Here is a 288,358-nt window from a genome sequence, read left to right on the forward strand (position 1 = left end):
GGCATGATAGAGGGAGGATGATGCAACCATAGCTGACTATGGAATTCAGGGACAGCATAGAAGCAAATGAGAACGCATATAATGTGGCGAGGAGCAGTGGGAAAGCAGAGCATTTGGAAGCTTACAAAGACAAAACAGAGAGCAAACAAAATAAAATAAGGAAGGAGATTATTAAATATGGGGGTAAGCTAGCCACTAATATAAAGGAAGTCTGTAAGAGCTTCTTTCAATATATAAAGTACAAAAGAAGGGAAAAGTGGACATTGGACTGCTGGAAAATGATATTGGAGAGGTAGTAGTTGTGAACAAGGAAAGGCTGAGGAACTGAAAAATTAGTTCTATGTGGTAGATACGAGTAATACCTTAACATTCAAGATAGTGAGGGGCCAGAGCTGAGTATGCTGGCCACCACCAGAGCGTGCTAGAAAAAAGCTGAATGGCCTGCAGGTGGTTAAATATCCTGGACCGGATGGACTACATCCCAGAAATATAAAGAGGATAGCTGAAGAGGGTGTGGGGGGATAGTGGTGATCTTTCAGGAATCACTCGAGTAAGGAACGATCCCAGAGCACTGGAAACCCACTAACGTGACACCCCATTGTAACAAGGGAGCGAGGAAAAAGACGAAAAGAAATCCACAATTAATAGCTTAATTCGGTCGTGGGGAAGATCCTGGAATCCATTGTGAAGGATGAGATTTCTGAATACTTGGAAGTGTTTGGTAAAATCGGGAAAAATCACTTTGGTTTCATCAAGGGAAGATCATGCCTGACAAATCTGTTGGAATTATTTGAAGAGGAAATGAGCAGGCTTGACCAAGCACAGCCAACTGTTGTTATCCACCTGGATTTCAAGAAGGCGTTTGACAAGGTGTCACACAGGAGATGACTGAGTATGATAAGGGTCCGTGGTGTTAGAGGTAAGGTAGTGGCATGGATAAAAGCTTGTCTCTCTGGCAAAAAGCAGAGAGTGGGGATAAAATAGTCCTTCTCAGGATGACAGTTAGTGACAAGTGGTGAACTACAAGGCTCAGTGTTGGAATCGTAATTTTTTACTTGTTACGTTAACAATCTCGATGTTGGAACTGAGTGTGCGCTGGCTAGGTTTGCAGACGATACATAGATAGGCCGATGGACTGGTCGTATTAAGGAGGCGGAGAGACTGAAGAAGGAGATTAGCAGATGCATTCCAACGTTGGAAAGTGTGTAGGCATGCACTTTGGCATGAAGAATAGAGGCATGGTCTTTTTTTAAATGGGGAGAAAATTCAGAAATCTGAAGTGCAAAGGGACTTGGGAGTTCTAGTGCAGGGTTCTCTCAAGGTACGTTTGCAGGTTGAGACAGTAGTCAGGAAGGCAAATTGCATTTATTATTGATGGCAGTTATTAAGAGAGGAATTGAATATAAAACAGGTTGTTTACGTCTCTGGTCAGACCACATTTTGAATATTGTCCGAAATTTGGAGCCCCATAATCTCAGGAAGGATGCAGTAGCCCTGGAGCTTGTGCAGAATATTTTCACGAGAATGGTCATAGGAATGAAAAGTTTAACATATGAGGAATGTTTGTGGGCTCTGGGTCTATCCTTGGTAAAGTTTAGAAGGATGAGAGGGAATGAAATGGAAGCACAGCATACTGAATTTGCTGGACAGAGTTGATGTTGGTAAGATGTTTCCATTGGACGAGAGCTCGATGGCACAGACTTAGATGAAAGGGAAAACCTTTTAGAACAGTGATAAGGAGAAATGTCTTTAACCAGCAAATGGCGTATCTTTGAAATGTATTGCCACAGATGGCAGTGGGGGCCAGGTCATTAAGTATATTTGAGACGGAGATAGAGAGATTCTTAACAATTCAGGGGATGAAGAAGTACGAGGAGAATGTTGGAGAATGGATTTGAGAAACCTATCAGCGATGATTGAATGATGGGCAGACTCGATGGGCTCACTGGCGTAATTTCTGCACCTGTGTCTTATTGACTTATATTCTAAACCTGAAGGAGTCACCTTGCATCTCTGAGAAGATAGATTCATGTTCTTCATGAATGTCAGAAGCTGGTGGGAATAGTTAACTGTTTTGGAATGAAGGTATTGTGGCTGCTGTCAGGGTGATGGATAATATGATATACAGTGCAGGATCACACACTAATTGCGTTGTATTAATGTGGTGAGAGTTTATTCAAAACCTGGACCTCTCTGTCTCTCTCTATCACTGTGGGGAGTGGAGGTTGAGGTGGGTGGGTGTAACGTCCTCAGAGGCACTTAAACTATCCAGCATCATGCAGCCTGAGTGAAACAGCAGACATGGAATTTATCACCTCTCATTACCTGTTTAAATATAATTAGTGCTTGCACATCCCACTCGGTGTTGAATGCAATCATCTCTTATTCTATGAAAGCACTACAGATCAAACTTTTTTCATTCGTCATGATGCCATTATCCCAGGGATTAATCTGGTGGAACGCCTGTTCACTCGCTTTGTGGTAAGGAGATCACTCCTTGTAAAGGAGAGAAAATATATCCACAATACCCAAAATTCTGCCTCAACTTCATTCTAAAGTTTTGATCACAAGAATTCATTTCCCTCACTTAGCTGGCTCCGTTTCCTTCATGTGACAAAGGAAACCCGTCACTTACAATGCATTCCCACTGATGTGGAATGTAAAACATCCTTTCATCTGTAGGTCAGCATCAATAAAGCCAGCACCAGAGGTGCCGATCGAGATGAAGCATCACTCCCGGGGAGAGACTCACGAACACAAGAATACGTCGAAAACAGTGAATGGCCATCTCCCTGAATGGAAATCAACTGTCGGATTATGGGAAACAGGCAAAGGAAGGGAGCTGCCTTCACTTTTGTTTTTCCCTCACGGGATGTGTGCAGCCCAGGTCAGGCCAGCAGGTTGAACAGACCTTGAACTGAGCGGCTGGTTCAGCTGTTCGACAGTACAGTAAATAGTAAAACAAACGGCTGCAAATTTGCAGTTAAACAGAGACCTGACCAGGGAAGTATGAAACCACTGCCTTCTCTAATGGGCATCAGGCAAGCCGGTATCAGCAGATATAATTCTGTGGATCAAGATAACGAGCCAATGACGTGACCACCATACACTATCTACCCAAGTTTCAGATTCTGTACAGAGAAAAAGTTAAACATCTCAAGTTCAATTATTTTGCAACGCACACGTGGTAAGAAGGGACTTTAAACATGTATCTAGAAATAACAAAGGCGCAAACAATGGTTTATTCAGGAGTTGCACTGAGGCTGAGGAGGAGACTGGGACGTCTTAATGTTTGTTCTGGACAGGATTGGTGTGTGGGGAAGATATGGAAATGTAAAGTTTACAGGAGAAAATTAACCAAGAAGGTTGAGAACAGTGTGTTTCATCCTTGCATATTGGGGAGTAATTTGTCAATAATAATTTGCTAGTTATTATTTCCAAGGAATGGAATCTTTGATTGGAACTGAAAAATTTTACTTGCACCTTTCCAAAATTTGCATATCATCTGCATCAATTCTTTTCAATCGACAGACAGAGTGACTTACCAGGAACACCAACTATAGCAAAAATAGGATAGTAACCAGCTTGAATAACCAGCAGTGCATCTTCAATCCGATATGCTAATGATATCCAAGGTTGGGGAAGCCAGTAAAGACCATAGGATAAACTCCTGTCCACTTTTGGAATATTGCAGTCTAATGTTCTCACAGACTGATCTCTAATCCAACTCTCTGGAGCTGCTGATCCCTGTTACTGGTGTGGGTGATGCTCCCGCTCATACTATCGGATAAAGCCCTGAAAGTATTCCCTTATTGATAGAAGAAAGAAACTCTTTATGGACGCTTAGGATCCATGGAGACTGTCATCATCACAATCGCTTTACAAATAGCTCCAGTTAACCAATTAGAATTCAATACTGTTTTATTTGAAGTTCAAAATAACTTTGCACGTTTGTGCATTCTGTGTGTGATACGTGAGTGTAACTGAAGGAATGAATATTGAAGATAGCAGATTGATTGTGTGTAATCATTCAGTCTACATTGGATATGGAAGTAATGCCAGAGGGTTAATGGAATATAAATACGCTTCTCTGCTCATAAATAGAGAAATAAATCTAGTAACTACAGATCAATCATTGCAATATCTGTAAAACATTGAGAGAACATCTTTCATCCATGGCCCGATGGCAAAATGTGCCTCAGAAAACGTAGGTTATAACAAACAAACGGCATGGATACGTTAACAGAGAATTGCACATGACAAACACAAATCAGGTTGTTATTCCAGAATCAGAGAGGGCAGGTGTGGGTCATGTTGTTGATGGTATCGATGTTAACGAACTGCGATGAAGTGTCACTTAATGGACTTCAATTACACTGTGATTATGACATTGTGAAAAGACAGAAGACGGAGAGGACTGGGGGACATAGTTGTTTAGACTGGGTCGTCTAGTGATGTTCTCCAGTCACCAGCATTGGAATGTTACGCTTTATAACTCATATGAAGAACAGATTCAAGGATACATTTACAATGAGGAAATAGCAAAGACAATATTAATGAAATTCATTAATGCAATATAAAATACAGAAACAACATAATTCTCTGCACATACCAATATATGCAAAGTACAAAGAGATAAGGTTGATAAAATGCACTCCTGATACTGTGCTATATAAATTGAAATGTGGATTACAAAACTAGGTAAGTGGTGTACAAACTTTATCGATCATTTTTTTTACCCACAGCTGAGATGCTGATTTCCTCTCTGTCAGTGATCACTCTCACTGTGATTCTCAAGCCCAGTCTCTCACACAGTTTGGGACGGGGGTATCATCATTTCCTGCTGCTCTTGGCACAGTCTATTTAAAGACTCTGCTTTCCGCATGGAAGCAATGTATTGGCCTAATGGTTTCTGTTTAGCTGTCAGTGAATTCTGTGATCTTGTTGGAAATAAATACTCTGGGATGACAGCCAGTATCAGCATAGTGCTGACATGGTATAGCGCCCAGAGAAAGGGCTTACAGTCCAGAGGAATTTCTAAATAAAACTTCTATTTTCTATCTGTCCATATTTATATACCAAATATTGTGGGCGGCATGGTGGCACAGTGGTTAGCACTGTTGCCTCACAGCGCCAGAGATCTGGGTTCAATTCCCACCTCAGGCGACTAACTGTGTGGAGTTTGCACGTTCTCCCCGTGTCTGCGTGGGTTTCCTCCGGGTACTCCGGTTTCCTCCCACAGTCCAAAGATGTGCAGGTCAGGTGAATTGGCCATGCTAAATTGCCGTAGTGTTAGGTAAGGGGTAAATGTAGGGGTATGGGTGGGTTGCGCTTCGGCGGGGTGGTGTGGACTTGTTGGGCCGAAGGGCCTGTTTCCACACTGTAAGTAATCTAATCTAAACACTGCGGTCTCCTGTTCTATCGAACTTCAACCTCATCTAACACCTCTCTCACTCAGTTACTCAGTCACCTTTCTATCCTCTCTCAGTTCATCTCCCTTCACTTTCTTTCTCTCTGTTTTTTTTCTCTCACACACAATCTATATCTAAACACCTTCTCTATCTCCGTTTGTGCAGTTAGGGAGCTTGAGACTCCTCGATTGGCTGAATGGCCTCCATCTGTGCTCTAATAATTCTGAGGTTCTCTGACCCACAATAAATACGTTAGGTGCCTTGACAGACATGCTGATCCAGTGACACTTACAGTGCACAGTCAGCCATTATTACTTCCTGTTCTTTTCTGATGTGCTGCAGTCTTGAAATATCTGTTCAAACGAAACAGATTGAATGAAATTCAAACAGTCGAGAAGACGTTCATTACTGTGTATTGCAATCAGGATTTAATGATGGATGAGATTCCAGAATAGCATAAGCAATGAATGAAAAATAGGGCAACACAGGAAATGGCAGTTGAGAACAACATTTTGTTCCAAGTAGGCCTCATGGTATTACCGATAGATTATCAATGCAGAAAATCAGCTCCTGTTCTTTGGACCCAGGTTCGAAACCCGCCACTGCAGATGGTAGGAATGCAATTCAATACATTTAAAATAGCCCTGGAATTAAGAATCTACCTATGAGAATAAAACCATTGCCGATTTTCAGAAAAATCCACCTGGATCACTAATATCCATCAATGAAGAAATTTTCCATCCTCTCCTGGTCTGGCTGACATGCAACTCCAGATCCAAAGCAATGTCATTGACTCTCAATCGCCCCGCGAAATGGTCCAGTGAGTTATTCAGCTGTACCAATCGTTACAATGTTTCAAAGAAATGAAACTGGCTGGACCACCTGGCATCAAACCCTGCACCGGAAAAGTTAACATTAGAAACGTCACCGTAGAACCTCCAAAGTCTTCCTTACTGTCATCTAAGGGGTAGTGCCAAAATTGGGACAACTACCTTACAGACTGGTCAATCAACATCCTGACATAGTCATACTCACGGAATCATACCTTACAAAAATAACCCAGTCACCACCATCACCATCCCTGGATGGCGGGGGCGGGGGGGTGGGGGGGGTGTGCAGCTCAGTGAGATAGAGTCGGTAGGTAGTTGCTCTCGGAGTCCCCAGAATTGACACCAGACCTAATGAAGTCCCAGGGCTTCAAATTAAACATGATCAAAGAATTCACCACGTAACATCATTCCTCATCTGAATCAGTGCTCCTCTATGTTAAACAACACTTGGAGAAAGCACTGCCTGTGGCAAGGACACAAAGTATATTCTGGCTGGGGGATTTCAAAGTTGACCATCAAGAATGGTTTGGTAGCAGTACTACTGATCACGCTGGTCGGGACCTAAAGGACATAACTACTAGATTGGGTCTGCAGCAGGTGGTGAGGGAAAGAACAAGAGGGAAAAAAATCATACATGACCTCATCCTTACCAATCTACCAACTGCAGATGTATCTGTCCATGACAGCATTGGTAAAAGCCTCGCGGTCACATTCAGAATCAACTCTATTGTGTTGTGCGGCACTATCACCATGCGAAATGGCACAGACTTCGAAGAGATCTAGAAACTCAAGACTGAGCGTACAGAGGACACTGTGGATCATCAATAGCAGCAGAACTGTACTCAAGCATAAACTATTATGTCATGGCCCATGATATCCTCCACTGTTTCATCACCAGTAAGAAACAAGGCAGAGGATCAAATCTGGTTCAATGGAAAGTGCATGACAGGAGCAGAACCAGGAATATATAAAGATAAATATTAACCTGCTGAAGCTTCCAAACAGAAGTACTTGCATGCCAAATTACATAAACAGCAAGGGAAAGACAGAACTGAGCTATCCCACAAACAATGCATTCGATTTAAGCTCTGCAGCCCTCCTAATCTGATCATGGATGGTGGTGGATGATCAAACAACTCACTGGAGTAGGAGTCTCCACAAATAGCCCCATCCTCAATGATGGAAGAGCCGAGCACATCAGTGCAAAAGATAAGTTTGAAGCTTTCACTGAAATCTTCCATCAGAAGTTTCGAGTGAATGATCCATTTCGGCCTCCTCCGGTGGACCCGTTCATTACAGATAGCAGTCTTCAGCAAATTCGATTAACTGTTATCAATAGATAGTTGAAATTACTGGATACTGCAAAGGCTCTAACCCCTGATAACATGCCGGCAATAGTCCTGAAGACTTGTACTCCAGTATTTCCCGCTTCCGTAGACAAGCTGTTCCAATATAGTTACAAACCGACAATGGGAAAAAAAACTGCTCAAGTACGTTCTGTACATAAAACGCAGGATAAATTAAACCTGGTCAAATACCGCCTCATCAGTCTACTCTCCATCATCATAAAGTGATGGAAGTTGTCACCAATAGTGTTATCAAGCAGCACCTGCTCAGCAATAACCTGCTCAGTGACGCCCCGTTTGGGTTTTGCCAGAGACTCTCAACTCCTGACAGAATCACAGCCTTGTTTCAAACACAGAAAAAGGAAAGAATTCCAGCCCTTGACATCAAGGCTGCATTCTTTCAAATGTGGCATCAAGGAACCCCAGCAAAAAGGATATCGCGGGCGTTATTGGAGTCATACCTGACAGATTGGAAAATGGTCATTGTTGTTGGAGGTCAGTCATCTCAGTTCCAGAACATCTCTGCAGTAGTCCCCCTGGTTAATGTGGATGTAGGTTTGCTCCAGGAACTGGAATGTTCATTTATAGACGTTTCATCACCATACTACGTAACATCTTCAGTGGCCCTCCGGATGAAACTAGGTCCAAACCTCTTCAGTGGCTTCATCAATGACCTTTTCTCCATCATAAGGTCAGAATGGAGATATTCGACGATGACTGCACAATGTCCAGCACCATTCGCAAATGCTCAGATACTGAAGCAGTCCATGACTAAATGCAACAAGATCTGGACAATCTCCAGCCTTGGACTGACAAGTGGCAAGTATCATTTGCATCACACAAATGCCAGACAATGACCATCACCAGTAATAAACAATGTATACACTTGGTATTCAGTAGCATCATTGTCACTAAATTCCCTACACCCTCCCCACCCTGCCATCAATACACTTGGTGTTACCATTGACCAGAAATTCAACTGGACGCGCCACATAAATATAAGAGCCGATCAGAGGCTAGGAATACTGCATGAGTAACTAAACTCCTGTCTTCCCAAAGCATGTTCACCATCTACAAGGCACAAGTCAGGAGTGAGATGGAATAATCCCAATTGCCTGAATGACTGCAGCCACAACGACACGAAAGAAGCTTGACACCATCCAGGACAAAGCAGCCCATTTGATTGGCATCACATCCACAAACACTTACTCCCTTCACCACCAACGTTCAGTACCAGCAGTGTGTACTATCGACAAGATGCACTGCAGACATTCTTCAAAGATCTTTAGACAGCACCTTCCAATCCTGCGAGCACTTCCATCTCGAATGACAAAGGCATCATGCTTTTGCGAACACCACCACCTTCAAACTCTCCTCCAAACCAGTCAACATCCTGATTTGGAAATATGACACAATTCTTTCAGTGTTTCTGGGTCAAAACCCTGGAATATCCTCCCTCAGAGCATTGGTGGTCAACGCACAGCAGGTGGACTGCAACGGCACACGAAGGCAACTCAGCACCACCTTCTCAAGGGGGCAACTGGACGAACAAGAAATGGTGGGCCCATCCAGCGATTCTCATATCCGAAAAGAAATGTTAAAAGTTCCAAGTTGAGCACCTTGAAGGGACAGGTTGTCTGATTTGAACATGAACAGGAAAGTAGTGTTTCTGATTATGAACATTTTAGACCTTCCTGTTATTAGAAAAATGTTCAGTGTTCCATGACGTATTGTTGCTGAGAGCTGTGATAAATTGCACCTGTTTTGTTAAATTCAACAATATTAGCGTAACAGGATCGATCCTTCAAAGACACCAGTCGGAAAATAACAATCATCGTCGAGACAATGTACTCCCACCAGATGACATTCACAGATAGCAGCTCATATTCAACATATTACTGCACTAATGACTGACACTAAATTCTCCCACGGTCCATATTACAGGGGTTACCATTGACCAGAAGGTAAAGTCAAATCAACGTACAGATACAAGGGTTACAAGAGCAGGTCTGAGATTTTCAACTCTGCACTGAATAATCGACTGTACGACAATGAGTACATGAGACATAGCAATAGATTTAGACCATTCAGCCTGTCTCTTCACGCTGAAACTGTGCCATTTTGTCATAGTCTCTAAGGCTAGTGGAAATATCTTCTATACTCTAACTGTATCAATCGTTGCACAAATCGGTCAGCTTCAATCAGATGCGTCCCCACCATTCTTCTAAATTCCATTGAGTAAAGACATAGAGCCCTCAACTGTCGCTCATATGACAACCCATCATTCCCAGGATAGATCATGTCCAACAACCGTAGATCCTTCTCCAGAACGCTCACAATAATCCAAATGCTGTCTAACCATAGCCCATTATATTCTCTGCAGTATGTCTCCGCTTTTGTATTGTCACTCGCTTGAAATGAATGTTAACATTGCATTTGCTTTCCTAATGGCAACTGAACGTGTGCATTAACCATAAGAGAGGACGAGTACTCCAAACTTCTTTTGTGCTTCAGATTTCATGAAGCCTTTTAGAACATAGTGTCTGCCTGTATTCCGCCTACTGAAGTGCATAATCTCACATGTTCCCATATTGTGTTCCATCAGCCATGTGTTTTCACAGTGTCCTAAACTGTCCGAGTTTTTCTGTAGCCTCCCCACTTCCTCAATATCACCTGCCCATCCAATCATCATTGTATCATCTGCAAACCTAGTAAAACTGCCGTCAGGTGCGATGGTTCACGTAAATGGTACTTCCTGACGACCTAAGGTCTGTCCACCATTGAAAAGGCACAACGCTCTAAAGGCTCAATGCTTGACTCCATTCAGTTTAAGCAGTGGCTTGACTGGAATTACACCTGCAAAGACTTCACTCCTTGGAGCACTGGAACTGGCACCCTGCATGCCATTTTATTATGAATTTACCCCAATATGGTGACACAGAAATTGATGGCGTACGATCCCAGTCTATTAATGGCAATCTGTCTCAATGCTGACCGTGTGGTGCTCACACATGGCATTGTGCGTTGAAGACGACAGACGGAGTTGTGGGGAGGGGTTGTCGATCATAAATGACTGTGTGACTGTCACTGAGGGCTGACACCAACCGCGAAAGCCCCAGATGTACCTGTGTCTGTTGTCACAGGTCTGTTGTCTGCTGCAGGCATGGTCAGCCTTTCAGTGAGTCAAATCAAAGAAAGTGATGGGCCTGGAGAGTGTTTCCGGCTGAGCACTCAGGTCCTGTTTGTACCAACTAGCAGTGGTATTCACATACAATTTCAGGCTCTCTCTCCTGAAGCCGAAGTCCCAACCTGATTCAAGAAGGCCATCATCATCCTCGTAAGTGAGAAGGCACATGTAACGTGCCTTATAGATTACCACTCAGTGGCTCCGACCCCAATAATCATGAAGTGCTGTGAGAGGCTGGTTATGGCCTACACCATCTCCAGTCTCCCAGCCTGACCTGCTGTCCTATAATTTGCTGACTGAAGAAGAGGTTTCACAATGGATGCTATATCCGAGCCCTGCTCGCATCCCTGGAACATATGAACCACAGGACACCTAGACCAGACTCCTGCTCATTGACTAAAGCACCACAATCAAAATCATCATCACTTACAGGCTAATCACAAAACTCCGCGACCTTAGTCTCAGTCAAACCTCTGCAACTGGATCCTAAGGTTTCTGAAACAAAGACCACAGTCCTGAAGGTCGGTAAAATCAACTCCTTCACAATAACACTCAACACTCAAGCTGGTGAAGGATGTGTTCTCAACACCCGACAATACTCCCTGAACACCCATGGCTGTACCCTCAGCACCTTACTGTCCCCCATATGCACCAACGGATGTGCCCTCAGCCACTTACTGTACTCCCTATACACCCACAGCTGTGTCCAAGCACCCCCCCCCCCCCCCCCACTGTCCTTCATGCACTCCCAGGTCTGTGCCCTCAGCCCCCTAATGTACTCCAGGTCCACCCACGGCTGTATCCTCACCCCCCCCCCCCCCCACTGTCCTCCCTGTACAACCACGGCTGCGCCCTCAGCCACGTACTGTACTCCCTGTACACCCACGGTTGTTTCCTCAGCCCTCTAATGTGCCCCCGTATACCCACGGTTGTGTCGTCAGCCCCCTACGTAATCCTTGTACAGCCACGGATGAGTTTTTAAATTCCAAACAAAGCCAGCAACATGCCAGACTGTGGAAAGGAGATAGAGAGCTTGGTGGCATTGTGTATTGATAATTACCCCTCTCTCTAATCCGGTAAACGTAAAGGACTGATCACTGACTTTATGAAGAAAGGAGGGGAACACACCCCATCTACATCAACCGCTTGCCAGAGTGCAGAGCATCAAGTCTCTCAGAGTGATGACAACTGACAACCTGTCCTGAACTTCTCACATAGATCCGACGGTCGGGAAGTTTCAACAATGCCTCTCCTTCCTCAGGTTGTTCAGGACATTTAGCATGAGCTACTTCTACAGATAAACCATTGAGAGCGTACTGTCCCAGTGCATAACAGTCTGGTATGGCAACTGCTCTACTTAGGTCCATGAGAAACTACGGAATGTTCGGTGCACAGCTCTGACCAACACGGACTCTAACATCCCAACCATTGATTCCATTTACATGGCTCGTTGCCGCAAAAAGGCTGCAAACATCTACCCCAGATTAGTGAGGGAAGGGAGAGAGGAATTAGCTGGGGCATTAACAGATATCTTTGTAGCATTCTTGAACACGGCTGAGGTCCCGGAAGAATGGACAATTGTTAAACCCCTTGTTTAAGAAAGGTAGTAGGGATAATCCAGTCAATTATAGACCGGTGAGACTGATGCCGGAGGTAGGGAACCTGCCATAGAAGATACTGAGGGTTAGGATCTACTCTCATTCGGGTGAAAATTGTCTTATCAGTGATAGGTAACATGGTTTTGTGCAGGGAAGGTCATGTCTTACCAACTCAATAGACTTCTTTGAGGAAGTGACAAAGTTAATTGATGACGAAGAGACTGTAGATGTCACGCACATGGACTTCAGGAAGGCGTTTGGTCTGTTTCCCCATGGTCGGGTTATGGCGAAAGTGAACTCACATGGTGCGCTGGCTACGTAGATAAAGAACTGACTGGGCAACAGGAGGCAGAGAATAGTAGGGGAAGGGAGTTTCACAAAACGGAGAACTGTGACCAGTGGTTTTATTTAAGATGTTTCTGGAAAGATACATGAATGGGCAGGGAGTAAAGGGATACAGATCATTAGAAAATAGGCGACAGGTTTAGATAGAGGATTTGGATCGGCACAGGCTTGGACCACCGAATGGCCTGTTCCTATGCTGGAATGCTCTTTGTTCAAACATTAGCAAAGACCCATCACACCCCAGTAATGGTCTCCTCCAACCTCTTCGATCAGGCTAAAAGGTACAGAAGCTTGAAAACACAGAGCAGCTGGTTCGTCAACAGCTTCTTCCTGACTGTCATTAGACTGATGAATGTACTCTCTCATCTCAGATAATGCTGATGTTGTTCATGTTGATCTCGCCTCGCGCACGCCCTGTGCAGCGTAACCTGCATGCCTCTTAGACATGTTTTACAGCCATTGTTCTTTATATCCTTGGTTAATATGATTTGCCTCTACATCTTGGTACATGTCAAAGTAAATTCTCACCTCCCTCCCCCCAGCTCCCTCCAGTGCTCACTCTGAGCTGTCTCTGGCCCTCACCCCCCGCATCTCCCATTTCCCATCCCCAGCTCACTGTTACCCCATTCCCAGCTCCCTATGTGCTTTTTATCTCACTATTTATCTCACACTGTCTGTTTCCCGGTGTTTTCCTTTTCTCTCTCTTCTGTTTCTTTCCCTGAACTTACTATCTTCCCTTCTCCCTGTCCATGTGATTGTTTCTTGTTTTGTTTCCTTTCTCTGTTTAACTGACCGTCCTTCTGTTTCCATCGCTGTGTTCTCTCTCTCTCCTTATACATGTCTGTCCCTTTCTCCCTCGTTGTGATGGTGATGGCTTCTCTATTCTTTTGAAGCATGTGATGGCTCTTTGGTTGGATGTTGGCAATAATATAAACTCAATTGTGTTTTGGTATCTTGGACATAATTTAAATGTATTTGTTAAATTCCAATGGTTGTTAAAACAGCAACCAGAACTTAGATCTCCATTTAACAGCCAATTGTTACATCTAAATATTTTGGAACTGCCTTCTCCCTATGCTCTGCATACTGGCAACTGAAGGCATTCTATTCACGTGCATAATAGTGTGACGGAACTGCTCTGCCAGAACCATAAGAAACTACAGACGGTTGTGTGCACAGCCCAGACTATCATGGAAGACAATCTTCCATCCATTTATACTTCTCATTGTCAGTGAAAGGCTGGCAACATCAAATATCTCTCCAAAACCGTTAATGGTCTCCTACAACCTCTTCCAAAAGGGTGGAGATACAGAAGCTTGAAAACATGGACCAGCATGCTCAGGAACACCTTCTTCCCTACCGTAATTAGACTGACGAATTGAAATCTCTAATTTTTCACATAATATTAATCTTGCTCAAGCCGATCTTGCTTTGCACACCTCCTGTGCAGCTGTCACCTTGTATGTCTCGCTCTGTCTAAGTGCCCTGTGATGCTCGAGGTCTTCTCAAGTGCAATCAGAAAAGTGAATTAATTCTGGCCCAGCCAGTGATACCTATATCCCATTAATAAATATAAGAAGATGACGACACTCAGGCAAGACAGACAGGTGGGATCAAATCGCTTTAAACATGGCCTTAAATATATACAGGTTTCCCTCAGTATCTGAAAGTAGATTGTTCCTACAAAATCTTTCATAAGCTGATATGGCGTAAAGCGAAGTCGCATTAGTTTATGTGGGAAAAAAATCACCTTTCATGATAAAAGTGAAAACCCTCTTCGGATTTCTTTTGGTTAGTGAACACAGGACATAATGGAGGTTTTTCGGAAAGGGAAGTGGCAAAAGCGAATTTTTGAAAAGCAGGGGATATAAATGTACCGTCATGGGCATGATATTCCGGAAGATGGGAAAAGTTAAAAATAAATGAGGTTAATCTCACATTTTATTTACATCCCAGCTGATCATCATTCCCTTTGTTTGCTCTTTTTCCTCTTTCACTCTCTTTCTCTGTCGATTTAACTCACTCCTCCTCCCCTTCAAAGCAGACTTCCATGTTCCCAGCATTATTCACACTATTTTCCTACTGCTTTCAGTTCAGAAAAGCTCCCCAGCACTTTCTGTTATTTTCTTTGCATTTCTTATGCAATTTCACATCTTTAGTATCTTTTTTTTTATTTGGTTTAACCTTCAAATTTGTTATTCCATGGGAAGTTAGTAACTCTGCCAAGGGCAGCATTTGTTAATCATCACTAATTGCCCTGATTGTGAGGCCATTCCACAAGCCAATATAAAGTCAAGCACATTGATGTGGGTCTGAAGTCGCACTAAACCCAGACCGGGTAGTAACATTAGATTTGTTTACCAAAGGTCATCAGTGAAATAGGAAGATTTTTAGACAAAATGTGTTTTTATGAATTTTTTTTCGTGAAATTCACTTTTATTCAAATTCTTATCATTTTTATTTAAGTTCTGTCATCAGCTGTTGCAGGACTTGAAACAAATCGCTTGAAATAATGTCTTTCGTTTAATAACCTTTGCTCCTGAATTGCATCCAGCGACATTCCTACACTGATACATTGTCCTAATCATGAAGTAACGTCCGAGACAAGAATAATTTTGTGATTGAAATACTTGTAACTGGAAAAGTGGCCCGAAGAGAGCTTGAAACATTAAGTCTGAAATGTACCAACGTGCAGACAATTGTTTGTTCAGCCACAGCACTAACGCAGAGATGAGCTGGTCGTGGATAGGGTTGGTAACAGAGAGAACACGAGACATAATTCATTTCAGGGCAAAAAGGGATCTCGAGGTTGTGCACAGTTTTGTTCACAGAGGTTTGAAAGGGAGTGGTCTGCAATTCAGATGAATGGAGACTGCAAACGGAATTGAAGATCAAAGTTTCTTTCTTTGACAAATATAGAGAACAGAAATTGCAATGAAGTTCAAACTTGTTTCTGGGATTAATGAACGGACAGAGGTAGTGAATACCAACAATAGTGAGAATAGGTTAGGAACACACCCTCCACCTCGCTCAAAATGATAATCAACACCGCTAATATCCGATAAGGTAGAAATTCCCAGCAGAGGGAAATGTTGAAAAGACCCAAGGAAAGCATCCTCTCCATTGGTTTAATTATCCAGTCCATTATTCTCAGATTCAGATCTGTCCTCTCCACGTCTGTGCAGCTGCTGATCTTTGTTACTGTTGGAGCTGATGCATCTGCTCCTACACTGGGATAGCGCACTGAGTGAAGCCCCTCACCAATAGGAGAGGGAAACCCTCCAGTGACACAGTTCCAATGCATGGAGACTGACATCAATCACAGTCAATGAGCAAACAGTTCGAGCTTTCAATACAGCACATTCAGTTCACAATATAACTGGACTGGACTGGATGCTGACATCGCTGGCTATTGGTCACATCTCCCATCACCAATTGCTCTCGTGAAGTCATTGTGAGTGAGAATGATGGATGTTTTCTTATCGCAGGCTAAATGACTGTGCTCTGTTCTACGTTTGTAATGCTGTAACCATCTTTCCTCGAATCTCCGCCCCTCCAAAATAAGGAAACACAATCAGGATGCTGTTACTGTGCTTATCTCTCCTCCACAGGAATAAACGCCACCTAACAGACTGTCACTGTGCACAGTTGCCCTGAACACAGACAGCAAGTGTGGAATTCTCTGAATGTTCCCCTCCCTGCTCTAATAAGGCAACTTTGGAACCTCCATCGAGAATATGCTTCAGTAATTAATTTATATAAATTAGCAAACATCTTAATGCAGTTTTATTTGCTATCAATCAATAATTTTAACGCTTTTTCCCCTCAGTCGAAAACCAGAATAGACAAGTACAATGAACTTATTCATTAAGAGATATGAATTAATGAGTCAGGTTCAAATGTATATAACATCGGCTGGGAAATAGGGTGGAATGGAGTCAGGGGCTGTGGAGACTGCATGGGGGGTACAATGATTTTCCCTGGTCATCATCGCTCTTTCTGAAAGGTAGAATTAAATATAATGCACAACAAGGAAACAGCCAACGTTAGGGAAATATAATGCTGAATGACAATGTGAGCTGAACAGGATAATAGTAAATGTGATGAAGTGCATATTTTATATGCACACCACTTAATCATTGGGAATACAGATTGAGTAGGGTCACTGCATCTGAAGCATTAACTTTGATGTCTCTTCACAGGTACAGCCAGATCTGCTGAGCTTTCCCTCCAACGTCTGTTTTTGTTTGAAATTGATCATATTGTTCATATCTGGCCGGAAGCTTACAATTAAAAGCAGATTTTAATAACAAAATGTGCCAGGCTATGGGGACAATACAGGAGAATTATAGTAGAGATATCGCTCATTTCATGCTGGAAGAGATAATGGGCTGAATTTTCACCACCTTTGCTGTAATAATTCTATGTTATGCATTGAAAGCTTTTGGAGATGGAGAAACAAGCTTGTTCAAAGGAGGACATAGAGTGTTCCATCATCAATAATTTATTCCTATTATTTCCTGAAGTTCAGCTGCCTCCAAAATGTATTTTCGAACAAAATAGATTTCCTGAGATTTACATGATATTCAGACATTTTTTACGTTGTATCTTAAAGAAGAAACAAATTTCGGTCATAATTCAGGTGTGACAAACCCATCAACTGTAATAGGAACAGGAAATGACCACATTGTCCAAATATTACCAAGTTCAGCATGAAGACCTGACAAGAAACATGAAATATAGAGATAACGGAAACATGACATACACACAGAAAATTCTGTAGAAACGAAAAAGATGAGGAAGTATCTGCAGAGAGCAACAGAATTAACATATGTAATATGATGTGACACTGTTCTGAAAAGTCATATTAGAACCAAAGGTTATTTTTTGCATCTTTGCTCAGATGTTGCCAGATCTACTGAGATCTAATCAGCTAATACAAGGGGGCAAAGCTTTAAATTAAGGGGGGTAGATATAGGACTGATGTTAGGGATAGGTTGTTCACTCAGCGAGTCGTAAGTTCATGGAATGCCCTGCCAGTAGCAGTAGTGGACTCTCCCTCTTTATGGGTATTTAAGCGGGCATTGGATAGGTATATGGAGGATAGTGGGTTAGTGTAGGTTAGGTGGGCTTTGATCGGCGCAACATCGAGGGCCGAAGGGCCTGTACTGCACTGTATTCTTCTATGTTCTATGTTCTATGTTTCGCTCCAGGTCTTTTGATTTCTTTCTTCTTTCTGAACTGTGGCAAAGTGTTGTATCTCAGTTGTATCTAGAGTAATTTGTTGTGGATTTTAAATGAGAATAAACGAAGTTCTATGTTTGACAGGGCTCTAAATATCGATGACGCATTGCATTGTGAGAACTTGCCATGAAAATGTTGAAACAAAATTGAAGTTGCTGCAAATGCTCAGCAGGTCTGGCAGCATCTGTACAGAGAAATCGGAGTTAACGTTTCAAGTCCAGTGCCCCTTCCTCAGATGGTAAAAACAAAAATGTTGGTTTATTTGCAGAAGAGACTGGATAGCTCTTAGTGGATACTGTTAGTAGCTAACAATAGGGTGTGAGTAATGGAAGGTTATGTGAGAACTAGGGCTGGTGTATGGGTAGGGCTCTAGGACATTGGGGAGGTCAGGTCTGAAAATTATTGAACATAATTTTGAGTCGAAAGACCTGCAGGGTCTGCATAAGGAAAATGAGATGTTGTTCTTCCAGCTTGCGCTGAACTTGCCTGGAACACTGAAGCAAGCCTGACACAGAGATATTGGTCAGGGAACAGGATGGGCTGTTAAACTGGCAGGCAACTGAAAGCTCAGGGTCTTTTGCAGAGGTACAACACGGATGTTCAGTGAAGCAGTCACCCAGTCTACCCTTCAGTTCCCCAATGTAGAGGACATCACATTTTGAGCAGCGCATGTAGTAGACCGGATTGTGGGAAATGTTGGTAAGGTGCTGCTTCATCTGGGAGGTATAGTTGGGCATTTTGATACTGATGAGGAGGGAGGTAAATGGGAATGTGTCACACCTCCGGCAGGGGAAAGTGAAGTGGACCTGGAGTGGAAGTGAATAAAGAGTAGACCAATGTATCCTGGAGGGAATGATCCCTCTAGACGGTGGACAATGGAGGAGAGGTGAATATGTGCAGGTGGGGGCATCTCGCTGGCGGGAGTGGGGGGGGGAATGTGGGCTGATGATCCTCTGCATGTGAATGCTGCTGGGATAGTTGTTAAGGACAATGGAAACTCTGTTGAGAGACTGAAGGGGAGGGGGAGTCCAGAAGTGCAGGAGATGGGTCAGACTCGGTTGAAGACCCTGTTGACAACAGTGATGTGGAATCCTTTGATTGAGGGACAAGGTGGACATATGAAAGGCTTCCTTGTTGAATTTAGTATCATCAGAAGCAATGCTGTGGAGACGGAGGAACTGGGGGAATGGAATTGAGTCTATGCAGGAAACCAGGTGTGAGGACGTTTACTCCAGTAAGCTGCGGGAGTCGGTGGGTTAATGCTAGATATCAATGGCCTGTTTATCCCCAGAAATGGAAAAAGAGATGTTGAGGAAAGGAAGGAAGGAGTCAGAGGTAGACCAGGTGAAATTGATGGAGGGTTCCAATTCCAAGCGAAATCGATGAACATTTCCAATTCCGGACTAGAGAGAGAAGCAGCAGCGATGATATCATCTACGTATCAGAAAAAGAGTAGTGGATGGGTGCTGGAATAGAACTGGAACAGGGAATGGTCGACGTACACTATGAAGAAACACGCATAACTGGGGCACACGTGTGCATCCAGGTACTTCCTCTGTGTGTCAGGAGAAGGCTGAAACAATGGGTCTGTCCGGGCAGTTCTGTTTGTGAATTTTTGAGAGGAGATAGAAGCGAGCTCTGCTATCAGAGGACCATCAGCTCGGGGGCACTTAGTGAGGGGGGGTGGGCGAGTGGGGCAGAAATCTCCAGATGCAATGTGGTCAGTTATCGTAGTTGATACAATGGCCTGATGTGCCATGGTAGGGTCATGGGGAGATTAGAGGAGGTACCTGAGAGTAGGCGTTCAACCTCTGCAATGTCGAGGTCAGTCCACCAGACGACAGCAGCACCACCCTTGTCGGCACAGGCTGAATAACACAGACAGGGTTGGACCTAAGCACATGGAGTGTAGGCTGTTCGGATAGTGATAGTATGGATTTGGTGAGGCGAGTGGAGAGAAATTAAGACAATCAATGTCATGTTGAGATTTGTCTATGAACCGATTTAATTCAGGTAAATGCCAGAGGGAGGGGTCCAGGTGGAGAGAGATTCTTGCAGCTGGGTAAGGGTGTATATGGGACAGGGAGAGGAATCTTTCCGAATGAAATGAGCACTGAGGCGAAGACAGCAGAAGAACTCATTTTAATGTCATGCCTAAATTCATTAAAGTGGGGGCAAAGAGAGGTAATGTTCAGATATTTGCTGAGTACAGAACATTCAGCAACAGAGAGAGGAAGTTCATGAGGGATGGTGAATAACGGACAGGAGATGGAGTTAAGGAGGGCATGGAGTCAGAGGGCAGGTATGGGTGGGGAGGAAGGTTCCAGAGGGTCAAGGGCATCTCTACCTTGTTGCAAATTGTGTGCCCAGTACGTCTGTTTAGCACGACGAATGAGCCGGTGAACAAATTAGAATTGTAGAGTGGTGAAGGTTTGAGATAATATAATGCGATTCTGCTGGACAGAGAAAACGTTGATCTCAGTGGTACTGATATCGCACGATCAGACCTCAGAAAGTAACTGATTGAAAATAATTGGGAAGATAATCTTATTGTCACGTCCTGATTTCAATGGAGTGATTTTCAAGCAGCAAGGTCTTACTTTTTGGAGACTTTAGACCAGACTGTGAAAATATGATACGTCTTGATGTTATTAACAAGAAAAAATTATCCACGATTTTGGAAGGCACTAGCAAGGGCAGAGTTTATTTGTCATTCCCAATAATTCTGGAGAAAGTGCCACTGTTCAGTGGGGAAATTACCAGCGCAGTATTTCCTGCGATTCCCATTGACCACAGTTTACTCAGGATCTTTGATGTCACATGAGTCAAATACTACTTTAATGCAACGCAAGTTATCCTGATCTCACTTCAACAGACATTGGAAGATCAGTTAAATGAATAAAGAACAAAAGGCCAGTACACGACCTGTTTGAACACTGTGCTCACTCTACTCACAATGTTTAAGGTAAAACTGATGCATGGTTTTCTGATTCTGAGGAGAGGTTTGTCCTATTCGTGATGAGGCTGTTTGGTTAAGCGCTGTCACAGAGAGACAGTAAAACACTCCAATCTGTACCATGGCGAACAAAACCAGCCTGTTCACGGTGCATCAGACAGTGACAGAAACACACTATTGTCTGTTCCTATTGGACATTGATCAGCTCAATCTCATCATTCACTGATGATCAATAGCAGCACAGAAGCCAGCGGCTCCCACCATCCCAGTTGGAAAGCAAAAATGTGGATTGAATGGCCAGAGAAAGTGGGACTAACTGGGGAATTGGTGTAACTTACAGTGGGAATGGCAGAAGAAGAGTGTGAAGGGAGATCATCAATGGAAGAGTATGTAGCAGCAGAAGGGGTAGTGCAAGGGAAGTAGGAGTGTAAGAAAAAAGTAGGACGGAGGAGGAAGAAAGGCAGATGAAGTTTTAGTGACAGGGAAAAGCTGGCTTTTGAGGTATTGAGATCGGATGAGAAAACATCACTGTACAAGAAAATCGGAATCTGGATTCCATTCAAAATTAAGAAAGGATTTCTTGTACTTTCTCTTCTATCACTTGATGTTTGTTCAGGTTGTACATGTACCATATATTTCTATATCTCCATCAAGCGCAGACAACTTTTTTGTTCTCCCCTACTGTGATGTTTCAATATTTTAGATTTTTTTTGCAGTATGTATTTCCTTTCAATTCAAGGTGGACATGAGAATATGATTTGATCTTCTGCAGTTTGCCCACAACATAAAATTCAATTGAACATTTATCCTCATCACACTCGCTGATTTAAACAAACAATGAATGAGTGCATGTCCGTCCTACAGACGAAAAAATTCTTCAGCCCTGGCTCTTGCAGGGAATATTACAAATAACAGTGCCAAACAAAATGCTAATGTTTCACCGCAAGATGCCAAACCCTAGTCTATCCAAAAGTATTTTCAATGCTTATTACCAAAACATGCAGCGGGGCAGAGTGTAAAAGGTGAATTCAACTTTGTGTCGAAAATGCTATTTGTGGCTCCCTCATAAAATGTGTTAACTACATGACTGATAAATTCGCCAAAATAGGTAAAGCAAGAGACTGGAATTGTCAAATTACCCTCTGAATAACATCTGGAGAGGGAATATGTTAAAGTTATACAAGATCGTAAGGGGTATGGAAAGGACGAACAGACAGCAGCTATTTCCCTTAGTCAAAGGATCAAAAACGAAGGGACACACTTTTAAAGGGAACTGAGAGATGATTTGTGGAATGTGTTTCGAACTGAGAGAGTGGTATGAATTTGGAATGCGTTGTCTAGGAGGGTGGTTGAGGCCTCCTAAAAAGCCACATAACTTTGCAGTTTAAAAAGCCTTTCGATATGCACTTGCTGGCACAGACATGATCGGACTGTTTTTCATTGCATTGTTTTTTTGCAGTGGCAGCCATGAACACTCTGATATATTCTGAAACAAAAAACAATGACAGTTGCTGCTTTGTTCCTTTGACTGTACTCAGTAAGTATGTATATTACAAACCAGCCTCACCACATGCAGTTTCAGCACTTACTCAACCAAAGGCAGCCCAGCCATCTCTGAGAACGTCCAGGGTAACTTGTATGCTGAGTGTAAGCATTGTCCAACAACAGCACTAATATTGTTCTAGCTGTTTGCCAGCATTATTATAGCTACAGCCATAATATGAACACAGCTTTTCCTCCATTATAATGTAGACCTCTAGCAAGAAGGATGTTATTTCTCTGAAGCATAATAAATTCTTTCCCAGGTATTCACTTTGACAAATAGCAAGTTTTCCTGTGTTTTGCTGCCAGTTGTTAATCACAGAAATCCCCACACCAACCTCTTTCCCCTCTAACATTTTCTTCTGCACTGTCTCCCTGATCTCACACACCTCATTCCCTCACACCCCCACACTTTCCATCCTTATTTGGTAATCTCCGAAAAACCTGCGCCTCATCTTGATAATTTATTCCAACTTCCAACTCACATTTTGGACTGATTTGATTCCCTCTCTCGGCATGGTCATGAGACTGGCCGTGCCTGATGCCCTTTTCACCTCAACCTTCAGATTAGATCATGATTTTCTGCTTTGATTCTCACTCTCCTGGTTTATTCAAATCCATCTGACTTGAACTAGTACACCTTCCCACAAGGAGATTGGTGCTCATTCAGTTAAGATGCAATCTGTCTTTTTTGTACAGATCGCCACCTGTCCTGGAAGAGATCCCAATGGTCCCACACTCTGAAACCCTCACCCCTGAACTAGCTGTTTAACAACATGCTAAGATATACTGTCTTCCTCATCCTTCTGTCTTTTCCACATGGCACGGCGAGTAATCCAGAGGTTACAGAGGATTGTTCTGTCTTTCTTTCTCTCTCTCTCTCTCTCTCTCTCTCTCTCTCTCTCTCTCTCTCACACACACACACACACACACACACACACACACACACACACAGAGAGAGAGAGAGGGAGAGAGACAGACACCACATAACTTTGCAGAAGAATACAAGTAACCTTAAAATAATCGGAAAGGTAACCGGAATAAAGGATTTAATTAAAGGGATGATGAGAGAAATTGCGCTTCTTCTGGAAGTCAGTTTGCTCGCTCAGCTGAAGAGTTCATTTTCAGATGGTTCATCACTATACTAGGGAACATTATCAGTGAGTCTCTGGTGAAGTGCTGGTGTTATGTCCCACTTGTTATTTATGTGTGTAGGTTTCCTTGAGTCCGTGATATAATTTCCAGTATTGGTGATTTTATGTCCGGGTCTTTTTCTCAGAGAGTGTTAGATGGAATCAAAATCGATGTGTTTGTTAATAGAGTTCAGGTTGAAATGCTATGCTTCTAGGAATTATCGTGCGTGTCTCTGTTTGGCTGGTCCTAGATGGATGTGCAGACTCAGTGGAAATAGTGTACTTCGTCATCTGTATGAAAGGATGCGAGTGATATTGTGTCATGTCTTTTTTTTTCAGGCTAGTTGTTGTTCATGTATCCAGGTGGCTAGTTTCCTGCCTGTTTTTACAATGTACTGCTTGTTACGGTTCTTGCAAGGCTTATTCTTCCTGGAGGAGAACAAACAAATATGTGAACTTATTGCGGTGCTCAAAAGTATGAAAAAAGTTGTAGAGTAAAACAGGAAAACTCTGCTTCCGTTAGTTGGCATTACAGCATCAAGGAGTTATGATTCCAAGATTATCAGCAAAAGAACCAAGAGTGAGATAAGGAAAAAACTTCTTTATTGAGAGAGTTGTTAGGATTTGGAATGAAATGCCTGGGAGAGTATTGGATGAAGATTAAAAAGAGAATTGGATATGTCTTTGGAAATATGAATTTAACAGGCTGCAGAGGTAGGGTTGGCAAATGGGAGGGGCTTGGGAGACATCCCTGTTGCTAATGCACACACAGTGTCCAATGGCTTCCTCCTGTACATTAAAGTTTTGCACTCCATCACGTGTCTGATGCGAATAAAAGTTAATATCCGATTATTTCTCATTGTAAATGCTCGCAAATATCTGATTATTTAGTGTAGCATAAGCATTTAAAATGCAAGTATTGCAAGGCCAGCTTCATTATATAGTCCAATTATTGCTCAGAACATGAATATTTTAAATGGTGCATTCCAATTACGAAAAAAGATCTGTCATTGCTTTGGCACAAATGTTTTTGAAAAGATCTGACTTTTCATTATCACGATAATATGTTCATCATTTTTGTTCACTGTCTGCATTTCAAATTAAATATTTTTTTCTAAAAATTAAACGTTTTCAAATTATCGATCTTAAAATTTGATAGCACAAATCATTTATTCTGTTTAATATTCACAGTGCATGTTGAATTATAGCCTTTGCTAATTTGCTTGCAAATAGCTGAAACTTGTACATTTCAGTGAGAAATTAAACTGATTGATTCTATATCAATGTATAAGAACGCTAATTGTATTTGATTGTTCTATCGTTTGCTCACCCTGAACATGTAATCATTCAGGAGCCAACCACTTTCCAAATGTTGGAGTGACAATGCATTATTATAAATCCTGACATTGTGTATGTAGTTGTGGTTCTGTTTGCCGAGCTGTTAATTTGCGTTGCAGACGTTTCGTCCCCTGTCTAGGTGACATCCTCAGTGCTTGGGAGCCTCCTGTGAAGCGCTTCTGTGATCTTTCCTCCAGTATTTGTATTGGTTTGAATCTGGCGCTTCACAGGAGGCTCCCAAGCACTGAGGATGTCACCTAGACAGGGGACGAAACGTCTGCAACACAAATTCCCATCTCGGCGAACAGAACCACAACAACGAGCACCCAAGCTACAAATCTTCTCACAGACATTGTGTATTTAATTATGATCGATAAACGAGTTAGATTCATGTTGTTTGTTCGATAGAAAATAAAATGTACATTCTTTATTTCTGTGTTAGAAAATCTTGATAAGGGTTTATGTTTTAGTTCCGCAAATATAGGATATACATAATTTTTTCCAGAGATGATAGTTCAATCGAATAATCATAGTTGATGTCTTATTTTTAACCAATTCACACAACTTAGCAAACATCTGATTAGTACATGGGTCACCCAACAGTTTGCATCTGAAGAAAAGAGCAGCAAATGACAAGTTCGGAATCACGTTTGTAAATGAACTTAGCGGAGCCTGCCTGGTGTAGGACACCACACGTACTGTAATGGCATTCAGGTGAATGTAACTATGAACAGCATAACTGGTGGTTTTGGGCCCACGGCCCTCCCCAGCTCCTCACACACATCACTCCCTCACACATCCAACAATTGATAAGAATCCACAGGCTGGGTGAAACATAAAACACAGAACATTACAGCACATTGCAGATCCTTAGACCCTTGACGTCCTACTGACCTTTTATCCTACTCAAAGATCAGACTAACTGACATACCCTTCATTGTACTACATTCCTGAGCCTATCCAATAGTCACTTAAATATCCCTAATGCAGCTGACTCTACTACCGCTGCTGGCAGTAAATTCCAAGCACCCACCATTCTCTGAGTAAAGAACCTACCTCAGACATCTCCACAAACCTTCTTCCAATCTCCTTAAAATTATGCCCGCTCGTGATGGCCCTTCCCACCCTGCCAGACCGTCTCTGCTACCCATTCTCTCTCTGCCTCGCATCATCGTGTACACCTCTATCAAGTCACATCCCATTCTTCATTGTTCCAAGGAGAAAAGCCCTAGCTCCCTCAACTTTACTTTGTAAGACATCCCCTCCAGTCTAGGCAGCATCTTGGTAAATCTCCTCGGCACCCTCTCCAAAGCCTCAACATCTTTCCAGTAATGAGGCGACTAGAACTGAACACAATATTCGAAGTGTCGTCTCACCAGAGCTTTTTGGAGCAACAACATAACCTTGCGGCTCTTAAACTCAATCCCTGTCTAATGAAGACACCATACATCTTAATAACCTTATCAACTTGGGTGAAAACTTTGCACGTCCTATGACATGGACCACACGATCCTGATTATTCTCACACTGCCAATAATCCTGACTTTAACCCTGTATTCTGCATTCAAATTCGACCATCCAAAATGAATCACTTCACACTTATCCAGGTTGAACTTCATCTGTCATTTATCAGCCCAGTTCTACAACTTGTCAATGTCCAATTGCAACTTACAACAGCCCTTCACACTAGATATAATTCCAACAATATTTGTTACATTGTAAAACCCACTGGAGCACGCTTTCACTTTATCATCCAAGGCATTTTTAAAAATCACAAAGAACACCAGTTCAAGAATCGATTTCTGCAGAATGCCACTGGTCATCGAGCTCCAGGCTGAATACTTTCCATGTTCTCCCACCCTTAATCTTCTATGGGCCAAACAACTCTATCCACAAAGGCAGATTTCCCTGTTTCCCTGTATCCCATGCCTCCTTATTTTCTGAATGAGCCGATCTTAGGGTAACTTATCACCCACCTTGCTAAAGTCCATGTACATGATATCCACTGCTGTACCTTCATCAATGTGTTTGATCCCATCCTGAAAGATTTCAATCAGTTGTATGAGGCATGACTTGCCCCTCAAAGAGCCATGCTGACTATCTCTAATCAAACTATGATTTTCCAAGTAATCATAAATTCCGTCTCTCAGAATCCTTTCCAATACTTTGACCAAGACAGAAGTAAGATTGACTGACGTGTATTTCTTACGATTATCCCTATTGCCTTTCCTGAGCAAGGTAATAACGTTTGCCACCCTCCATTCATCAGCCAATACTTCAGTGAACAGTGGGTCGCAAAGATCATCGGCAAAGGCGCAGCAATCTCTTCCCTCACTCCGTCTGGTAACCTCGGGTGTTTTCAGTCTAGTCCAGGGGGCTTATCTATCCTTATGTTTGTACTTCAATCAGTCTGTACTTCACCTAACTTTGTCTACTCCCTGTCCAACCAACTGATAGACTACTTTCCATTTCAGGGCGAGATACAGTGCTGCCCTCCTGAGCAAAAACAGCTCCAAATACCCTGTGAATCATGGAATGGAAAAAAAAGTGAACTCACCAATGCCTTCCTGATGAGTGGCTTATGCCCAAAGTTTTCACTCTCCCACTCTTCGGTTGCTGCCTGACCCGCTGTGCTTTACCAGCCCCACACTTTTCGAATCTGATCTCCACCATCTGCAGTCCTCACTTTCTCCATTACTGAGGGCTGACACCTCTGCACACTGCGCAGGGAATTCGTCAGCAGGAAATAATTGTATTTGGAGCTGACTGTTCAGTTCTGGAACTTTGCATTTGATTAACATATTAATTAAAAAATGAAATTACAACTCAACAATTATTTATTCAGTCCCAGAGCTTTAGTTCATGGAAAGGCAGCTTGATAACAAACAGTAAATGACTGTACCCTGAGGTACAGAGTATTCCAGGTGCTATATTCCAGGCTGGGTGTCCTTTACCATAATGCTAGGAATATTATCTGATCGACAGATACGATAAGGGAAAGAGGTGACATGGAGAAGTGGATATCTTTGTCATGACATAAATGCGTTTGAGGGAGGTCAGGGCTGACAACTCAATATTCTGTGGTACAAGAACTATAGGCAACACAGGAGAGGGGTAAAAGAGAAGGTGGTGTTGCATTATTATTTATGGTGTCAATGTGTGCAGTAAGGACGGATGATATCTTGGAAGGGTGTTCAAATGACGCTTTGTGGGTTGAGGTTATGATCAAAAGAATGACAGACACAGTCTGCAAATATATTATAGACCCCCAGATAAAAGAAAATACAAGAGCAGATATATAACCAATTCCCTGATGTGTGTAAATACAATAATAGGAATATTGTATTCAGGCATTTCAATTCCAAATATTCATTCGGGCAGTGATAATTTTTAAAGAGGGGATAGATGTATTGACATGTCTTTCAGAGAGCCTCTAATATCAACATGTAGCAGATACAACAATGGGCGAGGTTGTGCCAGGCCTCACTGTGGGGTACGATGCCAGTCAGGTATTGCAGGCCGGATTGCGAGAACATTGTCGGACTAGTGACCGTGACTCGTGTACTTTAGGTTGTTAAGGAAAAGACCAAAAGATAAAGGTTTGAAAAATAAGAATAATTTGGATGAGAGAGGCAGATTTTATCAAAACAAAGACAAGGATCTGGCCACAGTTAATTCTGGGTGAAAATGTCGCAGAACAGCGTGGGGGTGGGGGGGGGGGGGGGGGGTGGAGGTGGGGGTGAGGGTGTGTCACATGCTCAAAATGGAACTGATGAGAGTGTCACTGCAACATGTTACACCGGAGCTGAAACTTAGGAAAACCAGCCCAGTGAAGCTTGGATGTCTATAAATATTCAGAAAGGAATTAAAAATAAAAGAGAAGCTTCATGGGAGAAATAAAGTGAGCAGGTCAATGGAGGTCCCAGAAGAGTAGAGAGAATGGAGGGCAAAACACAAGGAAGTAAGTAGAAGAGCAAAATGCGGGGGAGAGGGGTGATAAAAACATTACTGGGCGATATTTTCAAGAATCCAAAGACATTTTATCGGTTTACCAATGGCAAGAGGGTAACAAGAAAAGAATAGGGAGTATTAGGGACCGAGGAGGCAACCTGTGCATTGAGTCAGATTATATGTCAAACACTTACTACATATTGAACGTCACTTTGGAGAAGCAGTTCCTGGATTCACTGTCTGTTCCTGACAATGTGAAAATTGACACAGAAGCTGAGGAAGAATTGGAGGTTGATGCAGGATAAAAAATGGACAAATCCCTCGATCTGGATAAACTGTATCTTAGAATGATAAGGGAAATGAGAGAGGAGATTGCAGGCTCTTCAAGTTTGTGTTGTATTTTGTTTTGCCTCTGGCAACAGAGGTGGTGTGATCCAACAGGACATCATCTAATGTAGGTTCAACTTTCACACAGAGTGCTAGAAAAAAAGCCATGGGATTAAAGACTACCAAGTCTCACATCAGTGGGATGGAAACAATTGTAGAAAATTGTGAAGGTTGTTGAGGCTGGATCAATAAATATCTTCAAGGCTAAGATGGACAGATTTTTAAACACGGGTTATGGGGAAAACGCAGGAAAATAGAATGTAAGATACCAGAATAAATATACGCTAGTTGAAAGGCAAAAGCAGACTCAGCGAGCAGATGGGTATACTGTCGCTCATTTGTCTAATGGTAAACTTTTTGTCATAGTTTGTATTCACTGGACCATCAATCTTTCTCCCTCTAGAGTGAGACACAGTTTGGAATGCAATCAATAGATTCAAGGAATTCATAAATGCAGTACTAATAGACAGAAAAGATCAGAGGATATCGGCAACACAGACTGACTGTCGGGGTGAATATTTGCAGCAGCGCAGTCACCGCTTCTAGAAGGAGGACCTTAGCAAGACACCCTCCAAGTCTAAGCATGTGCTTGATGTTAAGGAGTGCAATAGGACCCAAATGCTGCATCAGTCTAGTGTCTCCCTCTTGCCCAAACCAAAACAAAATGTGGAGTGGTCTATTGACGTGCTGTTAGTAGCAGAGTAGGTAGTAATGTTTTGGTTCGAGAGGTTTCGATGAGCAGCAGGGAGTAGGCAGGGAGTGCAGGAATCCCCTGTGGCCATTCCTCTCAAAAACAAGTAGACCATTTTGGATACTGATTTTGTGTGTGTTTGGGGATGGGCGATGGTGTCAGGAAATGACCGTTCAGGGGAAAGCAACAGTAGCCAGGTTGGTTGCACTACGACTGGGTCTGGGGTGCAGCAGGAAAGGATAAAGATAAACAGGGTCTTAGAGATAGGGGATTCGATTGTTAGAGGGATAGGTCGGTGATTCTGTGGCCTCAAACGGGAAACGACGATGGTGTGTTGCCTCTCAGGTGCCAAGGTCCAGGACGTCTCCGAACGGTCCAGAACACTCTTAAGGGGGAGGGTGATCAGCCAGAAATCATTATGGCACAAATGACACAGGTAGATATAGGAATGAGGTCCTACAGAGAGATTACAGAGAGCTTGGAGAAAAGTTAAAAACCAGGACCTCGACAGTGGTAATCTCCTGCTCACTTCCAGTGTCATGAGCTAGTGAAGGTAAGAATAGGAGGATATGGCAGATAAATATGTGACTAAAGAATTGATACAGTGAGGAGGGATTCAGACTTTTAGATCATTGTGATCTTTTTTGTGACAGAGTTGACCAGTTCAAGAGGGACAGGTGGCACATGCAATGGAGGGGGGACCAACAGCTAGCCAGCCACTTTTGCTCGTGCTACACGGGAAATTTTGGCGGGGGGTGGAGTTATCCTCATGATCAGGGAGGAAAGTGCAAGGCTGGAAGGAGATACAGGAATAAGAAACAGTAAGCTGGAGAGACAGTTCAGACTAGAATACGATAGTGAGCAATGAATGCCTGCTTGATTAAATTACATTTATTTCAAGACAAAAGAGCTGACTGGTTAGGCCAAAGAACTCAGGGCGTGGATACGTACGTGGGACTGGGATATTTTAGCCATTATAGAAACATGGCTAAAGTAGGGACAGGACTGAAAGCTTAATGTACAGGGATAAAGTGCGTTAGGAGGGACAGAGGTGGTGGAAGGAGGGGAGGGGGCGTTATATTTTTTATTAAAGCGAGTATCACAGCAGTGATCAGAGATGATATATATAAAGGATCAACCAGTGAGGCTTTGTGGGTGGAGCTTAGAAATAATATGGGATGGTGACATTGTTGGGGTTGTACTATAGGTCCCCAAATAGTCAATGGTAGTTAGAGGAACAAATATGCAGGGAGGGAGGGGAGACAATTGGGTTGTCATAATAGGGGTTTTTAATAGTGCAGACTGGGTCTGTCAGAGCTTTTATGGATTTTATGGAATGGAATCCATTAAGTGTGCCAGGAAAGTTTCCTCAAGTGGTATGTCGAGGGTCCTGTTCAGGAAAGGGCAAAATTTGACCTACTCTTAAAAATATGGCAGGACAGGTGATGGAGGTGACAGTGGGTGAACATTTTGCGACCAGTGACTTTCGTTCTATTGAGTTTCAAATGGTTATGGAGAGTGAAGGTGAAACTGCTCCACACGTTCAAGTTCTAAATTGTAGCAAAATGAATTTTGATGGATTTATACAGGAGCTTGTAGGGTTGATTGGAGTAGTTTGTTTGCAGGCATGAGAACTCTGGCAAATAGGAGACAATTAGAGTTCAACATCTACAGTATATGTTCCTATGAGGGTGAAAGGAAAGTTGACAGGAATGGGGAACCCTGAATGACAAGAATTATTGAGGCTTTGACCTGAAAAAAATGTGTAAGTGTCGCTCGGTTCCAGGCAGATGGGATCAATGGAACTCCTGGAGGTATGTAAGGGATACAGGACTTTACTGAAGAAGGAACTCAGGACAGCAATAAAGGGCTATGAGATAGCCTTGGCAGAGAAGATCAGGGTGAATTCAAAGAGGTACTTTAAATATATTAAAGGAAAAGCATTAACTATTGAGAGAATAGGAACACTCAAAGACCAAAGTGAGCACGTAAAAGTTTAACCATAAGAGATGGGTGATGCCTTCAAAATATATTTCTCCTCTGTGTTTAACGTGGAGAAAGACATCAATACTTGGGAATTGGGAGAAGTTGAATATGATATCTTAGGGGCAGTCTATATTACAGTAGAGGAGGTACAGGATGTACTGGAATGTTTGAAATTGGATAAATCTCGTTGTCCTTACCAGATATATTCAAGAACACTGCAAGTGGCTAGAGGAGCTATGGTGGTCCTGGCTGAAAGTTTTGATCATCGTTTACCAAAAATGAGATCCCGGAAGACTGGGGGATTGGAGATGTTGTACCCTTATTCAAGACGGACTGAAAAATAAAGCCTGGGAAATGTAGACCAGTAAGCTTAACATCTGTGGAATGAAAATTACTTGAGAAGATTCTGAGGGATAAGATGCATTTGGAAAACAGGGTTTGATTACGAATAGTAAGCATGAGTGGAAGTTCACACCTGATGAATTTATTTAAAATACTTTGATGACATGATCAGGAAGTTTGACTAGGGTGGGCCGGTAGACGTCAAAACGTGAAACACTGGAAAGAGACAGCAGGTCAGGCAGCGTCGGAGTGGCAGGATAATCAATGTTTCTGGCATTAGCCCATTTCAGGAATGTCCAAAACATCGATTCTCCTGCTTCTCGGATGCTACATGACCTCCTGTGCTTTTTCTGTGTCACAACTTTCGACACTGATCTCCAGCATCTGCAGTGCTCACTTTCTGCAGTGGTGGTAGATCTGTACCATATGGATTTACACCAGAACAAGATGAACCTTTTCAGATCATGAGCCTGATATACAGTAACAGGAGGAGACTAATCAGTCCCTCAAGTCGATAAAACTAGACCCAGTTTATATCATGCAGCAACAGTATCTGTCTATTCAGCTCCTTCAAGTCAGTAATACAGGAAATGGAAGAGGCCACAAAGTGAGTGGACAATGGGGTTTACTGGAATAACACCAGGCTACATAGCTCCTCAGACTTGCCCTTCAATTCAGTAAGGTCATGGCTGATATGTTCTTGGCCAGAATTTCTCTTTCATGCCCAATTCTTTGTAGCCCTCAACTTCATGACGTGTCAAATTCCATTAGCACCACCCCACGCCCCCAAACGTTTCAGTGATGTAGCTGTCTGGAATAGAGAGGCCCCAACAGTCACTACCCTCTGAGAGAAGGAAACGCTCCCTACACATATACCTTGGCCTATTGACATGAACAAAACATATGAACACAACGTCAGAGTGATTGGCCCTGACATCACGACAGGATTTCATTGAGCAAGGTGTCAAGGAGTCTGAACAAGATTGAAATCCCCGCTGTTTGGGTCATTCAGAACACAATGTGGCTGGTGGAGATCAATCCTCTCAGTCCCTGGATATCTCTGTAGGCGATCCTCAGGGAAACATTCACGGCACAAACATCTTCAGCTGATTCATCAATATCTTTCCCTCTACCATACGATCGGAAGTGGCGATGTTCAGTGAAGATCATACAATGTTCAGAACACTGCGTCTCCTCCACAGGTGCTAAAGTATCAATAACAGACAGCATTCAAACTTGTGCTGTTAAAGTATCAGCAACATTCATGTAACAGTGCGTTCAGAACCTGCACATTTCCATGTTTAATAAAAAGGAGCTCATCCGGCATCTCAAGCTGGTTTCATAGGAATGTGACAAATCCATTCAACCCATCAAAACTATTGGTAAGAGGAAGTACAGCCCATTCCCTTTCTCCAGCCGACTACACAGGAAGAGATTTCAAAAAAAAATCAGCACATGTTAGAATCCAAAGTAGACGTGCAGAAGGCTGAAGATTACAGCAAGCCAGGCAGCATCAGCAGATGGATAAGGCAACGCCTTGGGTATAACCCTTCTTCAGGACTGCGGGTATAGTAACGGAGCTAAAGATAAAAGGACGGGGCGAGAGAAGAGGAGGCAGGGTGGTGAGGTGGGGATAGGTGGATACAGGTAAAGGGGTACCACTCGGTTGGACGATGGGAGGACTGAATCTGGGTGGTAGCCGGGAAAACGTTTGATCAGTGGAATGGAAGGGATGGGAGAGGCTGGGAAGGGAGTTGGTGGATTAGAAGAAAGTTTACCTAAAATTGGAGAACTCAATGTTGTGTGACTTGCTGTGTTCTTCCTGCCCCCTGCCTGTCTACTATTACCGAGGTAGATAAGGAGTCTAGACAGTACATCACACTGGTAAGCTTGAACCAAGGGTCGCCCAATAGTGTCCATGAAACTTTTCACTGAAACCAGGAGGAGAACATTCCGCCCCTCGAAACACTAATGCATGAAGAGAAGAGGGCATTCAGCCACTCCAGACTGTAACAGAATGGAGGGTGCCATTGATGCTCCAACATGACAAATCAATGAAGCATAGACAGCAGAGACAGGCTGTTCCATGTTGTTCCTCTTGGCTCCATTGCTAATGGTACACACGTGTTACATTAACGATACCATGTTTGCTGACAGTGAGGAGGGACAGCGGATGGTTTGTGCCAAGTCTCAAGGAGGCATCTCCCATCGCTGAGAAGACAGGCTAGTGTTCTGTATGGAGGTCAGAAGCTAGTGTTAATGGCGAACACTGTCATGAATACCTGGTATGAATACTGTTAGTGACTCATGATCAAAGACACCCCGATCATTTTCGCCAAGGGCATTTCCGATCCTCTAATCTTCTAATAAAGACAAAATTAAGAAGGAAAGTATGTTTTGCAAAACCATTCCATTGCCTGGCGAACAGCTGTTTTTCATTCATAGCCACACCAACATCAACATTAATATTGCTAATGGCGATGGTTGGAGATGCTGGGAAGGTGACGTCCTTGAGGTATTATTAATCCAGGGACCCATGTGCTGATCTCCACCCCAGAATCGAATCCCACGACGGCAAGTCGTAAAACTTGAATCCAATAAAATCAAATGAAGCTATGAAACAATTGTCAATTGCCACAAAATACTACCCAGCACTCTAATATCCTTCAGGGAATGAAATTTACCACCTTCAGCTGTTCGGGCTTACATGTGACTCCAGCAATGCATTTGACTCTCGATTGCTCTTTGAAATGGATACGCCAGCCATTCATCTATAACACTCACTACAAAGTCTCAAAGAAATGAAACCACATGAACCTAAGCACTGACTATTTACAGCCACGGACTGCAGAGGGTCAGAAAGGCAGCTCATCAACACCTTCTCATTGATAATGAAGAAAGGGAATTAAATACTGGCCTAGCATCCCACTAATGAATAAGGGGAGATAACGAATGCACTCAGGGAAGAGAGACAAAGGGACATAACTCACTTTAAACAGTGACTTTGGTGTATACCCGACATGGCATGATTTTCAGTAATGTAAGAATGGAAGAAAAATAAATAAGAGTAATCTCATTTTTGTTTTCTTTCCAGCTGATCATCAACAATTCCTTTGTTTGCTTCTTGTTCTCTCTCCCTGTCTTTATCTACTCAAGTCATTCCTTCTCCCCTTTACCACAGATATTCTTTTAACTCTCTCTTTCTCTAACTATTCAACTCCCTCCTTCTCCCCTTCATAACAGACATCCCTGTCACCAACATCAATCACAATATTTTTAAGCTGTGTTCAGTTATGATGGATGGAGAGTGGACTCGAAATGTCAATTCTATTTTTCCCCCGACCCAAGGGTTCCAAGTCTGCTCAGTTTCTGCAGCAGTTTCTCGATTTATTTTTGTTTCTGATCTCTTGCAGCATTCTTTGTTTTGTTTAAATTTCAATATTGTTATGAGATGGCATGTCTGCATCGCTAGTAAGGTCAGCATTTGTTGACCTCTCTAAATGTCCGTTACTGTGAGGTCATTACTTCAGGCAGTAAACAGCCAAGCTCATTGCTGTGGGGCTGACATCAGCCTTCAGCCAGACCAGGTAATAATGCTCGATTTCTTTACCAAAGAGCCTCAATTAAATAGATAAACTTATTGAAAAAAAGATGGTGCTGTTATTGTTGATATTAGTGACATTAGCTCTTATTTCCAATTCCTGTCATTTGAATTTGAGTTCTGACATAATCTGAGGTAGGATTTGAACCAGTGTCTTTCGTGTAGTAGTCTGTGCCTCTGAATTACATGTCCAGCGGCATTCCTTCTCTGACACACTGTCCCTCTCATGAATTTACTTTAGAGACAAGAAAAAAAGGTTCTGATGGCCATATTTGTAACAGACAGAGTGCTTAGAAGAGAACTCGATGCATAAAGTCTGAATTGTACCAAGGCATAGATAATTATTTATTTTGGACCCGCACTGACGTCAAGTTGGGGACTGGGAATATTACGGATCTGGTAGTGGGTATGTTTAGTGATTGTGATAATACCGAGAAATAAATCAATTCAAAGCAAAAGGTAATTTGTGATAGTGTGCAGTCTAGTTCTCAGATGTTTGTGCGGACTGGGGTGTTGGGTGGTTCAGACTTTATGGTAATGAGTGCAATTTGCATTTGAAACTGAAGACAATAGTTTCCGTCTTTGTCAAATAAAAGTAACAGAAATAGTAATGAATTTCAGCATGGTTTATGGGATTAATAAATAGATAGAGATGGAAAGACTTACCAGGAACACCAATAATTGCGAGCATGGGATAGTAACCCGCCTGGATAATCATCAGTACGGCTTCGATCCGATCTTGTAATGTTGACCAATACCACGAAAGATAGAAAAGACCCGAGGATAAACTCCTGTCCATTGTTGCAGTATTCCAGTCTAATATTCTCGGATTCTGATCCATTACTGGAACATTCTAAACTATTCTCAGACGTTTATCTATCCACCTCCCCCCTCTGCAGCTGCGGATCCCTGTTAGTGTTAGAGGTGATGCATCTGCTGCTACTATGGGATAAAGTGCTGTAATAGGCCCCTTAAAAATAGAAGAGAGAAACCATCCAGTGACACAATTGGAATCCATGGAGACTGTCATCAATCACAGTCACTGAACAAACAGATCAGTTAACTCCTGTCAGTGTGGTACCGTCAGATCACAATAATAACTGGACTCGGTTGAATGCTGGCATCGCTGGCTATTGGTCACATTTCCCATCACCAATTGCTCGAGTGAAGTTAGTTGTGAGGGAGAATGATGGATGTTTTCTTATCGCAGGCTAACTGTTTCTGCTACGTTGTCTATTTGCAATGCTGTAACCGCCTGAACCTCCTACCACCACCCCCAAACACATAATCTATATATTGTTAGCGTGCTCCCCTTCACTCGAAGAAGCAGCAACCAGTAGATTTTCAGGGGGCATATTTGCCCTGACCATGCACAGGAAGTGTCTATTTGCCTGGGCATTCCTCTAATTGTTCAAATAAGGCAATTTTGTATCTTCAACACACAATGCACTTCAGCATTTTTTTGGATAAATTCACAAACACCTTAATACACTTTTATGGCTTCCAAACAGTGAAACTTACATTTATTGAATTCAGTCCAAAGCGAAATGTGCCATGTGGTCACAAAACTGGTCCCTTTACAAGGTTATGTTGTTCGTGATTTTTCTTAGAGAGGTTCTAAATGACCAATATATCTGAATTCTTAAAGGTTTATTGGCGTCCTTTTGTTTATACATAACAATAATGCTGCAGGCAGACAACTTTCAAGTCTTTAAAAAGAAACGTGTATTATCAAGAGGACGTGGCCACCTCTCTGGTTGGTCAGATAGGTTCAGTCTGGGGTAGGTTGAGTCAGTGTCAGTGTTGAAATTGGATTTTCTCCCCTCCTTCTGTACTTCTTAACTCATAACCTGCTTAGCAGAAGCCTTTTAATCACAATGATTCAGGAATCTAAGGAGGGACCCTGGTCAAACCTATTTTGAATTTGAAAGGATCAAACAAAGAAATTTTGATAGATGGATAAGAGCTTAAAAATCAAGAAAATCTACAATGCTCGTTGAGAGACAATTAATTTGGAGGGGTTCAAAAATGCTTGCCTGATATAGTGCAAACTAATTTGGAAGAGCAGAGAGGTAAAACAGCTGAAGTGGTTGATGATTATGAATTGATCCATACAACACGGTGTGGCTTCCAGAATCAATGTCAGTCCATGAGGGATAGAAATTAGGCCAAAGAGAAATCCTCACGTGGAAAGGGAAAGGTAGATCACAGTGAAGATCTTAAGAACAATTTACCATAGGAAAAAAGGAAACCCATGAAGAGGACAAAGAAGTTAGACAAGCTCCGGTGTTTTCTTTGCAATAACTTAGGTCCGGGGGGGAAAAAAGTGCAGATGTAGGAAAACAGAATAAACATGGGAGTTTTGTTGGAGCGGTAACAGAAAGCACAGTGGAAGCTATAAAGCTGCAACAGAATGTGCAAGCTTATTGGAGGTTGAAGTCTTTCTATCTCTGTAAGCAGCTCAGAAAAAGCCGTTTAGACTCGACAAGGCTCCGTTACCAACAAGCCATCGCCTCTATATTTCCTTTGCCTTATTCAGTGTCTGCAACTCTCCCTGTGTCTTTCAATAACCTGCTTTCGGCACTGCAGATTTGCCTACCTCCCCAGATAACCTGTTCCATCTCCTACAGCTCGCTCAATCACTGTAACATCCTCTTCCCCGTCTAATCCTCCTCTTTTTCACTATCTTCCAGGCACAGCGGTGATCCTGTGAGGGGGCAGTGCAGAATGGGATATTATAAATTTCAGCTCAGGCTTGAGGAATACAATTACTTGGGAGTCACATAGGCAGAGAACCTGAGAGAGAGCAGCACAGAGTGAGAGAATATAAATCATCAGCGAGGATTGAGGCCGACAGGGACTTGGAGTTGGAGAAGCAACAGAGCAGGAGGATCGAAACCAGCACTGAGTCACAGAAGGAGTGACCATGTGAGGGACCAACGTGGAGCAGGAGCATGAGGCCAAATCACACCTGGGAGTTTAAGGCACTAAAGTGGGAGGATATAAATCAGCGTTGAGGATCGCGGCCTAATTGTGCCTGGGAGTCACAGAGTCGGTGACCCTGTGAGGGAGCAGAGTGGATGGGAGCTGGAGGATTACACATACCTGGGAGTCACAGAGACGGTGACCCTTTGAGGGAGCAGAGTGGAGTGGGAGCTGGAGAATTACACATACCTGGGAGTCACAGAGACTGTGACCCCGTGAAAGAGTAGAGTAGAGTTGGAGGATTATATGTACCTGAGAGTCACAGAGACACGCCTTTCTGCTGCTGTGACCCCCCCTGAATTGATTTTGAAAGTCACACAATCTTCTTCACAGAAGAAAATGTAAGTTCATTCGCTGTTAATAAACCGTTACTTGCTGTAAATTGCTGCAAATTGACATTTTCTTTCTTGGAAGCTGGGCTGAAGGCTGATATGTCAGTAATAAGTGAAAGTCTGAATCAGTATAACAAAGAATCTCAGTCAACTACAGGCCGATAAGCGAAGGAATATTGAACGTGTGCCTCTGATATTAACTTTATACAACGTAATTCATCGAGTAAGACTAAACACGTTTCAGCTTATGTTGTGGTAGTGCAGGTTGGTTAAATGGAAAACGTTTTCTGTTACATTGGGAAGTCATAGCCACTGCTGATGTTCGAGACGAACACCGGGTCATGCAGTGAATGCCTGGAGATTCTGTGAGAATACTATGATGAGAGTTAGGTGGTCAACACATTCATGGAGGGGATCACACTGCTGTCATAACGGCCTGTAAAAAGGAAGGGAATGGGTGATCAGTCAAGAGCTACAGACAGGGAATGCAGGATTAACCTGAGGGGGAGGGGAGGTGAGACTCCCTCCCAATTCAGTTTCCCAGTTTGGAAGCTGATGAAGGTGCTGTCTGCTCAGGGGAGGGCAGCCAGACCCATGTTTGTGGTACCACAAGCAGCCTGACTGTACAGAAAGGGAGGGAGAAGAAAGAAGGAGCAATAGTCACAGGGGAGTCAGGAAATTGAAGAAGGTATCAGTGTTTCTGTCACTGTCAATGTAATTCCAGGATAGTGGGGTCAAGAATCTCACTGTGTCCATAGAGTCTGCTCCACCATTCAATTTTGACGGATCGGTTTTTCAAGCCCATTTTCCTTCTTCCCCCCTTTGCTCGCCGGGCAATCAAGAATTTTTCTATCTTTGTTTTACATCTACTCAATGACCTTGCAGACACAGCCTTCTGTGGCAATGAGTTCCACAGATTCCCCACTCTCTGGCTGAAGACGTTTCCCCTTATCTCCGGTCTAAAAGGTTTTCCCTTTACTCGAAGGCTGTGCCCTTGGTTACTCGTCTCTGCTGTTAATGGAAACATCTTCCCAACATCCACTCTGTCCAAGCCATTCAGTATTCTGCAAGTTTCAATCAGATCTCCCCTTGTCCTTCTAAACTCCATCATGTATAGTCCCAGATCCCTCAAACATTCCTCATCTGCTAAGCCTTTCATTCCTGGGAGTTTTCTTGTGAGCTTCCTCTAGACCTGCTTCAGGTCAAATGCATCTTTCCTGATGTATGGAGCCCAAAATATAACATATTCAGAAATGATATCAAGGAAAGAAAAGGACGAAGTGTAGAATTATTGGTTCCAGATCGGGTTAGATAATGAGTCTGAGAGAAATTGGATGCCTCCAAGTTCAGAATGAATTTGGCTGGAGCTATAGAACAAAAAGTAAAAAGTTACGCTGTGAGGGATCGTCTGTAGGCCAGCAACTAGTGAAAAGGGTACAGAGATGGCAACGTGATCGTGTTGAGAAACTTGCATTATCCAAATACAGACTGGGATACTGACCGTGTCTGGGCAGTGACGGAATGCATGGAGGGGTGCTTCCTGCAGGAGTACGTGTCCACTCCAAGGGGCCATGTACTGTTGAACCTTGGAAAAGAGATGGGGAGAGTGGATCCAGTATCAGGCGGGAACATTTTCTGGCACGATGATCATTGTATTGTAACACTCAGGATGATGGTAGAGAATGTTGTTCATTGACTGAGTTTGAGAAAAATCAATTGACTGAGAGCTGCCTTCAGTGGAGCAAGAATGAATCTGGGAAGGAATGACCGGAACACCAAGTTGGTCAGAAAAAGAAAAATTGAACAATGGGCTCCCTTCAATGACATGGGTCCGTTTGAGGAATAGTTCCTCACACAGGAAAGGCAGGGTAAACAAACCCAACGCTCCCTCGATGACAATGGATCAAAGGTTTAAGGTGAAGAAGAACAATTGAATAGCTGTCAGATAGAGAACAGAATTGTGAACCAGGAGAAGTGCTGAAGGTTTAGGGTAGAGATGGTAGAGCGGAGGGATTTATGAGGAAACGGAGAGCCAACATAAAGTTGTCACACGTGTGAGGGAGCATGCTGAAAAGTGGAGTAAAGCTGATTCAACACTTGAAAAATGATTTGTACTGAGAAGAAGGGGAATGGCTGAGTGTGAGTTGAATACTTCATCTCTGTCTTTACCAAAGTGGCCGAACTCACCTAGGCCATGGTGACAGAGGAGAAAACTCTGTCACTAGAAAAGTTCAAAATTGATGAGGAATATCTTTGTGGCACAGGCAACAAACATGTTTCTCTGTTTTTCCCTCGTTATGTGTGACATTAAATCATTCGTTAATCCATTCATTCACGGAATAAAAGGGACTGTATCAATTTGGAAACTAAATTGACTGATTGGTAGGAAATCGAGAGGAATAGTCACTAGATTTTTAATTCAGGCTGGAGATAGATTTTCAGTAAAGTTCCATAGGATTCAGTTTGGGGGACCTCATTCAATTTGATATTTATGAACGATGTACATCTGGTGTGCAGGGACCCATTCAAAGTTTACAGTTTACACAGCACTTAAAAAATGTAAACTGTGAGGAAAACGTTGTCGATCTCTAAACTTACATTGCCAACTTCTTAGAAACAGTAGAGAGGTGATTGATGAAGTTTGGTACATTGAAACATGAGAAAATGCAACTTTCTATCAAGAAGATTAAAATACAATATAAAATAGGCAGGAAAACGGAAGCACATGATGTGCAAAGACCATTGAAGTTTGTAGGACACTAAACATTGGCAAAGCATACAGTGTTCCTGTCTTTATAAATACTGACAGTTCAAGAGTAAAGAGGTGATGTTGAGCTTGCATCAAACACATTCGACTTCAACTGTATCCCATGATCGGAAGGATATAAACCCATTGGAAAGGAGAATGAACTGATCTAAAAGAATACTTCCAGGAATGAGTAAGATCAGTTATGAAGTCACACTGTTGGAACTGTTCTCAATGAAGTGAAGGTGGCTAAGAGGAGATCGGATGAAGTTTTTCAAACTCATAGGCAGACTGAATAGATTAGATTGGATAAAACGGTACCCACTCACAAAACGAGAGGACACAGATTTCAGGTTATGTACAATAGGGGAACTATGATAGAAGTAAGAACCTTTTAACTTGGCGAGTATATAGGATACACTTAGAAGTGTCGTAAACAGATGTTCAATGGAATTTTTCAAGAGGGGATTAGATGATTATTTCGACTAAATGAAATGTGTAATTGTTGTGTTTCTGTTAGCCAAGCTGGGAATTTGTGTTGCAGACATTTCCTCCACTGTCTAGGTGACATCCTCAGTACTTGGGAGCCTCCTGTGAAGCGGTTCTGTGATCTTTCCTCCGGCATTTGTTGTGGTTTGTCTCTGCCGCTTCCGGTTGTCAGTTCCAGCTGTCCGCTGCAGTGGCTGGTCTCTTGGGTCCAGGTCGATGTGTTTGTTGATAGAGTCTGTGGATGAGTGCCATGCCTCTAGGAATTCCCTGGCTGTTCTTTGTTTGGCGTGTCCTATGATAGTATTGTTGTCCCAGTCGAACTCATGTCGCTTGTCATCCGCGTGTGTGGCAGAACACTGAACGGAGAATTCACCACAAAGGTGTACAGGAAAGCCATACACACAGACCAAGTCCTGAACTACAAAAGCAACCACCCCAACACACGCAAAAGAAGTTGCATCAAGACACGGTTGAAAAGGGCCACAACACACTGCAGTACACCAGAACTGCAAAAGGAGGAAGATGAACACCTCTACAATGTATTCGCCAAAAACGGATACCTGTGCAATTTCATCAACAGATGCCTAAGGGAAAGACAACAGAATGAGGACATGCCACAACCCAAAGGACTAGCCACGTTACCACACATCAAGAACATTTCTGAACTGACAGCCAGACTACTACGACCACTAGGACTCATAACAGCACACAAACCAACAGCCACTCTCAGACAACAACTCACCAGAACGAAGGACCCTATATCCAGCATGAGCAAAACCAACGTAGTGTACAAAATCCCATGCAAGGACTGCACAAAACACTACATAGGGCAAACTGGAAGACAGCTAACGATCCGCATCCATGAACACCAACTAGCCACGAAACGACACGACCAGCTATCCTTAGTAGCCACACAAGTAGATGACAATCAACATGAGTTCGACTGGGACAACACCACTATTATAGGACAAGCGAAACAGAGAACAGCCAGGGAATTCCTAGAGGCATGGCACTCATCCACAGATTCTATCAACAAACACATCGACCTGGACCCAATATACCGACCACTGCAGCAGACAGCTGGAACTGACAACCGGAAGCGGCAGAGACAAACCACTATTAATGCCAGAGGAAACATCACAGAAGCGCTTCACAGGAAGCTCCCAAGCACTGAGGATGTCACCTAGACGGGGATGAAACGTCTGCAACACAAATTCCCAGCTCGGCGAACAGAACCACAGCAGCGAGCACCCAAGCTACAATTCTTCTCACAAACCTTTATAAATGTGTAATGGTACGGGAGAAAGCAAAAGATCACTACTCTGTAATCAACTCAGATGAAGAGCTGGTGCAAACATCCTGGTTCAAATGACACCCTTCTTGCCTTAAGATTTCTGTGGGGATTGGTGCGATGTCTCAAGAGTTCTCCAACTCTAATACTACTGTGTCTCCATAACCTCATTGATCCTGTGCGATCCGTTTTTACCTCTGAAACATCCATCAGTCAAAGTACCCCTACTTATCTCTGTTACTCATACAGGCCATTTTATAAACCTCCTTTCTCTGCAATCTCCTCTAAATACTGCCTCTCTATGTAATAATTCTCAAGGCCTTACAGCTTTGTCTGTAATTACTCTGATACATAGAAAGCTCCCGATCTTTACAATCTCCTCCAGCAGACACAATCATCAGTCGTTCAATGTCACTAACTCCTTCCCGCCCTGATAGATCTCATGATCTCCATAACCTCCTCCAGCCATTACACTCTTCATTATTCAGTGCACCTTCGAGGGCGGCACGGTGGCACAGTGGTTAGCCCTGCTGCCTCACAGCACCAGAGGCCCGCATTCAATTCCCGCCTCAGGCGACTGACTGTGTCGAGTTTGCCCGTTCTCCCCGTGTCTGCGTGGGTTTCCTCCCACAGTCCAAAGATGCACAATTCAGGTGAATTGGCTATGCTAAATTCCCCGTAGTGTTTGGTAAGGGGTAGGGGTATGAGTGGGTTGCGCTTTGTCGGGGCGGTGTGGCCTTGTTTCCACACTGTAAGTAATCTAACCTTTCTCTGCCCCTCACAAATCTGCCCATCTCTTAAACTTCCTCAAATCACTACAATTTTCCCTGTTGCCTAACGTGCTCCAATGTGCGATCTTCTGTGTAAAAACCTCTTGTCCCTACAGCACTCCCGATTCTGTAACCACCTTCTGTCCCTACACAGCTCCCCATCTCTGGAGCGTCCACATTCTAAATCCCACCCTATCTGTGGAAACACCTCCAGCCGTCCTTATTTCTGTAATCGACACCAGATCAAAAGAACCCTCTATGTATGTCGAATCTTCATTAGCCCGTACAAATCTCACTGTCTCTGAAATTCCTCTCACTACTGCAATACTCTCTATGACATCTTTCAAGAAAAGTCACATGTTTTTCAGGAGGACCTCGTCATATTAATCTCCTGCAGTGCATATACAAGGTTTTCTTTTGTCTTCTGCAAGGTCTCTATCTCAAACCCCTTCGCCTATAACGTCCTTATTATCTCTAATCTCATTCACAAGCTTGATCGGCCTGTATGTCTGTGACCTTCTCCAGGAGGAGGAAAGGCTTTTCGTGGTAGCGGTAGATTTTGTGTTTCGAGAATCTCATAAATGTATGACTGTTTGTAGAAAGTAGAGGATTTACAGAGATGGGAAGGGTGACAGAACATTAGGGATGTCACAGAGACTGATACCTGTAGGCGCAGAGAAAATAATCTTTAGTTTCCATGTTTGACTATAGTTTGAAGAGGAACATGCTCTTAAACTGCAAATGTATGGATGTATTATTGAGTTTGGGATCTGCCTGTTCTAACTGTGGGACTCCATACAGGAATAGGTGCGAGCAGCTGATCCCACAAAGGCTGGGCAGAGTCTGTAATCTTCCAAATCATATTTGGGAGATCAGTTCTAGGATAGGTGAGAGCAGCTGACAATATGCAGACAAGGCAGGAAGTGTGGGATTTACCTGGTCTGACTGTGGGACTCATTTCCAGAACAGATGTGAGTCGCTATAAATACCTAATGCGCTGGGCTTGTTCAGTTGAATGTCCTTACCTATTCTGTATCCATATCTGCATGTGATTCCGAACTGTCATTGTTACAACAGAAATGACTGCTGAAAGACAGCAATTCCCAGGTGGGAATACTTGACCAGGGTCAACTCAACAGAGCATCAGATAAGATTAAGGTGTCACTTCCGAAATATTACAATTCAAAAGTATTTAATGAAAACTAAACTTATTTCATCTGGTATGAATTCAGTCTTCATCATTGACCCGAATCGATACGGTCGGACAGATCAGTTCACCTGTCACAGTGTGGGCTCTATCTGTAAGCCTTGTGTGCCTTAACCACTTCTCACAATGCCACTCAGCCCTCCCACCATCTCCCACATCCGGTGGATTCTTTCTCTGATACAGACAGACACGGAAATCATTTTCATCAGGTTTCGTGGAGAGTTTCTCTTTGCAAGTTTACAGTAAACAAAATATTGATCTGGCTGGTCCAGCTAACCTTTCACTTCAACCAAAACCTAAAACTATCTTTGTCATTCTAATCTCCTTCAACCCCTAGAACAATCCATATCTCTGTAATATCCCACTGTCTTCGTACGCCTTCCTATCGCTGTAAACTTTTACCGAATTTACATTCATCATGGTTTCTGGTACTTGCTGTCGTCCCCAAATCCTTCCTGTGTTTTCAACAAGGCCAATGAAACAGTAGAACAAATAGAATGAAACAAGACCGATATGACTGCAGTGTGACCAAGACTGAGAACCGAATAATCAAAGGCTTTCAGCTTTTATACAAGAAGGAGAAAAATGCCACGACAGTGAAGTAGCATTGTATTTAAAGGCTGTAATCAGTATTTTTGTGATGCTAATCAATTTACACACTACTCATCTCTGTCCTCTCCCCAATCCCTTTGTATTGACTCTCTAGATATTGTCTAAATATCAGAAATTTCTACAACACAGATTCCTCTCGAAATTGTCTGCACTGACTAAAAAGAAGGTGGAACCCAGCTTCATCCTTTCCAAAATAATAAAAATCATTGTTGTGATTCCACAGAGACTGTAGGACTTCAGGTTTAGACCAAGGCACATTTTTAAAATTTTCTGGAGTTTCTCCCTCGACTCCGCATCCATGCATGACTCCCAGATCCCTTCCTTACTTCGGGTGAAATAACAACTTTCCTCACCACTACTCTAATATTTCAACCAATTAAATTAAATATTTTCTGCTGGTAACTGAGGTCTCCAATAAGAAGAAGACAGTCTCTCCCTCTCTATCCAGGCCCTTGACAACACGTGCAGGCTAATCGAATCTCCTCTCAGTATCCTCCACATCAACCTTTCCTCATAACTGCATTATCAGTTTCCCAGGATAACAAATCTCTTCTGTACCACCTCCAAGAGTGAAACATGCTCAAAGCATCATTTCTCTGGCACTCTGATGCTACCTGACCTGCTGTGCCTTTCTCACACCACACTCTTTGACTCTAATTTCCAGCATCTGCAATCTTCATATTCTTCCTGTACACTCTCCATTCTAATTCCATCCTTCCTTGTGATATAGTGACCAGAACTACATGCAGCACACAGGCTGTGATTGTCTGGTTATTTAAACAGTTCTTGTATAAGCTTCCTGCTCTTACATTCTAGACTTGAACTGAGAGAGGAAATGGTGCCATTTGCTGCCTTATTGAGATTATTGACGATGCCGGCTATCTTCAGGGTAAAAGCAAATTACTGAGGATGCTGGAATCTGAAGCCAAAAGTGAAAATGCTGGAACTTCTCACAGGTATGGCAGCATCTATAAGGAGAGAAAATAGCTGACATTTCGAGTCTAACTGACCCTTTGTCAAAGCTAAAAAAAAAGGAGAAATAGGGAGGTATTTATACTAGGATCTGCCCACACTAACAGTACGTTCATTTATTGTGTATTCTTTCCATTGAATGCTGTCCCTAAATGACTTGACTTGCACTTCTCCAGGTTGCTTGGGACATTCAACTGGAGCTCATAGCTTCCATTTTTAAGCAGACTGCTATTTGTTCGCTTATCAAATCAAGAAATTCACATCAACTGTACAAGTCTCTGCATGAAAACCAAATAGCCAGATTAATTACATACAGCTTTCCCTGCAGCAATTCAGACTGACAGTCCTGGATTCCTTTGGGAGTTTCGAAGGGTCCATTCTTCCTGCCTCGCAGAATTCCGATATGTAAGTATTCAGTCAGCCCCTTGCTTCATACTAAACAAAGCTACAATATCAGCAGGTCTCTGACACTTTGCCTCTATTCAGTGAGGAACCGAAAAAGATGAATAACGAGCAAGTATGGCCGGGGACTTTTCTACCTAGCTTCTTTTAATGATGTGAATATCCTTTATAGGCCCTCACTCTCTTTAAGTATATAACTTACAATAGTTTGCACGACAAAATCTGCACAAGAAAAGGGCCTGAAACTTTTGACTTGGCCAAATTCATTTCTGTCATTTTCATGGAAGGTTTGTCTCCACAAGTCTCAGTGAATGTTCTCATGATAACATCCTCAATCTGGCTCATTAACTACCTGTCCTGCCTCAATGTCCCTTCTTTCATCTGATACGAGCCCAATGATTATTTTCCGCTTTGTTATATGTGTCCACTGCCCACGTATCCCAGATTGTACCGGATTCCCTGCTACAGATGCCAATTTTAAATAAGTCATTGCATTCTTGGATTGGCAAACTGAAATTGCTCTGGACATGATGGCGGCGTTTGGGAAAGGTGTAAACTGAGGGCCCCACTTTGTGGCTGAGCCCCTGAGGTTCTGGTGGATGGCATGGTGCAGGACAGGGACATTATCTTCCTCCAGGATAAATAGACAAAGTCTTTTCCCTGGGGTGGGGACGTCTAGAACTAGAGGGCATAGGTTTAGGGTGAGAGGGGAAAGATATAAAAAAGACCTAAGGGGCAACTTTTTCACACAGAGGGGGGTGAGTGTACGGAATGAGCTTCCAGAAGAAGTGGTGGCGGCTGGTACAATTGCAACATCAAAGAAGCATTTGGATGGGTATCTGAATAGGAAGGGTTTGGAGGGATATGAGCCGGGTGCTGGCAGGTGGGACGGGATTGAATTGGGATATCTGGTCGGCATGGATGGGTTGGACCGAAGGGTCTGTTTCCATGCTGAACATCTTTATGACTCTTTGACTGGCAGGGGAAGCCATGACACCAGACCTGCTAGCTTGTCTGTGATTGACAAGTGGGCCAGTGAGATGCCAGCCTTCTGGGTGAATGCCAAACAGTGTAGGAAGGACGTCAGTGACCAGGGGAAGTGCCAACATCTGCACTTTGTGACCTTGCCCTCTCTCTCTCTCTCTCGCTGTTACTGCACCCACCTCCAACCAAGACTCATGTTCTCCGACTCTCACTGAATGCAGCACCTTCTCCCGGTTTCTCTCTAACCTCTTCTCTGTCCCGCTCGCCAGCTCTGCCTGGTGTCTGTGCTGCCCACTCACTCACTCAGGAAACCTCCCCACCTTTCCCTCAGCTGTCCCAGCACTAACAGCTGTACCAACTACTTCCATCTCCCTAATACCTCTTGATAATTCTCTTATTCCAGGAGGAACTATCCCACAATAGAGCAGAAAGAGAGTTATGAGACAGCCCAACATTCAACTCCTCACCCCCTCACAGAGGTAGGATCCTGACCCTAACAACCACGAGAGGCAGACTGACCGTGTTCAAGATCCCGGACTGGAATCTGAGACTCTCCTTGACTCAGTGTGCTGGGCACCGTGACTGACTGTGGACAATGATATTAAGCGTTCTGGGTTTGTGTCTGCGCTAAACACCAAGGCAATACAGCAGGCGGGTGAGCCTGGTAGCTCTAGCTGAGGGGAAACACTGTTGAGGGCAGCTTATGACAAGGCAATAATTCTGTGAGCATTTAAGTTCGCTCAAAGCGAGTGTGTTTAGAAACAGAATGAGCAGTCCAGATGGCCAATCTATGATCTGGGTGAGTATCCCGGAGCACAGTGTCCATGCAGCAGCATTGACTGTGTACAAACACGGAGTGATCAGCCCAGAGGGACAGTTCATGAGCTGGGTGTGTGTCCCTAAGCACAGTGTCTTTGCAGCAGCATTGCAATGAGAGTTGTCAGTGCACCCTGAGCTGCAGCATTGAAATAAACAAGCGTACTGTCAGTGGGTCGGAGATGTGCTGGGATGGCATACTGAGGCTGGAATGTGTCAGATGCCAGCATTGGTGGGTGTGGAGTACATGCAGCTTCTGTTCATGCAGTGTTCCCGAGAAGCTGTCTGCAGGAGCGAGCAGCGAGATGGAGTCACCAGGTACCAGGTCTGACTTTCATGTCAAAATCTTCATATTGAGCTTCCCAACAGTGGGGGAGGATATGAAGCTGCAATTTGGGGGGAGGGGGCGTGTGGGGGTGGTCGGTGGGATCCACAATAATGTGGCTGCTGATCATCAGTAATCATTCAGTGAGCATCCCGCCACTCCCGCGCGCAAATCTTGGCTTAAAGAACAGTCCAGCACAGGAACAGGCCCTTCAACCCAGCAAGCCCGTACTGACACATGACGTCTTTCCAAAGTTAAAACAAAAGTATTTGCTCCAATACCTTCTATGTCATTCAATTCCCTCCTTACTCATAGTTGTGCCAAGATCCCTCTGAAACCTGGCTATATTGGCTTCTTCCCCTCTATCAGTGCATTCCAGGCACTTCCACATTCTGTCTGGAACAGGAAAAAAAATCTTACCTATCACATCCCCTGAACTTTCTCCCTTTTACCTAAAACCTACAGTCCAGAGTAATTGATATTTCTTCTCTGAGAGAAAAAAAAGCCTCTAACCGTCCTTCTGTCTATGCCTCTGATAATTTTGTAAGTATCTATCAGGTAGCCCCATAGCCAATGATGCCCAGGTGCAAACAAACCACGGATGTTCAATTTCTCCATCTGGCTAATGCCCTCCAAACCAGACAACATGCTGGTAAAACTTTTCCATCCACTCTCCAACATTTCAACATTGTGTGGCAACCAAGAGTGCACGCAATATTCTAAATGTACCTCGAAATAACTTTCTCTACAGCTACAATATGACCTGCTAATTTTCATACTGCACACTCCGATGCATGTTTGCAAGCTTGCCATCAGTCTTCTTGATCAACATCTCCACCCGTGTTATTACTTTCAGGGAACTGTGGAGCTGTACACCAAGATCACTTCGGATGTTGATGCAATCAGTCGTTTTTCCATCCACTTCTATCCTTTATGAGACCTTCCAAAATGCATCATGTCACAATTGTACAAATGAAGTTACATTTGTGTTTTCTCTGTCGAAGTCTGCAGCTGACCTATATATTACTGTTTCTCTGGCAATCATCCTCACAATCGGCAACTCCGCCATTCTATTTACAGATCTACAGTCACAAAAACACTGTTCCACCATTACTCTGTCTTATATAACTAGGTAGTTCTCCATACTAAGTGACTGCTGATCCCACATCACTGTACAGTGGGTGGTATGTCGGGCCGTGATGGTTACTGTACAGTGGGAGGTATGTCGGGCCGTGATTGTTTCTGAACAGAGGGAGGGATGTCAGGCTGTGATGGTCACTGTACAGAGGGAGGTATATTGAACCATGATGGTTACTGTACAGTGGGAAGTATGTCGAGCTGTGAAGGTTACTGTAAAGTGGGAGGAATGTCAGGCCTTGATGGTGACTGTACAGTGGGAGGTATGTCGGGGCGTGATGGTAACTGTACAGTGGTAGGTGGGTCGGGCCGTGATTGTTACTGTACAATGGGAGGCATGTTCGACCGTGATGGCTGCTATATATTGCGAGGTATTTGGGGCCGTGATGGTTACTGTACAGTGGGAGGTATGTCGAACTGTGATGGATTCTGTACAGTGGGAGTTACGTCGGGACATGACGGTTACTGGACAGTGGGAGGTATGGCGGGCCGTGATGGTAAGTGTACAGTGGGATGTATGTCGGACCATGACGGTTTGTATACAGTGGGAGGAATATAAGACAGTAATGGTTACTGTCCAGTGGGAGGTATGTCGGACCGTGATAGTTAGTGTACCATGGGAGGTATGTCTGACCGTGTTCGTAACTGGGCAATGGGAGGTATGTCGGGTCGTGATGGTTACTGTACAATGGGAGGTATGTCGGGGCGTGATGGTTAGTGTACAATGGGAGGTATGTCGGGGTGTGATGGTTACTGTACAGTGGGAGGTATGTCAGTCCGTGACGGTTACTGCACAGTGGGAGGCATGTCTGGCCGTGATGGTTACTGTACAGTGGGAGATATGTCGGGCCGTTGGGGTTACTGTACAGTGGGAGGTATGTCGGGCCGTAATGGTTACTGTACAGTGGGAGGTATGTCGGGGTGTGATGGTTACTATACAGTGGGAGTTATGTCGGTCCATGACGGTTACTGTACAGTGGAGGGTACGTAGGACCGTGATGGTTACTATCCAGTGGGAGGCATGTCTGGCCGTGATGTTTACTGTACAGTGGGAGATATGTCGGGCCGTGATGGTTACTGTACAATGGGAGGTATGTCGTGCCGTGATGGTTACTGTGGAATGGGAAGGTTTGTCGGACCGTGATGGATCCTGTGCAGTGGGACGTATGTTTTCCCGTGTTGGTTTCTGTGCAATGGGAGTTATTTCGGCAAATCATGGTTACTGTAGTGTGGGAGGTATGTCGGATCGTGATGGTTACTGTACAATGGGAGGTATGTTGTTCGGTGACGGTTACTGTACTGTGGAGGGTATGTCGGGCCATGATAGTTAGTGGACAGTGGGAGAGATGTCGGGCCGTGGGGGTTACTGTACAGTGGGAGGTATGTCTGGCCGTGTTGGTTACTGTTGAATGGGAAGATTTGTCGGACCGTGATGGATCCTGTACAGTGGGAGGTATGTTTTCCCGTGTTGGTTTCTGTGCAATGGGATGTGTGTCGGGCCGTGATGGTTACTGTACAGTGGGAGGTTTGTCGGGCTGTGATGGTTACTGTGCAGTGGGAGGTATTTGGGACCGTGATGGTTACTGTGCAGTGGGGGGTATGTCAGGCTGTGATGGTGACTGTACAGTGGGAAGTATGTCGAGCTGTGAAAATTACTGTAAATTGGGAGGTATTTCGGGCCGTGATGGTTCCTGTACAGTGGGAGGTATGTCGAACCATGACGGTTAGTGAACAGTGGGAGGTATGTCAGGCCATGACGGTTACTGTACAGTGGGAGGTATGTCAGGCCGTGACGGTTACTGCACAGTGGGACGTATGTTTAGCTGTATAGTTTACTGTGCAATGGGTCGTACGTCGTGACCTGATGGTTACTGTACAGTGGAATGAATGTCGGGCCGTGATGGTTACTGTACAGTGGTAGGTGTGTCGGGCCGTGATGGTTAATGTACAGTGGTAGGTGTGTCGGGCCGTGATGGTTAATGTACATTGGGAGGCGTGTCCGGCCGTGATTCTGACTTACAGTGGGAGGTAAGTTTGGCCGTGATGATTACTGCACAGTTGGATGTATTTTTGCGTTTGATGGTTACTGTACAGTGAGAGGTATGACGGGCCATGATTGTTACTGTCCCATTGGAGTTTTTCGGGTTGTGATGGTTACTGCATAATGGGAGGTATGTCGCTCCGTGATGGTTACTATACAGTGGGAGGTTTGTTGCGCCATGATGGTTACTGTACAGTGGGAGGTATGTCGGGCCATGATGGTTACTGTACAGTGGGAGGTATGTCGGGCCATAATGGTTACTGTACAGTGGGAGGTATGTCGGGCCGTGATGGGTACTGTACAGTGGGAGGTACGTAGGGCCGTGATGGGTACTGTACAGTGGGAGGTACGTCGGGCCATGATGATTACTGCACAATGGGATGAATGTCGGGCCGTGATCATTACTGTACAGCGATAGTTTTGTCAGGCCGAGATAGTTACTGCGGATTGCGATTCATGTTCGACGGTGATGGTTACTGTACAGTGGGAGGTATGTCATTGTGTGACGGTTACTGTACAATGGGAGGTATGTCGGGCCGTGACTGTTACTCTACAGTGGGAGGTATGTCTGGCCGTGTTGGGTACTGTGCAATGAGAGATATGTCGGGCCGTGATTGCTACTGTACAATGGGAGGTATATTGGGTCGTGATGTTTGCTGTACAATGGGAGTTATGTCGGTTCGTGATGGTTACTGTACAGTGGGAGGTATGTTGCGCAGTGATGTTTACTGGACAGTGGGAGGTATGTCAGTCCGTGATGATTACTGTACAGTGGGAGGTATGTCGGGCCGTGATTGATACCGTACAATGGGAGGTATATCGTGCCGTGATGGTAACTGTACAGTGGGAGGTATGTCGGGCCTTGATGTTTATTGTACAGTGGGAGGTATGTTTAGCTGTATAGTTTACTGTGCAATAGGTCGTACGTCGTGACGTGATGGTTACTGAACAGTGGAATGAATGTCGGGCCGTGACGGTTACTGTACATTGGGAGGCGTGTTCGACCATATTGGCGACTGTGCAGTGGGAGGTATTTGGGGCTGTGGTGGTTACTGTACCGTGGGAGGTGTGTTGGGCCGTGATGGTGACTTACAGTGGAAGGTAAGTTTGGCTGTGATGGTTACTGTACAGTGGGATGTATTTTGGCGTTTGATGGTTACTGTACAGTGGGAGGTATGTCGGGCCATGATGGTTAGTATACAGTGGGGGGTATGTCGGGCCGTGATGGGTACTGTAGAGTGCGAGGTATGTCGGGCCATGATGATTAGTGCACAATGGGATGAATGTCGGGCCGTGATCATTACTGTACAGCGATAGGTTTGTCGGGCCGAGATGGTTACTGTAGATTGCGAGTCGTGTTCGACGGTGATGGTTACTGTGCATTGGGAGGTATTTGGGACCGTGATGGTTACTGTCCTTTGCGAGGTATGTCAGGCTGTGATGGTTACTGTACAGTGGGAGGTATGTCGGGCCGTGATATTTACTGTACAGTGGGGGTTATGTCAGGTTGTGATGGTGACTGTACAGTGGGAAGTATGTCGAGCTGTGAAAGTTACTGTAAATTGGGAGGTATGTCGGGCCGTGATGGTTACTGTACAGTTTGAGGTATGTTGGGTAGTGATGGTTACTGTACAGTGGTCGGTATGTCAGGCCGTGATGGTGACGGTACAGTGGGAGGTATGTTTGGCCGTGATGGTTACTGTGCAGTGGGAGGTATTTTCGGTTCTGATGGTTACTGTACAGTGGCCGGTATGTCAGGCCGTGATGGTTACTGTACAGTGGGAGGTATGTCGGGCCATGATGATTACTGTCCAGTGGGATGAATGTCGAGCCGTGATCATTACTGTACAGTGGGAGGTATGTTGGGCCATGACGGATACTGTACCGTGGGACGTATGTCGGGCCGCGATGATTACTGTACAGTGGGATGAATGTCGGGCCGTGACCATTACTGGACAGGGATAGGTGTGTCGGGCCGAAATGTTAACTGTAGATTGCGAGGCGTGTTCGACGGTGATGGTTACTGTACAGTGGTAGGTATGTTGTCCTGTGATGGTTGCTGTACAGTTGGAGGTATGTCGGCCAGAGATCGTTACTGTGGATTGGGAGGCGTGTTCGACCATGACAGTTACTGTACAGTGGGAGGTATTTGGGGCTGCGATGGTTACTGGAACAGTGGGAGTTGTGTCGGGCCGTGATGGTTAAGTACAATGGGATGTCTGTCAGACCGTGATGGTTACTGTACAGTGGGAGGTATGTCAGGCCGAGACGGATACTTTGGAGCAGGAGGCATGTCAGGCCGGGACGGTTACTGCACAGTGGGAGGTATTTCGGGGCGTGATGGTTACTGTACAGTGGGAGGTATGTTGGGCTGAGTCGGTTCCTATACATTGGTAGGTATGTTGGAACGTAATGGTTACTGTACATTGGGAGGTATGTCGGGCCGTGATGGTTACTGTACAGTGGGAGGTATGTCAGCCCGTGATGGTTACTGCACAATGGGAGATATGTCCGGCCGTGATGGTTACTGTACAGTGGGAGGTATGTCTGGCTGTGTTGGTTACTGTGCAATAGGAGGTATGTCGGGTCGTGATGGTTACTGTGGAATGGGAGGTATGTCGGGCCGTGACGGTTACTGTGCAATGGGATGTATGTAGATTCGTGATGGTGACTGTACAGTCGGAGGTATGTCGGGCTGTGATGGTTACTGTACAGTGGGAGGTATGTCGGGCCGAGATGGTTACTGCACAATGGGAGATATGTCCGGCCGTGATGGTTACTGTACAATCGGAGTTATGTCGGGCCATGATGGTTACTGCACAATTGGGGATACATGGGGCCGTGATGGTTAATGTACAGTGGGAGGTTTGTTGCGCCGTGATGGTTAATGTACAGTGGGAGGTATGTCGGGCCGTGATGGTTACTGTACAGTGGGAGGTTTGTTGCGCCATGATGGTAACTGTACAGAGGGTGGTATGTCAGGCCGTGCTGGTTACTATACAGTGGGAGGTATGTCAGGCTGTGACAGTTTAGGTGCAGTGGGAGGTATTTGGGACCGTGATGGTTACTGTACAGTGGGATGTATGTCGGTACGTGATAGTTCATGTACAGTGGGAGGCATGTCAGACCGTGATGGGTACTGTACAATGGGAGGTATGTCAGGCTGTGATGGTTACTGTGTAGTGGGAGGTATTTGGGACCGTGATGGTTACTGTGCAGTGGGAGGTATTTGGGACCTTGATGGTTACTGTACAGTGGGATGTATGTCGGAACGTGAAGGTTCTTGTACAGTGGGAGGTATGTCGGACCGTGACATTTACTGTACAGTGGGAGGAATGTCTAGCTGTATATTTACTGTGCAATGGGACGTACCTCGTGACGTGATGGGTACTGTACAGTGGAATGAATGTCGGGCCGTGATGGTTACTGTACAGTGGTAGGTGTGTCGGACCGTGATGGTTACTGTACATTGGGAGGCGTGTTCGACCGTGTTGGCGACTGTGCAGTGGGAGGTATTTGGAACCATGATGGTTACTGTACCATGGGAGATGTGTCGGGCCGTGATGGTGACTTACAGTGGGAGGTATGTTTGACCGTGATGGTTACTGTGCAGTGGGATGTATTTTGGGGTCTGATTGTTACTGCACAGTGGGAGGTATGTCGGGCCATGATGGTTACTGTAGAATGGGAGGTATGTCGGGCCATGATGGTTACTGTACAGTGGGAGGCATGTCAGACCGTAACGGTTACTGCAAAGTGATAGGTATGTCGGGCCGTGACTGTTACTCTACAGCGGGAGATATGTCGGGCAATGAGTGTTGCGGTACAGTGGGAGGTATGTCAGAACGTGATGGTTAATGTGCAGTCGGAGGCATGGCTGACTGTGTTGGTTACTGTGCATTGGGAGGTATGTCAGATCGTGATGGTTACTGTGCAATGGGAGGTATGTCGGATCGTGATGGTTACTGTACAGTGGGAGGTATGTCAGGCCGTGATGGTATACTGTACAGTGGGAGGTATGTTGTGCAGTGATGTTTACTGTACAGTGTGAGGTATGTCAGTCCGTGATGATTACTGAACAGTGGGAGGTATGTCTGGCCGTGTTGGTTACTATACAGTGGGACGTATGTCTGGCTGTGTAGGTTACTGTGCAATGGGAGGTATTTCAGGCCGTGATTGTTACTGTACAATGGGAGGTATGTCCGACAGTGATGGTTACTGTACAGTGGGATTTATGTCGGCAAACGATGGTTACAGTACAGTGGGAGGTATGTCGGGCAATGAGTGTTACTGTACAGTGGGAAGTATGTTGGAACGTGATGGTTAGTGTACAGTCGGAGGTATGTCTGACTGTGTTGGATACAGTGCAATGGGAGATATGTTGCGTCATGATGGTTATTGTACAATGGGAGGTATGTCTGTCCGTGATGGTTACTGTACAATGGGAGGTATGTCGGGCCGTGATGGGTACTGTACAGTGGGAGGTATGTTGGGGTCGTTTTGGTTACTGTACAGTGTGAGGAATGTCGGCGTTGATGTTTACTGTACAGTGGAAGGTATGTCTTGCCGTGTTGGTTACTGTGCAATGGGAGATATGCCAGGCCGTGATGGTTACTGTACCATTTGAGGTACGTCGGGTTGTGATGGTTACTGCATAATGGGAGGTATATTGGGCCGTGATGGTTACTGTACAGTGGGAGGTATGTCGGGCTGTGATGGTTACTGTGCAGTGGGAGGTATTCGGGACCGTGATGGTTACTGTGCAGTGGGAGGTATTTGGGACCGTGATGGTTATTGTACAGTGGGATGTATGTCGGAACGTGATGGTTCCTGTACAGTGGGAGGTATGTCAGAGCGTGACGGTTAGTAAACGGTAGGAGGTATGTCAGGCCATGACGGTTACTGTACAGTGGGAGGAATGTCAGGCCGTGACGGTTACTGCACAGTGGCAGGTATGTCTAGCTGTATAGCTTACTGTGCAATGGGACGTACGTCGTGACGTGATGGTTACTGTACAGTGGAATGAATTTCGGGCCATGAATGTTAATGTACAGGTGTAGGTGTGTTGGGCCGTGATGGTTACTGTACATTGGGAGGCGTGTTCGACCGTGTTGGAGACTGTGAAGTGGGAGGTATTTGGGTCCGTGATGGTTACTGTACCGTGGGAGCTGTGTTGGGCCGTGATGGTGACTTACAGTGGGAGGTATTATTGACCGTGATGGTTACTGTACAGTAGGATGTATTTTAGAGACTGATGGCTACTGTACAGTGGGAGGTATGCCGGACCATGATATTTACTGTACAGTGGGAGGTATGCCGAGCCGTGATGGGTACTGTACCGTGGGAGGTGTGTCGGGCCATGATGGTGACTTACTGTGGGAGGTATGTTTGACCGTGATGGTTAGTGTACAGTGGGATGTATTTTGGGGTCTGATGGTTACTGTATAGTGGGAGGTGTGTCGGGCCTTGATGGTTACTGCACAGTTGGAGGTATGTCGGTCCGTGATAGGTTCTGTACAGTGGGAGGTATGTCATACCGTGATGGTTACTGTACAGTGGGTGTTATGTCGGGCCATGATGATGACTGTAAAATGGGATGAATGTCGGACCGTGATTATTACTGTACAGTGATAGGTGTGTCGGGCCGAGATGGTTACTGTAGATTGCGAGTCCTGTTCGTCTGTGATGGTTACTGTACAGTGGGAGGTATGTCGGGCCGTGATGGTGACTTACAGTGGGAGGTATGTTTGACCGTGATGGTTACTGTACAGTGGGATGTATTTTGGGGCCTGATGGTTACTGTACAGTGGGATGTATGTTGGGCCATGATATTTACTGTACAGTGGAAGGTATGTCGGGCTGTGATGGTTACTGTACAGTGGGAGGTATGTCGGAACGTGATGGTTAGTGTACTGTCGGAGGTATGTCTGACTGCGTTGTTTACTGTGCATTGGGAGGTTTGTCGGATCGTGATGGCTACTGTACGATGGGAGATATGTCAGACCGTAATGGTTACTGTAGAATGGGAGGTATATCGGGTCGTGATGGTCACTGTATAGTGGGAGGTATGTCAGACAGTGACGGTTACTGCAAAGTGGGAGGTATGTCGGGCCATGACTGTTACTCTGCAGTGGGGGGTATGTCGGCCGTGATGGTTACTATACAGTGGGAGGCATGTCTGGCTGTGTTGGTTACTGTGCAATGGGAGATATGTCGGGCCGTGATGGTTACTGTACAGTGGGAGGTATGTCAGTCCGTGATGATTACTGTTCTGTGGGAGGTATGTCGGGCCGTGACGGTTACTGTACAGTGGGAGGTATGTCGGGCCGTGATGGTTACTATACAGTAGGAGGATTGTCTGGCTGTGTAGGTTACTGGGCAATGGGAGGTATGTCAGGCCGTGATTGATACCGTGCAATGGGAGGCGTATCGGGCCATGATGGTTACTGTACAATGGCAGGTATGTCCGACCGTGATGGTTACTGTACAGTGGGAGTTATGCCGGGCTGTGATGGTTACTGTACACTGGAAGTTACGTTGGACCGTGATGGTTACTGTACAGTGGGATGTACGTCGGCCAATGAGTGTTACTGTACAGTGGGAGGTATGTCGGAACGTGATGGTTACTGTACAATATGTCTGACTTTGTTGGATACAGTGCAATGGCAGATATGTCGGGGCGTGATGGTTACTGTACAGTGGTAGGTGTCTCGGGCCGTGACGGTTACTGTACAATGGGAGGCGTGTTCGACCGTGTTGGCGACTGTGACGGTTAGTGAACAGTGGGAGGTGGGAGGTATGTCAAGCCGTGATGGTTCCTGTACAGTGGGAGGAATGTCTGACCGTGACGGTTAGTGAACAGTGGAATGAATGTCGGGCCGTGATGATTACTGTACAGTGGGAGGCATGTCGGGCCATGATGGTTACTTTACAGTGGGAGGCATGTGTGGCTGTGTAGGTTACGGGGAAATGGGAGGTATGTCAGGCCGTGATTGTCACTGTACAATGGGAGGTACACCGGTCCGTGATAGTTATTGTACAATGGGAGATATGTCCGACCGTGATGGGTACTGTACAGTGGAAGTTATGTCGGGGTGTGATGGTAACTGTACAGTGGGAGGTATGTCGGACCGTGATGGTTACTGTACAGTGGGATTTTTGTTGCGCCATGATGGTAACTGTACAGTGGGAGGTATGTCAGGACGTGATGGTTACTGTACAATGGGAGGTATTTGGGACCGTGATGGTTACTGTACAGTGAGATGTATGTCAGAACGTGATGGTTCCTGTACAGTGGGAGGAATGTCTGACCGAGACGGTTAGAGAACAGTGGGAGGTATCTCAGGCCGTGATGGTTCCTGTACAGTGGGAGGAATGTCTCACCGTGACGGTTAGTGAACAGTGGAATGAATGTCGGGCCGTGTTGGTTACTGTACAGTGGTAGGTGTGTCGGGCCGTGATGGTTACTGTACATTGGGAGGCGTGTTCGACCGTGTTGGCGTTTGTGCAGTGGGAGGTATTTGGGTCCGTGATGGTTACTGTACTGTGGGAGGTGTGTCGGGCCATGATGGTGACTTACAGTGGGAGGTATGTTTGACCGTGATGGTTACTGTACAGTGGGATGTATTTTGGGTCTAATGGTTACTGTACAGTGGGAGGTATGTCGGGCCTTGATGCTTACTGTACAGTGGGATGTATGTCGGGCCGTGATGGGTACTGTACAGTGGGAGGTATGTCGGGCCATGATGGTTACTGTACAGTGGGAGGTATGTCGGGCCGTGATGGGTACTGTACAGTGGGAGGTACGCCAGGCCATGATGATGACCTTACAATGGGATGAATGTTGGGCCGTGATCATTACTGTATAGAGATAGGTGTGTCGGGCCGAGATGTTTACTGCAGATAGCGAGTCGTGTTCGACTGTGATGGTTACTGTACAGTGGGAGGTATTTGGGACCGCGATGGTTACTGCACTTTGGTAGATATGTCGCGCCATGACGGTTACTGTACAGTGGCAGGTATGTCGTGGTGTGACGGTTACTGTACAGTGGGAGGTATGTCGGGCCGTGATTGTGACTGTACAGTGGGAGGTATGTCGAGCTGTGAAAGTTACTGTAAATTGGGAGGTATGTCGGGCCGTGATGGTCACTGTACAGATTGAGATATGTTGGGTAGTGATGGTTACTGAACAGTGGTAGGTATGTCAGGCCGTGATGGTGACGGTACAGTGGGATGTATGTTTGGCCATGATGGTTACTGAACAGTGGGATGTATTTTGGGTTCTGATGGTTACTGTACAGTGGGCAGTATGTCAGGCCGTGATGGGTACTGTACAGTGGGAGTTATGTCGGGCCGTGATGGGTACTGTACAGTGGGAGGTATGTCGGGCCATGATGATGACTGTACTTTGGGATTAATGTCGGGCCGTGATCATTACTGTACAATGTTAGATGTGTCGGGCCGAGATGTTTACTGTAGATTGCGAGTTTTGTTCGACTGTGATGGTTACTGTACAGTGGAGGTATTTGGGACCGTGATGGTTACTGCACTTTGGGAGATATGTCAGGTCATGACGGTTAATGTGCAGTGGGAGACAAGTCGGTCCATGACGGTTACTGTACATTGGGAGGTATGTCTAGCTGTATAGTTTACTGTGCAATGGGACGTACGTCGTGAAGTGATGGTTACTGTACAGTGGAATGAATGTCGGGCTGTGATGGTTACTGTACAGTGATAGGTGTGGCGGGCCGTGATGTTTACTGTACATTGGGAGGCGTGTTCGACCGTGTTGGCGACTGTGCAGTGGGAGTTATTAGGGGACATGATGGTTACTGTACCGTGGGAGGTGTGTCTGGCCGTGAAGGTGACTTACAGTGGGAGGTATGTTTGACCGTGATGGTAACTGTACAGTGGGACGTATTTTGGGGTCTAATGGTTACTGTACAGTGGGAGGTATGTCGGACCGTGATGGTTACTGTACGGTGAGAGGTGTGTCGGGCCGTGATGGTTACTGTACAGTGGGAGGTATGTCAGGCCGTGATTGTAACTGTACAGTGGGAGGTACGTCGGGCCGTGATGATTACTGTACAGAGGGAGGTATGTCAGGCCGTGCAGTTTACTGTACAGTGGGAGGTAATTTGGACGGCGATAGTTACTGTACAGAGGGAGGTATGTCTGGCCGTGATGGTTACTGTACAGTGGGAGATACGTCGTGTCATGAAGGTTACTGTACAGTGGGAGGTATTTCGGACCATGATAGTTACTGGACAGTTGGAGGTATGTCAGTCCGTGATGGTTACTGTACAGTGGGCGGTATGTCAGGCTGTGAAGGTTACTGTTCAGTGGGAGGTATATCGGGCCGTGATGGTTACTGTACAGTGGGAGGTATGTCAGGCTTTGATGGTTACTGTAGAGTGGGAGGTACGTCAGACCGTGATGGTTACTGTACATTGGGAGGTATGTCTGGCCGTGACGGTTATTGTACAGTGGGAAGTATGTTGGACCGTCCGGTTACTGTACAGTGGGAGGTATTCCGGGCCGTGTTGGTTATTGTACAGTAGGAGGTATGTCGAGCCATGTTGTTTTCTGTCCAGTGGTAGGTAAGTCAGGCCGTGATGGTGATTGTTCAGTGTAGGTATGTCGGGCCATGATTGTGTCTGTACAGTGGGAGGTATGTCGGGCAGTGATGGCTACTGGTCAGTGGGTGCTATGTCGGGCTGTGATGGATAGTTTAAAGTGGGAGGAGTGTCGGACCATAGTGGTTACTGTACTGTGGGAGGTATGTCAGGCTGTGATAGTTACTGTACAGTGGGAGGTATGTCGGACCGTGACGGTTACTGTACTTTGGGAGGTATGTCGGAACGTGAAAGATCCTGTACAGAGGGAGGTAAATCGGGCCGTGATGCTTACTGTACTTTGGGGGGTATTTTGGACCGTGATGGTTACTGTACAGGGGGAGGTATGTCGGACCGTGATGGTTAATGTACAGTGGGAGGTATGTCTGGCCCTGTTGGTTACTGTGCAATGGGAGGTATGTCGGGACGTGATGGTTAGTGTACAATGGGAGGCACGTCGGGTCGTGATGGTTACTGTACAGTGGGAGGAATGTCGGGCCGTGATGGTTACTGTTCAATGGGAGGTATGTCGGGACGTGATGGTTACTGTTCAATGGGAGGAATGTCGGGCCGTGATGTTTACTGTACAACGAGAGGGAGGTCGGGCCGTGATGGTTACTGTACAGAGGGAGGTATGTCGGACTGTGATAGTTACTGTGCAGTTGGAGGTATGTTGGGCCGTGACGGTTACTGTACAGTGGGAAGTATGTCAGGCCATGACGGTTACTGCACACTGGGAGGTATGGTCGGGCCGTGATGGTTACTGAACAGTGGGAGGTATGTCTGGCTGTGTTGATTACTGTGAAATGGGATGTATTTCGGGTCGTGATGGGGACTGTTCAATGGGAGGTATGTCGGGCCGTGATGTTTACTATACAATGGGAGGGAGGTCGGGCCGCGATGGTTACTGTACAGTGGGAGGTATGTCGGGCCGTGATGGCGACTGGACATTGGGAGATATGTTGGGCCGTGATGGTTTGTATACAGTGGGAGGTGTGTCGGGCCGTGGTGGTTACTGTACAGTGGGAGGTATTTGCGGCCATGATGGTTACTGTACAGTGGGATGTATGTTGGACCGTCCGGTTACTGTACACTGGGAGGTATGTCGGGCCGTGACGGTTACTGTACAGTGGGTGTTATGTCGGGCCATGATGATGACTGTAAAATGGGATGAATGTCGGACCGTGATTATTACTGTCCAGCGATAGGTGTGTCGGGCCGAGATCGTTTCTGTAGATTGTGAGTCCTGCTTGTCTGTGATGTTTACTGTACAGTGGGAGGTATGTCGGGCCGTGATGGTGACTTACAGTGGGAGGTATATTTGACCGTGATGGTTACTGTACAGTGGGATGTATTTTGGGGCCTGATGGTTACTGTACAGTGGGATGTATGTTGGGCCATGATATTTACTGTACAGTGGAAGGTATGTCGGGCTGTGATGGTTACTGTACAGTGGGAGGTATGTCGGACCGTGACGGTAACTGTAAAGCGGGAGGTATTTCGGGCAATGAGTGTTACGGTACAGTGGGAGGTATGTCGGAACGTGATGGTTAGTGTACTGTCGGAGGTATGTCTGACTGCGTTGTTTACTGTGCATTGGGAGGTTTGTCGGATCGTGATGGCTACTGTACGATGGGAGATATGTCAGACCGTAATGGTGACTGTAGAATGGGAGGTATATCGGGTCGTGATGGTCACTGTATAGTGGGAGGTATGTCAGACCGTGACGGTTACTGCAAAGTGGGAGGTATGTCGGGCCTTGACTGTTACTCTACAGTGGGAGGTATGTAGAGCCGTGATGGTTACTATACAGTGGGAGGCATGTCTGGCTGTGTTGGTTACTGTGCAATGGGAGATATGTCAGGCCGTGATTGTTACTGTACAATGGGAGGTATATTGGGCCGTGATGTTAACTGTACAATGGGAGTTATGTCGGGCCGTGATGGTTACTGTACAGTGGGAGGTATGTCAGTCCGTGATGATTACTGTTCTGTAGGAGGTATGTCGGGCCGTGACGGTTACTGTACAGTGGGAGGTATGTCGGGCCGGGATGGTTACTATACAGTAGGAGGATTGTCTGGCTGTGTAGGTTACCGGGCAATGGGAGGTCTGTCAGGCCGTGATTGATACCGTGCAATGGGAGGCGTATCGGGCCATGATGGTTACTGTACAGTGGGAGTTATGCCGGGCTGTGATGGTTACTGTACACTGGAAGTTATGTTGGACCGTGATGGGTACTGTACAGTGGGATGTACGTCGGCCAATGAGTGTCACTGTACAGTGGGAGGTATGTCGGAACTTGATGATTACTGTACAGTCGGAGGTATGTCTGACTTTGTTGGATACAGTGCAATGGCAGATATGTCGGAGGTATGTTGGGCAGTGATGGTTACTGTACTGTGGGAGGTATGTCGGAACGTGATGGTTACTGTACAGTGGGAGGTATGTTGGACCGTGATGGTTACTGTACAGTGGGAGGTATGTCACGGTGTGATGGTTACTCGATAATGGGAGGTATTTGGGGCTGTGATGTTTACTGTACAGTGGGAGGTATGTCGGGCTGTGATGGTTACTGTACAGTGGGAGGTATGTCGGGGTGTGATGGTTACTGTACAGTGGGAGGTAGGTCGGGGTGTGATGGTTACTGTACTGTGGGAGGTATGTCGGAACGTGATGGTTACGGTACAGTGGGAGGTATGTCGGTCCGTGATGTTTACTGTGCAGTGGGAGGAATTTGGGGCTGTGATGGTTACTGTACAGTGGGAGTAATGTCGGTGTGTGATAGTTACGGTACAGTGGGAGGTATGTCGGTGTGTTTGGTACTGTACAGTGCAAGGTATGTCGGGGTGTGATGGTTACTGTACAGTGGGAGGTATGTCGGGCTGTGATGGTTACTGTACAGTGGGGGGTATGTCGGGGTGTGATAGGTACTGTACAGTGGGAGGTAGGTCGGGGTGTGATGGTTACTGTACAGTGGGACGTAAGTCGGGGTGTGATGGTTACTGTACAGTGGGAGGTATGTCGGGGTGTGATGGTTATTGGACAGTGGGAATTATGTCGGTGTGTGATGGTTACTGTACATTGTGAGGTATGTTGGGTTGTGATGGTTACTGTACAGTGGGAGGTATGTCGGGCCGTGATGGTTACTGTACAGTGGGAGGTATGTCGGGCTGTGATGTTTACTGTACAGTGGGGGGTATGTCGGGGTGTGATGGTTACTGTGCAGTGGGAGGTATGTCGGGCCGTGATGGTTACTGTACAGTGGGAGGTATGTCGGGGTGTGATGGTTACTGTACAGTGCGAGGTATGTCGGGGTGTGATGGTTACTGTACAGTGGGAGTTATGTCGGTGTGTGATAGCTACTGTACAGTGGGAGGTATGTCAGAACGTGATGATTAATGTACAGTGGGAGGTATGTCGGGCCGTGATGGTTACTGTACAGTGCGATATATGTCGGGGTGTGACGGTTACTCTACAGTGGGAGGTACGTCGGGCCGTGATGGTTACTGTGCAGTGGGAGGTATGTCGGGCCGTGATGGTTACTGTACATTGGTAGGTATGTCGGGGTGTGATGGTTACTGTACTGTGCGAGGTATGTCGGGGTGTGATGGTTACTGTACAGTGGGAGTTATGTCGGTGTGTGATAGCTACTGTACAGTGGGAGGTATGTCAGAACGTGATGATTAATGTACAGTGGGAGGTATGTCGGGCGGTGATGGTTACTGTACATTGGGAGGTATGTCGGGGTGTGATGGTTAGTGTACAATGGGAGGTATGTCTGGGTGTGATGGTTACTGAACAGTGGGAGGTATGTCGGGGTGTGATGGTTACTGTACAGAGGGAGATTTGTCGGGGTGTGATGGTTACTGTACAGTGGGAGGTATGTCGGGGTGTGATGGTTACTGTACAGTGTGAGGTATGTCGGGGTGTGATGGTTACTGTACATTGGGAGGTATGTTGGGGTGTGATGGTTACTGTACTGTGGGAGGTATGTCGGGCCGTGATTGTTACTGTACAGTGGGAGGTATGTCGGGGTGTGATGGTTACTGTACAGTGGGAGGGATGTCGGGGTGTGATGGTTACTGTACAGTATGAGGTATGTCGGGGTGTGATGGTTACTGTACAGTGGGAGGTAAGTCGGGCCGTGATTGTTACTGTACAGTGGGAGGTATGTCGGGGTGTGATGGTTACTGTACATTGGGAGGTATGTTGGGGTGTGATGGTTACTGTACTGTGGGAGGTATGTCGGCCGTGATTGTTACTGTACAGTGGGAGGTATGTCGGGGTGTGATGGTTACTGTACAGTGGGAGGTATGTCGGGGTGTGATGGTTACTGTACAGTGGGAGGTATGTCGGACAGTGATCATTACTGTACAGTGGGAGGTATGTCGGAACGTGATGGTTACTGTACAGTGGGAGGTATGTCGGACAGTGATGGTTACTGTACAGTTGGAGATTTGTCGGGGTGTGATGGTTTCTGTAAAGTGGGAGGTATGTCGGGGTGTGATGCTTACTGTGCAGTGGGAGGTATGTTCGGCTGTGATGGTTACTGTACAGAGGGAAGTATGTCGGGGTGTGATGGTTACTGTACAGTGGGAGGTATGTCGGTGTGTGATGGTTACTGTACAATGGGAGGTATGTCGGGACGTGATGGTTACTGTACAGTGGGAGGTATGTCGGGTTGTGATGGTTACTGTACAGTGGGAGGTATGTCTGGCCGTGATGGTTACTGTACAGTGGGATGTATGTCGGGGTGTGATGGTTACTGTACAGTGGGAGGGATTTCGGGCCGTGATGGTTACTGGACAGTGGGATGTATGTCGGGGTGTGATGTTTACTGTACAGTGGGAGGTATGTCGGGGTGTGATGGTTCCTGTACAGAGGGTGGTATGTCGGGGTGTGATGTTTACTGTACAGTGGGAGGGATCTCGGGCCGTGATGGTTACTCGACAGTGGGATGTATGTCGGGGTGTGATAGTTACTGTACAGTGGGAGGTATGTCGGAACGTGATCATTACTGTACAGTGGGACGTATGTCGGAAAGTGATGGTTACTGTACAGTGGGAGGTTTGTCGGGGTGTGATGGTTTCTGTAAAGTGGGAGGTATGTCAGACAGTCATGGTTACTGTACAGTGGGAGGTATGTCGGGGTGTGATGGTTACTGTACAGTGGGAGGTATATCAGAAAATCATGGTTACTGTACAGTGGGAGGTATGTCGGCGTGTGATGGTTACTGTACAATGGGAGATATGTCGGAACGTGATGGTTACTGTACAGTGGGAGGTATGTCGGGATGTTTTGGTTTCTGTACAGATGGAAGTTTGTCAGGCTGTGATGGTTACTATACAGTGGGAGGGATGTCGGGCTGTGATGTTTACTGTACAGTGGGAGGTATGTCGGTCCGTGATGGTTACTGTACAGTGTTAGGGATGTCGGGGTGTGATGGTTACTGTGCATTGGGAGGTATGTCGGGATGTGACGGTTCCTGTACCGAGGGAGGTATGTCGGGGTGTGATGTTTACTGTACAATGGGAGGGATCTCGGGCCGTGATGGTTACTGGACAGTGGGATGTATGTCGGGGTGTGATAGTTACTGTACAGTGGGAGGTATGTCTGAACGTGATGGTTACTGTACAGTGGGAGGTACGTCGGACAGTGATGGTTACTCTACAGTTGGAGATTTGTCGGGGTGTGATGGTTTCTTTAAAGTGGGAGGTATGTCAGGGTGTGATGGTTACTGTACAGTGGGAGGTATGTCAGGGTGTGATGGTTACTGTACAGTGAGAGGTATGTCGGGCCGTGATGGTTACTGTACAGTGGGAGGTTTGTCAGGCTGTGATGGGTACTGTACAGTGGTAGGTATGTTGGGGTGTGATGGTTACTGTACAGTGAGTGGTATGTCGGGGTGTGATAGTTACTGTACAGTGGGAGGTATATCGGGGTGTGATGGTTACTGTACAGCGGGAGGTATGTCGGGGTGTGATGGTTACTGTACAGTGGGAGGTATGTCGGGGTGTGATGGTTACTGTACAGTGGGAGTTATGTCGGGGTGTGATGGTTACTGTAATGTGGGAGGTATGTCAGGGTGTGATGGTTACAGGACAGTGGGAGGTATGTCCGTGTGTGATGGTTACTGTACTGTGGAAGGTATTTCGGGCCGTGATGGTTACTGTACAGTGGGAGGGATGTCGGGGTGTGATGCTTACTGTCATGTGGGAGGTATGTCAGGGTGTGATGGTTACAGTACAGTGGGAGGTATGTCGGGGTGTGATGGTTACTGTACAGTGGGAGGTATGTCGGGCTGTGATGGTTACTGTATAGTGGGAGGTATGTCGGTACGTTTTGGTTACTGTACAGTAGGAGGGATGTCGGTCTGTGAGGGTTACTGAACAGAGGGAGGTATGTCGGGATGTGATGGGTTCTGTACAATGGGAGGTATGTAGGGGTGTGATGGTTAATGTACAGTGAGAGGGATGTGGGGCTGTGATGGTTACTGTACAGTGGGAGGTATGTCGGGATGTGATGGTTACTGTACAGCGGGAGATATGTCGGACCGTGATGGTTACTGTACAGTGGCAGGTATGTCGGACCGTGATTGTTAACCGTACAGTGAGAGGTATGTCGGGCCGTGATGGTTACTGTACAATGGGAGGTATGTCGGGGTGTGATGGTTCCTGTACAGTGTGAGGTATGTCGGGCCGTTATTGTTCCTGTACAGTGGGAGGTATGTCGGTGTGTGATGGTTACTGTACAGTGGGAGGTATGTCGGGACGTGATGGTTACTGTACAGTGAGAGGTATGTCGGGGTGCGATGGTTACTTTACAGTGGGAGGTATATCGGGGTGTGATGTTTACTGTACAGCGGGAGGTATGTCGGGGTGTGATGGTTATTGTACATTGGGAGATATGTTGAGGTGTGATGGTTACTGTACAGTGGGATGTTTGTCGGGCCGTGATGGTTACTGTACAGTGAGAAGTATGTCGGGGTGTGATGGTTACTGTACAGTGGGAGGGAAGTCGGAACGTGATGGTTACAGTACGGTGGGAGGTATGTCGGACCGTGACAGTTACTGTACAGTGGGAGGGATGTCGCGGTGTGATGGTTACTGTAGAGTGGGATGTTTGTCGGGCCGTGATGGTTACTGTACAGTGAGAAGTATGTCGGGGTGTGATGGTTACTGTACAGTGGGAGGTATATCGGGGTGTGATGTTTACTGTACAGCGGGAGGTATGTCGGGGTGTGATGGTTATTGTACATTGGGAGATATGTTGAGGTGTGATGGTTACTGTACAGTGGGAGGTATGTCGTGGTGTGATGGTTACTGTACAGTGGGAGGGAAGTCGGAACGTGATGGTTACTGTACGGTGGGAGGTATGTCGGACCGTGACAGTTACTGTACAGTGGGAGGGATGTCGGGGTGTGATGGTTACTGTAGAGTGGGAGGTATGTCGGGGTGTGATGGTTACTGTACAGTGGGAGGTATGTCGGGGTGTGATGGTTACTGTACAGTGGGAGGTATGTCGGGGTGTGATGGTTACTCAACAGTGGGAGGTATGTCAGAACGTGATGGTTACTGTACAGTGGGAGGTATTTGGGGCTGTGATGATTACTGTACTGTGGGATGTATGTCGGGACGTGATGGTACTGTACTGTGGGAAGGATGTCGGGGTGTGATGGTTACTGTACAGAGGGAGGTATGTCGGGGTGTATGGTTACTGTACATTGGGAGGTATGTCGGGGTGTGATGGTTTCTGTACAGTGGGAGGTATGTCAGGGTGTGATAGTTACTGTACAGAGGGAGGTATGTCGGAGTGTGATGGTTACTTTTCAATGGGAGATATGTCTGGCCGTGATGGTTACTGTACAGTGGGAGGTCTGTCGGGCCGTGATGGTTCCGGTACAGTGGGAGGTATGTCGGGGTGTGATGGTTACTGAACAGTGGGAGGTATGTCAGAACGTCATGGTTACTGTACAGTGGGAGGTATGTCGGGGTGTGATGGTTCCTGTACAGTGGGAGGTATGTAAGACAGTGATAGTTATTGTACAGTGGGAGGTATGTCGGGGTGTGATGGTTACTGTACAGAGGGAGGTATGTCGGGATGTGATGGTTACTGTACAGTGGGAGGTATGTCGGGGTGTGACGGTTACTCTACAGTGGGAGGTATGTCGGGTCGTGATTGTTACTGTACAGTGGGAGGTATGTCGGGCTGTGATGTTTACTGTACAGTGGGGGGTATGTCGGGGTGTGATGATTACTGTGCAGTGGGAGGTATGTCGGGCCGTGATGGTTACTGTACAGTGGGAGGTATGTCGGGGTGTGATGGTTACTGTACAGTGCGAGGTATGTCGGGCTGTGATGGTTACTGTACAGTGGGAGGTATGTCAGAACGTGATGATTAATGTACAGTGGGAGGTATGTCGGGCGGTGATGGTTACTGTACATTGGGAGGTATGTCGGGGTGTGATGGTTAGTGTACAATGGGAGGTATGTCTGGGTGTGATGGTTACTGAACAGTGGGAGGTATGTCGGGGTGTGATGGTTGCTGCACAGAGGGAGATTTGTCGGGGTGTGATGGTTACTGTACAGTGGGATGTATGTCGGGGTGTGATGGTTACTGTACAGTGTGAGGCATGTCGGGGTGTGATGGTTACTGTACAGTGGGAGGTAAGTCGGGCCGTGATTGTTACTGTACAGTGGGAGGTATGTCGGGGTGTGATGGTTACTGTACAGTGTGAGGTATGTCGGGGTGTGATGCTTACTGTACAGTGGGAGGTAAGTCGGGCCGTGATTGTTACTGTACAGTGGGAGGTATGTCGGGCCGTGATTGTTACTGTACAGTGGGAGGTATGTCGGGGTGTGATGGTTACTGTACCGTGGGAGGTATGTCGGGGAGTGATGGTTACTGTACAGTGGGAGGTATGTCGGTGTGTGATGGTTACTGTACAGTGGGAGGTATGTTCGGCTGTGATGGTTACTGTACAGAGGGAAGTATGTCGGGGTGTGATGGTTACTTTACAGTGGGAGGTATGTCGGTGTGTGATGGTTACTGTACAATGGGAGGTATGTCGGGCCGTGATGGTTACTGTACAGTGGGAGGTATGTCGGGGTGGTATGGTTACTGTACAGTGGGAGGTATGTCTGGCCGTGATGGTTACTGTACAGTGGGATGTATGTCGGGGTGTGATGGTTACTGTACAGTGGGAGGGATTTCGGGCTGTGATGGTTACTGGACAGTGGGATGTTTGTCATAGTGTGATGTTTACTGTACAGTGGGAGGTATGTCGGGGTGTGATGGTTCCTGTACAGAGGGTGGTATGTCGGGGTGTGATGTTTACTGTACAGTGGGAGGGATCTCGGGCCGTGATGGTTACTCGACAGTGGGATGTATGTCGGGGTGTGATAGTTACTGTACAGTGGGAGGTATGTCGGGACGTGATCATTACTGTACAGTGGGAGGTATGTCGGAAAGTGATGGTTACTGTACAGTGGGAGGTTTGTCGGGGTGTGATGGTTTCTGTAAAGTGGGAGGTATGTCAGACAGTCATGGTTACTGTACAGTGGGAGGTATGTCGGGGTGTGATGGTTACTGTACAGTGGGAGATATGTCAGAAAGTCATGGTTACTGTACAGTGGGAGGTATGTCGGCGTGTGATGGTTACTGTACAATGGGAGATATGTCGGAACGTGATGGTTACTGTACAGTGGGAGGTATGTCGGGCTGTGATGGTTTCTGTACAGCGGGAGGTATGTCAGGCTGTGATGGTTACTGTACAGTGGGAGGGATGTCGGGCTGTGATGGTTACTGTACAGTGATAGGTGTGGCGGGCCGTGATGTTTACTGTACATTGGGAGGCGTGTTCGACCGTGTTGGCGACTGTGCAGTGGGAGTTATTAGGGGACATGATGGTGACTTACAGTGGGAGGTATGTTTGACCGTGATGGTAACTGTACAGTGGGACGTATTTTGGGGTCTCATGGTTACTGTACAGTGGGAGGTATGTCGGACCGTGATGGTTACTGTACGGTGAGAGGTGTGTCGGGCCGTGATGGTTACTGTACAGTGGGATGTATGTCAGGCCGTGCAGTTTACTGTACAGTGGGAGGTAATTTGGACGGCGATAGTTACTGTACAGAGGGAGGTATGTCTGGCCGTGATGGTTACTGTACAGTGGGAGATACGTCGTGTCATGAAGGTTACTGTACAGTGGGAGGTATTTCGGACCATGATAGTTACTGGACAGTTGGAGGTATGTCAGTCCGTGATGGTTACTGTACAGTGGGCGGTATGTCAGGCTGTGAAGGTTACTGTTCAGTGGGAGGTATATCGGGCCGTGATGGTTACTGTACAGTGGGAGGTATGTCAGGCTTTGATGGTTACTGTAGAGTGGGAGGTACGTCAGACCGTGATGGTTACTGTACATTGGGAGGTATGTCTGGCCGTGACGGTTATTGTACAGTGGGAAGTATGTTGGACCGTCCGGTTACTGTACAGTGGGAGGTATTCCGGGCCGTGTCGGTTATTGTACAGTAGGAGGTATGTCAAGCCATGTTGTTTTCTGTCCAGTGGCAGGTAAATCAGGCCGTGATGGTGATTGTTCAGTGTAGGTATGTCGGGCCATGATTGTGTCTGTACAGTGGGAGGTATGTCGGGCAGTGATGGCTACTGGTCAGTGGGTGCTATGTCGGGCTGTGATGGATAGTTTACAGTGGGAGGAGTGTCGGACCATAGTGGTTACTGTACTGTGGGAGGTATGTCAGGCTGTGATAGTTACTGTACAGTGGGAGGTATGTCGGACCGTGACGGTTACTGTACTTTGGGAGGTATGTCGGGCCGTGAAAGTTCCTGTGCAGTGGGAGGTAAATCGGGCAGTGATGCTTACTGTACTTTGGGGGGTATTTTGGAACGTGATGGTTACTGTACAGGGGGAGGTATGTCGGACCGTGATGGTTAATGTACAGTGGGAGGTATGTCTGGCCGTGTTGGTTACTGTACAACGGGAGGGAGGTCGGGCCGTGATGGTTACTGTAAAGAGGGAGGTATGTCGGGCCGTGATGATTACTGTACAGTGGGAGGTATGACGGTCCGAGTCAGTTACAGTACAGTAGGAGGTATGTTGGGCCGTGACGGTTACTGTACTGTGGGAAGTATGTCAGGCCATGACGGTTACTGCACACTGGGAGGTATGGTCGGGCCGTGATGGTTACTGAACAGTGGGAGGTATGTCTGGCTGTGTTGATTACTGTGAAATGGGATGTATGTCGGGTCGTGATGGGGACTGTTCAATGGGAGGGAGGTCGGGCCGCGATGGTTACTGTACAGTGGGAGGTATGTCTGGCCCTGTTGGTTACTGTGCAATGGGAGGTATGTCGGGACGTGATGGTTAGTGTACAATGGGAGGCACGTCGGGTCGTGATGGTTACTGTACAGTGGGAGGAATGTCGGGCCGTGATGGTTACTGTTCAATGGGAGGTATGTCGGGACGTGATGGTTACTGTTCAATGGGAGGAATGTCGGGCCATGATGGTTACTGTACAACGAGAGGGAGGTCGGGCCGTGATGGTTACTGTACAGAGGGAGGTATGTCGGACTGTGATAGTTACTGTGCAGTGGGAGGTATGTTGGGCCGTGACGGTTACTGTACAGTGGGAAGTATGTCAGGCCATGACGGTTACTGCACACTGGGAGGTATGGTCGGGCCGTGATGGTTACTGAACAGTGGGAGGTATGTCTGGCTGTGTTGATTACTGTGAAATGGGATGTATTTCGGGTCGTGATGGGGACTGTTCAATGGGAGATATGTCGGGCCGTGATGTTTACTATACAATGGGAGGGAGTTCGGGCCGCGATGGTTACTGTACAGTGGGAGGTATGTCGGGCCGTGATGGCGACTGGACATTGGGAGATATGTTGGGCCGTGATGGTTTGTATACAGTGGGAGGTGTGTCGGGCCGTGGTGGTTACTGTACAGTGGGAGGTATTTGCGGCCATGATGGTTACTGTACAGTGGGATGTATGTTGGACCGTCCGGTTACTGTACACTGGGAGGTATGTCGGGCCGTGACGGTTACTGTACAGTGGGTGTTATGTCGGGCCATGATGATGACTGTAAAATGGGATGAATGTCGGACCGTGATTATTACTGTACAGCGATAGGTGTGTCGGGCCGAGATCGTTTCTGTAGATTGCGAGTCCTGCTTGTCTGTGATGTTTACTGTACAGTGGGAGGTATGTCGGGCCGTGATGGTGACTTACAGTGGGAGGTATATTTGACCGTGATGGTTACTGTACAGTGGGATGTATTTTGGGGCCTGATGGTTACTGTACAGTGGGATGTATGTTGGGCCATGATATTTACTGTACAGTGGAAAGTATGTCGGGCTGTGATGGTTACTGTACAGTTGGAGGTATGTCGGACCGTGACGGTAACTGTAAAGCGGGAGGTATTTCGGGCAATGAGTGTTACGGTACAGTGGGAGGTATGTCGGAACGTGATGGTTAGTGTACTGTCGGAGGTATGTCTGACTGCGTTGTTTACTGTGCATTGGGAGGTTTGTCGGATCGTGATGGCTACTGTACGATGGGAGATATGTCAGACCGTAATGGTTACTGTAGAATGGGAGGTATATCGGGTCGTGATGGTCACTGTATAGTGGGAGGTATGTCAGACCGTGACGGTTACTGCAAAGTGGGAGGTATGTCGGGCCATGACTGTTACTCTACAGTGGGAGGTATGTAGAGCCGTGATGGTTACTATACAGTGGGAGGCATGTCTGGCTGTGTTGGTTACTGTGCAATGGGAGATATGTCAGGCCGTGATTGTTACTGTACAATGGGAGGTATATTGGGCCGTGATGTTAACTGTACAATGGGAGTTATGTCGGGCCGTGATGGTTACTGTACAGTGGGAGGTATGTCAGTCCGTGATGATTACTGTTCTGTGGGAGGTATGTCGGGCCGTGACGGTTACTGTACAGTGGGAGGTATGTCGTGGTGTGATGGTTACTGTACAGTAGGAGGATTGTCTGGCTGTGTAGGTTACTGGGCAATGGGAGGTCTGTCAGGCCGTGATTGATACCGTGCAATGGGAGGCGTATCGGGCCATGATGGTTACTGTACAGTGGGAGTTATGCCGGGCTGTGATGGTTACTGTACACTGGAAGTTATGTTGGACCGTGATGGTTACTGTACAGTGGGATGTACGTCGGCCAATGAGTGTCACTGTACAGTGGGAGGTATGTCGGAACTTGATGATTACTGTACAGTCGGAGGTATGTCTGACTTTGTTGGATACAGTGCAATGGCAGATATGTCGGAGGTATGTTGGGCAGTGATGGTTACTGTACTGTGGGAGGTATGTCGGAACGTGTGGTTACTGTACAGTGGGAGGTATGTTGGACCGTGATGGTAACTGTACAGTGGGAGGTATGTCACGGTGTGATGGTTACTCGATAATGGGAGGTATTTGGGGCTGTGATGTTTACTGTACAGTGGGAGGTATGTCGGGCTGTGATGGTTACTGTACAGTGGGAGGTATGTCGGGGTGTGATGGTTACTGTACAGTGGGAGGTAGGTCGGGGTGTGATGGTTACTGTACTGTGGGAGGTATGTCGGAACGTGATGGTTACGGTACAGTGGGAGGTATGTCGGTCCGTGAAGTTTACTGTGCAGTGGGAGGTATTTGGGGCTGTGATGGTTACTGTACAGTGGGAGGTATGTCGGGGTGCGATGGTTACTGTACATTGGGACGTATGTTGGGGTGTGATGGTTACTGTACAGTGGGAGGTAGGTCGGGGTGTGATGGTACTGTACGGTGGGAGGTATGTCGGGGTGTGATGGTTACTGTACAGTGGGAGGTATGTCGGGGTGTGATGGTTACTGTGCAGTGGGAGGTATGTCAGGCTGTGATGGTTACTGTACAGTGGGGGGTATGTCGGGGGGTGATAGGTACTGTACAGTGGGAGGTAGGTCGGGGTGTGATGGTTACTGTACAGTGGGAGGTAGGTCGGGGTGTGATGGTACTGTACAGTGGGAGGTATGTCGGGGTGTGATGGTTACTGTCAGTGGGAGGTAGGTCGTGGTGTGATGGTTTCTGTACTGTGGGAGGTATGTCGGAACGTGATGGTTACTGTACAGTGGGAGGTATGTTGGACCGTGATGGTTACTGTACAATGGAAGGTATGTCGGGCTGTGATGGTTACTGTACAGTGGGAGGGATCTCGGGCCGTGACGGTTACTGGACAGTGGGAGGTATGTCGGTGTGTGATGGTTACTGTACAGTGGGAGCTATGTCGAGGTGTGATGGTTCCTGTACAGAGGGAGGTATTTAGGGGTGTAATGTTACTGTACAGTGGGAGGTATGTCGGACAGTGATGGTTACTGTACAGTGGGAGGGATCTCGGGCCGTGATGGTTACTTTACAGTGGGAGGTATGTCGGGGTGTGATGGTTACTGTCAGTGGGAGGTAGGTCGTGGTGTGATGGTTTCTGTACTGTGGGAGGTATGTCGGAACGTGATGGTTACTGTACAGTGGGAGGTATGTTGGACCGTGATGGTTACTGTACAGTGGGAGGTATGTCGCGGTGTGATGGTTACTCGACAATGCGATGTATGTCAGGCCGTGATGTTTACTGTACAGTGGGAGGTATTTGGGGCTGTGATGGTTACTGTACAGTGGGAGGTATGTCGGGGTGTGATGGTTACTGAACAGTGGGAGGAATGTCAGAACGTGATGGTTACTGTACAGTGGGAGGTATGTCAGACAGTGATGGTTACTGTACAGTGGGAGGTATGTCGGGGTGTCATGGTTACTGTACAGTGGGACGTATGTCGGGGTGTGATGGTTACTGTACAGTGGGAGGTATGTCGGGGTGTGATGGTTACTGTATAGTGGGAGGTATGTCGGGCCGTGATTGTTAATGTACAGTGGGAGGTATGTCAGACAGTCATGGTTACTGTACAGTGGGAGGTATGTCGGGCTGTGATGGTTACTGTACAGTGGGGGGTATGTCGGGGTGTGATGGTTACTGTACAGTGGGAGGGATGTTGGGGTGTGATGGTTACTGTACAGTGGGACGTATGTCGGGGTTTCATGGTTACTGTACAGAGGGAGGAATGTCGGGGTGTGATGGTTATTGTACAGTGGGAGTAATGTCGGTGTGTGTTAGTTACTGTACCTTGGGAGGTATGTTGGGGTGTGATGGTTACTGTACAGTGGGAGGTATGTCGGGCCGTGATGGTTACTGTACAGTGGGAGGTTTGTCGGGTTGTGATGGTTACTTTACAGTGGGAGGTATGTCTGGCCGTGATGGTTTCTGTACAGTGGGAGTTATGTCGGGGTGTGATGGTTAATATACAGTGGGAAGTAATTCGGGGTGTGATGGTTACTGTACTGTGGGAGATATGTCGAGGTGTGATGGTTACTGTACAGTGGGAAGAATGTCGGGGTGTGATGGTTACTGTACAGTGGGAGTTATGTCGGTGTGTGGTGGTTACTGTACATTGGGAGGTATGATGGGGTGTGATGGTTACTGTACAGTGGGAGGTATGTCGGGCCGTGATGGTTACTGTACAGTGGGAGGTATGTCTGGCCTTGATGGTTACTGTACAACGGGAGGTATGTCGGGCTGTGATGGTTACTGTACAGTGGGAGGGATCTCGGGCCGTGATGTTTACTGGACAGTGGGAGGTATATCGGGGTGTGATGTTTACTGTTCAGCGGGAGATATGTTGGGGTGTGATGGTTACTGCACAGTGGGAGGTATATCCGGGTGTGATGGTTCCTGTACAGTGGGAGGTATGTAGGGGTGTGATGGTTACTGTACAGTGGGATGTTTGTCGGGCCGTGATGGTTACTGTACAGTGAGAAGTATGTCGGGGTGTGATGGTTACTGTACAGTGGGAGGTATATCGGGGTGTGATGGTTACTGTACAGCGGGAGGTATGTCGGGGTGTGATGGTTATTGTACATTGGGAGATATGTTGAGGTGTGATGGTTACTGTACAGTGGGAGGTATGTCGGGGTGTGATGGTTACTGTACAGTGGGAGGTATGTCGGGATGTGACGGTTACTGTACAGTGGTAGGTATCTCGGGGTGTGATGGTTACTGTACAGTGGTAGGTATCTCGGGGTGTGATGGTTACTGTACAGTGGGAGGTATGTCGGGGTGTGATGGTTACTGTACAGTGGGAGGTATGTCGGGGTGTGATGGTTACTCAACAGTGGGAGGTATGTCAGAACGTGATGGTTACTGTACAGTGGGAGGTATTTGGGGCTGTGATGATTACTGTACTGTGGGATGTATGTCGGGACGTGATGGTACTGTACTGTGGGAAGGATGTCGGGGTGTGATGGTTACTGTTCAGAGGGAGGTATGTCGGGGTGTATTGATACTGTACATTGGGAGGTATGTCGGGGTGTGATGGGTTCTGTACAGTGGGAGGTATGTCAGGGTGTGATAGTTACTGTACAGAGGGAGGTATGTCGGAGTGTGATGGTTACTTTTCAATGGGAGATATGTCTGGCCGTGATGGTTACTGTACAGTGGGAGGTCTGTCGGGCCGTGATGGTTCCGGTACAGTGGGAGGTATGTCGGGGTGTGATGGTTACTGAACAGTGGGAGGTATGTCAGAACGTGATGGTTACTGTACAGTGGGAGGTATGTCGGGGTGTGATGGTTCCTGTACAGTGGGAGGTATGTAAGACAGTGATAGTTATTGTACAGTGGGAGGTATTTCGGGGTGTGATGGTTACTGTACAGAGGGAGGTATGTCGGGATGTGATGGTTACTGTACAGTGGGAGGTATGTCGGGGTGTGATGGTTACTGTACAGTGGGAGTTATGTCGGTGTGTGGTGGTTACTGTACATTGGGAGGTATGATGGGGTGTGATGGTTACTGTACAGTGGGAGGTATGTCGGGCCGTGATGGTTACTGTACAGTGGGAGGTATGTCTGGCCGTGATGGTTACTGTACAATGGGAGGTATGTCGGGCTGTGATGGTTACTGTACAGTGGGAGGGATCTCAGGCCGTGATGTTTACTGGACAGTGGGAGGTATATCGGGGTGTGATGGTTACTGTACAGTGGGATGTTTGTCGGGCCGTGATGGTTACTGTACAGTGAGAAGTATGTCGGGGTGTGATGGTTACTGTACAGTGGGAGGTATATCGGGGTGTGATGGTTACTGTACAGCGGGAGGTCTGTCGGGGTGTGATGGTTATTGTACATTGGGAGATATGTTGAGGTGTGATGGTTACTGTACAGTGGGAGGTATGTCGTGGTGTGATGTTTACTGTACAGCGGGAGGTATGTCGGAACGTGATGGTTACTGTACGGTGGGAGGTATGTCGGACCGTAACAATTACTGTACAGTGGGAGGGATGTCGGGGTGTGATGGTTACTGTAGAGTGGGAGGTATGTCGGGGTGTGATGGTTACTGTACAGTGGGAGGTATGTCGAGATGTGACGGTTACTGTACAGTGGTAGGTATCTCGGGGTGTGATGGTTACTGTACAGTGGTAGGTATCTCGGGGTGTGATGGTTACTGTACAGTGGGAGGTATGTCGGGGTGTGATGGTTACTGTACAGTGGGAGGTATGTCGGGGTGTGATGGTTACTCAACAGTGGGAGGTATGTCAGAACGTGATGGTTACTGTACAGTGGGAGGTATTTGGGGCTGTGATGATTACTGTACTGTGGGATGTATGTCGGGACGTGATGGTACTGTACTGTGGGAAGGATGTCGGGGTGTGATGGTTACTGTACAGAGGGAGGTATGTCGGGGTGTATGGTTACTGTACATTGGGAGGTATGTCGGGGTGTGATGGTTTCTGTACAGTGGGAGGTATGTCAGGGTGTGATAGTTACTGTACAGAGGGAGGTATGTCGGAGTGTGATGGTTACTTTTCAATGGGAGATATGTCTGGCCGTGATGGTTACTGTACAGTGGGAGGTCTGTCGGGCCGTGATGGTTCCGGTACAGTGGGAGGTATGTCGGGGTGTGATGGTTACTGAACAGTGGGAGGTATGTCAGAACGTCATGGTTACTGTACAGTGGGTGGTATGTCGGGGTGTGATGGTTCCTGTACAGTGGGAGGTATGTAAGACAGTGATAGTTATTGTACAGTGGGAGGTATGTCGGGGTGTGATGGTTACTGTACAGAGGGAGGTATGTCGGGATGTGATGGTTACTGTACAGTGGGAGGTATGTCGGGGTGTGATGGTTACTCTACAGTGGGAGGTATGTCGGGTCGTGATTGTTACTGTACAGTGGGAGGTATGTCGGGCTGTGATGTTTACTGTACAGTGGGGGGTATGTCGGGGTGTGATGGTTACTGTACAGTGGGAGGTATGTCGGGCCGTGATGGTTACTGTACAGTGGGAGGTATGTCGGGGTGTGATGGTTACTGTACAGTGCGAGGTATGACGGGCTGTGATGGTTACTGTACAGTGGTAGGTATGTCAGAACGTGATGATTAATGTACAGTGGGAGGTATGTCGGGCGGTGATGGTTACTGTACATTGGGCGGTATGTCGGGGTGTGATGGTTAGTGTACAATGGGAGGTATGTCTGGGTGTGATGGTTACTGAACAGTGGGAGGTATGTCGGGGTGTGATGGTTACTGTACAGAGGGAGATTTGTCGGGGTGTGATGGTTACTGTACAGTGGGAGGTATCTCGGGGTGTGATGGTTACTGTACAGTGTGAGGCATGTCGGGGTGTGATGGTTACTGTACAGTGGGAGGTAAGTCGGGCCGTGATTGTTACTGTACAGTGGGAGGTATGTCGGGGTGTGATGGTTACTGTACAGTGTGAGGTATGTCGGGGTGTGATGGTTACTGTACAGTGGGAGGTAAGTCGGGCCGTGATTGTTACTGTACAGTGGGAGGTATGTCGGGCCGTGATTGTTACTGTACAGTGGGAGGTATGTCGGGGTGTGATGGTTACTGTACCGTGGGAGGTATGTCCGGGAGTGATGGTTACTGTACAGTGGGTGGTATGTCGGGGTGTGATGGTTACTGTACAGTGGGAGGTATGTTCGGCTGTGATGGTTACTGTACAGAGGGAAGTATGTCGGGGTGTGATGGTTACTGTACAGTGGGAGGTATGTCGGTGTGTGATGGTTACTGTACAATGGGAGGTATTTCGGGCCGTGATGGTTACTGTACAGTGGGAGGTATGTCGGGGTGGTATGGTTACTGTACAGTGGGAGGTATGTCTGGCCGTGATGGTTACTGTACAGTGGGATGTATGTCGGGGTGTGATGGTTACTGTACAGTGGGAGGGATTTCGGGCTGTGATGGTTACTGGACAGTGGGATGTATGTCGGGGTGTGATGTTTACTGTACAGTGGGAGGTATGTCGGGGTGTGATGGTTCCTGTACAGAGGGTGGTATGTCGGGGTGTGATGTTTACTGTACAGTGGGAGGGATCTCGGGCCGTGATGGTTACTCGACAGTGGGATGTATGTCGGGGTGTGATAGTTACTGTACAGTGGGAGGTATGTCGGGACGTGATCATTACTGTACATTGGGGGTATGTCGGAAAGTGATGGTTACTGTACAGTGGGAGGTTTGTCGGGTGTGATGGTTTCTGTAAAGTGGGAGGTATGTCAGACAGTCATGGTTACTGTACAGTGGGAGGTATGTCGGGGTGTGATGGTTACTGTACAGTGGGAGATATGTCAGAAAGTCATGGTTACTGTACAGTGGGAGGTATGTCGGCGTGTGATGGTTACTGTACAATGGGAGATATGTCGGAACGTGATGGTTACTGTTCAGTGGGAGGTATGTCGTGCTGTGATGGTTTCTGTACAGCGGGAGGTATGTCAGGCTGTGATGGTTACTGTACAGTGGGAGGGATGTCGGGCTGTGATGGTTACTGTACAGTGATAGGTGTGGCGGGCCGTGATGTTTATTGTACATTGGGAGGCGTGTTCGACCGTGTTGGCGACTGTGCAGTGGGAGTTATTAGGGGACATGATGGTGACTTACAGTGGGAGGTATGTTTGACCGTGATGGTAACTGTACAGTGGGATGTATTTTGGGGTCTAATGGTTACTGTACAGTGGGAGGTATGTCGGACCGTGATGGTTAATGTACGGTGAGAGGTGTGTCGGGCCGTGATGGTAACTGTACAGTGGGAGGTATGTCAGGCCGTGCAGTTTACTGTACAGTGGGAGGTAATTTGGACGGCGATAGTTACTGTACAGAGGGAGGTATGTCTGGCCGTGATGGTTACTGTACAGTGGGAGATACGTCGTGTCATGAAGGTTACTGTACAGTGGGAGGTATTTCGGACCATGATAGTTACTGGACAGTTGGAGGTATGTCAGTCCGTGATGGTTACTGTACAGTGGGCGGTATGTCAGGCTGTGAAGGTTACTGTTCAGTGGGAGGTATATCGGGCCGTGATGGTTACTGTACAGTGGGAGGTATGTCAGGCTTTGATGGTTACTGTAGAGTGGGAGGTACGTCAGACCGTGATGGTTACTGTACATTGGGAGGTATGTCTGGCCGTGACGGTTATTGTACAGTGGGAAGTATGTTGGACCGTCCGGTTACTGTACAGTGGGAGGTATTCCGGGCCGTGTTGGTTATTGTACAGTAGGAGGTATGTCAAGCCATGTTGTTTTCTGTCCAGTGGGAGGTAAGTCAGGCCGTGATGGTGATTGTTCAGTGTAGGTATGTCGGGCCATGATTGTGTCTGTACAGTGAGAGGTATGTCGGGCAGTGATGGCTACTGGTCAGTGGGTGCTATGTCGGGCTGTGATGGATAGTTTACAGTGGGAGGAGTGTCGGACCATAGTGGTTACTGTACTGTGGGAGGTATGTCAGGCTGTGATAGTTACTGTACAGTGGGAGGTATGTCGGACCGTGATGGTTACTGTACTTTGGGAGGTATGTCGGGCCGTGAAAGTTCCTGTACAGTTGGAGGTAAATCGGGCCGTGATGCTTACTGTACTTTGGGGGGTATTTTGGAACGTGATGGTTACTGTACAGGGGGAGGTATGTCGGACCGTGATGGTTAATGTACAGTGGGAGGTATGTCTGGCCGTGTTGGTTACTGTGCAATGGGAGGTATGTCGGGACGTGATGTTTACTGTACAACGGGAGGGAGGTCGGGCCGTGATGGTTACTGTAAAGAGGGAGGTATGTCGGACTGTGATAGTTACTGTGCAGTGGGAGGTATGTCGGGCCGTGATGATTACTGTACAGTGGGAGGTATGACGGTCCGAGTCAGTTACAGTACAGTGGGAGGTATGTTGGGCCGTGACGGTTACTGTACTGTGGGAAGTATGTCAGGCCATGACGGTTACTGCACACTGGGAGGTATGGTCGGGCCGTGATGGTTACTGAACAGTGGGAGGTATGTCTGGCTGTGTTGATTAATGTGAAATGGGATGTATGTCGGGTCGTGATGGGGACTGTTCAATGGGAGGGAGGTCGGGACGTGATGGTTAGTGTACAATGGGAGGCACGTTGGGTCGTGATGGTTACTGTACAGTGGGAGGAATGTCGGGCCGTGATGGTTACTGTTCAATGGGATGTATGTCGGGACGTGATGGTTACTGTTCAATGGGAGGAATGTCGGGCCGTGATGGTTACTGTACAACGAGAGGGAGGTCGGGCCGTGATGGTTACTGTACAGAGGGAGGTATGTCGGACTGTGATAGTTACTGTGCGGTGGGAGGTATGTTGGGCCGTGACGGTTACTGTACAGTGGGAAGTATGTCAGGCCATGACGGTTACTGCACACTGGGAGGTATGGTCGGGCCGTGATGGTTACTGAACAGTGGGAGGTATGTCTGGCTGTGTTGATTACTGTGAAATGGGATGTATTTCGGGTCGTGATGGGGACTGTTCAATGGGAGGTATGTCGGGCCGTGATGTTTACTATACAATGGGAGGGAGGTCGGGCCGCGATGGTTACTGTACAGTGGGAGGTATGTCGGGCCGTGATGGCGACTGGACATTGGGAGATATGTTGGGCCGTGATGGTTTGTATACAGTGGGAGGTGTGTCGGGCCGTGGTGGTTACTGTACAGTGGGAGGTATTTGCGGCCATGATGGTTACTGTACAGTGGGATGTATGTTGGACCGTCCGGTTACTGTACACTGGGAGGTATGTCGGGCCGTGACGGTTACTGTACAGTGGGTGTTATGTCGGGCCATGATGATGACTGTAAAATGGGATGAATGTCGGACCGTGATTATTACTGTACAGCGATAGGTGTGTCGGGCCGAGATCGTTTCTGTAGATTGCGAGTCCTGCTTGTCTGTGATGTTTACTGTACAGTGGGAGGTATGTCGGGCCGTGATGGTGACTTACAGTGGGAGGTATATTTGACCGTGATGGTTACTGTACAGTGGGATGTATTTTGGGGCCTGATGGTTACTGTACAGTGGGATGTATGTTGGGCCATGATATTTACTGTACAGTGGAAGGTATGTCGGGCTGTGATGGTTACTGTACAGTGGGAGGTATGTCGGACCGTGACAGTAACTGTAAAGCGGGAGGTATTTCGGGCAATGAGTGTTACGGTACAGTGGGAGGTATGTCGGAACGTGATGGTTAGTGTACTGTCGGAGGTATGTCTGACTGCGTTGTTTACTGTGCATTGGGAGGTTTGTCGGATCGTGATGGCTACTGTACGATGGGAGATATGTCAGACCGTAATGGTGACTGTAGAATGGGAGGTATATCGGGTCGTGATGGTCACTGTATAGTGGGAGGTATGTCAGACCGTGACGGTTACTGCAAAGTGGGAGGTATGTCGGGCCATGACTGTTACTCTACAGTGGGAGGTATGTAGAGCCGTGATGGTTACTATACAGTGGGAGGCATGTCTGGCTGTGTTGGTTACTGTGCAATGGGAGATATGTCAGGCCGTGATTGTTACTGTACAATGGGAGGTATATTGGGCCGTGATGTTAACTGTACAATGGGAGTTATGTCGGGCCGTGATGGTTACTGTACAGTGGGAGGTATGTCAGTCCGTGATGATTACTGTTCTGTGGGAGGTATGTCGGGCCGTGACGGTTACTGTACAGTGGGAGGTATGTCGGGCCGGGATGGTTACTATACAGTAGGAGGATTGTCTGGCTGTGTAGGTTACTGGGCAATGGGAGGTCTGTCAGGCCGTGATTGATACCGTGCAATGGGAGGCGTATCGGGCCATGATGGTTACTGTACAGTGGGAGTTATGCCGGGCTGTGATGGTTACTGTACACTGGAAGTTATGTTGGACCGTGATGGTTACTGTACAGTGGGATGTACGTCGGCCAATGAGTGTCACTGTACAGTGGGAGGTATGTCGGAACTTGATGATTACTGTACAGTCGGAGGTATGTCTGACTTTGTTGGATACAGTGCAATGGCAGATATGTCGGAGGTATGTTGGGCAGTGATGGTTACTGTACTGTGGGAGGTATGTCGGAACGTGATGGTTACTGTACAGTGGGAGGTATGTTGGACCGTGATGGTTACTGTACAGTGGGAGGTATGTCACGGTGTGATGGTTACTCGATAATGGGAGGTATTTGGGGCTGTGATGTTTACTGTACAGTGGGAGGTATGTCGGGTTGTGATGGTTACTGTACAGTGGGAGGTATGTCGGGGTGTGATGGTTACTGTACAGTGGGAGGTAGGTCGGGGTGTGATGGTTACTGTACTGTGGGAGGTATGTCGGAACGTGATGGTTACGGTACAGTGGGAGGTATGTCGGTCCGTGAAGTTTACTGTGCAGTGGGAGGTATTTGGGGCTGTGATGGTTACTGTACAGTGGGAGGTATGTCGGGGTGTGATGGTTACTGTACAGTGGGAGGGATGTCGGGCTGTGATGGTTACTGTACAGTGATAGGTGTGGCGGGCCGTGATGTTTACTGTACATTGGGAGGCGTGTTCGACCGTGTTGGCGACTGTGCAGTGGGAGTTATTAGGGGACATGATGGTGACTTACAGTGGGAGGTATGTTTGACCGTGATGGTAACTGTACAGTGGGACGTATTTTGGGGTCTAATGGTTACTGTACAGTGGGAGGTATGTCGGACCGTGATGGTTACTGTACGGTGAGAGGTGTGTCGGGCCGTGATGGTTACTGTACAGTGGGATGTATGTCAGGCCGTGCAGTTTACTGTACAGTGGGAGGTAATTTGGACGGCGATAGTTACTGTACAGAGGGAGGTATGTCTGGCCGTGATGGTTACTGTACAGTGGGAGATACGTCGTGTCATGAAGGTTACTGTACAGTGGGAGGTATTTCGGACCATGATAGTTACTGGACAGTTGGAGGTATGTCAGTCCGTGATGGTTACTGTACAGTGGGCGGTATGTCAGGCTGTGAAGGTTACTGTTCAGTGGGAGGTATATCGGGCCGTGATGGTTACTGTACAGTGGGAGGTATGTCAGGCTTTGATGGTTACTGTAGAGTGGGAGGTACGTCAGACCGTGATGGTTACTGTACATTGGGAGGTATGTCTGGCCGTGACGGTTATTGTACAGTGGGAAGTATGTTGGACCGTCCGGTTACTGTACAGTGGGAGGTATTCCGGGCCGTGTCGGTTATTGTACAGTAGGAGGTATGTCAAGCCATGTTGTTTTCTGTCCAGTGGCAGGTAAATCAGGCCGTGATGGTGATTGTTCAGTGTAGGTATGTCGGGCCATGATTGTGTCTGTACAGTGGGAGGTATGTCGGGCAGTGATGGCTACTGGTCAGTGGGTGCTATGTCGGGCTGTGATGGATAGTTTACAGTGGGAGGAGTGTCGGACCATAGTGGTTACTGTACTGTGGGAGGTATGTCAGGCTGTGATAGTTACTGTACAGTGGGAGGTATGTCGGACCGTGACGGTTACTGTACTTTGGGAGGTATGTCGGGCCGTGAAAGTTCCTGTGCAGTGGGAGGTAAATCGGGCAGTGATGCTTACTGTACTTTGGGGGGTATTTTGGAACGTGATGGTTACTGTACAGGGGGAGGTATGTCGGACCGTGATGGTTAATGTACAGTGGGAGGTATGTCTGGCCGTGTTGGTTACTGTACAACGGGAGGGAGGTCGGGCCGTGATGGTTACTGTAAAGAGGGAGGTATGTCGGGCCGTGATGATTACTGTACAGTGGGAGGTATGACGGTCCGAGTCAGTTACAGTACAGTAGGAGGTATGTTGGGCCGTGACGGTTACTGTACTGTGGGAAGTATGTCAGGCCATGACGGTTACTGCACACTGGGAGGTATGGTCGGGCCGTGATGGTTACTGAACAGTGGGAGGTATGTCTGGCTGTGTTGATTACTGTGAAATGGGATGTATGTCGGGTCGTGATGGGGACTGTTCAATGGGAGGGAGGTCGGGCCGCGATGGTTACTGTACAGTGGGAGGTATGTCTGGCCCTGTTGGTTACTGTGCAATGGGAGGTATGTCGGGACGTGATGGTTAGTGTACAATGGGAGGCACGTCGGGTCGTGATGGTTACTGTACAGTGGGAGGAATGTCGGGCCGTGATGGTTACTGTTCAATGGGAGGTATGTCGGGACGTGATGGTTACTGTTCAATGGGAGGAATGTCGGGCCATGATGGTTACTGTACAACGAGAGGGAGGTCGGGCCGTGATGGTTACTGTACAGAGGGAGGTATGTCGGACTGTGATAGTTACTGTGCAGTGGGAGGTATGTTGGGCCGTGACGGTTACTGTACAGTGGGAAGTATGTCAGGCCATGACGGTTACTGCACACTGGGAGGTATGGTCGGGCCGTGATGGTTACTGAACAGTGGGAGGTATGTCTGGCTGTGTTGATTACTGTGAAATGGGATGTATTTCGGGTCGTGATGGGGACTGTTCAATGGGAGATATGTCGGGCCGTGATGTTTACTATACAATGGGAGGGAGGTCGGGCCGCGATGGTTACTGTACAGTGGGAGGTATGTCGGGCCGTGATGGCGACTGGACATTGGGAGATATGTTGGGCCGTGATGGTTTGTATACAGTGGGAGGTGTGTCGGGCCGTGGTGGTTACTGTACAGTGGGAGGTATTTGCGGCCATGATGGTTACTGTACAGTGGGATGTATGTTGGACCGTCCGGTTACTGTACACTGGGAGGTATGTCGGGCCGTGACGGTTACTGTACAGTGGGTGTTATGTCGGGCCATGATGATGACTGTAAAATGGGATGAATGTCGGACCGTGATTATTACTGTACAGCGATAGGTGTGTCGGGCCGAGATCGTTTCTGTAGATTGCGAGTCCTGCTTGTCTGTGATGTTTACTGTACAGTGGGAGGTATGTCGGGCCGTGATGGTGACTTACAGTGGGAGGTATATTTGACCGTGATGGTTACTGTACAGTGGGATGTATTTTGGGGCCTGATGGTTACTGTACAGTGGGATGTATGTTGGGCCATGATATTTACTGTACAGTGGAAAGTATGTCGGGCTGTGATGGTTACTGTACAGTTGGAGGTATGTCGGACCGTGACGGTAACTGTAAAGCGGGAGGTATTTCGGGCAATGAGTGTTACGGTACAGTGGGAGGTATGTCGGAACGTGATGGTTAGTGTACTGTCGGAGGTATGTCTGACTGCGTTGTTTACTGTGCATTGGGAGGTTTGTCGGATCGTGATGGCTACTGTACGATGGGAGATATGTCAGACCGTAATGGTTACTGTAGAATGGGAGGTATATCGGGTCGTGATGGTCACTGTATAGTGGGAGGTATGTCAGACCGTGACGGTTACTGCAAAGTGGGAGGTATGTCGGGCCATGACTGTTACTCTACAGTGGGAGGTATGTAGAGCCGTGATGGTTACTATACAGTGGGAGGCATATCTGGCTGTGTTGGTTACTGTGCAATGGGAGATATGTCAGGCCGTGATTGTTACTGTACAATGGGAGGTATATTGGGCCGTGATGTTAACTGTACAATGGGAGTTATGTCGGGCCGTGATGGTTACTGTACAGTGGGAGGTATGTCAGTCCGTGATGATTACTGTTCTGTGGGAGGTATGTCGGGCCGTGACGGTTACTGTACAGTGGGAGGTATGTCGTGGTGTGATGGTTACTGTACAGTAGGAGGATTGTCTGGCTGTGTAGGTTACTGGGCAATGGGAGGTCTGTCAGGCCGTGATTGATACCGTGCAATGGGAGGCGTATCGGGCCATGATGGTTACTGTACAGTGGGAGTTATGCCGGGCTGTGATGGTTACTGTACACTGGAAGTTATGTTGGACCGTGATGGTTACTGTACAGTGGGATGTACGTCGGCCAATGAGTGTCACTGTACAGTGGGAGGTATGTCGGAACTTGATGATTACTGTACAGTCGGAGGTATGTCTGACTTTGTTGGATACAGTGCAATGGCAGATATGTCGGAGGTATGTTGGGCAGTGATGGTTACTGTACTGTGGGAGGTATGTCGGAACGTGATGGTTACTGTACAGTGGGAGGTATGTTGGACCGTGATGGTAACTGTACAGTGGGAGGTATGTCACGGTGTGATGGTTACTCGATAATGGGAGGTATTTGGGGCTGTGATGTTTACTGTACAGTGGGAGGTATGTCGGGCTGTGATGGTTACTGTACAGTGGGAGGTATGTCGGGGTGTGATGGTTACTGTACAGTGGGAGGTAGGTCGGGGTGTGATGGTTACTGTACTGTGGGAGGTATGTCGGAACGTGATGGTTACGGTACAGTGGGAGGTATGTCGGTCCGTGAAGTTTACTGTGCAGTGGGAGGTATTTGGGGCTGTGATGGTTACTGTACAGTGGGAGGTATGTCGGGGTGCGATGGTTACTGTACATTGGGACGTATGTTGGGGTGTGATGGTTACTGTACAGTGGGAGGTAGGTCGGGGTGTGATGGTACTGTACAGTGGGAGGTATGTCGGGGTGTGATGGTTACTGTACAGTGGGAGGTATGTCGGGGTGTGATGGTTACTGTGCAGTGGGAGGTATGTCAGGCTGTGATGGTTACTGTACAGTGGGGGGTATGTCGGGGGGTGATAGGTACTGTACAGTGGGAGGTAGGTCGGGGTGTGATGGTTACTGTACAGTGGGACGTAAGTCCGGGTGTGATGGTTACTGTACAGTGGGAGGTATGTCGGGGTGTGATGGTTATTGTACAGTGGGAATTATGTCGGTGTGTGATGGTTACTGTACATTGTGAGGTATGTTGGGGTGTGATGGTTACTGTACAGTGGGAGGTATGTCGGGCCGTGATGGTTACTGTACAGTGGGAGGTATGTCGGGGTGTGATGGTTACTGTACAGTGGGAGGTATGTCTGGCCGTGATGGTTTCTGTACAATGGAAGGTATGTCGGGCTGTGATGGTTACTGTACAGTGGGAGGGATCTCGGGCCGTGACGGTTACTGGACAGTGGGAGGTATGTCGGTGTGTGATGGTTACTGTACAGTGGGAGCTATGTCGAGGTGTGATGGTTCCTGTACAGAGGGAGTTATTTAGGGGTGTAATGTTACTGTACAGTGGGAGGTATGTCGGACAGTGATGGTTACTGTACAGTGGGAGGGATCTCGGGCCGTGATGGTTACTTTACAGTGGGAGGTATGTCGGGGTGTGATGGTTACTGTCAGTGGGAGGTAGGTCGTGGTGTGATGGTTTCTGTACTGTGGGAGGTATGTCGGAACGTGATGGTTACTGTACAGTGGGAGGTATGTTGGACCGTGATGGTTACTGTACAGTGGGAGGTATGTCGCGGTGTGATGGTTACTCGACAATGCGATGTATGTCAGGCCGTGATGTTTACTGTACAGTGGGAGGTATTTGGGGCTGTGATGGTTACTGTACAGTGGGAGGTATGTCGGGGTGTGATGGTTACTGAACAGTGGGAGGAATGTCAGAACGTGATGGTTACTGTACAGTGGGAGGTATGTCAGACAGTGATGGTTACTGTACAGTGGGAGGTATGTCGGGGTGTCATGGTTACTGTACAGTGGGACGTATGTCGGGGTGTGATGGTTACTGTACAGTGGGAGGTATGTCGGGGTGTGATGGTTACTGTATAGTGGGAGGTATGTCGGGCCGTGATTGTTAATGTACAGTGGGAGGTATGTCAGACAGTCATGGTTACTGTACAGTGGGAGGTATGTCGGGCTGTGATGGTTACTGTACAGTGGGGGTTATGTCGGGGTGTGATGGTTACTGTACAGTGGGAGGGATGTTGGGGTGTGATGGTTACTGTACAGTGGGACGTATGTCGGGGTTTCATGGTTACTGTACAGAGGGAGGAATGTCGGGGTGTGATGGTTATTGTACAGTGGGAGTAATGTCGGTGTGTGTTAGTTACTGTACCTTGGGAGGTATGTTGGGGTGTGATGGTTACTGTACAGTGGGAGGTATGTCGGGCCGTGATGGTTACTGTACAGTGGGAGGTTTGTCGGGTTGTGATGGTTACTTTACAGTGGGAGGTATGTCTGGCCGTGATGGTTTCTGTACAGTGGGAGTTATGTCGGGGTGTGATGGTTAATATACAGTGGGAAGTAATTCGGGGTGTGATGGTTACTGTACTGTGGGAGATATGTCGAGGTGTGATGGTTACTGTACAGTGGGAAGAATGTCGGGGTGTGATGGTTACTGTACAGTGGGAGTTATGTCGGTGTGTGGTGGTTACTGTACATTGGGAGGTATGATGGGGTGTGATGGTTACTGTACAGTGGGAGGTATGTCGGGCCGTGATGGTTACTGTACAGTGGGAGGTATGTCTGGCCTTGATGGTTACTGTACAACGGGAGGTATGTCGGGCTGTGATGGTTACTGTACAGTGGGAGGGATCTCGGGCCGTGATGTTTACTGGACAGTGGGAGGTATATCGGGGTGTGATGTTTACTGTTCAGCGGGAGATATGTTGGGGTGTGATGGTTACTGCACAGTGGGAGGTATATCCGGGTGTGATGGTTCCTGTACAGTGGGAGGTATGTAGGGGTGTGATGGTTACTGTACAGTGGGATGTTTGTCGGGCCGTGATGGTTACTGTACAGTGAGAAGTATGTCGGGGTGTGATGGTTACTGTACAGTGGGAGGTATATCGGGGTGTGATGGTTACTGTACAGCGGGAGGTATGTCGGGGTGTGATGGTTATTGTACATTGGGAGATATGTTGAGGTGTGATGGTTACTGTACAGTGGGAGGTATGTCGGGGTGTGATGGTTACTGTACAGTGGGAGGTATGTCGGGATGTGACGGTTACTGTACAGTGGTAGGTATCTCGGGGTGTGATGGTTACTGTACAGTGGTAGGTATCTCGGGGTGTGATGGTTACTGTACAGTGGGAGGTATGTCGGGGTGTGATGGTTACTGTACAGTGGGAGGTATGTCGGGGTGTGATGGTTACTCAACAGTGGGAGGTATGTCAGAACGTGATGGTTACTGTACAGTGGGAGGTATTTGGGGCTGTGATGATTACTGTACTGTGGGATGTATGTCGGGACGTGATGGTACTGTACTGTGGGAAGGATGTCGGGGTGTGATGGTTACTGTTCAGAGGGAGGTATGTCGGGGTGTATGGTTACTGTACATTGGGAGGTATGTCGGGGTGTGATGGGTTCTGTACAGTGGGAGGTATGTCAGGGTGTGATAGTTACTGTACAGAGGGAGGTATGTCGGAGTGTGATGGTTACTTTTCAATGGGAGATATGTCTGGCCGTGATGGTTACTGTACAGTGGGAGGTCTGTCGGGCCGTGATGGTTCCGGTACAGTGGGAGGTATGTCGGGGTGTGATGGTTACTGAACAGTGGGAGGTATGTCAGAACGTGATGGTTACTGTACAGTGGGAGGTATGTCGGGGTGTGATGGTTCCTGTACAGTGGGAGGTATGTAAGACAGTGATAGTTATTGTACAGTGGGAGGTATTTCGGGGTGTGATGGTTACTGTACAGAGGGAGGTATGTCGGGATGTGATGGTTACTGTACAGTGGGAGGTATGTCGGGGTGTGATGGTTACTGTACAGTGGGAGTTATGTCGGTGTGTGGTGGTTACTGTACATTGGGAGGTATGATGGGGTGTGATGGTTACTGTACAGTGGGAGGTATGTCGGGCCGTGATGGTTACTGTACAGTGGGAGGTATGTCTGGCCGTGATGGTTACTGTACAATGGGAGGTATGTCGGGCTGTGATGGTTACTGTACAGTGGGAGGGATCTCAGGCCGTGATGTTTACTGGACAGTGGGAGGTATATCGGGGTGTGATGGTTACTGTACAGTGGGATGTTTGTCGGGCCGTGATGGTTACTGTACAGTGAGAAGTATGTCGGGGTGTGATGGTTACTGTACAGTGGGAGGTATATCGGGGTGTGATGGTTACTGTACAGCGGGAGGTCTGTCGGGGTGTGATGGTTATTGTACATTGGGAGATATGTTGAGGTGTGATGGTTACTGTACAGTGGGAGGTATGTCGTGGTGTGATGTTTACTGTACAGCGGGAGGTATGTCGGAACGTGATGGTTACTGTACGGTGGGAGGTATGTCGGACCGTAACAATTACTGTACAGTGGGAGGGATGTCGGGGTGTGATGGTTACTGTAGAGTGGGAGGTATGTCGGGGTGTGATGGTTACTGTACAGTGGGAGGTATGTCGAGATGTGACGGTTACTGTACAGTGGTAGGTATCTCGGGGTGTGATGGTTACTGTACAGTGGTAGGTATCTCGGGGTGTGATGGTTACTGTACAGTGGGAGGTATGTCGGGGTGTGATGGTTACTGTACAGTGGGAGGTATGTCGGGGTGTGATGGTTACTCAACAGTGGGAGGTATGTCAGAACGTGATGGTTACTGTACAGTGGGAGGTATTTGGGGCTGTGATGATTACTGTACTGTGGGATGTATGTCGGGACGTGATGGTACTGTACTGTGGGAAGGATGTCGGGGTGTGATGGTTACTGTACAGAGGGAGGTATGTCGGGGTGTATGGTTACTGTACATTGGGAGGTATGTCGGGGTGTGATGGTTTCTGTACAGTGGGAGGTATGTCAGGGTGTGATAGTTACTGTACAGAGGGAGGTATGTCGGAGTGTGATGGTTACTTTTCAATGGGAGATATGTCTGGCCGTGATGGTTACTGTACAGTGGGAGGTCTGTCGGGCCGTGATGGTTCCGGTACAGTGGGAGGTATGTCGGGGTGTGATGGTTACTGAACAGTGGGAGGTATGTCAGAACGTCATGGTTACTGTACAGTGGGTGGTATGTCGGGGTGTGATGGTTCCTGTACAGTGGGAGGTATGTAAGACAGTGATAGTTATTGTACAGTGGGAGGTATGTCGGGGTGTGATGGTTACTGTACAGAGGGAGGTATGTCGGGATGTGATGGTTACTGTACAGTGGGAGGTATGTCGGGGTGTGATGGTTACTCTACAGTGGGAGGTATGTCGGGTCGTGATTGTTACTGTACAGTGGGAGGTATGTCGGGCTGTGATGTTTACTGTACAGTGGGGGGTATGTCGGGGTGTGATGGTTACTGTACAGTGGGAGGTATGTCGGGCCGTGATGGTTACTGTACAGTGGGAGGTATGTCGGGGTGTGATGGTTACTGTACAGTGCGAGGTATGACGGGCTGTGATGGTTACTGTACAGTGGTAGGTATGTCAGAACGTGATGATTAATGTACAGTGGGAGGTATGTCGGGCGGTGATGGTTACTGTACATTGGGCGGTATGTCGGGGTGTGATGGTTAGTGTACAATGGGAGGTATGTCTGGGTGTGATGGTTACTGAACAGTGGGAGGTATGTCGGGGTGTGATGGTTACTGTACAGAGGGAGATTTGTCGGGGTGTGATGGTTACTGTACAGTGGGAGGTATCTCGGGGTGTGATGGTTACTGTACAGTGTGAGGCATGTCGGGGTGTGATGGTTACTGTACAGTGGGAGGTAAGTCGGGCCGTGATTGTTACTGTACAGTGGGAGGTATGTCGGGGTGTGATGGTTACTGTACAGTGTGAGGTATGTCGGGGTGTGATGGTTACTGTACAGTGGGAGGTAAGTCGGGCCGTGATTGTTACTGTACAGTGGGAGGTATGTCGGGCCGTGATTGTTACTGTACAGTGGGAGGTATGTCGGGGTGTGATGGTTACTGTACAGTGGTAGGTATGTCAGAACGTGATGATTAATGTACAGTGGGAGGTATGTCGGGCGGTGATGGTTACTGTACATTGGGCGGTATGTCGGGGTGTGATGGTTAGTGTACAATGGGAGGTATGTCTGGGTGTGATGGTTACTGAACAGTGGGAGGTATGTCGGGGTGTGATGGTTACTGTACAGAGGGAGATTTGTCGGGGTGTGATGGTTACTGTACAGTGGGAGGTATCTCGGGGTGTGATGGTTACTGTACAGTGTGAGGCATGTCGGGGTGTGATGGTTACTGTACAGTGGGAGGTAAGTCGGGCCGTGATTGTTACTGTACAGTGGGAGGTATGTCGGGGTGTGATGGTTACTGTACAGTGTGAGGTATGTCGGGGTGTGATGGTTACTGTACAGTGGGAGGTAAGTCGGGCCGTGATTGTTACTGTACAGTGGGAGGTATGTCGGGCCGTGATTGTTACTGTACAGTGGGAGGTATGTCGGGGTGTGATGGTTACTGTACCGTGGGAGGTATGTCCGGGAGTGATGGTTACTGTACAGTGGGTGGTATGTCGGGGTGTGATGGTTACTGTACAGTGGGAGGTATGTTCGGCTGTGATGGTTACTGTACAGAGGGAAGTATGTCGGGGTGTGATGGTTACTGTACAGTGGGAGGTATGTCGGTGTGTGATGGTTACTGTACAATGGGAGGTATTTCGGGCCGTGATGGTTACTGTACAGTGGGAGGTATGTCGGGGTGGTATGGTTACTGTACAGTGGGAGGTATGTCTGGCCGTGATGGTTACTGTACAGTGGGATGTATGTCGGGGTGTGATGGTTACTGTACAGTGGGAGGGATTTCGGGCTGTGATGGTTACTGGACAGTGGGATGTATGTCGGGGTGTGATGTTTACTGTACAGTGGGAGGTATGTCGGGGTGTGATGGTTCCTGTACAGAGGGTGGTATGTCGGGGTGTGATGTTTACTGTACAGTGGGAGGGATCTCGGGCCGTGATGGTTACTCGACAGTGGGATGTATGTCGGGGTGTGATAGTTACTGTACAGTGGGAGGTATGTCGGGACGTGATCATTACTGTACATTGGGGGTATGTCGGAAAGTGATGGTTACTGTACAGTGGGAGGTTTGTCGGGTGTGATGGTTTCTGTAAAGTGGGAGGTATGTCAGACAGTCATGGTTACTGTACAGTGGGAGGTATGTCGGGGTGTGATGGTTACTGTACAGTGGGAGATATGTCAGAAAGTCATGGTTACTGTACAGTGGGAGGTATGTCGGCGTGTGATGGTTACTGTACAATGGGAGATATGTCGGAACGTGATGGTTACTGTTCAGTGGGAGGTATGTCGGGCTGTGATGGTTTCTGTACAGCGGGAGGTATGTCAGGCTGTGATGGTTACTGTACAGTGGGAGGGATGTCGGGCTGTGATGGTTACTGTACAGTGATAGGTGTGGCGGGCCGTGATGTTTATTGTACATTGGGAGGCGTGTTCGACCGTGTTGGCGACTGTGCAGTGGGAGTTATTAGGGGACATGATGGTGACTTACAGTGGGAGGTATGTTTGACCGTGATGGTAACTGTACAGTGGGACGTATTTTGGGGTCTAATGGTTACTGTACAGTGGGAGGTATGTCGGACCGTGATGGTTAATGTACGGTGAGAGGTGTGTCGGGCCGTGATGGTAACTGTACAGTGGGAGGTATGTCAGGCCGTGCAGTTTACTGTACAGTGGGAGGTAATTTGGACGGCGATAGTTACTGTACAGAGGGAGGTATGTCTGGCCGTGATGGTTACTGTACAGTGGGAGATACGTCGTGTCATGAAGGTTACTGTACAGTGGGAGGTATTTCGGACCATGATAGTTACTGGACAGTTGGAGGTATGTCAGTCCGTGATGGTTACTGTACAGTGGGCGGTATGTCAGGCTGTGAAGGTTACTGTTCAGTGGGAGGTATATCGGGCCGTGATGGTTACTGTACAGTGGGAGGTATGTCAGGCTTTGATGGTTACTGTAGAGTGGGAGGTACGTCAGACCGTGATGGTTACTGTACATTGGGAGGTATGTCTGGCCGTGACGGTTATTGTACAGTGGGAAGTATGTTGGACCGTCCGGTTACTGTACAGTGGGAGGTATTCCGGGCCGTGTTGGTTATTGTACAGTAGGAGGTATGTCAAGCCATGTTGTTTTCTGTCCAGTGGGAGGTAAGTCAGGCCGTGATGGTGATTGTTCATTGTAGGTATGTCGGGCCATGATTGTGTCTGTACAGTGAGAGGTATGTCGGGCAGTGATGGCTACTGGTCAGTGGGTGCTATGTCGGGCTGTGATGGATAGTTTACAGTGGGAGGAGTGTCGGACCATAGTGGTTACTGTACTGTGGGAGGTATGTCAGGCTGTGATAGTTACTGTACAGTGGGAGGTATGTCGGACCGTGATGGTTACTGTACTTTGGGAGGTATGTCGGGCCGTGAAAGTTCCTGTACAGTTGGAGGTAAATCGGGCCGTGATGCTTACTGTACTTTGGGGGGTATTTTGGAACGTGATGGTTACTGTACAGGGGGAGGTATGTCGGACCGTGATGGTTAATGTACAGTGGGAGGTATGTCTGGCCGTGTTGGTTACTGTGCAATGGGAGGTATGTCGGGACGTGATGTTTACTGTACAACGGGAGGGAGGTCGGGCCGTGATGGTTACTGTAAAGAGGGAGGTATGTCGGACTGTGATAGTTACTGTGCAGTGGGAGGTATGTCGGGCCGTGATGATTACTGTACAGTGGGAGGTATGACGGTCCGAGTCAGTTACAGTACAGTGGGAGGTATGTTGGGCCGTGACGGTTACTGTACTGTGGGAAGTATGTCAGGCCATGACGGTTACTGCACACTGGGAGGTATGGTCGGGCCGTGATGGTTACTGAACAGTGGGAGGTATGTCTGGCTGTGTTGATTAATGTGAAATGGGATGTATGTCGGGTCGTGATGGGGACTGTTCAATGGGAGGGAGGTCGGGACGTGATGGTTAGTGTACAATGGGAGGCACGTTGGGTCGTGATGGTTACTGTACAGTGGGAGGAATGTCGGGCCGTGATGGTTACTGTTCAATGGGATGTATGTCGGGACGTGATGGTTACTGTTCAATGGGAGGAATGTCGGGCCGTGATGGTTACTGTACAACGAGAGGGAGGTCGGGCCGTGATGGTTACTGTACAGAGGGAGGTATGTCGGACTGTGATAGTTACTGTGCGGTGGGAGGTATGTTGGGCCGTGACGGTTACTGTACAGTGGGAAGTATGTCAGGCCATGACGGTTACTGCACACTGGGAGGTATGGTCGGGCCGTGATGGTTACTGAACAGTGGGAGGTATGTCTGGCTGTGTTGATTACTGTGAAATGGGATGTATTTCGGGTCGTGATGGGGACTGTTCAATGGGAGGTATGTCGGGCCGTGATGTTTACTATACAATGGGAGGGAGGTCGGGCCGCGATGGTTACTGTACAGTGGGAGGTATGTCGGGCCGTGATGGCGACTGGACATTGGGAGATATGTTGGGCCGTGATGGTTTGTATACAGTGGGAGGTGTGTCGGGCCGTGGTGGTTACTGTACAGTGGGAGGTATTTGCGGCCATGATGGTTACTGTACAGTGGGATGTATGTTGGACCGTCCGGTTACTGTACACTGGGAGGTATGTCGGGCCGTGACGGTTACTGTACAGTGGGTGTTATGTCGGGCCATGATGATGACTGTAAAATGGGATGAATGTCGGACCGTGATTATTACTGTACAGCGATAGGTGTGTCGGGCCGAGATCGTTTCTGTAGATTGCGAGTCCTGCTTGTCTGTGATGTTTACTGTACAGTGGGAGGTATGTCGGGCCGTGATGGTGACTTACAGTGGGAGGTATATTTGACCGTGATGGTTACTGTACAGTGGGATGTATTTTGGGGCCTGATGGTTACTGTACAGTGGGATGTATGTTGGGCCATGATATTTACTGTACAGTGGAAGGTATGTCGGGCTGTGATGGTTACTGTACAGTGGGAGGTATGTCGGACCGTGACAGTAACTGTAAAGCGGGAGGTATTTCGGGCAATGAGTGTTACGGTACAGTGGGAGGTATGTCGGAACGTGATGGTTAGTGTACTGTCGGAGGTATGTCTGACTGCGTTGTTTACTGTGCATTGGGAGGTTTGTCGGATCGTGATGGCTACTGTACGATGGGAGATATGTCAGACCGTAATGGTGACTGTAGAATGGGAGGTATATCGGGTCGTGATGGTCACTGTATAGTGGGAGGTATGTCAGACCGTGACGGTTACTGCAAAGTGGGAGGTATGTCGGGCCATGACTGTTACTCTACAGTGGGAGGTATGTAGAGCCGTGATGGTTACTATACAGTGGGAGGCATGTCTGGCTGTGTTGGTTACTGTGCAATGGGAGATATGTCAGGCCGTGATTGTTACTGTACAATGGGAGGTATATTGGGCCGTGATGTTAACTGTACAATGGGAGTTATGTCGGGCCGTGATGGTTACTGTACAGTGGGAGGTATGTCAGTCCGTGATGATTACTGTTCTGTGGGAGGTATGTCGGGCCGTGACGGTTACTGTACAGTGGGAGGTATGTCGGGCCGGGATGGTTACTATACAGTAGGAGGATTGTCTGGCTGTGTAGGTTACTGGGCAATGGGAGGTCTGTCAGGCCGTGATTGATACCGTGCAATGGGAGGCGTATCGGGCCATGATGGTTACTGTACAGTGGGAGTTATGCCGGGCTGTGATGGTTACTGTACACTGGAAGTTATGTTGGACCGTGATGGTTACTGTACAGTGGGATGTACGTCGGCCAATGAGTGTCACTGTACAGTGGGAGGTATGTCGGAACTTGATGATTACTGTACAGTCGGAGGTATGTCTGACTTTGTTGGATACAGTGCAATGGCAGATATGTCGGAGGTATGTTGGGCAGTGATGGTTACTGTACTGTGGGAGGTATGTCGGAACGTGATGGTTACTGTACAGTGGGAGGTATGTTGGACCGTGATGGTTACTGTACAGTGGGAGGTATGTCACGGTGTGATGGTTACTCGATAATGGGAGGTATTTGGGGCTGTGATGTTTACTGTACAGTGGGAGGTATGTCGGGTTGTGATGGTTACTGTACAGTGGGAGGTATGTCGGGGTGTGATGGTTACTGTACAGTGGGAGGTAGGTCGGGGTGTGATGGTTACTGTACTGTGGGAGGTATGTCGGAACGTGATGGTTACGGTACAGTGGGAGGTATGTCGGTCCGTGAAGTTTACTGTGCAGTGGGAGGTATTTGGGGCTGTGATGGTTACTGTACAGTGGGAGGTATGTCGGGGTGTGATGGTTACTGTACAGTGGGAGGGATGTCGGGCTGTGATGGTTACTGTACAGTGATAGGTGTGGCGGGCCGTGATGTTTACTGTACATTGGGAGGCGTGTTCGACCGTGTTGGCGACTGTGCAGTGGGAGTTATTAGGGGACATGATGGTGACTTACAGTGGGAGGTATGTTTGACCGTGATGGTAACTGTACAGTGGGACGTATTTTGGGGTCTAATGGTTACTGTACAGTGGGAGGTATGTCGGACCGTGATGGTTACTGTACGGTGAGAGGTGTGTCGGGCCGTGATGGTTACTGTACAGTGGGATGTATGTCAGGCCGTGCAGTTTACTGTACAGTGGGAGGTAATTTGGACGGCGATAGTTACTGTACAGAGGGAGGTATGTCTGGCCGTGATGGTTACTGTACAGTGGGAGATACGTCGTGTCATGAAGGTTACTGTACAGTGGGAGGTATTTCGGACCATGATAGTTACTGGACAGTTGGAGGTATGTCAGTCCGTGATGGTTACTGTACAGTGGGCGGTATGTCAGGCTGTGAAGGTTACTGTTCAGTGGGAGGTATATCGGGCCGTGATGGTTACTGTACAGTGGGAGGTATGTCAGGCTTTGATGGTTACTGTAGAGTGGGAGGTACGTCAGACCGTGATGGTTACTGTACATTGGGAGGTATGTCTGGCCGTGACGGTTATTGTACAGTGGGAAGTATGTTGGACCGTCCGGTTACTGTACAGTGGGAGGTATTCCGGGCCGTGTCGGTTATTGTACAGTAGGAGGTATGTCAAGCCATGTTGTTTTCTGTCCAGTGGCAGGTAAATCAGGCCGTGATGGTGATTGTTCAGTGTAGGTATGTCGGGCCATGATTGTGTCTGTACAGTGGGAGGTATGTCGGGCAGTGATGGCTACTGGTCAGTGGGTGCTATGTCGGGCTGTGATGGATAGTTTACAGTGGGAGGAGTGTCGGACCATAGTGGTTACTGTACTGTGGGAGGTATGTCAGGCTGTGATAGTTACTGTACAGTGGGAGGTATGTCGGACCGTGACGGTTACTGTACTTTGGGAGGTATGTCGGGCCGTGAAAGTTCCTGTGCAGTGGGAGGTAAATCGGGCAGTGATGCTTACTGTACTTTGGGGGGTATTTTGGAACGTGATGGTTACTGTACAGGGGGAGGTATGTCGGACCGTGATGGTTAATGTACAGTGGGAGGTATGTCTGGCCGTGTTGGTTACTGTACAACGGGAGGGAGGTCGGGCCGTGATGGTTACTGTAAAGAGGGAGGTATGTCGGGCCGTGATGATTACTGTACAGTGGGAGGTATGACGGTCCGAGTCAGTTACAGTACAGTAGGAGGTATGTTGGGCCGTGACGGTTACTGTACTGTGGGAAGTATGTCAGGCCATGACGGTTACTGCACACTGGGAGGTATGGTCGGGCCGTGATGGTTACTGAACAGTGGGAGGTATGTCTGGCTGTGTTGATTACTGTGAAATGGGATGTATGTCGGGTCGTGATGGGGACTGTTCAATGGGAGGGAGGTCGGGCCGCGATGGTTACTGTACAGTGGGAGGTATGTCTGGCCCTGTTGGTTACTGTGCAATGGGAGGTATGTCGGGACGTGATGGTTAGTGTACAATGGGAGGCACGTCGGGTCGTGATGGTTACTGTACAGTGGGAGGAATGTCGGGCCGTGATGGTTACTGTTCAATGGGAGGTATGTCGGGACGTGATGGTTACTGTTCAATGGGAGGAATGTCGGGCCATGATGGTTACTGTACAACGAGAGGGAGGTCGGGCCGTGATGGTTACTGTACAGAGGGAGGTATGTCGGACTGTGATAGTTACTGTGCAGTGGGAGGTATGTTGGGCCGTGACGGTTACTGTACAGTGGGAAGTATGTCAGGCCATGACGGTTACTGCACACTGGGAGGTATGGTCGGGCCGTGATGGTTACTGAACAGTGGGAGGTATGTCTGGCTGTGTTGATTACTGTGAAATGGGATGTATTTCGGGTCGTGATGGGGACTGTTCAATGGGAGATATGTCGGGCCGTGATGTTTACTATACAATGGGAGGGAGGTCGGGCCGCGATGGTTACTGTACAGTGGGAGGTATGTCGGGCCGTGATGGCGACTGGACATTGGGAGATATGTTGGGCCGTGATGGTTTGTATACAGTGGGAGGTGTGTCGGGCCGTGGTGGTTACTGTACAGTGGGAGGTATTTGCGGCCATGATGGTTACTGTACAGTGGGATGTATGTTGGACCGTCCGGTTACTGTACACTGGGAGGTATGTCGGGCCGTGACGGTTACTGTACAGTGGGTGTTATGTCGGGCCATGATGATGACTGTAAAATGGGATGAATGTCGGACCGTGATTATTACTGTACAGCGATAGGTGTGTCGGGCCGAGATCGTTTCTGTAGATTGCGAGTCCTGCTTGTCTGTGATGTTTACTGTACAGTGGGAGGTATGTCGGGCCGTGATGGTGACTTACAGTGGGAGGTATATTTGACCGTGATGGTTACTGTACAGTGGGATGTATTTTGGGGCCTGATGGTTACTGTACAGTGGGATGTATGTTGGGCCATGATATTTACTGTACAGTGGAAAGTATGTCGGGCTGTGATGGTTACTGTACAGTTGGAGGTATGTCGGACCGTGACGGTAACTGTAAAGCGGGAGGTATTTCGGGCAATGAGTGTTACGGTACAGTGGGAGGTATGTCGGAACGTGATGGTTAGTGTACTGTCGGAGGTATGTCTGACTGCGTTGTTTACTGTGCATTGGGAGGTTTGTCGGATCGTGATGGCTACTGTACGATGGGAGATATGTCAGACCGTAATGGTTACTGTAGAATGGGAGGTATATCGGGTCGTGATGGTCACTGTATAGTGGGAGGTATGTCAGACCGTGACGGTTACTGCAAAGTGGGAGGTATGTCGGGCCATGACTGTTACTCTACAGTGGGAGGTATGTAGAGCCGTGATGGTTACTATACAGTGGGAGGCATGTCTGGCTGTGTTGGTTACTGTGCAATGGGAGATATGTCAGGCCGTGATTGTTACTGTACAATGGGAGGTATATTGGGCCGTGATGTTAACTGTACAATGGGAGTTATGTCGGGCCGTGATGGTTACTGTACAGTGGGAGGTATGTCAGTCCGTGATGATTACTGTTCTGTGGGAGGTATGTCGGGCCGTGACGGTTACTGTACAGTGGGAGGTATGTCGTGGTGTGATGGTTACTGTACAGTAGGAGGATTGTCTGGCTGTGTAGGTTACTGGGCAATGGGAGGTCTGTCAGGCCGTGATTGATACCGTGCAATGGGAGGCGTATCGGGCCATGATGGTTACTGTACAGTGGGAGTTATGCCGGGCTGTGATGGTTACTGTACACTGGAAGTTATGTTGGACCGTGATGGTTACTGTACAGTGGGATGTACGTCGGCCAATGAGTGTCACTGTACAGTGGGAGGTATGTCGGAACTTGATGATTACTGTACAGTCGGAGGTATGTCTGACTTTGTTGGATACAGTGCAATGGCAGATATGTCGGAGGTATGTTGGGCAGTGATGGTTACTGTACTGTGGGAGGTATGTCGGAACGTGATGGTTACTGTACAGTGGGAGGTATGTTGGACCGTGATGGTAACTGTACAGTGGGAGGTATGTCACGGTGTGATGGTTACTCGATAATGGGAGGTATTTGGGGCTGTGATGTTTACTGTACAGTGGGAGGTATGTCGGGCTGTGATGGTTACTGTACAGTGGGAGGTATGTCGGGGTGTGATGGTTACTGTACAGTGGGAGGTAGGTCGGGGTGTGATGGTTACTGTACTGTGGGAGGTATGTCGGAACGTGATGGTTACGGTACAGTGGGAGGTATGTCGGTCCGTGAAGTTTACTGTGCAGTGGGAGGTATTTGGGGCTGTGATGGTTACTGTACAGTGGGAGGTATGTCGGGGTGCGATGGTTACTGTACATTGGGACGTATGTTGGGGTGTGATGGTTACTGTACAGTGGGAGGTAGGTCGGGGTGTGATGGTACTGTACAGTGGGAGGTATGTCGGGGTGTGATGGTTACTGTACAGTGGGAGGTATGTCGGGGTGTGATGGTTACTGTGCAGTGGGAGGTATGTCAGGCTGTGATGGTTACTGTACAGTGGGGGGTATGTCGGGGGGTGATAGGTACTGTACAGTGGGAGGTAGGTCGGGGTGTGATGGTTACTGTACAGTGGGACGTAAGTCCGGGTGTGATGGTTACTGTACAGTGGGAGGTATGTCGGGGTGTGATGGTTATTGTACAGTGGGAATTATGTCGGTGTGTGATGGTTACTGTACATTGTGAGGTATGTTGGGGTGTGATGGTTACTGTACAGTGGGAGGTATGTCGGGCCGTGATGGTTACTGTACAGTGGGAGGTATGTCGGGGTGTGATGGTTACTGTACAGTGGGAGGTATGTCTGGCCGTGATGGTTTCTGTACAATGGAAGGTATGTCGGGCTGTGATGGTTACTGTACAGTGGGAGGGATCTCGGGCCGTGACGGTTACTGGACAGTGGGAGGTATGTCGGTGTGTGATGGTTACTGTACAGTGGGAGCTATGTCGAGGTGTGATGGTTCCTGTACAGAGGGAGTTATTTAGGGGTGTAATGTTACTGTACAGTGGGAGGTATGTCGGACAGTGATGGTTACTGTACAGTGGGAGGGATCTCGGGCCGTGATGGTTACTTTACAGTGGGAGGTATGTCGGGGTGTGATGGTTACTGTCAGTGGGAGGTAGGTCGTGGTGTGATGGTTTCTGTACTGTGGGAGGTATGTCGGAACGTGATGGTTACTGTACAGTGGGAGGTATGTTGGACCGTGATGGTTACTGTACAGTGGGAGGTATGTCGCGGTGTGATGGTTACTCGACAATGCGATGTATGTCAGGCCGTGATGTTTACTGTACAGTGGGAGGTATTTGGGGCTGTGATGGTTACTGTACAGTGGGAGGTATGTCGGGGTGTGATGGTTACTGAACAGTGGGAGGAATGTCAGAACGTGATGGTTACTGTACAGTGGGAGGTATGTCAGACAGTGATGGTTACTGTACAGTGGGAGGTATGTCGGGGTGTCATGGTTACTGTACAGTGGGACGTATGTCGGGGTGTGATGGTTACTGTACAGTGGGAGGTATGTCGGGGTGTGATGGTTACTGTATAGTGGGAGGTATGTCGGGCCGTGATTGTTAATGTACAGTGGGAGGTATGTCAGACAGTCATGGTTACTGTACAGTGGGAGGTATGTCGGGCTGTGATGGTTACTGTACAGTGGGGGGTATGTCGGGGTGTGATGGTTACTGTACAGTGGGAGGGATGTTGGGGTGTGATGGTTACTGTACAGTGGGACGTATGTCGGGGTTTCATGGTTACTGTACAGAGGGAGGAATGTCGGGGTGTGATGGTTATTGTACAGTGGGAGTAATGTCGGTGTGTGTTAGTTACTGTACCTTGGGAGGTATGTTGGGGTGTGATGGTTACTGTACAGTGGGAGGTATGTCGGGCCGTGATGGTTACTGTACAGTGGGAGGTTTGTCGGGTTGTGATGGTTACTTTACAGTGGGAGGTATGTCTGGCCGTGATGGTTTCTGTACAGTGGGAGTTATGTCGGGGTGTGATGGTTAATATACAGTGGGAAGTAATTCGGGGTGTGATGGTTACTGTACTGTGGGAGATATGTCGAGGTGTGATGGTTACTGTACAGTGGGAAGAATGTCGGGGTGTGATGGTTACTGTACAGTGGGAGTTATGTCGGTGTGTGGTGGTTACTGTACATTGGGAGGTATGATGGGGTGTGATGGTTACTGTACAGTGGGAGGTATGTCGGGCCGTGATGGTTACTGTACAGTGGGAGGTATGTCTGGCCTTGATGGTTACTGTACAACGGGAGGTATGTCGGGCTGTGATGGTTACTGTACAGTGGGAGGGATCTCGGGCCGTGATGTTTACTGGACAGTGGGAGGTATATCGGGGTGTGATGTTTACTGTTCAGCGGGAGATATGTTGGGGTGTGATGGTTACTGCACAGTGGGAGGTATATCCGGGTGTGATGGTTCCTGTACAGTGGGAGGTATGTAGGGGTGTGATGGTTACTGTACAGTGGGATGTTTGTCGGGCCGTGATGGTTACTGTACAGTGAGAAGTATGTCGGGGTGTGATGGTTACTGTACAGTGGGAGGTATATCGGGGTGTGATGGTTACTGTACAGCGGGAGGTATGTCGGGGTGTGATGGTTATTGTACATTGGGAGATATGTTGAGGTGTGATGGTTACTGTACAGTGGGAGGTATGTCGGGGTGTGATGGTTACTGTACAGTGGGAGGTATGTCGGGATGTGACGGTTACTGTACAGTGGTAGGTATCTCGGGGTGTGATGGTTACTGTACAGTGGTAGGTATCTCGGGGTGTGATGGTTACTGTACAGTGGGAGGTATGTCGGGGTGTGATGGTTACTGTACAGTGGGAGGTATGTCGGGGTGTGATGGTTACTCAACAGTGGGAGGTATGTCAGAACGTGATGGTTACTGTACAGTGGGAGGTATTTGGGGCTGTGATGATTACTGTACTGTGGGATGTATGTCGGGACGTGATGGTACTGTACTGTGGGAAGGATGTCGGGGTGTGATGGTTACTGTTCAGAGGGAGGTATGTCGGGGTGTATGGTTACTGTACATTGGGAGGTATGTCGGGGTGTGATGGGTTCTGTACAGTGGGAGGTATGTCAGGGTGTGATAGTTACTGTACAGAGGGAGGTATGTCGGAGTGTGATGGTTACTTTTCAATGGGAGATATGTCTGGCCGTGATGGTTACTGTACAGTGGGAGGTCTGTCGGGCCGTGATGGTTCCGGTACAGTGGGAGGTATGTCGGGGTGTGATGGTTACTGAACAGTGGGAGGTATGTCAGAACGTGATGGTTACTGTACAGTGGGAGGTATGTCGGGGTGTGATGGTTCCTGTACAGTGGGAGGTATGTAAGACAGTGATAGTTATTGTACAGTGGGAGGTATTTCGGGGTGTGATGGTTACTGTACAGAGGGAGGTATGTCGGGATGTGATGGTTACTGTACAGTGGGAGGTATGTCGGGGTGTGATGGTTACTGTACAGTGGGAGTTATGTCGGTGTGTGGTGGTTACTGTACATTGGGAGGTATGATGGGGTGTGATGGTTACTGTACAGTGGGAGGTATGTCGGGCCGTGATGGTTACTGTACAGTGGGAGGTATGTCTGGCCGTGATGGTTACTGTACAATGGGAGGTATGTCGGGCTGTGATGGTTACTGTACAGTGGGAGGGATCTCAGGCCGTGATGTTTACTGGACAGTGGGAGGTATATCGGGGTGTGATGGTTACTGTACAGTGGGATGTTTGTCGGGCCGTGATGGTTACTGTACAGTGAGAAGTATGTCGGGGTGTGATGGTTACTGTACAGTGGGAGGTATATCGGGGTGTGATGGTTACTGTACAGCGGGAGGTCTGTCGGGGTGTGATGGTTATTGTACATTGGGAGATATGTTGAGGTGTGATGGTTACTGTACAGTGGGAGGTATGTCGTGGTGTGATGTTTACTGTACAGCGGGAGGTATGTCGGAACGTGATGGTTACTGTACGGTGGGAGGTATGTCGGACCGTAACAATTACTGTACAGTGGGAGGGATGTCGGGGTGTGATGGTTACTGTAGAGTGGGAGGTATGTCGGGGTGTGATGGTTACTGTACAGTGGGAGGTATGTCGAGATGTGACGGTTACTGTACAGTGGTAGGTATCTCGGGGTGTGATGGTTACTGTACAGTGGTAGGTATCTCGGGGTGTGATGGTTACTGTACAGTGGGAGGTATGTCGGGGTGTGATGGTTACTGTACAGTGGGAGGTATGTCGGGGTGTGATGGTTACTCAACAGTGGGAGGTATGTCAGAACGTGATGGTTACTGTACAGTGGGAGGTATTTGGGGCTGTGATGATTACTGTACTGTGGGATGTATGTCGGGACGTGATGGTACTGTACTGTGGGAAGGATGTCGGGGTGTGATGGTTACTGTACAGAGGGAGGTATGTCGGGGTGTATGGTTACTGTACATTGGGAGGTATGTCGGGGTGTGATGGTTTCTGTACAGTGGGAGGTATGTCAGGGTGTGATAGTTACTGTACAGAGGGAGGTATGTCGGAGTGTGATGGTTACTTTTCAATGGGAGATATGTCTGGCCGTGATGGTTACTGTACAGTGGGAGGTCTGTCGGGCCGTGATGGTTCCGGTACAGTGGGAGGTATGTCGGGGTGTGATGGTTACTGAACAGTGGGAGGTATGTCAGAACGTCATGGTTACTGTACAGTGGGTGGTATGTCGGGGTGTGATGGTTCCTGTACAGTGGGAGGTATGTAAGACAGTGATAGTTATTGTACAGTGGGAGGTATGTCGGGGTGTGATGGTTACTGTACAGAGGGAGGTATGTCGGGATGTGATGGTTACTGTACAGTGGGAGGTATGTCGGGGTGTGATGGTTACTCTACAGTGGGAGGTATGTCGGGTCGTGATTGTTACTGTACAGTGGGAGGTATGTCGGGCTGTGATGTTTACTGTACAGTGGGGGGTATGTCGGGGTGTGATGGTTACTGTACAGTGGGAGGTATGTCGGGCCGTGATGGTTACTGTACAGTGGGAGGTATGTCGGGGTGTGATGGTTACTGTACAGTGCGAGGTATGACGGGCTGTGATGGTTACTGTACAGTGGTAGGTATGTCAGAACGTGATGATTAATGTACAGTGGGAGGTATGTCGGGCGGTGATGGTTACTGTACATTGGGCGGTATGTCGGGGTGTGATGGTTAGTGTACAATGGGAGGTATGTCTGGGTGTGATGGTTACTGAACAGTGGGAGGTATGTCGGGGTGTGATGGTTACTGTACAGAGGGAGATTTGTCGGGGTGTGATGGTTACTGTACAGTGGGAGGTATCTCGGGGTGTGATGGTTACTGTACAGTGTGAGGCATGTCGGGGTGTGATGGTTACTGTACAGTGGGAGGTAAGTCGGGCCGTGATTGTTACTGTACAGTGGGAGGTATGTCGGGGTGTGATGGTTACTGTACAGTGTGAGGTATGTCGGGGTGTGATGGTTACTGTACAGTGGGAGGTAAGTCGGGCCGTGATTGTTACTGTACAGTGGGAGGTATGTCGGGCCGTGATTGTTACTGTACAGTGGGAGGTATGTCGGGGTGTGATGGTTACTGTACAGTGGTAGGTATGTCAGAACGTGATGATTAATGTACAGTGGGAGGTATGTCGGGCGGTGATGGTTACTGTACATTGGGCGGTATGTCGGGGTGTGATGGTTAGTGTACAATGGGAGGTATGTCTGGGTGTGATGGTTACTGAACAGTGGGAGGTATGTCGGGGTGTGATGGTTACTGTACAGAGGGAGATTTGTCGGGGTGTGATGGTTACTGTACAGTGGGAGGTATCTCGGGGTGTGATGGTTACTGTACAGTGTGAGGCATGTCGGGGTGTGATGGTTACTGTACAGTGGGAGGTAAGTCGGGCCGTGATTGTTACTGTACAGTGGGAGGTATGTCGGGGTGTGATGGTTACTGTACAGTGTGAGGTATGTCGGGGTGTGATGGTTACTGTACAGTGGGAGGTAAGTCGGGCCGTGATTGTTACTGTACAGTGGGAGGTATGTCGGGCCGTGATTGTTACTGTACAGTGGGAGGTATGTCGGGGTGTGATGGTTACTGTACCGTGGGAGGTATGTCCGGGAGTGATGGTTACTGTACAGTGGGTGGTATGTCGGGGTGTGATGGTTACTGTACAGTGGGAGGTATGTTCGGCTGTGATGGTTACTGTACAGAGGGAAGTATGTCGGGGTGTGATGGTTACTGTACAGTGGGAGGTATGTCGGTGTGTGATGGTTACTGTACAATGGGAGGTATTTCGGGCCGTGATGGTTACTGTACAGTGGGAGGTATGTCGGGGTGGTATGGTTACTGTACAGTGGGAGGTATGTCTGGCCGTGATGGTTACTGTACAGTGGGATGTATGTCGGGGTGTGATGGTTACTGTACAGTGGGAGGGATTTCGGGCTGTGATGGTTACTGGACAGTGGGATGTATGTCGGGGTGTGATGTTTACTGTACAGTGGGAGGTATGTCGGGGTGTGATGGTTCCTGTACAGAGGGTGGTATGTCGGGGTGTGATGTTTACTGTACAGTGGGAGGGATCTCGGGCCGTGATGGTTACTCGACAGTGGGATGTATGTCGGGGTGTGATAGTTACTGTACAGTGGGAGGTATGTCGGGACGTGATCATTACTGTACATTGGGGGTATGTCGGAAAGTGATGGTTACTGTACAGTGGGAGGTTTGTCGGGTGTGATGGTTTCTGTAAAGTGGGAGGTATGTCAGACAGTCATGGTTACTGTACAGTGGGAGGTATGTCGGGGTGTGATGGTTACTGTACAGTGGGAGATATGTCAGAAAGTCATGGTTACTGTACAGTGGGAGGTATGTCGGCGTGTGATGGTTACTGTACAATGGGAGATATGTCGGAACGTGATGGTTACTGTTCAGTGGGAGGTATGTCGGGCTGTGATGGTTTCTGTACAGCGGGAGGTATGTCAGGCTGTGATGGTTACTGTACAGTGGGAGGGATGTCGGGCTGTGATGGTTACTGTACAGTGATAGGTGTGGCGGGCCGTGATGTTTATTGTACATTGGGAGGCGTGTTCGACCGTGTTGGCGACTGTGCAGTGGGAGTTATTAGGGGACATGATGGTGACTTACAGTGGGAGGTATGTTTGACCGTGATGGTAACTGTACAGTGGGACGTATTTTGGGGTCTAATGGTTACTGTACAGTGGGAGGTATGTCGGACCGTGATGGTTAATGTACGGTGAGAGGTGTGTCGGGCCGTGATGGTAACTGTACAGTGGGAGGTATGTCAGGCCGTGCAGTTTACTGTACAGTGGGAGGTAATTTGGACGGCGATAGTTACTGTACAGAGGGAGGTATGTCTGGCCGTGATGGTTACTGTACAGTGGGAGATACGTCGTGTCATGAAGGTTACTGTACAGTGGGAGGTATTTCGGACCATGATAGTTACTGGACAGTTGGAGGTATGTCAGTCCGTGATGGTTACTGTACAGTGGGCGGTATGTCAGGCTGTGAAGGTTACTGTTCAGTGGGAGGTATATCGGGCCGTGATGGTTACTGTACAGTGGGAGGTATGTCAGGCTTTGATGGTTACTGTAGAGTGGGAGGTACGTCAGACCGTGATGGTTACTGTACATTGGGAGGTATGTCTGGCCGTGACGGTTATTGTACAGTGGGAAGTATGTTGGACCGTCCGGTTACTGTACAGTGGGAGGTATTCCGGGCCGTGTTGGTTATTGTACAGTAGGAGGTATGTCAAGCCATGTTGTTTTCTGTCCAGTGGGAGGTAAGTCAGGCCGTGATGGTGATTGTTCAGTGTAGGTATGTCGGGCCATGATTGTGTCTGTACAGTGAGAGGTATGTCGGGCAGTGATGGCTACTGGTCAGTGGGTGCTATGTCGGGCTGTGATGGATAGTTTACAGTGGGAGGAGTGTCGGACCATAGTGGTTACTGTACTGTGGGAGGTATGTCAGGCTGTGATAGTTACTGTACAGTGGGAGGTATGTCGGACCGTGATGGTTACTGTACTTTGGGAGGTATGTCGGGCCGTGAAAGTTCCTGTACAGTTGGAGGTAAATCGGGCCGTGATGCTTACTGTACTTTGGGGGGTATTTTGGAACGTGATGGTTACTGTACAGGGGGAGGTATGTCGGACCGTGATGGTTAATGTACAGTGGGAGGTATGTCTGGCCGTGTTGGTTACTGTGCAATGGGAGGTATGTCGGGACGTGATGTTTACTGTACAACGGGAGGGAGGTCGGGCCGTGATGGTTACTGTAAAGAGGGAGGTATGTCGGACTGTGATAGTTACTGTGCAGTGGGAGGTATGTCGGGCCGTGATGATTACTGTACAGTGGGAGGTATGACGGTCTGAGTCAGTTACAGTACAGTGGGAGGTATGTTGGGCCGTGACGGTTACTGTACTGTGGGAAGTATGTCAGGCCATGACGGTTACTGCACACTGGGAGGTATGGTCGGGCCGTGATGGTTACTGAACAGTGGGAGGTATGTCTGGCTGTGTTGATTAATGTGAAATGGGATGTATGTCGGGTCGTGATGGGGACTGTTCAATGGGAGGGAGGTCGGGACGTGATGGTTAGTGTACAATGGGAGGCACGTTGGGTCGTGATGGTTACTGTACAGTGGGAGGAATGTCGGGCCGTGATGGTTACTGTTCAATGGGATGTATGTCGGGACGTGATGGTTACTGTTCAATGGGAGGAATGTCGGGCCGTGATGGTTACTGTACAACGAGAGGGAGGTCGGGCCGTGATGGTTACTGTACAGAGGGAGGTATGTCGGACTGTGATAGTTACTGTGCGGTGGGAGGTATGTTGGGCCGTGACGGTTACTGTACAGTGGGAAGTATGTCAGGCCATGACGGTTACTGCACACTGGGAGGTATGGTCGGGCCGTGATGGTTACTGAACAGTGGGAGGTATGTCTGGCTGTGTTGATTACTGTGAAATGGGATGTATTTCGGGTCGTGATGGGGACTGTTCAATGGGAGGTATGTCGGGCCGTGATGTTTACTATACAATGGGAGGGAGGTCGGGCCGCGATGGTTACTGTACAGTGGGAGGTATGTCGGGCCGTGATGGCGACTGGACATTGGGAGATATGTTGGGCCGTGATGGTTTGTATACAGTGGGAGGTGTGTCGGGCCGTGGTGGTTACTGTACAGTGGGAGGTATTTGCGGCCATGATGGTTACTGTACAGTGGGATGTATGTTGGACCGTCCGGTTACTGTACACTGGGAGGTATGTCGGGCCGTGACGGTTACTGTACAGTGGGTGTTATGTCGGGCCATGATGATGACTGTAAAATGGGATGAATGTCGGACCGTGATTATTACTGTACAGCGATAGGTGTGTCGGGCCGAGATCGTTTCTGTAGATTGCGAGTCCTGCTTGTCTGTGATGTTTACTGTACAGTGGGAGGTATGTCGGGCCGTGATGGTGACTTACAGTGGGAGGTATATTTGACCGTGATGGTTACTGTACAGTGGGATGTATTTTGGGGCCTGATGGTTACTGTACAGTGGGATGTATGTTGGGCCATGATATTTACTGTACAGTGGAAGGTATGTCGGGCTGTGATGGTTACTGTACAGTGGGAGGTATGTCGGACCGTGACAGTAACTGTAAAGCGGGAGGTATTTCGGGCAATGAGTGTTACGGTACAGTGGGAGGTATGTCGGAACGTGATGGTTAGTGTACTGTCGGAGGTATGTCTGACTGCGTTGTTTACTGTGCATTGGGAGGTTTGTCGGATCGTGATGGCTACTGTACGATGGGAGATATGTCAGACCGTAATGGTGACTGTAGAATGGGAGGTATATCGGGTCGTGATGGTCACTGTATAGTGGGAGGTATGTCAGACCGTGACGGTTACTGCAAAGTGGGAGGTATGTCGGGCCATGACTGTTACTCTACAGTGGGAGGTATGTAGAGCCGTGATGGTTACTATACAGTGGGAGGCATGTCTGGCTGTGTTGGTTACTGTGCAATGGGAGATATGTCAGGCCGTGATTGTTACTGTACAATGGGAGGTATATTGGGCCGTGATGTTAACTGTACAATGGGAGTTATGTCGGGCCGTGATGGTTACTGTACAGTGGGAGGTATGTCAGTCCGTGATGATTACTGTTCTGTGGGAGGTATGTCGGGCCGTGACGGTTACTGTACAGTGGGAGGTATGTCGGGCCGGGATGGTTACTATACAGTAGGAGGATTGTCTGGCTGTGTAGGTTACTGGGCAATGGGAGGTCTGTCAGGCCGTGATTGATACCGTGCAATGGGAGGCGTATCGGGCCATGATGGTTACTGTACAGTGGGAGTTATGCCGGGCTGTGATGGTTACTGTACACTGGAAGTTATGTTGGACCGTGATGGTTACTGTACAGTGGGATGTACGTCGGCCAATGAGTGTCACTGTACAGTGGGAGGTATGTCGGAACTTGATGATTACTGTACAGTCGGAGGTATGTCTGACTTTGTTGGATACAGTGCAATGGCAGATATGTCGGAGGTATGTTGGGCAGTGATGGTTACTGTACTGTGGGAGGTATGTCGGAACGTGATGGTTACTGTACAGTGGGAGGTATGTTGGACCGTGATGGTTACTGTACAGTGGGAGGTATGTCACGGTGTGATGGTTACTCGATAATGGGAGGTATTTGGGGCTGTGATGTTTACTGTACAGTGGGAGGTATGTCGGGTTGTGATGGTTACTGTACAGTGGGAGGTATGTCGGGGTGTGATGGTTACTGTACAGTGGGAGGTAGGTCGGGGTGTGATGGTTACTGTACTGTGGGAGGTATGTCGGAACGTGATGGTTACGGTACAGTGGGAGGTATGTCGGTCCGTGAAGTTTACTGTGCAGTGGGAGGTATTTGGGGCTGTGATGGTTACTGTACAGTGGGAGGTATGTCGGGGTGTGATAGTTACTGTACATTGGGAGGTATGTTGGGGTGTGATGGTTACTTTACAGTGGGAGGTGTGTCGGGCCGTGATGATTACTGTACAGTGGGAGGTTTGTCGGGTTGTGTTGGTTACTGTACAGTGGGAGGTATGTCTGGCCGTGATGGTTTCTGTACAGTGGGAGGTATGTCGGGGTGTGATGGTTACTGTACAGTGGGAGGGATCTCGGGCCGTGATGGTTACTGGACAGTGGGAGGTATTTCGGGGTGTGATGGTTACTGTACAGTGTGAGGTATGTCGAGGTGTAACGGTTCCTGTACAGAGGGAGGTATTTCGGGGTGTGATAGTTACTGTACTGTGGGAGGTATGTCTGAAAGTGATGGTTACTGTACAGTGGGAGGTATGTCGGACAGTGATGGTTACTGTACAGTGGGAGGTATGTCGGGCAGTGATGGTTACTGTACAGTGGGAGGTATGTCGGGGTGTGATGGTTACTGTACAGTGGGAGGTATGTCGGGGTGTGATGGTTACTGTACAGTGGGAGGTATGTCGGGGTTTGATGGTTACTCAACAGTGGGAGGTATGTCAGAACGTGATGGTTACTGTACAGTGGGAGGTATTTGGGGCTGTGATGATTACTGTACTGTGGGATGTATGTCGGGACGTGATGGTACTGTACTGTGGGAAGGATGTCGGGGTGTGATGGTTACTGTACAGAGGGAGATATGTCGGGGTGTGATGGTTACTGTACTGTGGGAGGTATGTCTGAAAGTGATGGTTACTGTACAGTGGGAGGTATGTCGGACAGTGATGGTTACTGTACAGTGGGAGGTATGTCGGGCAGTGATGGTTACTGTACAGTGGGAGGTATGTCGGGGTGTGATGGTTACTGTACAGTGGGAGGTATGTCGGGGTGTGATGGTTACTGTACAGTGGGAGGTATGTCGGGGTTTGATGGTTACTCAACAGTGGGAGGTATGTCAGAACGTGATGGTTACTGTACAGTGGGAGGTATTTGGGGCTGTGATGATTACTGTACTGTGGGATGTATGTCGGGACGTGATGGTACTGTACTGTGGGAAGGATGTCGGGGTGTGATGGTTACTGTACAGAGGGAGATATGTCGGGGTGTGATGGTTACTGTACAGTGGGAGGTATGTCGGGGTTTGATGGTTTCTGTACAGTGGGAGGTATGTCAGGGTGTGATAGTTACTGTACAGAGGGATGTATGTCGGAGTGTGATGGTTACTTTTCAATAGGAGATATGTCTGGCCGTGATGGTTACTGTACAGTGGGAGGTCTGTCGGGCCGTGATGGTTACTGTACAGTGGGAGGTATGTAAGACAGTGATAGTTATTGTACAGTGGGAGGTATGTCGGGGTGTGATGGTTACTGTACAGTGGGAGGTATGTCGGGATGTGATGGTTACTGTACAGTGGGAGGTATGTCGGGGTGTGATAGTTACTCTACAGTGGGAGGTATGTCGGGTCGTGATTGTTACTGTACAGTGGGAGGTATGTCGGGCTGTGATGTTTACTGTACAGTGGGGGGTATGTCGGGGTGTGATGGTTACTGTCCAGTGGGAGGTATGTCGGGCCGTGATGGTTACTGCACAGTGCGATATATGTCGGGGTGTGATGGTTACTGTACAGTGGGAGGTATGTCGGGCCGTGATGGTTACTGTACAGTGGGAGGTATGTCGGGCTGTGATGGTTACTGTACAGTGGGAGGTATGTCGTGCAGTGATTGTTTCTGTACTGTGGGTGGTATGTCGGAACGTGATGGTTACTGTACAGTGGGAGGTATGTTGGACCGTGATGGTTACTGTACAGTGGGAGGTATGTCGCGGTGTGATGGTTATTCGACAATGGGAGGTATGTCAGGCCGTGATGTTTACTGTACAGTGGGAGGTATGTCGGGCTGTGATGGTTACTGTACAGTGAGAGGTATGTCGGGGTGTGATGGTTACTCTACAGTGGGAGGTAGGTCGGGGTGTGATGGTTACTGTACTGTGGGAGGTATGTCGGGGTGTGATGGTTACGGTACAGTGGGAGGTATGTCGGTCCGTGATGTTTACTGTACAGTGGGAGGAATATCGGGCTGTGATGGTTACTGTACAGTGGAAGGTATGTCGGGGTGTAATGATTACTGAACAGTGGGAGGTATGTCAGAACTTGATGGTTACTGTACAGTGGGAGGTATGTCAGACAGTGATGGTTACTGTACAGTGGGAGTTATGTCGCGGTGTGATGGTTACTGTACAGTGAGAGGTATGTCGGGGTGTGATGGTTACTGTACAGTGGGACGTATGTCGGGGTGTGATGGTTACTGTACAGTGGGAGGTATGTCGGGGTGTGATGGTTACTGTATAGTGGGAGGTATGTCGGGCCGTGATTGTTAATGTACAGTGGGAGGTATGTCAGACAGTCATGGTTACTGTACAGTGGGAGGTATGTCGGGCTGTGATGGTTACTGTACAGTGGGGGGTATGTCGGGGTGTGATGGTTACTGTACAGTGGGAGGGATGTTGGGGTGTGATGGTTACTGTACAGTGGGACGTATGTCGGGGTGTCATGGTTACTGTGCAGAGGGAGGTATGTCGGGGTGTGATGGTTATTGTACAGTGGGAGTAATGTCGGTGTGTGATAGTTACTGTACATTGGGAGGTATGTTGGGGTGTGATGGTTACTGTACAGTGGGAGGTATGTCGGGCCGTGATGGTTACTGTACAGTGGGAGGTTTGTCGGGTTGTGTTGGTTACTGTACAGTGGGAGGTATGTCTGGCCGTGATGGTTTCTGTACAGTGGGAGGTATGTCGGGGTGTGATGTTTACTGTACAGTGGGAGGGATCTCGGGCCGTGATGGTTACTGGACAGTGGGAGGTATTTCGGGCTGTGATGGTTACTGTACAGTGTGAGGTATGTCGAGGTGTAACGGTTCCTGTACAGAGGGAGGTATTTCGGGGTGTGATAGTTACTGTACTGTGGGAGGTATGTCGGAAAGTGATGGTTACTGTACAGTGGGAGGTATGTCGGACAGTGATGGTTACTGTACAGTGGGAGGTATGTCGGGCAGTGATGGTTACTGTACAGTGGGAGGTATGTCGGGGTGTGATGGTTACTGTACAGTGGGAGGTATGTCGGGGTGTGATGGTTACTGTACAGTGGGAGGTATGTCGGGGTGTGATGGTTACTCAACAGTGGGAGGTATGTCAGAACGTGATGGTTACTGTACAGTGGGAGGTATTTGGGGCTGTGATGATTACTGTACTGTGGGATGTATGTCGGGACGTGATGGTACTGTACTGTGGGAAGGATGTCGGGGTGTGATGGTTACTGTACAGAGGGAGGTATGTCGGGGTGTGATGGTTACTGTACAGTGGGAGGTATGTCGGGGTTTGATGGTTTCTGTACAGTGGGAGGTATGTCAGGGTGTGATAGTTACTGTACAGAGGGATGTATGTCGGTGTGTGATGGTTACTTTTCAATAGGAGATATGTCTGGCCGTGATGGTTACTGTACAGTGGGAGGTCTGTCGGGCCGTGATGGTTACTGTACAGTGGGAGGTATGTAAGACAGTGATAGTTATTGTACAGTGGGAGGTAGGTCGGGGTGTGATGGTTACTGTACAGTGGGAGGTATGTCGGGATGTGATGGTTACTGTACAGTGGGAGGTATGTCGGGGTGTGATAGTTACTCTACAGTGGGAGGTATGTCGGGTCGTGATTGTTACTGTACAGTGGGAGGTATGTCGGGCTGTCATGTTTACTGTACAGAGGGGGGTATGTCGGGGTGTGATGGTTACTGTCCAGTGGGAGGTATGTCGTGCCGTGATGGTTACTGTACAGTGCGATATATGTCGGGGTGTGATGGTTACTGTACAGTGGGACGCACGTCGGGCCGTGATGGTTACTGTGCAGTTGGAGGTATGTCGGGCCGTGATGGTTACTGTACATTGGGAGGTATGTCGGGGTGTGATGGTTACTGTACTGTGCGAGGTATGTCGGGGTGTGATGGTTACTGTACAGTGAGAGTTATGTCGGTGTGTGATAGCTACTGTACAGTGGGATGTATATCAGAACGTGATGATTAATGTACAGTGGGAGGTATGTCGGGCGGTGATGGTTACTGTACATTGGGAGGTATGTCGGGGTGTGATGGTTAGTGTACAATGGGAGGTATGTCTGGGTGTGATGGTTACTGAACAGTGGGAGGTATGTCGGGGTGTGATGGTTACTGTAAAGGGGGAGATTTGTCGGGGTGTGATGGTTACTGTACAGTGGGAGGTATGTCGGGGTGTGATGGTTACTGTACAGTGTGAGGTATGTCGGGGTGTGATGGTTACTGTACAGTGGGAGGTAAGTCGGGCCGTGATTGTTACTGTACAGTGGGAGGCATGTCGGGGTGTGATGGTTACTGTACAGTGGGAGGTATGTCAGGGTGTGATGGTTACTGTACTGTGGGAGGTATGTCGGGCAGTGATGGTTACTGTACAGTGGGAGGTATGTCGGGGTGTGATGGTTACTGTACAGTGGGAGGTATGTCGGGGTGTGATGGTTACTGTACAGTGGGAGGTATGTCGCGGTGTGATGGTTACTCGACAATGGGAGGTATGTCTGGCCGTGATGTTTACTGTACAGTGGGAGGTATGTCGGGCTGTGATGGTTACTGTACAGTGGGAGGTATGTCTGGCCGTGATGTTTACTGTACTGTGGGTGGTATGTCGGAACGTGATGGTTACTGTACAGTGGGAGGTATGTTGGACCGTGATGGTTACTGTACAGTGGGAGGTATGTCGCGGTGTGATGGTTATTCGACAATGGGAGGTATGTCAGGCCGTGATGTTTACTGTACTGTGGGAGGTATGTCGGGCTGTGATGGTTACTGTACAGTGGGAGGTATGTCGGGGTGTGATGGTTACTCTACAGTGGGAGGTAGGTCGGGGTGTGATGGTTACTGTACTGTGGGAGGTATGTCGGGGTGTGATGGTTACGGTACAGTGGGAGGTATTTCGGTCCGTGATGTTTACTATACAGTGGGAGGGATATCGGGCTGTGATGGTTACTGTACAGTGGGAGGTTTGTCGGGGTGTGATGGTTACTGAACAGTGGGAGGTATGTCAGAACGTGATGGTTACTGTACAGTGGGAGGTATGTCAGACAGTGATGGTTACTGTACAGTGGGAGTTATGTCGGGGTGTGATGGTTACTGTACAGTGAGAGGTATGTCGGGGTGTGATGGTTACTGTACAGTGGGACGTATGTCGGGGTGTGATGGTTACTGTACAGTGGGAGGTATGTCGGGGTGTGATGGTTACTGCATAGTGGGAGGTATGTCGGGCCGTGATTGTTAATGTACAGTGGGAGGTATGTCAGACAGTCATGGTTACTGTACAGTGGGAGGTATGTCGGGCTGTGATGGTTACTGTACAGTGGGGGGTATGTCGGGGTGTGATGGTTACTGTACAGTGGGAGGGATGTTGGGGTGTGATGGTTACTGTACAGTGGGACGTATGTCGGGGTGTCATGGTTACTGTACAGAGGGAGGTATGTCGGGGTGTGATGGTTATTGTACAGTGGGAGTAATGTCGGTGTGTCATAGTTACTGTACATTGGGAGGTATGTTGGGGTGTGATGGTTACTGTACAGTGGGAGGTATGTCGGGGTGTGATGGTTACTGTACAGTGGGAGGTTTGTCGGGTTGTGATGGTTACTGTACAGTGGGAGGTATGTCTGGCCGTGATGGTTTCTGTACAGTGGGAGGTATGTCGGGGTGTGATGGTTACTGTACAGTGGGAGGGATCTCGGGCCGTGATGGTTACTGGACAGTGGGAGGTATTTCGGCGTGTGATGGTTACTGTACAGTGTGAGGTATGTCGAGGTGTAACGGTTCCTGTACAGAGGGAGGTATTTCGGGGTGTGATAGTTACTGTACTGTGGGAGGTATGTCGGAAAGTGATGGTTACTGTACAGTGGGAGGTATGTCGGGGTGTGATGGTTACTGTACAGTGGGAGGTATGTCGGGGTGTGATGGTTTCTGTACAGAGGGATGTATGTCGGAGTGTGATGGTTACTTTTCAATGGGAGATATGTCTGGCCGTGATGATTACTGTACAGTGGGAGGTCTGTCGGGCCGTGATGGTTACTGTACAGTGGGAGGTATGTAAGACAGTGATAGTTATTGTACATTGGGAGGTATGTCGGGGTGTGATGGTTACTGTACAGTGGGAGGTATGTCGGGATGTGATGGTTACTGTACAGTGGGAGGTATGTCGGGGTGTGATAGTTACTCTACAGTGGGAGGTATGTCGGGTCGTGATTGTTACTGTACAGTGGGAGGTATGTCGGGCTGTGATGTTTACTGTACAGTGGGGGGTATGTCGGGGTGTGATGGTTACTGTGCAGTGGGAGGTATGTCGGGCTGTGATGGTTACTGTACAGTGGGAGGTATGTCGGGGTGTGATGGTTACTGTACAGTGCGAGGTATGTCGGGGTGTGATGGTTACTGTACAGTGGGAGTTATGTCGGTGTGTGATAGCTACTGTACAGTGGGAGGTATGTCAGAACGTGATGATTAATGTACAGTGGGAGGTATGTCGGGCCGTGATGGTTACTGTACAGTGCGATATATGTCGGGGTGTGATGGTTACTGTACAGTGGGAGGTACGTCGGGCCGTGATGGTTACTGTGCAGTGGGAGGTATGTCGGGCCGTGATGGTTACTGTACATTGGGAGGTATGTCGGTGTGTGATGGTTACTGTACTGTGCGAGGTATGTCGGGGTGTGATGGTTACTGTACAGTGGGAGTTATGTCGGTGTGTGATAGCTACTGTACAGTGGGAGGTATGTCAGAACGTGATGATTAATGTACAGTGGGAGGTATGTCGGGCGGTGATGGTTACTGTACATTGGGAGGTATGTCGGGGTGTGATGGTTCGTGTACAATGGGAGGTATGTCTGGGTGTGATGGTTACTGAACAGTGGGAGGTATGTCGGGGTGTGATGGTTACTGTACAGAGGGAGTTTTGTCGGCGTGTGATGGTTACTGTACAGTGGGAGGTATGTCGGGGTGTGATGGTTACTGTACAGTGTGAGGTATGTCGGGGTGTGATGGTTACTGTACAGTGGGAGGTAAGTCGGGCCGTGATTGTTACTGTACAGTGGGACGTATGTCGGGGTGTGATGGTTACTGTACATTGGGAGGTATGTTGGGGTGTGATGGTTACTGTACTGTGGGAGGTATGTCGGGCCGTGATTGTTACTGTGCAGTGGGAGGTATGTCGGGGTGTGATGGTTACTGTACCGTGGGAGGTATGTCGGGAAGTGATGGTTACTGTACAGTGGGAGGTATGTCGGGGTGTGATGGTTACTGTACAGAGGGAAGTATGTCGGGGTGTGATGGTTACTGTACAGTGGGAGGTATGTCGGTGTGTGATGGTTACTGTACAATGGGAGGTATGTCGGGCCGTGATGGTTACTGTACAGTGTGAGGTATGTCGGGGTATGATGGTTACTGTACAGTGGGAGGTATGTCTGGCCGTGATGGTTACTGTACAGTGGGATGTATGTCGGGGTGTGATGGTTACTGTACAGTGGGAGGAATTTCGGGCCGTGATGGTTACTGGACAGTGGGATGTATGTCGGGGTGTGATGTTTACTGTACAGTGGGAGGTATGTCGGGGTGTGATGGTTCCTGTACAGAGGGTGGTATGTCGGGGTGTGATGTTTATGTACAGTGGGAGGGATCTCGGGCCGTGATGGTTACTCGACAGTGGGTTGTATGTCGGGGTGTGATAGTTACTGTACAGTGGGATATATGTCGGAACGTGATCATTACTGTACAGTGGGAGGTATGTCGGAAAGTGATGGTTAATGTACAGTGGGAGGTTTGTCGGGGTGTGATGGTTTCTGTAAAGTGGGAGGTATGTCAGACAGTCATGGTTACTGTACAGTGGGAGGTATGTCGGAAAGTCATGGTTTATGTACAGTGGGAGGTTTGTCGGCGTGTGATGGTTACTGTACAATGGGAGATATGTCGGAACGTGATGGTTACTGTACAGTGGGAGGTATGTCGGGCTGTGATGGTTTCTGTACAGCGGGAGGTATGTCAGGCTGTGATGGTTACTGTACAGTGGGAGGGATGTCGGGCTGTGATGGTTACTGTACAGTGGGAGGTATGTCGGTCCGTGATGGTTACTGTACAGTTTTAGGGATGTCGGTGTGTGATGGTTACTGTGCATTGGGAGGTATGTCGGGATGTGACGGTTCCTGTACCGAGGGAGGTATGTCGGGGTGAGATGTTTACTGGACAATGGGAGGGATCTCGGGCCGTGATGGTTACTGGACAGTGGGATGTATGTCGGGGTGTGATAGTTACTGTACGGTGGGAGGTATGTCGGAACGTGATGGTTACTGTACTGTGGGAGGTATGTCGGACAGTGATGGTTACTGTACAGTTGGAGATTTGTCGGGGTGTGATGGTTTCTGTACAGTTTGAGGTATGTCGGGGTGTGATGGTTACTGTAAAGTGGAAGGTATGTCAGGGTGTGATGGTTACTGTACAGTGGGAGGTATGTCGGGCCGTGATGGTTACTGTACAGTGGGAGGTTTGTCAGACTGTGATGGTTACTGTACAGTGGTAGGTATGTTGGGGTGTGATGGTTACTGTACAGTGAGTGGTATGTCGGGGTGTGATGGTTACTGTACAGTGGCAGGTATATCGGGGTGTGATGGTTACTGTACAGCGGGAGGTATGTCGGGGTGTGATGGTTACTGTACAGTGGGAGGTATGTCGGGATGTGATGGTTACTGTACAGTGGGAGTGATGTCGGGGTGTGATGGTTACTGTAATGTGGGAGGTATGTCAGGGTGTGATGGTTACAGTACAGTGGGAGGTATGTCGGGGTGTGATGGTTACTGTACAGTGGGAGGTATGTCGGGCCGTGATGGTTACCGTACAGTGGGAGGGATGTCGGGGTGTTATGCTTACTGTCATGTGGGAGGTATGTCAGGGTGTGATGGTTACAGTACAGTGGGAGGTATGTCGAGGTGTGATGGTTACTGTACAGTGGGAGGTATGTCGGACTGTGATGGTTACTGTATAGTGGGAGGTATGTCGGTACGTTTTGGTTACTGTACAGTAGGAGGGATGTCGGTCTGTGAGGGTTACTGAACAGAGGGAGGAATGTCGGGGTGTGATGGGTTCTGTACAATGGGAGGTATGTAGGGGTGTGATGGTTACTGTACAGTGAGAGGGATGTGGGGCTGTGATGGTTACTGTACAGTGGGAGGTATGTCGGGATGTGATGGTTACTTTACAGCGGGAGATTTGTCGGACCGTGATGGTTACTGTACAGTGGCAGGTATGTCGGACCGTGATTGTTAACTGTACAGTGAGAGGTATGTCGGGATGTGATGGTTACTTTACAGTGGGAGGTATGTCGGGATGTGATGGTTACTGTACAGTGAGTGGTATGTCGGGCCGTGATGGTTACTGTACAATGGGAGGTATGTCGTAATCTGATGGTTACTGTACAGTGTGAGGTATGTCGGGCCGTTATTGTTCCTGTACAGTGGGAGGTATTTCGGTGTGTGATGGATACTGTACAGTGGGAGGTATGTCGGGACGTGATGGTTACTGTACAGTGAGAGGTATGTCGGGGTGCGATGGTTACTTTACAGTGGGAGGTATGTCGGGATGTGATGGTTACTGTACAGCGGGAGATATGTAGGGGTGTGATGGTTATTGTACAGTGAGAGATATGTCGGGCCGTGATGGTTACTGTACAGTGGGAGGTATGTCGGACCGTGATGGTTACTGTACAGTGGGAGGTATGTCGGACCGTGATGGTTAACTGTACAATGAGAGGTATGTCGGGTCGTGATGGTTACTGTACAGTGGGAGGTATGTCGGGGTGTGATGGTTACTGTACAGTGGGAGGTATGTCGGGGTGTAATGTGTACTGTACAGTGGGAGGTATGTCGGGGTGTGATGGTTACTGTACAGTGAGAGGTATGTCGGGGTGTGATGGTTACTGTACAGTGGGACGTATGTCGGGCCGTGATGGTTACTGTACAGTGGGAGGTATATCGGGGTGTGATAGTTACTGTACAGTGGGAGGTATGTCAGGCCGTGATGGTTACTGTGCAGTGGGAGTTATGTCGGGGTGTGATGGTTACTATACAGTGGGAGGTATTTCGGGGTGTGATGGTTACTGTACTGTGGGAGATATGTCGAGGTGTGATGGTTACTGTACAGTGGGAAGAATGTCGGGGTGTGATGGTTACTGTTCAGTGGGAGTTATGTCGGTGTGTGGTGGTTACTGTACATTGGGAGGTATGATGGGGTGTGATGGTTACTGTACAGTGGGAGGTATGTCGGGCCGTGATGGTTACTGTACAGTGGGAGGTATGTCTGGCCGTGATGGTTACTGTACAATGGGAGGTATGTCGGGCTGTGATGGTTACTGTACAGTGGGAGGGATCTCGGGCCGTGATGTTTACTGGACAGTGGGAGGTATATCGGGGTGTGATGTTTACTGTACAGCGGGAGATATGTTGGGGTGTGATGGTTACTGCACAGTGGGAGGTATATCCGGGTGTGATGGTTCCTGTACAGTGGGAGGTATGTAGGGGTGTGATGGTTACTGTACAGTGGGATGTTTGTCGGGCCGTGATGGTTACTGTACAGTGAGAAGTATGTCGGGGTGTGATGGTTACTGTACAGTGGGAGGTATATCGGGGTGTGATGTTTACTGTACAGCTGGAGGTATGTTGGGGTGTGATGTTTACTGTACAGCTGGAGGTATATCGGGGTGTGATGGTTACTGTACAGTGGGAGGTATGTCGTGGTGTGATGGTTACTGTACAATGGGAGGGAAGTCGGAACGTGATGGTTACTGTACGGTGGGAGGTATGTCGGACCGTGATAGTTACTGTACAGTGGGAGGGATGTCGGGGTGTGATGGTTACTGTAGAGTGGGAGGTATGTCGTGGTGTGATGGTTACTGTAGAGTGGGAGGTATGTCGGGGTGTGATGGTTACTGTTCAGTGGGAGGTATGTCGGGATGTGACGGTTACTGTACAGTGGTAGGTATCTCGGGGTGTGATGGTTACTGTACAGTGGGAGGTATGTCGGGCAGTGATGGTTACTGTACAGTGGGAGGTATGTCGGGGTGTGATGGTTACTGTACAGTGGGAGGTATGTCGGGGTGTGATGGTTACTGTACAGTGGGAGGTATGTCGGGGTGTGATGGTTACTTTTCAATGGGAGATGTGTCTGGCCGTGATGGTTACTGAACAGTGGGAGGTCTGTCGGGCCGTGATGGTTCCGGTACAGTGGGAGGTATGTCGGGGTGTGATGGTTACTGAACAGTGGGAGGTATGTCAGAACGTGATGATTACTGTACTTTGGGAGGTATTTGGGGCTGTGATGAATACTGTACTGTGGGATGTATGTCGGGACGTGATGGTACTGTACTGTGGGAAGGATGTCGGGGTGTGATGGTTACTGTACAGAGGGAGGTATGTCGGGGTGTATGGTTACTGTACATTGGGAGGTATGTCGGGGTGTGATGGGTTCTGTAAAGTGGGAGGTATGTCAGGGTGTGATAGTTACTGTACAGAGGGAGGTATGTCGGAGTGTGATGGTTACTTTTCAATGGGAGATATGTCTGGCCGTGATGGTTACTGTACAGTGGGAGGTCTGTCGGGCCGTGATGGTTACTGTGCAGTGGGAGGTATGTCGGGCCGTGATGGTTACTGTACATTGGGAGGTATGTCGGGGTGTGATGGTTACTGTACTGTGCGAGGTATGTCGGGGTGTGATGGTTACTGTACACTGGGAGGTATGTAAGACAGTGATAGTTATTGTACAGTCGGAGGTATCTCGGGGTATGATGGTTACTGTACAGTGGGAGGTATGTCGGGATGTGATGGTTACTGTACAGTGGGAGGTATGTCGGGGTGTGATGGTTACTCTACAGTGGGAGGTATGTCGTGTCGTGATTGTTACTGTACAGTGGGAGGTATGTCGGGCTGTGATGTTTACTGTACAGTGGGGGGTATGTCGGGGTGTGATGTTTACTGTACAGTGGGAGGTATGTCGGGCCGTGATGGTTACTGTACAGTGGGAGGTATGTCGGGGTGTGATGGTTACTGTACAGTGCGAGGTATGTCGGGGTGTGATGGTTACTGTACAGTGGGAGTTATGTCGGTGTGTGATATCTACTGGACAGTGGGAGGTATGTCAGAACGTGATGATTAATGTACAGTGGGAGGTATGTCGGGCCGTGATGGTTACTGTACAGTGCGATATATGTCGGGGTGTGATGGTTACTGTACAGTGGGAGGTACGTCGGGCCGTGATGGTTACTGTGCAGTGGGAGGTATGTCGGGCCGTGATGGTTACTGTACATTGGGAGGTATGTCGGGGTGTGATGGTTACTGTACTGTGCGAGGTATGTCGGGGTGTGATGGTTACTGTACAGTGGGAGTTATGTCGGTGTGTGATAGCTACTGTACAGTGGGAGATATGTCTGGCCGTGATGGTTACTGTACATTGGGAGGTATGTCGGGGTGTGATGGTTAGTGTACAATGGGAGGTATGTCTGGGTGTGATGGTTACTGAACAGTGGGAGGTATGTCGGGGTGTGATGGTTACTGTACAGAGGGAGATTTGTCGGGGTGTGATGGTTACTGTACAGTGGGAGGTATGTCGGGGTATGATGGTTACTGTACAGTGTGAGGTATGTCGGGGTGTGATGGTTACTGTTCAGTGGGAGGTAAGTCGGGCCGTGATTGTTACTGTACAGTGGGAGGTATGTCGGGGTGTGATGGTTACTGTACATTGGCAGGTATGTTGGGGTGTGATGGTTACTGTACTGTGGGAGGTATGTCGGGCCGTGATTGTTACTGTACAGTGGGAGGTATGTCGGGGTGTGATGGTTACTGTACCGTGGGAGGTATGTCGGGGAGTGATGGTTACTGTACAGTGGGAGGTATGTCGGGGTGTGATGGTTACTGTACAGTGGGAGGTATGTTCGGCTGTGATGGTTACTGTACAGAGGGAAGTAATTCGGGGTGTGATGGTTACTGTACAGTGGGAGGTATGTCGGTGTGGGATGGTTACTGTACAATGGGAGGTATGTCGGGCCGTGATGGTTACTGTACAGTGGGAGGTATGTCGGGGTGGTATGGTTACTGTACAGTGGGAGGTATGTCTGGCCGTGATGGTTACTGGACAGTGGGATGTATGTCGGGGTGTGATGTTTACTGTACAGTGGGAGGTGTGTCGGGGTGTGATGGTTCCTGTACAGAGGGTGGTATGTCGGGGTGTGATGTTTACTGTACAGTGGGAGGGATCTCGGGCCGTGATGGTTACTCGACAGTGGGATGTATGTCGGGGTGTGATAGTTACTGTACAGTGGGAGGTATGTCGGAACGTGATCATTACTGTACAGTGGGAGGTATGTCGGAAAGTGATGGTTACTGTACAGTGGGAGGTTTGTCGGGGTGTGATGGTTTCTGTAAAGTGGGAGGTATGTCAGACAGTCATGGTTACTGTACAGTGGGAGGTATGTCGGGGTGTGATGGTTACTGTACAGTGGGAGATATGTCAGAAAGTCATGGTTACTCTACAGTGGGAGATATGTCGGCGTGTGATGGTTACTGTACAATGGGACATATGTCGGAACGTGATGGTTACTGTACAGTGGGAGGTATGTCGGGCTGTGATGGTTTCTGTACAGCGGGAGGTATGTCAGGCTGTGATGGTTACTGTACAGTGGGAGGGATGTCGGGCTGTGATGGTTACTGTACAGTGGGAGGTATGTCGGTCCGTGATGGTTACTGTACAGTTTTAGGGATGTCGGGGTGTGATGGTTACTGTGCATTGGGAGGTATGTCGGGATGTGACGGTTCCTGTACCGAGGGAGGTATGTCGGGGTGTGATGTTTACTGTACAATGGGAGGGATCTCGGGCCGTGATGGTTACTGGACAGTGGGATGTATGTCGGGGTGTGATAGTTACTGTACAGTGGGAGGTATGTCGGAACGTGATGGTTACTGTACAGTGGGAGGTATGTCGGACAGTGATGGTTACTGTACAGTTGGAGATTTGTCGGGGTGTGATGGTTTCTGTAAAGTGGGAGGTATGTCAGGGTGTGATGGTTACTGTACAGTGGGAGGTATGTCAGGGTGTGATGGTTACTGTACAGTGGGAGGTATGTCGGGGTGTGATGGTTACTGTACAGTGGGAGGTATGTCGGGCCGTGATGGTTACTGTACAGTGGGAGGTATGTCAGGGTGCGATGGTTACTGTACAGTTTGAGGTATGTCGGGGTGTGATGGTTACTGTACAGCGGGAGGTATTTCGGGGTGTGATGGTTACTGTACAGTGGGAGGTATGTCGGGCCGTGATGTTTACTGTACAGTGGGAGGTTTGTCAGGCTGTGATGGTTACTGTACAGTGGTAGGTATGTTGGGGTGTGATGGTTACTGTACAGTGAGTGGTATGTCGGGGTGTGATGGTTACTGTACAGTGGGAGGTATATCGGGGTGTGATGGTTACTGTACAGCGGGAGGTATGTCGGGGTGTGATGGTGACTGTACAGTGGGAGGTATGTCGGTACGTTTTTGTTACTGTACAGTAGGAGGGATGTCAGTCTGTGAGGGTTACTGAACAGAGGGAGGTATGTCGGGATGTGATGGGTTCTGTACAATGGGAGGTATGTAGGGGTGTGATGGTTACTGTACAGTGAGAGGGATGTGGGGCTGTGATTGTTACTGTACAGTGGGAGGTATGTCGGGATGTGATGGTTACTGTACAGCGGGAGATATGTCGGACCGTGATGGTTACTGTACAGTGGCAGGTATGTCGGACCGTGATTGTTAACTGTACAGTGAGAGGTATGTCGGGCCGTAATGGTTACTGTACAATGGGAGGTATGTCGGGGTGTGATGGTTCCTGTACAGTGGGAGGTATGTCGGGATGTGATGGTTACTTTACAGTGGGAGGTATGTCGGGATGTGATGGTTACTGTACAGTGAGTGGTATGTCGGGCCGTGATGGTTACTGTACAATGGGAGGTATGTCGTAATCTGATGGTTACTGTGCAGTGTGAGGTATGTCGGGCCGTTATTGTTCCTGTACAGTGGGAGGTATGTCGGTGTGTGATGGTTACTGTACAGTGGGAGGTATGTCGGGACGTGATGGTTACTGTACAGTGAGAGATATTTCGGGGTGCGATGGTTACTTTACAGTGGGAGGTATGTCGGGATGTGATGGTTACTGTACAGCGGGAGATATGTAGGGGTGTGATGGTTATTGTACAGTGAGAGATATGTTGGGCCGTGATGGTTACTGTACAGTGGGAGGTATGTCGGACCGTGATGGTTACTGTACAGTGGGAGGTATGTTGGACCGTGATTGTTAACTGTACAGTGAGAGGTATGTCGGGCCGTGATGGTTACTGTACAGTGGGAGGTATGTCGGGGTGTGATGGTTACTGTACAGTGGGAGGTATGTCGGGGTGTGATGGTTACTGTACAGTGGGAGGTATGTCGGGGTGTGATGGTTACTGTACAGTGGGAGGTATGTCAGGGTGTGATGGTTACTGTACAGTTTGAGGTATGTCGGGGTGTGATGGTTACTGTACAGCGGGAGGTATTTCGGGGTGTGATGGTTACTGTACAGTGGGAGGTATGTCGGGCCGTGATGTTTACTGTACAGTGGGAGGTTTGTCAGGCTGTGATGGTTACTGTACAGTGGTAGGTATGTTGGGGTGTGATGGTTACTGTACAGTGAGTGGTATGTCGGGGTGTGATGGTTACTGTACAGTGGGAGGTATATCGGGGTGTGATGGTTACAGTACAGTGGGAGGTATGTCGGGGTGTGATGGTTACTGTACAGTGGGAGGTATGTCGGGGTGTGATGGTTACTGTACCGTGGGAGGTATGTCGGGGAGTGATGGTTACTGTACAGTGGGAGGTATGTCGGGGTGTGATGGTTACTGTACAGTGGGAGGTATGTTCGGCTGTGATGGTTACTGTACAGAGGGAAGTATGTCGGGGTGTGATGGTTACTGTACAGTGGGAGGTATGTCGGTGTGGGATGGTTACTGTACAATGGGAGGTATGTCGGGCCGTGATGGTTACTGTACAGTGGGAGGTATGTCGGGGTGGTATGGTTACTGTACAGTGGGAGGTATGTCTGGCCGTGATGGTTACTGGACAGTGGGATGTATGTCGGGGTGTGATGTTTACTGTACAGTGGGAGGTGTGTCGGGGTGTGATGGTTCCTGTACAGAGGGTGGTATGTCGGGGTGTGATGTTTACTGTACAGTGGGAGGGATCTCGGGCCGTGATGGTTACTCGACAGTGGGATGTATGTCGGGGTGTGATAGTTACTGTACAGTGGGAGGTATGTCGGAACGTGATCATTACTGTACAGTGGGAGGTATGTCGGAAAGTGATGGTTACTGTACAGTGGGAGGTATGTCGGGGTGTGATGGTTACTGTACAGTGGGAGATATGTCAGAAAGTCATGGTTACTCTACAGTGGGAGATATGTCGGCGTGTGATGGTTACTGTACAATGGGAGATATGTCGGAACGTGATGGTTACTGTACAGTGGGAGGTATGTCGGGCTGTGATGGTTTCTGTACAGCGGGAGGTATGTCAGGCTGTGATGGTTACTGTACAGTGGGAGGGATGTCGGGCTGTGATGGTTACTGTACAGTGGGAGGTATGTCGGTCCGTGATGGTTACTGTACAGTTTTAGGGATGTCGGGGTGTGATGGTTACTGTGCATTGGGAGGTATGTCGGGATGTGACGGTTCCTGTACCGAGGGAGGTATGTCGGGGTGTGATGTTTACTGTACAATGGGAGGGATCTCGGGCCGTGATGGTTACTGGACAGTGGGATGTATGTCGGGGTGTGATAGTTACTGTACAGTGGGAGGTATGTCGGAACGTGATGGTTACTGTACAGTGGGAGGTATGTCGGACAGTGATGGTTGCTGTACAGTTGGAGATTTGTCGGGGTGTGATGGTTTCTGTAAAGTGGGAGGTATGTCAGGGTGTGATGGTTACTGTACAGTGGGAGGTATGTCAGGGTGTGATGGTTACTGTACAGTGGGAGGTATGTCGGGGTGTGATGGTTACTGTACAGTGGGAGGTATGTCGGGCCGTGATGGTTACTGTACAGTGGGAGGTATGTCAGGGTGCGATGGTTACTGTACAGTTTGAGGTATGTCGGGGTGTGATGGTTACTGTACAGCGGGAGGTATTTCGGGGTGTGATGGTTACTGTACAGTGGGAGGTATGTCGGGCCGTGATGTTTACTGTACAGTGGGAGGTTTGTCAGGCTGTGATGTTTACTGTACAGTGGTAGGTATGTTGGGGTGTGATGGTTACTGTACAGTGAGTGGTATGTCGGGGTGTGATGGTTACTGTACAGTGGGAGGTATATCGGGGTGTGATGGTTACTGTACAGCGGGAGGTATGTCGGGGTGTGATGGTGACTGTACAGTGGGAGGTATGTCGGTACGTTTTTGTTACTGTACAGTAGGAGGGATGTCAGTCTGTGAGGGTTACTGAACAGAGGGAGGTATGTCGGGATGTGATGGGTTCTGTACAATGGGAGGTATGTAGGGGTGTGATGGTTACTGTACAGTGAGAGGGATGTGGGGCTGTGATGGTTACTGTACAGTGGGAGGTATGTCGGGATGTGATGGTTACTGTACAGCGGGAGATATGTCGGACCGTGATGGTTACTGTACAGTGGCAGGTATGTCGGACCGTGATTGTTAACTGTACAGTGAGAGGTATGTCGGGCCGTAATGGTTACTGTACAATGGGAGGTATGTCGGGGTGTGATGGTTCCTGTACAGTGGGAGGTATGTCGGGATGTGATGGTTACTTTACAGTGGGAGGAATGTCGGGATGTGATGGTTACTGTACAGTGAGTGGTATGTCGGGCCGTGATGGTTACTGTACAATGGGAGGTATTTCGTAATCTGATGGTTACTGTGCAGTGTGAGGTATGTCGGGCCGTTATTGTTCCTGTACAGTGGGAGGTATGTCGGTGTGTGATGGTTACTGTACAGTGGGAGGTATGTCGGGACGTGATGGTTACTGTACAGTGAGAGGTATGTCGGGGTGCGATGGTTACTTTACAGTGGGAGGTATGTCGGGATGTGATGGTTACTGTACAGCGGGAGATATGTAGGGGTGTGATGGTTATTGTACAGTGAGAGATATGTTGGGCCGTGATGGTTACTGTACAGTGGGAGGTATGTCGGACCGTGATGGTTACTGTACAGTGGGAGGTATGTTGGACCGTGATTGTTAACTGTACAGTGAGAGGTATGTCGGGCCGTGATGGTTACTGTACAGTGGGAGGTATGTCGGGGTGTGATGGTTACTGTACAGTGGGAGGTATGTCGGGGTGTGATGGTTACTGTACAGTGGGAGGTATGTCGGGGTGTGATGGTTACTGTACAGTGGGAGGTATGTCAGGGTGTGATGGTTACTGTACAGTTTGAGGTATGTCGGGGTGTGATGGTTACTGTACAGCGGGAGGTATTTCGGGGTGTGATGGTTACTGTACAGTGGGAGGTATGTCGGGCCGTGATGTTTACTGTACAGTGGGAGGTTTGTCAGGCTGTGATGGTTACTGTACAGTGGTAGGTATGTTGGGGTGTGATGGTTACTGTACAGTGAGTGGTATGTCGGGGTGTGATGGTTACTGTACAGTGGGAGGTATATCGGGGTGTGATGGTTACAGTACAGTGGGAGGTATGTCGGGGTGTGATGGTTACTGTACAGTGGGAGGTATGTCGGGGTGTGATGGTTACTGTACCGTGGGAGGTATGTCGGGGAGTGATGGTTACTGTACAGTGGGAGGTATGTCGGGGTGTGATGGTTACTGTACAGTGGGAGGTATGTTCGGCTGTGATGGTTACTGTACAGAGGGAAGTATGTCGGGGTGTGATGGTTACTGTACAGTGGGAGGTATGTCGGTGTGGGATGGTTACTGTACAATGGGAGGTATGTCGGGCCGTGATGGTTACTGTACAGTGGGAGGTATGTCGGGGTGGTATGGTTACTGTACAGTGGGAGGTATGTCTGGCCGTGATGGTTACTGGACAGTGGGATGTATGTCGGGGTGTGATGTTTACTGTACAGTGGGAGGTGTGTCGGGGTGTGATGGTTCCTGTACAGAGGGTGGTATGTCGGGGTGTGATGTTTACTGTACAGTGGGAGGGATCTCGGGCCGTGATGGTTACTCGACAGTGGGATGTATGTCGGGGTGTGATAGTTACTGTACAGTGGGAGGTATGTCGGAACGTGATCATTACTGTACAGTGGGAGGTATGTCGGAAAGTGATGGTTACTGTACAGTGGGAGGTATGTCGGGGTGTGATGGTTACTGTACAGTGGGAGATATGTCAGAAAGTCATGGTTACTGTACAGTGGGAGATATGTCGGCGTGTGATGGTTACTGTACAATGGGAGATATGTCGGAACGTGATGGTTACTGTACAGTGGGAGGTATGTCGGGCTGTGATGGGTTCTGTACAGCGGGAGGTATGTCAGGCTGTGATGGTTACTGTACAGTGGGAGGGATGTCGGGCTGTGATGGTTACTGTACAGTGGGAGGTATGTCGGTCCGTGATGGTTACTGTACAGTTTTAGGGATGTCGGGGTGTGATGGTTACTGTGCATTGGGAGGTATGTCGGGATGTGACGGTTCCTGTACCGAGGGAGGTATGTCGGGGTGTGATGTTTACTGTACAATGGGAGGGATCTCGGGCCGTGATGGTTACTGGACAGTGGGATGTATGTCGGGGTGTGATAGTTACTGTACAGTGGGAGGTATGTCGGAACGTGATGGTTACTGTACAGTGGGAGGTATGTCGGACAGTGATGGTTGCTGTACAGTTGGAGATTTGTCGGGGTGTGATGGTTTCTGTAAAGTGGGAGGTATGTCAGGGTGTGATGGTTACTGTACAGTGGGAGGTATGTCAGGGTGTGATGGTTACTGTACAGTGGGAGGTATGTCGGGGTGTGATGGTTACTGTACAGTGGGAGGTATGTCGGGCCGTGATGGTTACTGTACAGTGGGAGGTATGTCAGGGTGCGATGGTTACTGTACAGTTTGAGGTATGTCGGGGTGTGATGGTTACTGTACAGCGGGAGGTATTTCGGGGTGTGATGGTTACTGTACAGTGGGAGGTATGTCGGGCCGTGATGTTTACTGTACAGTGGGAGGTTTGTCAGGCTGTGATGTTTACTGTACAGTGGTAGGTATGTTGGGGTGTGATGGTTACTGTACAGTGAGTGGTATGTCGGGGTGTGATGGTTACTGTACAGTGGGAGGTATATCGGGGTGTGATGGTTACTGTACAGCGGGAGGTATGTCGGGTGTGATGGTGACTGTACAGTGGGAGGTATGTCGGTACGTTTTTGTTACTGTACAGTAGGAGGGATGTCAGTCTGTGAGGGTTACTGAACAGAGGGAGGTATGTCGGGATGTGATGGGTTCTGTACAATGGGAGGTATGTAGGGGTGTGATGGTTACTGTACAGTGAGAGGGATGTGGGGCTGTGATGGTTACTGTACAGTGGGAGGTATGTCGGGATGTGATGGTTACTGTACAGCGGGAGATATGTCGGACCGTGATGGTTACTGTACAGTGGCAGGTATGTCGGACCGTGATTGTTAACTGTACAGTGAGAGGTATGTCGGGCCGTAATGGTTACTGTACAATGGGAGGTATGTCGGGGTGTGATGGTTCCTGTACAGTGGGAGGTATGTCGGGATGTGATGGTTACTTTACAGTGGGAGGTATGTCGGGATGTGATGGTTACTGTACAGTGAGTGGTATGTCGGGCCGTGATGGTTACTGTACAATGGGAGGTATTTCGTAATCTGATGGTTACTGTGCAGTGTGAGGTATGTCGGGCCGTTATTGTTCCTGTACAGTGGGAGGTATGTCGGTGTGTGATGGTTACTGTACAGTGGGAGGTATGTCGGGACGTGATGGTTACTGTACAGTGAGAGGTATGTCGGGGTGCGATGGTTACTTTACAGTGGGAGGTATGTCGCGATGTGATGGTTACTGTACAGCGGGAGATATGTAGGGGTGTGATGGTTATTGTACAGTGAGAGATATGTTGGGCCGTGATGGTTACTGTACAGTGGGAGGTATGTCGGACCGTGATGGTTACTGTACAGTGGGAGGTATGTTGCACCGTGATTGTTAACTGTACAGTGAGAGGTATGTCGGGCCGTGATGGTTACTGTACAGTGGGAGGTATGTCGGGGTGTGATGGTTACTGTACAGTGGGAGGTATGTCGGGGTGTGATGGTTACTGTACAGTGGGAGGTATGTCAGGGTGTGATGGTTACTGTACAGTGGGAGGTATGTCAGGGTGTGATGGTTACTGTACAGTTTGAGGTATGTCGGGGTGTGATGGTTACTGTACAGCGGGAGGTATTTCGGGGTGTGATGGTTACTGTACAGTGGGAGGTATGTCGGGCCGTGATGTTTACTGTACAGTGGGAGGTTTGTCAGGCTGTGATGTATACTGTACAGTGGTAGGTATGTTGGGGTGTGATGGTTACTGTACAGTGAGTGGTATGTCGGGGTGTGATGGTTACTGTACAGTGGGAGGTATATCGGGGTGTGATGGTTACAGTACAGTGGGAGGTATGTCGGGGTGTGATGGTTACTGTACAGTGGGAGGTATGTCGGGCCGTGATGGTTACTGTGCAGTGGGAGGGATGTCGGGGTGTGATGCTTACTGTCATGTGGGAGGTATGTCAGGGTGTGATGGTTACAGTACAGTGGGAGGTATGTCGGGGTGTGATGGTTACTGTACAGTGGGAGGTATGTCGGGCTGTGATGGGTACTGTATAGTGGGAGGTATGTCGGTACGTTTTGGTTACTGTACAGTAGGAGGGATGTCAGTCTGTGAGGGTTACTGAACAGAGGGAGGTATGTCGGGATGTGATGGGTTCTGTACAATGGGAGGTATGTAGGGGTGTGATGGTTACTGTACAGTGAGAGGGATGTGGGGCTGTGATGGTTACTGTACAGTGGGAGGTATGTCGGGATGTGATGGTTACTGTACAGCGGGAGATATGTCGGACCGTGATGGTTACTGTACAGTGGCAGGTATGTCGGACCGTGATTGTTAACTGTACAGTGAGAGGTATGTCGGGCCGTGATGGTTACTGTACAATGGGAGGTATGTCGAGGTGTGATGGTTCCTGTACAGTGGGAGGTATGTCGGGATGTGATGGTTACTTTACAGTGGGAGGTATGTCGGGATGTGATGGTTACTGTACAGTGAGTGGTATGTCGGGCCGTGATGGTTACTGTACAATGGGAGGTATGTCGTAATCTGATGGTTACTGTACAGTGTGAGGTATGTCGGGCCGTTATTGTTCCTGTACAGTGGGAGGTATGTCGGTGTGTGATGGTTACTGTACAGTGGGAGGTATGTCGGGACGTGATGGTTACTGTACAGTGAGAGGTATGTCGGGGTGCGATGGTTACTTTACAGTGGGAGGTATGTCGGGATGTGATGGTTACTGTACAGCGGGAGATATGTAGGGGTGTGATGGTTATTGTACAGTGAGAGATATGTCGGGCCGTGATGGTTACTGTACAGTGGGAGGTATGTCGGACCGTGATGGTTACTGTACAGTGGGAGGTATGTCGGACCGTGATTGTTAACTGTACAGTGAGAGGTATGTCGGGCCGTGATGGTTACTGTACAGTGGGAGGTATGTCGGGGTGTGATGGTTACTGTACAGTGGGAGGTATGTCGGGGTGTAATGTGTACTGTACAGTGGGAGGTATGTCGGGGTGTGATGGTTACTGTACAGTGAGAGGTATGTCGGGGTGTGATGGTTACTGTACAGTGGGAGGTATGTCGGGCCGTGATGGTTACTGTACAGTGGGAGGTAGGTCGGGGTGTGATAGTTACTGTACAGTGGGAGGTATGTCAGGCCGTGATGGTTACTGTACAGTGGGAGTTATGTCGGGGTGTGATGGTTACTATACAGTGGGAGGTATTTCGGGGTGTGATGGTTACTGTACTGTGGGAGATATGTCGAGGTGTGATGGTTACTGTACAGTGGGAAGAATGTCGGGGTGTGATGGTTACTGTACAGTGGGAGTTATGTCGGTGTGTGGTGGTTACTGTACATTGGGAGGTATGATGGGGTGTGATGGTTACTGTACAGTGGGAGGTATGTCGGGCCGTGATGGTTACTGTACAGTGGGAGGTATGTCTGGCCGTGATGGTTACTGTACAATGGGAGGTATGTCGGGCTGTGATGGTTACTGTAAAGTGGGAGGGATCTCGGGCCGTGATGTTTACTGGACAGTGGGAGGAATATCGGGGTGTGATGTTTACTGTACAGCGGGAGATATGTTGGGGTATGATGGTTACTGCACAGTGGGAGGTATATCCGGGTGTGATGGTTCCTGTACAGTGGGAGGTATGTAGGGGTGTGATGGTTACTATACAGTGGGATGTTTGTCGGGCCGTGATGCTTACTGTACAGTGAGAAATATGTCGGGGTGTGATGGTTACTGTACAGTGGGATGTATATCGGTGTGTGATGGTTACTGTACAGTGGGAGGTATGTCGTGGTGTGATGGTTACTGTACAGTGGGAGGGAAGTCGGAACGTGATGGTTACTGTACGGTGGGAGATATGTCGGACCGTGATAGTTACTGTACAGTGGGAGGGATGTCGGGGTGTGATGGTTACTGTAGAGTGGGAGGTATGTCGTGGTGTGATGGTTACTGTACAGTTTGAGGTATGTCGGGGTGTGATGGTTACGGTACAGCGGGAGGTATTGCGGGGTGTGATGGTTACTGTACAGTGGGAGGTATGTCGGGCCGTGATGTTTACTGTACAGTGGGAGGTTTGTCAGGCTGTGATGGTTAGTGTACAGTGGTAGGTATGTTGGGGTGTGATGGTTACTGTACAGTGAGTGGTATGTCGGGGTGTGATGGTTACTGTACAGTGGGAGGTATATCGGGGTGTGATGGTTACTGTACAGCGGGAGGTATGTCGGGGTGTGATGGTTACTGTACAGTGGGAGGTATGTCGGGGTGTGATGGTTACTGTACCGTGGGAGTGATGTCGGGGTGTGATGGTTACTGTAATGTGGGAGGTATGTCAGGGTGTGATGGTTACAGTACAGTGGGAGGTATGTCGGGGTGTGATGGTTACTGTACAGTGGGAGGTATGTCGGGCCGTGATGGTTACTGTACAGTGGGAGGGATGTCGGGGTGTGATGCTTACTGTCATGTGGGAGGTATGTCAGGGTGTGATGGTTACAGTACAGTGGGAGGTATGTCGGGGTGTGATGGTTACTGTACAGTGGGAGGTATGTCGGGCTGTGATGGTTACTGTATAGTGGGAGGTATGTCGGTACGTTTTGGTTACTGTACAGTAGGAGGGATGTCAGTCTGTGAGGGTTACTGAACAGAGGGAGGTATGTCGGGATGTGATGGGTTCTGTACAATGGGAGGTATGTAGGGGTGTGATGGTTAGTGTACAGTGAGAGGGATGTGGGGCTGTGATGGTTACTGTACAGTGGGAGGTATGTAGGGGTGTGATGGTTACTGTACAGTGGGATGTTTGTCGGGCCGTGATGGTTACTGTACAGTGAGAAATATGTCGGGGTGTGATGGTTACTGTACAGTGGGAGGTATATCGGGGTGTGATGGTTACTGTACAGTGGGAGGTATGTCGGGGTGTGATGGTTACTGTACAGTGGGAGGGAAGTCGGAACGTGATGGTTACTGTACGGTGGGAGGTATGTCGGACCGTGATAGTTACTGTACAGTGGGAGGGATGTCGGGGTGTGATGGTTACTGTAGAGTGGGAGGTATGTCGTGGTGTGATGGTTACTGTAGAGTGGGAGGTATGTCGGGGTGTGATGGTTACTGTACAGTGGGAGGTATGTCGGGATGTGACGGTTACTGTACAGTGGTAGGTATCTCGGGGTGTGATGGTTACTGTACAGTGGGAGGTATGTCGGGGTGTGATAGTTATTGTACAGTGGGAGGTATGTCGGGCCGTGATTGTTACTGTACAGTGGAAGGTATGTCAGACAGTCATGGTTACTGTACAGTGGGAGGTATGTCGGGCTGTGAAGGTTACTGTACAGTGGGGGTTATGTCGGGGTGTGATGGTTACTGTACAGTGGGAGGTATGTAGGGGTGTGATGGTTACTGTACAGTGAGAGGGATATCGGGCTGTGATGGTTACTGTGCAGCGGGAGGTATGTCGGGGTGTGATAGTTACTGTACATTGGGAGGTATGTCGGGGTGTGGTGGTTACTGTACATTGGGAGGTATGTTGGGGTGTGATGGTTACTGTACAGTGGGAGGTATGTCGGGCCGTGATGGTTACAGTACAGTGGGATGTATGTTGGTGTGTGATGGTTACTGTACAGTGGGAGGTATGTCGGGCCGTGATGGTTACTGTACAGTGGGAGGTATGTCGGGCCGTGATGGTTACTGTACAGTGGGAGGTATGTCTGGCCGTGATGGTTACTGTACAATGGGAGGTACGTCGGGCTGTGATGGTTACTGTACAGAGGGAGGGATCTCGGGCCGTGATGGTTACTGGACAGTGGGAGGTATGTCGGTGTGTGATGCTTACTGTACAGAGGGAGGTATGTCGGCGTGTGATAGTTACTGTCCAGTGGGTGGTATGTCGGAACGTGATGGTTACTGTACAGTGGGAGGTATGCCGGGGTGTGATAGTTACTATACAGTGGGAGGGATGTCGGGGTGCGATGGTTACTGTACAACGGGAGGTAGGTCGGGGTGTGATAGTTACTGTACAGTGGGAGGTATGTCAGGCCGTGATGGTTACTGTACAGTGGGAGTTATGTCGGGGTGTGATGGTTACTGTACAGTGGGAGGTATTTCGGGGTGTGATGGTTACTGTACTGTGGGAGATATGTCGAGGTGTGATGGTTAATGTACAGTGGGAAGTATGTCGGGGTGTGATGGTTACTGTACAGTGGGAGTTATGTTGGTGTGTGGTGGTTACTGTACATTGGGAGGTACGATGGGGTGTGATGGTTACTGTACAGTAGGAGGTATGTCGGGCCGTGATGGTTACTGTACAGTGGGAGGTATGTCTGGCCGTGATGTTTACTGTACAATGGGAGGTATGTCGGGCTGTGATGGTTACTGTACAGTGGGAGGCATCTCGTGCCGTGATGTTTACTGGCCAGTGGGAGGTATGTCGGTGTGTGATGGTTACTGTACAGTGGGAGGGATGTCGGAGTGTGACGGTTCCTGTACAGAGGTAGGTAGTTCGGGTTGTGATAGTTACTGTACAGTGGGAGGTATGCCGGACTGTGAGAGTTACTCTACAGTGGGAGGGATATCGGGGTGTGATGGTTACTGTACAGCGGGAGGTAGGTCGGGGTGTGATTGTTACTGTACAGTGGGAGGTATGTCGGGGTGTGATAGTTACTGTACTTTGGGAGGTATGTCAGTCCGTGATGGTTCCTGTACAGTGGGAGGTATGTCGGGGTGTGATGGTTACTGTACAGTGGGAGAATTGTCGGTGTGTGATGGTTATTGTACAGTGGGAGGTATGTCGGGGTGTGATTGTTACTGTACAGTGGGAGGTATGTCGGGGTGTGATAGTTACTGTACTTTGGGAGGTATGTCAGTCCGTGATGGTTACTGTACAGTGAGAAATATGTCGGGGTGTGATTGTTACTGTACAGTGGGAGGTATATCGGGGTGTGATGGTTACTGTACAGTAGGAGGTATGTCGTGGTGTGATGGTTACTGTACGGTGGGAGGTATGTCGGACCGTGATAGTTACTGTACAGTGGGAGGGATGTCGGGGTGTGATGGTTACTGTAGAGTGGGAGGTATGTCGTGGTGTGATGGTTACTGTAGAGTGGGAGGTATGTCGGGGTGTGATGGTTACTGTACAGTGGGAGGTATGTCGGGATGTGACGGTTACTGTACAGTGGTAGGTATCTCGGGGTGTGATGGTTACTGTACAGTGGGAGGTATGTCGGGGTGTGATGGTTATTGTACAGTGGGAGGTATGTCGGGCCGTGATTGTTACTGTCCAGTGGAAGGTATGTCAGACAGTCATGGTTACGGTACAGTGGGAGGTATGTCGGGCTGTGATGGTTACTGTACAGTGGGAGGTATGTAGGGGTGTGATGGTTACTGTACAGTGAGAGGGATATCGGGCTGTGATGGTTACTGTGCAGCGGGAGGTATGTCGGGGTGTGATAGTTACTGTACATTGGGAGGTAGGTAGGGGTGTGGTGGTTACTGTACATTGGGAGGTATGTTGGGGTGTGATGGTTACTGTACAGTGGGAGATATGTCGGGCCGTGATGGTTACTGTACAGTGGGAGGTATGTCGGGCCGTGATGGTTACTGTACAGTGGGAGGTATGTCTGGCCGTAATGGTTACTGTACAATGGGAGGTACGTCGGGCTGTGATGGTTACTGTACAGAGGGAGGGATCTCGGGCCGTGATGGTTACTGGACAGTGGGAGGTATGTCGGTGTGTGATGCTTACTGTACAGAGGGAGGTATGTCGGCGTGTGATAGTTACTGTCCAGTGGGTGGTATGTCGGAACGTGATGGTTACTGTACAGTGGGAGGTATGCCGGGGTGTGATAGTTACTATACAGTGGGAGGGATGTCGGGGTGCGATGGTTACTGTACAGCGGGAGGTAGGTCGGGGTGTGATAGTTACTGTACAGTGGGAGGTATGTCAGGCCGTGATGGTTACTGTAGAGTGGGAGGTATGTCGGACCGTGATGGTTACTGTACAGTGGGAGGTATGTTGGACCGTGATTGTTAACTGTACAGTGAGAGGTATGTCGGGCCGTGATGGTTACTGTACAGTGGGAGGTATGTCGGGGTGTGATGGTTACTGTACAGTGGGAGGTATGTCGGGGTGTGATGGTTACTGTACAGTGGGAGGTATGTCGGGGTGTGATGGTTACTGTACAGTGGGAGGTATGTCAGGGTGTGATGGTTACTGTACAGTTTGAGGTATGTCGGGGTGTGATGGTTACTGTACAGCGGGAGGTATTTCGGGGTGTGATGGTTACTGTACAGTGGGAGGTATGTCGGGCCGTGATGTTTACTGTACAGTGGGAGGTTTGTCAGGCTGTGATGGTTACTGTACAGTGGTAGGTATGTTGGGGTGTGATGGTTACTGTACAGTGAGTGGTATGTCGGGGTGTGATGGTTACTGTACAGTGGGAGGTATATCGGGGTGTGATGGTTACAGTACAGTGGGAGGTATGTCGGGGTGTGATGGTTACTGTACAGTGGGAGGTATGTCGGGGTGTGATGGTTACTGTACCGTGGGAGGTATGTCGGGGAGTGATGGTTACTGTACAGTGGGAGGTATGTCGGGGTGTGATGGTCACTGTACAGTGGGAGGTATGTTCGGCTGTGATGGTTACTGTACAGAGGGAAGTATGTCGGGGTGTGATGGTTACTGTACAGTGGGAGGTATGTCGGTGTGGGATGGTTACTGTACAATGGGAGGTATGTCGGGCCGTGATGGTTACTGTACAGTGGGAGGTATGTCGGGGTGGTATGGTTACTGTACAGTGGGAGGTATGTCTGGCCGTGATGGTTACTGGACAGTGGGATGTATGTCGGGGTGTGATGTTTACTGTACAGTGGGAGGTGTGTCGGGGTGTGATGGTTCCTGTACAGAGGGTGGTATGTCGGGGTGTGATGTTTACTGTACAGTGGGAGGGATCTCGGGCCGTGATGGTTACTCGACAGTGGGATGTATGTCGGGGTGTGATAGTTACTGTACAGTGGGAGGTATGTCGGAACGTGATCATTACTGTACAGTGGGAGGTATGTCGGAAAGTGATGGTTACTGTACAGTGGGAGGTATGTCGGGGTGTGATGGTTACTGTACAGTGGGAGATATGTCAGAAAGTCATGGTTACTGTACAGTGGGAGATATGTCGGCGTGTGATGGTTACTGTACAATGGGAGATATGTCGGAACGTGATGGTTACTGTACAGTGGGAGGTATGTCGGGCTGTGATGGTTTCTGTACAGCGGGAGGTATGTCAGGCTGTGATGGTTACTGTACAGTGGGAGGGATGTCGGGCTGTGATGGTTACTGTACAGTGGGAGGTATGTCCGTCCGTGATGGTTACTGTACAGTTTTAGGGATGTCGGGGTGTGATGGTTACTGTGCATTGGGAGGTATGTCGGGATGTGACGGTTCCTGTACCGAGGGAGGTATGTCGGGGTGTGATGTTTACTGTACAATGGGAGGGATCTCGGGCCGTGATGGTTACTGGACAGTGGGATGTATGTCGGGGTGTGATAGTTACTGTACAGTGGGAGGTATGTCGGAACGTGATGGTTACTGTACAGTGGGAGGTATGTCGGACAGTGATGGTTGCTGTACAGTTGGAGATTTGTCGGGGTGTGCTGGTTTCTGTAAAGTGGGAGGTATGTCAGGGTGTGATGGTTACTGTACAGTGGGAGGTATGTCAGGGCTTGATGGTTACTGTACAGTGGGAGGTATGTCGGGGTGTGATGGTTACTGTACAGTGGGAGGTATGTCGGGCCGTGATGGTTACTGTACAGTGGGAGGTATGTCAGGGTGCGATGGTTACTGTACAGTTTGAGGTATGTCGGGGTGTGATGGTTACTGTACAGCGGGAGGTATTTCGGGGTGTGATGGTTACTGTACAGTGGGAGGTATGTCGGGCCGTGATGTTTACTGTACAGTGGGAGGTTTGTCAGGCTGTGATGTTTACTGTACAGTGGTAGGTATGTTGGGGTGTGATGGTTACTGTACAGTGAGTGGTATGTCGGGGTGTGATGGTTACTGTACAGTGGGAGGTATATCGGGGTGTGATGGTTACTGTACAGCGGGAGGTATGTCGGGGTGTGATGGTGACTGTACAGTGGGAGGTATGTCGGTACGTTTTTGTTACTGTACAGTAGGAGGGATGTCAGTCTGTGAGGGTTACTGAACAGAGGGAGGTATGTCGGGATGTGATGGGTTCTGTACAATGGGAGGTATGTAGGGGTGTGATGGTTACTGTACAGTGAGAGGGATGTGGGGCTGTGATGGTTACTGTACAGTGGGAGGTATGTCGGGATGTGATGGTTACTGTACAGCGGGAGATATGTCGGACCGTGATGGTTACTGTACAGTGGCAGGTATGTCGGACCGTGATTGTTAACTGTACAGTGAGAGGTATGTCGGGCCGTAATGGTTACTGTACAATGGGAGGTATGTCGGGGTGTGATGGTTCCTGTACAGTGGGAGGTATGTCGGGATGTGATGGTTACTTTACAGTGGGAGGTATGTCGGGATGTGATGGTTACTGTACAGTGAGTGGTATGTCGGGCCGTGATGGTTACTGTACAATGGGAGGTATTTCGTAATCTGATGGTTACTGTGCAGTGTGAGGTATGTCGGGCCGTTATTGTTCCTGTACAGTGGGAGGTATGTCGGTGTGTGATGGTTACTGTACAGTGGGAGGTATGTCGGGACGTGATGGTTACTGTACAGTGAGAGGTATGTCGGGGTGCGATGGTTACTTTACAGTGGGAGGTATGTCGCGATGTGATGGTTACTGTACAGCGGGAGATATGTAGGGGTGTGATGGTTATTGTACAGTGAGAGATATGTTGGGCCGTGATGGTTACTGTACAGTGGGAGGTATGTCGGACCGTGATGGTTACTGTACAGTGGGAGGTATGTCGGGGTGTGATGGTTACTGTACAGTGGGAGGTATGTCAGGGTGTGATGGTTACTGTACAGTGGGAGGTATGTCAGGGTGTGATGGTTACTGTACAGTTTGAGGTATGTCGGGGTGTGATGGTTACTGTACAGCGGGAGGTATTTCGGGGTGTGATGGTTACTGTACAGTGGGAGGTATGTCGGGCCGTGATGTTTACTGTACAGTGGGAGGTTTGTCAGGCTGTGATGGTTACTGTACAGTGGTAGGTATGTTGGGGTGTGATGGTTACTGTACAGTGAGTGGTATGTCGGGGTGTGATGGTTACTGTACAGTGGGAGGTATATCGGGGTGTGATGGTTACAGTACAGTGGGAGGTATGTCGGGGTGTGATGGTTACTGTACAGTGGGAGGTATGTCGGGCCGTGATGGTTACTGTGCAGTGGGAGGGATGTCGGGGTGTGATGCTTACTGTCATGTGGGAGGCATGTCAGGGTGTGATGGTTACAGTACAGTGGGAGGTATGTCGGGGTGTGATGGTTACTGTACAGTGGGAGGTATGTCGGGCTGTGATGGGTACTGTATAGTGGGAGGTATGTCGGTACGTTTTGGTTACTGTACAGTAGGAGGGATGTCAGTCTGTGAGGGTTACTGAACAGAGGGAGGTATGTCGGGATGTGATGGGTTCTGTACAATGGGAGGTATGTAGGGGTGTGATGGTTACTGTACAGTGAGAGGGATGTGGGGCTGTGATGTTTACTGTACAGTGGGAGGTATGTCGGGATGTGATGGTTACTGTACAGCGGGAGATATGTCGGACCGTGATGGTTACTGTACAGTGGCAGGTATGTCGGACCGTGATTGTTAACTGTACAGTGAGAGGTATGTCGGGCCGTGATGGTTACTGTACAATGGGAGGTATGTCGAGGTGTGATGGTTCCTGTACAGTGGGAGGTATGTCGGGATGTGATGGTTACTTTACAGTGGGAGGTATGTCGGGATGTGATGGTTACTGTACAGTAAGTGGTATGTCGGGCCGTGATGGTTACTGTACAATGGGAGGTATGTCGTAATCTGATGGTTACTGTACAGTGTGAGGTATGTCGGGCCGTTATTGTTCCTGTACAGTGGGAGGTATGTCGGTGTGTGATGGTTACTGTACAGTGGGAGGTATGTCGGGACGTGATGGTTACTGTACAGTGAGAGGTATGTCGGGGTGCGATGGTTACTTTACAGTGGGAGGTATGTCGGGATGTGATGGTTACTGTACAGCGGGAGATATGTAGGGGTGTGATGGTTATTGTACAGTGAGAGATATGTCGGGCCGTGATGGTTACTGTACAGTGGGAGGTATGTCGGACCGTGATGGTTACTGTACAGTGGGAGGTATGTCGGACCGTGATTGTTAACTGTACAGTGAGAGGTATGTCGGGCCGTGATGGTTACTGTACAGTGGGAGGTATGTCGGGGTGTGATGGTTACTGTACAGTGGGAGGTATGTCGGGGTGTAATGTGTACTGTACAGTGGGAGGTATGTCGGGGTGTGATGGTTACTGTACAGTGAGAGGTATGTCGGGGTGTGATGGTTACTGTACAGTGGGAGGTATGTCGGGCCGTGATGGTTACTGTACAGTGGGAGGTAGGTCGGGGTGTGATAGTTACTGTACAGTGGGAGGTATGTCAGGCCGTGATGGTTACTGTACAGTGGGAGTTATGTCGGGGTGTGATGGTTACTATACAGTGGGAGGTATTTCGGGGTGTGATGGTTACTGTACTGTGGGAGATATGTCGAGGTGTGATGGTTACTGTACAGTGGGAAGAATGTCGGGGTGTGATGGTTACTGTACAGTGGGAGTTATGTCGGTGTGTGGTGGTTACTGTACATTGGGAGGTATGATGGGGTGTGATGGTTACTGTACAGTGGGAGGTATGTCGGGCCGTGATGGTTACTGTACAGTGGGAGGTATGTCTGGCCGTGATGGTTACTGTACAATGGGAGGTATGTCGGGCTGTGATGGTTACTGTAAAGTGGGAGGGATCTCGGGCCGTGATGTTTACTGGACAGTGGGAGGAATATCGGGGTGTGATGTTTACTGTACAGCGGGAGATATGTTGGGGTATGATGGTTACTGCACAGTGGGAGGTATATCCGGGTGTGATGGTTCCTGTACAGTGGGACGTATGTAGGGGTGTGATGGTTACTATACAGTGGGATGTTTGTCGGGCCGTGATGCTTACTGTACAGTGAGAAATATGTCGGGGTGTGATGGTTACTGTACAGTGGGATGTATATCGGTGTGTGATGGTTACTGTACAGTGGGAGGTATGTCGTGGTGTGATGGTTACTGTACAGTGGGAGGGAAGTCGGAACGTGATGGTTACTGTACGGTGGGAGATATGTCGGACCGTGATAGTTACTGTACAGTGGGAGGGATGTCGGGGTGTGATGGTTACTGTAGAGTGGGAGGTATGTCGTGGTGTGATGGTTACTGTACAGTTTGAGGTATGTCGGGGTGTGATGGTTACGGTACAGCGGGAGGTATTGCGGGGTGTGATGGTTACTGTACAGTGGGAGGTATGTCGGGCCGTGATGTTTACTGTACAGTGGGAGGTTTGTCAGGCTGTGATGGTTAGTGTACAGTGGTAGGTATGTTGGGGTGTGATGGTTACTGTACAGTGAGTGGTATGTCGGGGTGTGATGGTTACTGTACAGTGGGAGGTATATCGGGGTGTGATGGTTACTGTACAGCGGGAGGTATGTCGGGGTGTGATGGTTACTGTACAGTGGGAGGTATGTCGGGGTGTGATGGTTACTGTACCGTGGGAGTGATGTCGGGGTGTGATGGTTACTGTAATGTGGGAGGTATGTCAGGGTGTGATGGTTACAGTACAGTGGGAGGTATGTCGGGGTGTGATGGTTACTGTACAGTGGGAGGTATGTCGGGCCGTGATGGTTACTGTACAGTGGGAGGGATGTCGGGGTGTGATGCTTACTGTCATGTGGGAGGTATGTCAGGGTGTGATGGTTACAGTACAGTGGGAGGTATGTCGGGGTGTGATGGTTACTGTACAGTGGGAGGTATGTCGGGCTGTGATGGTTACTGTATAGTGGGAGGTATGTCGGTACGTTTTGGTTACTGTACAGTAGGAGGGATGTCAGTCTGTGAGGGTTACTGAACAGAGGGAGGTATGTCGGGATGTGATGGGTTCTGTACAATGGGAGGTATGTAGGGGTGTGATGGTTAGTGTACAGTGAGAGGGATGTGGGGCTGTGATGGTTACTGTACAGTGGGAGGTATGTAGGGGTGTGATGGTTACTGTACAGTGGGATGTTTGTCGGGCCGTGATGGTTACTGTACAGTGAGAAATATGTCGGGGTGTGATGGTTACTGTACAGTGGGAGGTATATCGGGGTGTGATGGTTACTGTACAGTGGGAGGTATGTCGGGGTGTGATGGTTACTGTACAGTGGGAGGGAAGTCGGAACGTGATGGTTACTGTACGGTGGGAGGTATGTCGGACCGTGATAGTTACTGTACAGTGGGAGGGATGTCGGGGTGTGATGGTTACTGTAGAGTGGGAGGTATGTCGTGGTGTGATGGTTACTGTAGAGTGGGAGGTATGTCGGGGTGTGATGGTTACTGTACAGTGGGAGGTATGTCGGGATGTGACGGTTACTGTACAGTGGTAGGTATCTCGGGGTGTGATGGTTACTGTACAGTGGGAGGTATGTCGGGGTGTGATAGTTATTGTACAGTGGGAGGTATGTCGGGCCGTGATTGTTACTGTACAGTGGAAGGTATGTCAGACAGTCATGGTTACTGTACAGTGGAAGGTATGTCGGGCTGTGAAGGTTACTGTACAGTGGGGGTTATGTCGGGGTGTGATGGTTACTGTACAGTGGGAGGTATGTAGGGGTGTGATGGTTACTGTACAGTGAGAGGGATATCGGGCTGTGATGGTTACTGTGCAGCGGGAGGTATGTCGGGGTGTGATAGTTACTGTACATTGGGAGGTATGTCGGGGTGTGGTGGTTACTGTACATTGGGAGGTATGTTGGGGTGTGATGGTTACTGTACAGTGGGAGGTATGTCGGGCCGTGATGGTTACAGTACAGTGGGATGTATGTTGGTGTGTGATGGTTACTGTACAGTGGGAGGTATGTCGGGCCGTGACGGTTCCTGTACAGAGGTAGGTAGTTCGGGTTGTGATAGTTACTGTACAGTGGGAGGTATGCCGGACTGTGAGAGTTACTCTACAGTGGGAGGGATATCGGGGTGTGATGGTTACTGTACAGCGGGAGGTAGGTCGGGGTGTGATTGTTACTGTACAGTGGGAGGTATGTCGGGGTGTGATAGTTACTGTACTTTGGGAGGTATGTCAGTCCGTGATGGTTCCTGTACAGTGGGAGGTATGTCGGGGTGTGATGGTTACTGTACAGTGGGAGAATTGTCGGTGTGTGATGGTTATTGTACAGTGGGAGGTATGTCGGGGTGTGATTGTTACTGTACAGTGGGAGGTATGTCGGGGTGTGATAGTTACTGTACTTTGGGAGGTATGTCAGTCCGTGATGGTTACTGTACAGTGAGAAATATGTCGGGGTGTGATTGTTACTGTACAGTGGGAGGTATATCGGGGTGTGATGGTTACTGTACAGTAGGAGGTATGTCGTGGTGTGATGGTTACTGTACGGTGGGAGGTATGTCGGACCGTGATAGTTACTGTACAGTGGGAGGGATGTCGGGGTGTGATGGTTACTGTAGAGTGGGAGGTATGTCGTGGTGTGATGGTTACTGTAGAGTGGGAGGTATGTCGGGGTGTGATGGTTACTGTACAGTGGGAGGTATGTCGGGATGTGACGGTTACTGTACAGTGGTAGGTATCTCGGGGTGTGATGGTTACTGTACAGTGGGAGGTATGTCGGGGTGTGATGGTTATTGTACAGTGGGAGGTATGTCGGGCCGTGATTGTTACTGTCCAGTGGAAGGTATGTCAGACAGTCATGGTTACGGTACAGTGGGAGGTATGTCGGGCTGTGATGGTTACTGTACAGTGGGAGGTATGTAGGGGTGTGATGGTTACTGTACAGTGAGAGGGATATCGGGCTGTGATGGTTACTGTGCAGCGGGAGGTATGTCGGGGTGTGATAGTTACTGTACATTGGGAGGTAGGTAGGGGTGTGGTGGTTACTGTACATTGGGAGGTATGTTGGGGTGTGATGGTTACTGTACAGTGGGAGATATGTCGGGCCGTGATGGTTACTGTACAGTGGGAGGTATGTCGGGCCGTGATGGTTACTGTACAGTGGGAGGTATGTCTGGCCGTAATGGTTACTGTACAATGGGAGGTACGTCGGGCTGTGATGGTTACTGTACAGAGGGAGGGATCTCGGGCCGTGATGGTTACTGGACAGTGGGAGGTATGTCGGTGTGTGATGCTTACTGTACAGAGGGAGGTATGTCGGCGTGTGATAGTTACTGTCCAGTGGGTGGTATGTCGGAACGTGATGGTTACTGTACAGTGGGAGGTATGCCGGGGTGTGATAGTTACTATACAGTGGGAGGGATGTCGGGGTGCGATGGTTACTGTACAGCGGGAGGTAGGTCGGGGTGTGATAGTTACTGTACAGTGGGAGGTATGTCAGGTCGTGATGGTTACTGTAGAGTGGGAGGTATGTCGGGGTGTGATGGTTACTGTACAGTGGGAGGTATGTCGGGATGTGACGGTTACTGTACAGTGGTAGGTATCACGGGGTGTGATGGTTACTGTACAGTGGGAGGTATGTCGGGGTGTGATGGTTATTGTACAGTGGGAGGTATGTCGGGCCGTGATTGTTACTGTCCAGTGGAAGGTATGTCAGACAGTCATGGTTACTGTACAGTGGGAGGTATGTCGGGCTGTGATGGTTACTGTACAGTGGGAGGTATGTAGGGGTGTGATGGTTACTGTACAGTGAGAGGGATATCGGGCTGTGATGGTTACTGTGCAGCGGGAGGTATGTCGGGGTGTGATAGTTACTGTACATTGGGAGGTAGGTCGGGGTGTGGTGGTTACTGTACATTGGGAGGTATGTTGGGGTGTGATGGTTACTGTACAGTGGGAGATATGTCGGGCCGTGATGGTTACTGTACAGTGGGAGGTATGTCGGGCCGTGATGGTTACTGTACAGTGGGATGTATGTCTGGCCGTAATGGTTACTGTACAATGGGAGGTACGTCGGGCTGTGATGGTTACTGTACAGAGGGAGGGATCTCGGGCCGTGATGGTTACTGGACAGTGGGAGGTATGTCGGTGTGTGATGCTTACTGTACAGAGGGAGGTATGTCGGCGTGTGATAGTTACTGTCCAGTGGGTGGTATGTCGGAACGTGATGGTTACTGTACAGTGGGAGGTATGCCGGGGTGTGATAGTTACTATGCAATGGGAGGGATGTCGGGGTGCGATGGTTACTGTACAGCGGGAGGTAGGTCGGGGTGTGATAGTTACTGTACAGTGGGAGGTATGTCAGGCCGTGATGGTTACTGTACAGTGGGAGTTATGTCGGGGTGTGATGGTTACTGTAGAGTGGGAGGTATTTCGGGGTGTGATGGTTACTGTACATTGGGAGGTATGATGGGGTGTGATGGTTACTGTACAGTGGGAAGTATGTCGGGGTGTGATGGTTACTGTACAGTGGGAGTTATGTCGGTGTGTGGTGGTTACTGTACATTGGGAGGTATGATGGGGTGTGATGGTTACTGTACAGTGGGAGGTATGTCGGGCCGTGATGGTTACTGTACAGTGGGAGGTATGTCTGGCCGTGATGTTTACTGTACAATGGGAGGTATGTCGGGCTGTGATGGTTACTGTACAGTGGGAGGCATCTCGTGCCGTGATGTTTACTGGCCAGTGGGAGGTATGTCGGTGTGTGATGGTTACTGTACAGAGGTTGGTAGTTCGGGTTGTGATAGTTACTGTACAGTGGGAGGTATGCCGGGGTGTGAGAGTTACTCTACAGTGGGAGGGATATCGGGGTGTGATGGTTACTGTACAGCGGGAGGTAGGTCGGGGTGTGATTGTTACTGTACAGTGGGAGGTATGTCGGGGTGTGATAGTTACTGTACTTTGGGAGGTATGTCAGTCGGTGATGGTTCCTGTACAGTGGGAGGTATGTCGGGGTGTGATGGTTACTGTACAGTGGGAGAATTGTCGGTGTGTGATGGTTATTGTACAGTGGGAGGTATGTCGAGGTGTGATTGTTACTGTACAGTGGGAGGTATGTCGGGGTGTGATAGTTACTGTTCTTTGGGAGGTATGTCAGTCCGTGATGGTTACTGTACAGTGAGAAATATGTCGGGGTGTGATGGTTACTGTACAGTGGGAGGTATATCGGGGTGTGATGGTTACTGTACAGTAGGAGGGAAGTCGGAACGTGATGGTTACTGTACGGTGGGAGGTATGTCGGACCGTGATAGTTACTGTACAGTGGGAGGGATGTCGGGGAGTGATGGTTACTGTAGAGTGGGAGGTATGTCGTGGTGTGATGGTTACTGTAGAGTGGGAGGTATGTCGGGGTGTGATGGTTACTGTACAGTGGGAGGTATGTCGGGATGTGACGGTTACTGTACAGTGGTAGGTATCTCGGGGTGTGATGGTTACTGTACAGTGGGAGGTATGTCGGGGCGTGATGGTTATTGTACAGTGGGAGGTATGTCGGGCCGTGATTGTTACTGTACAGTGGAAGGTATGTCAGACAGTCATGGTTACTGTACAGTGGGAGGTATGTCGGGCTGTGAAGGTTACTGTACAGTGGGGGTTATGTCGGGGTGTGATGGTTACTGTACAGTGGGAGGTATGTAGGGGTGTGATGGTTACTGTACAGTGAGAGGGATATCGGGCTGTGATGGTTACTGTGCAGCGGGAGGTATGTCGGGGTGTGATAGTTACTGTACATTGGGAGGTATGTCGGGGTGTGGTGGTTACTGTACATTGGGAGGTATGTTGGGGTGTGATGGTTACTGTACAGTGGGAGGTATGTCGGGCCGTGATGGTTACAGTACAGTGGGATGTATGTTGGTGTGTGATGGTTACTGTACAGTGGGAGGTATGTCGGGCCGTGATGGTTACGGTACAGTGGGAGGTATGTCGGGCCGTGATGGTTACTGTACAATGGGAGGTACGTCGGGCTGTGATGGTTACTGTACAGAGGGAGGGATCTCGGGCCGTGATGGTTACTGGACAGTGGGAGGTATGTCGGTGTGTGATGCTTACTGTACAGAGGGAGGTATGTCGGCGTGTGATAGTTACTGTCCAGTGGGTGGTATGTCAGAACGTGATGGTTACTGTACAGTGGGAGGTATGCCGGGGTGTGATAGTTACTATACAGTGGGAGGGATGTCGGGGTGCGATGGTTACTGTACAGCGGGAGGTAGGTCGGGGTGTGATAGTTACTGTACAGTGGGAGGTATGTCAGGCCGTGATGGTTACTGTACAGTGGGAGTTATGTCGGGGTGTGATGGTTACTGTACAGTGGGAGGTATTTCGGGTTGTGATGGTTACTGTACTGTGGGAGATATGTCGAGGTGTGATGGTTAATGTACAGTGGGAAGTATGTCGGGGTGTGATGGTTACTGTACAGTGGGAGTTATGTCGGTGTGTGGTGGTTACTGTACAGTGGGAGGTATGTCGGGCCGTGATGGTTACTGTACAGTGGGAGGTATGTCTGGCCGTGATGTTTACTGTACAATGGGAGGTATGTCGGGCTGTGATGGTTACTGTACAGTGGGAGGCATCTCGTGCCGTGATGTTTACTGGCCAGTGGGAGGTATGTCGGTGTGTGATGGTTACTGTACAGTGGGAGGGATGTCGGAGTGTGACGGTTCCTGTACAGAGGTAGGTAGTTCGGGTTGTGATAGTTACTGTACAGTGGGAGGTATGCCGGGGTGTGAGAGTTACTCTACAGTGGGAGGGATATCGGGGTGTGATGGTTACTGTACAGCGGGAGGTAGGTCGGGGTGTGATTGTTACTGTACAGTGGGAAGTATGTCGGGGTGAGATAGTTACTGTACTTTGGGAGGTATGTCAGTCCGTGATGGTTACTGTACAGTGGGAGGTATGTCGGGGTGTGATGGTTACTGTACAGTGGGAGAATTGTCGGTGTGTGATGGTTATTGTACAGTGGGAGGTATGTCGGGGTGTGATTGTTACTGTACAGTGGGAGGTATGTCGGGGTGGGATAGTTACTGTACAGTGGGAGAATTGTCGGTGTGTGATGGTTATTGTACAGTGGGAGGTATGTCGGACAGTGATGGTTACTGTACAGTGGGAGGTATGTCGGGCTGTGATGGTTACTGTACAGTGGGAGGTATGTCGGGGTGTGATGGTTACAGTACAGTGGGAGGTATGTCAGGGTGTGATGGTTACTGTACAGTGGGAGGTATGTCGGGGTGTGATGGTTACTGTACAGTGGGAGGTATTTCGGGGTGTAATGGTTACTGTACAGTGGGAGGTATGTCGTAGTGTGATGGTTACTGTACAATGGGATATATGTCGGGGTGTGATGGTTACTGTACAGTGGGAGGTATGTCGGGGTGTGACAGTTCCTGTACAGAGGGAGGTAGTTCGGGGTGTGATAGTTACAGTACAGTGTGTGGTATGTCGGGCCGTGATGGTTACTGTACATTGGGAGGTATGTTGGGGTGTGATGGTTACTGTACAGTGGGAGGTATGTCGGGCCGTGATGGTTAATGTACAGTGGGAGGTATGTCTGGCCGTGATGGTTACTGTACAATGGGAGGTACGTCGGGCTGTGATGGTTACTGTACAGTGGGAGGGATCTCGGGCCGAGATGGTTACTGGACAGTGCGAGGTATGTCGGTGTGTGATGCTTACTGTACAGAGGGAGGTATGTTGGGCTGTGATAGTTACTGTACAGTGGGAGGTATGTCGGAACGTGATGGTTACTGTACTTTGGGAGATATGTCGGGGTGTGATGGTTACTATACAGTGGGAAGTATGTCGGGGTGTGATGGTTACTGTACAGTGGGAGTTATGTCGGTGTGTGGTGGTTACTGTACAGTGGGAGGTATGTCGGGCCGTGATGGTTACTGTACAGTGGGAGGTATGTCAGACCGTGATGGTTACTGTACAATGAGAGGTATGTCGGGCTGTGATGGTTATTGTACAGTGGGAGGGATCTCGGTCCGTGATGTTTCCTGGACAGTGGGAGGCATGTCGTTGTGTGATGGTTACAGTACAGTGGGAGGGATGTCAGAGTGTGACGGTGCCTGTACAGATGGTGGTAGTTCGGGGTGTGATAGTTACTGTACAGTGGGAGGTATGTCGGGCTGTGATGGTTACTGTACAGTGGGAGGTATGCCGGGGTGTGAGAGTTACCCTACAGTGGGAGGGATGTCGGGGTGCGATGGTTACTGTACAGCGTGAGGTAGGTCGGGGTGTGATTGTTACTGTACAGTGGGAGGTATGTCGGGGTGTGATAGTGACTGAACAGTGGGAGGTATGTCAGGCCGTGATGGTTACTGCACATTGGGATGTATGTCGGGGTGTGATGGTTACTGTACAGTGGGAGGTATGTCGCGGTGTGATGGTTACTGTACTTTGGGAGATATGTCGGGGTGTGATCGTTACTGTACAGTGGGAGTTATGTCGGTGTGTGGTGGTTACTGTACATTGGGAGGTATGTTGGGGTGTGATGGTTACTGTACAGTGGGAGGTATGTCGGGCCATGATGGTTACTGTACAGTGGGAGGTATGTCGGGGTGTGATAGTTACTGTACAGTGGGAGGTATGTCGGGCCGTGATGGTTACTGTACATTGGGAGGTATGTTGGGGTGTGATGGTTACTGTACAGTGGGAGGGATCTCGGGCCGTGATGGTTACTGGACAGTGGGAGGTATGTAGGGGTGTGATGGTTACTGTACAGTGAGAGGAATATCGGGCTGTGATGGTTACTGTGCAGCGGGAGGTATGTCGGGGTGTGATAGTTACTGTACATTGGGAGGTATGTCGGGATGTGATGGTTACTGTACATTGGGAGGTATGTTGGGGTGTGATGGTTACTGTACAGTGGGAGGTATGTCGGGCCGTGATGGTTACTGTACAGTGGGATGTATGTTGGTGTGTGATGGTTACTGTACAGTGGGAGGTATGTCGGGCCGTGATGGTTACTGTACAGTGGGAGGTATGTCGGGCCGTGATGGTTACTGTACAGTGGGAGGTATGTCTGGCCGTGATGGTTACTGTACAATGGGAGGTACGTCGGGCTGTGATGGTTACTGTACAGAGGGAGGGATCTCGGGCCGTGATGGTTACTGGACAGTGGGAGGTATGTCGGTGTGTGATGCTTACTGTACAGAGGGAGGTATGTCGGCGTGTGATAGTTACTGTCCAGTGGGTGGTATGTCGGAACGTGATGGTTACTGTACAGTGGGAGGTATGCCGGGGTGTGATAGTTACTATACAGTGGGAGGGATGTCGGCTTGCGATGGTTACTGTACAGCGGGAGGTAGGTCGGGGTGTGATAGTTACTGTACAGTGGGAGGTATGTCAGGCCGTGATGGTTACTGTACAGTGGGAGTTATGTCGGGGTGTGATGGTTACTGTACAGTGGGAGGTACTTCGGGGTGTGATGGTTACTGTACTGTGGGAGATATGTCGAGGTATGATTGTTAATGTACAGTGGGAAGTATGTCGGGGTGTGATGGTTACTGTACAGTGGGAGTTATGTCGGTGTGTGGTGGTTACTGTACATTGGGAGGTATGATGGGGTGTGATGGTTACTGTACAGTGGGAGGTATGTCGGGCCGTGATGGTTACTGTACAGTGGGAGGTATGTCTGGCCGTGATGTGTACTGTACAATGTGAGGTATGTCGGGCTGTGATGGTTACTGTACAGTGGGAGGCATCTCGTGCCGTGATGTTTACTGGCCAGTGGGAGGTATGTCGGTGTGTGATGGTTACTGTACAGTGGGAGGGATGTCGGAGTGTGACGGTTCCTGTACAGAGGTAGGTAGTTCGGGTTTTGATAGTTACTGTACAGTGGGAGGTATGCCGGGGTGTGAGAGTTACTCTACAGTGGGAGGGATATCGGGGTGTGATGGTTACTATACAGCGGGAGGTAGGTCGGGGTGTGATTGTTACTGTACAGTGGGAGGTATGTCGGGGTGTGATAGTTACTGTACTTTGGGAGGTATGTCAGTCCGTGATGGTTCCTGTACAGTGGGAGGTATGTCGGGGTGTGATGGTTACTGTACAGTGGGAGAATTGTCGGTGTGTGATGGTTATTGTACAGTGGGAGGTATGTCGGGGTGTTATTGTTACTGTACAGTGGGAGGTATGTCGGGGTGTGATAGTTACTGTACTTTGGGAGGTATGTCAGTCCGTGATGGTTACTGTACAGTGGGAGGTATGTCGGGGTGTGATGGTTACTGTACAGTGGGAGAATTGTCGGTGTGTGATGGTTATTGTACAGTGGGAGGTATGTCGGGGTGTGATGGTTACTGTACAGTGGGAGATATGTCGGGGTGTGATGGTTACTGTCGAGTGGGAGTTATGTCGGTGTGTGGTGGTTACTGTGCATTGGGACGTATGTTGGGGTGTGATGGTTACTGTACAGTGGGAGGTATGTCGGGCTGTGATGGTTACTGTCCAGTGGGAGTTATGTCTGGCCGTGATGGTTACTGTACAATGGGAGGTACGTCGGGCTGTGATGGTTACTGTACTGTGGGAGGGATCTCGGGCCGTGATGGTTATTGGACAGTGGGAGGTATGTCGGTGTGTGATGGTTACTGTACAGTCGGAGGCTTGTCGGGGTGTGATGGTAACTGTACGGAGGGAGGTATGTCGGGGTGTGATAGTTACTGTACAGTGGATGGTATGTCGGGGTGTGATAGTTACTGTACAGTGGGTGTTAGGTCGGAACGTGATGGTTACTGTACAGTGGGAGGTATGTCGGACCGTGATGGTTACTATACAGTGGGAGGTATGTCGGACAGTGATGGTTACTGTACAGTGGGAGGTATGTCGGGCTGTGATGGTTACTGTACAGTGGGAGGTATGTCGGGGTGTGATGGTTACAGTACAGTGGGAGGTATGTCGGGGTGTGATGGTTACTGTACAGTGGGAGGTATGTCGGGGTGTGATGGTTACTGTACAGTGGGAGGTATTTCGGGGTGTAATGGTTACTGTACAGTGGGAGGTATGTCGGAGTGTGATGGTTACTGTACAATGGGATATATGTCGGGGTGTGATGGTTACTGTACAGTGGGAGGTATGTCGGGGTGTGACAGTTCCTGTACAGAGGGAGGTAGTTCGGGGTGTGATAGTTACAGTACAGTGTGTGGTATGTCGGGCCGTGATGGTTACTGTACATTGGGAGGTATGTTGGGTTGGGATGGTTACTGTACAGTGGGAGGTATGTCGGGCCGTGATGGTTAATGTACAGTGGGAGGTATGTCTGGCCGTGATGGTTACTGTACAATGGGAGGTACGTCGGGCTGTGATGGTTACTGTACAGTGGGAGGGATCTCGGGCCGAGATGGTTACTGGACAGTGGGAGGTATGTCGGTGTGTGATGCTTACTGTACAGAAGGAGGTATGTCGGGGTGTGATAGTTACTGTACAGTGGGAGGTATGTCGGAACGTGATGGTTACTGTACTGTGGGAGATATGTCGGGGTGTGATGGTTACTATACAGTGGGAAGTATGTCGGGGTGTGATGGTTACTGTACAGTGGGAGTTATGTCGGTGTGTGGTGGTAACTGTACAGTGGGAGGTATGTCGGGCCGTGATGGTTACTGTACAGTGGGAGGTATGTCAGGCCGTGATGGTTACTGTACAATGGGAGGTATGTCGGTCTGTGATGGTTATTGTACAGTGGGAGGGATGTCGGGCCGTGATGTTACCTGGACAGTGGGAGGTATGTCGTTGTGTGATGGTTATTACAGTGCAGTGGGAGGGATGTCAGAGTGTGACGGTGCCTGTACAGAGGGTGGTAGTTCGGGGTGTGATAGTTACTGTACAGTGGGAGGTATGTCGGGCTGTGATGGTTACTGCACAGTGGGAGGTATGCCGGGGTGTGAGAGTTACCCGACAGTGGGAGGGATGTCGGGGTGCGATGGTTACTGTACAGCGGGAGGTAGGTCGGGGTGTGATTGTTACTGTACAGTGGGAGGTATGTCGGGGTGTGATAGTGACTGTACAGTGGGAGGTATGTCAGGCCGTGATGGTTACTGTACAGTGGGATGTATGTCGGTGTGTGATGGTTACTGTACAGTGGGAGTTATGTCGGGGTGTGATGGTTACTGTACTTTGGGAGATATGTCGGGGTGTGATGGTTACTGTACAGTGGGAGTTATGTCGGTGTGTGGTGGTTACTGTACATTGGGAGGTATGTTGGGATGTGGTGGTTACTGTACAGTGGGAGGTATGTCGGGCCATGATGGTTACTGTACAGTGGGAGGTATGTCGGGGTGTGATAGTTACTGTACCGTGGGAGGTATGTCGGGCTGTGATGGTTACTGTACATTGGGAGGTATGTTGGGGACTGATGGTTACTGTACAGTGGGAGGTATGTCGGGCCGTGATGGTTACTGAACAGTGGGAGGTATGTCGGGCTGTGATGGTTACTGTAAATTGGGAGGTATGTCTGGCCGTGATGGTTACTGTACAATGGGAGTTACGTCGGGCTGTGATGGTTACTGTACATTGGGAGGGATCTCGGGGCGTAATGGTTACTGGACAGTGGGAGGTATGTCGGTGTGTGATGGTTACTGTACAGTGGGAGGTATGTCGGGGTGTGATGGTAACTGTACAGAGGGAGGTATGTCGGGGTGTGATAGTTACTGTACAGTGGGAGGTATGTCGGGGTGTGATGGTTACTGTACAGTGGGTGTTAGGTCGGGGTGTGATGGTTACTGTACTGTGGGAGGTATGTCGGGGTGTGATGGTTACTGTACAGTGGGAGGTATTTCGGGGTGTGATGGTTACTGTACAGTGAGAGGTATGTCGGGCCGTGATGGTTACTGTACAGTGGGAGGTATGACAGGGTGTGATGGTAACTGTACAGTGGGAGGTATATCCGGGTGTGATGGTTACTGTGCAGTGGGAGTTATGTAGGGGTGTGATGGTTACGGTGCAGTGGGATGTATGACAGGGTGTGATGGTAACTGTACAGTGGGAGGTATATCCGGGTGTGATGGTTACTGTACAGTGGGAGGTATGTAGGGGTGTGATGGTTACTGTACAGTGGGATGTTTGGCGGGCCGTGATGGTTACTGTACAGTGAGAAGTATGTCGGGGTGTGATGGTTACTGTACAGTGGGAGGTATATCGGGGTGTGATGGTTACTGTACAGCGGGAGGTATGTCGGAACGTGATGGTTACTGTACGGTGGGAGGTATGTCGGATCGTGATAGTTACTCTACAGTGGGAGGGATGTCGGGGTGTGATGGTTACTGTAGAGTGGGAGGTATGTCGTGGTGTGATGGTTACTGTAGAGTGGGAGGTATGTCGGGGTGTGACGGTTACTGTACATTGGGAGGTATGTTGGGGTGTGATGGTTACTGTACAGTGGGAGGTATGTCAGGCCGTGATGGTTACTGAACAGTGGGAGGTATGTCGGGCTGTGATGGTTACTGTAAATTGGGAGGTGTGTCTGGCCGTGATGGTTACTGTACAATGGGAGTTACGTCGGGCTGTGATGGTTACTGTACAGTGGGAGATATGTCGGGGTGTGATGGTTACTGTAGAGTGGGAGTTATGTCGGTGTGTGGTGGTTACTGTGCATTGGGACGTATGTTGGGGTGTGATGGTTACTGTACAGTGGGAGGTATGTCGGGCTGTGATGGTTACTGTCCAGTGGGAGTTATGTCTGGCCGTGATGGTTACTGTACAATGGGAGGTACGTCGGGCTGTGATGGTTACTGTATTGTGGGAGGGATCTCGGGCCGTGATGGTTATTGGACAGTGGGAGGTATGTCGGTGTGTGATGGTTACTGTACAGTCGGAGGCATGTCGGGGTGTGATGGTAACTGTGCGGAGGGAGGTATGTCGGGGTGTGATAGTTACTGTACAGTGGATGGTATGTCGGGGTGTGATAGTTACTGTACAGTGGGTGTTAGGTCGGAACGTGATGGTTACTGTACAGTGGGAGGTATGTCGGACCGTGATGGTTACTATACAGTGGGAGGTATGTCGGACAGTGATGGTTACTGTACAGTGGGAGGTATGTCGGGCTGTGATGGTTACTGTACAGTGGGAGGTATGTCGGGGTGTGATGGTTACAGTACAGTGGGAGGTATGTCGGGGTGTGATGGTTACTGTACAGTGGGAGGTATGTCGGGGTGTGATGGTTACTGTACAGTGGGAGGTATTTCGGGGTGTAATGGTTACTGTACAGTGGGAGGTATGTCGGAGTGTGATGGTTACTGTACAATGGGATATATGTCGGGGTGTGATGGTTACTGTACAGTGGGAGGTATGTCGGGGTGTGACAGTTCCTGTACAGAGGGAGGTAGTTCGGGGTGTGATAGTTACAGGACAGTGTGTGGTATGTCGGGCCGTGATGGTTACTGTACATTGGGAGGTATGTTGGGGTGTGATGGTTACTGTACAGTGGGAGGTATGTCGGGCAGTGATGGTTAATGTACAGTGGGAGGTATGTCTGGCCGTGATGGTTACTGTACAATGGGAGGTACGTCGGGCTGTGATGGTTACTGTACAGTGGGAGGGATCTCGGGCCGAGATGGTTACTGGACAGTGGGAGGTATGTCGGTGTATGATGCTTACTGTACAGAGGGAGGTATGTCGGGGTGTGATAGTTACTGTACAGTGGGAGGTATGTCGGAACGTGATGGTTACTGTACTGTGGGAGATATGTCGGGGTGTGATGGTTACTATACAGTGGGAGGTATGTCGGGGTGTGATGGTTACTGTACAGTGGGAGGTATGTCAGGCCGTGATGGTTACTGTACAATGGGAGGTATGTCGGGCTGTGAAGGTTATTGTACAGTGGGAGGGATCTCGGGCCGTGATGTTTCCTGGACAGTGGGAGGTATGTCGTTGTGTGATGGTTACAGTACAGTGGGAGGGATGTCAGAGTGTGACGGTGCCTGTACAGAGGGTGGTAGTTCGGCGTGTGATAGTTACTGTACAGTGGGAGGTATGTCGGGCTGTGATGGTTACTGTACAGTGGGAGGTATGCCGGGGTGTGAGAGTTACCCAACAGTGGGAGGGATGTCGGGGTGCGATGGTTACTGTACAGCGGGAGGTATGTCGGGGTGTGATTGTTACTGTACAGTGGGAGGTATGTCGGGGTGTGATAGTGACTGTACAGTGGGAGGTATGTCAGGCCGTGATGGTTACTGTACAGTGGGAGGTATGTCGGGGTGTGATGGTTACTGTACAGTGGGAGTTATGTTGGGGTGTGATGGTTACTGTACTTTGGGAGATATGTCGGGGTGTGATGGTTACTGTACAGTGGGAGTTATGTCGGTGTGTGGTGGTTACTGTACATTGGGAGGTATGTTGGGGTGTGGTGGTTACTGTACAGTGGGAGGTATGTCGGGCCATGATGGTTACTGTACAGTGGGAGGTATGTCGGGGTGTGATAGTTACTGTACAGTGGGAGGTATGTCGGGCCGTGATGGTTGCTGTACATTGGGAGGTATGTTGGGGTGTGATGGTTACTGTACAGTGGGAGGTATGTCGGGCCGTGATGGTTACTGATCAGTGGGAGGTATGTCGGGCTGTGATGGTTACTGTAAATTGGGAGGTATGTCTGGCCGTGATGGTTACTGTACAATGGGAGTTACGTCGGGCTGTGATGGTTACTGTACATTGGGAGGGATCTCGGGGCGTAATGTTTACTGGACAGTGGGAGGTATGTCGGTGTGTGATGGTTACTGTACAGTGGGAGGTATGTCGGGGTGTGATGGTGACTGTACAGAGGGAGGTATGTCGGGGTGTGATAGTTACTGTACAGTGGGAGGTATGTCGGGGTGTGATGGTTACTGTACAGTGGGTGTTAGGTCGGGGCGTGATGGTTACTGTACTGTGGGAGGTATGTCGGGGTGTGATGGTTACTGTACAGTGGGAGGTATTTCGGGGTGTGATGGTTACTGTACAGTGAGAGGTATGTCGGGCCGTGATGGTTACTGTACAGTGGGAGGTATGACAGGGTGTGATGGTAACTGTACAGTGGGAGGTATATCCGGGTGTGATGGTTACTGTGCAGTGGGAGTTATGTAGGGGTGTGATGGTTACGGTGCAGTGGGAGGTATGACAGGGTGTGATGGTAACTGTACAGTGGGAGGTATATCCGGGTGTGATGGTTACTGTACAGTGGGAGGTATGTAGGGGTGTGATGGTTACTGTACAGTGGGATGTTTGGCGGGCCGTGATGGTTACTGTACAGTGAGAAGTATGTCGGGGTGTGATGGTTACTGTACAGTGGGAGGTATATAGGGGTGTGATGGTTACTGTACAGCGGGAGGTATGTCGGGGTGTTATGGTTACTGTACATTGGGAGATATGTTGGGGTGTGATGGTTACTGAACAGTGGGAGGTATGTCGTGGTGTGATGGTTACTGTACAGTTGGAGGTAAGTCGGAACGTGATGGTTACTGTACGGTGGGAGGTATGTCGGATCGTGATTTTTACTCTACAGTGGGAGGGATGTCGGGGTGTGATGGTTACTGTAGAGTGGGAGGTATGTCGGTGTGTGATGGTTACTGTACATTGGGAGGTATGTTGGGGTGTGATGGTTACTGTACAGTGGGAGGTATGTCAGGCCGTGATGGTTACTGAACAGTGGGAGGTATGTCGGGCTGTGATGGTTACTGTAAATTGGGAGGTATGTCTGGCCGTGATGGTTACTGTACAATGGGAGTTACGTCGGGCTGTGATGGTTACTGGACATTGGGAGGGATCTCGGGGCGTGATGGTTACTGGACAGTGAGAGGTATGTCGGTGTGTGATGGTTACTGTACAGTGGGAGGTATGTCGGGGTGTGATGGTAACTGTACAGAGGGAGGTATGTCGTGGTGTGATAGTTACTGTACAGTGGGAGGTATGTCGGGGTGTGATGGTTACTGTACAGTGGGTGTTAGGTCGGGGTGTGATGGTTACTGTACTGTGGGAGGTATGTCGGGGTGTGATGGTTACTGTACAGTGGGAGGTATTTCGGGGTGTGATGGTTACTGTACAGTGGGAGGTATGTCGGGCCGTGATGGTTACTGTACAGTGGGAGGTATGACAGGGTGTGATGGTAACTGTACAGTGGGAGGTATATCCGGGTGTGATGGTTACTGTGCAGTGGGAGGTATGTAGGGGTGTGATGGTTACTGTGCAGTGGGAGGTATGACAGGGTGTGATGGTAACTGTACAGTGGGAGGTATATCCGGGTGTGATGGTTACTGTACAGTGGGAGGTATGTAGGGGTGTGATGGTTACTGTACAGTGGGATGTTTGGCGGGCCGTGATGGTTACTGTACAGTGAGAAGTATGTCGGGGTGTGATGGTTACTGTACAGTGGGAGGTATATCGGGGTGTGATGGTTACTGGACAGCGGGAGGTATGTCTGGGTGTGATGGTTACTGTACATTGGGAGATATGTTGGGGTGTGATGGTTACTGAACAGTGGGAGGTATGTCGTGGTGTGATGGTTACTGTACAGTTGGAGGTAAGTCGGAACGTGATGGTTACTGTACGGTGGGAGGTATGTCGGATCGTGATAGTTACTCTACAGTGGGAGGGATGTCGGGGTGTGATGGTTACTGTAGAGTGGGAGGTATGTCGTGGTGTGATGGTTACTGTAGAGTGGGAGGTATGTCGGGGTGTGATGGTTAATGTACAGTGGGAGTTAGGTCGGGGTGTGATGGTTACTGTACAGTCGGAGGTATGTCGGGCCGTGATGGATACTGTACAGTGGGAGGTATGTCGGGGTGTGATGGATACTGTACAGTGGGAGGTATGTCGGAACGTGATGGTTACTGTACAGTGGGAGGTATGTCGGACCGTGATGGTTACTATACAGTGTGAGGTATGTCGGGCCGTGATGGATACTGTACAGTGGGAGGTATGTCGGGGTGTGATTGTTACTGTACAGCGGAAGGTATGTCGGGGTGTGATGGTTACAGTGCAATGGGAGGTATGTAGGGGTGTGAGGGTTACTGTACAGTGTGGTGGATGTCGGGCCGAGATGGTTACTGGACAGTGGGAGGTATGTCGGTGTGTGATGCTTAGTGAACAGAGGGAGGTATGTCGGGGTGTGATAGTTACTGTACAGTGGGAGGTATGTCGGAACGTGATGGTTACTGTACTGTGGCAGATATGTCGGGGTGTGATGGTTACTATACAGTGGGAAGTATGTCGGGGTGTGATGGTTACTGTACAGTGGGAGTTATGTCGGTGTGTGGTGGTTACTGTACAGTGGGAGGTATGTCCGGCCGTGATGGTTACTGTACAGTGGGAGGCATGTCAGGCCGTGATGGTTACTGTACAATGGGAGGTAGGTCGGGGTGTGATGGTTACTGTTCAGTGGGAGGTATGTCGGGGTGTGATGGTTACTGTACTGTGGGAGATATGTCGGTGTGTGATGGTTACTGTACAGTGGGAGTTATGTCGGTTTGTGGTGGTTACTGCACATTGGGAGGTATGTTGGGGTGTGATGGTTACTGTACAGTGGGAGGTATGTCGGGCCATGATGGTTACTGTACAGTAGGAGGTATGTCGGGGTGTGATAGTTACTGTACAGTGGGAGGTATGTCGGGCCGTGATGGTTACTGCACATTTGGAGGTATGTTGGGGTGTGATGGTTACTGTACAGTGGGAGGTATGTCGGGCCGTGATGGTTACTGAACAGTGGGAGGTATGTCGGGCTGTGATGGTTACTGTAAATTGGGAGGTATGTCTGGCCGTGATGGTTACTGTACAATGGGAGTTACGTCGGGCTGTGTTGGTTACTGTACATTGGGAGGGATCTCGGGGCGTGATGGTTACTGGACAGTGGGAGGTATGTCGGTGTGTGATGGTTACTGTACAGTGGGAGGTATGTCGGGGTGTGATGGTAACTGTACAGAGGCAGGTATGTCGGGGTGTGATAGTTACTGTACAGTAGGAGGTATGTCGGAGTGTGATGGTTACTGTACAGAGGGTGTTAGGTCGGGGTGTGATGGTTACTGTACTGTGGGAGGTATGTCGGGGTGTGATGGTTACTGTACAGTGGGAGGTATTTCGGGGTGTGATGGTTACTGTACAGTGGGAGGTATGTCGGGCCGTGATGGTTACTGTACAGTGGGAGGTATGACAGGGTGTGATGGTAACTGTACAGTATTAGGTATATCCGGGTGTGATGGTTACTGTGCAGTGGGAGGTATGTAGGGGTGTGATGGTTACTGTGCAGTGGGAGGTATGACAGGGTGTGATGGTAACTGTACAGTGGGAGGTATATCCGGGTGTGATGGTATCTGTACAGTGGGAGGTATGTAGGGGTGTGATGGTTACTGTACAGTGGGATGTTTGGCGGGCCGTGATGGTTACTGTACAGTGAGAAGTATGTCGGGGTGTGATGGTTACTGTACAGTGGGAGGTATATCGGGGTGTGATGGTTACTGTACAGCTGGAGGTATGTCTGGGTGTGATGGTTACTGTACATTGGGAGATATGTTGGGGTGTGATGGTTACTGTACAGTGGGAGGTATGTCGTGGTGTGATAGTTACTGTACAGTTGGAGGTAAGTCGGAACGTGATGGTTACTGTACGGTGGGAAGGATGTCGGGGTGTGATGGTTACTGTAGAGTGGGAGGTATGTCGTGGTGTGATGGTTACTGTAGAGTGGGAGGTATGTCGGGGTGTGATGGTTACTGTACAGTGGGAGTTAGGTCGGGGTGTGATGGTTACTGTGCTGTGAGAGGTATGTCGGAACGTGATGGTTACTGTACAGTGGGAGGTATGTCGGACCGTGATGGTTACTGTACAGTGGAAGGCATGTCGGGCCGTGATGGATACTGTACAGTGGGAGGTATGTCGGGGTGTGATTGTTACTGTACAGCGGAAGGTATGTCGGGGTGTGATGGCTACAGTACAATGGGAGGTATGTAGGGGTGTGAGGGTTACTGTACAGTGGGAGATATGTCGGGGTGTGATAGTTACTGTACATTGGGAGGTAGGTCGGGGTGTGATGGTTACTGTACAGTGGGAGGTATGTCAGACAGTGATGGTTACTGTACAGTGTGAGGTATGTCAGAACGTCATGGTTACTGTACAGTGGGAGGTATGTCGGGCCGTGATGGTTACGGTAAAGAGGGAGGTATGTCGGGGTATGATGGTTACTGAACAGTGGGAGGTATGTCAGAACGTGATGGTTACTGTGCAGTGGGAATTATGTCGGGGTGTAATTGTCAGTGTACAGGGGGAGGTATGTCAGAACGTGATGGTTACTTTTCAGTGGGAGGTATGTCGGGGTGTGATGGTTACTGTACAGTGGTAGGTATGTCGGGGTGTGATGGTTACTGTACAGTGGGAGGTATGTCGGGGTGTGATGGTTACTGTACAGTGGGAGGTATGTCGGGCCGTGATTGTTACTGTACAGTGGAAGGTATGTCAGACAGTCACGGTTACTGTACAGTTTGAGGTATGTCGAGATGTGAAGGTTACTGTCCAGTGGGGGGTATGTCGGGGTGTGATGGTTACTGTACAGTGGGAGGTATGTAGGGGTGTGATGGTTACTGTACAGTGAGAGGGATATCGGGCTGTGATGGTTACTGTGCAGTGGGAGGTATGTCGGGGTGTGATAGTTACTGTACAGTGGGAGGTTGGTCGGGGTGTGGTGGTTACTGTGCATTGGGAGGTATGTTGGGGTGTGATGGTTACTGTACAGTGGGAGTTATGTCGGGCCTTGATGGTTACTGTACAGTGGGAGGTATGTCGGGCCGTGATGTTTACTGTACAGTGGGAGGTATGTCGGGCCGTGATGGTTACTGTACAGTGGGAGGTATGTCTGGCCGTGATGGTTACTGTACAATGGGAGGTACGTCGGGCTGTGATGGTTACTGTACAGTGGGAGGAATCTCGGGCCATGATGGTTACTGTCCAGTGGGAGGTATGTCGGACCGTGATGGTTACTCTACAGTGGGAGGTATGTCGGGCCGTGATGGATACTGTACAGTGGGAGGTATGTCGGGGTGTGATTGTTACTGTACAGTGGGATGTATGTCGGGCCGTGATGGTTACTGTACATTGGGAGGTATGTTGGGGTGTGATGGTTACTGTAGAGTGGGAGGTATGTCGGGCCGTGATGGTTACTGTACATTGGGAGGTATGTCGGGGTGTGATGGTTACAGTACAATGGGAGGTATGTAGGGGTGTGAGGGTTACTGTACAGTGTGGTGGATGTCGGGCTGTGATGGTTACTGTGCAGTGGGAGATATGTCGGGGTGTGATAGTTACTGTACAGTGGGAGGTATGTCGGACCGTGATTGATACTGTACCGTGGAAGGTATGTCAGACAGTCATGGTTACTGTACAGTGGGAGGTATGTCGGGATGTGAAGTTTACTGTACAGTGGGGGGTGTGATGGTTACTGTACAGTGGGAGGTATGTAGGGGTGTGATGGTTACTGTACAGTGAGAGGGATATCGGGCTGTGATGGTTACTGTGCAGTGGGAGGTATGTCGGGGTGTGTTAGTTACTGTACAGTGGGAGGTAGGTCGGGGTGTGGTGGTTACTGTGCATTGGGATGTATGTTGGGGTGTGGTGGTTACTGTACAGTGGGAGTTATGTCGGGCCTTGATGGTTACTGTACAGTGGGAGGTATGTCGGGGTGTGATAGTTACTGTACAGTGGGATGTATGTCGGGCCGTGATGGTTACTGTACATTGGGAGGTATGTTGGGGTGTGATGGTTACTGTAGAGTGGGAGGTATGTCGGGCCGTGATGGTTACTGTACAGTGGGAGGTATGTCGGGCCGTGATGGTTACTGTACAGTGGGAGGTATATCGGGCCGTGATGGTTACTGTACAGTGGGAGGTATGTCTGGCCGTGATGGTTACTGTACAATGGGAGGTACGTCGGGCTGTGATGGTTACTGTACAGTGGGAGGAATCTCGTGCCATGATGGTTACTGTCCAGTGGGAGGTATGTCGGACCGTGATGGTTACTCTACAGTGGGAGGTATGTCGGGCCGTGATGGATACTGTACAGTGGGAGGTATGTCGGGGTGTGATTGTTACTGTACAGCGGAAGGTATGTCGGGGTGTGATGGTTACAGTACAATGGGAGGTATGTAGGGGTGCGGGGGTTACTGTACAGTGTGGTGGATGTCGGGCTGTGATGGTTACTGTGCAGTGGGAGATATGTCGGGGTATGATGGTTCCTGTACAGTGGGAGGTATGTCGGGGTATGATGGTTACTGTACAGTGGGAGGTATTTCGGGCCGTGATTTTTAATGTACAGTGGAAGGTATGTCAGACAGTCATGGTTACTGTACAGTGGGAGATATGTCAGAACGTGATGGTTACTGTGCAGTGGGAGGTATGTCGGGGTGTAATGGTCAGTGTACAGGGGGAGGTATGTCAGAACGTGATGGTTACTTTTCAGTGGGAGGTATGTCGTAGTGTGATGGTCAGTGTACAGGGGGAGGTATGTCAGAACGTGATGGTTACTGTACAGTGGGAGGTATGCCGGGATGTGACGGTTACTGTACAGTGGTAGGTATGTCGGGGTGTGATGGTTACTGTACAGTGGGAGGTATGTCGGGGTGTGATGGTTACTGTGCATTGGGAGGTATGTTGGGGTGTGGTGGTTACTGTACAGTGGGAGTTATGTCGGGCCTTGATGGTTACTGTACAGTGGGAGGTATGTCGGGGTGTGATAGTTACTGTACAGTGGGATGTATGTCGGGCCGTGATGGTTACTGTACATTGGGAGGTATGTTGGGGTGTGATGGTTACTGTAGAGTGGGAGGTATGTCGGGCCGTGATGGTTACTGTACAGTGGGAGGTATGTCGGGCCGTGATGGTTACTGTACAGTGGGAGGTATGTCTGGCCGTGATGGTTACTGTACAATGGGAGGTACGTCGGGCTGTGATGCTTACTGTACAGAGGGCGGGATCTCGGGCCGTGATGGTTACTGGACAGTGGGAGGTATGTCGGTGTGTGATGCTTATTGTACAGAGGGAGGTATGTCGGCGTGTGATATTTACTATACAGTGGGAGTGATGTCGGGGTGCGATGGTTACTGTACAGCGGGGGGTAGGTCGGGGTGTGATAGTTACTGTACAGTGGGAGGTATGTCAGGCCGTGATGGTTACTGTACAGTGGGAGGTATGTCGGGGTGTGATGGTTACTGTACAGTGGGAGGTATGTCGGGGTGTGATGGTTACTGTACTGTGGGAGATATGTCGAGGTGTGATGGTTACTGTACAGTAGGAAGTATGTCGGTGTGTGATGGTTACTGTACAGTGGGAGTTATGTCGGTGTGTGGTGGTTACTGTACATTGGGAGGTATGATGGGGTGTGATGGTTACTGTACAGTGGGAGGTATGTCGGGCCGTGATGGTTACTGTACAGTGGGAGGTATGTCTGGCCGTGATGGTTACTGTACAATGGGAGGTATGTCGGGCTGTGATGGTTACTGTACAGTGGGAGGGATCTCGGGCCGTGATGTTTACTGGACAGTGGGAGGTATGTCGTTGTGTGGTGGTTACTGTACAGTGGGAGGGATGTCGGAGTGTGACGGTTCCTGTACAGAGGGAGGTAGTTCGGGTTGTGATACTTACTGTATAGTGGGAGGTATGTCGGAACGTGATGGTTACTGTACAGTGGGAGGTATGCCGGGGTGTGAGAGTTACTCTACAGTGGGAGGGATGTCGGGGTGTGATGGTTACTGTACAGTGCGAGGTATGTCGGGGTGTGATGATTACTGTACAGTGGGAGGTATGTCGGTGTGTGATGGTTACTGTACAGTGGGAGGTATGTCGGGGTGTGATGGTTACTGTACAGTGGGAGATATGTCGGGGTGTGATGGTTACTGTACAGTGGGAGTTATGTCGGTGTGTGGTGGTTACTGTACATTGGGAGGTATGTTGGGGTGTGATGGTTACTGTACAGTGGGAGGTATGTCGGGCTGTGATGGTTACTGTACAGTGGGAGGTATGTCTGGCCGTGATGGTTACTGTACAATGGGAGGTACGTCGGGCTGTGATGGTTACTGTACAGTGGGAGGGATCTCGGGCCGTGATGGTTACTGGACAGTGGGAGGTATGTCGGGGTGTGATGGTAACTGTACAGAGGGAGGTATGTTGGGGTGTGATAGTTACTGTACAGTGGGAGGTATGTCGGGGTGTGATGGTTACTGTACAGTGGGTGTTAGGTCGGGGTGTGATGGTTACTGTACTGTGGGAGGTATGTCGGAACGTGATGGTTACTGTACAGTGGGAGGTATGTCGGATCGTGATGGTTACTATACAGTGGGAGGTATGTCGGACAGTGATGGTTACTCTACAGTGGGAGGTATGTCGGGGTGTGATGGTTACTGTACAGTGGGAGGTATGTCGCGGTGTGATCGTTACAGTACAGTGGGAGGTTTGTCGGGTTGTGATGGTGACTGTACAGTGGGAGGTATGTCGGGGTGTAATGGTTACTGTACAGTGGGAGGTATGTCGGTGTGTGATGGTTACTGTACAATGGGAGGTATGTCGGGGTGTGATGGTTACTGTACAGTGGGAGGTATGTCGGTTTGTGACAGTTCCTGTACAGAGGGAGATAGTTCGGGGTGTGATAGTTACAATACAGTGGGTGGTATGTCGGGCCGTGATGGTTACTGTACATTGGGAGGTATGTTGGGGTGTGATGGTTACTGTACAGTGGGAGGTATGTCGGGCCGTGATGGTTAATGTATAGTGGGAGGTATGTCGGGCTGTGATGGTTACTGTACAGTGGGAGGTATGTCTGGCCGTGATGGTTACTGTACAATGGGAGGTACGTCGGGCTGTGATGGTTACTGTATAGTGGGTGGGATCTCGGGCCGTGATGGTTACTGGACAGTGGGAGGTATGTCGGTGTGTGATGCTTACTGTACAGAGGGAGGTATGTCGGGGTGTGATAGTTACTGTACAATGGGAGGTATGTCGGAACGTGATGGTTACTGTACAGTGGGAGGTATGCCGGGGTGTGATAGTTACTATACAGTGGGAGGGATGTCGGGGTTCGATGGTTACTGTACAGCGGGAGGTAGGTCGGGGTGTATTAGTTACTGTACAGTGGGAGGTATGTCAGGCCGTGATGGTTACTGTACAGTGGGAGGTATGTCGGGGTGTGATGGTTACTGTACAGTGGGAGGTATGTCCCGGTGTGATGGTTACTGTACTGTGGGAGATATGTCGGGGTGTGATGGTTACTGTAGTGTGGGAGATATGTCGGAGTGTGATGGTTACTGTACAGTTGGAGTTATGTCGGTGTGTGGTGGTTACTGTACATTGGGAGGTATGATGGGGTGTGATGGTTACTGTACAGTGGGAGGTATGTCGGGCTGGGATGGTTACTGTACAGTGGGAGGGATCTCGGTCCGTGATGTTTACTGGACAGTGGGAGGTATGTCGGTGTGTGATGGTTACTGTACAGCGGGAGGGATGTCGGAGTGTGACGGTTCCTGTACAGAGGGAGGTAGTTTTGGGTGTGATAGTTACTGTACAGTGGGAGGTATGTCGGAACGTGATGGTTACTGTACAGTGGGAGGTATGCCGGGGTGTGAGAGTTACTCTACAGTGGGAGGGATGTCGGGGTGTGATGTTTACTGTACAGCGGGAGGTATGTCGGGATGTGATAGTTACTGAACAGTGGGAGGTATGTCAGACCGTAATGGTTACTGTACAGTGGGAGGTATGTCGGGCTGTGATGGTTACTGTACAGTGGGAGGTATGTCTGGTCGTGATGGTTACTGAACAATGGGAGGTACGTCGGGCTGTGATGTTTACTGTACAGTGGGAGGGATCTCGGGCAGTGATGGTTCCTGGACAGTGGGAGGTATGTCGGTGTGTGATGGTTACTGTACAGTGGGAGGTATGTCGGGGTGTGATGGTAACTGTACAGAGGGAGGTATGTCGGGGTGTGATAGTTACTGTACAGTGGGAGGTATGTCGGAACATGATGGTTACTGTACAGTGGGAGGTATGTCGGGGTGTGATGGTTACTGTAATGTGTGTTTTAGGTCGGGGTATGATGGTTACTGTACTGTGGGAGGTATGTCGGAACGTGATGGTTACTGTACAGTGTGAGGTATGTCGGACCGTGATGGTTATGTACAGTGGGAGGTATGTCGGACAGTGATGGTTACTGTACAGTGGGAGGTATGTCGGGCTGTGATGGTTACTGTACAGTGGGAGATATGTCGGGGTCAAATGGTTACTGTACAGTGGGAGGTATGTCAGGTTGTAATGGTAACTGTACAGTGGGAGGTATGTCGGGGTGTGATGTTTACTGGACAGTGGGAGGTATGTCGGTGTGTGATGGTTACTGTACAGTGGGAGGGATGTCGGAGTGTGACGGTTCCTGTACAGAGGGAGGTAGTTCGGGGTGTGATAGTTACTGTACAGTGGGAGGTATGTCGGAACGTGATGGTTACTGTACAGTGGGAGGTATGCCGGGGTGTGAGAGTTACTCTACAGTGGGAGGGATGTCGGGGTGCGATGTTTACTGTACAGCGGGAGGTATGTCGGGGTGTGATAGTTACTGAACAGTGGGAGGTATGTCAGACCGTAATGGTTACTGTACAGTGGGAGGTATGTCGGGCTGTGATGGTTACTGTACAGTGGGAGGTATGTCTGGTCGTGATGGTAACTGAACAATGGGAGGTACGTCGGGCTGTGATGTTTACTGTACAGTGGGAGGGATCTCGGGCCGTGATGGTTCCTGGACAGTGGGAGGTATGTCGGTGTGTGATGATTACTGTACAGTGGGAGGTATGTCGGGGTGTGATGGTAACTGTACAGAGGGAGGTATTTCGGGGTGTGATAGTTACTGTACAGTGGGAGGTATGTCGGAACATGATGGTTACTGTACAGTGGGAGGTATGTCGGGGTGTGATGGTTACTGTACAGTGTGTGGTATGTCGGGGTGTGATGGTTACTGTACAGTGGGAGGTATGTCGGTGTGTGATGGTTACTGTACAGTGGGAGGTATGTCGGGGTGTGATGGTTACTGTACAGTGGGAGATATTTCGGGGTGTGATGGTTACTGTACAGTGGGAGTTATGTCGGTGTGGGGTGGTTACTGTACATTGGGAGGTATGTCGGGCTGTGATGGTTACTGTACAGTGGGAGGTATGTCGGAACATGATGGTTACTGTACAGTGGGAGGTATGTCGGTGTGTAATGGTTACTGTACAGTGGGAGGTATGTCGGTGTGTGATGGTAACTGTACAGTGTGAGGTATGTCGGAGTGTAATGGTTACTGTATAGTGGGAGGTATGTCGGACAGTGATGGTTACTCTACAGTGGGAGGGATGTCGGGGTGTGATGGTTACTGTACAGTGCGAGGTATGTCGGGGTGTGATGGTTACTGTACAGTGGGAGGTATGTCGGTGTGTGATGGTTACTGTACAGTGGGAGGTATGTCGGTGTGTGATGGTAACTGTACAGTGTGAGGTATGTCGGAGTGTAATGGTTACTGTATAGTGGGAGGTATGTCGGACAGTGATGGTTACTCTACAGTGGGAGGGATGTCGGGGTGTGATGGTTACTGTACAGTGCGAGGTATGTCGGGGTGTGATGGTTACTGTACAGTGGGAGGTATGTCGGTGTGTGATGGTTACTGTACAGTGGGAGGTATGTCGGGGTGTGATGGTTACTGTACAGTGGGAGATATTTCGGGGTGTGATGGTTACTGTACAGTGGGAGTTATGTCGGTGTGGGGTGGTTACTGTACATTGGGAGGTATGTCGGGCTGTGATGGTTACTGTACAGTGGGAGGTATGTCTGGCCGTGATGGTTACTGTACAATGGGAGGTACGTCGGACTGTGATGGTTACTGTACAGTGGGAGGGATCTCGGGCCGTGATGGTTACTGGACAGTGGGAGGTATGTCGGGTTGTGATGGTAACAGTACAGAGGGAGGTATGTCGGGGTGTGATAGTTACTGTACAGTGGGAGGTATGTCGAGGTGTGATGGTTACTGTACAGTGGGTGTTAGGTCGGGTTGTGATGGTTACTGTACTGTGGGAGGTATGTCGGAACGTGATGGTTACCGTACAGTGGGAGGTATGTCGGATCGTGATGGTTACTATACAGTGGGAGGTATGTCGGACAGTGATGGTTACTGTACAGTGGGAGGTATGTCGGGGTGTGATGGTTACTGTACAGTGGGAGGTATGTCGCGGTGTGATCGTTACAGTACAGTGGGAGGTATGTCGGGGTGTGATGGTTACTGTGCAGTGGGAGCTTTGTCGGGTTGTGATGGTTACTGTACAGTGGGAGGTATGTCGGGGTGTAATGGTTACTGTACAGTGGGAGGTATGTCGGTGTGTGATGGTTACTGTACAATGGGAGGTATGTCGTGGTGTGATGGTTACTGTACAGTGGGAGGTATGTCGGTTTGTGACAGTTCCTGTACAGAGGGAGGTAGTTCGGGGTGTGATAGTTACAATACAGCGGGTGGTATGTCGGGCCGTGATGGTTACTGTACATTGGGAGGTATGTTGGGGTGTGATGGTTACTGTACAGTGGGAGGTATGTCGGGCCGTGATGGTTAATGTATAGTGGGAGGTATGTCGGGCTGTGATGGTTACTGAACAATGGGAGGTATGTCTTGCCGTGATGGTTACTGTACAATGGGAGGTACGTCGGGCTGTGATGGTTACTGTATAGTGGGTGGGATCTCGGGCCGTGATGGTTACTGGACAGTGGGAGGTATGTCGGTGTGTGATGCTTACTGTACAGAGGGAGGTATGTCGGGGTGTGATAGTTACTGTACAGTGGGAGGTATGTCGGAACGTGATGGTTACTGTACAGTGGGAGGTATGCCGGGGTGTGATAGTTACTATACAGTGGGAGGGATGTCGGGTTTCGATGGTTACTGTACAGCGGGAGGTAGGTCGGGGTGTGATAGTTACTGTACAGTGGGAGGTATGTCAGGCCGTGATGGTTACTGTACAGTGGGAGATATGTCGGGGTGTGATGGTTACTGTACAGTGGGAGATATGTCGGAGTGTGATGGTTACTGTACAGTTGGAGTTATGTCGGTGTGTGGTGGTTACTGTACATTGGGAGGTATGATGGGGTGTGATGGTTACTGTACAGTGGGAGGTATGTCGGGCTGGGATGGTTACTGTACAGTGGGAGGTATGTCTGGCCGTGATGGTTACTGTACAATGGGAGGTACGTCGAGCTGTGATGGTTACTGTACAGTGGGAGGGATCTCGGTTCGTGATGTTTACTGGACAGTGGGAGGTATGTCGGTGTGTGATGGTTACTGTACAGCGGGAGGGATGTCGGAGTGTGACGGTTCCTGTACAGAGGGAGGTAGTTTTGGGTGTGATAGTTACTGTACAGTGGGAGGTATGTCGGAACGTGATGGTTACTGTACAGTGGGAGGTATGCCGGGGTGTGAGAGTTACTCTACAGTGGGAGGGATGTCGGGGTGTGATGTTTACTGTACAGCGGGAGGTATGTCGGGATGTGATAGTTACTGAACAGTGGGAGGTATGTCAGACCGTAATGGTTACTGTACAGTGGGAGGTATGTCGGGCTGTGATGGTTACTGTACAGTGGGAGGTATGTCTGGTCGTGATGGTTACTGAACAATGGGAGGTACGTCGGGCTGTGATGTTTACTGTACAGTGGGAGGGATCTCGGGCAGTGATGGTTCCTGGACAGTGGGAGGTATGTCGGTGTGTGATGGTTACTGTACAGTGGGAGGTATGTCGGGGTGTGATGGTAACTGTACAGAGGGAGGTATGTCGGGGTGTGATAGTTACTGTACAGTGGGAGGTATGTCGGAACATGATGGTTACTGTACAGTGGGAGGTATGTCGGGGTGTGATGGTTACTGTAATGTGTGTTTTAGGTCGGGGTATGATGGTTACTGTACTGTGGGAGGTATGTCGGAACGTGATGGTTACTGTACAGTGTGAGGTATGTCGGACCGTGATGGTTATGTACAGTGGGAGGTATGTCGGACAGTGATGGTTACTGTACAGTGGGAGGTATGTCGGACAGTGATGGTTACTCTACAGTGGGAGGTATGTCGGGGTGTGATGGTTACTGTACAGTGCGAGGTATGTCGGGGTGTGATGGTTACTGTACAGTGGGAGGTATGTCGGTGTGTGATGGTTACTGTACAGTGGGAGGTATGTCGGGGTGTGATGGTTACTGTACAGTGGGAGGTATGTCGGGGTGTGATGGTTACTGTAATGTGTGTTTTAGGTCGGGGTATGATGGTTACTGTACTGTGGGAGGTATGTCGGAACGTGATGGTTACTGTACAGTGGGAGGTATGTCGGTTTGTGACAGTTCCTGTACAGAGGGAGGTAGTTCGGGGTGTGATAGTTACAATACAGTGGGTGGTATGTCGGGCCGTGATGGTTACTGTACATTGGGAGGTATGTTGGGGTGTGATGGTTACTGTACAGTGGGAGGTATGTCGGGCCGTGATGGTTAATGTATAGTGGGAGGTATGTCGGGCTGTGATGGTTACTGTACAGTGGGAGGTATGTCTGGCCGTGATGGTTACTGTACAATGGGAGGTACGTCGGGCTGTGATGGTTCCTGTGTAGTGGGTGGGATCTCGGGCCGTGATGGTTACTGGACAGTGGGAGGTATGTCGGTGTGTGATGCTTACTGTACAGAGGGAGGTATGTCGGGGTGTGATAGTTACTGTACAATGGGAGGTATGTCGGAACGTGATGGTTACTGTACAGTGGGAGGTATGCCGGGGTGTGATAGTTACTATACAGTGGGAGGGATGTCGGGGTTCGATGGTTACTGTACAGCGGGAGGTAGGTCGGGGTGTATTAGTTACTGTACAGTGGGAGGTATGTCAGGCCGTGATGGTTACTGTACAGTGGGAGGTATGTCGGGGTGTGATGGTTACTGTACAGTGGGAGGTATGTCCCGGTGTGATGGTTACTGTACTGTGGGAGATATGTCGGGGTGTGATGGTTACTGTAGTGTGGGAGATATGTCGGAGTGTGATGGTTACTGTACAGTTGGAGTTATGTCGGTGTGTGGTGGTTACTGTACATTGGGAGGTATGATGGGGTGTGATGGTTACTGTACAGTGGGAGGTATGTCAGGTTGTAATGGTAACTGTACAGTGGGAGGTATGTCGGGGTGTGATGTTTACTGGACAGTGGCAGGTATGTCGGTGTGTGATGGTTACTGTACAGCGGGAGGGATGTCGGAGTGTGACGGTTCCTGTACAGAGGGAGGTAGTTTTGGGTGTGATAGTTACTGTACAGTGGGAGGTATGTCGGAACGTGATGGTTACTGTACAGTGGGAGGTATGCCGGGGTGTGAGAGTTACTCTACAGTGGGAGGGATGTCGGGGTGTGATGTTTACTGTACAGCGGGAGGTATGTCGGGATGTGATATTTACTGAACAGTGGGAGGTATGTCAGACCGTAATGGTTACTGTACAGTGGGAGGTATGTCGGGCTGTGATGGTTACTGTACAGTGGGAGGTATGTCTGGTCGTGATGGTTACTGAACAATGGGAGGTACGTCGGGCTGTGATGTTTACTGTACAGTGGGAGGGATCTCGGGCAGTGATGGTTCCTGGACAGTGGGAGGTATGTCGATGTGTGATGGTTACTGTACAGTGGGAGGTATGTCGGGGTGTGATGGTAACTGTACAGAGGGAGGTATGTCGGGGTGTGATAGTTACTGTACAGTGGGAGGTATGTCGGAACATGATGGTTACTGTACAGTGGGAGGTATGTCGGGGTGTGATGGTTACTGTAATGTGTGTTTTAGGTCGGGGTATGATGGTTACTGTACTGTGGGAGGTATGTCGGAACGTGATGGTTACTGTACAGTGTGAGGTATGTCGGACCGTGATGGTTATGTACAGTGGGAGGTATGTCGGACAGTGATGGTTACTGTACAGTGGGAGGTATGTCGGGCTGTGATGGTTACTGTACAGTGGGAGATATGTCGGGGTCAAATGGTTACTGTACAGTGGGAGGTATGTCAGGTTGTAATGGTAACTGTACAGTGGGAGGTATGTCGGGGTGTGATGTTTACTGGACAGTGGGAGGTATGTCGGTGTGTGATGGTTACTGTACAGTGGGAGGGATGTCGGAGTGTGACGGTTCCTGTACAGAGGGAGGTAGTTCGGGGTGTGATAGTTACTGTACAGTGGGAGGTATGTCGGAACGTGATGGTTACTGTACAGTGGGAGGTATGCCGGGGTGTGAGAGTTACTCTACAGTGGGAGGGATGTCGGGGTGCGATGTTTACTGTACAGCGGGAGGTATGTCGGGGTGTGATAGTTACTGAACAGTGGGAGGTATGTCAGACCGTAATGGTTACTGTACAGTGGGAGGTATGTCGGGCTGTGATGGTTACTGTACAGTGGGAGGTATGTCTGGTCGTGATGGTAACTGAACAATGGGAGGTACGTCGGGCTGTGATGTTAACTGTACAGTGGGAGGGATCTCGGGCCGTGATGGTTCCTGGACAGTGGGAGGTATGTCGGTGTGTGATGATTACTGTACAGTGGGAGGTATGTCGGGGTGTGATGGTAACTGTACAGAGGGAGGTATTTCGGGGTGTGATAGTTACTGTACAGTGGGAGGTATGTCGGAACATGATGGTTACTGTACAGTGGGACGTATGTCGGGGTGTGATGGTTACTGTACAGTGTGTTTTAGGTCTGGATATGATGGTTACTGTACTGTGGGAGGTATGTCGGAACATGATGGTTACTGTACAGTGGGAGGTATGTCGGTGTGTAATGGTTACTGTACAGTGGGAGGTATGTCGGTGTGTGATGGTAACTGTACAGTGTGAGGTATGTCGGAGTGTAATGGTTACTGTATAGTGGGAGGTATGTCGGACAGTGATGGTTACTCTACAGTGGGAGGGATGTCGGGGTGTGATGGTTACTGTACAGTGCGAGGTATGTCGGGGTGTGATGGTTACTGTACAGTGGGAGGTATGTCGGTGTGTGATGGTTACTGTACAGTGGGAGGTATGTCGGGGTGTGATGGTTACTGTACAGTGGGAGATATTTCGGGGTGTGATGGTTACTGTACAGTGGGAGTTATGTCGGTGTGGGGTGGTTACTGTACATTGGGAGGTATGTCGGGCTGTGATGGTTACTGTACAGTGGGAGGTATGTCTGGCCGTGATGGTTACTGTACAATGGGAGGTACGTCGGACTGTGATGGTTACTGTACAGTGGGAGGGATCTCGGGCCGTGATGGTTACTGGACAGTGGGAGGTATGTCGGGTTGTGATGGTAACAGTACAGAGGGAGGTATGTCGGGGTGTGATAGTTACTGTACAGTGGGAGGTATGTCGAGGTGTGATGGTTACTGTACAGTGGGTGTTAGGTCGGGTTGTGATGGTTACTGTACTGTGGGAGGTATGTCGGAACGTGATGGTTACCGTACAGTGGGAGGTATGTCGGATCGTGATGGTTACTATACAGTGGGAGGTATGTCGGACAGTGATGGTTACTGTACAGTGGGAGGTATGTCGGGGTGTGATGGTTACTGTACAATGGGAGGTATGTCGCGGTGTGATCGTTACAGTACAGTGGGAGGTATGTCGGGGTGTGATGGTTACTGTGCAGTGGGAGCTTTGTCGGGTTGTGATGGTTACTGTACAGTGGGAGGTATGTCGGGGTGTAATGGTTACTGTACAGTGGGAGGTATGTCGTGGTGTGATGGTTACTGTACAGTGGGAGGTATGTCGGTTTGTGACAGTTCCTGTACAGAGGGAGGTAGTTCGGGGTGTGATAGTTACAATACAGCGGGTGGTATGTCGGGCCGTGATGGTTACTGTACATTGGGAGGTATGTTGGGGTGTGATGGTTACTGTACAGTGGGAGGTATGTCGGGCCGTGATGGTTAATGTATAGTGGGAGGTATGTCGGGCTGTGATGGTTACTGTACAGTGGGAGGTATGTCTTGCCGTGATGGTTACTGTACAATGGGAGGTACGTCGGGCTGTGATGGTTACTGTATAGTGGGTGGGATCTCGGGCCGTGATGGTTACTGGACAGTGGGAGGTATGTCGGTGTGTGATGCTTACTGTACAGAGGGAGGTATGTCGGGGTGTGATAGTTACTGTACAGTGGGAGGTATGTCGGAACGTGATGGTTACTGTACAGTGGGAGGTATGCCGGGGTGTGATAGTTACTATACAGTGGGAGGGATGTCGGGGTTCGATGGTTACTGTACAGCGGGAGGTAGGTCGGGGTGTGATAGTTACTGTACAGTGGGAGGTATGTCAGGCCGTGATGGTTACTGTACAGTGGGAGATATGTCGGGGTGTGATGGTTACTGTACTGTGGGAGATATGTCGGAGTGTGATGGTTACTGTACAGTTGGAGTTATGTCGGTGTGTGGTGGTTACTGTACATTGGGAGGTATGATGGGGTGTGATGGTTACTGTACAGTGGGAGGTATGTCGGGCTGGGATGGTTACTGTACAGTGGGAGGTATGTCTGGCCGTGATGGTTACTGTACAATGGGAGGTACGTCGAGCTGTGATGGTTACTGTACAGTGGGAGGGATCTCGGTCCGTGATGTTTACTGGACAGTGGGAGGTATGTCGGTGTGTGATGGTTACTGTACAGCGGGAGGGATGTCGGAGTGTGACGGTTCCTGTACAGAGGGAGGTAGTTTTGGGTGTGTTAGTTACTGTACAGTGGGAGGTATGTCGGAACGTGATGGTTACTGTACAGTGGGAGGTATGTCGGGGAGTGAGAGTTACTCTACAGTGGGAGGGATGTCGGGGTGTGATGTTTACTGTACAGCGGGAGGTATGTCGGGATGTGATAGTTACTGAACAGTGGGAGGTATGTCAGACCGTAATGGTTACTGTACAGTGGGAGGTATGTCGGGCTGTGATGGTTACTGTACAGTGGGAGGTATGTCTGGTCGTGATGGTTACTGAACAATGGGAGGTACGTCGGGCTGTGATGTTTACTGTACAGTGGGAGGGATCTCGGGCAGTGATGGTTCCTGGACAGTGGGAGGTATGTCGGTGTGTGATGGTTACTGTACAGTGGGAGGTATGTCGGGGTGTGATGGTAACTGTACAGAGGGAGGTATGTCGGGGTGTGATAGTTACTGTACAGTGGGAGGTATGTCGGAACATGATGGTTACTGTACAGTGGGAGGTATGTCGGGGTGTGATGGTTACTGTAATGTGTGTTTTAGGTCGGGGTATGATGGTTACTGTACTGTGGGAGGTATGTCGGAACGTGATGGTTACTGTACAGTGTGAGGTATGTCGGACCGTGATGGTTATGTACAGTGGGAGGTATGTCGGACAGTGATGGTTACTGTACAGTGGGAGGTATGTCGGGCTGTGATGGTTACTGTACAGTGGGAGATATGTCGGGGTCAAATGGTTACTGTACAGTGGGAGGTATGTCAGGTTGTAATGGTAACTGTACAGTGGGAGGTATGTCGGAGTGTGATGTTTACTGGACAGTGGGAGGTATGTCGGTGTGTGATGGTTACTGTACAGTGGGAGGGATGTCGGAGTGTGACGGTTCCTGTACAGAGGGAGGTAGTTCGGGGTGTGATAGTTACTGGACAGTGGGAGGTATGTCGGAACGTGATGGTTACTGTACAGTGGGAGGTATGCCGGGGTGTGAGAGTTACTCTACAGTGGGAGGGATGTCGGGGTGCGATGTTTACTGTACAGCGGGAGGTATGTCGGGGTGTGATAGTTACTGAACAGTGGGAGGTATGTCAGACCGTAATGGTTACTGTACAGTGGGAGGTATGTCGGGCTGTGATGGTTACTGTACAGTGGGAGGTATGTCTGGTCGTGATGGTTACTGAACAATGGGAGGTACGTCGGGCTGTGATGTTTACTGTACAGTGGGAGGGATCTCGGGCCGTGATGGTTCCTGGACAGTGGGAGGTATGTCGGTGTGTGATGATTACTGTACAGTGGGAGGTATGTCGGGGTGTGATGGTAACTGTACAGAGGGAGGTATTTCGGGGTGTGATAGTTACTGAACAATGGGAGGTACGTCGGGCTGTGATCTTTACTGTACAGTGGGAGGTATGTCGGAACATGATGGTTACTGTACAGTGGGAGGTATGTCGGGGTGTGATGGTTACTGTACAGTGTGTTTTACGTCTGGATATGATGGTTACTGTACTGTGGGAGGTATGTCGGAACATGATGGTTACTGTACAGTGGGAGGTATGTCGGTGTGTAATGGTTACTCTACAGTGGGAGGTATGTCGGTGTGTGATGGTAACTGTACAGTGTGAGGTATGTCGGAGTGTAATGGTTACTGTATAGTGGGAGGTATGTCGGACAGTGATGGTTACTGTACAGTGTGAGGTATGTCGGGGTGTGATGGTTACGGTACGGTGGGAGGTATGTCGGGGTGTGATGGTTACTGTACAGTGGGAGGTATGTCGGGGTGTGATGGTTCCTGTACAGTGGAAGGTATGTCGGAACGTGATGGTTACTGGACAGTGGGTGGTATGTCGGGGCGTGATGGTTACTGTACAGTGGGAGGGATGTCGGGGTGTGATGGTTACTGTACTGTGGGAGATATGTCGGGGTGTGATGGTTACTGTACTGTGGGAGATATGTCGGAGTGTGATGGTTACTGTACAGTTGGAGTTATGTCGGTGTGTGGTGGTTACTGTACATTGGGAGGTATGATGGGGTGTGATGGTTACTGTACAGTGGGAGGTATGTCGGGCTGGGATGGTTACTGTACAGTGGGAGGTATGTCTGGCCGTGATGGTTACTGTACAATGGCAGGTACGTCGAGCTGTGATGGTTACTGTACAGTGGGAGGGATCTCGGTCCGTGATGTTTACTGGACAGTGGGAGGTATGTCGGTGTGTGATGGTTACTGTACAGCGGGAGGGATGTCGGAGTGTGACGGTTCCTGTACAGAGGGAGGTAGTTTTGGGTGTGATAGTTACTGTACAGTGGGAGGTATGTCGGAACGTGATGGTTACTGTACAGTGGGAGGTATGCCGGGGTGTGAGAGTTACTCTACAGTGGGAGGGATGTCGGGGTGTGATGTTTACTGTACAGCGGGAGGTATGTCGGGATGTGATAGTTACTGAACAGTGGGAGGTATGTCAGATCGTAATGGTTACTGTACAGTGGGAGGTATGTCGGGCTGTGATGGTTACTGAACAATGGGAGGTACGTCGGGCTGTGATTTTTACTGTACAGTGGGAGGGATCTCGGGCAGTGATGGTTCCTGGACAGTGGGAGGTATGTCGGTGTGTGATGGTTACTGTACAGTGGGAGGTATGTCGGGGTGTGATGGTAACTGTACAGAGGGAGGTATGTCGGGGTGTGATAGTTACTGTACAGTGGGAGGTATGTCGGAACATGATGGTTACTGTACAGTGGGAGGTATGTCGGGGTGTGATGGTTACTGTAATGTGTGTTTTAGGTCGGGGTATGATGGTTACTGTACTGTGGGAGGTATGTCGGAACGTGATGGTTACTGTACAGTGTGAGGTATGTCGGACCGTGATGGTTATGTACAGTGGGAGATATGTCGGACAGTGATGGTTACTGTACAGTGGGAGGTATGTCGGGCTGTGATGGTTACTGTACAGTGGGAGATATGTCGGGGTGTGATGGTTACTGTACAGTGGGAGGTATGTCGGGGTGTGATGGTTACTGTACTGTGGGAGATATGTCGGTGTGTGATGGTTACTGTACAGTGGGAGTTATGTCGGTGTGTGGTGGTTACTGTACATTGGGAGGTATGATGGGGTGTGATGGTTACTGTACAGTGGGAGGTATGTCGGGCCGTGATGGTTACTGTACAGTGGGAGGTATGTCTGGCCGTGATGGTTACTGTACAATGGGAGGTATGTCGGGCTGTGATGGTTACTGTACAGTGGGAGGGATCTCGGGCCGTGATGTTTACTGGACAGTGGGAGTTATGTCGTTGTGTAATGGTTACTGTACAGTGGGAGGGATGTCGGAGTGTGACGGTTCCTGTACAGAGGGAGGTAGTTCGGGTTGTGATAGTTACTGTATAGTGGGAGGTATGTCGGAACGTGATGGTTACTGTACAGTGGGAGGTATGCCGGGGTGTGAGAGTTACTCTACAGTGGGAGGGATGTCGGGGTGTGATGGTTACTGTACAGTGCGAGGTATGTCGGGGTGTGATGGTTACTGTACAGTGGGAGGTATGTCGGTGTGTGATGGTTACTGTACAGTGGGAGGTATGTCGGGGTGTGATGGTTACTGTACAGTGGGAGTTATGTCGGGGTGTGATGGTTACTGTACAGTGGGAGTTATGTCGGTGTGTGGTGGTTACTGTACATTGGGAGGTATGTTGGGGTGTGATGGTTACTGTACAGTGGGAGGTATGTCGGGCTGTGATGGTTACTGTACAGTGGGAGGTATGTCTGGCCGTGATGGTTACTGTACAATGGGAGGTACGTCGGGCTGTGATGGTTACTGTACAGTGGGAGGGATCTCGGGCCGTGATGGTTACTGGACAGTGGGAGGTATGTCGGGGTGTGATGGTAACTGTACAGAGGGAGGTATGTCGGGGTGTGATAGTTACTGTACAGTGGGAGGTATGTCGGGGTGTGATGGTTACTGTACAGTGGGTGTTAGGTCGGGGTGTGATGGTTACTGTACAGTGGGAGGTATGTCGGATCGTGATGGTTACTATACAGTGGGAGGTATGTCGGACAGTGATGGTTACTCTACAGTGGGAGGGATGTCGGGGTGTGATGGTTACTGTACAGTGCGAGGTATGTCGGGGTGTGATGTTTACTGTACAGTGGGAGGTATGTCGGTGTGTGATGGTTACTGTACAGTGGGAGGTATGTCGGGGTGTGATGGTTACTGTACAGTGGGAGATATTTCGGGGTGTGATGGTGACTGTACAGTGGGAGTTATGTCGGTGTGGGGTGGTTACTGTACATTGGGAGGTATGTTGTGGTGTGATGGTTACTGTACAGTGGGAGGTATGTCGGGCTGTGATGGTTACTGTACAGTGGGAGGTATGTCTGGCCGTGATGGTTACTGTACAATGGGAGGTACGTCGGACTGTGATGGTTACTGTACAGTGGGAGGGATCTCGGGCCGTGATGGTTACTGGACAGTGGGAGGTATGTCGGGTTGTGATGGTAACAGTACAGAGGGAGTTATGTCGGGGTGTGATAGTTACTGTACAGTGGGAGGTATGTCGGGGTGTGATGGTTACTGTACAGTGGGAGGTATGTCGGACAGTGATGGTTACTGTACAGTGGGAGGTATGTCGGGGTGTGATGGTTACTGTACAGTGGGAGGTATGTCGCGGTGTGATCGTTACAGTACAGTGGGAGGTATGTCGGGGTGTGATGGTTACTGTGCAGTGGGAGGTTTGTCGGGTTGTGATGGTTACTGTACAGTGGGAGGTATGTCGGGGTGTCATGGTTACTGTACAGTGGGAGGTATGTCGGTGTGTGATGGTTACTGTACAATGGGAGGTATGTCGGGGTGTGATGGTTACTGTACAGTGGGAGGTATGTCGGTTTGTGACAGTTCCTGTACAGAGGGAGGTAGTTCGGGGTGTGATAGTTACAATACAGTGGGTGGTATGTCGGGCCGTGATGGTTACTGTACATTGGGAGGTATGTTGGGGTGTGATGGTTACTGTACAGTGGGAGGTATGTCGGGCCGTGATGGTTACTGTACAGTGGGAGGGATGTCGGGCTGTGATGGTTACTGTACAGAGGGAGGTATGTCGGGGTGTGATGGTTCCTGTACAGTGGAAGGTATGTCGGAACGTGATGGTTACTGTACAGTGGGTGGTATGTCGGGGCGTGATGGTTACTGTACAGTGGGAGGGATGTCGGGGTGTGATGGTTACTGTACTGTGGGAGATATGTCGGGGTGTGATGGTTACTGTACTGTGGGAGATATGTCGGAGTGTGATGGTTACTGTACAGTTGGAGTTATGTCGGTGTGTGGTGGTTACTGTACATTGGGAGGTATGATGGGGTGTGATGGTTACTGTACAGTGGGAGGTATGTCGGGCTGGGATGGTTACTGTACAGTGGGAGGTATGTCTGGCCGTGATGGTTACTGTACAATGGGAGGTACGTCGAGCTGTGATGGTTACTGTACAGTGGGAGGGATCTCGGTCCGTGATGTTTACTGGACAGTGGGAGGTATGTCGGTGTGTGATGGTTACTGTACAGCGGGAGGGATGTCGGAGTGTGACGGTTCCTGTACAGAGGGAGGTAGTTTTGGGTGTGATAGTTACTGTACAGTGGGAGGTATGTCGGAACGTGATGGTTACTGTACAGTGGGAGGTATGCCGGGGTGTGAGAGTTACTCTACAGTGGGAGGGATGTCGGGGTGTGATGTTTACTGTACAGCGGGAGGTATGTCGGGATGTGATAGTTACTGAACAGTGGGAGGTATGTCAGACCGTAATGGTTACTGTACAGTGGGAGGTATGTCGGGCTGTGATGGTTACTGTACAGTGGGAGGTATGTCTGGTCGTGATGGTTACTGAACAATGGGAGGTACGTCGGGCTGTGATGTTTACTGTACAGTGGGAGGGATCTCGGGCAGTGATGGTTCCTGGACAGTGGGAGGTATGTCGGTGTGTGATGGTTACTGTACAGTGGGAGGTATGTCGGGGTGTGATGGTAACTGTACAGAGGGAGGTATGTCGGGGTGTGATAGTTACTGTACAGTGGGAGGTATGTCGGAACATGATGGACACTGTACAGTGGGAGGTATGTCGGGGTGTGATGGTTACTGTAATGTGTGTTTTAGGTCGGGGTATGATGGTTACTGTACTGTGGGAGGTATGTCGGAACGTGATGGTTACTGTACAGTGTGAGGTATGTCGGACCGTGATGGTTATGTACAGTGGGAGGTATGTCGGACAGTGATGGTTACTGTACAGTGGGAGGTATGTCGGGCTGTGATGGTTACTGTACAGTGGGAGATATGTCGGGGTGTGATGGTTACTGTACAGTGGGAGGTATGTCGGGGTGTGATAGTTACTGTACAGTGGGAAGTATGTCGGTGTGTGATGGTTACTGTACAGTGGGAGTTATGTCGGTGTGTGGTGGTTACTGTACATTGGGAGGTATGATGGGGTGTGATGGTTACTGTACAGTGGGAGGTATGTCGGGCCGTGATGGTTACTGTACAGTGGGAGGTATGTCTGGCCGTGATGGTTACTGTACAATGGGAGGTATGTCGGGCTGTGATGGTTACTGTACAGTGGGAGGGATCTCGGGCCGTGATGTTTTCTGGACAGTGGGAGCTATGTCGTTGTGTGATGGTTACTGTACAGTGGGAGGGATGTCGAAGTGTGACGGTTCCTGTACAGAGGGAGGTAGTTCGGGTTGTGATAGTTACTGTATAGTGGGAGGTATGTAGGAACGTGATGGTTACTGTACAGTGGGAGGTATGCCGGGGTGTGAGAGTTACTCTACTGTGGGAGGGATGTCGGGGTGTGATGGTTACTGTACAGTGCGAGGTATGTCGGGGTGTGATGGTTACTGTACAGTGGGAGGTATGTCGGTGTGTGATGGTTACTGTACAGTGGGAGGTATGTCGGGGTGTGATGGTAACTGTACAGTGGGAGATATGTCGGGGTGTGATGGTTACTGTACAGTGGGAGTTATGTCGGTGTGTGGTGGTTACTGTACATTGGGAGGTATGTTGGGGTGTGATGGTTACTGTACAGTGGGAGGTATGTCGGGCTGTGATGGTTACTGCACAGTGGGAGGTATGTCTGGCCGTGATGGTTACTGTACAATGGGAGGTACGTCGGGCTGTGATGGTTACTGTACAGTGGGAGGGATCTCGGGCCGTGATGGTTACTGGACAGTGGGAGGTATGTCGGGGTGTGATGGTAACTGTACAGAGGGAGGTATGTCGGGGTGTGATAGTTACTGTACAGTGGGAGGTATGTCGGGGTGTGAATGTTACTGTACAGTGGGTGTTAGGTCGGGGTGTGATGGTTACTGTACTGTGGGAGGTATGTCGGAACGTGATAGTTACTGTACAGTGGGAGGTATGTCGGATCGTGATGGTTACTATACAGTGGGAGGTATGTCGGACAGTGATGGTTACTCTACAGTGGGAGGGATGTCGGGGTGTGATGGTTACTGTACAGTGCGAGGTATGTCGGGGTGTGATGGTTACTGTACAGTGGGAGATATTTCGGGGTGTGATGGTTACTGTACAGTGGGAGTTATGTCGGTGTGGGGTGGTTACTGTACATTGGGAGGTATGTTGGGGTGTGATGGTTACTGTACAGTGGGAGGTATGTCGGGCTGTGATGGTTACTGTACAGTGGGAGGTATGTCTGGCCGTGATGGTTACTGTAAAATGGGAGGTACGTCGGACTGTGATGGTTACTGTACAGTGGGAGGGATCTCGGGCCGTGATGGTTACTGGACTGTGGGAGGTATGTCGGGTTGTGATGGTAACAGTACAGAGGGAGGTATGTCGGGGTGTGATAGTTACTGTACAGTGGGAGGTATGTCGGGGTGTGATGGTTACTGTACAGTGGGTGTTAGGTCGGGTTGTGATGGTTACTGTACTGTGGGAGGTATGTCGGAACGTGATGGTTACTGTACAGTGGGAGGTATGTCGGATCGTGATGGTTAATATACAGTGGGAGGTATGTCGGACAGTGATGGTTACTGTACAGTGGGAGGTATGTCGGGGTGTGATGGTTACTGTACAGTGGGAGGTATGTCGCGGTGTGATCGTTACAGTACAGTGGGAGGTATGTCGGGGTGTGATGGTAACTGTGCAGTGGGAGGTTTGTCGGGTTGTGATGGTTACTGTACAGTGGGAGGTATGTCGGTGTGTGATGGTTACTGTACAATGGGAGGTATGTCGGGGTGTGATGGTTACTGTACAGTGGGAGGTATGTCGGTTTGTGACAGTTCCTGTACAGAGGGAGGTAGTTCGGGGTGTGATAGTTACAATACAGTGGGTGGTATGTCGGGCCGTGATGGTTACTGTACATTGGGAGGTATGTTGGGGTGTGATGGTTACTGTACAGTGGGAGGTATGTCGGTGTGTGATGGTTACTGTACAATGGGAGGTATGTCGGGGTGTGATGGTTACTGTACAGTGGGAGGTATGTCGGTTTGTGACAGTTCCTGTACAGAGGGAGGTAGTTCGGGGTGTGATAGTTACAATACAGTGGGTGGTATGTCGGGCCGTGATGGTTACTGTACATTGGGAGGTATGTTGGGGTGTGATGGTTACTGTACAGTGGGAGGTATGTCGGGCCGTGATGGTTAATGTATAGTGGGAGGTATGTCGGGCTGTGATGGTTACTGTACAGTGGGAGGTATGTCGGGGTGTGATGGTTACTGTACAGTGGGAGGGATGTCGGGCTGTGATGGTTACTGTACAGAGGGAGGTATGTCGGAGTGTGATGGTTCCTGTACAGTGGAAGTTATGTCGGAACGTGATGGTTACTGGACAGTGGGTGGTATGTCGGGGCGTGATGGTTACTGTACAGTGGGAGGGATGTCGGGGTGTGATGGTTACTGTACTGTGGGAGATATGTCGGGGTGTGATGGTTACTGTACTGTGGGAGATATGTCGGAGTGTGATGGTTAGTGTACAGTTGGAGTTATGTCGGTGTGTGGTGGTTACTGTACATTGGGAGGTATGATGGGGTGTGATGGTTACTGTACAGTGGGAGGTATGTCGGGCTGGGATGGTTACTGTACAGTGGGAGGTATGTCTGGCCGTGATGGTTACTGTACAATGGGAGGTACGTCGAGCTGTGATGGTTACTGTACAGTGGGAGGGATCTCGGTCCGTGATGTTTACTGGACAGTGGGAGGTATGTCGGTGTGTGATGGTTACTGTACAGCGGGAGGGATGTCGGAGTGTGACGGTTCCTGTACAGAGGGAGGTAGTTTTGGGTGTGATAGTTACTGTACAGTGGGAGGTATGTCGGAACGTGATGGTTACTGTACAGTGGGAGGTATGCCGGGGTGTGAGAGTTACTCTACAGTGGGAGGGATGTCGGGGTGTGATGTTTACTGTACAGCGGGAGGTATGTCGGGATGTGATAGTTACTGAACAGTGGGAGGTATGTCAGACCGTAATGGTTACTGTACAGTGGGAGGTATGTCGGGCTGTGATGGTTACTGTACAGTGGGAGGTATGTCTGGTCGTGATGGTTACTGAACAATGGGAGGTACGTCGGGCTGTGATGTTTACTGTACAGTGGGAGGGATCTCGGGCAGTGATGGTTCCTGGACAGTGGGAGGTATGTCGGTGTGTGATGGTTACTGTACAGTGGGAGGTATGTCGGGGTGTGATGGTAACTGTACAGAGGGAGGTATGTCGGGGTGTGATAGTTACTGTACAGTGGGAGGTATGTCGGAACATGATGGTTACTGTACAGTGGGAGGTATGTCGGGGTGTGATGGTTACTGTAATGTGTGTTTTAGGTCGGGGTATGATGGTTACTGTTACTGTGGGAGGTATGTCGGAACGTGATGGTTACTGTACAGTGTGAGGTATGTCGGACCGTGATGGTTATGTACAGTGGGAGGTATGTCGGACAGTGATGGTTACTGTACAGTGGGAGGTATGTCGGGCTGTGATGGTTACTGTACAGTGGGAGGTATGTCGGGGTGTGATGGTTACTGTACAGTGGGAGGTATGTCGGGGTGTGATGGTTACTGTACTGTGGGAGATATGTCGAGGTGTGATGGTTACTGTACAGTGGGAAGTATGTCGGTGTGTGATGGTTACTGTACAGTGGGAGTTATGTCGGTGTGTGGTGGTTACTGTACATTGGGAGGTATGATGGGGTGTGATGGTTACTGTACAGTGGGAGGTATGTCGGGCCGTGATGGTTACTGTACAGTGGGAGGTATGTCTGGCCGTGATGGTTACTGTACAATGGGAGGTATGTCGGGCTGTGATGGTTACTGTACAGTGGGAGGGATCTCGGGCCGTGATGTTTACTGGACAGTGGGAGGTATGTCGTTGTGTGATGGTTACTGTACAGTGGGAGGGATGTCGGAGTGTGACGGTTCCTGTACAGAGGGAGGTAGTTCGGGTTGTGATAGTTACTGTATAGTGGGAGGTATGTCGGAACGTGATGGTTACTGTACAGTGGGAGGTATGCCGGGGTGTGAGAGTTACTCTACAGTGGGAGGGATGTCGGGGTGTGATGGTTACTGTACAGTGCGAGGTATGTCGGGGTGTGATGGTTACTGTACAGTGGGAGGTATGTCGGTGTGTGATGGTTACTGTACAGTGGGAGGTATGTCGGGGTGTGATGGTTACTGTACAGTGGGAGTTATGTCGGGGTGTGATGGTTACTGTACAGTGGGAGTTATGTCGGTGTGTGGTGGTTACTGTACATTGGGAGGTATGTTGGGGTGTGATGGTTACTGTACAGTGGGAGGTATGTCGGGCTGTGATGGTTACTGTACAGTGGGAGGTATGTCTGGCCGTGATGGTTACTGTACAATGGGAGGTACGTCGGGCTGTGATGGTTACTGTACAGTGGGAGGGATCTCGGACCGTGATGGTTACTGGACAGTGGGAGGTATGTCGGGGTGTGATGGTAACTGTACAGAGGGAGGTATGTCGGGGTGTGATAGTTACTGTACAGTGGGAGGTATGTCGGGGTGTGATGGTTACTGTACAGTGGGTGTTAGGTCGGGGTGAGATGGTTACTGTACTGTTGGAGGTATGTCGGAACGTGATGGTTACTGTACAGTGGGAGGTATGTCGGATCGTGATGGTTACTATACAGTGGGAGGTATGTCGGACAGTGATGGTTACTCTACAGTGGGAGGGATGTCGGGGTGTGATGGTTACTGTACAGTGCGAGGTATGTCGGGGTGTGATGGTTACTGTACAGTGGGAGGTATGTCGGTGTGTGATGGTTACTGTACAGTGGGAGGTATGTCGGGGTGTGATGGTTACTGTACAGTGGGAGGTATGTCGGGGTGTGATGGTAACTGTACAGAGGGAGGGATCTCGGGCAGTGATGGTTCCTGGACAGTGGGAGGTATGTCGGTGTGTGATGGTTACTGTACAGTGGGAGGTATGTCGGGGTGTGATGGTAACTGTACAGAGGGAGGTATGTCGGGGTGTGATAGTTACTGTACAGTGGGAGGTATGTCGGAACATGATGGACACTGTACAGTGGGAGGTATGTCGGGGTGTGATGGTTACTGTAATGTGTGTTTTAGGTCGGGGTATGATGGTTACTGTACTGTGGGAGGTATGTCGGAACGTGATGGTTACTGTACAGTGTGAGGTATGTCGGACCGTGATGGTTATGTACAGTGGGAGGTATGTCGGACAGTGATGGTTACTGTACAGTGGGAGGTATGTCGGGCTGTGATGGTTACTGTACAGTGGGAGATATGTCGGGGTGTGATGGTTACTGTACAGTGGGAGGTATGTCGGGGTGTGATAGTTACTGTACAGTGGGAAGTATGTCGGTGTGTGATGGTTACTGTACAGTGGGAGTTATGTCGGTGTGTGGTGGTTACTGTACATTGGGAGGTATGATGGGGTGTGATGGTTACTGTACAGTGGGAGGTATGTCGGGCCGTGATGGTTACTGTACAGTGGGAGGTATGTCTGGCCGTGATGGTTACTGTACAATGGGAGGTATGTCGGGCTGTGATGGTTACTGTACAGTGGGAGGGATCTCGGGCCGTGATGTTTTCTGGACAGTGGGAGCTATGTCGTTGTGTGATGGTTACTGTACAGTGGGAGGGATGTCGAAGTGTGACGGTTCCTGTACAGAGGGAGGTAGTTCGGGTTGTGATAGTTACTGTATAGTGGGAGGTATGTAGGAACGTGATGGTTACTGTACAGTGGGAGGTATGCCGGGGTGTGAGAGTTACTCTACTGTGGGAGGGATGTCGGGGTGTGATGGTTACTGTACAGTGCGAGGTATGTCGGGGTGTGATGGTTACTGTACAGTGGGAGGTATGTCGGTGTGTGATGGTTACTGTACAGTGGGAGGTATGTCGGGGTGTGATGGTAACTGTACAGTGGGAGATATGTCGGGGTGTGATGGTTACTGTACAGTGGGAGTTATGTCGGTGTGTGGTGGTTACTGTACATTGGGAGGTATGTTGGGGTGTGATGGTTACTGTACAGTGGGAGGTATGTCGGGCTGTGATGGTTACTGCACAGTGGGAGGTATGTCTGGCCGTGATGGTTACTGTACAATGGGAGGTACGTCGGGCTGTGATGGTTACTGTACAGTGGGAGGGATCTCGGGCCGTGATGGTTACTGGACAGTGGGAGGTATGTCGGGGTGTGATGGTAACTGTACAGAGGGAGGTATGTCGGGGTGTGATAGTTACTGTACAGTGGGAGGTATGTCGGGGTGTGAATGTTACTGTACAGTGGGTGTTAGGTCGGGGTGTGATGGTTACTGTACTGTGGGAGGTATGTCGGAACGTGATAGTTACTGTACAGTGGGAGGTATGTCGGATCGTGATGGTTACTATACAGTGGGAGGTATGTCGGACAGTGATGGTTACTCTACAGTGGGAGGGATGTCGGGGTGTGATGGTTACTGTACAGTGCGAGGTATGTCGGGGTGTGATGGTTACTGTACAGTGGGAGATATTTCGGGGTGTGATGGTTACTGTACAGTGGGAGTTATGTCGGTGTGGGGTGGTTACTGTACATTGGGAGGTATGTTGGGGTGTGATGGTTACTGTACAGTGGGAGGTATGTCGGGCTGTGATGGTTACTGTACAGTGGGAGGTATGTCTGGCCGTGATGGTTACTGTAAAATGGGAGGTACGTCGGACTGTGATGGTTACTGTACAGTGGGAGGGATCTCGGGCCGTGATGGTTACTGGACTGTGGGAGGTATGTCGGGTTGTGATGGTAACAGTACAGAGGGAGGTATGTCGGGGTGTGATAGTTACTGTACAGTGGGAGGTATGTCGGGGTGTGATGGTTACTGTACAGTGGGTGTTAGGTCGGGTTGTGATGGTTACTGTACTGTGGGAGGTATGTCGGAACGTGATGGTTACTGTACAGTGGGAGGTATGTCGGATCGTGATGGTTAATATACAGTGGGAGGTATGTCGGACAGTGATGGTTACTGTACAGTGGGAGGTATGTCGGGGTGTGATGGTTACTGTACAGTGGGAGGTATGTCGCGGTGTGATCGTTACAGTACAGTGGGAGGTATGTCGGGGTGTGATGGTAACTGTGCAGTGGGAGGTTTGTCGGGTTGTGATGGTTACTGTACAGTGGGAGGTATGTCGGTGTGTGATGGTTACTGTACAATGGGAGGTATGTCGGGGTGTGATGGTTACTGTACAGTGGGAGGTATGTCGGTTTGTGACAGTTCCTGTACAGAGGGAGGTAGTTCGGGGTGTGATAGTTACAATACAGTGGGTGGTATGTCGGGCCGTGATGGTTACTGTACATTGGGAGGTATGTTGGGGTGTGATGGTTACTGTACAGTGGGAGGTATGTCGGTGTGTGATGGTTACTGTACAATGGGAGGTATGTCGGGGTGTGATGGTTACTGTACAGTGGGAGGTATGTCGGTTTGTGACAGTTCCTGTACAGAGGGAGGTAGTTCGGGGTGTGATAGTTACAATACAGTGGGTGGTATGTCGGGCCGTGATGGTTACTGTACATTGGGAGGTATGTTGGGGTGTGATGGTTACTGTACAGTGGGAGGTATGTCGGGCCGTGATGGTTAATGTATAGTGGGAGGTATGTCGGGCTGTGATGGTTACTGTACAGTGGGAGGTATGTCGGGGTGTGATGGTTACTGTACAGTGGGAGGGATGTCGGGCTGTGATGGTTACTGTACAGAGGGAGGTATGTCGGAGTGTGATGGTTCCTGTACAGTGGAAGGTATGTCGGAACGTGATGGTTACTGGACAGTGGGTGGTATGTCGGGGCGTGATGGTTACTGTACAGTGGGAGGGATGTCGGGGTGTGATGGTTACTGTACTGTGGGAGATATGTCGGGGTGTGATGGTTACTGTACTGTGGGAGATATGTCGGAGTGTGATGGTTAGTGTACAGTTGGAGTTATGTCGGTGTGTGGTGGTTACTGTACATTGGGAGGTATGATGGGGTGTGATGGTTACTGTACAGTGGGAGGTATGTCGGGCTGGGATGGTTACTGTACAGTGGGAGGTATGTCTGGCCGTGATGGTTACTGTACAATGGGAGGTACGTCGAGCTGTGATGGTTACTGTACAGTGGGAGGGATCTCGGTCCGTGATGTTTACTGGACAGTGGGAGGTATGTCGGTGTGTGATGGTTACTGTACAGCGGGAGGGATGTCGGAGTGTGACGGTTCCTGTACAGAGGGAGGTAGTTTTGGGTGTGATAGTTACTGTACAGTGGGAGGTATGTCGGAACGTGATGGTTACTGTACAGTGGGAGGTATGCCGGGGTGTGAGAGTTACTCTACAGTGGGAGGGATGTCGGGGTGTGATGTTTACTGTACAGCGGGAGGTATGTCGGGATGTGATAGTTACTGAACAGTGGGAGGTATGTCAGACCGTAATGGTTACTGTACAGTGGGAGGTATGTCGGGCTGTGATGGTTACTGTACAGTGGGAGGTATGTCTGGTCGTGTTGGTTACTGAACAATGGGAGGTACGTCGGGCTGTGATGTTTACTGTACAGTGGGAGGGATCTCGGGCAGTGATGGTTCCTGGACAGTGGGAGGTATGTCGGTGTGTGATGGTTACTGTACAGTGGGAGGTATGTCGGGGTGTGATGGTAACTGTACAGAGGGAGGTATGTCGGGGTGTGATAGTTACTGTACAGTGGGAGGTATGTCGGAACATGATGGTTACTGTACAGTGGGAGGTATGTCGGGGTGTGATGGTTACTGTAATGTGTGTTTTAGGTCGGGGTATGATGGTTACTGTTACTGTGGGAGGTATGTCGGAACGTGATGGTTACTGTACAGTGTGAGGTATGTCGGACCGTGATGGTTATGTACAGTGGGAGGTATGTCGGACAGTGATGGTTACTGTACAGTGGGAGGTATGTCGGGCTGTGATGGTTACTGTACAGTGGGAGGTATGTCGGGGTGTGATGGTTACTGTACAGTGGGAGGTATGTCGGGGTGTGATGGTTACTGTACTGTGGGAGATATGTCGAGGTGTGATGGTTACTGTACAGTGGGAAGTATGTCGGTGTGTGATGGTTACTGTACAGTGGGAGTTATGTCGGTGTGTGGTGGTTACTGTACATTGGGAGGTATGATGGGGTGTGATGGTTACTGTACAGTGGGAGGTATGTCGGGCCGTGATGGTTACTGTACAGTGGGAGGTATGTCTGGCCGTGATGGTTACTGTACAATGGGAGGTATGTCGGGCTGTGATGGTTACTGTACAGTGGGAGGGATCTCGGGCCGTGATGTTTACTGGACAGTGGGAGGTATGTCGTTGTGTGATGGTTACTGTACAGTGGGAGGGATGTCGGAGTGTGACGGTTCCTGTACAGAGGGAGGTAGTTCGGGTTGTGATAGTTACTGTATAGTGGGAGGTATGTCGGAACGTGATGGTTACTGTACAGTGGGAGGTATGCCGGGGTGTGAGAGTTACTCTACAGTGGGAGGGATGTCGGGGTGTGATGGTTACTGTACAGTGCGAGGTATGTCGGGGTGTGATGGTTACTGTACAGTGGGAGGTATGTCGGTGTGTGATGGTTACTGTACAGTGGGAGGTATGTCGGGGTGTGATGGTTACTGTACAGTGGGAGTTATGTCGGGGTGTGATGGTTACTGTACAGTGGGAGTTATGTCGGTGTGTGGTGGTTACTGTACATTGGGAGGTATGTTGGGGTGTGATGGTTACTGTACAGTGGGAGGTATGTCGGGCTGTGATGGTTACTGTACAGTGGGAGGTATGTCTGGCCGTGATGGTTACTGTACAATGGGAGGTACGTCGGGCTGTGATGGTTACTGTACAGTGGGAGGGATCTCGGACCGTGATGGTTACTGGACAGTGGGAGGTATGTCGGGGTGTGATGGTAACTGTACAGAGGGAGGTATGTCGGGGTGTGATAGTTACTGTACAGTGGGAGGTATGTCGGGGTGTGATGGTTACTGTACAGTGGGTGTTAGGTCGGGGTGAGATGGTTACTGTACTGTTGGAGGTATGTCGGAACGTGATGGTTACTGTACAGTGGGAGGTATGTCGGATCGTGATGGTTACTATACAGTGGGAGGTATGTCGGACAGTGATGGTTACTCTACAGTGGGAGGGATGTCGGGGTGTGATGGTTACTGTACAGTGCGAGGTATGTCGGGGTGTGATGGTTACTGTACAGTGGGAGGTATGTCGGTGTGTGATGGTTACTGTACAGTGGGAGGTATGTCGGGGTGTGATGGTTACTGTACAGTGGGAGGTATGTCGGGGTGTGATGGTAACTGTACAGAGGGAGGGATCTCGGGCAGTGATGGTTCCTGGACAGTGGGAGGTATGTCGGTGTGTGATGGTTACTGTACAGTGGGAGGTATGTCGGGGTGTGATGGTAACTGTACAGAGGGAGGTATGTCGGGGTGTGATAGTTACTGTACAGTGGGAGGTATGTCGGAACATGATGGACACTGTACAGTGGGAGGTATGTCGGGGTGTGATGGTTACTGTAATGTGTGTTTTAGGTCGGGGTATGATGGTTACTGTACTGTGGGAGGTATGTCGGAACGTGATGGTTACTGTACAGTGTGAGGTATGTCGGACCGTGATGGTTATGTACAGTGGGAGGTATGTCGGACAGTGATGGTTACTGTACAGTGGGAGGTATGTCGGGCTGTGATGGTTACTGTACAGTGGGAGATATGTCGGGGTGTGATGGTTACTGTACAGTGGGAGGTATGTCGGGGTGTGATAGTTACTGTACAGTGGGAAGTATGTCGGTGTGTGATGGTTACTGTACAGTGGGAGTTATGTCGGTGTGTGGTGGTTACTGTACATTGGGAGGTATGATGGGGTGTGATGGTTACTGTACAGTGGGAGGTATGTCGGGCCGTGATGGTTACTGTACAGTGGGAGGTATGTCTGGCCGTGATGGTTACTGTACAATGGGAGGTATGTCGGGCTGTGATGGTTACTGTACAGTGGGAGGGATCTCGGGCCGTGATGTTTTCTGGACAGTGGGAGCTATGTCGTTGTGTGATGGTTACTGTACAGTGGGAGGGATGTCGAAGTGTGACGGTTCCTGTACAGAGGGAGGTAGTTCGGGTTGTGATAGTTACTGTATAGTGGGAGGTATGTAGGAACGTGATGGTTACTGTACAGTGGGAGGTATGCCGGGGTGTGAGAGTTACTCTACTGTGGGAGGGATGTCGGGGTGTGATGGTTACTGTACAGTGCGAGGTATGTCGGGGTGTGATGGTTACTGTACAGTGGGAGGTATGTCGGTGTGTGATGGTTACTGTACAGTGGGAGGTATGTCGGGGTGTGATGGTAACTGTACAGTGGGAGATATGTCGGGGTGTGATGGTTACTGTACAGTGGGAGTTATGTCGGTGTGTGGTGGTTACTGTACATTGGGAGGTATGTTGGGGTGTGATGGTTACTGTACAGTGGGAGGTATGTCGGGCTGTGATGGTTACTGCACAGTGGGAGGTATGTCTGGCCGTGATGGTTACTGTACAATGGGAGGTACGTCGGGCTGTGATGGTTACTGTACAGTGGGAGGGATCTCGGGCCGTGATGGTTACTGGACAGTGGGAGGTATGTCGGGGTGTGATGGTAACTGTACAGAGGGAGGTATGTCGGGGTGTGATAGTTACTGTACAGTGGGAGGTATGTCGGGGTGTGAATGTTACTGTACAGTGGGTGTTAGGTCGGGGTGTGATGGTTACTGTACTGTGGGAGGTATGTCGGAACGTGATAGTTACTGTACAGTGGGAGGTATGTCGGATCGTGATGGTTACTATACAGTGGGAGGTATGTCGGACAGTGATGGTTACTCTACAGTGGGAGGGATGTCGGGGTGTGATGGTTACTGTACAGTGCGAGGTATGTCGGGGTGTGATGGTTACTGTACAGTGGGAGATATTTCGGGGTGTGATGGTTACTGTACAGTGGGAGTTATGTCGGTGTGGGGTGGTTACTGTACATTGGGAGGTATGTTGGGGTGTGATGGTTACTGTACAGTGGGAGGTATGTCGGGCTGTGATGGTTACTGTACAGTGGGAGGTATGTCTGGCCGTGATGGTTACTGTAAAATGGGAGGTACGTCGGACTGTGATGGTTACTGTACAGTGGGAGGGATCTCGGGCCGTGATGGTTACTGGACTGTGGGAGGTATGTCGGGTTGTGATGGTAACAGTACAGAGGGAGGTATGTCGGGGTGTGATAGTTACTGTACAGTGGGAGGTATGTCGGGGTGTGATGGTTACTGTACAGTGGGTGTTAGGTCGGGTTGTGATGGTTACTGTACTGTGGGAGGTATGTCGGAACGTGATGGTTACTGTACAGTGGGAGGTATGTCGGATCGTGATGGTTAATATACAGTGGGAGGTATGTCGGACAGTGATGGTTACTGTACAGTGGGAGGTATGTCGGGGTGTGATGGTTACTGTACAGTGGGAGGTATGTCGCGGTGTGATCGTTACAGTACAGTGGGAGGTATGTCGGGGTGTGATGGTAACTGTGCAGTGGGAGGTTTGTCGGGTTGTGATGGTTACTGTACAGTGGGAGGTATGTCGGTGTGTGATGGTTACTGTACAATGGGAGGTATGTCGGGGTGTGATGGTTACTGTACAGTGGGAGGTATGTCGGTTTGTGACAGTTCCTGTACAGAGGGAGGTAGTTCGGGGTGTGATAGTTACAATACAGTGGGTGGTATGTCGGGCCGTGATGGTTACTGTACATTGGGAGGTATGTTGGGGTGTGATGGTTACTGTACAGTGGGAGGTATGTCGGTGTGTGATGGTTACTGTACAATGGGAGGTATGTCGGGGTGTGATGGTTACTGTACAGTGGGAGGTATGTCGGTTTGTGACAGTTCCTGTACAGAGGGAGGTAGTTCGGGGTGTGATAGTTACAATACAGTGGGTGGTATGTCGGGCCGTGATGGTTACTGTACATTGGGAGGTATGTTGGGGTGTGATGGTTACTGTACAGTGGGAGGTATGTCGGGCCGTGATGGTTAATGTATAGTGGGAGGTATGTCGGGCTGTGATGGTTACTGTACAGTGGGAGGTATGTCGGGGTGTGATGGTTACTGTACAGTGGGAGGGATGTCGGGCTGTGATGGTTACTGTACAGAGGGAGGTATGTCGGAGTGTGATGGTTCCTGTACAGTGGAAGGTATGTCGGAACGTGATGGTTACTGGACAGTGGGTGGTATGTCGGGGCGTGATGGTTACTGTACAGTGGGAGGGATGTCGGGGTGTGATGGTTACTGTACTGTGGGAGATATGTCGGGGTGTGATGGTTACTGTACTGTGGGAGATATGTCGGAGTGTGATGGTTAGTGTACAGTTGGAGTTATGTCGGTGTGTGGTGGTTACTGTACATTGGGAGGTATGATGGGGTGTGATGGTTACTGTACAGTGGGAGGTATGTCGGGCTGGGATGGTTACTGTACAGTGGGAGGTATGTCTGGCCGTGATGGTTACTGTACAATGGGAGGTACGTCGAGCTGTGATGGTTACTGTACAGTGGGAGGGATCTCGGTCCGTGATGTTTACTGGACAGTGGGAGGTATGTCGGTGTGTGATGGTTACTGTACAGCGGGAGGGATGTCGGAGTGTGACGGTTCCTGTACAGAGGGAGGTAGTTTTGGGTGTGATAGTTACTGTACAGTGGGAGGTATGTCGGAACGTGATGGTTACTGTACAGTGGGAGGTATGCCGGGGTGTGAGAGTTACTCTACAGTGGGAGGGATGTCGGGGTGTGATGTTTACTGTACAGCGGGAGGTATGTCGGGATGTGATAGTTACTGAACAGTGGGAGGTATGTCAGACCGTAATGGTTACTGTACAGTGGGAGGTATGTCGGGCTGTGATGGTTACTGTACAGTGGGAGGTATGTCTGGTCGTGATGGTTACTGAACAATGGGAGGTACGTCGGGCTGTGATGTTTACTGTACAGTGGGAGGGATCTCGGGCAGTGATGGTTCCTGGACAGTGGGAGGTATGTCGGTGTGTGATGGTTACTGTACAGTGGGAGGTATGTCGGGGTGTGATGGTAACTGTACAGAGGGAGGTATGTCGGGGTGTGATAGTTACTGTACAGTGGGAGGTATGTCGGAACATGATGGTTACTGTACAGTGGGAGGTATGTCGGGGTGTGATGGTTACTGTAATGTGTGTTTTAGGTCGGGGTATGATGGTTACTGTTACTGTGGGAGGTATGTCGGAACGTGATGGTTACTGTACAGTGTGAGGTATGTCGGACCGTGATGGTTATGTACAGTGGGAGGTATGTCGGACAGTGATGGTTACTGTACAGTGGGAGGTATGTCGGGCTGTGATTGTTACTGTACAGTGGGAGGTATGTCGGGGTGTGATGGTTACTGTACAGTGGGAGGTATGTCGGGGTGTGATGGTTACTGTACTGTGGGAGATATGTCGAGGTGTGATGGTTACTGTACAGTGGGAAGTATGTCGGTGTGTGATGGTTACTGTACAGTGGGAGTTATGTCGGTGTGTGGTGGTTACTGTACATTGGGAGGTATGATGGGGTGTGATGGTTACTGTACAGTGGGAGGTATGTCGGGCCGTGATGGTTACTGTACAGTGGGAGGTATGTCTGGCCGTGATGGTTACTGTACAATGGGAGGTATGTCGGGCTGTGATGGTTACTGTACAGTGGGAGGGATCTCGGGCCGTGATGTTTACTGGACAGTGGGAGGTATGTCGTTGTGTGATGGTTACTGTACAGTGGGAGGGATGTCGGAGTGTGACGGTTCCTGTACAGAGGGAGGTAGTTCGGGTTGTGATAGTTACTGTATAGTGGGAGGTATGTCGGAACGTGATGGTTACTGTACAGTGGGAGGTATGCCGGGGTGTGAGAGTTACTCTACAGTGGGAGGGATGTCGGGGTGTGATGGTTACTGTACAGTGCGAGGTATGTCGGGGTGTGATGGTTACTGTACAGTGGGAGGTATGTCGGTGTGTGATGGTTACTGTACAGTGGGAGGTATGTCGGGGTGTGATGGTTACTGTACAGTGGGAGTTATGTCGGGGTGTGATGGTTACTGTACAGTGGGAGTTATGTCGGTGTGTGGTGGTTACTGTACATTGGGAGGTATGTTGGGGTGTGATGGTTACTGTACAGTGGGAGGTATGTCGGGCTGTGATGGTTACTGTACAGTGGGAGGTATGTCTGGCCGTGATGGTTACTGTACAATGGGAGGTACGTCGGGCTGTGATGGTTACTGTACAGTGGGAGGGATCTCGGGCCGTGATGGTTACTGGACAGTGGGAGGTATGTCGGGGTGTGATGGTAACTGTACAGAGGGAGGTATGTCGGGGTGTGATAGTTACTGTACAGTGGGAGGTATGTCGGGGTGTGATGGTTACTGTACAGTGGGTGTTAGGTCTGGGTGAGATGGTTACTGTACTGTTGGAGGTATGTCGGAACGTGATGCTTACTGTACAGTGGGAGGTATGTCGGATCGTGATGGTTACTATACAGTGGGAGGTATGTCGGACAGTGATGGTTACTCTACAGTGGGAGGGATGTCGGGGTGTGATGGTTACTGTACAGTGCGAGGTATGTCGGGGTGTGATGGTTACTGTACAGTGGGAGGTATGTCGGAGTGTGATGGTTACTGTACAGTGGGAGGTATGTCGGGGTGTGATGGTTACTGTACAGTGGGAGATATTTCGGGGTGTGATGGTTACTGTACAGTGGGAGTTATGTCGGTGTGGGGTCGTTACTGTACATTGGGAGGTATGTTGGGGTGTGATGGTTACTGTACAGTGGGAGGTATGTCGGGCTGTGATGGTTACTGTACAGTGGGAGGTATGTCTGGCCGTGATGGTTACTGTAAAATGGGAGGTACGTCGGACTGTGATGGTTACTGTACAGTGGGAGGGATCTCGGGCCGTGATGGTTACTGGACAGTGGGAGGTATGTCGGGTTGTGATGGTAACAGTACAGAGGGAGGTATGTCGGGGTGTGATAGTTACTGTACAGTGGGAGGTATGTCGGGGTGTGATGGTTACTGTACAGTGGGTGTTAGGTCGGGTTGTGATGGTTACTGTACTGTGGGAGGTATGTCGGAACGTGATGGTTACTGTACAGTGGGAGGTATGTCGGATCGTGATGGTTACTATACAGTGGGTGGTATGTCGGACAGTGATGGTTACTGTACAGTGGGAGGGATCTCGGGCCGTGATGGTTCCTGGACAGTGGGAGGTATGTCGGTTTGTGATGGTTACTGTACAGTGGGCGGTATGTCGGGGTGTGATGGTAACTGTACAGAGGGAGGTATGTCGGGGTGTGATAGTTACTGTACAGTGGGAGGTATGTCGGAACATGATGGTTACTGTACAGTGGGAGGTATGTCGGGGTGTGATGGTTACTGTACAGTGTGTTTTAGGTCGGGATATGATGGTTACTGTACAGTGGGAGGTATGTCGGTGTGTAATGGTTACTGTACAGTGGGAGGTATGTCGGTGTGTGATGGTAACTGTACAGTGTGAGGTATGTCGGTGTGTGATGGTTACTGTACAGTGGGAGATATGTCGGAGTGTGATGGTTACTGTACAGTGGGAGGTATGTCAGGCTGTAATGGTAACTGTACAGTGGGAGGTATGTCGGGGTGTGATGGTTACTGTACAGTGGGAGGTATGTCGGAACGTGATGGTTAATGTACAGCGTTAGGTAGTTCGGGGTGTGGTGGTTACTGTACAGTGGGAGGTATTTCGGGCTGTAATGGTTACTGTACTGTGGGAGGTATGTCGGAACGTGATGGTTACTGTACAGTGGGAGGTATGTCGGGCTGTGATGGTTACTGCACAGCGGGAGGTATGTCGGGCTGTAATGGTTACTGTACTGTGGGAGGTATGTCGGAACGTGATGGTTACTGTACAGTGGGAGGGATGTCGGGCTGTGATGGTTACTGTACAGTGGGAGGTATGTCGGGATGTGATGGTTACTGTACAGTGGGAGGTATGCCGGGGTGTGATGGTTACTGTACAGAGGGAGGTATGTCGGGATGTGATGGTTACAGTACAGCAGGAGGTATGCCGGGGTGTGATGGTTACTTTACAGTGAGAGGGATGTCGGTCTGTGATGGTTACTGTGCAGTAGGAGGTATGTCGGGGTGTGATGGTTATTGTACAGTGGGAGGTATGTCGGACCGTGATTGTTACTGTACAGTGGGAGGTATGTCGGGTTTTGATGGTTACTGTACAGTGTGAGGTATGTCTGACCGTAAGGGTAACTGTATAGTGGGAGGTATGTCGGGGTGTGATGGTTACTGTACAGCGTGAGGTATGTCGGGGTGTGATGGTTACTGTACAGTGGGAGGTATGTCGGGCCGTGATGGTTACTGTACAGTGGGGGGTATCTCACACAGTGATGGTTACTGTACAGTGGGAGGTATGTCGGGCTGTGATGGTTACTGTACAGTGGGAGTTATGTCGGAGTGTGATGGTTACTGTACAGTGAGTTATGTCAGGGTGTGATGGTTACTGTACAGTGGGAGGTATTTCGGACCGTGATGGTTACTGTACAGTGGGTGGTATCTCACACAGTGATGGTTACTGTACAGTGGGAGGTATGTCGGGCTGTGATGGTTACTGCACAGTGGGAGTTATGTCGGAGTGTAATGGTTACTGTATAGTGGGAGGTATGTCGGTGTGTGATGGTTACTGTACAGTGTGAGGTATGTCGGGGTGTGATGGTTACTGTACAGTGGGAGGTATGTCGGGGTGTGATGGTTACTGTACAGTGGGAGGGATGTCGGGCTGTGATGGTTACTGTACAGAGGGAGGTATGTCGGGGTGTGATGGTTCCTGTACAGTGGAAGGTATGTCGGAACGTGATGGTTACTGTACAGTGGGTGGTATGTCGGGGCGTGATGGTTACTGTACAGTGGGAGGGATGTCGGGGTGTGATGGTTACTGTACAGTGGGAGGAATGTCAGGGTGTTATGGTTACTGTACAATGCGAGGTATGTCGGAGTGTGATAGTTACTGTACTGTGGGAGGTATGTCAGACAGTCATGGTTACTGTACAGTGGGAGGTATGACGGGGTGTGATGGTTACTGTACAGTGGGAGGTATGTCGGGGTGTGATGGTTTCTGTACATTGGGAGTTATGTCGGGGTGCGATAGTTACTGTACAGTGGGAGGTAGGTCGCGGTGTGATGGTTACTGTACTGTGGGAGGGATGACGGGGTGTGATGGTTACTGTACAGAGGGAGGTATGTCGGGACGTGATGGTTAGAGTACAGCGGGAGGTATGCCGTGGTGTGTTGGTTACTGTACAGTGGGAGGTATGTCAGGCTGTAATGGTAACTGTACAGTGGGAGGTATGTCGGGGTGTGATGGTTACTGTACAGTGGGAGGTATGTCGGAACGTGATGGTTAATGTACAGCGTTAGGTAGTTCGGGGTGTGATGGTTACTGGACAGTGGGAGGTATGTCGGGATGTGATGGTTACAGTACAGCGTGAGGTATGCCCGGGTGTGATGGTTACTGTACGGAGGGAGGTATGTCGGGATGTGATGGTTACAGTACAGCAGGAGGTATGCCGGGGTGTGACGGTTACTGTACAGTGAGAGGGATGTCGGAACGTGATGGTTACTGTGCAGTAGGAGGTGTGTCGGGGTGTGATGGTTACTGTACAATGGGAGGTATGTCGGACCGTGATTGTTACTGTACAGTGGGAGGTATGTCGGGTTTTGATGGTTACTGTACAGTGTGAGGTATGTCTGTCCGTAAGGGTAACTGTATAGTGGGAGGTATGTCGGGGTGTGATGGTTACTGTACAGCGTGAGGTATGTCGGGGTGTGATGGTTACTTTACAGTGGGAGGTATGTCGGGCCGTGATGGTTACTGTACAGTGGGAGGTATCTCACACAGTGATGGTTACTGTACAGTGGGAGGTATGTCGGGCTGTGATGGTTACTGTACAGTAGGAGTTATGTCGGAGTGTGATGGTTACTGTACAGTGAGTTATGTCAGGGTGTGATGGTTACTGTACAGTGGGAGGTATTTCGGACCGTGATGGTTACTGTACAGTGGGTGGTATCTCACACAGTGATGGTTACTGTACATTGGGAGGTATTTCGGGCTGTGATGGTTACTGTACAGTGGGAGTTATGTCGGAGTGTAATGGTTACTGTACAGTGTGAGGTATGTCGGTGTGTGATGGTAACTGTACAGTGTGAGGTATGTCGGGGTGTGATGGTTACTGTACAGTGGGAGATATGTCGGGGTGTGATGGTTACTGTACAGTGGGAGGTATGTCAGGCTGTAATGGTAACTGTACAGTGGGAGGTATGTCGGGGTGTGATGGTTACTGTACAGTGGGAGGTATGTCCGAACGTTATGGTTAAAGTACAGCGTTAGGTAGTTCGGGGTGTGGTGGTTACTGTACAGTGGGAGGTATTTCGGGCTGTGATGGATACTGTACTGTGGGAAGTATGTCGGAACGTTATGGTTCCTGTAGAGTGGGAGATATGTCGGGGTGTGATGCTTACTGTACAGCGGGAGGTAGGTCGGGGTGGGATGGTTACTGTACAGTGGTGGGATGTTGGGGTGTGATGGTTACTGCACAGCGGGAGGTATGTCGGACCGTGATGGATACTGTACAGTGGGAGGTATGTCGGGCTGTGATGGTTACCGCACAGCGGGAGGTATGTCGGGCTGTAATGGTTACTGTACTGTGGGAGGTATGTCGGGGTGTGATGATTACTGTACAGCGGGAGGTAGGTCGAGCTGAGATTTTTACTGTACAGTGGGAGGGATGTCGGGCTGTGATGGTTACTGTACAGTGGGATGGATGTCGGGCTGTGATGGTTACTGCACAGTGTGAGGTATGTCGGTGTGTGATGGTTACTGTACAGTGGGAGGTATGTCGGGCAGTGATGGTTACTGTACAGTGGGAGGTATGTCGGGGTGTGATGGTTACTGTACAGTGGGATGTATGTCGGGGTGTGATGATTACTGTACAGTGGGAGGTATGATGGGATGTGACGGTTACTGTTTTGTGTGAGGTATGTTGGACTGTGACGGTTACTGTACAGCGGGAGGTATGTCGATCCGTGATGGTTACTGTACAGTGGGAGGGATGTCGGGGTGTGATGGTGACTGTACATTGGGAGGTATGTCGGACCGTGATAGTTACTGTACAGTAGGAGGTATGTCGGTCCGTGATGGTTACTGTACAGTGGGAGGTATGTCGGACCGTGATAGTTACTGTACAGTGGGAGGTATGTCGGAACGTGATGGTTACTGTGCAGTGGGAAGTATGTCGGGGTGTGATGGTTACTGTACAGTGGGAGGGATGTCGGGGTGTGATGGTTAATGTACAGTGAGAGGTATGTCGGTGTGTGATGGTTACTGTACAGTGGGAGGTATGTCGGGGTGTGATGGATACTGTACAGTGGGAGGTTTGTCGGGCTGTGATGGTTACTGAACAGAGGGAGATATATCGGGATGTGATGGTTACTGTACAGTGGGGGGTATGTCTAGCCGTGATGGTTACGGTACAGTGAGAGGTTTGTCGGAACGTGATGGTTACTGTACAATGGGAGGTATGTCGGGGTGTGATGGTTACTGTACAGCGGGAGATATGTCGGGGCGTGATAGTTACTGTTCAGTGGGAGGGATGTCTGGGTGTGATAGTTACTGTACAGTGGGAGGTATGTCGGGGTGTGATGGTTACTGTGCAGTGGGAAGTATGTCGGGGTGTGATGGTTACTATACAGTGGGAGGGATGCCTGGGCGTGATGGTGACTGTACATTGGGAGGTATGTCGGACCGTGATAGTTACTGTACAATAGGAGGTATGTCGGTCCGTGATAGTTACTGTTCAGTGGGAGGGATGTCGGGGTGTGATAGTTACTGTACAGTGGGAGGTATGTCGGGGTGTGATGGTTACTGTACAGTGGGAGGTATGTCGGGCCGTGATGGTTACTGTAAAATGGGAGGTATGTCGGGCCATGATGGTGACTGTACAGTGGGAGGTATTGGGGCTCTGATGGTTACTGTACAATGGGAGGGATGTCTGGCCGTGATGGTTACAGCGCATTGGGAGGTATATCGGAACGTGATGGTTACTGTACAGTGGGAGGTATGTCGGGCTGTGATGCTTACTGTACAGTGGGTGGGATGTCGGGGTGTGATGGTTACTGTACAGTGGGAGGGATGTCGGGCTGTAATGGTTACTGGACAGTGGGAGGGATGTCGGGCTGTGATCGTTACTGCACAGTGTGAGGTATGTCGGTGTGTGATGGTTACTGTACAGTGGGAGGTATGTCGGGCAGTGATGGTTACTGTACTGTGGGAGGTATGTCGGGGTGTGATGGTTACTGTACAGTGGGATGTATGTCGGCGTGTGATGATTACTGTACAGTGAGAGGTATGATGGGATGTGACGGTTACTGTTTTGTGTGAGGTATGTTGGACTGTGACGGTTACTGTACAGCGGGAGGTATGTCGATCAGTGATGGTTACTGTACAGTGGGAGGGATGTCGGGGTGTGATGGTGACTGTACATTGGGAGGTATGTCGGACCGTGATAGTTACTGTACAGTAGGAGGTATGTCGGTCCGTGATGGTTACTGTACAGTGGGAGGTATGTCGGACCGTGATAGTTACTGTACAGTGGGAGGTATGTCGGAACGTGATGGTTACTGTGCAGTGGGAAGTATGTCGGGGTGTGATGGTTACTGTACAGTGGGAGGGATGTCGGGGTGTGATGGTTAATGTACAGTGAGAGGTATGTCGGTGTGTGATGGTTACTGTACAGTGGGAGGTATGTCGGGGTGTGATGGTTACTGTACAGTGGGAGGTATGTCGGGCTGTGATGGTTACTGAACAGAGGGAGATATATCGGGATGTGATGGTTACTGTACAGTGGGGGGTATGTCTGGCCGTGATGGTTACGGTACAGTGAGAGGTTTGTCGGAACGTGATGGTTACTGTACAATGGGAGGTATGTCGTGGTGTGATGGTTACTGTACAGCGGGAGGTATGTCGGGGCGTGATAGTTACTGTTCAGTGGGAGGGATGTCGGGGTGTGATAGTTACTGTACAGTGGGAGGTATGTCGGGGTGTGATGGTTACTGTGCAGTGGGAAGTATGTCGGGGTGTGATGGTTACTGTACAGTGGGAGGGATGCCTGGGAGTGATGGTGACTGTACATTGGGAGGTATGTCGGACCGTGATAGTTACTGTACAGTAGGAGGTATGTCGGTCCGTGATAGTTACTGTTCAGTGGGAGGGATGTCGGGGTGTGATAGTTACTGTACAGTGGGAGGTATGTCGGGGTGTGATGGTTACTGTACAGTTGGAGGTATGTCGGGCCGTGATGGTTACTGTAAAATGGGAGGTATGACGGGCCATGATGGTGACTGTACAGTGGGAGGTATTTGGGGCTCTGATGGTTACTGTACAATGGGAGGGATGTCTGGCCGTGATGGTTACAGCGCATTGGGAGGTATATCGGAACGTGATGGTTACTGTATAGTGGGAGGTATGTCGGGCTGTGATGCTTACTGTACAGTGGGTGGGATGTCGGGGTGTGATGGTTACTGTACAGTGGGAGGGATGTCGAGCTGTAATGGTTACTGGGCAGTGGGAGGGATGTCGGGCTGTGATGGTTACTGTACAGTGGGATGGATGTCGGGCTGTGATGGTTACTGCACAGTGTGAGGTATGTCGGTGTGTGATGGTTACTGTACAGTGGGAGGTATGTCGGGCAGTGATGGTTACTGTACAGTGGGAGGTATGTCGGGGTGTGATGGTTACTGTACAGTGGGATGTATGTCGGGGTGTGATGATTACTGTACAGTGAGAGGTATGATGGGATGTGACGGTTACTGTTTTGTGTGAGGTATGTTGGACTGTGACGGTTACTGTACAGCGGGAGGTATGTCGATCAGTGATGGTTACTGTACAGTGGGAGGGATGTCGGGGTGTGATGGTGACTGTACATTGGGAGGTATGTCGGACCGTGATAGTTACTGTACAGTAGGAGGTATGTCGGTCCGTGATGGTTACTATACAGTGGGAGGTATGTCGGACCGTGATAGTTACTGTACAGTGGGAGGTATGTCGGAACGTGATGGTTACTGTGCAGTGGGAAGTATGTGGGGGTGTGATGGTTACTGTACAGTGGGAGGGATGTCGGGGTGTGATGGTTAATGTACAGTGAGAGGTATGTCGGTGTGTGATGGTTACTGTACAGTGGGAGGTATGTCGGGGTGTGATGGTTACTGTACAGTGGGAGGTATGTCGGGCTGTGATGGTTACTGAACAGAGGGAGATATATCGGGATGTGATGGTTACTGTACAGTGGGGGGTATGTCTGGCCGTGATGGTTACGGTACAGTGGGAGGTTTGTCGGAACGTGATGCTTACTGTACAATGGGAGGTATGTCGGGGTGTGATGGTTACTGTACAGCGGGAGGTATGTCGGGGCGTGATAGTTACTGTTCAGTGGGAGGGATGTCGGGGTGTGATAGTTACTGTACAGTGGGAGGTATGTCGGGGTGTGATGGTTACTGTGCAGTGGGAAGTATGTCGGGGTGTGATGGTTACTGTACAGTGGGAGGGATGCCTGGGAGAGATGGTGACTGTACATTGGGAGGTATGTCGGACCGTGATAGTTACTGTACAGTAGGAGGTATGTCGGTCCGTGATAGTTACTGTTCAGTGGGAGGGATGTCGGGGTGTGATAGTTACTGTACAGTGGGAGGTATGTCGGGGTGTGATGGTTACTGTACAGTGGGAGGTATGTCGGGCCGTGATGGTTACTGTAAAATGGGAGGTATGTCGGGCCATGATGGTGACTGTACAGTGGGAGGTATTTGGGGCTCTGATGGTTACTGTACAATGGGAGGGATGTCTGGCCGTGACGGTTACAGCGCATTGGGAGGTATATCGGAACGTGATGGTTACTGTACAGTGGGAGGTATGTCGGGCTGTGATGCTTACTGTACAATGGGTGGGATGTCGGGGTGTGATGGTTACTGTACAGTGGGAGGGATGTCGGGCTGTAATGGTTACTGGACAGTGGGAGGGATGTCGGGCTGTGATGGTTACTGTACAGTGGGATGGATGTCGGGCTGTGATCGTTACTGCACAGTGTGAGGTATGTCGGTGTGTGATGGTTACTGTACAGTGGGGGGTATGTCGGGCTGTGATGGTTACTGTACAGTGGGAGGTATGTCGGGGTGTGATGGTTACTGTACAGTGGGATGTATGTCGGGGTGTGATGATTACTGTACAGTGAGAGGTATGATGGGATGTGACGGTTACTGTTTTGTGTGAGGTATGTTGGACTTTGACGGTTACTGTACAGCGGGAGGTATGTCGATCCGTGATGGTTACTGTACAGTGGGAGGGATGTCGGGGTGTGATGGTGACTGTACATTGGGAGGTATGTCGGACCGTGATAGTTACTGTACAGTAGGAGGTATGTCGGTCCGTGATGGTTACTATACAGTGGGATGTATGTCGGACCGTGATAGTTACTGTACAGTGGGAGGTATGTCGGAACGTGATGGTTACTGTGCAGTGGGAAGTATGTCGGGGTGTGATGGTTACTGAACAGAGGGAGATATATCGGGATGTGATGGTTACTGTACAGTGAGAGGTATGTCGGTGTGTGATGGTTACTGTACAGTGGGAGGTATGTCGGGGTGTGATGGTTACTGTACAGTGGGAGGTATGTCGGGCTGTGATGGTTACTGAACGGAGGGAGATATATCGGGATGTGATGGTTACTGTACAGTGGGGGGGTATGTCTGGCCGTGATGGTTACGGTACAGTGAGAGGTTTGTCGGAACGTGATGGTTACTGTACAATAGGAGGTATGTCGGGGTGTGATGGTTACTGTACAGCGGGAGGTATGTCGGGGCGTGATAGTTACTGTTAAGTGGGAGGGATGTCGGGGTGTGATAGTTACTGTACAGTGGGAGGTATGTCGGGGTGTGATGGTTACTGTGCATTGGGAAGTATGTCGGGGTGTGATGGTTACTGTACAGTGGGAGGGATGCCTGGGAGTGATGGTGACTGTACATTGGGAGGTATGTCGGACCGTGATAGTTACTGTACAGTAGGAGGTATGTCGGTCCGTGATAGTTACTGTTCAGTGGGAGGGATGTCGGGGTGTGATCGTTACTGTACAGTGGGAGGTATGTCGGGGTGTGATGGTTACTGTACAGTGGGAGGTATGTCGGGCCGTGATGGTTACTGTAAAATGGGAGGTATGTCGGGGTGTGATGGTTACTGTACAGCGGGAGGTATGTCGGGGCGTGATAGTTACTGTTAAGTGGGAGGGATGTCGGGGTGTGATAGTTACTGTACAGTGGGAGGTATGTCGGGGTGTGATGGTTACTGTGCATTGGGAAGTATGTCGGGGTGTGATGGTTACTGTACAGTGGGAGGGATGCCTGGGAGTGATGGTGACTGTACATTGGGAGGTATGTCGGACCGTGATAGTTACTGTACAGTAGGAGGTATGTCGGTCCGTGATAGTTACTGTTCAGTGGGAGGGATGTCGGGGTGTGATCGTTACTGTACAGTGGGAGGTATGTCGGGGTGTGATGGTTACTGTACAGTGGGAGGTATGTCGGGCCGTGATGGTTACTGTACAGTGGGAGGTATGTCGGGGTGTGATGGTTACTGTACAGTGGGAGGTATTTGGGGCTCTGATGGTTACTGTACAATGGGAGGGATGTCTGCCCGTGATGGTTACAGCGCATTGGGAGGTATATCGGAACGTGATGGTTACTGTACAGTGGGAGGTATGTCGGGCTGTGATGCTTACTGTACAGTGGGTGGGATGTCGGGGTGTGATGGTTACTGTACAGTGGGAGGGATGTCGGGCTGTGATGGTTACTGGACAGTGGGAGGGATGTCGGGCTGTGATGGTTACTGGACAGTGGGAGGTATGTCGGGCTGTGATGGATACTCTTAAGCGGGAGGTATGTCGGGCTTTGATGGTTACTGTACAGTGGGAGGGATGTCGGGCTGTGATGGTTACTGTACAGTGGGAGGGATGTCGGGCTGTGATGGTTACTGTACTGTGGGAGGGATGTCGGGCTGTGATGGTTACTGGACAGTGGGAGGTATTTTGGGCTGTGACGGTTACTGTACAGCGGGAGGTATGTCGGTCCGGTATGGATAATGTACAGTGGGAGGGATGACGGTGTATGATGGTTACTGTACAGTGGGAGGGATGTCGTTGTGTGATGTTTACTGTACACTGCGAGGTATGTCGGACCGTGATGGTTACTGTACAGTGGGAGGCATGTCGGGGTGTGATAATTACTGTACAGTGGGAGGTATGTCGGGGTGTGATAAATACTGTACAGTGGGAGGTATGTCGGGGTGTGATGGTTACTGTACAGTGGGAGGTATGTCGGGGTGTGATGGTTACTGTAGCGGGAGGTATCTCGGGGTGTGATGGTTACTGTACAGTGGGAGGTATATCGGACCGTGATGGTTACTGTACAGTGTGAGGTATGTCGGGGTGTGATTATTCCTGTACAGTGGGAGGTACGTCGGAACGTGGTGATTACTGTACAGTGGGAGGTATGTCGGGCCGTGATGGTTACTGTACAGTGGGAGGTATGTCGGGGTGTGATGGTTACTGTACAATGGATGCTATGTCCGGCTGTGATGGTTACTGTACAGCAGGAGGTATGTCAGGGTGTGATGGTTACTGTACAGTGGGAGGTATGTCGGTGTGTGATGGTTACTGTACAGTGGGAGGTACGTCGGGGTGTGACGGTTACTGTACAGCGGGAGGTATGTCGGGGTGTGATGGTTACTGTACAGCGGGAGGTATGTCGGGGTGTGATAGTTACTGTACAGCGGTAGGTATGTCAGGGTGTGATGGTTACTGTACAGTGGGAGGTATGTCGGGGTGTGATGGTTACTGTACAGTGGGAGGTATGTCGGGGTGTGACGGTTACTGTACAGAGGGAGGGATGTCGGGGTGTGATGGTTACTGTACAGTGGGAGGTATGTCGGGGTGTGATGGTTACTGTACAGCGGGAGGTATGTCGGGGTGTGATGGTTACTGTACAGTGAGAGGTATTTGGGCCAGTGATGGTTACGGTACAGTGGGAGGGATCTCGGGCCGTGATGGTTACTGTACAGTGGGAGGTATGTCGGGGCGTGATGGTTACTGTACAGTGGGAGGTATGTCGGGGTGTGATGGTTACTGTACAGTGGGAGGTATGTCGGGGTGTGATGGTTACTGTACAATGGGAGGGATGTCGCGCTGTGATGGTTACTGGACAGTGGGAGGTATGTCGGGCTGTGATGGTTACTGTACAGTGGGAGGAATATCAGGGTGTGATGGTTACTGTACAGTGGGAGGTATGTCAGACCGTGATGGTTACTGTACAGTGGGAGGGAGGTCGTGGTGTGATGCTTACTGTACAGTGGGAGGTATGTCGGGGCGTGATGGTTACTGTACAGTGTGAGGTATGTCGGAGTGTGATGGTTACTGTACAGTGGGAGGTATGTCGGGGTGTGATGGTTACTGTCCAGTGGGAGGTATGTAGGGGTGTGATGGTTACTGTACATTGGGAGGTATGTTGGGGTGTGATGGTTTCTGTACAGTGGGAGGTATGTCGGGGTGTGATCGTTACTGTACAGTGGGAGGTATGTCGGGGTGTGATAGTTACTGTACAGTGAGAGGAATGTCGGGCTGTGATGGTTACTGCACAGAGGGAGGTATGTCGTACCGTGATGGTTACTGTACAGTGGGAGGTATGTCGTGGTGTGAAGGAAACCTGAAGTAAGGCGTCTGTCCGAAACCTCAATTCTCCTGCTCCTTGGATGCTGCCTGACCTGTTGCGCTTTTCCAGCAAAACATTTTTCATCTCTGGTTAGAGACATACCTGAACAACGGGGAGATGTGTGTTGGTGCAGATTGGTCATTGGACTAGAACATAGCACTGGTCCAGATGCAGTCCAACATTTGTAACAATGACCTGTCAACAACCCTGTCTTGCAAATTTCTCTCTTCTGTGTGCCACCTAAACTCTGTAATTCTGCACCTTAGACACGATCCTGAATGAAGTGTTTATAAAGGTGATGAACTCCTGCAGCACATGGCATCTTACATTGAATCCCTCATAAACCATATCCAGTGTACTTTCGCCCCACAATGTCAGTATCCAAACAGATTTGTGCAGCTCCATTGATGGCCAGTATGAACCCATCCCAACAACCTTGTGTGCGACTTGAGCTGGAAATGTCTGTGTAAATGTTTACAGCATTGTTCTAACCATGAACAGCCAAGTCTCTTTGCTGAAGTTTCGATAGCCTTTTATAATACCAACTTTAAATTGTCCAATAAGCATTATATCGCCCCTTTATTTAGTTCACTTTTATAACAATAATATGATGAAAACAGTGCCCAATTCACAGGAAGGAGCATTGAAATGATGAGCCTCATTGCCACTACCAACACCAGATGATTATTAAGTACAAGGTCTTTGAAAATATGCAACTATTTTCCCTTGTATTAGTATTGTGAACGAATAGTCGACTCTCCTGTTCCTCAGATGCTGCCCTGAACGGTTGTGTTTTTTTTTTCAGAACCACACTTTTTGACTCTGATCTCCAGCATCTGCAGTCCTCACTTTCTCCTGGCTAATATTCACTCATAATCATTTTCACGGCAACAATATCACTGTGTATTTAAATATGTTACAGTCAGACATGAGTACATTTTGAATTGCTTCTTTCTATCTCAGAGCTCAGTAATGTGGGATGTGAATGGCAGTGTCTGTGTGATGTTGAATATGTAGTCCATGCATCTGAGGGATGGACAGATTGTTTCAAACATCATTTCCCTTGAGCTGTTCACAAAAAGCAAGGTACCGCTTGGACCCCACCAGCCTGAGCACACAAAACCCAAAGCACAGTGTCCAGCTTTGGGCATGAATATTATTCATTTTAATTTATTCATAGAATATGATTGGGATGGTATTTATTGCCCATCCCATATTGTCCTTGAGAAGGTGGGGGTGAGCTGCCGTATTGACCCGCTGCCGTCCATGTGCTGTAGATGTGCATTCCGGAGGGACGTTGAAACAGTGACACTGACAGAACAGCAATATAGTGGGTTGCTTGAAATGGAACGTGAATTTGGTGATGATCCCATGTGTCTGCTTCCCTTGTACTTCTTGATTGTCGTGTTTTCGGAGGTACGTTGTAAGGAGCCTTGGTAAATTTCTGCAGAGCACCGTGTATATGGCAGACTTTGCTGCTACTGAGTGTCAGTGGGTGAGGGATGAAGCTGCATTCACACAGACAAATGGGGGTATTTCATCACACACACATTCAATATGTGTCTTATAGATGGTGTGCAGGCTTTGAGAAACCATGAGGTAAGTTATATCTGCAGGATTCCTAGCTCCTGACATATTCTTGTTGCCAATCAATTTTTATAAATCAAAGTGTGGCACTGGCAAAAGCACAACCAGTCAGACAGCATCTGAGGTACAGGAGAATCGACGTTTTCGTATAATCCCTTGACAGGAATGGTAATGAAATTATATGGTCAGTCCAGTTCTGGATAACGGGAATCCCTGGGATACTGCTCGGTGGGTGTTCAGTTATGGTGGTGGCATTGAACATTGGAAGATATGGTTCAAGTATCTATTGTTAGAGGTAATCATTGCCTGGCACATGTGTAATGCAAATGGTATTGTCACTGTTAAGCACACACCTGCATATTTCCAGGTCCTGTTGCATTTGGACAAGGACTGCTTCAGGATCTGAGTAAATCACGAATGGTGTTGAACATTGTCCAATCATTGGCAAAAATTCCCACTTGTGACTTTACAGTGTAGGAATGGTCATTTATGATTGGGCCATGGGCAAAGAGCACTCTTATGGCTCATCGATGCTGCTGTCCCTCTCTCTAAGCTAGGAAACTTGTTTCTAGTTCTACCTGGTCCAGATTTGTCTAACAACATATCTAAGCAGAATAATGTTTTTTTATCTTCCCCATGGAGCTGAAGGACGACTTGGTTAGCTCAATCAGTTGTACAGCTAGATATTAATGCCTACAGCGTGGGTTCAATTCCTGCACTGACTGGGGTGACTAAAGTACTGTCCTCTCCCTTACTTGAGGCATGATGACTGTGCAGTTAAACTGCCACCAGTCGTCTCCGTCTAACTAGAGAGCAGTCCTATCACCCTGTCGGGGTATGGTGCCCTACCTTTCCAATTTTGATCTTCAGGTTTACTCAGAAACCCCTCTCCGGGGAACTGCTGCAGGCCTGTCCTGGAGCTGAGATGTCTGCTCCCCACCAACCCCAGCCACCTTCCTTTCAGATATAACTTCAGCCAGTGCAGAACATTCCTATTTGCTCCAGTTTTGCTGTTAATCCTGGTTTCGACATTTGGTCAAATGCAGTTATGATGCTGTTCAGTGCAGTCACTGTCGCCTACCCTCGAGATTTCAGCTGTGTGTTTTCTTGTTGTACATCATTAAACCCAGGGTTCAATGAACCCAAGGGATGAGAGCCCAAACTGAGCTTCAGTGATCAGGTTGGTGTTGAGGAAGTGCTGCATGATCCCACTGTAGATGACATCTTCATCAATTTATTAATGACAGGGATTAGAGCAATGGGGCAATCATTGATTGTCTGATGTTTTGTCTGTGTGTGCACAGGACATACCCGGACACACAAGGGTTTATCCTCTGGCCTGATGGTAAGGGTAAAGTGGAGCGTATGCCAGGCATGGACAGTGAAAATTATGCAGGAGTAAAATATCTGCTTCTGTAAGTTATGACTCACATCACTTCACATAGGCCAGTGCCGAGTTCTAGATCTCGTTGAAATCTGTTCCGTTTAGAATGGTGATAGCATTTCTCACATGTGCGCTCATGCGTATCACACACACACACACTTCACAACATAAAAGTGGGGCTTTATCTCCAGAAATACTGTGTGCGGTAGTCACTGTTCCCAATATGGTCATCATGCAATGTGACTGCAGCTGGTAGATTGGTGAAGATGAGGTAAAGTATGTTTCTCCGTGTCAGTCGTTCCCTCCTGACTCTCCAGCCTCTTCGCAACATATCCAGCCTTGTTTTTGTTTCTCTGTAACATCTCTAGCCTTGCTTTCCTGTCTCTGTAACATCTCAAGCATTGCTTTCCTATCTCTGTAACATCTCAAGCATTGCTTTCCTATCTCTGTAACATCTCCAGCCTTGCTTTCCTGTCTCTGTAACATCTCAAGCATTGCTTTCCTATCTCTGTATCATTTCCGGCCTTGCATTCCTACCTCTGTGACATCTCCAGACTTGCATTCACTTCTCTGTATCATCTCCAGCCTTGCTTTCGTATCACTGTAACATATCCAGTCATGCTTTCCTATCTCTGCAACATCCCCAGCCTTGCTTTCCTCTCTCTGTAACATCCCTAGCCTTGCTTTCCTATCTCTGTAACATCTCCAGCCTTGCTTTCCTATCTCAGGAACATCTCCAGCCTTGCTTTCCTTTTTCTGTAAAATCTCTAGCCTTGCTTTCCTATCACTGTAACATCTCCAGCCTTGCTTTTGTAACTCTGTAACTTCTCTAGCCTTGCTTTCGTATCTCTTTAAAATCTCCTGCCTTCCTTTCCTCTCTCTGTAACATCTCCAGCCTTGCTTTCCTCTCTCTGTAAAATTTCCAGCCTTGCTTTCCTATCTCTGTAAAATCTCCAGCCTTGCTTTCCTATCTCTGTATCGTCTCCAGACTTGCTTTCCTATCTCTGTAACATCTCCAGCCTTGCTTTCACATCTCTGTACCCGCTCCAGACTTGCTTTCCCAACTCTGTAACATCTCCAGCCATGCTTTCCTATCTGTGTAACATCTCCAGCTTTGCTTTCCTATCTCAGGAACATCTCCAGCCTTGCTTTCCTTTTTCTGTAACATCTCTAGCCTTGCTTTCCTATCACTGTAACATCTCCAGCCTTGCTTTTGTAACTCTGTAACTTCTCTAGCCTTGCTTTCCTGTCTCTGTAACATCTCAAGCATTGCTTTCCTATCTCTGTATCATTTCCGGCCTTGCATTCCTACCTCTGTGACATCTCCAGCCTTGCTTTCCTATCTCTGTAAAATCTCCAGCCTTGCTTTCCTATCTCTGTATCGTCTCCAGACTTGCTTTCCTCTCTCTGTAACATCCCTAGACTTGCTTTCCTATCTCTGTAACATCTCTAGCCTTGCTTTCCTATCTCTGTGACATCTCCAGACATGCATTCACATCTCTTTAGCATCTTCAACCTTTTCTATGTAGTTCTCAGTATCTCAGATGATCCGGAGTGCATCCAGCTCCAGCTCCCGAATTTGTCTCCCAGCACCTGGAGCTGGGTGCACTTCCCACACACGTGTATTCATCACGAAGTTGAAGTCTCCCTGAACTGCCACATCCTGCAGGAGGAACATGCGACTGCCCTAACTGCCATCTCGACTACTGTAAGACTAGAGTTCAAAGGAGCTTACCAGAGCTTATCTGCACCTTTTGTTGAGCTGCTGCTCACTGAAACCAATCAAATCAAAGCACGACTACCGACTCTGCTCCTGGCAGCATGTCTATGGACAAATCCACATTTAGTTTTGGCGAGGGAAGGAGGGAGACACTACAGTGAAAACGTGATAGGGCCTGAAGCACTCCTTGACACCAGGCACATAATGACCTTTTCGTCAGTGCAGGACCTTGGAAGGTGTCTTACTGAGGTCTTCCTTCTGGCAGTGGTGACTGCGCTGATGCAATTATTCCACCGACATCCAAACCGCGTTTTCGCATTCCTCTGGTCTTTTCTGTCTATTAGTACTGCACTTCTGAATACCTTGAATCTATTGATTGCATTCCAAACTGCGTCTCACTCCCTAGGGAAAGAGGTTGAAATTTCACTGAATACAAGCTATTGGGAAAAAAAAATTACCTTTGGACATATGAGCGACAGTATGCCGATCCGCTCGCTGTCTGTTTTTTCCTTTCAATTTGCATATATTTATTCTGACAACCCTCCATTCCACTTTCCTGCATTTTCCCCGTAACACTTATTTAAAAATCTGTCCATCTCAGCCTTGAAGATATTTAGTGATCGAGCCTCATCAGGCTTCACAATTCTCTACAGTTGTTTTCCTCCCACTGATGTGAGACTTGGTGGTCTTTAAACCCATTGCCTTTTTTTTCTCACACTGTGTGGAAATTGAAACTACATTAAATGCTGTCCTATTCAATCACACCAACTCTGTGGCCAGATCCCAAATAAAAAAAAACACAAAGTGTAGGAGCCTCCAAACTCTTCCTTCATCTTCCACATCAGCCTAGGGTACAGTTCATCCTGATCTAGGGATTTGCCACTTTTTATCCTGCATAAACTTCCAATTCTTCCTCAGCTTGTGTGTCACTTTACTTGAAGCACTCTATTACGGACTGAGTGAATCCAGGAACTGCTTCTCTAAAGTGAAGCACGTGTTTAACATATTCTCTGGCTCTGTACTCAGGCTGCATCCTCGGGCACTAATACTCCCTATTTTTTCTCTTGTTAACCTCTTGCCCTTAATAAACCGATAAAACGTCTTTGGATTATTGAAGCTATTGCTCGCTAATGGTTTTTTAACCCCTTTTTTGTTCTTCCACTAACTTTCTTGAGATTAGCTCTACATGTTCACTGCTCTTCTGGCACCTATTTTTGTATCTGATATGTATTGATATAAGAAGTTCTCTGGAATAAATGTCACGACATGTTTTCCCTCTTAAAAATATTCACTGCCCTCATGAATGTTTGGAATTGAAATGCCTGAATACAATGATCCTATTACTGGATTTACACAACTCAATGAATTGGTTACATGTTTGCTCCTGTACACATGGGTTAGGGGAGGCAGTATATCTCCGTAACAGCCTCGAGGGATGAATTGAGGAAAAACACATGGCTTAGGGGCAGCAGTTGGCCATTTGGCTGCACCATTCAGAATGCTCATGACTGATCTGAGTTTGTCTGTCCATCTGTCTCCTAACTGTCCCCAATATACATTTACTCTCCTGTCCATCAAAGATCAGTCAAGCTCATAAGACCATAAGACCATAAGACATAGGAGTGGAAGTAAGGCCATTCCGCCCATCGAGTCCACTCCGCCATTCAATCACGGCTGATGGGCATTTCAACTCCACTTAACCGCATTCTCCCCGTAGCTCAGACTTATGCACTTAATGGTAAGGTCCTGGGGAGTGTTTCTTTTAAACAAAGAAGCCTTGGAATACAGGGTCATAGCTCTCTGAAAGTGAAGTCACAGGTAGATAGGACAGTGAAGAAGGCGTTTGTTATGCTTTCCTTTATTGGTCAGAGTATTAAGTACAAGAATAGGGAGGTTATGTTGCGACTGTACAGGACATTGGTAAGGCAACTGTTGGGATATTGCGTGCAATTCTAGTCTCCTACCTATTGGAAAGATGTTGTGATGCTTGAAAGGGTTCAGAAAAGATTTACAAGGATGTTGCCGGGGTTGGAGGATTTGAGCTATAGGGAGAGGCTGAACACGCTGAGACTGTTTTCCCTGGAGCGTAGGTGTCTGAGGGGTGCCCTTATGCAGGTTTACAAAATTATGAGGGGCATGGATAGAATAAATAGACAAAGTCTTTTCCCTGGGATCGGGAGTCCAGAACTAGATTGCATAGGCTTAGGGTGAGAGGGGAAAGATATAAAAGAGACCTAAGGGGCAACGTTTTCATGCAGAGGGTGGAACGTGTATGGAATGAGCTGCCAGAGGATGTGGTGGAGGCTGGTACAATTACAGCATTTAAAAGGCATTTGGATGGGTATATGAATAGGAAGGGTTTGGGGGGATATGGGCCGAGTGCTGGCACGTGGGACTAGATTGGGTTCGGATATCTGGACGGCATGCACAGGTTGGACCGAAGGGTCTGTTACCATGTTGTACATCTCGATGACTTTATAAAAGAGTGTCTCAGTGGTTAATACGGCTGTCTCACAGTACCAGAGACCCGGTTTGGGGGGCGGAGGGGGGAGGGGCATGGTGTCTCTTTGGTTAGTACGGCTGTCTCACAGTACCAGGGACCCGATTTCGGGGGATGGGGAGGGGGGGCATGTTGTCTCAGTGGTTATCATGCCTGTCTCACAGCACCAGGGATCCAGTTTGGGGTGGATGGGGGGGTAAGGTGTCTCAGTGGCTAGCACGGCTGTCTCACAGTACCAGGGACACGGTTTGTGGGAGGGGTAGTGGGGTATGATGTCTTAGTGGTTAGCACGGCTGTCTCCCAGTACCAGGGACCTTGGTTTGGGGTAAGGGGAGGAGGACATGGTATCTAAGTGCTTAGCATTGCTGTCTCACTGTACCTGGAACCCAGTTTGTGGGGAGAGGGAGGGGGGCTGGTGTCTCACTGCCTTTGACATCTTCCAAAACCTTTCTCCAAACACCTTAAAATTATGCTCACCTCGTGACAATCATTCGTGCAAGGAAGTCTCTGGCTATTTACTCTGTCTGTAACTCTCACTATCTTGTTCAGCTCTATCAAGTTACCTCTCATCCTTCTTTACTCCAATGAGAAAAGCCATAGCTCCCTCAACCTTCCTTCATAAGACAAACCCTTTTAGTACAGGCAGCATTCTGGTAAATCTTCTCTGCACCCGCTCTAAAGCTTCCATACCCTTTCTTTACTGAGGCGACCAGAACATTTCAAATGTGGTCTCACCAGAGCTTTATAGGACTGCAGCATAATCTTGTGGCTCTTCAATTCAGTCCACCTGCTAATGACAACCAACACACCATACGCCTTCTGAACAACCCTATCAACTTAGGTGGCAACTGAGACACCTACGGACAAGGACCCCAAGATCCGTTTGTTTCTCCACACTGCTACGAATCCAACATTTGACCCAGTAATCTGCATTCAACTTCGACTTCCAAAATGAATCCCTTCACAAAATAGGAAATTGGGACAGAATTAGGCCATTTAGCCCCTTGGATCTGCTGTGCCGTTTGATCACAGTTAAAATGTTTCGGAGCCACATTCTCCTGCCTTCACCAACTGACCATTGATTCCCTTATTCATGAAAAACATACTTATCTCTATCTTAAAGAAAACACGGTGTCTGTATGCGGGCGTGTGCATGTGTTTCTGTGTAAGTGTCCATATCTGTATGTATACGTGTTGTGTGGTTAATGTGTCTATGTATGTTTGTGTACATCTCTGTGAAATGATGGCTCTGTGATTTTGGGGGTAAATCCATTAAAATTGAGATAAACCCTTACTCCCCTCTTCCACCTCTACGTCTATCCCTGTTAAGTTTACAGTCATACAATGCCACCCTCTACTGGTCTCCCCATGTCACTGCACAGGTGTCAGTCTTTTTTTCTATCAGAGGACGTCAACTATTGTGAATCTCTCACATTGCATTGCTGTTTGGCTTTGCAAATATCTTTGGATGCACAGAACAGTTTTGTCTGATACCTAGATATATTACCATTACCACTGGGTCAGTTTCAGAACTTTTCAAACATTTCTGACTTACACCTTTTAGGGGGTGAAATTTAAAATATTTCAATTTAAAGAACATGTAATAAATTCATCGCATCACCTTACAGATGACTTGGTCAGAGTTGCTTGGATGCAGTTGCAGTGGAAATATTCTTTAAGGTGTACACTCTGTGTAACGAATAATCTTCAAAGACAAATCACTTTCACATTGCAGAGAGAGCACAGATATTACTCATGAGCATTCGCAACTCTCTGAGTGTCCTCACTACAATTATGATCCTCCCTTTACCCAACTGTGTGTTGTAGTGCATGTGCAGATGGTGCTGTCAGTTTGGATGGTGCTATGATCTACCTCCCTCTCCCCACTTCCTAGACTGAATCTCTTATGGTTTTCTCCCTCCACTGCCATCAATGCAGTATAGTGTGAAGGCCAGCAGAGGCGGATATTGCATAACTTTAAACACCACAGAGGCTGGCAGATCCGCTGTGAACATGGATACGCACAGAGACACGCAGATACACAAAGATATGCATATAGTTACACAGGCACACATAGAGATTGGTGCAGTCACACAAATACTAAAGCACACAGAGAGAAATGCCAATACACTGATTCACGTGCACACACAGATATACAGGCATCAGTACAGACACATCACAAACACTGACACACTGACGTTTATACAGACATGCAGAATCTGCCAGTATTTATTTTTCGCGTGGTGACTTTCTCAATATTTCACTCGATCGTGTGGTGTGTGCCAATATTTCTGTTAATCCCTTGGAATTCCTCTGCATCCTCAATATAACTTCTATATCTTTCCTATAACAAGGCGACCAGAACTGAACACAATGTTCTAAGTGTGCTGTTACGACACAGCAATGAACCCGTTTGTGAATTAAACCAAACACCCAGAAAAGCCCACCTTGCCTTATAATCTTTTAAAGCACCCACCCTCCTCCTCAAACCAAAAACAAAGTACCTGTGCCATAGCTTGGAAAGTTAACGAGTTTATTTTATTCCGTTTTTTTTCAAGTCTCTTTGGGAATTTAGACTAGTGGGAAGGGAGGTGAGGGCAGTTGAATGTTCCTCCTGCAGAATGTGGGAGGTAAGGGTCACCACCAGTGTCCCTGATGACTACATCTGCTGGAAGTGCATCTGACTCCAACTCCTTGAAAACCGCGTTAGGGAACTGGAGCTGGAGCTGGATGAACTTCGGATCATTCGGGTGGCAGAGGGGGTTATTGAGAGGAGTTACAGGCAGGTAGTCACTGCTAAGGTACAAGAAAAAGGGAAATGGGTTCCAGTCAGGGGACGGAAAGGGAACCGGCAGGCAGTGCAGGGATCCCCTGTGGCCATTCACCTCAACAATAAATATACCGTTTTGGATACTATGGGGGGACTTACCAGGGAAAAGCAGTAGGGTAGAGGGATCTGGCACAGCGTCTGTCCCTGCTGCTCAGAAGGGAAAGGGGAAGAGGAGCAGAGCTGGAGTCATTGGGGACTCCATAGTTAGGGGGACAGATAGGAGTGTCTGGGGGGACGAGAGAGACTCACGGTTGGTGTGTTGCCTCCCAGGTGCCAGAGTTCGAGATGTCACTGATCCTGTTTTTGGGATCCTTAAGGGGGAGAGGGAGCAGCCCCAAGTCGTGGTCCACATCGGCACCAATGGCATAGGTAGGAAGAGAGATGGGGATTAATGGCAGAAATTCAGGGAGCTAGCATGGAAGCTTAGAGCTAGGACGAACAGAAATGTTGGCTCTGGTTTCTTGCCCGTGCCATGTGCTAGAGGCAAGGAACAGGGAGAGAGAGAAGGTGAACACGTGGCTGCAGGAATGGTGCAGGAGGGAGGGTTTTGGATTCTTGGATAATTGGGGCTCTTTCTGGAGTAGGTGGGACCTCTACAAGCAGGATGGGCTTCATCTGAACTAGAGGGGTACCAATGGGGGGGGGGGGGGACTGGAATTCGCTAAGGCTATTGGGGTGGGTATAAACACATCCAGCAGAGGGATGGGAACCAAAATTGTAGTTCAAGTATAGAAAGGGTTGAGAGTAGGGAGGTCTAAAATAAAGTTTCAGGGACGCAAGATGGCACCGGCAAGCAAGAAGTTGGTTTGAAGTGTGTCTAAGTCAACGCCAGGAGCATCCGGAATAAGGGGGGTGAACTTGTAGCATGGGTTGGTACCTGGGACTTCAATGTTGTGGCCATTTTGGAGACATGGTTAGAGCAGTGACAGGAATAATTGTTGCAGTTCCAGGATTTAGATGTTTCAGTAAGAACAGAGAAGATGGTAAAAGAGGAGGAGGTGTTACATTTTTTGTCAAGGACAGTATTGCAGTTGCAGAAAGGATGTTTGAGGACTCGTAAACTGAGTTGGTATGGGCTGAGGTTATAAACAGGAAAGGAGAGGTCACCCCTTTTGGAGTTTTCTATAGGCCTCCGAATAGTTCCAGAGATGTAGAGGAAAGGATAGCAAAGATGATTCTCGATAGGAGTGACAGATGGGGATGTAATGGGGAACTTCAAATTTTGAAATATTGAACGGGAACACTATAGTACGAGTACTATAGAGTGGTCAGTTTTTGTCCAGTGTGTGCAGGAGGGCTTCCTGACACAGTATATAGACAGGCCAACAAGGGGTGAAGACACATTAGATTTGATACTGGGTAATGAGCCTGGTCAGGTGTTAGACTTGGAAGTAGGTGAGCCCTTTGGTGATCGCAATCACAATTCTGTTACGTTTACTTTAGTGATAGAAAGGGATAGGTGTATACCACTGGGTAAGAGTTACAGATGGGGAAAAGGCAATTAGGGTGCCATTAGGCAAGATTTATGAAGCATATGATGGGGAAGGAAACTGTTGGGGATGGACACATTAGAAATGTGGAACTTATTCAAGGAAAAGCTACTGTGTGTCCTTGATATGTATGTATCTGTCAGGCAGGGAGGAAGCTGTAGAGTGCAGGAGCGGTGGTTTAAAAATGAAGTAGAATCTCTGGTCAAGAGGAAGACGGTGACTTATGTTAGGATGGGATGTGAAGGCTCAGTTAGGGCACTTGAGGGTTACAAGGTAGCCAGGAAAGACCTAAAGAGAGAGCTTTGGAATGCTTTGCCTACAACAGTAGTAGATTCGCCAACTTTAAGCACATTTAAGTCGTCATTGGACAAGCATATGGACGTACATGGAATAGTGTAAGTTAGATAGGCTTCAGATTGGTATGACAGGTTGGCGCAACATCGAGGGCCGAAGGGTCTGTACTGCGCTGTAGTGTTCTATGTTCTATGTTGTCCTATCTCCTCCGACTACTGGCGCAAGTTCCCTCCACTATCCTGATGAGCCCTACCCTCACTAAAGCCATCATCTTGTTCCTCATAAAAATATAGAACATCTTAAGTTTTACTTTCATCCTACTCACCAAGTCTTTTTCATGCCCGCTTCTCGCTCTCCTGAGATTATTCTTCACTTCCTTCCTGACTACCTTGTAACCCTCTAGAGCCTTGTCTGATCCTTGCCTACTGAACCCTAAGTCATTTTCCTCCTTCCTCTTGAGATATTCTACATCCATTGATTCAATGGAGATATGGAGCTGCAAATGGATTGGAGCTGCACATCCCGTCACTTCCAGCATGGGCTGCAGGTTTCCCCTCGCTGGGCAGTGACCTAACACAGTGTTACTGAACAATGCACTGGGGCAGTGTACACAGCTATACATGCTGGTAGGGTAACTACTCCTGGTTTACAGATCCATGCCCTGGGGTGGCGTACATTGCTCTACATGCTGGGAGGGTAAATGCTCCTGGTTTACATAACAATTCACTGCTGTTCAATGCATAGCTCCCAGTGCTGGAGAGGCAGTTCATGGACTGGTGTGGTCTGCACAGATTGCTGGGTTGTATTGAGCAGTACACTAGCCTGGTCTGAACACTGCTACATGCTGCACAGATATATCATCTGGATTATGGTGTCTGATTCTGTGACGTGGATTTCAGCTGATTTGTCATCACATTTACTTTATATTCTTATTTTTGTTATTGGACCTGAGATAGTACTACTCATCTGGTTAATCCCATTTGTCTGAGAAGAGCCACGTTTACTGAACTTGTCGAACAAGTAATCATCCAATTATAACATGAATATCCGTCCTTCTGTACCTTAACATGGCCGTTGGTGCTCATATACCTGGAATACCGGGGAAATCATAATGAAGCTGAGAAACAATGTGCAAAACGTATGGCTCGTGGTCTCCTGTCCATCCCGGCTGTGGGTCCCATTTGGATCCCTCGTGCATCGAGAGCTGGCATTGCGAAGCTCAGAAACAATGAAATGGTATGTGTCAGACTGCTGTTCACTTCCCAGTGTGTTCCATGTGGTGCTCCATAGACAGGGGTGTGTGTGCTGGGCTGTTGTTCATTGCATGGTGTGCCCCATGTGGTGATCCATGGACAGGAGGTATGTGTTTGACTGTTGCTCACTTCCCGGTGTATCTCATGTACTGCTCCATGGGCGGGGGGGGGGGGGGGGGATGTGTTTGGCTGCTGATCACTTCCCAGTGTGCCCCATGTGGTGATCCATGGACAGGGTGTGTGTGTTTGGATGGATTTCACTTCCCAGTGTGCCCCATGTGGTGATCCATGACAGGGAGGTTGTTTGTGTTGGGCTATTGTTCACTTCCCGGTGTGTCCCATGAGATGCTCCATGGACAGGGGTGTGTGTGTGTGCGGGGCTATTGTTCACTTCCCGGTGTGTCCCATGTGGTGATCTATGGAGAAGGATGTGTGTGTGTGTGTGCTGGGCTAGTGTTCACTTCCTGGTGCGTCCCATGTGGTGATCTATGGAGAGGGATGTGTGTGTGTGCTGGGTTATTGTTCACTTCCCGGTGGGCCCCATGCGGTGATCCATGGACAGAGAGTTGTGGGCTGGGCTATTGTTAACTTCCCGGTGTGCCCCATGTGGCGATCCATGGACAGGGAGGTGTGTGCTGGGCTATTGTTCACTTCCCGGTGTGTCCCATGTGATGATCCATGGACAGGGAGGTGTGTGTGCTGGGCCAATGTTCACTTCCCGGTGTGCCACGTTTGCTGAACCATGAACACTGGTGTGTGTGTTTGGCTGGTGTTCACTTCCCGGTGTGCCCCATGTTGTGATCCATGTACAGTGGTGTGTGTGTGCTGGGCTATAGTCCACTTCCCGGTGTGTCCCATATGGCGATGCATGGAGATTGGTGTGTGTGTGCTGGGCTGTTGTTCACTTCCCGGTGTGCCCCATGTGGTGATACATGGAGAGGGGTGTGTGTATGCTGTGTTATTGCTCACTTCCCTGTGTGCCCCATGTGGTGATCCATGACAGGGAGGTTGTGTGTGTTGGGCTATTGTTCACTTCCCGGTGTGTCCCATGAGATGTTCCATGGACAGGGGTGTGTGTGTGTGTGCTGGGCTATTGTTCACTTCCCCGTGTGTCCCATGTGGTGATCTATGGAGAGGGATGTGTGTGTGTGCTGGGCTAGTGTTCACTTCCTGGTGCGTCCCATGTGGTGATCTATGGAGAGGGATGTGTGTGTGTGCTGGGTTATTGTTCACTTCCCAGTGTGCCACGTTTGCTGAACCATGACAGTGTTGTGTGTGTTTGGCTGGTGTTCACTTCCCGGTGTGCCCCATGTGGTGACCCATGGACAGGGGTGTATGTGTCCTGGGCTATTGTTCACTTCCCGGTGTGCCCCATGTTGTGATCCATGGACAGGGAGGTGTGAGTGCTGGGCTATTGTTCACTTTCGGGTGTGTCCCATATGAAGATCCATGGACATTGGTTTATGTGTGCTGGTCTGTTATTTACTTCCCAGTGTGCCTCATGTAGTGATCCATGGACATTGGTGTGTGTGTGCTGGGCTGCTTTTCACTTCCTTATGTGCCCCATGTGGTGATCCATGAACAGGGAGGTGTGTGTCTGCTGGGCTATTGTTCACTTCCCAGTGTGCCCCATGTGGTGATCCATGGACAGAGTTTCTGGCAGTTTTGGCACGCCTTTGAACCTTGGGCTGTGCGTGTCCACTGAACACCTGTGCTTGTCCCTCTCAGATGATTGTGTTATCAGTAACACGAGGAAACCTCTCAAGTATAATTGTAAAAGAGCAGGCGTCTAACTTGTAGCTGAGGGGCTTCTGACTGATTCGTGTTAATGAAAAGTTAGTGGATGGTTTGCCAGAGGTTGTGCTCAGACATTCAGGGAGACCTGAGGATTTGGGACCCAACTCTGGATGGACCATACGGACTGTAGTTACAACACCTGCATCTGTAAGATGATCAACAAATGGAGCAGAGCCTGCACAGAGAGGAAGATCTGAAACCACGGAGTGAGTGTCTTTGGGGAAAGGGATCTGCTGTATCCACACCAGGTTTTCCAGGAACAGCTTCCCAAGTTACATTTAACTCAGGAGCAGAGTGTGTGTGGACACTGATTGAACAAGGAGCTGGTCACAGAGCAGTGTCACCTCCTTCAACACGATCTGCAGCTTCACACCAGGGGGAGGACGGTGCTGTCAGTGGCTGTTAGGGTCACTGTTTCACTCAGCTTCTATGATCCCGAACTTTCCAGGCAGGAGTGGGTGACAGATCCATCATCTCCCAGTGTGCCGACGTCAACATCACCATTTGGAGACGGAGGATATATATGGTGCTTGAGAGCAGTGGGGTCCCTGAGAACATCAGGAAGATGGAGAAACACTTCCCGTGTCTGATAGGGTCAGAATGAACCCTCCAGTACACACTGCATCACTAAGTCCTGTAGTATTTTTTCGTTTCCGTAACATACTACCTACTATTCTCCCTAAAGAAAATGACAGATTATATATTATCTTTAATCCCATTTGCTAAACTTTTATCCATTGACTTCACCTGTCCATACCCAATTACAGACTCTCCACCTTCCCTTGATAATTTAGTTTCCTGGTTATCTTAGTTTAATCGGCATACATAGTAACAGTACATTTGTTCCACTCCACTTGATCATTGATACAGATTAGAAAGAGCTGTGGACCCAGCCCTGGTCACTGTGTGACTCCACTGGTGACATTCTGTCAAACTGACTAAGGTTGATTTTTCCAGAGTGCCTGCTTCCTGTCTGATAAACAGTCCTCCCCCATTTATGTGTAGCACATTCGAAGCGCTGAATAACAACGAGGAGCATCAGTTCAGCAATCAAACCCCTCAGGCCTCTTCTGACATTGAATACAACCATAGCTGATGTCATTGTGGCTTCAGTTCCGCGTTCCTGTCCGATCTCCAGATTACTTCATTTACTCAATATCCCAGCACGTACTGCACTCTGGGTAGGTGAATTACACTGATTCCCAACCCTGTGACAGAAGTATGTTCTCCTCACCCCTGCTTCACTTCTCCCCCACCTCATCCTAAAACTGGTTTTCGGATCGGTCGAGATTGTCCCACATGAGGAAATATCAATTTCATATCTACATTGTAAATCACCTTTAACATCGTCCAGACCTCCAACATCTCCTCTCATTTTTCTATACTCCGGGCAGTATTGTCCTGAACTGCTCAATCTCTCTTCAGAGGACAAACTCCACATCTCTGGAGTAAATCGTGTAAACCACTTCTGAACTGCCTTCATGGCAAATACATCCCTCCTACAGTCAGGACACCAAGACTGCACACAGAACTCAGTTGCGATCTCACACCTTTATAATCCATTTTTTTTAGAAATAAATGCCAAAATTGCACTTGCCTTTCTCATTATCTGCTGTACCTAGATCGGAGTAATCTGTCGAATGGACGCGGACAGTCAGATCCCTCTGCACCTAATCGTTTAGAAGTCTCTCTCCATTTGGATAATAATTTGCCTTTCTGCTACACTAATCCAAATGGATACACTCATACTTTTCATTGTTCAGTTTCTTCTGTCAAATGTTGCCCCAACCGCTCCTTATACATTTTCTAACTTCTTGCATCTTCATTGCAATTTCTCACCTGAGTTAGTATCATCTGTTAATTGGTTATAACATGTTCTATCCTCTCAACTACTTAAGACTATAGATTGTAAATAATTGGGGCATGGGGACCAAGACATATAGTTTCCTAAAAGTTGAATTTTGCCAACAGAAAATTACCCATATTTTTCCATCTCTCTGCATTTTGTAGCTTCACTAAGCCTGTACCAAGTTGATAAATTACTTTTACCCATAAACGATCTTATTCTGCAGATTAATCATTTGTGCAGAGCTATTCAATGCCTTCTGGATTTCCAAATATTTCATCTCTCGGATCCTCATGATCGAAATCATGTTGATTCTGATGGATTGTGGTTTGACTTTGCAAATGTCTTGTCATTAATTCCTGAATAATGGACTTTACCAATGTTTCTTAAGTTTGAACAGTTTTCTCACTACTATATTCCATCGTGAAGGTGATCATTCTAAATTCTTCCCTCTCTATAATCTCTTTGTTTGCTCCAATCCTGTATAATTGGCACATGGTGTGAAATGCCCTGCTCTGATCGCTCTGTAAGAGGTCGGAGTCGCTGAATGGACTCATTCTCTTCATTGTGCACAAACCCGGTGGGCTGATGTCTTTCTGGGGTTCCACATCACCATCTCGATTGTCTGTCTTTCCTCCTCCTGTTGATGCGTAAGACCGTGAGGGCTTATTCAACATTCCTGTTGCTGTGTCACAGTTTGAGGGGCTCAAAACACCTTATCATATTCCTCCATCACAGGCTGGAGATACTGAATGGTCTCTCCTGCATCCCTGATATAGGACTGAGGGAATGATTGGCCTTCTTCTGTTCCCATACACGAGACAACGAGGGAATATTCTTTCTCCTTTCCCATAAGAAATCTTATAGGTTGCATCCTTCTCTAATTCCCGTGCAACAGGCTCGATGTGATTGAATATCCTCCTGGTATCCCAGTGCACCAATCTCCAGTCCCTCTTCCAGTTCCTATGTGACAGACTTGAGGAGGCTGAATAGTCTGATCCTATTGCTGCATAACAGAATACGGGTGTGCATGGCCTACTCTGGGCCCAGTGTTATCGACTCGAGGAGCTAATTGGCCTCCTCCCGTAACTGTATATCAGGCTCCAGGGACTGAATTGCCTCTTCCTGTGCTGTTGTAACAGGGTCAATGTTCTTTGAGGCACTGCCTGCTAATAAATGAGAGAAGACGCTGAACGAGAGAGTGCCTGTACTCTGAAGCACTCTCGTCTCCATATCTGACTTACAGAGATGAACTCTTAATATAGTCTTTTTTCTGTATCAAGTCCTGAAGGTGAAAGTAACAAAAGAGGTCCCTCCCAGATACCTCATATTCCTGGCTCAGCTGCTCAAAATTCATCATGACCTCCCTGTCAAAAAATTCTCCCAAACAGGAAATTCATCTGGACTCCCAGAGCCTAAAGCCAGAATCCATAAATCCCGCTGGGATCCTACCAATCCTACAATGGGAGTGAAAGCCGCAGTTTTTGTTTTGTAAAGTGCCCTCAACTTGTCCCACCATTCTCCATGCTTTCACGGTGTTAGGGACAATCGGTTTCTGCAATTCTCCATAACAGTCCTCATCTTGTCCATGAACAACAGATTAATGAGAGGACAATTTGCCTAGAAGGCGTCGACGTCCAGCTAAAGTGACCATGGGTCCGGACAAGTCCAATCAGCCACATCGGAAAGCAAGGAACTTGGTCGGTATTTCTTAAATTATGGAAAATCTACACGCCCCCATTCACTGTGGAAGGTGCAATTTGTCCAGGTTAATAGGAGGCCTTCTGTGACGCCAGATGACAGATCAAAACCAACTGTTAATCCTCCGTAGCGCCTGCCTAGGCAGCGTCAAAGGGAGAATTGGCATGGGGTATCATAAACAAGGAAGGACATTCATTTTAACCAGAGCTAACCCAAACAGAATATTGGATGATTCTGTCTTATATTCTCTAGCAACTGCACGATGTTAGCTTCATATAATTAATCGAAGGCTCGGATGATAAAAACACCGAAACCTCCTTGTGACCATCTGGAAGGGAGTCAGATTCCACCCCAAGGTCGGGTACTCCAATAAGACCCCCAACAGGGATGGCCTCCGATCTCATAAAATTGATTTTATACCCTGACAAAGATCCAAATAAATTAATCATTCGTATTAAACAGGACACAGATATCATTGGGTTAGTTCGAAATAGAGGAACGCCATCTGATCTTATTCCTTCATGGTCCTACCTCCTTGTCAGTGATATTGGCGTCCCCCCAGATGCCAACGGCTCAATCACTAATGTAAATGATAACAGTGAAAGGGGTCAACTTTGTTGGATGCCACTGTCAATACTAAAATTGTCAGACCTTATACCATTAGTGAAATCCGCTGCTTTCAGGTCACTATATAACACTGCCACCCACCTGGCGAAGACCCCTCCAAGACCAAACCATTCAAGGACATAAAAGATGCACATCTACACCATCCAGTCAAGTGCTTTCTCTACATCCAGGGAGACTACCGAAACTGGAATCGAACCTTGCTGGCAGACTGGAACCATATTTACCACTCTTCTAATATTATCAGAGGACCTACGGCCCCTAATAAAAATGGTCCTCTTTCACAATGGACCTTCAAAGCCAGCATTTTCGACAAAATTTTGAAGTCCACGTTTAATAATGAATAGGCACATACAAAGTGCAATCCTCTGGGACTTTCCCTCTCTTGAGAATAAGATGAATATTTCCTTCTCTCAAAGAGGATGGGAGGCAGTCCTGACGGTATGAATAATTGTACATATTCAACACTGGCCCAGCCAGTATGTCGATGAACTCCTTCTAAATCTCACTCTGAAAGTCCATCTGGGCCGGGGGCGTTTCCACTCTGGAGCTGCCTCATTGTCTCCTGTATCTCTCTGATTATGAGAGGGGCATTCTCGCCTGCTCTGTACTTACACCTGGGAGGTCCAAGGTTTTAATAAAGGACTCCATCGTCGCCAATCTGTCCTCCCAGCCCGCTGAATGGAACAACCCTGAGTAGAGCTTCCTAAATGCTGCATTAATCGTTTTGGGATCGCGGGTGATAATAACCCCAATCTTCTTGCTGGCCAAGTACGCCTCATATCTACCTGGTTAGCACCATGCTCGAATAACTTCTGTTTCGCAAAGGAAACCTCTGTCTTTGCTCTCTGGGCGAGTGCAGCATTCAGAGCAGTCCGGAGGGCTGTAATCTGCTGCAATTCAGTTATAGACGGTCTGACAAAATATGGTGTGTCAGATTTCTTCAGCCAAGCCTCAATCGTACGCTACTGTTCTCCCTTCTGCCGCTTCTGAGTCACCAAGTAAGAAAAAATCAAATCCCTTGTATAGGCTTTGGCAGTCTCCCAGAACACCGTTTGATTATTGGTGGTGCACAAGTTCATGTTCCAAAACAAATTAAATTCCCTCAAAAAATGCGCAATGAATTTGCGATCCTTCAGGAGGAAATGATCCACGTGCCAGTGCCGTGAGCCTGTCCCATCGCCACCATCCTTGACCTCCATGTACACTGCCACATGATCAGAAATAGTTCCCAATTCTAAAGAACAGCATCGAATTTGAAAAGACCAATGGGCAAACAACATGCCAATCCTCGTATAACATTTATGTGGGTTAGAAAAAAAGGTGAAGTCCCTATCTTCAGGGTGAAGACATCGCACACATCCACCAACCCAGCTACCTGTTCAGGTCCACCAGCTTCCTGGGTGGTGGTGAAAAACCTCCCATAACCCTCGACATCCTATCCACCTCGGGGTCCACACGTCAGTTAATTTCTCCCCTTAATTATACGACGTGCCCCACGGCTCAAGAAGCTTCCAGCACCTGTTGTTCTCTATCGTGCTGGAGTTGCACAAAGACCAGACAGGGATACTGGTCCGATCCGGGCCTGCACACTGTGACCCGGTGGGCCCGCTCGATGCTCACCCAGTCTGCCCTGACTTCCAGTTTCAAAACTTGTGTGAGCCATTGTTCCAAGAATCTGACGAGCTGGCATTCTTGTTCCCGTTCCGGCAGCCTAACCAAGCTGATGTTCTTCTGACAGCTCCAATTTTCGAGGTCCTCGACCTTCTCTACTAAGGCCTGCACCTACCATTCTAGGGCTTGGACCCGAACAGCTGAGGATTCCGACATGGTTTCCTAAGGCGCATTCCACTCTTCCACCTCCACGACATGTGGCCTGAGATGCTGGATCTCCTGGTCATTCTTCAGGAGCTTGGCTGAGATCAATTCCAGCATGGTTCAGATCTCTTCCATTGCTGAATAACCAGGTTAAAATTCGGATCCATTTCGAAACCAAGGGGATAATCAGTATGTGATTCTGGGGATCATTAATAGACTGTAACACGAGAGCTTCACATCTGTTTTAGTTGGGATAAGGAAGATGCAGGTACAGAATTCAAGAAGATGGACTGGGAAACTCTCGAACAGTTTGATATAAGATGCAAGTTGGAATTGATGGTTTTGGATAATGTAAAGTCCAGATGAGTTGTATCGCAGGATGCTGTTGGAGACAGGAGAGGAAATGTCCTGACCTAAATCTTTTAGTCGAATCTGACCACACAAGGGAGATGCTAGAGGACTGGAGAACAGCTATGTGGTCCCAAATTACTGGAAAGGTGGTAGAGATAGACCAGTGTCTGGTGGTGTACCACAGCGAGCAGTGCAGGGTATCGAATTATTTGTGGTATTCATAAATGATGTAAATGTGAATGTGGAGGGGGTGGTGGGGGGTGGGGGCTAAGCATAATAAGTAATTTTTGTGTTTGACACACAGATTGGCCAGGTGGTTGGCAGTGAGGAGGAAGGCCTTATGTTACAGTAAAATGCAGATGGAATGGTCAGATTGTCAGATCAATGGCAGATGGAATGGAACCCTGATAAATATGAGTTGATGCACTTTGTAAGAAGTAACCAGACAGGGAAGAATTCAATGAATAGCAGAACACGAGGGACGTCAGAGGGTGTTTCTCCACACATCCGTGAACGTGACTGGACAGTATAATAGCCAGTTAAGAAATCACACGGGACTATAGGCATAGTGTTTGTTCATCGAGGCGACAAAATATGAGTTAAACATGCCATTGGTTAGGCCATAGATATAATACTGTGTGCAGTTCAGGCAGCCACATTACAGGAAGTGTTTTGTTTTCTCAGTAACACCAGAAACTATTGAGGACTCCACAGCGTTGGACGCTTCAGTGGAAGTCTCCTGGCTGCAACTTTCTCTAAATTTTCACTTGATTTATTTTCCCTCCTCGATTGGAGCACTGCATCTGAGAACTTGTGTCTGATCTTTCCTTTTTGCCAAGTACATGTATCAGAACACTTAATTATTAATAAAGTCGAGGCCAAAGCCTTCAAATATTTTTGAGGAGCTCTGCTGTCGTCCATAACACGTGACTCCTTCACTTCCTGCATAACTGGTTGGAGGCACTAAGTAGGCTATCTCTACACTTGTCCAATAATTTCATTTAGCTGAATGACTTCCTCATATTCCTGTGAAGCTAGCGTGAGGAGCTGAATAATCTCCTCATTTTATCTGTGGAAATGTGTAGTGTCCAGCAGTACTGTTGCATGAATGTTACCGATACGCCCAACAGCACAATCCTTAATATTGTCCAGGTCTTGCTGCACATGGACACAGACTAATTCGGGAGCTGAAGGGGGTCATTTTTTCCTGAATATTGTGTGATCTTCTGTGAACACCCCCACTTCTAATCTTATGGTGGGGGCAAGACAGTTATAAAGCAGCTGAAGATGTTTGTGCTGAGGAAGCTACCTTGACGAAAGTTTGCAGATTTGTCTAGGACTGCATGGATTTTTGTACCCAAACCACAATCATTGTGCGTTATGCTTAAAATCACTCGAACCAGGGAAGTTTACAACTCATTCCCATTAAGTGCAATCCTGGTCAGCCTCCTTGAGACCGTCCTTAGTTAAATGATGCCTTGATGTCAGGGCCAGTCACTCTTCCCTGAGCCTTTGTGTTCACGTCTTTTGCTCATATCAATAGGTCACAGTGTGGGGGCAGGGAGTGCTTTTTGACCAGTCTGAGTTGAGGGCTCAGACACGAATTGGACACGAAAGAGGATATTAGACCTTATGATCTTATTGTGGGAGAAGATCTGCTTGTGGTTTGTTGGGGTGGGGGGGGGGGGCGGGGGGGGGTTGCCTGTGGATGAATGACATATCCCTGTTTTTGGCCTTCTCACGTTCTATTATTGGAAAGTAGAGGCTGTTATTTTCCTGGAAGATCTGTTGTTGAATATTACCAGATTGTCTGGACCATCACTGGGTGAGGAATGGGGGCTGTATTCACAGTGAAACTGGATCTACAACTTGACCAACAAACGAAGCACAGGTTGCAGAAAGGGGAAACTCAGTTAGAAAGAGGAGCCTCTTTCATAACCCTGCTTGGGTTTTCCTACTACAGTTTAAAACCAGACCAAACTGGGTTTGACATTTTTGAGGGGCTGAATGGTCTCCTCTGTTTCTGTGAAAGGAGTAAATAGCCTCTAATTGCTCCTGTCTAGCAGGTTTGATGGGCTGAATGGAACACAGAAACATGGCACTGAGGAGCAGGAGTGGGTCATTAGACACTTTGAGCCTTCTCTACCAGGGACTAAGATTGTGGCTGATCAATTTGTGGTCTCAGCTCCACTTTCCTGTCTGTGTGCTATTATCCAAGAATCACTTCTCTGTCCAATAGTTAACTAACTCAGCATTGAATAAATATAAACAAAGAGACATCTCAAACTTGTGGGGAATAGAATTCCCACTTGAAATGCCTGTTTAGAATTTCTGCTCATCCCTCTGATAGAGTTATAAAGCTTGTAAATGTGTAAGTGCTGACCAGAGATCCCATTATGATCGAGTCTGATTTGAGAGTATTTGGCTCATATTCATCTAAACCTCCTTGTTCAGATACCCATCAAGATGCCAGACTCCACCACTTCCTCTGGGAGATAATTCCATGTGCACACCTCCCTCTGTATGAAAACATTGTATCTAAGTTCCCTCTAAATTATTTCCCCTCTTACCTTAAAACAGGCCTCCAGTCTGAAACGCAATCCTCTACCAACCTCTGTCTCCTCACTTCAATCTAATTTTGTATTCAGTTGGCTTGGTTGCGCTGGTCTCCATGTGACCTAACCTTACTAACTTGCTTAATATGCAGAATCTTCTCGAACAACTTGTTCCAATCTGTATGCAAAACATCTACAACACTGCCTTCATCAATCTGCTTTGTCACCTCTTTAACAATCTCAGTCAAATTCGTACAACCCGATTTCTCATGCAAAAAGCCTTGGTGACTGTCCCCAATCAATCCTTGCCTTTGAAAATGCATGCAATTGGCTATCCCTCAGAGTCCCCTCCAACAACTCAACCACCACTAATGTCAGGCTCACTGGTCCAGAGTTCCTTAGGTTGTTGGGTAACTGTTGTATTTTCTACTGACACTGCTCTATTGGTCACAGCAAATTATCGCTGTAACCATTTTGATGATATGGCCAATGTTATAGGTCTCACATTGGATCAGGGTCATCCTCAGAAGAGGTCAGGTTGATTTCCTTCATTTGTTAAAACAACAAATTCATGACGAAAACAAAGTTCCTCAAACTAGGATGGCAAGGTGAATGTCAAACAGACTAGAAATATTAAAAAAATGTACATTGACATTTCCATTTCTGAAAATACAGAGGAGCACAAATATACACAGACACACACACAGATACATACAGAGACAAGCACACTCAGACACACACACACGGACATATACACACAGACACACTCAAACACACAAAAACACAGACACAAAAACACGGACACACACGCACAAGTATGCACACAAACACAGACAAATGCATGTACCGTAGACAGTAAATAATTACAGCAGAATAGAAGGCCATATGGCCCATCAGTCTACTGAGCTATTGATCATGGCTGACATGCTTTTCAAGCCAATTCTCCTGCCTTCTCACAACAGGCCTTTATCCCATCATTAAGCATAACTTATCTAGTTATATCCAAAAGATGCTAATATGTCTGTGTGTCCTTGTGGGTCTGTCTGCATGTGTTCTCTGTGTGTGTCCCAGTGTCCTGCCCTGTACTCCACGTTGGAGAGTGGGGTTTTAGCAGTTTTGAGGCACATCGTTGTAACTTGCTCTGTGCCTATCCATTGAATGCCTGCATGAATCATTCTCTGCTGCTCATGTGCTCAGTAACATGAGGAATCCCAACAACTGTTAGTGAATCAGACCAGGCTTCTCACTTGCATTTTACTGACATTTGACTTAACTCTAGTTTTTGTACGCTCGTGGAAGTGCTGGGGATGGTTTCCTAGAGGCTGTGTTTTTAAATGCTGTGGAAATTCAGGAAGACCAGAGACTTTGGTGACCCAATTCTGGATGAAACATGGTGACTGTAGTTACAGTATCTGGATCTGCAACATGACCAACAAATGGAGCAGAGTCTGCAGAGAGGGGAATCTCTGTAAAACGGAATGAGAGAATCACAATCAGATCAGCCATGGTTTTGAAGAATTTTGGAGCAGGATTGAATGGCTGACTCACGCAACTTATTCAGATATTTCTGTTAGTAACAAGCCAATTTCCCTTTTCTCCCAGTTTCCAAGACTGGTGGGTAGTGAGTCACCTCCTCCTGTTCCTGGGGAAAAGAAATCTAGGGCCTCACTAGCCTCCAGATTTCTCTGTATCCCAGTCTCGAGCAGTTGAGTGACTGCCTCCTGTTCCTGTGTCTCAGTATCGAGCAGTTGAGTGACTACCTCCAGTTCCTGTGTCCCAATCTCGAACAGTTATAAGACTGTCCCCTTTGCCTGTGTCCCAGATACGAGCAGTTGAGTGACCACCTACTGTTTCTCCCTGTTCCTGAGCAGAAGTTTGAATGTTCTGAATGATGTCACAAGGTTAAGAAAGGACTTGATAACAGGGAATTTTAAACTTGGAGCAGCATTAGAACAAAGGGATCTAGAAACTTCTCCACCAAACATTTTATGCAGCCCGTCTGTTATTTTATTCCTGCTCCCTTTTATAAACAGGGTGAATCATATACAACAGTGCATTGTACCGACAATACTCCCACATACAGGGAAGACAGATTAAAAAGATTAAAAAAATTATAGTCTATCCCTCAGCAACCCTCATCCATTCAATCCAAACCCAGGCTGCATAAATCTTTAAACCGTATATTGTAATGAATTAGTAGAGTAAATATCACACTTTAACACTACAGTCACTGACTACAGCTCTGCATCTTTCACCAAGATCTTCTTCAGAAAGCGCGCGGGCTGATTGACCACGTGATGCCGATGCAGAATTCCAGTCCTCTCCAATATATTCCCCTCCCGGTTTGAAATTAATTTCCTTCTAAATATAGACTACAAATCCCACATTCAAGCTCAGTTGCAAAGCTTGCAGAGCGGATTATATCCCTGCTTTATCTGAACACACCGAGGGTGCATTTGGCAGACAGAGGGATCCTGAGGCTGGGATTTGCTGTTCAGCTGGAGCCAGAGACAGACTCCCATAACAGTGAACGGGAGCTCGCTTTATAAAGAAAGGGGCACAATTCACTAATTATGTTGCAGCGAAATTGCATTTAATAAACACACCTTTATTGGATAACTGCCTGTATATTGAATGGAGGATCAAAATTGATGGACCAAAGCGAATACATTAGTTCCTATTTTATATGTTCCCATGTTTAAACATGCTAAAGGATATGAACACTGTGTGGGGAAAACTGAATTGAGGAGATTTTCACCATGAACTAGAATGGACGATATTAAGTGTGTTGAATGACCTACTCCTTTCCCTATGTTTCTGTGCAGTCTGTGTGAAAGCTCTGTAAATCCTGCCACCTGCTCTCAGATGTTAGGAAGGAACTCTCTGCAGAGTGAACGCGGTAGTAGTTCCCATTCCAGTACTGACGCTGGTGCCGGGTGGTCTGTACAGTTTTATCCTTTAAGACCCCGGAACAGTTTGATACAATTGAGTGTCTTGCTTGGCCGTTTCCGAGACCATTGAAGAGTGTTTCACATGTCTGTGTACCTGGAGTCATGTTTAGGCCAGAAAAGGAAAGCATGGGAGATTCACTTCCTGAAAGCGCATTGAGGAAGGAAATTGGTATTTACAATCGACATTGGCTTCAAGGTCACTGTTAATGACTCCAGGTTTTACATCTCGATATTTTATTAATTATAACGTCCACCAGCTGCCACAGCATTAGTCTGGACTGGATTTGTAATCCAGTGACTTTTCCACAACAACACCATCTCCACATCGGGACCACACTGAGTTGGTTACATCTGTGCTGCTTGACATCTCTGTCAAAAAGAACTCCCACCAATGTGACTATGTTGACAGGACTCAGGGCGTGTTAAATGGTCAGACTGTAGTTATTCCCTTGTTATGGGATTGGACATAGCTGAGTTATTTTCCACATTGCCAGGGAGATGTCAGAGTTGGATCTGGAATGAAACAGCTTTCCCAGGGACACGGCTTGTTGTGCAGCACAAGTGTTCAGTCCCATTGCAGGAATGGTGTCAGGGCCCATTGCTTTTATCGTATCTACTGTGTTAAGCTGTTTCTTCATGTCACATACAGCAAATCAGATCGATTAAAGACTGGCATCTGTGATTCTGCTGGTAGCATGGCGAGGGTGAGGTGGATCATCAACTCAACACTTCTGGCTGGGTACGGAGCACGTAATACAACCATGTCTTTTACACTGATGTACAGGGCTGTCCCGTGATGTAGGTTGGCGATATTTATGGAGTTTGCAGTTTGCCTGTTATAATCCATGTTGCTTTGAGCACCTTTTCCCACCAGAGTATGGACTATAAAAGTTAAGTCAACATTATAATCACTGATCAATAATTTCAGGCTGTACGTTTCCATTAATAACTGGCGAAAAATGGTTTATGTTCCAACAGTCCTCTGTCATTACTCCCATATCCAAGGCAGATTGAATGATTACACACAAGAAATATGTTATTTCCAACATCCTTTCCCTCAGTCACTCGCATATATCCCTTGCTGAATGTATAAATTTTAAACGTCATTTTGAATTTTAGTAAAATCAATTTTGAATTGAAAGAGGTTAACTGGAGCTGTTTGTTCACCGACTGTGATTCCTGTCAAACTCTGTGGATCCTAATTATCCCAGTGGAGGTTTCCATCGATAAACGATAAATGGGCTCTGTCAATGTGCTATCCCATAGTGTGAGAGGCAGCATCACCGACAGAAGGGGTGGAGAGATCAGAATGTGAGAACATTAGACTCGAAAGTTCCAACAATGGATCAGAATCTGAGAACATTAGACTGGAATGTTTCGATAATGGACAGGAGTTTATCCTTTGATCCTTACTATCTTTCTCAGCCTTAGATATCATTAGCATGGAGGATCCATGGTATCCTTTGGATTATTCAAGGTGGTTATTATCCCATCCTCGCAATAGTTGATGTCCCTAGTAAGTCGTTCTCTTTGACTGTTAAACTGGGTTAAACTGAATTTCTGCTCATGGTATGTTAAATTTAGAAAATGGATATCAATGTCTTCACTTCCAATCAAAAACTCCTTTCCCTGTAAATTATATAAAGCAAATTACTATTTACAAATTACTCACTGACATGCGAGAAGGAACCAGACTGTTCTCAAACTCCATACCCTTTCTGTCCTGCACAGATTTGCATTTCCATAACCTCCTCACATACCTCCTGTCTAATACCACCATTATGATATCCCAGTCTCCTCCTCAGCCTCAGTGCAACTGCTGAATGAACGATCGTTTTTGCTTTTGTTAAATCCGATACAGCTGTTTCTTCAAATCTCTTCAAACCACGTGTCCGTTACAAAATAATTGCACTTGAGATGTTTAACTTGTTCTCTGCACAGAATCTGTCAGATGTAAAGCAGTGTATCGTGCTCAAGTCATTGACTCATAATCTACTGCCATCAAATAATAATCCATTGATATCTAATGAAGGAAATTGATGTAATTATACTGAAACCATTATCATTTGTGAGAAAAAGCTCATCTGCTTGTCTCATGTCCTTTAGAGAAGCCAATGGGTCATCCTTGCCTGGTTTGGTCTCTGTGTGACTGAAAACTCACAGCAACGTAGTTTACTGTTAAATGTCCTGTTGAACAGCTGAACCAGCCACTCGGTTTTAGATCGGTATAAAATGCTGGCCTGACCAGGGCTGCACACATCGCATGAGTAAACAACAAAGGAAAGATAGCTCCTCCCTCTGCCTGTTTACCATATTCCCACAGCTCATTTCCATTGGGGGAGGTGACCATTCCTTGTTTTATGTGTATTCTGTATTTTTGAAGTTCTCCACAAGAGTGATGTTCATCTCCATCTCTGGTGTTGGCTTTATTGATGTTGATGTACAGACGGAAGGAACTTGTAAATATTACGTCCGTCTCAGGGCATAGAAAAGGAATGGTTTTTTCACAACACTGGAAAGAAACAGAGACGGAAAAGTGAGGGAATGGAATTATTATGATCATCCCTGAGAGTGTTGTTGAGGCAGTATTTAGGGTATTGTGGGCAGATTTTCTCTCCTTTATAGGGAATGATCTCCTCGTCAAAGAGAGAGTGTGAAAGAGTGTCAACAGACTAATCACTGGGATCATGGTACCATGAGGAGTGAGTGAAGATTAATCTCTAGCGCTGTGAGAGAATAAGAGGTGATTGCATTGAAACTTGAGGGGAACGGACAATTACTCATTATGATCAAAACAGACACTATGAACGTGATAAATTCCATAGATTTTTTTTACTCGGATTATAATTCTCGACAGTTTAAATCCCTCTGAGAACGTTTCCCCCACTTCAGCCCCACTCTCCATGTCGATTGACAGAGACTTGTTCAGGCTTTGCATGCACTGTCCCCGCATTAATACAGTGCATTTGGTGTGTGATTCTGCACTGAACGGCATGTTATCCACAATCCCGACAGCAGCCACAATACCTTCACTCGAAAACAGTTAAGGATTCTCAACAGCTTCTGTCCTTGATGGAGAACATGGGTCTGTCTTCTCGGAGGTGGAAGATGCCTCCTTGAGACATCGCACAAAATATTTGGCTTCTCTTTTCACTGCCAGGACACCATGTTAAAATAGCACACGTTCCACATGCAATGGGGCCATGAGGAACATCATGGAGACATCTCTGATTGCAGTCTCTGCTCCATTGCTTTCTCACGTTGGATCATCAATTACACCCTCCTATTCCTAAATAAGTCCTGGTGGAGATGAATGTTCTCGCCCTGGTCGCATGGAACGCGTTTAATGGTCTGATTGGACATTGCACGTTCCTGTTTATCAGTTAGATACACTGACCAGACTGCTTCATTTCCTGTGGAACAGGCCGAAGGGTTAAATGGTTTGTCCCTCTTCTTGTTCATTCGTTTTGATGGACTGAATGACTCCCACATACCCATGTGCAACCACCTTGAGGAGCTGATTGAGCTCCTCGTTTAACTGTGGAAATGTGCAGTGTCTGGCCGCGCTGTTACATGAATGTTACCGACACTTTAACAGCACAAGCCTGAATATTGTCTGGGTCTTGCTGCATATGGACACAAGCTGGTCCAGAAGCTGACAGTGGACAACATGTTCTGAAAATTGCCTGATCTTCAGTGACCATCACAACTTCTGATCTTATGGTAGAGGAAAGGATTGATGCAGCAGCTGGAGCTGTTTGTGCTAAGGAAGCTCCCCTGAGGATCTCCCGAAGTGATGTCCTGGGACTGAAAGGATTGATGTCAATAAACCAAACATATCTTCCGTTGTGCTATGGATGACCCAAGCCAGAGGAGATATTGTGGCTGATGCCAACTAAATTTAATTTAGTCAGCGTTCCTTGATATCATCCTGAGCTAACTCCTGCCTTGATGTCAGGGTCTGTCACTCTTATCAGGGCTCCTGTGTTCACCTCTTTTGAACATATCTATAGGTTATTGTGTCTGTGTGGGGAGTGTTTTCTTCTCACAGAGGGTAATGCATGTCAGGAACTAACTGAACTAGAGAGTCCAGGGAGCTAGATCTCGGAATGTATTTACAGAGGAGGTAGATTTGATTTTGCTTACTATCATTGAGTTGAAGGGTGTGAAGAATTGGGAATTGAATGGAGTTGATGCGGACGGTGGATCAACCATGATGGTACACAATGGCACAACAGGATTGACTGGCCGAATTACCTCATCCTGTTCCTTATGAGCTCATATCCTGTAACTGGAAAGTTAATGGTTGTAATTTTCCTGAATGTTGCAGTCAGAGAGAGCAAAGTATTTTGTGTATCATTTCTGAGCGATGTCTGTGGGCTGTATCTGGGTCCACGACATGACCAACAAATGAAACACAAGTTGCAGAGAGGAGGCTCTCTGTAAAGAGACTAGAGGCATCTTTCGAACCCAGAGTGGATTTCCAAATGACATTTTCCAACCTTCACCAAGCTGTGTGTGTCAGTCTGGAGGGACTGAATGATATACTATGTAACTGTGGACCAGGTATTTGGAGCAAGTGGCATCCATCTGCGCCTCTGCTGGGCTGAATAGAACATTGGAACATTTGAGTGAGGAGCAGGAGTGGGTTATTAGCCACTTTGCCACTGCTGTACCAGGCACTAAGTTCGTGGCTGATCTGGTTGTGGTCTTAGAAGCACCATTTTTCCTTCATCAATTCTCTGATAAATGCAAACACCTCGACATCATAAACTTCTGGGAAAGGGAATTCCCACTTGCACAGCTCTTTCAGAATTTCTCATTCGTGTTCCAACCAATGTTACAGGGTCACTGATTCCTTTTGCAGTCACCCTTCTCCACTGGTTACAACAAATTTCAAAGTTTAGTGATAAGGCCAATAATATTAGTGTCAGCCTGGCTCATCTTCTCGAAAAATGTCACAAACACACAAACGTGCAGCTGCATGCACACACTAACACACACATTTTAAGACAAAACAGAAAAAAATGAAAACTTTCCAGAGTTTCATAATGGCTGAACTCGTAACAAATGGAAAGATAACAGAATGTCCCAAATGTTATTCTGTCCTCTGAAGATCTTCCGCTCACACAAGCTGCTGGTAATGGGCTATCTCCCCGGAACAGTTGGATTTGGTTCCATTCACTTTGCATCAGTTAGTGGAAAAATGCCAAAGAAACTTTCATCAGGAAACATCTACGATTGGTAAAGATGATGCAGGATTTTTTTTCTCTTGTCAGGCGGAACAAAATGAGAGAGAGAGAGAAAAGGGGCCACTAGGCTGCTGCTTCTGAGGCAGGTATCATTTTTCTCCCACCCTGTGCTAAAATATGCAATAATTACAACTGAACACCAAAAAGGACCATGTGTGATTTCCTTGAACATTCTCTGGAATGGATGATAAGGTGCTATATGCAAATGCATCATTACTGCTGTTGTACATTGTGCCTTTCCTTCGCAACAACAACAAAAAAATCAAAATCCCAGCTGTATAATTTGATGGCATGTTTACATGTGTCTGCATAATTTTTAGAAATCGGTTGATGTCTTCATTACATCTGCGTTAAAATCAATTTTACGACAGAATGTGAAGCCCATTGTTGTGGTTCCGTTCGCCGAGCTGGGAATTTCTGTTGCAGACGTTTCGTCCCCTGACTAGGTGAGATCCTCAGTGCTTGGGAGCCTCCTGTGAAGCGCTTCTGTGATCTTTCCTCCGGCATTTGTAGTGATTTTGCAATTCCCATGCAAGGACTGCACAAAACACTACATCGGACAAGCTGGAAAACAGCATCCATGAACACCAACTAGCCACGAAACGACACGACCAGCTATCCTTAGTAGCCACACACGCAGATGACAAGCAACATGAGATCAACTGAGACAACACTACTAATATAGGACAAGCCAAACAGAGAACAGCCAGGGAATTCCTAGAGGCATGGCACTCATCCACAGTTTCAATCAATAAGCACATCGACCTGGACCCAATATACCGACCACTGCAGCGGACAGCTGGAACTGACAACTGGAAGAGGCAGAGACAGGCCACTATAAATGCCGGAGAAAAGATCACAGAAGCACTTCACAGGAGGCACCCAAGCACTGAGGATGTCTCCTAGACAGGGGACGAAACGTCTGTAACACAAATTCCCAGCTCGGTGAACAAAACCACAACAACGAGCACCCGAGCTACAAATCTTCTCGCAAATTTTGAAGCCCTTCTGCTAATTTAAACCAGACACGCAGAAAAGAAAACGCCTCGCCTCATAGTCTGTAAACGTGTGTGTGAGACAAAGAACGACCAAATTCCACTTTTTATAGAAAACAATAACAGTTTACTCTTTAACTCGAAGAAAAAAAGAGAACGTCGATTTTCCTGTGAAACTTCCTCTGTAGGTTTTCCTGGGTCTTTTCTTCGGTCCCAGATTTCATAGAAACAGGTACCTTTCAGAGAGCGATTCTGCAGGCAGTCTGCATTTGTTAGTGCTCTTTGCTGCTCTGACTAACTGTTCCAAATGCCCGCTTTTATACCACAAAACATCAAATTGTCTCATTGGTTTTATATCATTTAAATTCAAATTCAATAATACTCAGCTCAGTTATTTGTTTCAGCCAAATGTTACTTTTTAAAAACTTTTCTGCACACTCTGTGCTTCTTAAGTCTTTGCCAACTTTTACTCTCTTTAAAAGGCACAATACCCGCCTATGCATTCATAACAATCAATATATTTTATTCTTAAAATGTATTCCGTAGTTTTAAACGCACTAACAAGAGAAAATATGTATCCAGCTGATTTTTCTCAAAATCGTGTATGGTTGAAAAAGATTTCGCATCCAATACCTAAACTGATAATTCTTCATATCCCAGGAACGTGTGTACAGAGAGGATGGGAGGCATGTTTCGGGCACGTTCCTGATGAAGGGCTGATGCCCGAAACATTGACTTTCCTGCTCCTCTGATGCTGCCTGACCTGCTGTGCGTTTCCAGTGCAACACGGTTCGACTCTGACCTCCAGCATCTACAGTCTCGCTGTCCAGGTGCTGCAAAACATTGCTACGATTAAACCCGATACCCTTTCCCAGAAACAACATCATTTCAAACCACCTGCTACATCTGCAGACTAACTTCATGGATCAGAGCAGAAGTTGACCATTCGGCTGCACCATTCAGAATGCTCAGGGCTGATCCGAGTGTGTCTGACAATCCGATTCAAGTCTGTTCCCAATAAACATTGACTCTCCTGTCCAGCAAAGATCAGTTAAGCTCAGCCTTGAATATCGACAATAATCGCGTCTTTACTACTCTCTGAGGAAAAGGGCACCACAGATAGCACAACACTAAAGGGAAAGGAACGTCCTTATTTCATTGCAGGACCCGCTATTTTAAAACTGTGTTAACTTAACATCAAATTGTCACCTTTTTTGAAACATATGGACAGAATAATTAGGAATAGACATGGACTGTACAGCCCTCTAAACGTGTCCAACGTTACCACTGACTCATTTTCTGCTCCTGTCCCAGGGAGAGAATGCCAGATAGCATAACATCACACGAGCATGAAAAAAAATGCAGAATTAGGCCATTCGGCCCATCGAGCATGAATGTCATTTAATAATGGCTGAGAGGTTTCTCAACATCATTCTCCTGACTTCTCTCTGTAGCCTTTGCTACCCTTATTCATCAAAAACCTATCTATCTCTGGCTTATAGACTCAAGTGTCTGTGTTTCTTTGTCTGCATGTGCGTCTGTTTGTTCATGTGTTTGTGTATCTATGTATTTGTGTGTATACATTTGTTCTTCTGTGTATTAGCCTCTGTGGTTTATCTGTTTAAGTCTGTTTGTGTGTGACAGTGTATGTCTCTGTATGCCTCTACATGTGTGCGGGTCCATCTCAGTGCATGTGCTGTGAGTGTTAGTATATAGGGGTGTTTACATATGTCTCTAAGTATTTCTGTGTCTGCATCTTTCTGCAATGGGATATTTGTTGTTTTGGGAGGGAAAGAAGTAGCAGAACAGACAAAGCGGTAAAAGTGAGTATTGCCCTCCACAGAACATTGTTTCTTATTCAGTTGGTTAGATGTGGATATCACAGAATCTCCATACAATTCACTCAGTCCCCTCTGGCTCATGCTAGAATCCTCCCAACATGGCGGGGAGAGGGGGGAAAGGGAACGGATATCGGACACGCCACCACCCGGCTTGGCTCTTTTTGTCTTGTTCCAGGCTTTTTATCCTGAAATAGGAGAAAGGGAAGTAGGGAATGAGATGTTCGTAGTGTTGTAGGTGGTGGGGGTGGGGGGGGGTGGGGGGGGGGAGGGTTGCTGAACGGTGAGGTGTCTGGATGGAGTCAGTCCACAGTGAAGAATCCATAAGGTGTTATTGGTGTGGGCGACAGACAAAATGATGGAAGGAAGGTGCTGAATTCAACAGTGAGAGTGGTTGCATATGAACTTTATTTGGAGATAGAGCGTGAACCTTGTGCAGTGGTAGGTGCTATAATAGATATACAGTGAGTGTGAGGGAGCAGAGAGAATACAGTGACATTAATCCTGTCAGAACGAGGATGCAGAATGTCCTGTACTGCTGGACATTTCTTCAGATCATCTCAGCGTCGAGGTGAGCCTCAATGAACGTCTTCTCTAAGTCTGTCACTAATAATGTCACCGACCCTGTCCCTCAGATCCCACAGAATCGGTTTGGGAGGAGTTTAGCAATGAGAAACAAGCATTGGTGTGTTCTGCCGTGCAAAACTGTCGTGCAAATTTTGTATATCTTATGCTATGGAAATTGGTATTGTTGGTGCTGCAGTAATACTGAATTATCTCACGTTACATCTAAACTGCGTAAACTAAGTGACTGCTAATGCTGTGAAAAATAAATTCCAGAAGTGTGTATCAGGCAGCTGGAAGTGTATGTTATTATCCAAACTAGAGACAAGGTTTGTTTGGATTTGGTGACGTGGGCTCAGAAGGACTAATTAATAACCTTGTTCTGAGGAAAAGTGACATTAATATGTGCATTTTACACGGCATCGGCATATAATATCGAATGTTGAACATGATGGTCAAACATAATGGAAGCCTGGAGTCTGGAGGCTCAAGTTCACTCCAATGAATTGGGAAAGTAGAATATGGCATTCAGTGGGAGACAAGCAATGTTTGTCAAAGTCATAGAGTCCTAAAGCACAGAGGCAGACCCTTTGTTCCAAACCGGTCCATCCTGACCAAAATGTGCATTCACATTAACCCCATCTCCATGCCATTGCCCCGTTTCCATCTAGTCCTTTTCAATCCGTGTATTTGTCTAAATTCCTTTTAAATGTTGTTAATGTAAACCCCTCAACCACTGGCTGCTCATTCCATATGTGCACCAGCCTCTGTGTAAAAAAAGTTCCACTCGGGTTCCCTTTAATTATTTCCCCTCTGACATTAAACTGATGCCCTTTAGTCTATGATTCACAACACAGGGAGAATGCACTCAATCTTTTTTCCCAATCTATGTCTCTCATGATCTTATTTACTTCTGTAAAATATCATCTCCGTATTGTACACTCTAAAGAAACATTATCTAGTGTGTCCTACAATCCCTATAACTCAACTATTGAGTACTGGCGATATCCTTGTGAATTTCGTCTGCACTCTTTCCAATTTCATCACATCCTTCATGGAGCAAATTGAACAAAACCGAACACAGTACTCCAAGCGCAGCCTCTTCAACATCCTGTATAACTGCAACATAACTCCCCGACTTCGATGTTCAATTCCCTGACTAATAAAGGCCTGTATGCTAAAAGCATTCCTCACTGTAGTCTACCTGTGACTCTACTTTGAGAGAACTGTGCACCTGAATTCCAAGGACCCTCTGTTCGACTGCACTCCTTCAGGCCCAACCATTCACCATGAAACTCCTACATTGATTTGATTTTCCAAAATGCAAGACCTCACATTAATCTATATTAAACTCCATTTGCCATTTCTCGACCAACTACCCAGCTGATCAAGGTCCTGATGCAATTTCTGATAACCTTCCTCACTGTACACGATACCACCTATTTTAGTGACATCTGCAAAATTACGAATCATGCCTTGTACATTCTCAACAAAATCATTGATAGAGATAACAGCAATGTTCTCAGCACAGACCCCTGAGGCACTCCACTTGTCAGAGGCCTCAGTCCGACAAGTATCCTTCCACTATTACGCTCTGCTATCTCACATCAAACCAATTGTGTGTTCAGTTTTCCAGCTCCCTCTGGATTCCATCTGATCGAACATTTCAGAGCAGCCTATCATGTGGAACTTTAGGGCGACACGGTGGCTGAGTGGTTAACATTGCTGCCTCACAGCGCCAGGGACCTGCATTCAATTCCCGCCTGAGGCAACTGACTGTTTGGAGTTTGATCATTCTCCCGTGTCTGCGTGGATTTCCTGCGGGTGTTCCGATTTCCTCCCACAGTCCAAAGATGTGCAGGTTACGAGAATTGATAATGGTAAATTGCCCGTAGTGTTAGGTGCATTAGTCAGGGTGGGTTGCACTTCGGAGAGGTCGTGTGGGTTCCCACACTGAAGGGAATCTAATCTAATCTAAAGGCCTTTCTGAAATCTATGTAGACTATGTTTGTCACCCTACCCTCGTCAACATTCTTGGTCAGTTCATCAAAGAACGCTAAAAATTAGTAAATTGTGATCTTCCATGGACAAAGCCGTGCTGACTGCTCCGTGTCTTTCCAAATGTAGGTGTATCTTATCTCAGAGTCTTCTCAAGTAACATAACTATCACAGTTGTGAAGCTAATTGGTTTATAGTCCCCATGTTCTTCGTTGCAGCTCTTCTTGAATAAGGGGACAACATTCGCTTCCCACCAGCTTTCGGTGACTTCACCCGTGGCTAACGATGATGCAAAATTATCAGCCAGGGCTCACGCAATTTCTTCTCTCTCTGATTGCTGTGTTCTTGGATATATCTGGTCAGGGCCAGGAGATCTATAGAAATATTGCATAGTCTGAAAAATACGTTTTTTTAAAGGTGCAATTACCAAAGAAAGGGGAAGTGACTTAATGATGGTTGACAAAACAAATTAAAAATTATATTAATCATAGGAAGTCACCTCAGAAGAATTTCAGACATTGTGAAAACGTGAGAGTAATCAGAAATTTGTCTGTGTGGAGTTTCCAATGCTCCCCCTGTCTCCGTTGCTTTCCTCTGGGTGCTCCGGTTTCCTCCCACAATCCAAAGATCTGCAGGTTAGGTGAATTAGCCATGCTAAATTGCTCCATAGTGTTCAGGGATGTGTATATTAGGTGCATTAGTCTGGTGTAAACGGAGAATCGTATGGAAATTGGTCTGTGTGGGTTACTCTTCGAAGGGGCAGTGTGGAACTGCTCGGCCCAAGGGCCTTTTGCACAATGTTGGAGCACAAAATCTGCATAAATCTACAATCTGTATTTCAAAGAAAACAAAATAAAGCAAGGTCAAATAGGAAATTGTGTAATCGGGAGGGGTGAATATATTGTTGGAAACAGGGAAATGGCCGAGATATCAACCAGTTACTTTGCATCTGTCTTCATGGAGGAAGAGCCCGAAAATCACCCAGAATTACCAAGCGATAATATGGAACTTGTGACACGAAAGACATAAAGTAAATTTACGTCAGTAACATGGTCATAGGTGAACCTATAGATGGATTGCGCATTTCTAAGTCTGATAAACCAGATGTACTTCACATCAAAATATTAGCAGTACATCGGCAAGAGAATTATTAACTGTGCTGTCGATGACTGTGTTTTATTTTCCTGCACTTTGTGCAGAGGCCGGAAGCCATTGTAGATAAATGGAAGGAAGTAAACATATTCCAAGAATTGTAGTTAAATAGAATGGATCCGAGCATCTGCAACGGAAGAAGAGCAAGTGTGGACAACTGCAGACCAATTAACTTGACATCTGTAAGAAAACCGTTGGAATCTACTACATACCACGTGATGTTCGATATTTAGAAATTAACAGTAACATTTGAGAGTATCAGCGTGTGTTTCTGACAGAGAAATCATACTCGGCAAATTTCAGAATTATTTGAAATTGTTTCTTCCAGCATAGGTAATGGGGAACCAGTAGAATTGGCATATTTGGATTTTCAGAAGGCTTTTGATAAGAACTCAAAACAATGAGTTCGTAAACAAAATTCATGTGAAAGGCATTTTGAGGAATATATGTAAGTGGAAAGGTAAAGTTATATTCGCCTTCATTTAAGGGAATCAGAATATAGATGGAAGGACATGTTGAAGCAGTTTCACAGCGTGTTGGTGAGACTGTAATTGGAGGATTGTGTACAGTGTTTTTGACTCAATCTGAGAAAGAATATACTGAGCGCAGAGGAACTGCAATGGACATTCTCCAGATTAATCCCTCAGATGGCGAGATTGAGAGGTGACTGCAGTGAAATTTAGAAAATTCACTGAACATATGACAAGTTGGAAATAAATAAACTGTTTCTCTGGCTGTGTAATCTACGTTTAAGGCCAATAATGGCAGTATAAGGGACAGGCCATTTAAAATAGAAAGAAGAAGCAAGGTAAGATTAGGGAGAATCCCCAGGTATTCTGCAGGTATATCAAGCGGTAGAGTGGCTCAGTGGTTAGCACTGCTGCCTCACAGCACCAGGGTCCCAAGTTCAATTCACACCTTGGACAACTTTCTGTGTGGAGTTTGCCAGTTCTCCCTGTGTCTGCGTGTGTTTCCTCCCACAGTCCAAAAACGTGCAGTTCAGGTGAATTGGCTATGCTAAATTGCCTATAGTGTTAGGTGCAATTTTCAGAGGGAAATGGGTCTGGATGGACTACTCTTTGTTGACTGAGCCGAAGGGCCTGTTACCACACTGTAAGGAATCTAGTCTTATAAAAAAAGGGAACAATTCACACTCATCAATGACTTGCCAAATTGCATCCAAATCAACTTAGTGTTAGCATACAGAGCATGGTGTTAGAAGGCTGTTTGTCTGACTGTAGATTGATGTCAAAAATGCACCACAGGGATCAATGCTGTGCCCTTGTTACTGGTAATTCGGATGTGCCAATGTTGGACTGGGGTGGACAAAGTTAAATGTCAGATAACACTAGATTATAGTTGTTGTGGTTCTGTTCGCCAAGCTAGGAATTTGTGTTGCAGACATTTCGTCCCCTGTCGAGGTGACATCCTCAGTGCTTGGGAGCCTCCTGTAAAGCACTTCTGTGATGTTTCCTCCAGCATTTATAGTGGTATGTCACTGCTACTTCCGGTTGTCAGTTCCAGCTGTCCGTTGCAGTGGCCGGTATATTGGGTCCAGGTCGATGTGCTTATTGATTGAATCTGTGGATGAGTGCCATGTCTCTAGGAATTCCCTGGCTGTTCTCTGTTTGGCTTGTCCTATAATAGTAGTGTTGTCCCAGACGAACTCATGTTGCTTGTCATCTGTGTGTGTGGCTACGAAGGATAGCTGGTCGTGTCGTTTCGTGGTGAGTTGCTGTTCATTGATGCGGATCATTAGCTGTCTTCCTGTTTGTCCTATGTAGTGTTTTGTGCAGTCCTTGCATGGGATTTTGAACACTACATTGGTTTTGCTCATGCTGGGTATCGGGTCCTTCATTCTGGTGAGTTGTTATCTGAGAGTGGCTATTGGTTTGTGTGCTTTTAAAAGGCCTAGTGGTTGCAGTAGTCTGGCTGTCAGTTCGGAAATGCAACTGATGTATGGGAGTGTGGCTAGTCCTTTGGGTTGTGGCATGTCCTCGTTCCGTTGTCTTTCCCTTAGGCATCTGTTTATGAAATTGCACGGTGTTTCGTTTTTGGCGAATACATTATATAGGTGTTCTTCTTCCTCGTTTTGCAGTTCTGGTTTACTGCAGTGTGTTGTGGTTCTTTTGAACAGTGTCTTGATGCAACTTCCTTTGTGTGTGTTGGGGTGGTTGCTTTCGCAGTGTAGGACTTGGTCTGTGTGTGTGACTTTCCTTTAAACCTTTGTGGTGAATTCTCCATTTGGTGTTCTCTGTACCATCACGTCTAGGAATGGGAGTTGGTTGCCCTTTTCTCCCTCTCTAGTGAATCGGATTCCTGTGAGTGTGGCGTTGATGATCCGGTGTGTGTTCTCTATGTCTGTGTTTGTAATGATTACAAAGGTATCATCCACATATCTGACTCAGAGTTTGGGTTCAATTTGTGGTAAGACTGTTTGTTCTAACCTTTGCATTACCGCTTCTGCTATGAGTTCAGAGATGGGTGAGCCCATGGGTGTGCCTTTGTTTTGTTCATATATTTGGTTGTGGAATGTGAAGTGTGTTGTGAGGCACAGGTCCAGGAGTCTGAGTATGCCGTCTTTGTTGATAGAACAAAATATAAAACCTGAAAGCAACAACACCCCCAGATTCTATGTACTACCTAAAGTGTACAAACCAGACATCCCACTCAGAACTATAGTATCACTACCAGGGACACCATCACACAAACTGGCTAAAGAACTACAGCAGAAACTGAAACAACTGATCAGCGGATCCAGACACTCTATACAGTCAACACAGGAATTCTTGGACATTATCAGAAATATACAAATAGGCAAGGAAGAAACTATGGTCTCATTCGATGTCACGGCACTGTTCACATCTATCGACAAAACCCTAGCCAGAGAAACAAGAGCCAACCTGCTGGACATACAGAACAGACAACACGACGGTGAACCTATCAACAAAGACGGCATACTCAAACTACTGGACCTGTGCCTCACAACACTACTATTATAGGAAAAGCCAAGCAGAGAACCGCCAGGGAATTCCTCGAGACATGGCACTCATCCACAGATTCAATCAATAAGCACATTGACCTGGACCCAATATACCAGCCACTGCAGCGGACAGCTGGAACTGACAACCGGAAGTGGCAGATACAAACCACTATAAATGCCAGAGGAAACATTACAGAAGCGCTTCACAGGAGGCTACCAAGCACTGAGGATGTCACCTAGACAGGGGACGAAACGTCTGCAACACAAATTCCCAGCTCGGTGAACAGAACCACAATAAAGAGCACCCGAGCTATAAATCTTCTCCCAAACTTTGAACAAGATTATAGTCCAACAGGTTTATTTCTCGGCAGCAGTTTTCCAAAGGCATCATCACCTGATGAAGAAGCAGCGCATCGAAAGCTTGTGTCTCTGAATAAAACTGTTGTACTATAACATGGTGTGATTTTGTAACCTTAAAAACAATTAGCCAGTTGGTTGCAAATGAGGAGGAATGTGTGAATTTACAGGAAGATGTAAATGGAACGGTCAGATGTGCAGATCAATGACAGCTGGATCGTAACCCGACTAAAGGCGATGATTAAGGGGAGTACTAAATGAATGGCAGCACACTCGGAAGCTCAGCGGGTGCTTCTCCACAACTCCCTGAATGAGTATGGACAGGGTAACACACAATTTGATAAAGCATAGCGACTGTAAACATAGCCTTTTTTCATCGAGGCATAGATTATAAGAGCTGTGCAGAATGTTAGTTAATCCAAGATGGAATAATTTGCGTAGTTCTGGGATCCACGTTACAGGAAGATTGTGATTGGACTGGAGGGGGTACAGAGGAGATTCACCAGGATGTTCCCTGGGATGGAGCATAACAGCTGTGGAGAGAGGCTGGATAAGCTCGGGTTGCTCAGGTTGATCAGAGAAGGCTGAAGGGGAGGTGATTCAGGAGGATAAGATTATGAGGGGCATGGAGAGTGTGGATAGACAGCAGTTGTTCCTTTTAGCCAAACGGTCAAGAACAGGTCAGCGCACTTTTTGAGCGGAGGGTTTGAGGTTTAGTGAGAATTTGAGGATTTTTTAATCCAGCCTGTGGTGGGCACTGTGATGTACTTCCTGAGAGGGGAGTTGTCACGGGTAACCTCACAACCGTGAAAAAATGATTCAAGGTTGCGCACTTGAAATGCCATAACATTCCCTGTTATGCGTCGTGGTTCAGAAAGTGGGACTAATGTCGACTGTGCTGTATTTGTGACGGTACAGAGTCTATGCTACTCTGATTGCATGGCTGTAGAATGTCAGTCATTCAGCACCTTAAGCCGGAATTGATGAGTTTCTGAATAGTATATTAACAAGGGTGATAAAAGGGACATAATTTAAAATGGGAGAGCTGCCATAACACAGCAAATAGGAATAAAACAATGTGTTTTCGAGTGGAAAGCTTGGGGGTATAGCAGGAATCGGGGCTTGGGTCCCAGCTATTCCCAATAAACACCAAATTTTTGTTTGTGGGAATCAAATGCAATATTCCCAATTCTGCTGGTGGCACTAAATGTCGATGTCGGATTGTGAGTCGTTGAGCAGGATATAAAAAAAAGTCCAAGATTGAGACAAGTGAAGTGAATAGGCAAATATGTGGCAAATGGAGAGCAATGGGGGTAGATGTGACGTCGTGCCCTTTAGTGGGAAAACAGGACGGCAACCTACAATTTGAAAAGGTATTGGTTGAAAAATATTGATTTATAAAGGAACTTTTGCTGCATTTTTGTTTCGTTCTGTGCACACCTCCGAGGTCTATGCATGGTAGTGCCTCCTGAAGCAAGCAGTCAATACTGGGAATGGCTTCGCCACGCTGACCAGTGATAAATAGAGCCACCAAGTGGGGAGCTGTAACATTGAAAAGGGTTTGGATCTCCCTCCACACCATTCACTGAAAGCATTATTGCAGGAACAGAAAGCAGTTAGGAAGATAAATGGTGTATTGACCTTCATTCCAGGGGGATTTGAGTCCAGGAGTAAGTGTGTCTTACTGCAGCTGTACAGGCCCTTGGTGTGACCCCATCTTGAACATTATGCAGTATTGTGTGCTGTTTTGGTCTCCTTACTTAATAACAGACAAACCTGACATTGAGGGAGAGCAGCGAAGGATGACCAGACTGATCGCTGGGATGATAGGCTTGTTGTGGGAGCAGAGTTTGGGGCTACAGGGCCAGTGTTCAATGGGCTGTAGGAAAATGAGTGGAGATCTCAGAGAAGTATATACACCTCTGACAGGGCGAGACAGATTGGAAACAGGGGGACGACAGTATTAGATACAGGCAGGTCACTCTGCATTGAGATGAGAATAAATGTCTGTACTCAGAGACTGGCGAACCTGGGCAGTTCTCTCCCACATAAGGCTGTGGAAACCAGGACATTAAATATAAATAAGGATTTCTGGACACTAAAGGAATGAGCAGACAGTTGGAGTACAGATGTCACAGGCTCTCAGAAGTTAAGAAGGAGATCTCTGCAGTGTCAACAGGACTGTGTTTCCAGTTCCCTTTTCGGATAACGAGTTGTCTCTCGGTTTTAACGTTCCAAATCTTGGAGTAGTTTGATAATGGTGCAACATACATAACGGGGGCTATGGGTTAAGGGGCGAACCCTGAAATATCAATTAAAACCAAAAATGAAAGGTGGTCTAACACACACACTTGCACAGTCTAAGTTAATCTTTAAAATATGTATTACAATGAAATAGTACTTTATATGTAACACTTCAACACTACAGCCACTGACTACAGCGGTGTACCTTTCACGATGCTCTTCACCAGATGTTTTCATGGCTGACTGACCACGTGATGTTGCCGTGGAATTCCAGTTCTCCCCGAAAATCTCCCCCAGTTTGAAATGGTGTTTCTTCGAAATGTAGACTTCAATTCCCAGTGTGAGGCTCAGGTTCAAGGCTTGGAGAGTGGATTACATCCCTGTTTTAGCTGAACACACTGAGTGTGCATTTTGCAGATAGAGGATCACGAGCTCGGGTTTTGCTGTTCAGCCAATGTTGTAGATGGAATCGCGTAACAGTGAACACGAGCTTGCTTTATTTTTAAAAAAACACACAATTCATGAACTGCATTGCAATCAAATCATGATTCACAGGCAGGTGTCATCACAGAATGGCCTGAATATTGATTGGAGGAGCAGAAGTGATGGACAACAGTGACGACAGCAGTTCTTATTACATATCTCACGACGTTTAAGCATATTAATGTATACGAACACTGTGTGAGGAAAACTGCACTGAGGACATTTTCTCCATTAGCTAGAATGGGGAAGGTTCAATGTGTTGAATGCCCTACTCCTTACCTGATGTTTCTGTGCAGTCTATGGGAAAGCTCTGTAAATGTTGTCAATAGCTCTTACATGTTCGCAAGGAAATCTCTTCAGGGTCGACAGGACTGTGTCTCCCGTTCCCTTTTCCGATACCGAGTCTAGTGCTGGGCATTGTGAATGGTTTTACCCTTGAAGTACGTGAAGCAGTTTGATGAAATTGAGTGTCTTGCTTGGCCGTTTCAGAGACCATTGAAGAGTTTATCACATGTCTGTGTGTCTGGAGTCACTTTTAGGCCAGATCAGGAAAGCACGGGAGATTCACTTCCTGAAAGTACATTGTGGAAGAAATAGATGCTTACAATCGACAATGTAGATTACGATTACTGACACCAGATTTTAGATATTTATATGTTATTAATTGTTTTTAAATTCCACCGGCTGCCAGAGCATTAGCCTGGTCTGGATTAGTAATCCAGTGACATTTCCACAACTGCACCATCTCCATATGGGGACCTATCAGAAACCGCACTGAGCAGGATATTTCTGTGCTGCATGACAACTCTGTCAGAAAGAACTCCCACCAAATTGAGTATCTAGATGGGACTGATGGGGTGGTAATTTGTCAGGTTGTAATTATTCTCCTATTTGCAGACTGGACATAATTGAGTAAATTTCACATTGCCAGGGAGATGTCAGAGTTGGAGCTGGAATGAAACAGCTTCACCAGGGACACGGCTTGTTGTGCAGCACAAGTCTTCAGTCCTATTGCAGGAATGGGGTCAGAGCCCATTGCCTTTGTCGTATCTACTGTGATCAGCTGTTTCTTCATCTCACGTGCAGCGAATCGAATTGATTGAAGACTGGCATCTGTGATTCCATGTGCATCATGGCGAGGGTGATCTGCATCATTCAAGCAACACTTCTCGCTGAGGTTGGTGCATACACTGTATTGTTGTCTTTTACACTGATGTACAGGAGTGTTCCATTATTTGGGATGGTGTTATATCTGGATTCCTCTCCTCCAGTAAGTTTTTGAATGGTCCGTTGATATTTATGACTGGATGTGGCAGGACAATGTGGCATTACATAGATTTGGGCAGAGATACATTTTCACTGCAGAGATATTCGCCCCCTTCAGACAAAGAAGTTCAGGTGTTTGACTTCTTATTTGCGCTAGTAAGAGTTTGATGCTGCCTTAGTAATGTAATATGGAGAAAAACCAATCACAGTATGATGTTTTGGGCTGAGCGTTGTTTACCATTCGCTTTTAATATTGTTTCAAATTTGTAGTAATTATTTTGAAATGCTTTGTCTTGAATGCAATATCAGATGGAGTGTAGGAGGTTGAGCGGTGAAATTCTAGAAGTGTATACAATCATGAGAGACATGGATAGGTTGCACAGCCAACGACTTTTCGACAGGATAGTGAATTTCAAACATGGAGGACATAGCTTTAAGGTGAAAGGGGAAGACTTAAAAGGGACGAAGAAGCAAAAGTTTTATGCAGAGGGTAACATGTGCATAGAATGAGCTGCCAGAAGAAAAGTGGTAGGTACAGCTCCAATATTGAAAAGACAGTTGGACAAACATATTAATGGGAAACGTACAGAGGCATTTGGGCCAAGTGCAAACAGGTGGAACTAGTTTAGTTTGGAAAACCTGGTCAGAATGGACAAGTTGAACCAAAGGGTTTGTTTGTGGATAATGTGGCTGGATGAGCTCTTCTGTGTTTATAACAAACTTTTTCAGGATGAGTGCGTGACATTTTGTGGAAATGAAGTCAGGAAAGTATATTGAGGATATTTGGAGGGTGTGATGGGGGAATTGCCTCGAGGAAATTTGCAGGTAATTTACACCAATATTTTAAATTGGTCTTCACAAGGTGAGGCACTCTAAATATTTCAATGCTATAAACAAAATGGTATTAGTAGGGATGTTCTAACAAAAGGAACAAGTTTTTTAAACAAATAGAGAAGTGTAAGGGGTGACAGGTCAGCAGAAATTCATAGCTGGTTTTAAAGGAAGTGGTTACAGAGTGACTGGTGGCACTGTGTAAAATATTCCATAACTCTGTGGATTACAGGAGTGTTCCAGCGAAACTGGAGTACCTCCAATGTGGCGTGTGTCTTCAAGAAATGAAAGAGACTGAAAGCAGGAACCATTTAGCTTCACCATTATTGCTGGGAATCTGCGAGAGTTTGTTATTAAGGAGGGAATTGTAGGACATTTAGAAAGCTTCACGCAGAATCAGTATGGTGTTATGCAAGGGGAACTATAAAAAAATCATGCAAGGTTTATCTGGATACCACTGAGAATATAACAAGCGGACTTGATGAAAGGGAACTGGTAGACATGAGGCTTTCCAGAGATTTTTCATAATGTATCACAAAATAAAGATTCTTACACAATACAGAAGCTCATAATATGACGGATTGTATATTTGCATGGAATGACGATTGGTTAACACATAGAAATTGTAGAGTAAGGATTACTAGATCTTTATGATAAAATGTATCTGTTGGAGTTCCATAAATATCAGTCCGATGGCATCAGTTATTGACCATCTATACTGATAGCCTGACGGTGGAAGCTGAGTGCATTATACATCCGAGTTTGTGGATGACACTGAGAACCAAAAGGCAGGCTGTTATTTAATGAAAATGACTCCCAAAAAAGGAGCAGTTCAAAGGGATTGGAGTGTTCCCGTGTATGAAACATAAAGTCAGCATGCTCATAAAGCAAATAACCAGGTTTGTTCATTAGGCGGGTTCCTGGGGTGAAAATGTTGAATTATTGAGGACATCAAAATTGGTGAGGCGATTATTCATTGTGGCCGAAATGAATGAGGGTGATATTAATGAAAGTTACAAGATACAGAGAGGGCTGAAAGGTAAATGTAGAGAAAATGGGTCCACTCTTGGCCAGAGTCTTGTATCGGCGATATCGGTACAGAATAAGGGATACTGAATTCAAACTGAGATGCAAAAAATGTCTTCTTTCTGACGTTAGTGAATGTATGGAATACCCTAACGCAGAGTTGTGGGGCCTGGGACACAGAATGTATTTCCCGATGGAACGGAATGGTTTTTGACATATCAGCAAGTTGAAGGATACAACGGGTTAGCAGGAAAGTGGAGTTAAGCCCTGGAGTAGATCAGCCATGTTCTTATTGACTGACAGTGCAGGCTTGAGGGGCTGAATAGCCAGCTCCTGTTCCTATTTCTTTCGTTCTTATGTTATGCTTTTGGAAGGAAACTGGTTATTTTCCTGGAAGTCGTGTTGTACAATGTTGCATCCAGGGAGATTACAGGATTTGTACACTGTCTGGGGGATGGGGGCTGTATCCACAACGAATCTGGGTCTGTAACATAACCCAAGTGGGGAGCAGAAGTTACAGAGAGGGGAGGCCCGGAAAGAGGGATTGGGGGTCACTTCCTGACTCAACCTGGATTTTCCAAGTACATTTCTGAAACTGCACCTAACCATCGGAGTGGCCTCGATCTGCCCTGTATAGCAGGTCCGAGGGCTGAATGGAACATCAGAGCATAGGGCTGACAAACACGATTGGGCCTTTCGGCCCTTTGACACTACTCTACCAGTAAATAAGGACATGGCTCATCTTATTGTGGTCCCAGCTGCTGATTTCTCTCCATGCACCATTATCCCTGATTCACTTGTCTCTGGAAAAGCAGACAAATCCAGCATCGATATAATATAAAGATTGAGCCATCAAACTTCTGGAATAGAGAATTCCCACTTGAATGAAATCCCATTTTGTGAATTTCTCCTTACTCTGGTCCTGACTGAGGTTGGAGGGTGTCAACACTTTCCCTTTCTAGTCGCACTCCTCCATTACTTACAACGAATTTTAAATGTAACCAGGTTGGTGATATGGCCGATGATAAAGGTCTCAGACTGGGTCAGGTTCAGTGACAGAAACAAGTCAGACAGTTTTCTTTCTTAATCCACAGAGGAGCATGGTGGATCTGTGTTCAGCACTGCTGCCTCACATCACCAAGCAGCTGAGCTTAATTCCAACTTTGGGCGACCCTGTATGTGGAGTTTGAACATTCACCCCGTGTCTGTGTGGGTTTCCTCCAGCGGTCCAGTTTCCACCCACAATCTAAAGATGTGCAACTTAGAGTGGATCGGCCATGCGTGATTGCCCATAGTGCCCAGGGATGTGTAGGTTAGGTGGGTTAGTCATGGGAAAAGTTGGGTTACGTGGAAGGAGCAGGGCTGTCTGGGATGCTTTTCAGTGGGTCAGTGTGGACTCGATGGGCAGAAGGTCGTGCTTCAACATTGTCGAAGTTCTCTGAAAATGACACAAGTTTGGACTATAAAAACTCCTAGTGTGTATTTATGTGATCCACTGTCCTCAAGGTTTTGTGTGTTTAAATCAAATCATGTCTCATTCCAAGAATAACCTGTTAAATCCTCCATAATATAAGCTCTTCATCGCAGTGAAGTGAAACGTCTCTGAACTGCTTCCAATGTAATTATATCCTTTCTCAGGTAAGGTGACAAAAAAAAACAGACTCATAGATATGAGGTTAACTTTTTTTTGTTAATTTGTTAATTTTTTTGCAGATCATTGGAGGCAGAGATATTAAATATTTTATGAGACACAGACCGCAAGGTTCATAAATAACAATGGAGTCATTGGTTTTTGGGGAATGGGCAGGAATGTACAGTGTGGGGGTAATGCTGACAGTGGTACAAAATGACACTGCTCCACAACATCCAGGAATATAAGGCAAAACGAAATGATGACATGGATAATAGTTTAAAATGTGAACAGTGAGAGAATACTGTTCCAAAGGACCATGGGGCTGCTCTGTCAATAGAGAGAGAGAGAGACCAGTCGTGGTGGTTTACGCTGAGGGCTACCACACCTCGAGTGCTGGGATGAGGATGAGAGAGCGCCCCCTTCATGGTAACCTCTGTCAGGGTGGGGAATTTAACCTGGGCTGTTGGCTTCCCTGTGCATCACAAACCAGCCGTCCAGCCAACTGCATGGGAGACCGTGTAACTGCTACATTCAGAAAAAGTCACAGAAATAGGGCAATAGAAATTTTCATAACAAGGAAAAAGGTACAATTCAGAGAACGGTCAGAATAATGGCTAAGGATAAAAATGTTCTTTGCTATAATTTGTATTTTATAATGAGAAAAGTGTTTCGAAGCTGTCTTTAGCTGAATACAATAAGATGAGAGAAGTGAAATAACCAGAATTATTAATTGTAATTTGATATTGATAACAATATAATAAGCGTATATATTTGATTGGTCTGTGTAAAATGTGCTTACCAATATCTAGACGTATAAAGCTGGTGAAATATATCGTTAGGAGAGTCCGTCCCCCATGGGAAATGACCTCAAACAGGTGCTTGAAGAAAACCGGGGTAAAAGTGCTTGAGTGTCATCCTGTCAGTGACATAAACCCAGGGGTTTGAATGTTTGAAAGTTCCTCTAACATGGAGCTCAGTGCACAATCAGATCACCCCCGATCTTATTAGAGCACGTTTAAATGGTTGAATTGTCTCATGATGAATTTGAATACTATGCGATTTTAAAAACACACATCTCTACTCCTTACTCTGACGTGTTACATACTGGGGCACTGACAATTTTCTGTAAATTGGAATTACTTGCAACTTGTCTGGAACATTCCATAATTGGCATTCTCCAGGACATTCCATTGCCATGTGGGGGTATTGCAAAGGTGAGGGGAGGGGGGTTGGGGAGAGAGACAGAGAGAGACAGACAGCGAGAGAGAGGGAAGGTGCTGCATGCAATAGAGGGAGTGGTGGAGCATGAGCCTTGTTCGGGGATAGGTGCTATAACAGATATACCGTAAGTGTGAGGGAGCAGAGAGAATACGGTGACCCTTATCCTGACAGAGCAGGGAATGTTATTGACGTTTTTTCCTGTATTGCTGGACATTTCATCAGATCGCAGATACTGCACTGAGCTGGGTGGTGAGCTCTGATCATGCTCGGTGGGTCTGATGCTGTGACCTCCTCTGGCCCCTCGCTGTATTAGCCTATTCACCAGGACATCCGTGCGCCTGTCGACAAACAGTGGTATAATTGCCCATTATCTTCCATGCTCGTGGTAAAATGTGAAGGGCAGCTCCAAACTGAGAAAGCTCAACCGTGTGCCCATTGGCCTTTTAAAGATGGCACCAGTGCCAATGATCACGGAATATCCAGGGACAACTGGGCGATGGTGAGTACTTTCATCCATGGTGGCTGGGAGAACCGAGCTGGTATTGAATGAGAGGGACACTATAGGGTGGGGTGGGGTGGGTAGTTAATGAGGTGAGCTCGATAAGATAGCACCAGGAAAGTAGCTCAGTCTCGTACAGACAATCCCTCTGTCACACTCAATGAAAATGGCACTTAGACAAACTACTGATAGATTCAGCCCAATGAGTCATACACTCTGCTGACCCTACTCACAGTTACAAAGCTGCAGAACAAATGCTTATCCGGAATTCTCCAAGATCTGAACTGACAACAATAGCACATTCATCCATCATTCCTGATAATAATGGCTCATCCTGTAGGATGCTCTCAAAATATCTTAATTTAAGCATTCTGAAACCTGTGATCTTCCATGAAGTTGTCTCTCAATCTCCCTTTCCCTTTTTTCACAAAATGCTTTTGTTTGTAGGTATTTTAGCTGATTCCCCTGTCATCACTCTCTGGCAGTGATTTACACACCCATAGCACCCCTTGCCATTGCGCAATGGAGATATGGCGCTGTAAATGGGTGGGAGCTGCATATCCTGTCACTTCCAGCATGGGCTGCTAGTTTCTCCACGCTGGGCAATGATCTAACCCAGTGTTACTGAACAATGCACGGGGGTGGTGTACACAGCTCTGCATGGTTGGAGAGTTACAGATGAATTCACTGTTATTCACAACACAGCTCCCACACTGAACATGATGACTTGTCTACGTTTATAGAGCAAGACTCTACATTTGACCCATGCTGGACAGACCGTTTCGTCCAGGCTTCTTAATCAATGCACTGGTGTGGTCTGTACTGCTCCCCATGTTGGACAGATGGCTAGTGGATTACAGAGAGCTGCTCAGTATTCCCACCTGGACAGATTGCTGAATTGTACTGAGCCTGGTCTGCACAGTGCTCTGTGCTGAGCAGATATCTCATCTGGTCTGATACGTATCTGGGCAGGAACTGTGGGGTGGATTGTGTATCTGATATAATTCCTGATAGAGTAATCACTCATCCAGCTCGGCGCATTCCGCTGTCAAACCCCGTGTTCCTGAAACTTATTGTCCATTAAATAATTATCCAATTAAAACGTGAATATCTGTCCTCCTTGTTACGGATCCGAACAGACGCCTCTCATAATATATAACGAAGGTCATCTCGATCCCAACGTTTTCTTATTTTAAGGTAATTGTGAGGTGCTGTGTTTCAGATGCAATTCGTTTGGTCAAAATATTTGACATTAAGCAAAACGCAATTTATTCCAACACTGCAGACAAAATACAACAAAAACAAGAGAAACTTGGAATAATTTGATTTATTGGATAACTTAACAGATTAATAGGTTATTTAATTACTAAACAGTAACTGCTCCAATATGGTAACATCCTAGAAACAAACTTGGCCAAAAACCAATTCAGGAAACATATTGTCTCACATGCAGTTCTCCAATCCATGTGGAATGAAGATCAAAAGCCAATTCTGAGAGAAATCTGGAGTGTGTAGCAGCCAGGAGAGATTTACTGCCTTCCAGCCCTGCTGAGACCCCAGCAATAACCGGTGAAAGGTCAAACTAAGAATCCTGGTTCAGTGAGAGTTTGACCATCACTCTCCAGGACCAGGCCGCGGCATCAAGGACTACAAGAAATAGGCTGTATCTAACCTTCTATACAACTGAAGTAGGTCTCTCAAAAATGCCTAAACCCACTTAAGCCATGCAATGTTGGTAAGATAAATGTCAAAGTTAAATAGAAATAAATAAAGCCAAAGGATGCAGCAGGCCTAGTAATCAGATACAGGCTCAGGAGCCCGGCAATTCCCACATTGCCAAAACAGAGGTGAATCACTGAGCTAGTAAAGAGAAAGCATCATCTCTCTGCCTCACCTCTAACTTTACAATTCGTGACGTGCCATTAGCCCGACAGTCAGCAATGTCAACATCTCAGGAAGACCACATATTATTGTCATTTGTCAGGGTTGTTGTGAAAGGGGTTAAATTGAGCTGTTTGTTCGGTGACTGTGATTGATGTCAGTCTTCATGGATCCTGAGTGTGTCCCTGTAGGCTATCCACTTCTATTAATAAGGGACTTTCTTCTCATAGCATCAGCGGCAGTGTCATCATCAAGATGATTGGGATCAGCAGCTACAGAGAAAGGGAGAGGAAGACATTCTTAGAACAACAGACTGGAATGTTCCAACAATGAATCAGAATCATAGAACATTACACTGGAATGCTCCAACAATGGATCAGAATCTGAATGCTTTAGACTGGAATATTCCAACACTGGACAGGAGTTTAACCAATGGTCTAAACTGGCTTTCTCAGGATTGGCCATGGTTAGAGTTGCGGATACAAGCCGTACTGATGATTATTCAAGCGAGTTATTATCCCATCCTCGCTATTATTGGTGTTCCTGGTAAGCCAATCTCTGCCTATTTTATAAACGATGGTGAAGGTTATTGCTATTTCATTTATTTATATTTTGAAAATGCATAAACTGTTATCTTCAGTTTCAGTCACAAACTCCACTTCATTTAAATCAATAACAGACTCCTCACTCATAAACATCCAAGAAGGAACAAGACTGTTCAGACCCTTGAGTCTCCCTTTTGCCCTGAACTGTAAACATCCAAGAAGGAACAAGACTGTTCAGACCCTTGAGTCTCCCTTTTGCCCTGAACTGTTTTATGTCTTTGTATTCTCTTTGTCATCAAAGCTGCCTACACCCACCTTTATAATATCCCCAGTCTCCAACTCTGCCTCAGTGCTGTTGCTGAATTAGCCATCATCTGCCTCCTTCATAACTTCATATTTTACGGCTCCAGTTCTTTTCTGACAACTCTTCCAGTTACAAATATTTTGACCACAAACTTTTTCTTGTCTCTCCAGTTATTTCATAATAGGGATCTCATATCAGAGTAATAATGTCACTGGCGGTGTAACTCAGATGCAATTCACAGGCACAAGTTATGACTTTAAAAGCATTGTTTCAAATCCTACCACAGCCGATGTTCGAACTTAAATTTGAATGGGAACAATTGGAATGAAACGTCATTTTACACCGGCAACCATAAACGATCAGGATTTCTTTTATTAATTCACTGATAGCATTTGGCAAAGAAACTAAGTGTGACAAACAAAATCAGCGCCATCTTGTCTGCACAAATGGTCTCGCAGTCAATGGCAATTAGTGACGGATAACAAATGCTGCCCTTACCAGAGATGCTGACATCCTGTGAAACAACAGTATTAAAGGTGAAATAAACCAAGGAACTGTGGATGATGGCGATATGAAATAAAATTCTCCACTGTCTGAAAATTTTGGAGAATCTCAGCAAGTATGGCAGCGTCTGTCAGGAGAAAAACAGATAAAGTGTCGAATCTAGTGACCCTACATCACAACTGAAAGCAACTGGGAAATAATATTATTTCTATCAGGGATGGGCGGATGAGTGATCGGGAGGTTAGTTGAATGGATGGAGAAATGTCCAGAGAGAGAGAGAGAGAGAGAGCACGAGAAATGAAAAGCGAACAAAGGAACTGTTGATGATGAACCAGAATGAAAATAAAGTGGGAGCTAATTCTAAAATTTCCCGTTTTCCCATATTCCTGAATATCATGTTAATTTTGATGTGTCCCTGTTTAAATTGAGTTATATCCCCTCGGTCCTTATTCTCTAAATGTGGTGATCTACTCCATCTGCAATACAAGTGCTGCCATTATAGTTGCTGAGATACAGAGGAAGGTGATGTTACATTGTCAACTGCTTCTGAGGAGAGAGGAACTGTAAGTGTGGGACTGTGCAGAGATGTAACGGGTTTTTTCCGCTAAGAAGAGAAACGTTTTCAACACTAAATGGGTGCACCGTGTGTGTGGGGATTTGACTTGCCCCTGTCATTACAGAGTAAAGAGAGGTTTCATTGACGCTTTTTTCGGGTTTGTGTTATCAGCTGCTGCGTCCATTCAGGGAGACCCAAACATATGGTGACCCCTAAACATCATGGCATAGACAGAGAACACAGTGGGCCAACACCTTCAACATATTGTCTAGCTAGCAACGTTGTTAACAGCTAACCCGAGAGTGCAACTTTTTTAAAAAAGGTTTTGTGATTTACACATGAAAGAAGTGAAGCTATCACGGTATTCTAACAGATGAAAGGCTTATCAGACAGTCAATTTTTCAATGTATAATTTCAGTTACATCACACTGTAAATTTTTGCGATAAATTCTGTGTGTTAGGATCGAGCCCTCCACTACCACCTGATGAAGGAGTGACACGAGTATGCTTGACACTTTAAGTGTCCCTGACATTTTAATGCACAGTTACTGTGTGATACTGAATTGAATGTTACTTTGGACACAATCGTGTCAGCAGTCACAATACCATCATTCTAAAAGTGTTAACAATTCCGCACCACCTTCTGACCTATATGGAGACCATGGGTCTATTATTATGGAGATGCAAGACACCTTGGTGAATGGTTCAAAAAGTTGGCTTCATTCCTACTGCCAGAAATCCATGTCAAAGTTACACATATGTACTATGAGCAATTAAGCCACGAGGAACAGGATGGTGCAGTCTCTGTTTAGTCCCTGCTCCAGTTGTTTGTGAAGTTGGAGCATCTCTGACACCTTCCTGATCCTGGGTTAGTGACTTGAGAAGCTGAATGACCGCTTTCTGTCCCTCAGTACGTAACTCCAGGTGCAAAACGCCCTCTTTCTGATCCCTTGTAAATGAGGGAGTGAACAGATTCCTTCTCCTACTATGTATTTGGCAGGTCTGGCTGAATGAGCTATCACACATCTTGTCCAATAGTTTGATGGGTTGAATGACTTCCACATATTCTTGTGAACACAGACTGAGGTGGCAAATGAGCTGCGCCTTTTACTGTGGAAATGTACAATGTCGAGCTGTGCTGTTGCATGAATGTTCCCCAGACTTTATCTTGAATGGTGTCCAGTTCTTGTTACACGTAGACACAGATTGCTTCAAGTGCTGAGGAGGGTCACCTTGTTCTGAAAACTATGTAAGCGTCAGTGAATACCCCCAATTTTGCTCACTTTGGTCTCGATGGGATGAATGGCCTCGTTCCACACTGTAAGGATTCTATGATGACAAACTGGGGATGCCTGGGCTGAGGGAGCTACTCTGAGGTTCTCCTGCAGTGATGCCCTCCGACTGAGGTGACTGATGTCCACTGATGATAAACATCTTCTCTTATGCTGTGAATGATTTCAAACAGTAGATGAGGTCGTAATCAATTTCAATAAGTGAGATTTTCCTCAGACTCCTTGATGTCAACCTCAGTCAATTATTGCCTTGAGTTCAGGGCCAATCTCTCTGTCTAATCCCTCGTGTACCGTCTTTTGTTCATATCAATAGGTCAAAGTGTAGAAGCAGAGAATGTTTTCTTCAAACAGAGGGTAGTGAATGTCAAGAATTCTCTTACACAGAGTTAGGGGAGCTAGATCACTGAAGGGGACCAGTGGTGTCCCACAGAGATCAGTTACGGGAACTCTTCTCTTTATGATTTTTATAACTGACTTGGATGAGGAAGTAGAAGGGTGGGTTAGTAAGTTTGCCGATGATACGTAGGTTTGTGAAGTGGTACATGGGTGTTTGCAGGACATTTGTAGATTGCAACAGGACATTGAGATAATGCAGAGCTGGGCTACGATGTGGCAGATGGAATTCAAGCTGGAAAAGCGTGAAGCAATTCCCTTTGAAATCTTATATTTGCAGAATATAGGGTTATAGGCAGGGTTCTTGGCAGTGTGGAAGAACAGAGGGATTTTGGTGTCCATGTCCATAGATCCCTCAAAGTTGCTACCGAAATTGATAGGGTTGTTAAGGAGGCGAATGGTGTGTTAGCCTTCATTAGAAGGGAGATTAACTTTAAGAGCCGTGTGGTTATGCTGCAGCTCTGTAGAGCCCTGCTTAGACCGCTCCTGGAGAATTTTGTTCACTTCTGGTGGCCCCATTATAGGAAGGATGAGGAAGATTTAGTAATCCTGCCTGGACTGGAGGGCAGGACTTATGAAGAAAGATTGAGGGAGCTAAGGCTTTTCTCATTTGCGTTAAGGAGAATGAGAGGTGACTTGATAGAGGATAAAGGTGATGAGAGGCAAAGAGAGAGCGAATAGCCAGAGACCTTTCACCAGGTCAGAAATGTCTATCACCAGGGGTCATAATTTTAAGGTAATTAAAGGAAAGTTTCGACGAGACGTCAGCTGTTGGTTTTTTTCGGACAGAATGTGGTGGCTGTGTGGAATGCATTGCCAGCGGTAGGAGTAGAGTCAAATACCTGAGGGAAACTTGGGAGACTCTTGGATAAGCACATGGAAGCAAGTGCATGGAAGACTGTAGGTGAGTCTGATCTTAGAGTAGGATAAACGGATGGCACAACATCAAGGGTCGAGAGCCTCTACTGTGATGTACTGTTCAATGTTCTGCGTTCGATGGAAGTGTTTGTAGAGGCTGGAGAGCGGTTTTGACCTGTCAGAGAGTTGAGAATTATGTAGATTTGAACTTCAAAGAGGATTTGAGACTAGGGGCAGATCAGCCACGATCTTAGTGAAAGGCAAGGCAGGCTTTTTGGGGGGTGGGGGTGGGGAGGTGATCAACATGCTCTTGTTTCTGATGTTCTCACATTCTTTAATTGGAAAGTTAGTCAATGGGTGATATTTTTCTGTAAGGTCTGTTTGAATGTTGTGGCCTGGGAGACCAGAGAGTTTTGTGAGCCATCTCTGGTTGAGGTATGGGGACTGTATTCGCAATGAACCTGGGTCTACAACAAGACTAATAAATGACACACAAGTTGCAGAGAGGGGCAGCTCTGTAAGGAGAGATGAGGGTTCTCTTCCATAATCATCCTGGGATTTCCAATTACATTTTCCAAATCACCCCAAACTGTATGTGACAGTATTAAGGGTCTGAATGGTAGCCTCTGTCTCTGGCACCAGTTTATATCAGCAAGTGGTCTCCAACTGCTCCTGTCTAGCAGGTTTGAGGGGCTGAATGGAACACGGAAACATGGGACTGAGGAGCAGGAGTGGGTCATGTGATGCTTCGAGCTTTTCCCACCAGTTACTAAGATTGTGGCTGATCAGGTTGTGTTGTCAGCCCCACTGTATCCCACAATCCGTGACTCACTTCTCTGTCAAATATTTAACTAACTCAGCTTTGAATTCTTGTAATGAGAGAGACACCTCAAACATCTGGGGAAGAAAATTTTCACTTGAAAGGCCCTTTTTAGAATTTTTCCTCAGCCCTCTTATTCAATCAGAGAGTCGTACAGCATGGAAACAGATCCTTTATTCCAGCTTTCCCGTTCCTGACCAGATATCACAATCTGATCTAGTCCCACTTGCCAGCATTTAGCTCACATCGCTCTGAACCATTCCTATTAATGTACCTGCCCGGATACATTTAAACATGTAACTGTACCCGCTTCCATCACTTCATCTGACAGCACTTTCCGTACACGCACCACCCTCTGGATGAAAAAAAGTAACTGCTAAGGTCCCTTCTAAACCTTTCCCCCGTCACCTTCAACCTATGACTCTACTTGTGGACTCCCCCACCCTGGAGAAAAGACCTTGGTCATTCAGGCTATCCATACCCCTTATGATTTTATAAACCACTTTCATGTCACCCCTCAGCATCCGACAGTCCAGGGGGAAACGCCTCAACCTGTTCATCCTCTCCCTATTGGTGAAACCTTCAGGTTCCAGAAAACCATTATAAATCTTTTCTGCATCCTTTCAATTTTAACAACATCAATCCTTTAGCAGAGCCAAATAAATTGTACGCAGCATTCTGAATGTAGCCTCCCAATCGTCCCTATGCAAGCACAACATGCCACCCCAACTTCTATGCACAATGTTGTGACCGATTCAGGCAAGCATGCCAACTGCATTGTTCACCACCCTGTATACCTGCAATTACACTTGCAAGGAACTACGAACCTTCCCCGTAGGTAACTTTGTTCAGCAACATTCCCTGGGGCACGACCCTGCTTCAACTTACCAAAAAGCAAAACCTCACAAATACCTAAATTAAACTTTATCTGCCAGTCCTTGGCCCTTTGATGGTCAACGGTGCCATTGTACTCTGAGATAATCTTCTTCACTGTCTACTGCACCATGATTTTGATGTTATCTGTAAACTTACTAACCATGCCTCCGATATTCCCATCCAAGTCGTTTATATCCATGATGAAAAGCAGTGAGGTCAGCACTGATTCTTTCAGCACCCAGCTGGCGACGAGCCTCCAGTCTGGAAAATAATCAGTTACATTCAGGACAATTTTGTACCAATTGGTTAGCTTTCCCTGATTCCTTGTGACGTAACCTTAGTAACCTGTCTACCATGGGGAACCTTACTAAACACCTTGCTGAAGACTGTGTAAACAATATATACAACAGTGCCTTCTTCAGTCTTCTTTGTTACCTCTTCAAAATAGTCAAACACATAAATGAGACATGATTTTCTTCACATAAAGCCATGTTGACTATCTCTAATCAGTCCTTGTCTTTCTAAATGGATGGAAGTCCTATCCCTCAGAATCCCCTCCAAAAGAATTCCTCTATACTGACGTTAGGCTCACTGAGTCTATAATTTCATGTGCTTTTGGACCGCTGTTCCATTTTCTAGTCCCATTCCTCCGCTGGCCACAAAAAAAACCTAGTATGGTGATGTGGCCAAGGATATAGTTCTCAGAGTGTGTCAGGGTCAGTGTTAGGAACAAGTCAGATGGATTTCTTTTGTCTGCTAAAACAATACTTTTATGACAAAAGCAAAATTACTCAAACTATGATGGAAACAAGAATGACGAGAACATTTGCATATATGTACATTGATATTTCACTTTGAAAAATGCTGTGGAACAAACACACACACACACGCGCACACGCACACGCACGCGCGCGCATACACACACACACACACACACACACACACACACACACACGTTTGATAACAAACTGAAAGGCAAAATATCTGCAAAGTTAACTTGAAAGATCTTATGAACTCATGACCAAAGGAAAAACGAGATTTTCACCCAAATGCTGTTCTATTTGTAGATTAATCAAGTCCTGTAGCATGGAGAAAGGCCCTTTGGCCCAAACGGGTCCATGCTGACCCAAATGTCCATCCACACTAACCCCATTTCCCAGCACTTGGCCCATAGACTTCTCTTCCTTTTCTGCCCATTTACTTGTCCAAATACCGTTTAAATATTGTTAATATAAATACTTCAACCACTTCAGCTGACAGCTCATTCCCTTTGCATACCACTCACTGTGTAAAACAGTTTCCATCAGTTTCCCTTTTATTCTTTCTCCTCTCACCTTAAACTGATGTCCTCTCGTCCTCAATTCCACAACTCTGGGAAAATAGGCTGAGTCCATTCACCCTATCCAGGCCTTTCATAATCTTGTGCACTTCTATTGGATTCCTCTCAGTCTGCAAAACTCTAAAGAAAAAAGTTCTCGCTTGTCCTACCTCTCCCTATAAGTCACACGGTTGAGTCCTGGCAACATCTTTGTAAATTCCGTCTGCACACATTCCAAATTATAAACATCCTTCCGATCGCAATGTGACCAAGACTGAACACAACACTACAAGTGCAGTCTCACCGACATCCTGTATAACTGCAACACAATTTCCCAATTTTCTTCCCCATGTGCTGAATGATAAATGATAGTGTGCCAAAAGCCTTCTTCACTGCCATCTCCACCTGTGACTCCAATTTCAGAGAATGGTGTACCTGAACTTCATGGTCCCTCTGCTCAACTGCACTCCTTAAGGCCCTACCATTCGCCATGAAACTCCTACTTTGATATAATTTTGCATATATATTCCTCGCTTAAAAATATGTTGCAGGAAAAGCGCAGCAGGGCAGGCAGCATCAAAGGAGCAGGAGAATCGAGGTTTCGGACATAAGCCCTTCTTCAGGAATGAGGAGGGTGTGCCAAGCAGGCTAAGATAAAAGGTAAGGAGGAGGGACTTGGGCGAGGGGCGTTGGGAATGCGATAGGTGGGAAAAGGTTAAGGTGAGGGTGATAGGCCGGAGAAGGGATGGGGGCGGAGAGGTCGGGAAGATTTCAGGTCAAGAAGGCGGTGCTGAGTCTGAGGGTTGGGACTGAGAAAAGGTGGGGGGAGGGGAAATGAGGAAGCTGGAGAAATCTGCATTCATCCCTTGTGGTTGGAGGGTTACTAGGCTTATGCCAGAAAAGTTGATTCTCCTGCTCCTTTGATGCTGCGCTGTTTCAGGAACACGTTTTTAAGCTCTGATCACCAGCATCTGCAGTCTTCACATTCTCCTAAAAATATTCCTTGGCCCACTTCTCCAGTTGATCAAAGTCCTGCTGCAATGTCTGATATACTTCCTCACTGTCCATGATACCAGTGTCATCTTCAAATTTACTAATCATGCCTTGTACATTCTCAAGAATATCATTGACATAGATAATAAACAACAATGGACCCAGCCCTGATCCCAGATTAACGTCATGTGTCTCAGGCCTCCAGTCCAAGAGCATCCTTCCACTATTCCGCTCTGCTTACGACCATCAAGCCAATTGTGTATCCAATTTGCCAGCTCCCTCTGGATTCCATGCAATTCAACCTTCCAGAACAGCCTATCAATGGTAACTTTTTCAAAGGCCTTACCGAAAACCATACAGACTACTTCTCCCGCCCTGCCCTCATCAATAGTACTGATCACTGCATCAATGAGCTCAAGCAAGTTTGTGAGGCATGATCTCCCATTCACAAAGCCATGCAATCTGCTCAGTGTAAACAACAATTAATAATAATTATTAAATTTGATAATAACAAACAATAATAAATAATAATAATAAGATGACATTTTCAGTGGAGAATGAATTATCCATGGTATGTTGTATTGGAACTTGCATCATGGGTGAAGGGCAGATAGATTTTGTACTTGTGTCATTGAACTGTTTTGCCAACAAGCAAGGGTGGCATGGTGGCTCAGTGATTAGTACTGCGGCCTTGTAGTCCCATGGATCTGGGCTTGATTCCAGCTTCGGGAAACTCTCCATGTGGAGTTTGCACATTCTCCCTGTGTTTGTGTGGGTTTCCTCCGGGTGCTCCATTTTCCTCCCACAATCCAAAGAGGTGCAGGTTAGGTGAATTGGCAATGCTCAGTTAACCATAGTGTTACGTGCATTCGTCAGGGATAAATAAAGGGTAGGTCAATGGGACTGGGTGGGTAACTGTTTGGAGGGTCGATGTGGCCTTGTTGGGCCAAATGGCCTGTTTCCATTCTGCAGAGAATCTGAAAAAAAAAACAATTTCTAATCAAACGCTGTCTTTTCAAATGCATGTATGGCTTAGCCCTCAGTCTTCTCAAGTAACCAATGTACCACAGATGTTAGACTTCCTGGCCTATAGTTCCCAGATTTTTCTCTGCTTCCCTTTCTGAATCATGGCACAACATTAGCTACCCTCCAATCTTCTGGAACCTAACCTGTGGCTAACGATGATGCAAACATATCTCCCAGGGTCCCCGTACTTTCTTCTGTAGCCTCTTGCAGTGTTCTTGGATGCATGTGTTTAGGATGACGAGATTTATCCACCTTCAAACATTCTAATACTGCCAACACGTCCTCTGCTGTGATAATGACTCACCCCTAGATAACACCGCGACCTTTGTTAACCTCCAAGTCTTCATGTATTTCTCCACGGGAAAGACAGAGAAGAAATATTCATTGAGAATTTAGGAAATCTCCTACGGTTCCAGACATGCATGTTCACTTTGGAAGTTGAGGGGTCATATTCTCATTTAGTTATTCATTTTACTTTAATATACTTAAATAACGTCTTTGGATTCACCCTAATCTTCTCAGCCAAGGCTATCTTGTGCCCCCTTTTCGCCCACCTGATTTCCATCTTCAGTAAACTCCTATATCCCCTACACACCACCACAGATTCGCATGATCCCAGCTGCATGGATCTGAGCCACGCTTCCTTTTTGCTGGTCAAAGCCTCAATATCTCCTGACATCCGAGGTTCCCTCTTCCTCTCAACCTTGCCTTTTACCCTCACAGGAACATATAGACCTTGAACTCGAGACATTTCACTTTTAATGGCCTCCCACTTGCCAGAAGTCCTTTCGCTTGCAAACAAACTCCTCCAACCAACCCCTCTAAGCTCCTGTCTAATTCCGTCAAAATTCGCCTTCCCCCAATTTAGAACTTGAACATATAGACCAGTTTTGTCCTTCTCCATAACTATTTTAAAATTAATACAACTATGGTCACTTGTCCCAGAGGGCTCCCCCACTGTTACCTCAGTCACCTGTCCTGCCCTAGTTCTTAGAATAGGTCAAGTTTCGTCCCTTCCCGAGTTGCACCCTCTACTTACTGCTCGAGGAAACTTTTCTGAACACACTTAATAGGTACAGCCCATCTATTCCTTAATTCTATGTCATTCCCAGTCTATGGGAGGAAGGTTAAAATCTCCTACTATGGCAATCCTATTGACCCTGCAAGTTTGCCCAATCTCTTTACATATTTTTATTCTCCTACTTCCCTGTTTGCTATTTGGGTGCCTCTAGAACAATCCAAATACTATCACTATTCCCTTCTTATTTCTTAGCTCAACCCACAAATCCTCATTGGATGATCCATCAATTATTTTATCTCTGATTACTGCTGTGATACTCGCCTGAATCAAAAATGTAACTCCCCGTCCCCTCCTTCCTCCGTCTCTGTCCAGCATGAAGCACCTGTACCCTGGTACATTAAGTTGCCTGTCCTGTCCCTCCCTTAGCCATGTTTCTGTAATGGCTATCATATCCAAGTCCCACATACCTATTCACACCCTGAGTTCATCGGCCTTACCTGTCAGCCATCCTGCATAGAAACAGTTGCAATTTAATCCAACGGACATTCCTTGCTCCCTGTCGTGTTCCAGCCAAACTTTCTCTTCACTTTACTGTTTCTGATTACTGCATTTCTTTCCAGTCTCACACCTGCCTTCCTGCTGTTGAGGATCCCACTCCTCCCCAACCCCAACCCAACTCGTTGAAACCCTCTTTTCAGCGCAAGCAAACCTGCCTGCCAGGATATCCAGTTCAGGTACAACCCGTCCTTCCCAAACAGAAAACCTCTGCCCCACAAAAGATCCTAGTGATCCAAAAATCTAAATCTCTGCCCCCTGCACCAATTCTTTCGCCACCCATTCATCTGCTATATCCTCCTGTTCTTGCCCTCACTAGCACGGAGCACTGGAAGTAAACTGGATATTACCATTGTCGCGGTCCTGTCTTTTATGTTTATTTTAGCTCTCTATATTCACTCTGGACTTCATCACTATGTCTATCTGTGTCATTTGTACTGATGTGCACAAGACTTCTGGCTGCTCCACCACCCCGGTGACAACGTTGGACAGCCGCTCTGCGACATCCTGGACCCTGGCACGTGGGAGGCTAAACACCATCCCGGATTCCCATTTGCAGATACAGAATCTCTTGTCTGTCACCCTCACTATCGAGTCTGAATAATTACTTCTGAAATTATTCTGCTCGCAGAACCTTCTGCCAATGAGATTTCTTTCTGAAACAGTTGGATTTGGCTGAATTGCTTTGCTTCAGGCAATGGGGAGATTCTCATGAATCATCATCAGGAATCCTCCATGAGTGTGAAAGACGAATGTTTTTTTTCACTTCCACATGTTGCTGTGATGAGCGACAGGGAAACAGAAAGGCAGCAATAGGTAATTCCTTCACAGATAGGCTACATTTTTCCATCTCTAAGTTAAATCAATAACGTTATCAGATCCCAAGTTGGACCATGTCAGCTCTCCTTGAACATTGTCCGAACTTTATGACTCCATCACATTCTCGACTCCAGGTCAGTGCATTATTGCTGTTGTCGTACACAGAATCAATTCATTAACAATAAATGGCCCTACTTGTTTTGAACATCTGTTAATATGTGCCTGCATAATGTAAAAATAATCGTTTCATATCTTCACAATATCTGTGTTAAGATGAATATGTTTTATTCTAAAACAAATACAGAAGTTGCTGGAAAAGTTCAGCCTGCCTGGCATCATATATGAAGAGAAATCAGAGTTCAATTTTTCAGTCCAATGACCTTGCCTTTCAAACTGACTTATTCTTAAATTATTTCCCCAGTTTTATTCTCCCACACAAGAAGAAATATCCATCTGGTATTCACCAACTATACTCTTCTAAAGATCTTATATGGTCAATACAGCAACCCTCATTCTCAGGCTGAACTGTTAATTCTTCATAACGGAATGCCTTCATCCCAAGAATGAGTAAAGAGAAAAAACTTTGAAACGTTTTGAAAGCAATTTTGTTTTTTTTTCAGTTTAGGCAATTATAACGACACATAATACATCAGATGTGATCTCAGCAATGGCCTGTACTGATGCAGAAAAATACATCGTTAAGATCACTCCCAACACACCTTGCACGAAACAGAATCGTCCCATTTACCTTCCAAATCATTTGCTGCATCTTCAGAGTAATTTGATGTGAGTCATGTGCAAGAACACATAAATCCCTCGGTACCACTAAGTTTTGCATTCTCCTTGCATCTAAATAATTTCCCGCTGTTTCGTCTTTTCCTCAAAACAGAAAGATCCCATCGCGTGTGTGTGTGTATATATATATATATATATATATATATATATATATATATAAATAGTACTGTTGTTTTTTTCTGGTGAAGGTTTGCTCACAACTGTCCTCTGTCTTTATGCCATTGCCTAATGCCAGTCTGTGTCCCATTGCAGACTGCAATGGACGTTCTGCACTCCCCGGGCTGTATCTCATTGCAGACCCTCTGCCCTCGCCCTGTCTGTGTTCCACTTCAGACGCCCTACCCTCCCCGTCTGTATCTCATTGCAGATGCTCTGTACACCCCTGTCTCTATCCCATTGCAGATGCACTTCCCTTCCCCTGTCTCTACCCCATTGCAGATGCTCTGCCCTTCCCCTATCTGTATCCCATTGCAGATGCTCTGCCCTATCTCTATCCCATGGCAGACGCTCTGCCCTCCTCCTGCCTGTAGCCCATTGCAGACGCTCTGTCTCCATTTGACATCTTATTGAATGACTGTCCTGATTCATGAGCAAACTGAGCTCCATCCTCTTCATCCAACTCATTGGTATGGATTGTAATTTGTTGATGACATCACACAGATCCCTGAAGAATTCCACTGGTTACAGATTTCCTAACACAAAATGAGTAATGATCTGTACTCTGTATTTCCAGACGCTACCTCACGTGCCCCTTGACCACTCACCCTATCCATACCCTTCATGATTGTATAAACCTCTAGAAAGTGCAAATGTGACTCCAATCAACACGAATAGTAGTGCTTTCAGTCGTCCTGCGTCTCAATTCTCAAATTCAGTAGTCGTACCTCTTCCTTCTACATCAAGGCACGATTACAAAAAGGGTTTAATCAATTTTTTCAGACATATTATGAAACAGCTTTGTGGACTTTGAAACTGGAATTTTCGCCGCAGTGATATGGACACTACCATCATTCAGCATTAGCCGCTGAAGCTTCAACACGATGCTCCTGTGTGTTTGTTCATCAGCCTGTTGTAACACGCTGTGACACACCTCCACAGGACATGAATATGCACTATCTTCTCCAGAGATAGGGGCACTACCTGACAGTCATGGACTGGAATCGAATCAAGTGTTCTGCATCAGAAACGTGGGCACCATCCATTAATCAAGGCCGAAACTATGCTCAGATTTTGGGTTGTATTTCAAGTGAATGGATTTATCAAATTCTAGTTAACATTACCAAATTATACAGGGGACATTTTTCATTGAAGAAAGTACAAGTTATTCGCCTTAACTATAGGATGGTGAGTGCATTTGCTGTGCCATTGAGATAAACTATGAAGATCTTTAATTGTTTGGCTATCATTTCTGGTGTAAATGGCTATTATCAGTAGTCTGCTATTTTTGTGGAAGAAATCCTGCAAACACACACTGCACTATGAAGGATCTCGAGTAGATATCAATACTGAACACCAGAGATAAGGAAGGAGCACAATTCTGGTCCCAAAACACCGGTCCTATTTCAAATCTCTAACATGTGGCTTCCCTCTTCCTAAAATCATTCATTGATACAAGGCAGCTGTTTCCTTTCCAGCTTTTGCTTACCGTCTCCTCCTTCTACCTGCACAAGGCAAACCAAGCTCTGGGTCTTAGAGAAACTCAAGGCGGTTGTCTGTAAGCCTTCTGGAGAGGGGATTGTTGTTTTAATCCGAAGGGGAAGTATGAGGGGGCAGTAATATCATTCACTGGTCTGAGTTGTGGCAGATGGTGTTTAACATGGATACATGTGAGGCATTGCATTTTGGTAAATCAAACAAGGGCAGGCCTTACGCAATTAATGCTGGGCTTCGGTAGTTATATAGAAAAGAGGGACCCGGGGCGCAGGTATAATTCTTTGAAGTTTGTTGCGCAGGGTGTTTAAGGTTACTGCATTGCTCAGACCTTTGAGGTTATAAGTTGAGACGTCATGCTGAGATTGTGCAGGACATTGATAAAGTGCCCGTATTGTTAGGTAAGGGGTAGATGTAGGGGTATGGGTGGGTTGCGCTTCGGCGGGGCGGTGTGGACTTGTTGGGCCGAAGGGCCTGTTTCCACACTGTAAGTAATCTAATCTAAAATCTAAAGCCTCTTCTGAAGTACTGTGTGCAGTTATGTTACAGGAAGGAGATTATTAAGCTGGAGATGGTTCAGAAGAGATATACCAGGATGTTACCAGTAACACCTCATCTTCTGCCTCGGCAGCCAGCAAACACATGGCATGAACATTGGATTCACTGATGTACAAATCTCCCCTGTCCAACCCAGATCCAAGATCCAACCCCTGGACTCACATCTGCCCTCTCGAGGAGACCTAATGTCCATCTTCCTTCCCACCATCTGCTCCACACTCCCCACCGATCTATCACTATCACCTCCTACCTTCGCTCACCTATCACTGATCTTTTCCCCCGCCTCACCCCATCACCCATTTTCACTTAGCCCCCTTCTCCCTCCCCAGTCCTGAAGAAAGGTCCTGCCTGAAACGTCGACTCTCTTGCTAAACGGATGTTGCCTGGCTTACTGTGCCTTTTCCATCGCCATACTTTGCCTACACTGAATTATCAAACATCTGCAGTCCCCATTATCTCTTAAGGTATGATTCCCTGTTAACATAACCACGTCGTTGTCTGTTATAACCGCATGTAGTCTTCTCAGATCATGGACGATAAAAGTTCACTCAATGTCTTACTAATATTGCAGTGCCTGATCAGTGGATACAGAATGTATGTTTCAGTTTAGAAACGGAGAAGCATGCTTATATTCTGATAAACCTCTGGCATTGCTAACATATCCAAGGCAGGTTGAATGCTTACACATGATTGTTCTACCAGCCCCAACATTTGTTCCCTCAGTCACCCCAACATATCCCATACAAAATGTGTAAGCTTTAATCATAATTTTGAATTTTAATTTAAAAAGTGTTGAATTGAAATGGGTGAACAGGAGTTATTTGTTCAGCAACTGTGATTGATGTCAGTCTCCGTGCATCCTAAATGTGTTACTGGAGGGCTTTCCTCTTCTATTAATTAGGGACTCGGTTCAATGTGCTATCCCTTAGTATCAGCGGGAACATCGGCGACAGCACTAACTTGCATCAGCAGACACAGAGAGAGGGGGAGGAGAGATCACCATCTGAGAACATTAAACTGGAATGTTCCAACAATGGATCTGAATCTGAGAACAATAGGCTGGAATGTTCCAACAATGGATCAGAATCTGAGAACATTATACTGGAATGTTCCAACAATGGATCAGAATCTGAGAACAATAGGCTGGAATGTTCCAACAATGGATCAGAATCTGAGAACATTAGGCTGGAATGTTCCAACAATGGACAGGAGTTTATCCGGGGGTCTTTACTGGCTTTCTCAACCTTGGATCTCATTAGCATTTCGGATCTATGATGTGTTGATGGTTATTCAAGCTGGTTACTATCCCATCCTTGCTATAGTTGGTGTTCCTGGTAAGTCATTCTATCTGATCATTGAGCCATGTTGGACTGAATTGCTGCTCATGTTAAGTATGTACAAGAACATTTTCTGATTTAGTATGTGGATGAACCTACGACAGCAGGTGCAAAGCTTGACCCACTCTGGGGAAATAAGAAAGGGCAGATGACTGAGGTGTCAGTGGAGGTGAACTTTGGTGCCAGCGACCATAATTCTATTAGATTTAAAGTAATGACGGAAAAGTATAGACCAGATCTAAAAGTTGAAGTTCTAAATTGGAGAAAGGCCAATTTTGATGGTATTTGGCAATCACTTTCAAAAGCTGATTGCGAGCAGATGTTCACAGGTAAACAGAAGGCTGGAAAATGGGAAGACTTCAGAAATGAGATAACAAGAATCCAGAGAAAGTATATGAAAGGAAAGGCTAGTAGGCATAGGGAATGCTGGCTAACTAAAGGGTTTGATTAATAAAAAGAAGGAAGCATATGTCAGGTATAGACAGGATAGATTGAGCGAATCCTGAGAAGAGTATAAAGGCAGTTGGAGCATACTTCAGAGGGAAATCATGAGGGCAAAAAGGGGACATGAGATAGCTTTCGCATGTAGAATTAAGGAGAATCCAAAGGGTATTTACAAATGCATTAATGACAAAAATCATAACCAGGGAGAGAATAGAGCCCCTCAAAGATCAGCAAGTTAGTCTTTGTGTGGACCCACAGAAAATGGGGGAGATAACAAACGAGCATTTTGCATCAGTATTTACAGTGGAAACGGATATGGAGGATATAGAATGCCAGGAAATATATGGTTACACGTTGAAAAAATGTCCATATTACAGAAGATGAAGTACTGGATGTCTTGAAACGGGTAAAGGTGGATAAATCCCCAGGCCCTGAACAGGTGTACCTTAGAACTCTGTGAGAAGCTGGAGAAGTGATTCCTGAGACATTTGTACCGTTGGTAGTCACAGGGGAGGTGACAGAAGACTGGAGTATGGCAAACGTGGTGCCACTGTTTTAAGAAGGGAGGTACGGACAAACCATGGAACTATAGGCCAGTGAGCCTGACGTCGGTGGTGGGCAAGTTGTTGAAGGGAATCCTGAAGGACAGGATGCACATGCATTTGGAAAGACAAGGACTGATTAGGGATAGTCCACATGGCCTTTGTGCATGGGAAATCATATCTCACAGTCTTGATTGAGTTTTTTGAAAAAGTAACAAAGATGGCAGAGCAGTAGATGTGATCCATATGGACCTCAGTAACGCGTTCAACAAGATTCTCCATGGGAGACTGGTTAGCAAGTTTAGATCTCACGGAATACAGGGACAACTTGCTATTTGTATCCAGAACTGGCTCAAAGATTGAAGACAGAGGGTAGAGGTGGAGGGTTGTTTTTCAGACTGGAAGCCTGTGACCAGTGGATTACCACAAGGGTCAGTGCTGGGTCCTCAATTTGTTATCATTGACATAAATGATTTGGATGCGAGCGTAAGACATAACGTTAGTAAGTTTGCAGATGACAACAAAATTGTAGGTGTTCTCGACAGCGAAGAGTGTTACCTCAGATTACAACAGGATCTGGACCAGATGGGCCAATGAGCTGAGAAGTGGCAGATGGAGTTTAATTCAGATAAATGCGAGGTGCTGCATTTAGGGAAAGCAAATTTTAGCAGGACTTATGCGCTTGAT

This window comes from Chiloscyllium punctatum, chromosome 23, assembly GCF_047496795.1.
Source record: "Chiloscyllium punctatum isolate Juve2018m chromosome 23, sChiPun1.3, whole genome shotgun sequence".
Classification (NCBI taxonomy): Eukaryota; Metazoa; Chordata; class Chondrichthyes; order Orectolobiformes; family Hemiscylliidae; genus Chiloscyllium; species Chiloscyllium punctatum.